This window comes from Pyrus communis, chromosome 3 (assembly GCF_041283825.1).
Source record: "Pyrus communis isolate YQ-2024b chromosome 3, ASM4128382v1, whole genome shotgun sequence".
Taxonomy (NCBI): domain Eukaryota; kingdom Viridiplantae; phylum Streptophyta; class Magnoliopsida; order Rosales; family Rosaceae; genus Pyrus; species Pyrus communis.
Window position 1 is genome coordinate 4,838,988 of NC_142567.1, and position 282,328 is coordinate 5,121,315.

At 36.9% G+C, this 282,328-nt stretch overlaps 27 protein-coding genes, 2 long non-coding RNA genes and 5 pseudogenes across 48 annotated transcripts; 18 read left to right on the plus strand and 16 right to left on the minus strand.

Moving 5' to 3' along the window:
- Positions 1-813: 813 nt before the first annotated feature.
- Positions 814-6,754, minus strand: LOC137724332 (protein SPA1-RELATED 3). Of its 2 annotated transcripts, none has more exons than XR_015960530.1 (8): positions 6,422-6,731; positions 5,055-6,114; positions 4,747-4,904; positions 3,131-4,073; positions 2,861-3,053; positions 2,464-2,775; positions 1,864-1,923; positions 814-1,326 (listed from the first exon to the last, which is right to left on the minus strand). XR_015960530.1 is itself a non-coding variant. In XM_068463073.2 (8 exons), the coding sequence occupies exons 2-8, from the start codon at positions 5,946-5,948 to the stop codon at positions 1,138-1,140; spliced, it is 2,703 nt and encodes a 900-aa protein (XP_068319174.2). In that variant the 5' UTR covers positions 5,949-6,114; positions 6,422-6,754; the 3' UTR covers positions 814-1,137. The 2 variants fall into 2 exon arrangements, 1 of the variants encoding a protein (XP_068319174.2); XM_068463073.2 differs by having other exon boundaries at positions 2,907-3,053; positions 6,422-6,754.
- A 15,693-nt stretch (positions 6,755-22,447) lies between these two features.
- LOC137714545 (L-type lectin-domain containing receptor kinase VII.1) lies at positions 22,448-23,494 on the minus strand. Its single transcript, XM_068453739.2, is given in 1 exon segment — positions 22,448-23,494. A coding segment is annotated over 1 exon segment (783 nt). The 5' UTR covers positions 23,362-23,494; the 3' UTR covers positions 22,448-22,578.
- Positions 23,495-23,972: 478 nt separating this feature from the next.
- Positions 23,973-31,296, minus strand: LOC137715258 (putative serine/threonine-protein kinase At1g54610). Its single transcript, XM_068454513.2, has 9 exons — positions 30,909-31,296; positions 30,075-30,545; positions 28,905-29,189; positions 28,364-28,681; positions 27,449-27,676; positions 26,824-26,924; positions 26,066-26,177; positions 24,903-25,358; positions 23,973-24,700 (listed from the first exon to the last, which is right to left on the minus strand). The coding sequence occupies exons 2-9, from the start codon at positions 30,480-30,482 to the stop codon at positions 24,494-24,496; spliced, it is 2,115 nt and encodes a 704-aa protein (XP_068310614.2). The 5' UTR covers positions 30,483-30,545; positions 30,909-31,296; the 3' UTR covers positions 23,973-24,493.
- Positions 31,297-38,580: 7,284 nt separating this feature from the next.
- LOC137715851 (tRNA (met) cytidine acetyltransferase, putative (DUF616)) lies at positions 38,581-43,888 on the plus strand. Its single transcript, XM_068455201.2, has 9 exons — positions 38,581-39,812; positions 40,250-40,498; positions 40,714-40,927; positions 41,058-41,167; positions 41,259-41,458; positions 42,105-42,208; positions 42,468-42,655; positions 42,803-43,002; positions 43,485-43,888. Exons 1-9 carry the CDS (start codon positions 39,548-39,550, stop codon positions 43,683-43,685), a joined length of 1,731 nt encoding a protein of 576 aa, XP_068311302.2. The 5' UTR covers positions 38,581-39,547; the 3' UTR covers positions 43,686-43,888.
- A 1,524-nt stretch (positions 43,889-45,412) lies between these two features.
- On the plus strand, positions 45,413-46,768 carry LOC137716352 (uncharacterized). Of its 2 annotated transcripts, none has more exons than XM_088690723.1 (2): positions 45,413-45,988; positions 46,082-46,768. In XM_088690723.1, the coding sequence occupies exons 1-2, from the start codon at positions 45,961-45,963 to the stop codon at positions 46,393-46,395; spliced, it is 342 nt and encodes a 113-aa protein (XP_088546849.1). In that variant the 5' UTR covers positions 45,413-45,960; the 3' UTR covers positions 46,396-46,768. The 2 variants fall into 2 exon arrangements, with proteins under 2 accessions (XP_088546849.1, XP_088546848.1); XM_088690722.1 differs by having other exon boundaries at positions 45,416-45,660; positions 45,819-46,768.
- A 304-nt stretch (positions 46,769-47,072) lies between these two features.
- Positions 47,073-48,442, plus strand: LOC137715089 (cytochrome c oxidase copper chaperone 2). 3 transcript variants are annotated; one of them, XM_068454310.2, is made up of 2 exons: positions 47,073-47,228; positions 47,902-48,442. In XM_068454310.2, exon 2 carries the CDS (start codon positions 47,936-47,938, stop codon positions 48,176-48,178), a length of 243 nt encoding a protein of 80 aa, XP_068310411.1. In that variant the 5' UTR covers positions 47,073-47,228; positions 47,902-47,935; the 3' UTR covers positions 48,179-48,442. The 3 variants fall into 3 exon arrangements, with proteins under 3 accessions (XP_068310411.1, XP_068310412.1, XP_068310415.1); XM_068454311.2 differs by having other exon boundaries at positions 47,086-47,228; positions 47,916-48,442; XM_068454314.2 differs by having other exon boundaries at positions 47,086-47,228; positions 47,925-48,442.
- An 11,059-nt stretch (positions 48,443-59,501) lies between these two features.
- LOC148697791 (uncharacterized) lies at positions 59,502-60,117 on the minus strand (annotated as a pseudogene).
- Positions 60,118-65,209: 5,092 nt separating this feature from the next.
- On the plus strand, positions 65,210-71,179 carry LOC137715846 (putative ubiquitin-conjugating enzyme E2 25). Of its 2 annotated transcripts, none has more exons than XM_068455195.2 (8): positions 65,210-65,577; positions 65,692-65,815; positions 66,829-66,963; positions 67,078-68,094; positions 68,186-68,249; positions 68,508-68,647; positions 68,727-69,038; positions 70,533-71,179. In XM_068455195.2, exons 1-8 carry the CDS (start codon positions 65,534-65,536, stop codon positions 70,839-70,841), a joined length of 2,145 nt encoding a protein of 714 aa, XP_068311296.2. In that variant the 5' UTR covers positions 65,210-65,533; the 3' UTR covers positions 70,842-71,179. The 2 variants fall into 2 exon arrangements, with proteins under 2 accessions (XP_068311296.2, XP_068311297.2); XM_068455196.2 differs by having other exon boundaries at positions 65,309-65,577; positions 67,087-68,094.
- Positions 71,180-76,950: 5,771 nt separating this feature from the next.
- On the plus strand, positions 76,951-78,415 carry LOC148697792 (receptor-like protein 2 pseudogene; annotated as a pseudogene).
- Positions 78,416-81,021: 2,606 nt separating this feature from the next.
- On the plus strand, positions 81,022-81,831 carry LOC137714123 (translation initiation factor IF-1, chloroplastic-like). The gene has a single exon (XM_068453408.2). It carries the CDS (start codon positions 81,135-81,137, stop codon positions 81,678-81,680), a length of 546 nt encoding a protein of 181 aa, XP_068309509.2. The 5' UTR covers positions 81,022-81,134; the 3' UTR covers positions 81,681-81,831.
- A 1,647-nt stretch (positions 81,832-83,478) lies between these two features.
- LOC148697793 (uncharacterized) lies at positions 83,479-84,755 on the minus strand. The gene has a single exon (XM_088690724.1). It carries the CDS (start codon positions 84,145-84,147, stop codon positions 83,479-83,481), a length of 669 nt encoding a protein of 222 aa, XP_088546850.1. The 5' UTR covers positions 84,148-84,755.
- Positions 84,756-91,671: 6,916 nt separating this feature from the next.
- LOC137715002 (uncharacterized) lies at positions 91,672-93,049 on the plus strand. The gene is made up of 3 exons (XR_015960297.1): positions 91,672-92,314; positions 92,693-92,779; positions 92,910-93,049. It is a non-coding gene; the product is annotated as an uncharacterized LOC137715002 (long non-coding RNA).
- A 2,649-nt stretch (positions 93,050-95,698) lies between these two features.
- LOC137714542 (uncharacterized) lies at positions 95,699-96,295 on the minus strand. The gene has a single exon (XM_068453735.2). The coding sequence runs from the start codon at positions 96,293-96,295 to the stop codon at positions 95,699-95,701; it is 597 nt and encodes a 198-aa protein (XP_068309836.1).
- A 4,684-nt stretch (positions 96,296-100,979) lies between these two features.
- On the plus strand, positions 100,980-106,025 carry LOC137715282 (Nucleotidyltransferase family protein). Its single transcript, XM_068454550.2, has 13 exons — positions 100,980-101,496; positions 101,697-101,809; positions 101,910-101,966; positions 102,106-102,201; positions 102,279-102,349; positions 102,486-102,528; positions 102,976-103,056; positions 103,149-103,208; positions 103,544-103,591; positions 103,847-103,944; positions 104,119-104,167; positions 104,574-104,618; positions 105,077-106,025. Exons 1-13 carry the CDS (start codon positions 101,127-101,129, stop codon positions 105,599-105,601), a joined length of 1,656 nt encoding a protein of 551 aa, XP_068310651.2. The 5' UTR covers positions 100,980-101,126; the 3' UTR covers positions 105,602-106,025.
- Positions 106,026-106,490: 465 nt separating this feature from the next.
- Positions 106,491-109,719, plus strand: LOC137715905 (3-deoxy-manno-octulosonate cytidylyltransferase, mitochondrial). Of its 3 annotated transcripts, none has more exons than XM_088690725.1 (9): positions 106,491-106,868; positions 107,135-107,180; positions 107,788-107,874; positions 107,957-108,081; positions 108,162-108,301; positions 108,462-108,513; positions 108,644-108,754; positions 109,225-109,359; positions 109,504-109,719. In XM_088690725.1, exons 1-8 carry the CDS (start codon positions 106,629-106,631, stop codon positions 109,315-109,317), a joined length of 894 nt encoding a protein of 297 aa, XP_088546851.1. In that variant the 5' UTR covers positions 106,491-106,628; the 3' UTR covers positions 109,318-109,359; positions 109,504-109,719. The 3 variants fall into 3 exon arrangements, with proteins under 3 accessions (XP_088546851.1, XP_088546852.1, XP_068311366.2); XM_088690726.1 differs by having other exon boundaries at positions 109,508-109,719; XM_068455265.2 differs by lacking the exon at positions 109,504-109,719 and having other exon boundaries at positions 109,225-109,502.
- A 1,889-nt stretch (positions 109,720-111,608) lies between these two features.
- LOC137714148 (uncharacterized) lies at positions 111,609-112,641 on the minus strand. The gene is made up of 2 exons (XM_068453426.2): positions 112,254-112,641; positions 111,609-112,014 (listed from the first exon to the last, which is right to left on the minus strand). The coding sequence occupies exons 1-2, from the start codon at positions 112,509-112,511 to the stop codon at positions 111,811-111,813; spliced, it is 462 nt and encodes a 153-aa protein (XP_068309527.2). The 5' UTR covers positions 112,512-112,641; the 3' UTR covers positions 111,609-111,810.
- A 7,199-nt stretch (positions 112,642-119,840) lies between these two features.
- Positions 119,841-122,056, plus strand: LOC137715918 (uncharacterized). The gene is made up of 2 exons (XM_068455281.2): positions 119,841-120,319; positions 121,493-122,056. Exons 1-2 carry the CDS (start codon positions 120,061-120,063, stop codon positions 121,804-121,806), a joined length of 573 nt encoding a protein of 190 aa, XP_068311382.2. The 5' UTR covers positions 119,841-120,060; the 3' UTR covers positions 121,807-122,056.
- An 8,092-nt stretch (positions 122,057-130,148) lies between these two features.
- Positions 130,149-132,775, plus strand: LOC137715652 (E3 ubiquitin-protein ligase RMA1H1). 2 transcript variants are annotated; one of them, XM_068454992.2, is made up of 2 exons: positions 130,149-130,369; positions 131,843-132,775. In XM_068454992.2, the coding sequence occupies exon 2, from the start codon at positions 131,854-131,856 to the stop codon at positions 132,622-132,624; it is 771 nt and encodes a 256-aa protein (XP_068311093.2). In that variant the 5' UTR covers positions 130,149-130,369; positions 131,843-131,853; the 3' UTR covers positions 132,625-132,775. The 2 variants fall into 2 exon arrangements, with proteins under 2 accessions (XP_068311093.2, XP_088546853.1); XM_088690727.1 differs by lacking the exon at positions 130,149-130,369 and adding an exon at positions 130,388-130,515.
- A 7,885-nt stretch (positions 132,776-140,660) lies between these two features.
- Positions 140,661-142,666, plus strand: LOC148697794 (expansin-A12-like). The gene is made up of 3 exons (XM_088690223.1): positions 140,661-140,856; positions 141,563-141,872; positions 142,351-142,666. The coding sequence occupies exons 1-3, from the start codon at positions 140,721-140,723 to the stop codon at positions 142,664-142,666; spliced, it is 762 nt and encodes a 253-aa protein (XP_088546349.1). The 5' UTR covers positions 140,661-140,720.
- A 10,275-nt stretch (positions 142,667-152,941) lies between these two features.
- Positions 152,942-157,173, plus strand: LOC137715808 (uncharacterized). The gene is made up of 8 exons (XM_068455157.2): positions 152,942-154,338; positions 154,459-154,504; positions 154,703-154,752; positions 154,939-154,980; positions 155,780-155,893; positions 156,458-156,536; positions 156,645-156,716; positions 156,802-157,173. Exons 1-8 carry the CDS (start codon positions 153,764-153,766, stop codon positions 156,847-156,849), a joined length of 1,026 nt encoding a protein of 341 aa, XP_068311258.2. The 5' UTR covers positions 152,942-153,763; the 3' UTR covers positions 156,850-157,173.
- Positions 157,174-157,711: 538 nt separating this feature from the next.
- LOC137714541 (putative F-box/LRR-repeat protein At3g49150) lies at positions 157,712-159,168 on the minus strand. Its single transcript, XM_068453734.2, has 2 exons — positions 158,088-159,168; positions 157,712-157,896 (listed from the first exon to the last, which is right to left on the minus strand). The coding sequence occupies exons 1-2, from the start codon at positions 159,015-159,017 to the stop codon at positions 157,843-157,845; spliced, it is 984 nt and encodes a 327-aa protein (XP_068309835.2). The 5' UTR covers positions 159,018-159,168; the 3' UTR covers positions 157,712-157,842.
- A 2,551-nt stretch (positions 159,169-161,719) lies between these two features.
- On the plus strand, positions 161,720-168,411 carry LOC137715712 (choline transporter protein 1). Of its 2 annotated transcripts, XR_015960532.1 has the most exons (11): positions 161,767-162,157; positions 162,933-163,291; positions 163,526-163,671; positions 164,003-164,186; positions 164,744-164,817; positions 164,904-165,017; positions 165,876-166,232; positions 166,655-166,915; positions 167,496-167,723; positions 167,939-168,204; positions 168,282-168,411. XR_015960532.1 is itself a non-coding variant. In XM_068455053.2 (10 exons), exons 1-10 carry the CDS (start codon positions 161,973-161,975, stop codon positions 168,149-168,151), a joined length of 2,121 nt encoding a protein of 706 aa, XP_068311154.2. In that variant the 5' UTR covers positions 161,720-161,972; the 3' UTR covers positions 168,152-168,411. The 2 variants fall into 2 exon arrangements, 1 of the variants encoding a protein (XP_068311154.2); XM_068455053.2 differs by having other exon boundaries at positions 161,720-162,157; positions 167,939-168,411.
- Positions 168,412-170,031: 1,620 nt separating this feature from the next.
- LOC137715625 (cytochrome P450 CYP72A219-like) lies at positions 170,032-174,062 on the minus strand. The gene is made up of 5 exons (XM_068454970.2): positions 173,660-174,062; positions 173,113-173,330; positions 172,371-172,615; positions 171,335-171,722; positions 170,032-170,761 (listed from the first exon to the last, which is right to left on the minus strand). Exons 1-5 carry the CDS (start codon positions 173,934-173,936, stop codon positions 170,339-170,341), a joined length of 1,551 nt encoding a protein of 516 aa, XP_068311071.2. The 5' UTR covers positions 173,937-174,062; the 3' UTR covers positions 170,032-170,338.
- Positions 174,063-176,368: 2,306 nt separating this feature from the next.
- Positions 176,369-180,152, minus strand: LOC137715182 (cytochrome P450 CYP72A219-like). The gene is made up of 5 exons (XM_088690728.1): positions 179,748-180,152; positions 178,651-178,868; positions 178,266-178,510; positions 177,292-177,679; positions 176,369-176,880 (listed from the first exon to the last, which is right to left on the minus strand). The coding sequence occupies exons 1-5, from the start codon at positions 180,019-180,021 to the stop codon at positions 176,455-176,457; spliced, it is 1,551 nt and encodes a 516-aa protein (XP_088546854.1). The 5' UTR covers positions 180,022-180,152; the 3' UTR covers positions 176,369-176,454.
- A 1,297-nt stretch (positions 180,153-181,449) lies between these two features.
- LOC137715181 (uncharacterized) lies at positions 181,450-204,798 on the plus strand. 3 transcript variants are annotated; one of them, XM_088690734.1, is made up of 4 exons: positions 181,450-181,566; positions 203,357-203,375; positions 203,970-204,051; positions 204,476-204,798. In XM_088690734.1, the coding sequence occupies exons 3-4, from the start codon at positions 203,976-203,978 to the stop codon at positions 204,580-204,582; spliced, it is 183 nt and encodes a 60-aa protein (XP_088546860.1). In that variant the 5' UTR covers positions 181,450-181,566; positions 203,357-203,375; positions 203,970-203,975; the 3' UTR covers positions 204,583-204,798. The 3 variants fall into 3 exon arrangements, with proteins under 3 accessions (XP_088546860.1, XP_068310520.1, XP_068310519.1); XM_068454419.2 differs by lacking the exon at positions 203,357-203,375 and having other exon boundaries at positions 181,508-181,583; XM_068454418.2 differs by lacking the exon at positions 181,450-181,566 and having other exon boundaries at positions 203,225-203,375.
- Positions 183,150-184,894, plus strand: LOC137714539 (uncharacterized). The gene is made up of 2 exons (XM_088690733.1): positions 183,150-184,204; positions 184,407-184,894. Exons 1-2 carry the CDS (start codon positions 183,795-183,797, stop codon positions 184,630-184,632), a joined length of 636 nt encoding a protein of 211 aa, XP_088546859.1. The 5' UTR covers positions 183,150-183,794; the 3' UTR covers positions 184,633-184,894.
- Positions 184,938-188,984, minus strand: LOC137715180 (cytochrome P450 CYP72A219). The gene is made up of 5 exons (XM_068454417.2): positions 188,608-188,984; positions 188,060-188,277; positions 187,273-187,517; positions 186,243-186,630; positions 184,938-185,661 (listed from the first exon to the last, which is right to left on the minus strand). Exons 1-5 carry the CDS (start codon positions 188,882-188,884, stop codon positions 185,239-185,241), a joined length of 1,551 nt encoding a protein of 516 aa, XP_068310518.2. The 5' UTR covers positions 188,885-188,984; the 3' UTR covers positions 184,938-185,238.
- On the minus strand, positions 193,775-197,581 carry LOC137716549 (cytochrome P450 CYP72A219-like; annotated as a pseudogene). Its single transcript, XR_015960533.1, has 5 exons — positions 197,154-197,581; positions 195,969-196,186; positions 195,584-195,828; positions 194,613-194,999; positions 193,775-194,200 (listed from the first exon to the last, which is right to left on the minus strand). The product of XR_015960533.1 is annotated as a cytochrome P450 CYP72A219-like (transcript).
- Positions 204,799-206,641: 1,843 nt separating the features above from the next.
- Positions 206,642-214,101, minus strand: LOC137715301 (MLO-like protein 11). Of its 6 annotated transcripts, none has more exons than XM_068454580.2 (16): positions 213,388-214,046; positions 212,888-213,014; positions 212,587-212,644; positions 212,221-212,444; positions 211,858-211,974; positions 211,137-211,197; positions 210,850-210,938; positions 210,469-210,543; positions 209,820-209,905; positions 208,914-208,963; positions 208,568-208,608; positions 208,042-208,212; positions 207,858-207,893; positions 207,681-207,748; positions 207,531-207,591; positions 206,642-207,445 (listed from the first exon to the last, which is right to left on the minus strand). In XM_068454580.2, exons 2-16 carry the CDS (start codon positions 213,011-213,013, stop codon positions 207,053-207,055), a joined length of 1,656 nt encoding a protein of 551 aa, XP_068310681.2. In that variant the 5' UTR covers position 213,014; positions 213,388-214,046; the 3' UTR covers positions 206,642-207,052. The 6 variants fall into 6 exon arrangements, with proteins under 6 accessions (XP_068310681.2, XP_068310680.2, XP_088546857.1 ...); XM_068454579.2 differs by having other exon boundaries at positions 213,431-214,033; XM_088690731.1 differs by having other exon boundaries at positions 210,850-210,941; positions 213,388-214,002.
- LOC148697795 (uncharacterized) lies at positions 209,519-210,854 on the plus strand. Its single transcript, XR_015960534.1, has 2 exons — positions 209,519-210,340; positions 210,430-210,854. It is a non-coding gene; the product is annotated as an uncharacterized LOC148697795 (long non-coding RNA).
- Positions 214,102-222,592: 8,491 nt separating the features above from the next.
- On the minus strand, positions 222,593-227,360 carry LOC137714216 (nuclear/nucleolar GTPase 2-like; annotated as a pseudogene). The gene is made up of 6 exons (XR_015960377.1): positions 227,210-227,360; positions 226,767-226,918; positions 226,205-226,334; positions 225,794-225,953; positions 223,638-223,738; positions 222,593-223,549 (listed from the first exon to the last, which is right to left on the minus strand). The product of XR_015960377.1 is annotated as a nuclear/nucleolar GTPase 2-like (transcript).
- A 14,755-nt stretch (positions 227,361-242,115) lies between these two features.
- LOC137716496 (receptor-like protein 2 pseudogene) lies at positions 242,116-244,530 on the minus strand (annotated as a pseudogene). The gene has a single exon (XR_015960535.1). The product of XR_015960535.1 is annotated as a receptor-like protein 2 pseudogene (transcript).
- Positions 244,531-248,191: 3,661 nt separating this feature from the next.
- LOC137716333 (uncharacterized) lies at positions 248,192-252,052 on the plus strand. Its single transcript, XM_068455772.2, has 7 exons — positions 248,192-248,337; positions 248,452-248,622; positions 248,790-248,894; positions 249,015-249,065; positions 250,050-250,101; positions 251,270-251,453; positions 251,668-252,052. The coding sequence occupies exons 1-7, from the start codon at positions 248,278-248,280 to the stop codon at positions 251,705-251,707; spliced, it is 663 nt and encodes a 220-aa protein (XP_068311873.2). The 5' UTR covers positions 248,192-248,277; the 3' UTR covers positions 251,708-252,052.
- Positions 252,053-256,892: 4,840 nt separating this feature from the next.
- Positions 256,893-258,901, minus strand: LOC137716497 (CBS domain-containing protein CBSX5-like). Its single transcript, XM_068455954.2, has 2 exons — positions 258,444-258,901; positions 256,893-258,101 (listed from the first exon to the last, which is right to left on the minus strand). The coding sequence occupies exons 1-2, from the start codon at positions 258,800-258,802 to the stop codon at positions 257,231-257,233; spliced, it is 1,230 nt and encodes a 409-aa protein (XP_068312055.2). The 5' UTR covers positions 258,803-258,901; the 3' UTR covers positions 256,893-257,230.
- Positions 258,902-282,328: the final 23,427 nt, after the last annotated feature.

Consider the following 282,328-nt stretch of genomic DNA (forward strand, 5'->3'; position numbering starts at 1 on the left):
TTATGTTTGTTCTTTGTTCGCCAATTGATTTATTAAATTTAATAACCAAGAATAAACATAGATGTGTAAAAAATTATAAATCATAAAAAATAAAACTTTCATTTGAATAATTTTTTTTCTAAATTTAAAACAAAATCAAATTTTAAAGGACAGAACTGGTAATAAAAACATGAACATGCATGACCAAAACCTCATTAACCGAAAAGAAACAGAATTGGTCCATTTGGGGAATCTTTTTTTTTTTTTTTTTTTTTGAACAAAGGGAGAATCTATTTAAATGTGGTATTTGAATTTGAATTTTTCGAGTAAATTGCTTACTGCTTTAAATTGGTCAAGTATTTTTTAAATACATCTTTATTATAACACTAAAGGTAGGTAATTTGCATTAATCACACAATAAGTCAACTATAATACAAGAATTTTGTTGAACTGCGTATTTTAAGGGGTGGGGGACTTGAGTTAAGAATTTTGTACTGAATATTTTCATTTTTGGTATAAGAGAAAGAAGCATGAACATAAACATAATAATTGTATTGCTGATCATTTTTTTAATAACATGATTTGTACTGGATGCTGCCATTTTTTGTTACGATTTGATTATTAGGTGTGGATTTATTGATAAACCTTATTTTTATTGTAAATTGTATATTATAATTGCTGGTAATTATGCAATAGAATTATATAAACATTTCATATTTAAAGTTTAAGTTGAATGTAGAAAAAAATTATATGGGTTCAAATAAAATTTCCGTTACAAATGTCAAATGGTATCTTTGATCACCATTTTAGAAGACAAACAACGAAAGAGAAGAATTCGAAAACTCTTATAGTATATAAATTGATTTGAATTGTATTACAAATTATACAGAAATACCAATTTTTGTACCCTCCTATTTCCTTTAAATTTCTATCTACACATGGCATTTCAACAAGAACATTCTCACTTTTCACATTAACCACTTATCCCGCTATCATCTAATACCAAAATTTGCAATCTTGCTTGCAAGCATTGAATTCCTATCACCTTCTAAAGCCCCTTTGAGCTAACAAGCTTCTCTGGCATAACATTCTTTTACCTCATTTTCTTCTCAAAACCCCATATATCCTGCCAGATTCAAGAATTTCCTTGGGAGACCATCAAACCATCTCCAAAATTTTGATATTACCGGTCGAATTTGCAGCAATTAAAGTGGACGTTTGGCCTCGCCAACAAACGGAAGAGATAAACTGTGCAGCGTCATCTGTGTCGTGGCCGGAAAGTGGGTCTGTGTTCTGAAACTTGTACGACAACGCTGGCATTGGAAAAGCCTTGTGGTAGATGAAAACCTGATGAATCAAAGCACATAATCAGTGTTAATTAAATATGAACAAAAACAGATTGCATTGTCTGTTCAAAATTCCTAGGACAGTTTTCGTATTAGACATTTGATTACTAAACAGATAGGTAAGATCCTTCTTAGGCTTGCATAGGTAACTTCTGCAATTTACCTTATCTTTTCAGCCAGCACATCAAATTCTTTTTAAATGAGTTACTACTCACTAGAACAGTGACATCGAAGAAAACTACGTAGCTAGCTGATTTGCTATTCTCAAAGCATGTTTCTTCCTAGTTTTTACAACTATAAGAGGTTATTTTTCTTAAATTTTTAGAACAAAGCTTTGGAAACCTCTAACTATACATTTTTCGTCTCCATACCCACAATGAAAGTTCATCCTCTCATATTAGCCCTCCTTTGAACCCAAAAGACAGATTTCCAGTGAAAATAAGAAAATTGAAATTTGGGTTCATTGGTCGTAGTATGATTGAAGCAAGATGTGAACAACCTGCGCATAGGGTAAAGTAAAGATGTTTGTCTAAATTACCTCATTAGTCTCTGAGCCTGTAGCAATATAACCATCAGAAACTGACAACCCCACAAAGTTCTGCAACAAGGAAAACACAAATAAGCTATAAATCATAGACCACTAGGCCCATATTAAACTTGCATCTAATAGACGAAACTAATGCATCACAGCTAAAAGTAATATTGTGTAGATGCAAATGGCTAACTTCAAAAAACTGTATAAAAGAATTTACTTGTTTACAAACGATGCTCTTTAGCAGTTTTCCTTCATAAATATCCATAACAATGAAGATTGGAATTGAATGACAAGCTTTTGCAGTTAAAGAACTCGTGGTGGAAAACTTTGGTCATCCGAAAGGGTCAAAAAGTTTTAAATTAGTATATTGGTCAATGGAGAACAATATATCATTGTTCACCACACGGGTTATGTTATAGAATCAGACTATTTTGGAGGGTTTGAAATATTTACACGAAAACATTTGATGCAAATGTTATCATGTATTTAAGCTTCTGAAATATTTTGCATCTAGTAGAACACAAAATTAGCACATACCATTCTCACATCAATCTCATAACGTATGCCTAGAATTGCTATGATATAATAAATGAGTGGCAGTACCTTCACATTTGTGTGGCCGGTGAATGATAGAATTGGAGTGTCAATGACCCGAGATGAGGACATTGACAAATCCCAAAGCTTCACAGTATTGTCGGTGGATGCAGAAACGATATTTGTACCATCTACAAACTTGACATAACTCACGGTTTTATGGTGTCCGGTCAATGTGCACAGAGGAACCATTGAGTTACGAAGATCATAGTAGTAAATTTTATGATCCGCTGAACCAAAGGCAAGGTAACGACTAGAGTCCAATGGAAACTGTACACAGCAGACATTCGCCTTTGTTTTAATTGTACCAATACTTACACCCTGCAGAAGCAACCCACAAAGAGAATCAGCTTATCAGACATCCTGAATTAGACATACACATCATCCATATAGATCAATGCAGTACGTGTAGTTTCAAAGCTGACATCCACCAAATGCAAAAGTAGAATTGCCTGATTGATACTCCATAGCTTTACAGAACCATCATCGCTCCCGCTGGCCAACATTGTTGGGTCTGCTGATGAAAAGTCAATGGACCATACACGCCTTTCATGTTCTCTCATCCCCGTAAGAACTTGACTTCTTGTAACATCCCATACCTGAACATGTTAAGCAATTTAGTTAAAACAAGCTAATAGAAGGTCGTAACTTGAATCACAAGTAAGGTTTGACTTACCTGCACCACACCTTCAAAGTTACTTGAAGCAATCTGGCTTTTAATATAACTATTCCAACATATACTGCTTAGCTTTGATCTGCTAGCCATTTCAACCACGGGATAGTGGATATCGCGATCCTCGTTTATTATTGTGTCACATTCAAATACTTTAATTTTCTTATTAACACCGGCTGTAGCAAAAAATTCTCCATCACGATCAAAACTAAGTGAGCATACTAGATTTGAAGCATTTAAAAGATCCCCTTGCTTCAAATCTGCCTTGACTTTTAATTTAGAGAAAGACAGATACTTGCACAACCCCTCAAGAAATGGATCTATCCAACCACTTCGTCTACCTTCACTCTGTTGTTCTTTTGATTGCAAATTATTGACAGAACTTCTTTCAGTTACAACAGAACTACTTATTGGTGAATGTTTAGCCGGTTTGTTTGACTGCTTTACAGGCCTCCATCTCGTTAAAAAATATGCTGCCTCTAGCTTTTTAAAGTTCTTCATCAATCTAGAACTTCTCAAGAGAACACCTTCTTTATTTTCAGCATCCGTCTTCTGACCTTCCAAATTATCATCGCTTTCCTCTACATTGTGAATCCGGATGCCTGGTCTGGATCTTTTTCTGGACCCACTAGCAGAATCATCATCATCAAAAATATTCATAGACGGGAAACTTGATGTTGAATCATCTTCCTTCACCGGTTGTGGGATTGAACTGCTCTTTTTCTTAGAAGTTATTTGGTGCTTCATAACTTCATCAATATCAGAACACAGAAACGAAAGAGTATTTTGCAACTTATCTGCAAATTCCTGTTTCCTTTGTTGTATAAGCAACAGGAATTCCAGTAATAATTCCTGCTCCTCTATTTTCTCTCTAAGCTCTATTGCTGCTTCGCGTTCTTCTAAATCATCTCGTGGTTCATACAGAAGCTCACTTTGTTGCAACTCACTGAAACAAATGACAAAGTAGATTTAGAAATTGTGACCTCGCTGGAGGTATAGTGCATAACACCAAAGAAACAGGAAAGAGTTATTTTACAAGTCAATAGAAGAGGAAAAGATGCAGAATAAAGCGAAAGATAAAAGGGGATTTATGAACCACAAGTCCAAATTATAGAAAGTGGCATAAATGGAGTATTTCATAACGTAGTGAATTACAGAAACATGTAACGGAGTTTAAATATACAGCAATTACTGCTTGAAACTCGTGGGACAGAATTCCTATTACACCATACCAGATAAACCTGCACATGTAAGGCAGTTGCTAACTAAATATCCTCCGTTCCGAGAAAATTTGTAACATCAACTCAATCAACCAACTTCTAAGTGAAAATGAAAAATGTACATCCAGTTATATAGACACACTAATCTAGTGGCTTCTTCTCATAATGCGTCTAATCCTTTATTCAAATATATCAATTTCACTCGTTGGAAAATCTACGGAAACCTTCCTACTGACTGACCTAACCTAAGTTTGACATGCACGGACTTCTTTGGGAATGGAATTCCACTTTCAAGATATATTGGCACTTATGCACAGTATTATTTTAGGGTGAATATATAACTTTCGAAAAGAAAAATCAAAGTCTGAGATAGAAGGCCATTTTGTAAGAAGTATTCACCCCATTTTTAGCCGGCTATTTGGCTCAGGGTGCAGTAGACATAAACAAAATGAAGCCACTTTCGGCCATTTCAGCAGCAATTGAGGAGGAAGAACTCGATGTCTCAGACTAGACATTGTCCTGCTTTTTTCTTCTCTTGAGCTGAATGGACAGAATAACTGGTCACAAGCACAACGACGTTAGTCCACAAAAACAAAAACAAAACAACTCCGAACAAAATCATCTTTTACCATTATATAAAACGATAATTGAATGCATCTGAAAATCTTATCTAACTTATAAACAATTGAAAGCTTTTATTTACGAACCTCAAAAAGAAGAACCCCTAATCGGTAAATGTCTGAAGCACATGAACTTGATCCACCAGAAACCTCTTCGGGACTAGTATACCAACTGGTCTCCATAAGCAATATCTGTTTCATTGGAAATGGTTGTCTCTTATCTTCTAGTTCAACATTTCGGTCTCTGATTCTATTTTCACTCTCTTGTACCAATGATTCACGTGCTGCATAGATTGAACTTGACTGCATGCAACTCGTTTCCGACAAGGCATTTGGAGTTGTCATAGACTGAAAATTTTCTCTTCCTAAGTTCCTTCGTTGCTGATGCAAATTACGATGCAAGAGAGAGGGAAAATCCTTAATTTCTTCAGTTGGGCTGTTTAACCCATCCTCGGGAGAATCAGTGCCAGAATCCGAACAAGAGGCAGACTCGATAAAGGAGACGTGGTTGAAAGATGACATAACGAAACATGAAGGTCGCACATTATGAGCAACAATCCCTTGGGAATGTGCTGCATTAACAATTTCCACTATTTGCCTAAATATATGCAAGCATTCAAATACATCAAAAGATCGATCCGGTTTATCCAACCACTGCCTCAAGCTAACATCACCCCATTCAATAGCTCCAACAAAACGGTCAACCGCCACCTCATCCTCACAAACCCCTGATAACCCACCCTGGTTTGTAAGGTCATCATTGTGTGCCACCACAACTCTATCTCTATCCTTTCTTAAGTCCGAATCCTGAGATGCCTCACCCGACAAGCCAAACCTTCCAGCACGATGAAGCCTTGGATTCCGGTTTGAAACTCTGGAAGTATTCAATCCTCTAGAACTATCAGAATTCTGCCAAGCAGACTCAGATGAGCCTTCCATTGTTATCCTCCTATAGCAGCATGAAAGCCAGAACACACACATCCAACAAACGGAGGAGTTCTCCGACTTGTATTGCACTCCCTCACTTCCACCATTACCATCTTGAATCAGAAGCTCATTTCCGCAGCGTAAACAGATACAGCGAAAATCGAGTCTCTCATCAGGCACAGCAAGTTCTTAACTTCACAAACAAATGACAGATTCCCAGCTGCCCACAATTACGAAACTAATTAATTACCTTAACTATGCAAATTTGAACACAGAAAACAGGAAAAAGCTGTCCTCCACCAACACAATAACAATGATCTGACAAAAAGTAAGAACAGTTTTACAAAACCTAATTCAGAATCATATACAGAGTCACATACATGCAATTTCTCAGAACAAACAATCTCAACCACCATCACCAACAAAAACCCACAAAGAAAAAACTCTTACCCAACACTCAAAACACAGAGACAATTCAATATATTGCATGAGAGAGAAAGAGAGAGGAGAGAGAGAGAGTGAGTTACCGGTATCACAATGAAACGGAGTTCCGTGTTCCGTGTTCTGTGTTCTGCTAGGTTATTAACCTGAAGAGAAACAGAACTTTTAGCAGCAGCACTGCTCAAACGAAACCTCCACAGCCTTATAAATTCCCCAATATTTCTCAACAAGAAAACATACAAAATCTCCCCAGAAAAAACACAGACCGTTTGAAAATTAGAAACCCAGAAAAATAAATAAAAAAAGATTATATATTTATATAATTTTTGTCAAGTTCCCTATTACATTACTTTTTTGTGCGTGCAGCTAAGAGAGGCCACTCTTTCAACTTTCAGCATTACCATCTTCTTTATCTTCCCGCTTTATTCCAAACTACCAACGTGGCTCAACAAAGACCTCTTCCTTTCACAGATCAGAGGCAAAACAGTAATATATTAAACCTTTGTGGGCCATGATGGAATTATAAAACAATTTATAAACTTGGAAACAGAAGAAATATATTATATTACCTTTTTAGTGCATTTTTGTTAAATCCGGATTCTCTTTGTGAGGATTCCGAGGATCTGTGAATCTTATTCGCTTATTGTACATCATGTAGTTAAAAATTATTTTAAATATTTTTATTTAAAATTGAATATAAATAGTACCTACAAAAATTGACCGCACTATATACGATGAACAGATCCCAGAATTCTCCTCAAAAGGATCCGGAGAGGATCTTGTTGGATTTTTGTTCAACACGCTTGGTGATACTTTTCACCACCCTAGTCTCTAGGTATCCAACGGTTATAAAATACAGTAATGAATATTACCTAGTTTTGTTTAAATTATTTCTTGAATGGGTATCCAAAATACAGTAATGAGTGTTACCCAGCTTTGTTTAAATTATTTCTTGAAAAGGTATCCAACGGTTACAAATATAGTAATTGAGTATCACAAAAAAAAAAAATTGATGGTCAATAATGTAATTTCATAAGTCTAAATTTTACTGTTTTTTATTGAAACCTCACCTACATGTGATGTTAAAAAATACCTCTAATATTAAAATTAAATTAAATTAAAAAAAAAAAAAACCTCCCAATTGCTCTCTCTCTTTTCCTCTCTCCTTCTCATTTTCTAAAAACATATGTTCATCCGCATAAAATGTGTTGGCAAATACTAGATACATATTAATATAATCCTGATTGTCTAACTCTCTAATCAAAACTTAATAGAAACAAATATTATGGGTTGTTTTTTACATGAACCGGTGTAGTCGGGGGCGATGAGAAGTGGGGAATAACGAGTAGGGAAGTTGGAGGATTCAGTGGAACCATGGCGCCACGGGAAGCGATTCGGTGGTTCCCGGTTGTTTGGTATAGTGCGAACGAACGTGGGAAGATGCAGAAATAGTCTGCTGATTGCTTGTATATTCTAATGAGGTAAGAGTACGGAATATCCAGTAGAATTATATTTTGCACGTCTAAATATTATAAAAAATGAGAGAATTCGTTCATTTTGAATTCTTTAATTAGGAGTTAATTAAATCTCTCCAAATAGAATTTGAAGTTAGAACATACAGCATAAAAATATTTGGAATTTATTGCTGACCTCGATAAATTTCACTTGTGTATGTGAGATCTACTTGTATTCAAGAGGTGATCATAAAAAAATAGCACTAAGTAGAGTCCAAACGATAGCACCCTATGAGTACATGTTTCTCATATTTCACGTGGCAAAATAATGAGCTTATTTGGGAGTACTTTTAAAGTGGTTGAAAACGTATTATTGAATGAAGTACTTCAAGTACTTTTGAATCTTTGATACCAAAGAGTATTTTCTCTAAAAGCGCTTTCAGTCATTTTAGAAGCCTTTTAAATGAATCCAATGTTTCAAATTCACTCAAATGATCTCATTATCTTTTGAATAAACGTTATTATCTACACTCAGAGGATGAGTAGAGTGGGCTAAGCCTCACAATGGACTAGCAATAATGTGGTTCAAATTCGTCTTTGTTCATAATCGAACCTAAGACCTCTCACTTACAAGTAAGGAAGAATAACACTAAACCGTATTTCTAAGTAGGCACAAAGCGATCCTCAATTGCCGAAAGAAGCCTTGTTTGGTCGTTCAGAGATGTAGGGGTTACCGGTCCTTAGTTCATCTCTCGGTAGAACGGCAAAGATCATGTTATCATTTCTTGTAAAAAAAAAAAAAAAAAACTCAAATGATCAGAATTCGTAATATTGGTCACTATAATTTTTAATTACTTTCATTAGTGGAGTTAATTTTGATTAGTTTACCAAGAAACGGCTAATCGTTGACCCAAAATCGAAAAACGAACGTTTTCTTTCCCAAAGGAGAAAGTAGTAAACCATCTAGGTTGAAAAGCAAAGCAATAAACTATGGGTTTATAAACTAATAAACAAATGAAAGAACTAATAAACAAATGAAAGAAAGGAACAAGATTAAGTAGTTTATAAATAAGCAAATGATTACTTAGATCTCACTATAAAACTCAACACAATTGATCTAATCTAATTGGAAAAGCCACATTTTATTTAGGGAAATGGTTGGCCTGTCAATCAATCTTATGGACTGTTTTATGAGGATGTCATCTGCATACCTAACCCTAATCTTCCCCTTAAACCCTAATAATTTAAAGATTAAAGTAGAAAAATCAATCTTATGGAGTATGTTTTGTAGACTAGGATTCTTTCTCATTCTCCTTCTATCTCCTTCTATCTTCTCCTTTCATATTCTTTATTTTGTCTTTCTCTTTCTATAAAACATTATAATATAATGTTGATGTGGCTTAATCATAACTATTTAAATAGAATGAGAGAGAATGGAAGGAAAAAAAAAAAAAAAAAAAAAGATAAGATAATCCTACTCCATGTTTTATGAGGATGCCATCTGCGTACCTAACCCTAATCTTCCCCATAAACCTAATATTTAAATATTAAAGTAGAAATTATAACACAATCCCTAACCTCAAATCAAAAGGGACATATCTCCCAAAAGCTACACACCATCCCACCACCCAAAATCCCAGAAAACCCTAACCCTTCCATTCTCACTTATCCATGCACGAATTGTAAATATAATAATAAATCAACACACCTAATTCTTAGATATTTCTATTCCTAAAGACCATAACCACCACAAAACTCAATATGTTCACAACTAATACAACTAAATATAAGATTGGGACGTACACACGTGCATGAGTTGATTTTGACTGTTGATGCGTTTAGCGTTCACAATGCATTTTTGACCCCCTTGGAGGGAATGTTGAGTATCGTTAGCATTCTTCAACGAATATCCAATACATATTTCAAATCTGTATACTTGATTAATACTTTCGTTTGTCCTTCACTCTAGATATTTATGCTTGCATTTGTAGAACTTGAATTTGAAGTTATGGAACTTGAATTTGAAGTTATGGGATTTATTTTTGGTAATGAAGATATAAATTGTGTGGTGGTATCAAAGTAGCAAGTTTTTTATCATCACTGAAGTTTTCTGTGCTGTGTTACTTGTCATTAATTGAAGCCTCTCTTCATATATGTAACATCCCGTCCCAAATTTCATTTTAACGTACGTGTGAATTTACGATTATACCCCTAATTCGTTTTATCCCGTTAATGTGTGTTGTGTGGTGTGGTGGGACCACACACACTCATACACTCTCTTTTCTCCCGGGATTCTCTCCCTCATTCCCTCACTCTGTCTTTTTCTCTCTCTCTCTCTCTCTTTCTCCCCCGAGCCCATTTCTTCTTCTTCTTCTACACACAGACAACACACACATATACTCAAACCTTCACCAATCCAGGAACCAATTACACCATTGAACTCGTGAGGTTGTGAGGAGCACAACCATACCAATTCCAGGTAAGAATTCGAACGTTTTCACGTCGTTTCAACAATGGCCGAATTATTGCACTGTTCATGCAAACCTAAACTAGTGTGTTTTTGGAATTTCTAAGCTTGTAGATGTGTTTGTGAGGTCCCAAGGAGCTTGGGAGTGGTTCGTTGGGTGAATTTGGACGTTGGGAAGGCTAGGTTCAAAGTTGGCCGAACTTTGATCGTTGTTGCAGGTATGATCGTGTGGTTTTTAGGCCTTAAAACTAGTCTAACGTGGTTCTACTAGTCCTAAGCTTCATTTTGGTATAAAGAACGTGAAAAATGGTTGAAAAACGAAGGAGAAAATAAGGTTTGAAATTTTCCCAGTTTTCCGGCGACGGCGCCGGCGACGGCGGCGGCGCCGGCGACGGCGACTGGCCGGAGAAGAAAGGGGAATATTCCGTTAAGTTTAACGGAATATTCCTAACGGCAGTGACGGCGTCAGTTAGGGAATATTCCGTCAGGATAACGGAATATTCCTGACGGCGTCAGTTGACGCCGTCAGTGTGCAGTGCACGTGACTGCGCGTGGGGGCGCGTAGGTCCGTGCGTGGTCAGGCGCGTGGGGGCGCGTGCGTGGTCCAAAAATTATTTTAAAAATATGGGTGTGATCCTGAGGTTGTGTAGATCACGTTGGTATATTCAATTGTCCAATTTGAGCAATGTATGAGAAGTTATTACGAGAAGTTGCTTAGGTGCTTTTAAATTAATGTTTTCGTAACTTTGTCGCGTATAGGTGATTCGTTTTCCGAGGACGAGCGTACGCACTCGAGGCAGGGGGGCTACGACCCTTCTAATTATCAGTGAGTGGGCTTTTGTTTTCCGTATATACCTATATACAGTTATATTCCCAGAAATTAAATAGAAAATGTTATTTGTTTTATGCCATGCATTATATGAATGTTGTTTACGCATCATTGCATGTATTATTGGTGAGATACATACATATATACATGTGTATTTGGTGCGGTGGATGCACAGGTAAGTGCTAGGTAAGCGGTATTCAGGTGGTTATGCATTCCTGTTTATTATGCAATAGTAGTTTGAAATGCTTAGAGAGCTCATAATCTGCACCCCCGGTGTTAGTGCTCCCGCCCAGGGCCAGGGCACAGTCCTTCACGTGATGTTCACCAGCACCACACGCTCGCCTTGGATCCAAGTTAGGTGCAAGCCTTGTCGGACAGACTACATTAGGTGGTTCCGACTCGTAGGTGACCCGCGATTATTCGCACAGTCTTCACGTGATCGTAGCACTAGAGCGTATATATTACACCCAGTCCTGTCGGACAGACTACATTAGGTGGTTCCGACTCGTGTGCAGATTCAGATGTTGAGTTGAGATTGGAGCTCTATATGCAGCGGTACATGTCACGTTAGGTGACTCCCGGCTGCCAGTTTATATGTGATTGATGTGAATTACGCTTGAGCATTTACATTTGATTATGAGATTCTGTTGTGGTATATTCTCAAGCATGAATGGCATATGTGGAGCATGATTGACATACCTATACATACGTATATATGTTCATTTTCTGGGAAGTATACAGGTTTTACGGCGAGGGGTTAGAATGTATTTTGCTAAAGAGTTTTCAAAGAGCTTTGTTTTTGCCCACTCACGCTTTTGTTTTTCGCCCCTCCAGGTTCTAGTGGTCTAGCAAGTTCGGTGGGTTATCCCAGAGGGCGTCCCGGCATTTCTGACAGACACTCACCATTGTAGGGTCACCTTCGGGTGTAAATATGTCGTACCTTTTCCTTTTGGACTGTTGTAGACTTGCTCTGAACTGTGTCTCACATACACTAGTACTTTGTATGCTATTAGGTTTTTATTTATTCGTACTTTTATATTACTATTTTAATAGCTTCCGCACGCGCACATGGTTACGTCACCTTCGTGTGACGGCCAGCATGCCCTGATCTCGGTTGGGGTGTGTCAGCTTGGTATCAGAGCCTAGGTTTGGCAGTCCTGTGTCTTTGTGAGTATTCTAATAGTTGGTGTCTTCTGTCAGAATCATGCCGCCTCGTCGGGAACCACGTCGCTCAGATGAGCCTAGTTTCCCTGATCTTACTCAGTTGGGGGAAGTGATTGCTACAGCCCTTCAAACAGTGATGCGCCCTCCCCAGAGGACTCCTCTGGAGACTATGTATAACCTGAAGTTGGATAAGTTTAAAGGTAACGAGGGTCATGAAGGCGCCGAACGTTGGTTGGAACACATAGAGAAGACTTTCCGTGTGTTACATAACCAGGGGAACCTTCCTATGGAAAGGTGGGTTGAGACAACCTCTTGGTTTCTGGAGATGGAGTCTGCAGCTTGGTGGGAGCAAGAACTTCGTATGTTGACTCCAGCTCAGAGGACCGACTGGAATGTTTTCAAGGACGTGTTTCAAAGGAGATTTGTACCCCCTGAGTATATCGACCGTAAGAAACAGGAATTTACTGAGTTGAAACAGCGAAAGATGACGGCTAACGAGTATTATCGTAAGTTCACTGATTTGTCTCGTTACTATCCTGATGTCGCTGGTAATCCGGCGGAGATGCTTCGTCGTTTTCGCTTGGGCACTAAGAAGAGATGGCGTTCTATGGTAACTACTACTCACTGTGAGTCCTACCAGGAGTTCTATGAGATATTGTTGAGGGTAGAGGACTCTGAGAATATGTCAAGTGATAGTGACGAAGAGAAAAACGGCAATCAGAAGAAAGACGACAAAGGAAAAGGTCAAACATCGTTGGGGCCTCGTCAAACTCAGAACTTTAAAAGGGGTGGTGCAAGTTCAAGTTCGTCTAGTGGTGGTTTCAGTACCTCTGGACAAGGACGTGGAGGTAGGTTTTATGGAGGTGCTCGAGGCCAGAGACAAAGTGATGGTGGCCGAAACCGACTTCCATTTTGCCGTAGATGTAATAACCGACATTTCGGCGAATGTAGGCGTGGCAACGGTGCTTGTTTCACGTGTGGGCAGATGGGACATATAGCTGTGAATTGTCCCCAGGGTCAGCAGCAGAAGCCGCAGCAGACCTTTATGCCGCCACCTGCACCGATTCGGCAAATCCAGGGTCCGAGTAATTATGGTCAAGCAGGTAGAGGTGGTGCCTATCATTATCAGGGTGATGCTGTTCCCTATGCCCCGGGACCGTATCAGTACCCCCAGGACCCGTATTCACAAGGTGGTTATCCCCCGTATCCCAGCAACTACATGCCGTATCCTCCAGCTCCAACGAGTGGTTCTCAGTGGTACCAAGGAGGACAGTATCAGCAGAATGAGAATGCTACTAGTAGTGCAGGGTCTTCGAGACAGATGGGTCAGCCCAGTCAGGGGCGTGGAGCTCAAGGTCGTGGTGTTCATGCGAGCAGAGGTCGTGGAGGACGACAGCAGGGCCAGGGGCGTATTCACAATATTTCCCTGCAGGATGCTCAGAACAACCCGGACTTGATAATGGGTACGTTAAATATTCTTGGTTATTTTGCTAGAATCTTAATTGATTGTGGAGCTACACATTCCGTTATTTCTCATACATTTGCTCAATTGACGCAACCTCGCCCCACACCTCTAGGGTACGATTTAGAATTCGCTATGCCTAGAGGAGAGAGATGTGTCGTAGATTGTATGTACCCAGGATGTCCAGTGATAGTAGAGGGTGTTGTTATGCCCGCTGATCTAATCCCGTTAGATATTGTCGATTTTGATGTGATTTTGGGCACAGATTGGTTGCACTTCTATCGTGCTAACATTGATTGTTACGGGAAAGTAGTTACGTTTCACCGTCCTGGATTACCTGAGGTTACTTTTGTGGGTGAGCAGAGTGGGGTAAGACACGGCGTTATATCGGCTTTGCGAGCGAGGAAGATGTTGTCTAAAGGTTGTCAGGGGTATCTAGCTCATGTGGTGCTAGAGGAGGCCGTTCCTAGCAGAATTGAGGATGTGAGAGTGGTTAGACACTTCCCTGATGTTTTTCCTGAGGATTTACCTGGTTTACCCCCAGATCGAGATGTGGAGTTCAATGTTGAGTTGCTTCCAGGTACCAATCCTATTTCTTTAACTCCTTATCGTATGGCTCCTGCTGAGTTAAGGGAATTGAAAGTTCAGTTACAGGAATTAGTGGATAAGGGATTCATCCAGCCTAGTACTTCACCTTGGGGCGCTCCAGTGTTGTTTGTGAGGAAGAAAGATGGAACTTTGAGGCTGTGTATCGACTACAGGCAATTGAATCGGGTGACGATTAAAAACCGTTATCCATTGCCTCGTATCGACGATTTGTTTGATCAGCTGAGAGGTGCTTGTGTATTTTCTAAGATAGACTTGAGGTCTGGGTACTATCAGCTGAAGATTAGTAGGGATGATGTTCCTAAGACGGCGTTCAGGACTCGTTACGGTCATTACGAGTTTCTGGTTATGCCATTTGGGTTGACGAATGCACCAGCAGCTTTTATGGATTTAATGAACCGGGTATTTCAGCCTTACCTGGATAGATTTGTTATTGTCTTCATTGATGATATTCTGGTGTATTCTACGTCCAAAGCAGAGCATGTTAGACATCTTACTTTGGTGTTGAAGAGGTTGAGGGAACACCAATTGTATGCTAAGTTTAGCAAGTGTCAATTCTGGTTAGATCAAGTCGCATTTTTGGGGCACATCATTTCTGCTCAAGGTATTCTTGTTGATCCTCAAAAGGTTGCAGCTGTGGAGAGTTGGGAGCAACCACGAACCGTCACTGAGGTGAGAAGTTTTATTGGTTTGGCGGGATACTATCGGAGATTCGTTAAGGATTTTTCGGTAATTGCCTTGCCACTGACGAGGTTAACAAGGAAAGATGTTAAGTTTGAGTGGAATGGTAAGTGTGAGCAGAGTTTCCAGCAGTTGAAGCATTGTCTTACTAATGCACCTGTTTTGGCACTCCCGGACGATAGTGGTGATTTCGAGGTTTATAGCGATGCTTCCTTGAATGGTCTGGGATGTGTATTGATGCAGCATGGTAGGGTGATCGCTTATGCTTCGCGACAGTTGAAACCCCATGAGATGAATTACCCTACACATGACTTGGAATTGGCTGCTATCATCTTTGCGTTGAAGTTGTGGAGACACTATCTTTACGGAGAGAAGTGTAGGATCTTCACAGATCACAAGAGTCTTCAGTATCTCTTCACCCAGAAGGAACTTAATCTTCGCCAACGGAGGTGGTTGGAGTTGCTCAGCGATTACGATTGCACGATTGACTATCACCCAGGTCGTGCGAACGTAGTAGCCGATGCACTTAGCAGAAAGTCACATGGTCGTATCAATGCATTGTACACTAGTCGTATTCCTCTTTTGGTGGACTTGCGTGCTACGGGAGTAAGGTTAGAAGCAGAAGATCGAGAAGTGGCATTACTTGCTAATTTTCAAGTTAGGCCAATCTTAGTTGATCGGGTGCTTGAAGCTCAAGTAGCTGATGAACAGACTCAAGAACTAATTCGAGCTCGAGATCAAGGAAGGAGGCGAGATCTCAGAGTTCGTGATTCTGATGGCATGTTGATGTTAGAGGGTAGAATGTTCGTGCCTAGTAATGAGGAATTGAAGAAGGAAATTCTCGATGAAGCACATATCTCGGCTTATGCCATGCACCCAGGGGCAACTAAAATGTATCATACTATTCGACCATTTTACTATTGGCCGGGTATAAAAAGGGAGATAGCTGAGTATGTGAGCAGTTGCGCTGTTTGTCAGCAGGTTAAAGCAGAAAGAAAGAAGCCGTTTGGATTGTTGCAGCCGCTTCCCGTTCCAGAGTGGAAGTGGGAAAATATCACTATGGATTTTGTGTACAAGTTGCCGCGTACACATAATGGCTTTGATGGCATTTGGGTGATCGTTGATCGGCTCACTAAGTCGGCACATTTCATTCCAGTGAGAGAGAAGTATTCTTTGAGCCGGTTAGCAGAATTGTTTATCTCAAGGGTTGTAAAGTACCATGGTGTCCCTGTAAGTATCGTCTCGGATCGTGATCCACGATTCACATCGAAGTTTTGGGTAGCTTTTCAGGAAGCTTTGGGTACGAGACTACTTTACAGTACGGCGTATCATCCACAGACGGATGGACAATCCGAGAGAACTATTCAGACCTTGGAAGATATGCTGCGAGCATCGGTGCTACAGTTCAGTGATGCTTGGCACCAGCGATTGGATTTGATGGAATTTGCTTACAACAACAGTTTCCATTCGAGCATTGGCATGGCGCCATTTGAAGCTTTGTATGGTAGATCTTGTCGCACTCCGTTGTGTTGGTCAGAGGTTGGCGAAAGAGTTTTAGTGGGTCCGGAGATTGTCGAGGAGACTACTCAAAATGTTCAGGTAATTAGGTCTAACCTGAAAGCAGCTCAAGACAGGCAGAAAAGTTTAGCAGATAGACATGCTACGGACAGAACGTATAAGGTCGGAGATTGGGTATTTCTGAAGCTTTCACCGTGGAGAGGTGTTGTGCGGTTTGGAAAGAAAGGGAAGTTGAGTCCCAGGTACATTGGACCGTACACGGTCACAGAACGAGTTGGTGAGGTAGCTTACAGGTTGGAGTTGCCTCCGGAATTGGCTAAGGTGCATAACGTTTTTCACGTGTCTATGCTCCGACATTACGTTGCTGATCCATTACATGTGATACCTCCTCAACCATTAGAGATAAATCCAGATTTAACGTACGACGAGGAACCGTTAACGATCTTGGATTGGAAAGAGAAGGTTCTGAGGAACAAGACGGTGAATGTGGTGAAAGTCTTGTGGAGGAATCACTCGATTGAAGAAGCTACTTGGGAGACAGAAAGTAGAATGAGGGATTTGTATCCTAGATTATTCTTTGACCGTTAGGGGTGTAATTAGTTATTTTGAATTTCGGGACGAAATTCTATTAAGGTGGGTAGGTTGTAACATCCCGTCCCAAATTTCATTTTAACGTACGTGTGAATTTACGATTATACCCCTAATTCGTTTTATCCCGTTAATGTGTGTTGTGTGGTGTGGTGGGACCACACACACTCATACACTCTCTTTTCTCCCGGGATTCTCTCCCTCATTCCCTCACTCTGTCTTTTTCTCTCTCTCTCTCTCTCTTTCTCCCCCGAGCCCATTTCTTCTTCTTCTTCTACACACAGACAACACACACATATACTCAAACCTTCACCAATCCAGGAACCAATTACACCATTGAACTCGTGAGGTTGTGAGGAGCACAACCATACCAATTCCAGGTAAGAATTCGAACGTTTTCACGTCGTTTCAACAATGGCCGAATTATTGCACTGTTCATGCAAACCTAAACTAGTGTGTTTTTGGAATTTCTAAGCTTGTAGATGTGTTTGTGAGGTCCCAAGGAGCTTGGGAGTGGTTCGTTGGGTGAATTTGGACGTTGGGAAGGCTAGGTTCAAAGTTGGCCGAACTTTGATCGTTGTTGCAGGTATGATCGTGTGGTTTTTAGGCCTTAAAACTAGTCTAACGTGGTTCTACTAGTCCTAAGCTTCATTTTGGTATAAAGAACGTGAAAAATGGTTGAAAAACGAAGGAGAAAATAAGGTTTGAAATTTTCCCAGTTTTCCGGCGACGGCGCCGGCGACGGCGCCGGCGACGGCGGCGGCGACGGCGGCGGCGCCGGCGACGGCGACTGGCCGGAGAAGAAAGGGGAATATTCCGTTAAGTTTAACGGAATATTCCTAACGGCAGTGACGGCGTCAGTTAGGGAATATTCCGTCAGGATAACGGAATATTCCTGACGGCGTCAGTTGACGCCGTCAGTGTGCAGTGCACGTGACTGCGCGTGGGGGCGCGTAGGTCCGTGCGTGGTCAGGCGCGTGGGGGCGCGTGCGTGGTCCAAAAATTATTTTAAAAATATGGGTGTGATCCTGAGGTTGTGTAGATCACGTTGGTATATTCAATTGTCCAATTTGAGCAATGTATGAGAAGTTATTACGAGAAGTTGCTTAGGTGCTTTTAAATTAATGTTTTCGTAACTTTGTCGCGTATAGGTGATTCGTTTTCCGAGGACGAGCGTACGCACTCGAGGCAGGGGGGCTACGACCCTTCTAATTATCAGTGAGTGGGCTTTTGTTTTCCGTATATACCTATATACAGTTATATTCCCAGAAATTAAATAGAAAATGTTATTTGTTTTATGCCATGCATTATATGAATGTTGTTTACGCATCATTGCATGTATTATTGGTGAGATACATACATATATACATGTGTATTTGGTGCGGTGGATGCACAGGTAAGTGCTAGGTAAGCGGTATTCAGGTGGTTATGCATTCCTGTTTATTATGCAATAGTAGTTTGAAATGCTTAGAGAGCTCATAATCTGCACCCCCGGTGTTAGTGCTCCCGCCCAGGGCCAGGGCACAGTCCTTCACGTGATGTTCACCAGCACCACACGCTCGCCTTGGATCCAAGTTAGGTGCAAGCCTTGTCGGACAGACTACATTAGGTGGTTCCGACTCGTAGGTGACCCGCGATTATTCGCACAGTCTTCACGTGATCGTAGCACTAGAGCGTATATATTACACCCAGTCCTGTCGGACAGACTACATTAGGTGGTTCCGACTCGTGTGCAGATTCAGATGTTGAGTTGAGATTGGAGCTCTATATGCAGCGGTACATGTCACGTTAGGTGACTCCCGGCTGCCAGTTTATATGTGATTGATGTGAATTACGCTTGAGCATTTACATTTGATTATGAGATTCTGTTGTGGTATATTCTCAAGCATGAATGGCATATGTGGAGCATGATTGACATACCTATACATACGTATATATGTTCATTTTCTGGGAAGTATACAGGTTTTACGGCGAGGGGTTAGAATGTATTTTGCTAAAGAGTTTTCAAAGAGCTTTGTTTTTGCCCACTCACGCTTTTGTTTTTCGCCCCTCCAGGTTCTAGTGGTCTAGCAAGTTCGGTGGGTTATCCCAGAGGGCGTCCCGGCATTTCTGACAGACACTCACCATTGTAGGGTCACCTTCGGGTGTAAATATGTCGTACCTTTTCCTTTTGGACTGTTGTAGACTTGCTCTGAACTGTGTCTCACATACACTAGTACTTTGTATGCTATTAGGTTTTTATTTATTCGTACTTTTATATTACTATTTTAATAGCTTCCGCACGCGCACATGGTTACGTCACCTTCGTGTGACGGCCAGCATGCCCTGATCTCGGTTGGGGTGTGTCAATATATGTGAGATATTATCTTAAAGTATATGCTTTTTGGAGAAAGTTATGTTGTGACAAATTGTAAAAGCACTTGAATGAGAAATACTTGTTTCTTGTAAGTTGGCTGAGACTGAGAGTTGTGGCCCTTTTTGCATCAGTAGTAGTTGCATATTGTCATCTTCCCATATTCATGCATATATCAAACATTGCAGATTCCTTGGCTTTAGTAGGAAATTCATGATATATTGTCATTACCATATTTTCATACTTTTAGTCTCAAACCTTTATGATAATTAGCTTAGACTATGGCTTGAGCTACTCTTTCTTTAATGACGATGTGACATCATTTTATCGTATAAACGTTATAATCAAAATTGTTCATTATCTTTATTAGCATATCATCTTTAGAAGATTCATTCAATTTAGAGACCATGTAGTCATCCATGTGTCCAACAAATCGACGATTAAGTTAACAAGTAACATTCTCAAGATGAACCGTCACTTATGATATATTGAAATTTGATTATAATGTTTGTACGATGAAAAGATGTCACCCCGTCATTAAAAGAGAAATGACCAAACGGTGTCCATATTTAATCGCTCTCATGGAATGAAAATGTTAATTATAAATATGTAAGTGAGAGATCTTAGACTCTACTATTTGGAATGACAAATTTAAACCAAATTATTATAGATGATCATTCTGTACTTTCATACTCTTACTCCTTAATATAAAGATACATATAATTATTGTATTAAAAAATTGTAAAGCATGTGTGTTTCCATATTTTATTTAACCACTCTTACACTATGCAAACCGCAACGGAAATATCACGATTATAAAAGCATGCATGTGTGTGATTTATCTTTAGGAAAAATTATACCTTAATAAAACCATTTCGTTTTCAATTTTTACATTTTACAAAATTAAAAACCAAAATCTTATTTTAATAATTACTTTTGGTTATAAAAAAAATAAAAACTGAAAAATACTCTCTTGAATTTTCAAAATTTGTACTTGAGTTTTCAAGTTTTGGTTTTTAATTTTTTTTAAAGCTAAAAATAATTATCAAACGAGATTTCATAAATAATTTACAAAAATATAAAAACTGAAAAAAATATTTTGTCCCACCACAGAACCTCTCTTGAAAGGTACCCAACATTTAACATGTTTGGTACATGTCCATGTCCTCAAATTCTAAATACCTACTAGAACGGATAATGTAAATAATTTGATTAGATTTAGTGCTCGGTAGTCAGCAATCCATCCATTTAACTGTATGTTGTTTAAGCATCAAATTTGAACTTCCAACCTAACAAAACTAAATCACTCGAACCTTCTCATTGTATGTTTTCGACTTTCTTTTTATCTTGCAATGCTATTGATGATTAAAACTCTTTAATTTCTAGATCACCCTTTAATTTCATTAGCAAAAAAAATGGGGAAAGAAAACACAGAGAAGTTTTTCCTTGAAATACGAGGAAATAAGGTCGGTTCTGTGTAGGCACTGAAGCATACAATTCAACATAGCCCTTGCGGTCGGTCAAATGCATCTCGAACAAGTCTTCTCTAGCATTGAAGCCTAACCCTTTAAGAATTAACTTTGCAAAAAAAAAAAAATAATAATAACTTAATTAGAAATCATTTAACTGTTTGACCAATGTTTTCAATATTTAAGTGATAAATGGATCGTCTATTTATTGGGATAACTGCTAGGTGAGTAAACAATTTTGGTTTCAATTAAGTTTTGGAGAGATGATGTTCAAGGAGGTGACCAAGAAAATGAACAGTTCGAATCATCCTACATCATTGCAAGTTGAGAAGATAGAATGAGAAGTTTGATTGCATACTACGATAAAAAAAAATGCTTAATCCGTAAACTTATAAGGGTAATGTTAGGGAGACCAAAGTTTTATACCAAATTTTAGAAACCAAATGATGTAGTTGTTGATGATTGGATTATTACTTAAGTATTGATTAATATGCTTATTTCTTATTGATGACACATTATTTGGTTTAAAAATTTGGTCTACTTAACATTACCCAACTTATAATAATGTTTTGGATATAAGCATAAAATTAGCACCAAAAGGAATTTGTTAATGATCCTATCCCATATAATAATATTCTCTAATCATATCGTGTGACATGTTATGTGATCGATTGTTGATTAAAGATCAACCGTGACAACATTGTTTCATTTAATCAATCAAATTTGATGCAAAAATATTAGTATGTAGATCAAAAAAAGGATTTAAGGTTGGGACTTTGGTCTTAGAGTTAGGTCTTTTTATTTCTCCTATTTATTTATTTTGAATGAAAGGTCTTTTGGTAGGGACTTGTGTCTATGTGTGTAGATTATTGATCAAATTGGTGAATAAAATTGTCGGTGGGTGGTGGACATACATGTTTGCCCAACTAGACACGTTTGAATCATATGTGGTGGACATTTACGCCCTAGTTGGACACATAAACATTCAAATCTACTGTTTTGTGGCCTTTGGGCCATATGCAACAAATGCTACTTTGAAAATGGCAGACATAACAAATGTGAATTTGTACAGTTTGACTAATGTAGTGCGATCACATCTTCTTGCACCGAATTTTAATTTCTTTCTATGTAAATAAAAACGATTATTAGTACTCTAAAAATTTCATTCTACATTCTTTATAAGTGTATTTTTCTTTCTAATTGTAAAAAATTGGGACTACCAAACGTGATTTTTAAAGTGTTAATAATAATTCGCTTATAAATTAGAATAATTTATAATAGTATATAGTCTTTAATAAGAAAATGTCAAATATAAAGTCACAAAAGGAACTGAGAAATACAATCGTTTTACAATACCATCAACTTTACTTAATCAAAATCAAAACAAGAAACAAATATTTCTTGCCTCCATTAAGCCAACTTGATGAGGCATGTCATGAACCTTGTTTATGAAGGTACAAATCTTCCAACCCCACAAATTCATGATAAACATTGAATGTAACGGTAGGAAATACAACGGCAGAGAGATAATTGGCTATTTTTGTTATAGTTCGTGTCGCAATTATTCTAAAAAACAGTCAAGTGGAAAATCGAAAGTGACCAACAAGTTCAGGGAGCATATCGACGAACTATTCTCAAAATTATACTAGCTTTCAATTATTGAAGCTCCAGGTCAGAATTTTATGATCTTCAATGAGTTGGCCAGTTGATGCAGTGAAACCAACATACATTTCATCAAGACAAACTTCAGAGAGATCAAGTGGAACCCTAATCAAAGGCTGCTCAGGCTTCTTCACATTTTCAGGAGCCAATATCCAGCTTTATTTCCAGTACTCAATCCAAGCTTGATAGTTGTCTCCACTATTCAGCTTTATTTCCTTGAAAGGCAAGTTAGTGTCGTTACTGCCCTCACCAAGCCAGTATCCAGCTTTGTAAGAAGCCAGAGAAGTTAGAGAATTGACGTTAACGCCGACGTGATTATCGTTGATATCACCTAATTCTTTGTTTTGGAACACATCAAATTCGATGCCAAAAGCGTGGTTGTTGGGGTTACCGTCATTGGTTTTATTCAAGAAGCCGAGATGTTGGGATGGAGAGGCGGATTGGATGCCGGGAGAGGGAACGAAAACAAGGACGAATCCATGGCCAGGGAGAGAGTCCTTGTGTGGGGTTATGGAAAAGGTGAAGGAGGTTGTGAAAGGCAGAAGGTTTAAGGAGTTTGGATACCTTGTGGGGACTTTGGCGTTGTAGAGAGCTCTGCCAATGGAAAATGTGGTGTTGCTTGTGAGAGAAAGAACACCAGAATCTGTTGTTGCATTTCCAAAGAGCAAGATATCAGATGAGTTGAAACCAGTGAAGGAGAAATCAACTGCAAAACTCGATTGGAGGAGAAGGAGGTTGGTTAGGAATAGTAGAAGTAATTGAAGGGACTCCATTGAATTCTATGGCACCTGCACCAAGCTTTGAGTTTTCTGCATCATCCTGCGGTCAAAATATATACAACTTGCCTTGCCTTCCACAAGCAACAAAATTGAATTAAACCCAACTTTTACTAGTCAACATTTGCGTGGTAAAACACGAGAGTGAACAAGCATAGAGACTTGAGAATTGATTTCCGCACATTTCTTTCCACACTCCAATTCATTTCTGACCCTTAGATTAAAAAAATCAAAGGAGAATCAAGGTACGAAAAAAGTTGTGCGGAAATCATTTCCTTATAAAGTTTTGTCTTTCAATGTCTACAATAGGAGCAGACTTGAACGTAACCAAGTTGGCTAGAGTAATATGCCTCTCCTTTCCCATTGAAGTTCAAATTTTTCCCTTCCAGTACTTTAGGTTAGATTAGAATAAAGTGAGAAGAAAAATACAAACGCCTAGTTAAACACAACCAGATAAATTTTCAACCTTACAGTGCCAATCTCCCCAACAATTCAGGCAAGTCTTAGTCTGCCAATCTCCCCTACAATTTAGGCAAGTCTTAGTCGAGGTAATCATCAGGGTAGTCACACTTTTCAAGATCAAATATTATTTAAAATCAAAGGAGAACTAGGAAATTCTGCAGCAACTGTTATTGATGCATATAGCACTCCAGTCAAGCCGTACGAAATGGGAGTAATCATAATTACATGTGGAAGTGAGAAATCTGAACTCAAAAGAGTAAGCAGAGTCATCCTTTCCCCTCCTTTTTTTTCTTCAAAAAAGTAAACAAATAAAGGGGAAGGTGTTTTAACAGTACAAGGAAAATTACGCTTTTACATCACAAAACACAATTTTCATATTTCCCACATACTCTACAGCTTATGGCTTATAACAAGCTCCGCATGAATGGGCCATGTTTTTCAGTAGCAAGGGGGTGACAATGATAACGATACAGGTGAGAGAGTAAGCGAGCGTGTGTTCTAAGCTATAAACTTAGTTAAAAATGGGCACCGGCTATTCTTCCACGGGTGCCCCTCCTATACAGAAAAAGAAAAGCACCCCCACCATTGAATGACTCATATTTCACAAGAGAAAACCAGCAATTTTATCTGCTGGTGATGCTCTGCTTTCAGTTCTACTTATGCCAGCTCAACGACCAGAAACAAATAATGAATTGGTGGATATTTGGTTCGCCTCAGCGTGGAATTTTCTGACCTTTGCCTTGTCTAGGCGTGCTCGTCTAACAGCTTCTTGGACCTGGAGATCGTGGTCCTTCAGCATCTGATCCGTGTTGCCAGAGGGTACTAGCAACGGACCCGAGTAGTGCATTTTGTGACCCTTAGATCCGTAACCAACCTAAAATAACCAATATAAAGAACGCTGTATTAGGCAATAAGAGTAAACAAAAATAAAAAAGAAACATAAACCAAAAAGAATAGCTTCTGAACCACAAATCACAATCAAAACAGTAGGCACACCCTTAAGGTTAATTGTAGAAAATTATAAATCAATGAGGAATCCCCATCATAGGGGAAAAGGCATGAGTTCAACTACTCACAATAATTGGATCTTTGTTGCTTCTAATATCTCCTTTTTGACAAGAACCTGCATTGGCCTGCTTTTGATCGTGTTGTAAGGGATCTGATGCCTCCTTGAAGGAGCCTGGAAACCTGCCTATTGCTTTTGGAACTTCCATTTGCGAAGAACTGGACCTTTTTCTGCGTTCCTCAGATAACATACTCCTCCTTGCTGCCACTAAACCTGACATTGCTGACAAGTCAACCCCAGTTGAAACCTTTGGAGCATCATCTGGGTTCTTAGTAGACTTGGCCCATGCAGCCCGGTGAGCCAATGGCCCTGAATGAGAAGCTCGATTATGATTATGTCCATGATGTGCTACACTTGCATCTACGGCTTGTGATGGCCTAGGTGGATCAATTGGAAAGCCAGAAGCAACTTCTTCTGGATGAGGGTTAAACTTCTCACTCCGGCTCTTGGAACTGTCTTGTCTTTTCTGTAACAAGAAAACCCTTGTATTGAGATATATATCCCATATGGTGTGGTACCATAAACAATACTGAATAATTTACAACAAAGGGTCTCCGAGAGGAATTTGAGTCCAAAAGTCCTTTTCATTGAATAATAACGTGCAATGTGAACCACGTAAGATTATAAGTGAAAGAAATTATTTCACAGCTGATTGGAAAAATACATTATTCCATAGTTGAAGAAAAGCAAGTCTGTAATTATTAATTAACAAGACCATCAATGTTATGTGGAGTTATTGTATTGGTAGAAAACACAAGCCTTGGGTATATATAACTCAAGGGAAATTTTGGGTGGACTGTAAAAGCCCCCTTTCATAGTAAAAGAACAGAAAAAAAAAAAACCTTGATTTTTAAAGAAGAAATCGAAGAGGAAAGGAGAGGATAATTTCCAACAGATTCCTTTCAATAACAGTGCACTGAATATGTCATTTTAGTACTGCAAGTTCATGCAAAAAAGCAAAAAGGCAACGCATAAATATCATCATGCTAAATGCATATGCATCCTGGTGCTGGTTTGACCCCCACCGATCCCCCTCTCTCCTAATATTTAACAATTTAACCCACTAACGCTATCGTTTGTCAAAAACAAAAAAAATCATCATGCTTAACAATTAGAACATAAATCAATGATGGAGTTAAGTGAGTGTTTTTAGTTAAAATAACCTCAGGTTACCTTCATTGACATGACTAATTCGGCATTGGCATCAGGTGCTGGTACGGCTCGAGACTCTCTTGTTCCTCTCCTTTCGTGGTCAAGCCTTTGGCCCTTCCCTGCTGCTCCTTGTCTACCAATGTGTGGAAAAGAAGATTATTACTATATAGTATATACATCACCCACACTTTCAGTGGTAAAAATAAAAGAGGAAAAAACTACACGTACAGGGCCAAAATTGATATCAGATTCACAATACTCAAATTAAATCTTAAGAAAATGAGAAGACAGAATTCAACAAATAATCATCAGTGTATGAACATGTACTTAGAAATAATTAATGGTTTTACACCAATGCACTTCAGAAATGAGACTATCATAACCATATATAACCCCAACCAGAATCCAGACTCTTATGATCTCACTTATTAATTACCAAGCTTAAACCATGCCATGATGTGTGCTAAGCACAAACAGCTGATAAGTTTTTTAGTTTCCCTTTATTTGATGTCAAGGCCCAACAACCCCTTTTCAGAAGCTCATTGCTAAATCACAGAAGCACAGCTCATCAAATGTGCCTGACTTGTTCAATTTTCATAGTGCATGTATCATTAGGCATATATTTTTGTGTCTTTTGGGAACTTGAACCATTCATGCTGCAAATATAAGTAGTTTAAATAGTACATATAAGTAAATGTAAATTGGTGCAAGTGCTTTCCAACTATAAATTGAGAAAGAGTAAATAAGTAGTTACTATTTTGTGTAACAACAATATTCACCTTCTAGCTTCCTCATCACGCACTTTAGCATCAAACTCTTTGCTTGGAGGATACTTTGGCAAACTTGACGGATCACAAGGAAGAGGTTTAGTTGTAAAGAACTGTGAAAAACAAAGGATCAAAATGATAACACATGAGAAAACACCAAAGCAAAGTTATGGTAGAAAAACTCGTAATGAAAACATGATCATTCTAAATCTAAATAGTTGCTAACACTGAAAAGAGTTAACAAATGTTCCTGCCAATTGAAATACTCAATGTGGACTATAACAATTTTCAAAGTATAGTCAAGTCAAGAATAAGAAAACCAAAAGAAACTTGCTGCAATCTGGTGGTTTGGCTGACATGATTCTCAGAGCTAGTAATTAGCTATCGTCGTTAATGGCAGAAAAAGAGAAGAGATTCTATAAGAGAACATTATGAAAAGGACTTAACTAGTTAAGTTGAAGTTTCCAAAGCAACATAGGCAACAGAATAAAAGCACAAAAAAAAGATCTACTGCACATGTAAGCATGCACTGGCACACACAGAGATCTAGAATGGTGTTAAATGAAAAACTAAAAGACTGCAGCAAAAATAATGACAGCATAACGAAATGATATAGGAATTAATTTAAGATCCAAACCTCGCTCTTGAGAGCAGAAGCTGCAGATCCACGATCTGCAGGGTCTATAGAAAGAAGGGTCTCCATAAGTGCTAAAGCTGGTGCAGGGAAGTCCTTAAAAGTTTCTGCAACACAGCGTCTATAAGGCTGTTGAGGCTTGAATATGGTTGCATGAGGCAACTTTGATTTTCTCCAATACTCTTCAGAAGGTGAGCCACAAAGCTTGAAAATCTTATGCAACTGTTCCACCTACAAGGCAAAAATCCACAAGCTCCGGTTATTCAGTTGCACAACACTTTAAATCAGAGAGAAGCAAAAGAGATTCTGAAAGTAAAAATCAGAAAGGGGACATCCTAATAATTACAAAGTCGGCACAACTACAGGGAACAGAGAAATTAAGCAATTTGAATGGAATTAGAAACAGTTCGTAAACTATCCCTAGCCTACCAGCTAATAACCACAAATCTTTCATGGCTGCATGGCCCAATGAGGTTACTTACAAAGCCACCTCTAAAGAGCCATCTCACATCTAGCAAACCATTTCTAAGAAAGGGGAAGAATAACTGAAATTTTACACTCAAACTACTTCATAGTGTATAATGAATCTAAAAGGAACAATAATTCAGAGAGCCACAAGACAGACATGAAACATGCCACCACTAGGGTTATGTTGTAAAATCACAGCAAACCAGGTTAGGAGTACGGATGGGAACAAGTGTATGGAACATATTTATGAAGATGATTCATTATGGTGAGTTCCACTAAATAAAAAAGGTTCCTAGCTGATTTCTTATTCTTCCACCAACTAGAAAGTATTCAATTTAAATGCAGAAATGTGTGTGTGTGTGTGTGTTTTTGCCACCAAATAGTCGGAAGATAAATATTAGTGAAGAGCATCAACTCTACATGCCCACAAGGAAAAAAATCTCTAAATACCTCGGTTCTTCCAGGCATAATAGGCTTTCCAGAATACAGTTCAGCAACTATGCAACCTGTACTCCACAAATCCACAGCCGTCCCATAGTAAGTAGCACCAAGCAAAAGCTCAGGTGGACGATACCATAGAGTTACAACACGACTTGTCAGAGGCTGATTTTGACAAGGATCAAAAGAACTTGCTAGACCAAAGTCAGCGATTTTCAGCATGCCATTGTTGTCAATTAAAAGGTTGGAACCTTTAATGTCACGATGCAGAACACCACGACTATGACAATGATCAAGTCCACATAACAGTTGCTGCATGTAACATTTAACCTGCCAATAAATCAACTGAATCTCAATCCTCCATCCACCTGAACAATCTCTATATTGCCTATATATAAAATTAAACAAAATACACGAGCAGCATAATGGGTGCTGATGAGAGAAAGTTCATAACAGGAACATCATGAACTGCAGACACAGGAAGCAAGAACTGACGAAAACCCCCACTAACTTGTTATGTTTAGTCTATGAGGCAAAACCGACCACTAAATACCTGTGCTTCTGTAAACTTCAGACCAGGGTGTGAAGCAAGCCCTGCCAAATCATGCTCCATGTACTCAAAAACAAGGTACAAGCTGCAAGACATCCTTGAAGTAACTAGACCTTCTAGTTTTATCACATTTGGATGATCAAGCCTTCGTAAAATGTGAATTTCCCTTGCCATAAAGCGAACACTCTCAGGCTCTAGGTTATCAAACCTCACTTTCTTCAAAGCAACAATTTTCTTTTGATCAAGATCACGGGCCCTATAAACATTACTGTAAGTACCCTGACCAATCTGCAAAATATAAATATAAGGACACAACCAAAGCCAGCCAACAGTTACGGAAATCGTAAGAGGATAGTGCTAAGGAAAAATAAACAAAAACACCAGAAATATCATATCACCAGATGGAAGAACCCGATAGAATGATATAGTTTTTATTGAATGCCACAAACCTATTGCTTTTCTCAGTGTTATCGTCAAAACCAGTTAGGTATATAAGCATAGTAACCAACAAGCAAAAAACAGATAAGAGGAAGATGATTCTAGGTAGCATCCAATAGAGCACCCAAAACATAAAACTGGAAGAGTTTAAAAAAACAAGAAACGCAAATCTGCTTAAATGCAAATCAACAAAATCCTCTAAGTTTTGATAATCCAGTTCATAACTTGCACACCCAACTACTCCACCAACATAAAGTCTAGACTCCCAACGTAAAACCGTTATGCTTAAACTACTTATCCATGTCAACTGATTTAATTGCATGCCAGTAAAGAAGAGGAGCAAATGTAACACCTATTCTTGTCTCAAAGTCTAGTGAATGTGGTTTCTTATACTTTCACAGGAAAGTAAAGAGTGAATTTTGCACCACAAGAATTCCATGTGCCTATTCATAAGTATACCTTGACACAACATTCTTAAACTCGGAAATAACTAAAAAGTAATAACAGTAATACTGTCTTGTGACCCCAAACTACTAAGTAAAAAATTGTTCCTCAATAAGTTATGATGCACAAGGAAACAGCTTTCAATAAAATAGAAAATACCAAATTCAATCTCAATAATAAAAAATAGGATAAGCCAAAATCAAAGATTAAATAACAACAAAGACAAGGAAAGAATGAAGATTTGATTTGCACCATAAAGTACTTGAGAACTAAACAAGAAAAGAAGCATACTTTATCTAGCTTCTCAAATGAATCTGCACGTCGCGGCACCCATCCTTTGATGGCCTCTCCAGCCACTGCAGCTAGCCAGGAGGGCCACCCTGCTGCAACCTGTTCCCCTTCTGCAGCTTTCGGAATGATACCAATCCCAGGATGTTGAGCAACAACATATTCCATCTTTTCCCTCTTCCTTTCAAAATTCTCCCCGTTCAATCGAACAGGCCCATTTACTTGCTTATCAATCAACATTGCTCTCCCATCATTGCCATCATATCGATCTTTCGCTCGATAAGATTCCTCCCTCCTGGATGAAGCAACCCATGTTGTCCGCGAGTCTGATGCCCCCATGTTTGACAATCTCTCTCTGGGGCTCTCCTTGCTATCCTCAATTGCAGAAGGCTTACAGAAAATGCAACCCATTATGCACCAAAACCACCCCCAACAATCCCCTCCTTTCGAACCAATGCTCACACCCTCAGAAATCTTGCATTTTTACAATACAATCCTCATCACCAAAACCCATATACAAAAAGTTCAAAAGTTCAAAATATAAATACTCAAAACAAAAACCCAGAAATCAACTCATCCAATATATATATAATCCAACAAGCACCCCTTCACAAACCCACCAAAAACATACATTTTGCCAGAAGCAAATGCCCGCAATTTCAGAAACCCAAACCCTAGAAATCTTGAAAATCTTCTATCTTTCACCAGAGTAGGTTCAAATTCAGCACATAAAATCTTCAAAAATGCCAGTTCTTCAATATAGAATGCAGACTCTCAATGACAACAATACCCACATATTCAAAACAAACAAAACCCCAATTTCCAAAAAGTCCAAACCTTTTTGCAGAATCTGCAGAATGTTGAGTACCTTGAAGATACAGCACCTCTTTTACTGAAACCCTAGAAAATTATTTAGGGCTTTTGGAGAAGAAGGACATGGATCAAAGGGCTCTCGGGGGATGGAGAGAGACACGTAAAGTTGGAGAGTTTCAGAGAATTAAAAAAATTAAACAAAAATTAACATCAAATCTCTGGAATAATATAATAAAATTGAGCAAAAAAAAAAAAATTAAGAAAAAACTGGTAAAGTAAGAAGGGGGGAGTGTCCCCTACCAGTAGCAGCAGCTTTCAGTGAAAGAGAAATGACTGACTCTCTATTTTTTTTTTTTTTTTTTTTTTTTTTTTTTTGAAACTGACCGACTGACTGTGTAGTTTGTAGATTCCCAACACATCAAAAATGACATTCTCTTTCACCATCTTTCACACGCGCCGTCTACCTTAAACAAATTAAGTAATTATTCTTACCGTTTTAAGAAAAAATTATTTATTTTCTATTAGATCATCTCCAACTCTTAGTCTAAAACCTAAAATTTTTAACCCAGCTCTAATTCTATGGCCTAAATATTTTAGCCCGAGATTATTAAAGAATAAATTTAGGCTAATTTTTTTTTTTTTTAAGTAATTTTTTTAAAAAAAATTTATGTACACTATGTGACATCCCACATCGCCCAGGGGAGTGATCCTTAAATGTATATTCTCATCCCTACCTAGCACGAGGCCTTTTGGAAGCTCACTGGCTTCGGATTCCGTAGGAACTCCGAAGTTAAGCGAGAAGGGGGCTAGAGCAATCCCTTGATGGGTGACCCACTGGGAAGTTGCTCGTGAGTTCCCAAAAACAAAACCGTGAGGGAATGGTAAGCCCAAAGCGGACAATATCGTGCTACGGTGGTGGAGCGGGCCTGGGAAGTGATCCACCCCGGGCCGGGATGTGACAATTTGGTATCAGAGCCTAACCCTGGCCGCGTGTGTGCTGACGAGGGCGTCGGGCCCCTAAGGGGGTGGATTGTGACATCCCACATCGCCCAGGGGAGTGATCCTTAAATGTATATTTTCATCCCTACCTAGCACGAGGCCTTTTGGGAGCTCACTGGCTTCGGATTCTGTAGGAACTCCAAAGTTAAGCAAGAAGGGGGCTAGAGCAATCCCATTATGGGTGACCCACTAGGAAGTTGCTCGTGAGTTCCCAAAAATAAAACCGTGAGGGAATGGTAAGCCCAAAGCGGACAATATTGTGCTATGGTGGTGGAGCGGGCCCGGGAAGTGATCCGCCCCGGGCCGGGATGTGACACACTATCCTAGTTTAATTTTATGAACATTTTAACCTAAAAATATTTAGATTCCGATAAATATTGAAAAATCATTAATTTTGGGTGATTTTTGAGTTAAATAATTTTTTTAATTATTTTAGCCGTTGGATTTAAATTCGGGTCGTTAGATCTTTTTTGTTACCATTAGATTTAATTATTTTAGCCGTTGGATTTAAATTTAGACCATTAGATCTTTTTTTACCGTTAGATTTGATTATATACGGTCTTAACCGTTTAATTCAATAAATCATGGGGGACATGCCCATGTGGGTGAGGTTCCACTGATGGTGCCCACACCATTTTCTAAGCTAAATCCTGGGCTATTTCTGGCTTAAGTTTTAAGTTCAATTTTCTACTTGGGTTGGGTTCTTTTTTTTTTGTGGGGGGGGATAGAAAAGGAAAAATAAGTTATAAGCTAGGGTTGGAGATGATCTTAGGAGTGAAGGATTCAAATTAGATATATGTTTTTGCCAAAGTGAGTGTTTTACTATAGTAGCGAAAAATAATAATATATATGGATTATAGTGCATATTTGATTCTTACCAATCTATTATGGTGTGAGTTTGATTCTTACCAACCATTTTTCTCTTAATAACTAACGTTATTATAAAAAAGAAAGTTTTATTAATCTTTTTGTGTAATGAAACAACGTCCAAGTTCGGACCATGTTAACATAAATTAAGGAATAATTAAGAAACTAAAATAAGCATGAATAAATTATTTCCTTTGGGGTGAGTGATGGCAGAGCAGCACTTTTCAGAAGACGCGAGTGCATTTCACATGCTTGCAAGGAGAGTGAAACTGTTGCAAATACACTTGGTCTGTGTCTACTGTCAACGTAGTCCGTAGAGAAAACATCTGGGTTGGCGATGTTAACGTTTTTCGCCGATTCGAGGATTCATGTCGATGGCTTTTCCACGGCTTTCTCAGCTTCGTCAAAACTGTTTAACTGACGGAATTACCGTCCGACTCGGCTCACACGGTAAAACTCCATACAACCATATCACTCCTCTCACTCGCCTAACAAAATTGCTTCTCATTCAATCGAATTAAAAATGTAATCAGTACGTTTATTTAGAAATGTAATTGTGTAAATTTTATTGAATTCCAATAGGATTTGGAGATTAAATTTTTATATATTTTGTATTAATTAGAAGACAAGAAAACCGATCATGATTAATAAAATAAATGAACTAATACATTATCAGTCAACTTTCTCTTTTTCACCTACCCTCAAAGTTAATTTTACAATACATTATCAGCATAAAGTATATCTCTAAGAAGGAGAGGATTCCGAAGGAAAACCCACGAGAGCTTTTTGCCATCTTAAAATTCAAATAATCCTAAACCCTAATCTATTTGGTTCCAATTTAATTTATGACATGCTATTATTATTGTTCTACGAGGTGGTGCACCACTGCCAGTGTAGAACACCACCATTTTTTTGTTCGTAACGAGGGAGAGATAGAATGGAGTTCTTCACGAAGTTCGAGCTCATGATATAATACTACCCCGTGATTAGACCATGTCTCTGTATATGCATGTTACTGATGAATATGTATAGGCATATCAAAAAAGGATAAAAACGAAGGGTTCCAAACCTTGAATCACATGAGCCGCTGAGTCGTCACCTAGCCCAGGTCATGAACGACATGTCAGTTGTCATGTCCCCTAACCTTCTGATATGTTACTGTTGAGAAAGAATCTCACATTGATTAGAGAAAAAAATTTGCATGGGCTAATAAAAAAGTTGCACTACTTCTCATATTGTCAATTGGTTTCTTAGTGGCATCTCAATTTCTTCATGATATCAGAGCATATTGTCTCACTTGTGAAGCAAATGGCCACAAGAGCTCCACGTTATCTTGTTTGTTTTATCCAGATGTTTGGCTTAAAAATTCGTCACACATGAGAGACATGTTGAGAATGAATCTCACATTGATGAGAGAATGAACCTTACATGGGCTTATAAATAAGTAGCCTTACAATCAGGATCACTTTTTCCCATTGAGTTTTTGCTAGCCTGATGAGGTTTTTGATAAGACACTTACTCTGGGTTGGTCATAACCTTGTGTGTGTTATTAATCATTCTGAAAATGTGAAACATTGGTAGCCTGCATTAACTCACTTTTCTCCTTAGACTATAAGTTTGTCCCGCTGGTTTAATTACCATAGCTAGATTTTGTGAAATTTTCTTTTGATACGTGCCCCCTACTAAGAGACTCGTGTTAGCAACTATTGTAACTACCGAGAATTGGCGACAACAACCGCCATCTCTTAATCATGAAAACCTAATGGAATTACTTCTTAAGTTGTACATACTCAATGAGAGTATTGTAATTAGCGTGTTTTATTTAGAAATGTGATTTTTCTTTTTCTCATTTTATGCACTTCTGTTTATTATTATTTTTTGTTCGATTCAACCCAATTTCAAAATATACAATAACGTGTGAAAAACAATGAATGTCGAAATCATTTTCCAAAAGAAGTGCAACAAAAACTTGGTAATTTGGATTCATATTTTTGAGTGAGCCTACGATATTCCACCACTTAGATCCAATTTTTACAACCATTAGATTGGATTGTACGCCTATAAGTGACGAATTATTCAATACTCATAAGTATTGTAAATTTTGGCATATTTCTACGAACCTTATTACGTTGGTATAAATGTTGCGTGCTATGAAATGATTCTGTGTGAAATTTAGGGTTCATAATAATTGGACCCATTTGATGTGATACGAGACATATAAAAAAGTTCGAGTGAGGAGACATGTAAATAAGTTAATAATATGAATGCTAATAATCATTAATGGGTGGGTCCACCAATGGTGCATTAGATTACAAAACCCATGAATGACCCAACGAGAGCTGTCTCCTGTCTTATTTAATATACCATCAGTTTGCCACGTCATCATGCTTCCATGAAATTTATGGCCGTCTCTTCTCCCGCTCCGACAAATAAACTAGTCCGTGGGAGTCAATCCAACGGATTGGAAAGATATTTTTTAATGTGACCGTCACACGAGTTAGTATATTATGTGTTTTTATATAAATTGTGGGTTACGTATGTTAAAAGCTTAATAACTTAAAAATTAAAATTTTCTACCACTTACATAAAAATACGTGGTGTAATCTGTGTTTCTATTATAACTAAAAATTTCTCTGAATTGAGATCCTATACTCGGCGTCTGCGAATCAAGTAATTCGGTTTAAATTTTGTAGTCCCAATTAGTTTATTTTACTGCTAATTATATGTACAATTTTTCTTTTGAACGCCTAAATTTTTATCTCTCTTGAACGTTTCAAATTGCTTGGCAAAGTGTGAGATTTAGAAAGAATCTCAATCCCACCCGACCCCTATCAATTTTCAGAGTTCTAGCTTGGGGCCCCACGCTCTTGGCCTCTATGCAGTCGACTCTTACATGTATTAGGCAAAGGCAAGGCTACTCACCAATTCTCTGCTTTTTTTTTTTCAAAAAAAAAATTAGAAAAAAAAAATCTAAATTAAGATTATCAGATGAGTCGAGCCTTACAATAGATTAACAATTCGAAGAAGGGTGGGCTAAGTCTCAATTTTTTGCTTTGTTCATAAACAAAATTTTGTGGTTAATTAATTTGATAATTTGTGGTTTTTTTTCTTGACAAAGATAAAATTCATTACTAACAAACCAAATATACACAAACACAGGCCCAATTACAAATAAAGCTAAGACTAAAAGATAGACTCACAGAGCAAAAACAACCCAAAACAATGGTTGAGCCCAAATTACAGCAAGTGGTTTAGTGGTTAGGACAAGAACTACGGCTCTCCAATAAAATAAAAAAAGGTGGGAGATCTTGGCTTCGATGCTCCGAGCTGGTAAGTCCACTTAACTGTGGCCACGAGTAAGGTGAAATTCCCCACAGCCTCCTCGGACCCAGAATGGATGGATAACTGTGGTGTCTCCTTTTAGAAAAAAATGGTTGAGCCCACAACAAATACATAGAAATAAAAAATCCTTGCAGCTCTGTTGGTGCCACAGCTGCAATTGATCGTGCCCCCCCCCCCACAAGCACCAGAGATCACGCCAGCAAGAGCCCTAGAATTGAGAAAGAAAAGGGCCGCATCATCCTGAAAAGGACAACCACAACGACTACCGCCACAAAACCAAGGAAGCAAGGGAGAAGAAAGACCACAAGCAACATTGCCGGGAAGGGCAAACACTAGGAAGGACCAACAAGGGCCAACAAATGTGGTGGTGCGAACATCCGAGCCAAAACCCTATTCACTCTCCTATAGATCCGTGACAAATCGCGGTGAACACCGACGGTTTAGTCATGCATACATATAAGCTTTTAACGTAAAATATGGTTTGCCTCTTGAAAGTTATATTCAACTGTTAGAAGCACTGCAACTTTCAATTGTTGTTTGGCTTCCAACTTCATACGTGAAAGGCTCGAACCAGACTTGGATTATAGTATTATACCTTGAACCCGCGGTCATGATAGGCCTCTTCTACTTCTATAAATAGAGTAGTCTACTGTAAAATTCATTTGTTATGTGAGTGAGTTTCTGCATATTCCGGTTCAAGGGAGCGTTGTGAAATTGCAATGCTTCGTATTATGGGAGATGAGTGTCAAGAACCATTAACACTAGTGTGATGCGTTATTATTTTCAAAGTCAAAGTGTCGAACACTTTCCTTAACTCGAGTTTAAGTTCATCTAATTTTTTTGACTATAATACTTACATGTAAAAAACACAATCACCATCTGACGATCATATATATAACTTATGTGATGTAAATACATGCATTTAGTACAATCACCATCTGACCATCGAGATGGTAATTATATTAATTACATGTAAGAATTGTAGTCAAACCCCTAACTTGTATTGATGATCGTTTTATAATAAATAATTTGTATGATTATTTATAATTTTCCCATGTAATTTTTAAACACTTAAGTTAGAAAAGCAGCCATACCATTTATTGAGTCAAATAAATAATTTCTTTTATTAATTTTTTTGACGAGAAAATGAAAAATTAATAAGAAACTGTAGCGAGTTCCAAACAATACCATAACGGAGTTTCATTGGTTAGATCATATATGTTATGACCTAAGAATTTTAAGAAGCTTAAGGTATGACAAAACTTTAATTGAATCGTGCAAAATATGAATAAATAAATAAATTTGTCATATTTTAAAGTGTTCAAATGTTGTATGATTTGGTTAGATCACTATCGGGGATTTTCTTCAAGTTGATGGTAGTGACAAATACCAACAACTACAAGTCGACAAGGGTGGATCAGTCAGTTTCTAATGAGGAACCTAGAAAGTCAATTTCATCATCAAGTTGATGGCAATGGCACCAAAAAAAATGGTGGACGACTGAAAGTGAGTTTTAAATGACTTAGAGAAATCATTTTTATTAGTCAAGGGACTTCTAATTTTTCTGTAACTTTTTCTCTTGAAGTTGTAGGGGCGTTCAAACTCGTGTACAAGGGGAAATGCACACTACATTGAGCAGCTAGCTTAACTCGTAATTGTTTTCATTACTTTTTTTTTTTTTTTTTTTTATGCGAAAGGAGCATGTTTAATCATTTTCTCTATTTTTTAGTTAAATTTTAGCCAAAATTGATAAGAAGCTATTTTAGGAGCTCTAAACAATTTCTACTCCAATCATACTCTCTAATTTAGGGAGTTGTAATACAAGTGACTTGTAGTTCAGACATAATACAAGTGTTTTCAAGATAGCTCATAGCTTGGTGCCAAATCCCAAGTTTACTTCAAATTGTCCAATCCTACCCTCTAAATTTCTTGAGCCCTAACATATTTCTCTCACAAAAATTATATTTCTATTGCGTTAGAAATGATTGAACTCTTTAATTATTTTTCCTACATATATTTTTGTAATCTCTTTTACTAACTCAATTAACTCTCGTATGACTCGTTATTTAAAAATCAAACATATTTGAGTTCATCTTAGTAATATTTCTCCTCTCATGGTCAACAAAGCTTCCCAGCTCAAACTCGTCAAAGAAAATATATTGTTTTTATTATCCATTTAACAAACAAAAGAAAAGTGTGAGAAAGGAAAATTAATGTAGAACCTTGAATACAGAGGTAAAAACTCTAAATTTTTTGACCCATAAACCTTTTGCGATTTGAGTTCATTTAATTTAATTTTTTTTTTTTTTTTTGGTCGGGAAACAATTTTTTTGCCAAAATATGAATATCCCACAACTCCAAATATATGACTAATTTTGACTCGAAAAAGTTAAAGATATTTCAGCTCATTTTTAACCTTTTTATTTGTCGGGAAACATTTTAAAAGTTGGAAATTTGATTAGGGCTTTACTTATTGACCATAATGGTTGTTCAAGAACATTATAATGTTTCCAAAAAGTAATGAAGTGATGGTTGGAAATTGGAATCCTAATAGCTTCCATGTTAGAAAATAAGAGGATTTAATATTAATGGGTTATAATTTGGGTCCAAATTCCATAATTACACACAAAAATAAATGTTTCTAATAAATAATAAGAGTAATAAAAGAAAATATTAATGAGACAACAGCGGCACAGCGCGGATGGTAATCCCCAAAATATTCGCCACCGAAACCCTAGAGACAGAGACATCTGATATGGATAACCCCTACAAACATTTTTAATTGAGTTCGAATTTGGAGCGCTTTTTCCGATAGAGGTACGTAATTGGAAGCTTTTTATAATTAAAACTCTACTCGGAATTCAGTTTTGTGCTGGCATTGATCTGGGTTAGTTTTTGGTTTTGGGTTGGATTTGCAATTTGCATGCTAATTTGATTTGGGGGTTTCCGGTTGGATTGGGGATTGGACTGGATGTTTGGTTGATTGGAAGGAAAAGTGCTTTTAGGAAGTGGGTTTTGCACAGAATGTGGTTTGTGTGCTTTTGGTTCAGAGTATTCGAGCGCATTGGTGTTTCAGATCGTAGGCAATTATATTTGGACTTGTTTAAGTGCGTGCTTTGATTTTCGGGATCCTTGTGGTTCTTTGTGTTTTGGAGATTCAGTTGGAGATATTTCAATGCATATTTGGATTTGCAGCTTCGAAGTGTAATTCATTGAGGATTTTCTGGTGATTTGGAGTATGATTTCGAGGTGGGGGCTGTGTGTTCGATGATATCTTTGCAAAAGAATTGTGGGTTTGTTGATGTGAATTTGGAAGTGTAAGAAGTTAAATCTCTTTCTGCATAGCGTTTTTCAAGTTTCGGACTTTGGAAGAAGAATCTGGGTTTCCTGAATGAGAGGCTCTAGTCGAAGAAGAAGGAAATAAAACTTAAAGAATTTGTGGATTTGAAGGTACAATGACTGGAGGGTCATTCGGTCTACGTACAGGGAGTTATGGATCACTGCTACAACAACAACCGATGCAGAATGGTCTTTCACATAATCAGCCAACACCTATTCTTACCCGCAAGTCTTCAAAGTTGCTTCTTTCCGGTTCAAGGGAGAAGGAAAGAGTTTTGCTCTTTGTCTGTAGATTCTTGGGTCGAAAGCGAGTCACAATGCTTCTTTTGGTTGTCCTTGCTCTTTTGGTTTTCGTATTCAATTCCTTCACTGTAAATAGAGGTTTGTTTTCGTGATCCCTGCTGCTCTTAAATACACAGTATTGTATTCATTTTTAAAACAGGAATTTGTAAGAGGACATGCAGAGTCCTCATATTGATTGAGTTTATAGCATTTGAAACTTTACAAGTAACCGATTGTCTGAGCTTAGTATTATTTTGACACATAATCCGAAGCTGTCTTGATATGGGGTGTTATTGGAAGTATGGAACAAACATGATTGTTGTTTACACCTTGATATATTGTAAGAAATATCACTCAATTGAGTTTACCTAGCTGTATCTATTTCTACGTAATTGGAGCTAGTATGTTTGAGCCTTGCTTGTTGACGTTGGAATGAATTCTTTGTAGATTGTTTTCATATTTTCTGTACAAATTCATCTATTGTTCTCTACAATTCTTTTAAGTAAAATAATACATTTTTTTTTATGATGGACCAGAAAGCACTAATGTCATTATGACTCAACATAGTGAAAATGTGATACCTTATCGCGAGGAGATGTCAAGTAGTTCCGTAACTTTTGAAGACATGGAAGACAGACATGACATTAAACTTCCTTCTCCCCATTCCCTTGCTCAACCATTTGCTGTTGTTCGGGGAAATGCCCCTCTTTTGCCTCACCACTGTGAAAATTTTGCATTTCCCCCTCCTCCTCCTCCAACCGATCGAAAACGCTATGGACCACGCCGTAAGTTTTTGTATTTTTCTTTATTCTTTCAGTGTTTTTTTTTTGTTACACATTCTTTCAGTGTTTTTTTTGGTCGCCTATTCTTTCAGTAATATACCATGATATTCAATATGGTTTAAACATCTTTACATGAACTTGAGAAGTTATCACAAACGTTCTGAGGTGATACATATCCTGTTGCTGAACCATTGAATTTATTGTTCAATTTCTTTCAGCATGCCCAGTTTGCTATCTACCTGTGGAGCAGGCTATAGCTAGTATGCCAAGCTACCCCTCAGAATCACCTGTCCTACATAATTTGACATATGTTTATGATGAAAATCCTACTAGAGTTGAACCACATAGAGGTTCTGAATTCGGTGGATTTCCAACTCTAAAGCAGAGAAATGACTCTTATGATATAAAAGAATCCATGATGGTCCACTGTGGGTATGTTTACTCTCATCATTTGTTTTGCCTGGTTGCTTTTTATTAGTTAATGATTTTGTGATCCTTTTTAGTTTGTTCTTTTATCGCTGATTGCATTCACCCTTTCTTTTGTTCTCTTGGTGCTATTCAGATTTGTGAACGCAAGCAAACCTGGTCACCGGTCTGGATTTGATGTTGATGAAGCTGACCTTATGGAGTTGGAGATGTACCATGATGTCATTGTTGCATCAGCTGTCTTTGGTAAATCTGAGCTTAAGAAATCGTGGGATGTTTGCTTGACTGTATGCATATGGTTTACTTTTTCTCATGGTTGCATCTGCATCTTTGTCAGGAAACTATGACATAATACAACAACCAAAGAACATCAGTGAGTTTTCGAGGAAAAATGTTCCATTCTACTTGTTTATTGACGAAGAGACAGAAGCTTATATGAAGAATTATAGTGTCCTGGGAGACAGTAAGAGGATAGGGTTGTGGAGAATTATTGTTGTCCGCAACGTTCCTTACAGTGATGCAAGGCGTAATGGAAAGGTCAGTTTGTTTTGATTGATTTGGTTCATCCTTTTGGCCACATCCCACAATGTAGCTTAAATCAGTTATTTAAATTTTATTTTTGGTTTCAAGGATTTGCTGGTGCTCTTAAATGTTTTGTTTCTTACATACTGCATTTATTGATAGGAGATTGGTACTTTTAAGATTAGTTTATATGATTCATGGGAATTGATAGAAGCATTGCAAAGAAACACGCATAGACAAGCATGTATGAGGATGCTGATATGCATACAGAGATTGGTATAATTTGAGCATAATTCCTAAACCAAACCGGCCTGGCCCTTTTAAAAGAAAAATATTTTTGACCGATCTGGCTGCAGCATCCAGCTCACATTCAACTTCTGGTCTTGGTTATGTTCCAAGTGCTGCTTGCTAAGTTGTAGTTGAACCTTTAACCTGTAGATGTTGGGTTTTGCAACTGGAGTTTGGTCTGTTGTCAAATTGGCACTCCTAACCTTGGTTTTGGTGTTCCCTTTATGCAGTGTATGGATTTTAGGAAAAGTTAATGTCAATCTATTTTTAATTTAATAAATAGTGGCATGCTATCCAGAATTTATTCCATCTGGATTAAAAGGGATCGGGGGAAGTTTTTAGATGTTATTGACTCTTAATGTTTTTGTGGCAGATTCCGAAGCTTCTATTGCATAGGATTTTCCCCAATGTCAGATACTCTATATGGATTGATGGAAAGCTTCGGCTTGTGGTGGATCCTTTTCAAGTCCTTGAGAGGTACACTTCTTTTCTGACTAATGCCATGTGCACCCCTGTAGTAGTATAGTTGAGAATCTGAAATTACTACCCTGCCTCATACAACAACTGGGTGTTTGCTTAATTATCAGTAATTTTTACAGTGATTCTTTAATTCAGCATGGACCTTATGTAACAATGTGATATTGCAACCAGTTCTTATGCTGCTGTGCAAATTCATATTTGTTTTTGAGTTTTACATAAATAAACCTTGATCTTTTAATACTTAAATAATGTTCAGGTTCTTGTGGCGTCAGAATGCAAACTTTGCAATTTCAAGGCACTATAAACGGTATGATGTGTTTGTAGAAGCTGAAGCTAACAAAGCTGCTGGAAAGTATGATAATTCCACCATTAATGAGCAGATTGACTTCTATATTAAGGAGGGTTTGCAACCTTATTCAGAGGCTAAGTTTCCAATAACGAGTGGTAGGTCATTTATTCACTTGCGGTCATATGTAAGCTTATGCATACATATGGCAGTGTATGTTTTTCTGCTTTGGTTTGCATGTAGTAGCATTATCTTTCGCTTTATTTGATCTGGAATGTGGTGCTTTGTTCTGTGACATTCTGCAGATGTTCCTGAAGGTTGTGTTATCATAAAGGAACACATTCCCATCACAAATTTATTTACCTGCAATTGGTTCAACGAAGTTGATCGTTTTACCTCCAGGGATCAGTTAAGCTTCTCCACAGTGAGGGATAGAATCATGGGAAAAGTTGATTGGAGCATTAATATGTTTTTGGACTGTGAAAGGCGGAATTTTGTAATTCAGGTAATATCTGTCGTTTGAAAAATTACCGTATTTCATTCATCATGTTTTGTTTATTTGGAATATTTTAGGTTTGTCAGGATGTTGTAGAGTCGCAGGGTTCTGTTGAGCGACTAGGTCTTTTTATTTAGTGCCACAGACGCTTGCATCTGTGTTTTGCAATCTTGGAGATTTAGATGCATTGTTGTGCTAATGGTGCTCTGTTTAGAGTCCGGGAATTACTTGGAAAACGGCTCATTTTCCAAATAGAAATTGTATGCTGTTTGAACTGTTCTTTTCATCTTCATAGCATATGAAGGTAAAAGCTTATCCTTGGAATGAAGGTACTAGTCAATGTAAATTAACTAGTGGTAACTGGTAAGGTTTACTAGGATGTCAATGTGCCGAACTATGTTATAAGGTCCTCCTGTCTCTTTTTCGTTCACTTCCTTCGAATGCATAAGCTTTACATGTTACTATATGTTCATAGTGATTGCAATGTACAGGCATACCACAGAGAGTTACTGGAGCACATGCCTCCTCCCCCACCTCCTAGGGTTATTGTTCGTCGTCCGCCATCTTTGTCTCATGGTGCCACATCTGTAAAGACTCCAATCGGGAAGAAGATATCTCAAAAGCGTGGACGAGGAGATAAGAAGCGCCATCGTAAGGTTGCTGGTGGCAGTAGAGACAGCAAGACATCCTAATTTTTCTTTTTCTTGTTTTCTCCTTGAGAAATCTTTGACTATAGGAAAAATGTAATCTTCCTCCCCCCTTGTCACAAATTATACGTCGCGGGGTAGGAAGATTTGGTTAGATATGTGCAGGATAGGAAAGGACAGATAAAAGAAACTCAAATTTTCGTGTTGGAATTGTTGATATCATTCAAGTTTTTGTTCCTTTTTCTTCAGTAGCTGTGTATAATCTTTTGCCATGTTCCTCGTGCTTGCTCCAGAAAACTAGTGCCAGATAAATATTGTTTGACGTCCCATTTCAGAATCCTTTTTCAACGCGTTACGGTTTGTCATACCAACGTTGATTGTGTTCATTTTATCGTATTAACACAAAACGATTAATCGTTCATCGTCTGAGCTCTTAATGTGAAAGGCTGGGAAAGCTAAAATATACAAGGAAAGAGAATTGTGCAGAGAAAATGGAGGTTTTAGATGCACTTGCCGTTGAAGGTGGGAGAGGAGATGCGAGGAGGTTTGCTTTTACAAGATGGAAGGAGAGGAGCTGTAATCATGTGATCCCAAACTCTGGCCATCACTTGGCCATGCATTGGCAAATGTGCCTGATGAGTTTGAGGGATTAAGCAACACGCCAAGAGTGGCAATTTCCAGACATGACATGTTACACGATTTATAATTCGCACGAATATAAAATTATAAAACACGTGAATAGGATTAAACAATAAAATTTCTCCATTTTTTTAAGAGTAGTATGGGCTGTTGTATTGTTAAATTATTGTTTTTATATATTTTGTTTACTAATCAACCTATGGATTGACACGAACATGACATAAATATAAATAAGTTAACTCGATGCATACAATCCCTAATAATAAGCCAATGTCCAAAGATAAGCCTTTTGAATAAAAAAGAATGGCCACTTCCACTTCCACTTCCACTTCCACTTCCACAGCTGTAGCCTGCAAGTGAGGTGGTGGTCTCATTTGATGGTGATTTCTTCTATGTTATGTGTATCTTAATGCATTAAGATATGGTAAAGTTGCTGTCATTGAGTTGGTATAGGAGCGAACAAAGCAGGGCAGCTTACTTGGACATGGATTTACAACCATCCATCTAAAAGCCTTTGCCTTTGGGTGCAGAAGATTTGTACTTGTTTTTTGGTTTTATATGCAGATGCAGAAGATCCTGTCAGCACCAGCTCACAATGTGAAGTGGGTCTCCTAATTCTAAGTGGAAAAGTTTGGAAGATTCACAACTTGAAGTGGAAGTCCCTTCAAAGTCCTACTTATAGAGATTTTGCTATTAATGAACAAAGTAGCATATGGTCATGTAATATTCAATTTACTGAGCAAGTAAATATTCTTTTCTTCAGATGATTTTAAATTTGACGAATCAGAATTTAAAAAAAACGTGAGAAAATATTTTCTTGAATATAGTTGTCCATGTAATAAATTTAGCCTAAAGTAAATTAGAAAAATAATGTAGAACCCAATGGTTCCAAGACCCCACAAATTTTTCAATTGCTTTGCAGAACAAGGAATCAAAGGCAATGTTTAAATGTGTAGTCTTTTCCATTTATAGCATCTTTAAATATCTACAGCTAATCAAATCAATTAAAATAAAATAAAAATTCATCTCAAATAGAAAAATCCCTCCACTGACAGTCAGCTATTCAGCATGTTGTAGTTGCTGGAAATATCTCAATCGAGATTCATTCCTCTTTCCTCTCTCCCCTTTATCAAAACTGTAAAAACTCCCCCCCCCCCCGCCCCCTCTTTTTTTTTTTTTTTTTCCAATTTCATTTCCTATCAGAGCCCCAAGGATTTGATTCATGTGGAAAACATTGATAAATAAAGTTAGGGTTTTGTTGGGGTTTTCCTTGTTTTGAGGTTTGATTCTTTATTTCAAACCTTAAAATCTTGAAATCTTGGTCTGTTGGTCTCTCTGGCATCTGGGTTTCTTGAGTTTTTTTGAGTGGAAGCTAAGTAAGGTTGGCTTATGATTGGTTTACTTGCTCTGGTTTCTGGGATTTGTATGATGAGACTTTAGGGTTTAGGGTTTTTGATATATATGTGATCTTTTCAGTGTTTTTTATTGAGCAAATTGTGGTTGAATATAATGGAGTTTCGTTTTGTTCTATGATACAAGCGATATGCTAAACTGCGGACAAGGGGATTCAAACTCGGTACATAAGAGAGCACATCTTATCTTGCTAATGTGACCACGCTCACGTCTCGAAGTTTATCTGCGTAGAGAAGAAAGACTAGGGTTTTACCTGGGGTTTTGAGCTATGGGGTTATCTGGGTTTTTCCTAATATGTATGCTTCACTCTGTTGTTGCTTTGATTTGTGGAGCTTTGATGATGTTTTACTCTCATGAATTCTCTGTGTTCATCCATGGCCATGATACAGCAAGGAAGCTCCAAGGATCAACGCCTCACGACCGGCTTTTGATACGAACCGCGGATTCCTTCTCCGGTCTGCTTCTATTTGCTGTTGGATTCCTTCTTTTCATGGTTGCCTTTGTCAAGGACAACAAGTTCCAGAGCTTCTTTGCCAAGGGTTGTGTGTTGCTTCACATTTCTATGGCCATTTGGAGAGTTTACTTTGAAAAGGACCTGCAAGACCTAGCCGGAGACTGGCCAAAACAGGTCGCCGGCGACATCACATTGGCGCTTTCGTGGGCGTTACTTCTTGTGTACTCGTGGAGGGAGAAGTATGATTAGCAAAGAACTGCGGTCGCTCTGCTTCAAAATTCTGTTACTCTCTGAAGTATCTTCGGAGTTGCACATTATTCATTTGTCGGAATGGAATTGTGGTTTTGGTTCCTCGGCTTCTTGGTCATATGAAGTTGGAAATTGGAACCGTTTTGTCTAACAATGTTGAATTCTGGTAACTCCAAGAATTGCAGATAGAGAAAAATAAAGATTAGATTTCACCCTTCTGGTTAATTTATAGGTTGTTTGGATCTTGTTAATCTTGAACATGTTCTACAAACTCCCTTGTTCATTTGCAATTTTGCACATTCAATTGTGCCCCTCTTGTAAATTTCCTCACATTATAGAACAAATAAAATGATGAGAAATGCATTTACTTGTACCTTTCACTTGATTTTGCGACAACGTGTGATCAATTAATGTAATTCTTGTCTACATTTTTTTAAATTCGTAACATGGTTTTGGCAGTCTCTGCTACAATTTTATTTTGACATGGTTTTGGCAGTTTGTGCTACAATTTTATATTGACGTCAGGTTAATTTGTCTGATAAAAAAGAAAAAGAAAAAAAGAGTAAATTTGATAAAAGCTATAAAATAAAAAATAAAAAAAATTAAAAAGGAAAAGAAATGAAAGTTTTCAGCATATTTTTTGTGGGCCCACAGAGCCCAAGACAAGGGTTGACCCTTCGACTCATACACGGCCCAGTTTTAGCCTTGAAATTTTGAGCGGCCACTTTCGTCTTCAGAGAACAAACACCTTTTCTCTGCTCCCACTTTCTGCCTTCCAGAAAACGCAAAGCTTCTTCCTTTCAGCTTCTCCTCCTCCTCCTTCCTTTTCAGCGGTAAGTAATTCCTTCCTTCGCTCATACATTTCTGTCACCAATTTCGTTACCCTTCTGAGACATATTTGCTTTTCCATCCAATGAATTATGGATGTAAAGTTCCAAAATCTCTGTGGTTATGGCTGTGTTGTTGTTTGATTAGATGGGTTGCTTTACTTTTCATCTGGCTTTTCTGCTTTGCCTTTGTATTTAATATTTATAGTTTCTGTCGCTTTTGGTGAATATGTAGTATTTATGCTGGAGTTTGCTTGTAGTAACAAAGTGCCCACCATATGTTTGAAGAAATGCCCGAGTGGGTGTTGGATAAAGGAAGTGTCTTGAATCTTGATTGAAATCCTGAACTATGGTGAAAAAGTTTATTTCTTCATCTCGGTTTTTTGTTTTGGGATCCTGTGGATTTGTGCCCGTTTGGAGAAGTAGGGTTTAGGGTTTTTGCTTTTCGGGTGGTTTCTCCTCTCTTTTACATGAGCTAGTGTCTAGTGATTAGGCTAATCAGTGATTAACGTATTTTAGGGGGTGTTTTTCTATAAATTACGACGCCATATCTCTCTCTTCCATTCAATCTGTTTAGGTCTGATATGGTGTATACCATCCCTTATGAACACATGTTTAGCATCGAGGCTTCTCTGAGTCGAAGCTGATGTTCTTTGTTTTCTTTCTTGTTTTTTAATAGCATATTTCTGTTAGGTCTTCAAGAACTTTGAGAAATGGGTGGACTGCCGGCAGAAAATACTTCCTCTGCTTTGGTTTTGCAAAGGTCACAGCCTAATCAAGGATCAGCAGTCACTACTCCTTCCCTGGACACAAAGCCGAAGAAGAAGATCTGCTGTGCTTGCCCGGATACTAAGAAGCTGCGAGATGAATGCATTGTGGAACATGGTCAAGATGCTTGCACAAAATGGATCGATGCTCATCTCAAGTGCCTTCGTGCAGAGGGCTTCAATGTTTGAAATTTCCGGATGGTTAAGATAATAAATTGAAGGCTATGCTCAACAGTTTAGAAAGGAAACCATTTACTTTAGGTTTAGACATACAACATGGTAATATTTGAACGTTGGTGAATAATACAAGGAAGAAGAGCTTCTGTAGTTTTGTCTACTGTTAGATGCAACCATATTTGACTTGTATTTACTTAAATTTTACTGAGACTTACACCCTTCAAACGTTATAAAGTTGCAACATGTGAGCTTAATATATGCTATTGTCTTGGCTAATTGTAAGGCTCGCTTGAATTAGTTTATCATTCAAATATTCGTAAATTCCTTGATGAACTAATGCCTTGCTAACCTCTTATTCACGAGGACTTGCATAAATAAACATACACGCCTAGTTGGTGTTGTCTCAATCGAATCATGCGATGTCATTGTCACGTGGCTATGTGTTTCATGTAAATTCCTTTCCCTAGTCACACCACCCGTACAGTGAAATGGGATTTCTAATTCTGCGGTTTTTGCCATTCGTTTTGGTGGCTCAAAGGAAGAGCAAAAGGATTCAAAACATCTTCAAATGCTAAATAAATTGATTGCGCATTCTAATCATCTCCCATTTAATTCCAATCCCAAGATCAAAGGGGTTTCAAATAAGAACATATTGGACATATCCGTCATCTTTTATTTCATTTTTATATAACGGTGTTAACTGAAGGATAATTAAACATCAAACCTCAGATGAAAGGGTAAATTAAACTACTTGAGCTATAAGACCATCGTTATCCATAATATTGTATGCAAGAATACATCTATTACATTCCTATCTGCAATTCCTTGATTAATTGCAGCTATGATGTGAAGCAAAATTATGGTTAGGGGGAAAATAAAATGGAATTAATAGAGCCAAAGCATGTATTCTAATAATATCATTTCATAACATCACAAGGCCACGAACATGGCGATTACATGACACAACCAGAGAAACATAAACATATGAGTGACAGGTTTTCACAGACACTACATGTCACTCAACAGACACAAATACTATAAACAAACCAAAGACAAAGCCACAACGTTGTTTTCCCACAAACACTTTATTCGTTTACATCTTTAATTTGTTTGTATGGGTTTAGTGACCACAGGTGCAGTTCACACATAAGCAGACTGTGCCACACTTGCACTTTCCATCGTTCTCGGCGGCAGGAGCATCCACGACGACGGTGTCCATGGAGCTGCAAAATTAATCAAAACTCCCCACAATTAGTCTTAAGGAAACGAAGAGAAGAAAAGTTAATTCTTAGAATGTATTGAAGTTTATGACAAAAGTACCGGTTCTCAGTCTCAACGATCACCAAGTCGTAGCTGTTTCCCTTCTTCCTGCGATTTAAAAAATTGGCATGTTAAAGCTTTGAAGGCATGTATGCACCAATTAGATCGAAAAAAATGAATCTGAAACAGGAGATCTTCAACGTCAAGAAGAGAAATACCACATACTAGAGCTAAATCATTTCAGTTAAGCCCTCCATCAGTTATTTAATTCGCATTAAGCAAGTAAATACCCTATATAATCTTGTTATTAAGCGAGTAAACTACTAGTTGGCAACCCTAGTCGAAAACAATTATCAAACCCTTTCTATTGGAGAAAGATTTAGGTGTCACCGAGGATATATCACCATATTCCTATAGCACATATCACGTTTCTTGATTTGATTAGCACTATAGCTAGGGTTTAGTCTTCAGTGATACATCCATGGTGCCATACCTCTTTATACAGAAGAAAGACTTTCATAACACAAATACACCGTCATCGTAATATCTCATGCTAATCACGACAACAGTAGATTCATGTCATGAAAGTTGCTCTCTTATATACAGAGCAAGCTGAGTTCAAGCAGTACTAGCTATGAGCAAGATTTAGTCATGCAAGATTTACAGATCCATAACTAAACTGATAAAGAAGCATTACGTGCACTGGGAGCTGTCAGCACAGTCGCAGTTGTCGCACTTGCCCGACATGTTGCAGATGAACTTAGAACTTGGAACTGAAGTGTGTTTTAGGTTTTTGCTTGCTGTATCTCCAATCTGCACCATCGTCCTGAATTTATAGATGCACGGAGAGGGAAGGAGCAAGGGTGCTAGTTGCTGAGAGGTGGGGCCTACAGTGGACAGTAAGGTGTAGGTGGGGGCCTCGAGGCATGAGGGAAGCACACGTCTCCCGAGAAACGTCCGAAGGAATCTTGATAATGGAGGGCTTGGTCTGCTATCCTCCTCTCGTGTCAACTTCAGTTCTCTTTTTCACAAGATGACCAAATCACTTCGTGCACACATATTGAGATATGAATTGAGATATGTATCTCTCTCTCACTCTCAAGTTCTTAACTCATGAATTGGGAAAAGATTATAGATTAATTGTTATCCCTAAAGCTCTTAGTTTGTAGTATAATTAATGGAGATGAGCATGCACTTTGGCCCTTATAAAAGACAGTTGGGAGAAACTTGCATGTAATCGAGGATATCTCTCTTTCTAAATCTCTCATAAAGTGATCAAGGATATCTCCAAAGACTCGGTTTTTTTTAAACTATTTTTGAACGAGTTAAAACTTTTTTAATGTGATCAAATATCGTAGAAGCACACATGCATGCTTCTTCAAGAAATATTTTCAAGTGCTTTTTTAACAAACTTATATTATTATTTTTCAATAGTAAAGCACTTCTAGCAAATTCATAAATGATGTCAAGTGCTTCATGCATAAGTACTTAATTAGTAGCAAATGTTCAGTTTATTGGAGATAATAACTGGCAAGGCGAGGTCGGATATGCCCTCCTGCAGTCCATACTTCCAAAATAACCCCATCCCCCATCCTCCCCACTCCATCCCATTCGGCATGGGTTTGGGAAATTGAATCATCTGTATTTTATTGACAGAGATTATATGCAGCAAATTGAAACCGCTTTAGGAGCACCAAAAATTTACTAGTGGATTATGCTTCTTTTTTCTTTTATTTTTTCAGCCTTAATGTTCATTGTGATTACTAATTAGATATAGTACAAAAATTACAGGAATATTAAAACTTAAAAGGTTGTACTACCTTATAGGCTTATACGCATGTAAAAGCACAAATTCCCACGAAGTTTTCACCATCCAAGTGTTTAGAGAACTTGTCAAATTTGGCATCGAATTCAAGAGACGAGAACATATCTGCTAAACTTGGAACAAACCAACAAAAGCTGGCCTAAAGAGAAAATAGTTGGTAATTTGCTCCTCACTTATTCGCATCGATTCTTTCTCTTGAGACCATTAATCTTTAAACAAAAGTGCTATATATTTTTGTCCTAGTTTAAATCACATATTTGTACCATATTTCTAATAAAGATAGACCCACACATATATTGATAGCTTTGAATTGAATAGCTTTGCATTTTGGATTCTTGTAAGTTTTTATAATCTAAGGGCTTTTATATAGGCCAAAATTTTGCTACAAGCCATTTGTTTTTCTTCAAATTAAGGAACTTGGAGCACAAAATAACAAGTTAGTTATGTGACAGTGTTCTAGTACCACAAAATAATTTTTTTACATAAGAAAAAGATCAATCATAGAAATGGTACTCGATATCACAAAGTTTTTGAAATTAAACAACTTAAATCTTGAATAACTTAAAATTAGACAATCATATATATACCAACTTTGTTGTGTTTAATATTTCTTTTAAGGTGATTTTACATTAATGAAGAAAATAAAAAAAGTTCTTGGTGACTTTCAAAGCAATTGCTTCTCCGAGTAGCCAGCGTTGCTTTCAAACATTTTTCAGAGGAAGTATAGCCTTACATTCCCATGTACATTATTTTTCCATCTTTTTATCTACAAGTAGGGAAGAAAGATATATATATATATATATATATATATATATATATATATATATGTTCCTGTCCTCCTCATACTCCACTTTCTGTTTAACAGTCTTGCCCTTTTAAGGTTATCATTTTGAAAACATGTGAGGATCAAATGCATGTTGGCCACAATATAATATTAGTTTATGTTCAAATGCTTAAAATATTTGACAACTTAATAAACTAATATTTTAGGTTGGTTTTGCTTTATTAAATTATCAAATATTTTAAGTCTTTGAATATAAACTATTATAATCTTATAGCTATTATGCATTTCGTTCCTCCTAAGCCTTAAAAATGAGGACTTCAGGTGAGCAAGACTCTTCTGTTTAAACCCTGTCCAAAGCAAAGTTTGTAGGTGTAGTTTGTGAATTTAAAGGGACCAAAAAAGAAATAAACGTTCACCCAAAAAAAAAAAAAAAAAAAAAAAAAGAAATAAACAAAAAAGGCTCAAAATTCTTAAGGTTAACATTTGATTATGGTTAAAATTTCCGACATCTTTTTTATTAAGGCTCACTAAATATTTTGTCATCTTCATACGAATTATTGATACATATAATCAATAAATATCCTACTTTTAAAAAAATAAAAATAAAATTGATTCGTGGCGGAGAAAGCTATATATGAAATCGGATTTTGGATTTTTCAATGTGATTGGTCGTTGTTAATGGAAAACTGGAAACTGACATGAGCAACTAAACCCACTCATTCTCATATGAGATCGAGGCCGTTCATCCCTTGACTTCATCAACGGTTCATAAATAATTTATTTTTGCCTGGTTGGTCTTTAGGATTGGATTATAACGAATAACTTCCTATATGTTTTGAGTGCACTGAACACGAGACAAATAAAATTGTCTTATAATCTTATTTATTTATTTATTTTATTTTATTTATAAGTTTAATGGAGACAGATTAGGTGAGAGATCATCTCTTCGGCAATGATTGTGTGCGAGACACCTATCCTCCTATAAAAGTGAGAACCCATAATGACCAAATGATCAACGAAACTGATAACAAGGACAAAATGAAATGACACGAGCATGAGCATAGGCAACAAAATTTGGAACCGTAGACCACTAGTGATAAGCATACCTATCTGTTCTAAATGAGGCTAAAGATCTGCAACCTAATTTCCTTCTTGATAAATATGGGTACATATAAACCACATTTGACAAAGTCGCCATAAACAATTCTACCAATCTACCATAAGGAACCAAGGGATTGCATTAGGAGTCTTGAAAAGATAATGCGGGTTCTTACATGTAAGAAACAATTCCATATTGTAGAAATTACAGTTTGACGTCCCTTTAGGAACACAATATGGGTGGAAAATAAGAAGTTGATGCGTGTGAAAAATCTTTTTGGCTTAAATGTTAAAATGGTCCTTGTGTTAGATGTAACATCCCGTCCCGGGATTTTTAAAACGTACACTGAAATTACGATTTTACCCCTAGTTGTTATTTTTACGTGTAGTTTTGTGTTGTGTGGTGTGTAGGACCACACACACACACCCACACACTCCTACACCTCGTCTCACTCCCCCGGGATTCCCTCATTCCCTGTCTCTTCTCTGTCTTTTCCCTGTCTCTCTCTCACTCTCCCCGAGTTCTTCTTCTTCTTCCTTCTGCAAACACACAAACACACTCAAACCTTCACCAATCAAGAAACCAAGACCACCACCGTGCTCGTGAGGCTGAGAGGAGTCCAGTGGTGCCATTTTCAGGTAAGGATATCGTTGTTTTCACGTCGTTTCGACGAGGTCCGATTTGAACACTGTTCATGCAAGATTAATCTAGCTTGTTTTAGGAAATTCTAAGCTTGTAGTGGTGTTTGTGAGGTTCCTAGGAGCTTGGGAGTAGTTCGTTGGACGAGTTTGGACGTCGGGAAGGCTAGGTTCGAAAGTTGGCCGAGTTTTGACCTTGAAAACAGGTATGATCTAGCAATTTTTAGGCCTTGAAACTAGTCTATCGTGATTCTACTAGTCCTAAGCTTCATTTTGGCTTTTGAATCGTGAAAAATGGTTGAGAAACGAAGGAGAAAACAAGGTTTGAAATTTTTCCAGTTTTCCGGCGACGGCGGCGGCGCCGGCGACGGCGACTGGCCGGAGAAGGAAGGGGAATATTCCGTTAAGTTTAACGGAATATTCCTAACGGCAGTGACGGCGTCAGTTAGGGAATATTCCGTCAGGTTAACGGAATATTCCTGACGGCGTCAGTTGACGCCGTCAGTGTGCAGTGCACGTGACTGCGCGTGGGGGCGCGTGGGTCAGTGACTGTTCAGGCGCGTGGGGGCGCGTGCGTGGTCCAAAAATTATTTTAAAAATATGGGTGTGATCCTGAGGTTGTGTAGATCACGTTGGTATATTCAATTGTCCAATTTGAGCAATGTATGAGAAGTTATTACGAGAAGTTGCTTAGGTGCTTTTAAATTAATGTTTTCGTAACTTTGTCGCGTATAGGTGATTCGTTTCCCGAGGACGAACGTTCACATTCGAGGCAGGGGGGCTACGACCCTTCTAATTACCAGTGAGTGGGCTTTTGTTTTCCGTATATACCTATATACAGTTATATTCCCAGAAATTAAATAGAAAATGTTATTTGTTTTATGCCATGCATCATATGAATGTTGTTTGCGCATCATCGCATGTATTAGTAATGGCATACATATATATATAAATGTGTATTTGCTGCTGTGGACGCACAGGTGAGTGCCAGGTAAGCGGTGTTCACGTTATTATGCATTCCTGTTTATTATGCAATAGTAGTTTGAAATGCTTAGAGAGCTCATAATCTGCACCCCGGTGTTAGTGCTCCCGCCCAGGGCCAGGGCATAGTCCTTCACGTGATGTTCACCCGCACCACACGCTCGTCTTGGATCCAAGTTAGGTGCAAGCCTTGTCGTACAGACCACATTAGGTGGTTCCGACTCGTAGGTGACCGCGATTCTTCGCATAGTCTTCACGTGATCGTAGCACTAGAGCGTATATATATTACACCCAGTCTTGTCGTACAGACCACGTTAGGTGGTTCCGACTCGTGTGCAGATTCAGATGTTGAGTTGAGCGTGGAGCTCTATCTACAGCCGTACAGGTCACGTTAGGTGACTCCCGGCTGCCAGTTTATATGTGATTGATGTGAATTACGCTTGAGCATTTACATTTGATTATGAGATTCTGTTGTGTCATATTCTCAAGCATGAATGGCATATTGTGAGCATAAATGGCATATGTGGAGCATGATTGACATACCTATACATACGTATATATGTTCATTTTCTGGGAAGTATACAGGTTTTACGGCGAGGGGTTAGAATGTATTTTGCTAAAGAGTTTTCAAAGAACTTTGTTTTTGCCCACTCACGCTTTTGTTTTTGCGCCCCTCCAGGTTCTAGTGGTCTAGCAAGTTCGGTGGTTTATCCCAGAGGGCGTCCCGGCATTTCTGACAGACACTCACCATTGTAGGGTCACCTTCGGGTGTACATATGTCGTATCTTTTCCTTTTGGACTGTTGTAGACTTGCTCTGAATTGTGTCTCACATACACTAGTACTTTGTATGCTATTAGGTTTTTAATTATTCGTACTTTTATATTACCTTCTTATTAGCTTCCGCACGCGCACATGGTTACGTCACCTTCGGGTGACGGCCAGCACGCCCTGATCTCGGTCGGGGTGTGTCATTAGAGCTATTTGGCAAATTTAGTTTTCATGTTTTCAATTTGGGCAACTTAGTCCTCATGTTTATCTCCGTTAGTCAAATAAGGTTATTCCATTAAATTTTTATTAGAAAATTGGCTTAAATGTCACAATGGTCACTGTGTTTTAGTCATTTGGTCAATTGGTCCCGTATTTTCAATTTGGCCAATTTTGTTGTATCCCACATCGCCCGTGAGGGTGTGGTCTTTGGGCCTTATATGCCCATGCCTGGTGGTACCTTTCAGAGAGGCCTTTTGGAGCTGCGACTTGCAAAAACAAAACCGTGCGGTAGCCCTGCTGTCTGCGACCTAGTCCAAGGCAGGGAATGCCAAAGCGGACAATATCTTTGCGAGGGAGACCGGGATGTGACAATTTGGTATCAGAGCCAGACTCACGGTCGTGGTGTGTCGACGAGGACGTCGGGCTCCCTAAGGGGGGTGGATTGTTGTATCCCACATCGCCCGTGAGGGCGTGGTCTTTGGGCCTTATATGTCCATGCCTGGTGGTACCTTTCAGAGAGGCCTTTTGGAGCTGCGGCTTGCAAAAACAAAACCGTGCGGTAGCCCTGCTGTCTGCGACCTAGTCCAGGGCAGGGAATGCCAAAGCGGACAATATCTTTGCGAGGGAGACCGGGATGTGACAAATTTGGTCTTTGTATTTATCGCTGTTAGCCAATTAAGGACATTCCATCTCTATTAAAAAATTCGTAGATTATTATACTTATTTATAAAATTATCTATTTGATTTAAAATAGTTAAAAATGAAATAAAATTAAAAAGCTAAAAGAAAAATTATTCTCCTCCCAACTCCCCGACCTCCTCCCCAACACTCTTTCTTCTCCCAATTTTCTTACCCGCACCCCCCCCCCCCGACCCAATTTTCTATGTCACAACCTTAATAATTTTTAGATTGGAAGTTTTATCTCTTATATGTGTTATTTTTCATTGATTTTCATTTTTTCTGTAAATTTAAATAAAGAGAAATGATAATACATGTCTTTCTCAATTGCAGTTTCTATTATACAGTCGGAGACAAGGTGGTCGGAATTAATTTCTTGAGACTTCTATTTTAATTGAAAATATTTTTTCTGTAATAGGTTATAATATTTTTATAAATTTACTCTCCTAAAAGTATTTTGGTCAATTCACATTAATAGATTATTTACAAGAAAATTAGGAGTAGGTTGTAACAGATGGCGAATGAGGGCTTGCGACGATGGTAGAGGAGGGATCAACTGAAGCGACGACCGAGGGATCAACATAATCGACGGTTGATGTTGGCGAAGATGTGGCCATTTTGGGATGTCACTTTCGAGGTTGAAAATATTTTGATATGGATGTGTGGCAACGATTTAGAACTATTGTATATCCCAAGTTCTATTGGGCCGTGCGCATGAAGTGAGTCGCATTGAAGTTGAAGGGTTCTCTTTACACCCAAAACTCCTCTCTAGACACCTAGCCCATACCTTATCCGAATTTCTACTTTTTAATCTACACTTGAAAACTTTTTTTTTTTTTTTAAGAAACGATAACATCTACACTAAGGAGGTGGAAGAGTGAGTTAAGCCTTATAATGAGCTAGCAATAATATGGTTCAAATTCGCCTATGGCTAGAAACGAACCTATGACCTCTCACGTACAAGTGAATAGGAATATTACTAGATCGTAGTACTAAGTGACAATCTATAATTTAAAACCTTAGACCAAAAAATAGAATAAGCAATCATTTAGCTTCAACCTTCCTTATTTGTATCTATTTTTGTTCTGTACAACTCTCCATATCAAGGCGCCAACGCAAGGAGGAGAAGGAAATAGAGTTTGAATCACTAACCATGTTCCCCAAATAAGCAAAACTCTATCCTCCTACACCTTATGATTCCCAAACATCCTTATCTCATTTCCATCCAACTTAAATTAACTCGATTCTTGCTGCTGGTGAAACATATGATGGGTGGACATATAAATGTTGAAATGCCTTTATAAGTCTTTTCGGTTCCCAAAAGGATGGACTGCCATGATTTGGCCACCAATTGGACACTTTTATTAAAAAAAAAAAACCTTAAATTATAATATGTGCATCATTTTTTTTCCAAGTAAACATATTAACCTTAGCAGCTATTCATCTTGCAGTGTGTAATAGTAACAGGTATGGTTATACTTTTGCAGTAGCCAAAAAAAAAAATTAGGAAGTGATTTTCTCACTCAATTTTTTTCTTCTACATACTTTTTTCATAGCGAAGGTTGAATTACTCAAAACAAAATGAATGGACAAAAATATATTAAAAAAAATGAAAATAGAAAACCGAGAGTTTAAGAATCGCTACAGTAAAAATTTCTCACTTTGTTACTTTATCAATTCCTACCTTTGTGCTTACCAGCAAAAAAAGCCGACCTTTTTCCTTTTGTAAATCAGCAAAAAATGCCTACCCTTTTCTTTTGCTAATCAGCAAGTAATATTTTCTTTTTATTTAAAAAATCTCTTTTTTAGCTTCAATCCCAAGTTTGGTTGGGATCCTCTACACCCATCCTACACTTCAGCCTCACAGTTCTATCCCTTAACAGCTGCCACGTCAACACCATGACCCACACTCACTCAAATGTTAAATTTCCATTGGCAGTTAGAAGAAACTGGTAGCTTAAGGGATTCGGATCCCTTCCGGACCCAAAGGAATTGAGCTCAAGGATCAAATGATCCGGGCCATTGAAATTTGATCTAACATCTACAATTATTATAACTTTGAGAAGACTCCCTGTTTGTAGCCGTTGGATCAAATTTCAGTGGTCTGGATCATTTGATGAGTAGGCTCAGTTCTTTTAGGTCCGGAGAGGACCTAATTTTGCATCCTAAGTGTTTTTGTTTTTTTTTTTCCACATCAGGTGGGACCCACCAAGAAGGAGAAGAATATAAAGGGCATAGTACAAGCCAACCCAGATTCTGTGTGTTTTTTTTTTTCCCATTAGAAGCAGGTAATGTCCCCCATAAGGGAGTCCTGCACTGGAACTATGCCCTGCCCCTGCTTCTAGACACCCTAAACATTAGGAATTTCTAAGTGGAGTTGTTCCCTACCCTACTTTGTTTCTGCCCCCTTCGTGCTTTTAGTATTTTTATTTTTGTTTCTAATTAGGCTCCAGATTTGCACCTGTTAGTTTCTCATGGATTATCCCCAAGTTTTATAGTAGAACTTAGGTATTCCTATGCTCGGCATGCATTTCCCTAGCAGTTTCTTTGGATATTTAGAAAGCAAAACCATCCATGAAAGTTCTACACCAACACCCACAATTGCATAGGCTACGCGGGCCTGTTTGCTTATAAAAAAGTAGCATGCTTGCCGCTGGTCTGAAGTCAGAGGTTGGGTATGAACAAAAGAAGCAAAGATGAAGAAAAGCGAAGGAAACAAGTTTATTAAATTTTCTAGCAAAATTGATAAAGCCACAAGGAAAACAAAGAAAATCCTAAAGACTACCTAGAAGACTACTCTTCAGCAGCTTAGGCATCCTACGATCATGGTCGCCGCATTATCCGGCGCTTCACCCCCAGCTGCTCTAGCCTGGGCATCAACGTCTCCAACTACTTCACCAATGGAAACCTTGAAAATAGAAGCAAGCAAGTCTTCTGGAGAAATAGAGAAGGTCTTGAAGTCTTTCCCAGCAAACTCAAAGTTAGATGGCCTACGAAAAAGATGGTCTACATAACCCAGCTTGTGGAAATCAGCTTGACTTTGAGCAAGCGAAGTCTCCAGCCCAACCTTTTCACTATTCAGCTACTCATTATCCTCGAGTAGACTGACACGGACGCACTGCAGCTCATCCATTTCCTTCCTAAGACTTTTGTTGATCTTTAAAGCACCTTGGAGTTCCAACACTTGGGGTTCAAGCCTATCAACGACCTTCTTGAAGTGGATCACTTGATTATAAGCAGCAATCAACTCTTTATCCTTTGCGTAAGCAACAGTGGAAAACTTGGAGACGGCACACTCAAGGTCTTGAATATGAGGTATGTAACATCCAATCTCATTCTCTGCACTTTCATACTTAACTTGGAACGCATCAAGCCTAGTCTTCAAATCCATGATCTTTTGGCGAGCGATCTCAAGTTGCAGAGAAGTGGAGGCAGAGATATTAGCCCTTTGAAAACAGCAAGCTCAGATTCCAACCTCTTGATCTTTTCGGTTGAGGAATAAGCTTCGGCTGCCATAGTCTTTGCCACCGCCTTGGCTGCCTTGGTATCCTATTGGTTAAGGATCATAGACTCGGCTGCCAGAATCGCTATTTTCTAGCAAGCAAAACAGTCATCCTATACTCGGTCGTATGCTTCGCAAAGGAACTTGGGCAAACAACACTTTTAACGCCATCACCAAACTTGGCATACGTATCCATATCTTCAAGTAGATTTGGTTTTAAGAGTGCATAAATCTCAATAGCTTTCCCGGAAACAAGCTTGGTATATTTCTCACAACTGCCCACGTGAACAGTCTCATTTTTCTTAGCAAGTGAATCAATCTCAAAAGCGAAAATAGTGGATTTTGGCGCCACTTTAGTAGCAGAGTCCACCTTGTCGCTATTCATAGTAGCAAGTCTCTCCAAAGGTAAACCAGACTTAGCCCCCATTGACGTTTTGGCATAAATTTTGGCACTGGGGCATGACATAACTTCTACGCTGAGCAATCCTATCAGTAATCGAATTAGCCACCTTTAAAACTACAGGCGTCATTGGCGCATATCTAGCAACCTCGTCTTTCTTCCCTTTGGAAGAAGTCAAGTCAATCACAAGCCCGGGGGCAGTTGATGAACCCTCTCGAGCAGCGGAATAAATCTTTGGCTTTTTCTCAGCTGGCATCTCTTGAGCAGGCAGGGAAGATCTTTTTTTCCCACCTTCATTTGCGGCGGGCTCTACAACGGTGATCGGACGAGCTAGTGTCTCCGCCTTAATCCATTTTATCTCTTATCGCGGGGGTAGCCCATCTTTCTCTCGATGAAGTGGACTACGCAGTCAACATCACTCTCAGTACTCAAAAGGGATACCTAGTGCAACATACATCTTCATCATATCAGGGGAAGTCTTAGGAGTCGAGCCGAATTTCGAATCTACAAGAGCAAAGAAAGACAATTAGTAAATCAAAAAGCATCTTGGCCAAAACACAAAACAACGGAGGGAATAAGCAATCTACTTGCTGGAGATGAAAACCGTCAGAACACGCAGCTTAGGGGAAGAACCAGACTCTCATTCTCCACCTATCTCCAAAGTCTCCTTGCCCCAGTCATGATCTCCCTTGCTCGAATGGTCAAAGAACCTATGGCGGGATCGCATCGCCCAACCCTCTCGATGTGGCCTATGTTAAAGAAGTATTAGAATTTGTTGACAGTTAGATCCAAGTCAAAGAATTGGCTTAGATTGAAGAACCCTACCATCATACGAACCACATTAGGAGAACATTGAGTGGAGGCACACTTCATGGAGCAGAACACTTCTTGGAAGAAACGCGGCATAGGGAAAGACCCGTCTTGGCAATACAACAGCGGTACACCATCATCTCCCTTGTGGCTTGAAGAAGACATGCTCGAAAAAAATCTACAAAGATGTGAGGAAAATTCGTTAGATGGCTGCACAACAAAAAAAAAAAAAAAGACAGTCTGTGTTCCAGGCCTTATAGCCCAAGACCGCATAACCCAGCAGCAACGCCAGGCCCCACTCCACTCAGCCCAATAAGCTTCTCGACCCAAATCAGAAGCAAAAGGTAGGCGCCCTAACGCACATCTAAGCCCATTCAGGCGGGCTAAGCGCAGTGGCCCGCATACCTAGAAACTAGGCCTCTTTCTCTCTCTTCTCATGCACGGGCCCGAGCCTAGAAAAAAAAATGAAAAAGAAAAAAGGCCTGAGCCTCATCGACCCAATCCACTAACCTAGCTCGTGCCAAGTCCAGCTCAGCACCTATCAGCTCGGCCCGCGCTGAGTTGCACTTGGCCCAACCAACCATTGTCGCACCAAGCAGCCCTACGACAGCAACCATGTCGTGGCATCCCAACCAATTTTTCACTCTTTCTTGACCTCCGTCGAGACAAATTTCAAGCCCTGAGGTTCCCAAAAATTACAAAGACGAGGAAAAATTAAACTTTTCTTACCTTGGTGCGGTGTGAAGACAAAGAAAGCAACGAAAGATGGTCATTTGCACGAGCAAGTGTAGAAGATTGCTAGGGGAGATGGAACAAATATCCTCTAGCCTTCTCTCTCTTGTAAGGTAGAATAAATTGCTCTCTGAAGTTGATTTAATAATCTACTTAAGGTAGACTTAAATAGACTTTAAAAGTAATTTATTTCCCTTTCCTAAAATGATATAATTTCCAATTAAAGAGGGAATCTACATCAAAACAGGAAACATAATGTTTCCTAAGGCAAGAAGATCTCTACACCTGTTGCCATTTCCTACGAGCAGCCTCAACAGGTGTGGGGGCATTTGTGGAGCAAAAAATAATCAAGAAAATTATGGAGCTGACACGCAGACTTTTGGGTAAAAAGATAAAATTACCCTTAAGGCACACCGGGACTCCCACGCACATGCAACGGACAATAACGGCTCAATCGAGGTCATATGCAATCAAAATGGTATTTATTTAAACCTTCTCATCACTCCTCATCAAATCCTCACCCACAGGGTAACTCCTAATTATCCTTTTCAAATTGAGATTAATTACCAAAATTAATTGATTAATTTCCTAGTTGATTGCAAGATATTATGTGACATAATATGTTGCAATTAGAGCCAAGAAACCATTATAAGTTGCCGGTCCCCATTTCTCCAAATAAGGCCGGCCACACCCCTATGTATAGCCCTTCATTTCTCCAAAAACCTGGGTCCAATTATCTTCTAAAATTCTCTAAACACTTTCTCTCTTAAATTCTAACTTTGGCATCGAAGATCCTTCGGCCAAAGCCCTCATCCCCCAATTCACCCTGGGCGCGTGAGGCTCTTGCCTTGATCTTAAGTGTTGATTGTATTGCAGGTGCATTTTCATCCAAAAAGAAGAAGGCGGAAATTTGCATCCACAATTCGCTATAATCGAACAGAACTGATAATGTTTTTATTTATTAAATGAATTAATATTCTACCACCAAAACTTACAAGTCTCACAATTCAGGCATATTCTCGAAGAAGAAAAGAAAGAGGATGGACTTTATCAAGGAGTCTTAAGCCATTAACCCAATATGCAAGGTAGTATGGTCCTTCGTATTTATTATCATTAACCCAATATGTGCATCTCGGCCCATTTCCTTGTAGTAGTTCATCAAGCATTGGAGATTGGGCAATGACATTTAGGTTATTCTGAGCTCTTGGACCACCAAAAAAAGCATGCCAAATCCATGTATCAAAATAAGCCACTGCTTCCAAAATGTTGCTTTTGACTCATTTTTTGTCACCATAAGCTTCTTGCCACGCACTTGGACAGTTTTTCCAAGCCCAGTGCATGCAGTCGATGCTTCCAATCATGCCAGGGAAGCCTCGCATCTCACCCTTCCTTAGAAGCCTTCGTATGTCCCTTGGCGTGGGTTTCCGAATGTACTCATTGGTGTAGAGGGCTTCAATTGCAGAGCAAAACCGCATCAGGAACTCCAGAACAGTTGTTTTTCCCATCCTAACGATCTCATCCACTTGATCTGCAGATGCTCCATATGCAAGCATTCGCAAGGCAACCGTAATTTTTTGCTCAGGAAGAAGACCTAGAACATGAAAAACATCCTCTTTTTGCACAAAATATGGATCATGGTTGCAAACAACACTCATGATTTTATCGAACAAACTTCGTTGCATTCTAAAACGACGTCTAAAAACATGATCAGGGAAAACGCTGTTGGGAATAAAATAATCTTCCAAGAGATCTTTACCTCATCTTTCCCTTCTTTTATCGATGTTTGCCGCACGTCTGGGTTTGGCTATCTGACCCACATCTTCCATGATATGGCGGAAATGTGAGGCCCTCCGCCTTCTATGGTGATCATTCTCATCCTCCTCCATTGCGAATGCCTCATCTTCACCTCCACCTTCGTCAAGATTGACCAATTCTTCCTGTTGTGCCAACAACCTTTTCTGCTGCTCTTGCAACTGTTTATACACTCTCATTGAAGAAGACATTGTAAGAACTCAAGATTTGAAAATGATAAAGAAAAATTCTGAGCTAAAAAAAAGGATTGAGTTTAGTGTGAAAATGAATGTAGGGATGTAGGGTTTATATGGACAAAAAAAGAAAAGATGAGGTTTTGGACAATGCCACGTGGCACTACGTGATTGGTTGAAAATCTTATCGAAATCTTGGCTAAATTATTGTAAACAGGAAGTGACACGTGGCGTGTCGGGATTGGTTGAAAATCTTATCAGAAATCTATCTACAAAATAGTACGTTCGGATAATGACACGTGGCGTGACAAAATTGGTTGAAAATCTTATCAAAATCTTGCCTAAATTATTGTAAATAGGAAGTGACACGTGGCTTGTCGGGATTGGTTGAAAATCTTAAGAGAAATCTATTCACAAAATAGTATGTTCAGAAATGACACGTGACATGACGAGATTGGTTAAAAATCCTATCCGAAATTAAAACTATTTTTTTAATTTATTATTTTATAAAAAAATTATTTAATATTTTAAATGGAATGGGTGCCAGCGCATTTTGTAGGGGTGAATATTGTTTGTGCCAGCACATTTTTAGACTGGATGCCATCACATTTTTTTTGGAGTGGAGATGTTTTGGCCTATTACTGTTCATTAGGGTCTATTACTGTTTACTGAAGTGGATAAATAGGTTAGGTGTTGGCGCAAAGTCTTTAGGGTGGAGTTGCTTTAACACAGGTAAAGAACGAAGTGAGAGAAAAAACACTTTACATTACAGGGGGAAGAATGATAAACAAAGTTATTCCGTCCAAAGTCTTATTTTGATCAAGTTCTTAGCTTGAATCGTTGGATTTTATTGAGATTGAATCTCAGCCTTTAAACTCAACTCACTTACTCTCTTAGGTCTTCACTCAGTTTTACCCTCTCACTTCCCCTCTCTCGAGTCCTCGACGTCAACGCCCTCCTTCCCTCTCCCAACTTCTCATTTGCAACTTCTCCGACCACACCACCACATGCATGCCACACCACTCTGATTTTGCACAAGATTCTCCTCTACAACTTCTTCTCTGTAACTCATCTGCAGCTTCTCCGTCAAATTCTCTTGCAATTTCGTCGTCTAGTCTACCCACAAAGAAAAAAAAAAAAATGTAATTCTGCTGTCGAATCCTCCTCGGTTTACTAAATCGACCCAAAAACCGAAATTTTACTGATTTTTTATAAACCGAAAATTTTGGTTCAGTTTTTTATTTCTTATTACCGAAATAATTTGGTTTCGTTGTTCGACTAAAAAAAAAAAAAAAGAAATTGGTTTCGTTGTGTGCAGTGGGAGAAGTGGTATAAATGGTAATTCGAGGGGCAAAACGTGTGCATTTAATTATTTAATAGGAAAAGGAACGCTCCCACACACACACACAAACACTCTCTTTTGGTCGTCGTAATAATCTATTATGCTGATCTTCCTTCACAAGGCGCGCGAACCCACACTCTGCCAAAAGCACTTTTCTCCTAAAGCGCTTTCCTAAACCCGCTTTTCTCCCTAATCCCGCTTTGCTCCCTAATCCCCCTCCCCAGCCGCTCAGCTGCCGAGCCGCCGCTTCTCTCAGCCGCTGAATCCCCTTTTATTATTTTATTTGGTGGCCCTTTCGCATTCCCCCAAATCAAACCGACTGCTATTCAGAACAGCCGGTCCAATGGAGCCGCCGCCGTTACATACAAACACCCCTCGGAATTCCAAGTACTCTATTTCTCTATCTAAATTTTCAAAACAACAAAACTCTCTAACTCTCTCTCTCTTTCTCTCTCTCTCTCTCTCTTTCTGTTCTCTCTGATTTTCTTTCGCTCCAAACAGGAAGAAGCGGTTGTTTTCCGATAGGGGTTCTGGGTGCATGGATTCCGACGACGTCATGGAGATTCCGCCGCCGGCTACTCTGATCACTCGGGCCCCCAAATTTCAGAAACTCAAACTCAAAGAGGTACGATTTCTCTCGTTTTATCAATCGAGAACTCAATTTTTTCGATGGTTCTTGTGATGTACCTGGTTCGATCATGCAATTGTGATGAAATTAGTGTTCTTTTGGAGCTGGTAATCTGCTTTGATTGATCAAGTTACCGTCTTGATCAGTGATCACTGTTAAATTTTGGGTTTTTTAGGGTACGTGTGATTTCGGACTAATACGAGTTGATTGGAACATTTGTGTAAAAATCTTGGCACTTAATTGCCCAAATTTTAGATTTTTTTTTTTTTGTTAATTTTGTTTTAGGCTTTCAGCAATTTTTTGGTAGTGATATTCATTTGTTCCCGATTTCCTGAAAGATTATGCTTTTTTGGGTATTGCTAAAGCATTGTCTCAAGCTCATTCACTGCACCCGTTATTGTTTACGTTGTTGTACAATTTCGTGGCAGTCCTGTGTATAATGAGGACATTGAACTTCCATCTCGTGTTATCAATCTGTCTTTTATTCAATTTTCTTTCCATGATTTCAATCGAGTTTAGAGTGTGTTGAATTGCATGCATAGAGCCGGGTTTGCTGCTACCATTATCTATGTCTTTTAGGGCTGGATGAAGGTGTGTCTTTGCAGGCATTGTCTTTTTTCCGTTTTATTGAATGTCTTTTACTATAAATATCATGTTTATAGGAATTGACTACGTCTGTCGTTATGTCTTGTTCAAGCTTGATGATGGTTGAGGAAATAAAATCATGCATTTGTTACGTGCTTTTCTTTTCAATTAAATGCGGTTCTTATAGCTTTGTTAGGAGGTTTTATCTCCTACTTCCTATTCTATCCATTTTCTTGTTTTCTCTTTCATTAGTATTTTTCAATCAAATGACTTTTTTCTACCGTTTCTAATCCTGAACATTCTTGTTTTGCTGTAGGATGCCTTTTGTTTGTTGATTTTTTTTTTCTTTTTAAATTATTGTTTTCTGATGTTGGTTTGAATTCAGTCAGTCTGAACAGATATTTGTTTTGATTAATCCTTCTTAGGTTATTCGGCATGATGTGATTGAAATTGATGAAGATGAAGATTCAGTTGCTGCAATGCTTATTGATGATAGAGTTGATAAAAAAGCCAAGGGGAAGGCAATAGAAAACTCTTCTGATGACTACTATGATTATAAGGTGTACGATTGACTTGAATGACACTCTATCAATTGGCTGTTGTCATTTTGTTGAATGATAAATATTCAATTATAGCTTTAGCATTCTTAACATATTTACTTTATGATATACTAGTATTTTCAGGAAGATGAGGTCAATAGCTTCTTTGGCCCTTCTGTTATGGCAACCCCTGAGTCAGCGAATGGGATTGAAGCTACTAAGGGTTTTGTTCCAGCTAACGTGATCAACTTAGATGGTCATACTTCGGATTTGTCATATGAAGATGATGACTTTGCTGATCCTTTTCTTGATGAGTTTATGGATGTTGATGAGTATGCCCAATTGCAAGCCCATTTTGATAATGTGGATATTCCCCCTGGAATAGAGGCACCTATTCCTTGGCTGTCGGATCCTCCTAAAAATAAAGTTAATTCAGTTTCTGGAAGTAGTTCCGTCAATAAGAGGTTTCAAATGCAACAAGAGCCTGATCATTTCATTAAGATGCCACTTTTTGGGGGTAGTTCAAGCTTGAAGACCCAAATTGATGGTATTTCCCACCCACCTGAAGTGAATCTATCATCTGCATGGAAACTTCCAAAAACTGCCAGGAGTAAAAAGAAGCAACCTGCTTCACAACACCAAGGGAGTGCTCCTAATCTCCCAGTTGGGAAAGAGTCATCAAAGTCTCAATGGCTTTTAGGACCTTTTCAGTCTAAAAAGAAGGTAGCTTCTTCGAGTAGTTCGACGAATCAATTTGATGCAATGAAGCTGGGTTCCGGAGCTGACACATCTTCTGCTTCGTATTTTCATAACATTCTAAAGAAAAAGGGTTCAAGTGCTTTTTATAAACCCATGCCCGTTCCTGGGTGGCCCGGGCCCATTTCCAAATTTAATACCATGCCATTTAATTCAAGCTTGTACGATCTAGATTCATTATATTCTCCTGGGGAAGTAGCAGGTAGTCCTTGGATTGCTAATGCGCAAATTCAAAATAATCTTGCTCCAGGAGGCATTTCAACAAGCCCTGGGAGGAAAATTTCTGCCATGGAAATGGATGAAATGATAGTGAAGTTTAAGGGCTTCAAAAAATTTGATACAGTTGAAGATCATTCAGACCATCACTATAGTAGGTGTGGCTATTCACCGAAGCAAGTAAGTTTTGGATGGTTTAGTTAATGCAATTTTTTTTGGTTTCTTTTGTAATTCCCTATCTTATTGTGCTTTGGTTTTACTCATTCTGAAGCCACCAAAGAGTTGGGCAAAGAGAATTCAGGAAGAGTGGAAGATCCTGGAGAAGGATTTGCCTGGTGAGTTCTTCTGTTTTTTACTTTTAATTTTCTTTTAGATAACTGTTTTGAATGTTATGGTAGTGAAGCTTTCCCCTCCTCAGCCTTTCCAATTTAGTCAAATAATTCGCACCGACTATTTCATGATGCTGACTGCTGTAATTAATTGGTTTTGTTCTAAAAGTTGGAATTTTATAATATATGGAATATAGTTGTTGGATTGTTGTTTGTACTATAGAAACTTAGGTGCACTTACCCCTTTTCTATTGACATCCACAGATACAATATTTGTTAGAGCTTATGAGACAAGAATGGATCTTTTGAGAGCTGTAATTATTGGGGCGGAGGGTACTCCTTACCATGATGGTCTCTTCTTCTTTGATGTTTGCTTCCCCTGTGGCTATCCCAATGTACCACCGGTATGTGATAATCTTGAACACCTATAATTGATTTATATCTTTTTACATCCTTTGGCTAACTGGGAACTCTGTTATGCAGAATGTCTACTACCACTCTGGTGGCCTTCGATTAAATCCAAATTTGTACAATTGTGGAAAAGTATGCCTCAGCCTTCTTAACACCTGGTCTGGGAACAAGAATGAGAAGTGGCTCCCAGGTGTGTCAACCATGCTACAAGTGTTGGTCTCTATACAAGGGCTGATCTTGAATACAAAGCCCTACTTTAATGAGCCTGGATATGCAAATATGAATGGTTCAGCAGCTGGTGAAAAGAGGTCCGAGGAGTACAATGAGAATACATTCATCCTATCATTGAAGACAATGGTGTACAGCATGAGGAGGCCTCCGAAGGTAAGATTTGTTTCTCCATTTTCTTGATACTCTAGACTATGCTCAGTCCATTTGCAGTGTAAGATTGATATGAAGCTTTTTAGATTATCTGCTTGACATTTTGGCTGTAGTTTTTTTATATAATGGTTCATGTGGAGTAGAATCTTTTTGATAAGTTGAGAATAATCAGGCTAAGCATATCAGTTAATGCTGAGTTCGCTGAAGTGTTAAACAAGAATAATTTTAAATTTCTGAAAATGCAAATTTTTTCCTTCATTTTCTAAAACCGTTTCCTCACTGAAGTTTTTTATTTCATTTCAAACTCATCATATCTCTCCTTTTGGAGTTTGAGAAGGAATCAAATTTCTTTTGCAGTGTCTTAGGAACTTAGGATGATAGGACTGAACTAGGTATTTAGGGGAAAGTCAGAGTTTCTGAGGTGACTATCTCTAATTTCTTGTTTGGTATCAAGTGAATTTTGAAATTCTATATGGAAACAGATCACTGGCTTTAAATTCCCAGATCATAGGTGTTATTACAAAATTTCAAGACGGTTAATGTTTAACAAATTTCCAGAGCAACCACAACTACCATCACATCTGCCACCACCCCACCTCTACTGTTGCCGCCACTACTACCAAAACTACTCATGTCTCCACTTTTCTGCTGACCTCTTTGCCACAACCCTCAACCTTGCCCCCAGCTGATTATCATCACCTCGTTCCAATCACCCTCAATGTCACTTCCTCCGTAACTGCTGCTGCTACCACTCACACCGCCACTGCCACATTGCCACCGACACATATCTTCACATTCCATCATGCTCAACTGGTTACAAAACAAGAAACTTTAACAACTTCTGAGAATAAGCCCGTTTGTAAATATTGTCCCTCACTTATCCAAATGCAGCATTGCAGTTCTTTTAATGAACATATAGAAAGAAAATGTTAGAACTTCATTTTTGAATAAATTTAAGGAAATGAGAAATACACACCCTTGTTAGCCTCTCACATACCCCTTTTTAATTCTTACCATTGTTCAGTTTGATTTATCCAATTTGATGACCAGAAATATAGAGGGGTGTGTAGAAGCCAAAAGGTTGTATGAAAATCACTCCCATAGAATTTTTATGCTAATGAATGATAGAGTGAAAACTGCAAGGATTCCGTATGCCAATTCATGATACAATCAGTTGATAGTAGTTTCTATCCAGAAATTAGAGAATTATCTTTAACTAAGCAGTTGACGTTCTCAACTACACAAGCATCACTTATGAGCGGATAATATTTGGTGTCATTGACAAATAATTTTTAGTGGTCATTTTGTCATAATGCCCAAGTTGGCAGCCAAAACTGCTGCTTTAGGCAAATCTGGCACACTTGCAGTTATCCTTTATTATTTGTTTTAATTTTTCTATATTTTCGCTTCCGCCAAACTATCTATATTCCACTGCCCTACTCTGTCCTACATCATGCGACATTTAAGTTCTCAGTTATAACTTACATCTGGATGCAGCATTTTGAGGATCTTGTTCTGGGGCATTTCTACAATCGTGCTCGTGACATTCTGGTGGCATGCAAAGCATACATGGATGGTGCTCAAGTGGGGTGTCTAGTCAAAGGTGGTGTTCAAGATGTTGATGAGGGCGACAAGAGCTGCTCACAGCGTTTCAAAACTTCTGTAGCCGACCATGTGCCTATGATTGTCGCAGAGTTTACAAGAATCGGGGTCAAGGATTGTGAGAGATTCGTATCACCAGCCACATCTGGGAACAACCAAATTGCCAGTATGCCTCAGGCTGTAACGTCAATGATTTCATGCTGAAAAATTGATTTTTCAAGACTCAACTCTATGTCAGACATCTAGGAGGTGAGACTTAGGTTTCGTTTCACCGCAAATAATGAGTAGACTTGTTTTTTTTGGTTAAAAAGTTTAGACTTAATTTATTAGAGCGTCTTTCATGGAATCCATCCGTCTGCGTAAATATGTTTTGGGATGTTGTATATAGATGCCAGTATGGATGAGATCGCTCGGAACTGAAACGACCATTCTGCAATTTATAGTTTTACTGAAATTGTAAAGCTGATAATCCGGCCTGAATTTTTATCAAACTTTGCGGTAACTAATTGTATTGGAGTAGAAATTCCAGATGCTTTAAAATCTTTCGTAGGAATAACTTACTTCTGTTTCTCTCGTTCGTCATTTAGCCTGCATGTCATTTGAGTGGGGAGGGAAAAGAAGAAGAGAACGTGATAGGTCTGGTAAGTTGTGTGGTACTTGTAGCAATGCCTCTTGGAACTTGATTTTGATCTCATTTTGCCTCTGGAACTTTATATTTGCCTCACTTTGGTGGGATTTCATATGTCAAAATGTGCTGATGTGTCGAGAGAACACTGTCATTTTGTCCTAATTGTTACAGTTGGACCCTAGGGTTGTCAATTAACCAACCAGAAGCTGCCACGTGGTTTTCTAAATAGTGCCAATTAGGACAAATAACAATGTTACCTTGACACATCAGCACATTTGACACCATTTTGACAGAATTGGCGGAATTCCTCCGAAGTTAGCAAATATCGAGTTCCAAGTGTAAAGTGACGATTTCTTAGTTTCAGGGGACAAAATGGGATCAAAATTGAGTTTCATGTAACATTGTTTTGTTTGATGGAGATTGTTTCTCACCCCAAATTTTGGACACCCAATGTCCAACACAATTTTGAAAGGCAAAAGACGTTATTGGCTTGACACACCAAAATAGTCATTATTGGCTTGATACTCCAGAGTAGTCATCCACTCTTAACGAAAAAAAAAAAAAAAAAAAAGCAATTAAAGTGTACTATGAGATCCCAAGAATTTATTACCAAATAAGAGAATTATTTGGAAACTATTTATCGAAAAGGTCTTTATATGAAGATGGTAGAAATTATTATGAGCTCGTGGCATTTTTTAAAATACATTTTGGAGTTCATATGAATAGAAATTACAGCTGGACCAATAAATTGATGACACATGGCAGCCACCGAGTGACAAAGTTTGCCACAAGATTTAACCAACATGCCAGCCCGAAGACTTTTGTCATGTTAGTAGTATGCTAGGTGGAAAGTGATTAGATGAGGCAACCAAAATGGCTACGCAAATATAAGCAGAGGTGGCCTTTGTTTACACGTGGAAGTTTAAAAGTCAATCGAACTTTCTACAAACTACAGGTGGAAGTAAGTTTACATGCATGCAAAGGAGATGCAAGTGATTCATGGTTTTATTGGTAGGACGTGTTTGTATCAGAGAAACTATTATCCAAAGTGGAGATAAAAATATCCAGCAGGTGACTTGCTTAATGCCCAAGCCTTTATCTGATTGGCCATGTTTAGATCAGAACAAATATCATGTCAATCTACACTAGTTGGCATGTAGTTTGCAGCCGCCTCTTATTGCTATAAATAGGAGACCATCTCCATTTGTTTTCCAAGTAGAGCTAGCATGAAATGCATGCTCTGCAGCTCATGTGTGTGTATATATATTAGTGTCTATATATATTTATAACCATATGTTCGTAGGCATACTATATGATATATATGTATGCATATACTTGTATGCATACCTACGCACATATATATAGAGAGAGAGATTAGAAAATAAAAGAAAGTAGAAGAAATATATGGTGTTAGGAGCGATTAGGAAGCTTCCTCAAGTACGTGGAACTTAACTATTTCAGTAGTGACGTGGATAAGTATGTGAAGCTTAGCTATGCCGGTAGTGACGTGGATCTTTATTTTAGCTTTGGAATCTAGGTAGGGAAAATACATCAAACATTTACGGAAATTGATTTTATTAAAATTTGTGAAGTGTTATAATATTCTTGATCTTTTTGGTTGATTAATGTGGTTGGATATTAATTGGCTAATTGCTTTAGTTAAATGTTTACTTGTTATTGGTCATGGAATTGTTGCTAAAATGTTATTCATTGAGAATATACTGTGATACACGTGAAAGATAAAATGATGTTATTTGTGCATCATTCATGCTGATGTCGTTGGAATTTCAGTGTTTAGATTGGAAGTATGGAAATGAGGGTAGTTGGAAAGGATCTTTTGTGTAGTTGAATCTATTTATTGTGAAACCAGTTCCAGGCAACCCCGGTGTGCACATTAGAATATGATTGACGGGAATTGTCGATGTGGGTGATTTGGGTTGGAGATTAATGAATTAGATAAGATGACTAGCAAAAGGGGTTTATGAACTTGGGATATCATATGGGGATTAGTTTCTATAATAGAACATTCGAACCATCTCTGCAGGGGTAAAATGCATGGTATGAGACGTGCAGATCCACGTGTTTTATTATATAAATTAATGAGGGTAACTGAAGAGGTTGCATTGCATTCATGCATCGTTATCATTTATGATTAGATATTTGGCTATATGATTTCATGACATTTAATTTAATATTGTCAATTTACTGTGATAAGGTTATATCCCTACTGAGCTATTGAAGCTCATCCCTCTATTGTTATGCAAGTTTACGAACTAGACATTTAAGAGGGTAGGCAGGATGAGATCAAAGTAGAGAAAGTTTATTCATTTATTTATTGTAGGTTGTAAAGAATTCTTGATTTGTTTAAGAATCATGAATTATTTTAATAAGAGGAGTTCATTTTCCAACCTGTGTCAATTTCCTTTTATTTATTGCGCTTTTAACTCACGTTTCGGACTTGTGTTCGAGTTTTTATTACCGACCCCGGATCTGGGACATGACAGTACGAAGACTGTTTGGTCCCTCAATTCCAACTTTAATCAATGTTGCCCTTAAAATTGATCACCTTTCTCATTTTGGTCCCTAATGTACACGAACAATCGACGTATGAATAGAGGCACAAAAGTGAGTGGAGGGGGGTTGCACCTACATGATCCAGCCGCAGAGACCACCACTCGTCGGAATCCACGAAAGTAGAATTGTGGATGCTAGTTTTAGACAATCATCGCGAGCATCAATTGTGTCCGAAGCTAAAAGAGAAGTGTCACTCGCCACTTAGTACTACGGTCTAGTAGTATTTTTCTTTACTTGTAAGTGAGAGGTCTTAGGTTCGATTCTTGCCAAAAGCGAATTTGAACTAATTATTGCTAGCCCATTGTGAGGATAAGCCAACCCCCTCCCTTTTAGTGTAGATAATATCAGTTGTTCAGAAGAAAAAAAAAAGAAAAAAAAAAAAAGAGTAGTGTCACTTTTTCGTAGGATGTAGTGAACCATACGGTTGGGTTTGATTTATAAGTAATTAAATTGAATGGAAGTCCAATTTCGACTTATCACAATGATAATTTGGGATAGTGTTTTAGCTGTGGACTCGAATCTAAATTTAGTCCTAATTAACCCTAATTAATAATTGGTTCGGTTGAATCCAGCATCCTAATTAAATATACTATCTGATTCTTGGTGACTGGATTTGTAACTGCATATGGATGACGTTTTGCAGTTGGAATTCAAAGAAATGTAAATTATGGAAGTGGCTATCAAGTTTTTCAATTATCTCCGTCACTTGAGCTAACCTCAAAAAGTTTTTTTTATAGTCTTGCAATGACTAGATTTTCCAAGTCAAAGAAGACTAATCTCAACAAGTTTTCTTTTTCTTATTGATTAGAAAAATGAGTTACGAATTCAGAACCTCTTTCATGATAAAGAAAAGAAGTTTCATTGGACAAGCTCGTACATAATTTTTGCCTTATTATTCTTTTATCGTGTTCCTTAATCTGCCATGACCGTTGATTTTTTTCGAGCGAAGGTTGACGTTGGCTGAGTGAAATAAAGATTTTGTCTGCTTATCGAGTCCTGCCTTTTAATTGGTCCCTCCCTCCCAATTAAAAGCTAAATGGCAACATCGTCTTATCGTCATGACTCATGAGACCGACTTGGTAGTCTTGTAATGCTAGATTTTCCAAGTCAGTGAAGACTATTCACAATTGATTGGATAAAAAATGATAAACAAAATGATTGGATGAGAAATGATAAACATAACTAAATGTAAAAACACAATTTTGATCGTACATTGAAATGGTTATGGTCATCATTTTAAATTATTCTTTTTATGATAAGTGTTTCGTCTGCTAGAATGTTATAACCAACTGCATGAAGAGGAAATGAGTCGGAAAGTTAAGGATATGTTTGGATGATGAACTTTTGAATTTCAAGCGATTTAGGATAACGAGGAAGAAATAGATCACAAAAAAATTAAAGAGGAAGATTTAGAAATGCACCGCATGAACATTGCAATGGTTTGTGAAAGAAATTTGTAAATGACACATTCCAAATAGTCATATGCAAATTTATCTCACATGCAATTATAACGCTCATGTAAATGCATTTCTAATCCTTCTTATCTGACTTTTTATGACCCATTTCTTCGTCACTTTGTCTAAGCTTCTTGGGTTTTGGGTTTCCTTTGTTAAATGGTTTCAGGAATTAGCGTGACACCTCAACGTTGTTCCAGATTTTTGGAGAAAAAATTACGAAGGGAAAAACTTCGGGCAACTAAAATTACTGAAATCCAAAAGCCAGTTGATCTCGCCTTAGTAAGGAGAGCTACTATGCCGAGCACTCAATTTTAAGCATTGCCTTCAAACGTTACGCCGGTTTGGTTTTGGACGCTTTTTTGCTGCCTCAAATTGGGCTCAACATGTTCTGCAAATCAAGGAAAATGATCTATCCAGTTCGTTCTACGTTGGAACAACTTTTGTTCGAGCACAGCCACATGCATACGATCTTTACAGGGCTCGCAACTCTGTTCGTCGCCAACTCAACGAGTCATACCTGTATGCAAGTCCTGCAGTAGATTTTGACTCCACTGCTTGGGACGTGATTATTCCTTTTGGGGGTCTGCTGTTTGCTGGCGTCATTTTCTTGCAGCAGAAGTTTGGGGTCGTTGTATTCTCCCCCAAAAGTTGAGAGAGTTGGGTGATACGAGAACGTCCCAACTGTTACTGAAGGGTATTTTAATCTCTCTCTTGTTATTTGAGGATGTAATAAGTTTTGCTTTTTTTATTTTTATCTTTTATTTTTATTTATTTTTTTCTTTTTGTAATGTGCACTTTCATTTTTCTTTTCTATAAGACAAGAAAACAATATTTGCTTCATCACGAGAGTGAAAAAGGTGCGTGACGGAGACGGAGTTAATGCAAATATGTCTCGAGGATACAATGAAACCTAGTACTCGATGTATTTTCGATCATCTTTCTGCACTGACAGACAATTCCCCTAGATTCTGAGAAGATTTAATAAAAAACTTGAGTTGGCATAGAAACTTTCTAGAGATTTTCGAATAGAAAATAAAAAGAAAACCAGTTAGGACAGTGTTAAAAAGGAGGACAAAGAGAGAAGCACAAGTACAAAAATAAATTTTGAATGCGAGACATCTGCAGAATTGTTGCAGAACCAACAGCATTTCACAAAGTTCTTTGCATCCCTTCTAAGCGATATTCTAATCTACTTTAGTTAATGAACAGATATAAATTTGGGTTAAAAGTAATGAGCACATTGACCTAATCAACTGACTTGACTCATACGGTGTTGTTTGCCAATTATCATAGTTTGGCTGTTTGCAATGCGATTATAATGAATTGTATTTACACGAGTCAAACTTAAAACGTCCTACTTATAAGTAACAAGAAATATCAGTGACAAAACAACTTTTTACCCTTTAGTTTTGTTTAGTTGTTTTCATGTGCGGCCCCCTCTCAATTCCATGACCTACTAACGTCTTTGCTTTTTGATTTCTTTCATGCCGTGCAAATTCTCTTCAAACGTATATTGGGGTTTGGATAATTCAAAGCTAAAAAATGAAAATAATAATAATTAAATAAAAACAACCAATTATAATAAATTGGTATTGCTTGTATATATGCAGACCTTCTCCTCTTCCTCTTCTTAAGCGATATCTAAGTTAAAACAATGGCTCATGGCTTCCTCCTCTTTTTATTCTCTTGCATTATATCTACAAGAAATATTCATGCATGCAACCAAGCTGAACACACCTCATTTCTGGCCTTAGCTCACACTCTATCTTCTCTTTCCGTAAATTGGAGTAGTTCTGTTGATTGTTGTCATTGGAATGGCATCACTTGTAATCAAGAGGGTTGGGTTACCCATTTGCTCTTACCCTCCAAAGGGCTCAAAGGAGGTATATTTGTCTCATCACTTGGGAATCTCACACGTCTCACCCACTTGAACCTTCCGCACAATTCACTTTATGGCACACTTGAAACTAAATTTTTCTCGTCCTTGAAATGCCTCGAGATCCTTGATTTGAGCTATAACCTTCTTTCCGGAGAGATATCATTTTCTCTACCACCCAAAAATATTCAGACAATGGATTTGTCAAGCAATCACTTTCATGGTCCAATTCCATCTTTTTTCTTCCAACAAGCTTGGAATTTGACTAGTTTCAATGTCAACAACAACACCTTCTCTGGGCATATCCCATCATCTGTCTGTCTTCGATTGCATCCTTCCATAAGAGTATTGGATTTTTCCTCTAATGAATTTAGTGGCAACATTTCCCCTAGGTTCGGTGGGTGTTTCAAACTACAGATTCTTCGTGCTGGTCACAATAATTTGTCAAAATCACTTCCAAAAGATATCTATAATGCTACCAAACTTGAGGAACTTTCTTTACCTCTCAATTCACTAAATGGAGCCATTAGTGAAAGAATCGCCAACCTCGCCCACCTGACAATCCTTGACCTCAACTCAAATCATCTGAATGGTGTGCTCCCTCTCAATTTTGGGAAGCTATTCAAGTTAAAATTCATAAATTTTGATTTTAAAAGCTTACAAGGTAATATGCCCCCATCTTTGATGAATTACACAAACCTTGTAGAACTACATTTGGAATCCAATTATTTGGAAGGAGACCTCACCAAGCTTAATTTCTCCAAACTCAGTTGCCTTAGTAAACTTGACCTATCTTGGAATAACTTCACTGGTATCTTTCCAATAAGCCTTTACTCATGCAGGTCCCTAAAAGCAATTCGGTTGAGTGAAAATCCTTATCTAGAAGGACAAACACAACCTGAGATTCTTTTGTTGAAATCCTTGTCCTTTCTCTCGCTTGTTTATGTATGGCGGACCAATATCACAGTGGCAATGAAGATATTAATGTGTTGCAAAAGTCTTCATACACTCCTCCTTACCGGTTCATTTGATCGCGAGACAATGCCAACTGTTGATGAAATGATTGATTTTCATGGATTTCAGAATCTCCGTGTCTTGAGTTTGGCTGGTTGTGGGCTCAATGGTCAGATACCTGGGTGGTTATCAAACCTACAGAATCTAGAGGTGTTGGATCTGGGTTATAATCAAATCATAGGTACAATTTCAAGTTGGTTGGGGACTCTTCCAAAACTCTTTTATGTGAATCTAGCATACAACCAAATTTCAGGTGAATTTTCAAAACAACTTTGTAGATTACCAATGCTAATGATGAATGCTTCTCAAGCAGACAATTATGAATTTGAACTTCCTCTCTTTGGTGTCGTAAGAAAAAATCGAATTTTTATGCCCTGTAGACTGGCTAACTTTCCGGGAACAATACACATAACGTCCAATAACATTAGTGGTATTATACCTACTGAGATCGGTCAATTGCAGCTTCTTCACGAGTTGTATCTTGATGACAAGAACTTCTCGGGCGCCATTCAGGAGTGCAAGAAGTGAGAAGCTTGTTTTTGGACTACAATTAGCATTTCGTATATTTTCCTTTTCCTTTGTCCTCTTATTTTTATCCTTTTAGCATTCACAAATGAGAAAACAAAATGCAGCTTGGGTTTCACAGTCCTGGGTTTTATTTGTTCTAGTTGTCTATGAAAACCGAGTCATCAGCTAGCTTTGTTCTCTTCGTAATTGTCACGACAACGACTGTGATACATAATCCGTAGTTGCAGTAATACAGACTATGGAAAGTACATAAAACAATCGAAACATTGCAATACTTTCACATCGAATTTTTTTTTGCTCTTCTTCTTGTTCATCTTTCTCCCAATATACATGAAGAAACACCAGTCTTCTGCTACCGTATCTTTGAAGATGTGGTACTCATTGCCAAAACTTCTCATGTTCTTCTCTGTTTTTGCCGTATTTTCTTTGCCCTCCGTTTCATCGTCTTTCCACCACATTCTAATTACTTCTATAATCCAGTTTCATTGCCTTCTCCACCTTACGATCACATATCTTATTCTGATCATTGTGATTCAAATGTTCCCCGGGCAACGCCAAGTGGATATGTAGGTTCTCAAATTCTCAAGAGCCATACAGGTTACTACACCGGTGGAAGTGGAATTCTTAGTCAAAGATCATCATTTCAGCCTTATCACGAGCCCGAAAATTCAATTGAGTTCACCCCCTCGAGTGTTCAAACAACTTATGTACCAGGCTTGTACATGATTGAAGGAAGTCTTCGATTTCAAAGAAGCAGTGTGTTTGACTATGTGGGAAATGTCTCAAAAAGTCTTCGACCTAGTTCGGTAAGCTTTGAACTAAGTGGGTTCTGGTCAGAATCTTCTGGGAAGATTTGCATGGTTGGATCAGGTTCTAATTACTTGGGACATGATCGTGGGCTTTATTATCCCGCTGTTCTTAAGCTTTATAATGTCATGAATTCCACCAGTGTTACTAGTTTGATTACTGGAACCTTAGAGAGCTCGATGAGTTCTGAGAGCAATCCAAGTATTTTGGACCCGTCTCAATTTGATGATTCCTCGTATAAATTACGAGTACTCTTTGGTGTCAAATAAATCTGGTAACAGTTGTTCTGGTGGAAGAAATATTCACCCAATTTCTTTGCCAATAGCGAAAGTTTGTTCAGTACTTTCAACAGTAAGAAGACATTGAGTTAGAGATCAAATATTCTAGCCATTGCCTTTCTGCAAAGAACTGCACTCCATTTGCTGGTTCTGATTTGCCTCGCATTTTGTCGTTGAAGGCTATTGAGTGTTCGGAGAACACACAACTTATGAGAGTTCAAGTGGAATTTGGAGACATTAGCAATCCCTGGTATCGGAGGCCCTTTAATCCCAATACAGTTGAATATCAGAGTATGCAACGAACAATCAGCTAGGTGTTGTTGCTTGTCGAATCTTGAAAATTTGAAATGGTGTTATCTCTCCTCACTAGACTTTTTAATTTTGGTCACAATTCTTCTGCATTGAAAGATTTTTTGAGCTACAAGCCCTCGAGCGGAGAATAAATGATCTTAACTCCTTGTAGTGCTTTGTTACCTTTTATCAAAACAGACTTAATACGTCCAAAGTTGTGCATTACTAATTACATTTTTAAACCCTCCACGTTTTAAGTGATTTTCAAAATGGATCGTGGGGTTTTAATTTCTCACAAAATTTTGATATCGTACCAATTTATGTCTTCTATTCATTTTTCTTTCTTCTTGTTGGTTTGGATGTCTCTCATTTATTTGACAATATTACAACTCCGTAAAACTAATGATGTAGTAAATATGTGACCCGTTTCTAAGCTGCGCCAAGACCACAACGTGCGATTTGTTGAGGAGAAACTCTATTATGACTAGTTTTTTTTTCCATGTAGTGCTAACTGAAAAATTATTCACATGTGTGTTATGTTATCAATTTAAGTAAGGACCAAATAGTCAAACATGCAAAAGGCATAAATTGAGACGTGTATGCTTTCATGCACGAGGCATTTCATCAAACAGTTTCATCCTAAATCTCCTTGAAAGCAAATCTCAAGTTTAGTGGAAGAAACGTACAAATAGTACTAGGGAGACCAAATTTCTAAATCAAATTTTGTAAATCAAATGATGTGGATGTTGATGATTGGATTTATTACTTAAATGTTGATTAACGTGTTTATTTTCTATTAATGATATTATTTTTTTTACAAATTTGATCTTCCTAACATTTCCCGAAACAAAATGTTATTGCCAAGGTGGTCAGCAAGATCAGCATATGGGACCCAAAATTATGAATTACATATTCACGCTCGTAAACAATATTTACTCAATACAATCCTCAAAAAGCCCAAAGCCAATCCCTTTACCTCCTCCCCTTCTCTGTCTCCACCCACATAACAGACACCAAAAGAGAACACCACCACCACCAAAAGCCATGTTAACCTCGCCATCATCCTCCCTCCGCCACCCAATCCTCCACCCCACTCCCCCTCCCCACTCCAAAACCCTAACCCTCACCCTCACCCCATCAACTCTCAATTCCCAACCAGTCCAAAAACCCCAGTTCCATCTCCACATCAACATCAACAGCAGCAGGCACTGTCCGGTCGGAAACCACCTCCTTTTCAGCACCAGACGGTTTTCGAACGTTGTCGCCGCGAGCAAATCGCCGGGAGTAGACGAACAGAAGTTCAGCCAAGAAGGGATGGTGACGGAGTCACTCCCCAACTGTATGTTTCGAATTCTATTAGACAACGGGGACACCATCATCGGCTACATTTCTGGGAAAATCCGAAAGAAATTCATTCGAATTTTGATCGGCGACAGAGTTAAGGTTGAAGTCAGTCGGTACGACACCACGAGAGGTCGTATTGTTTTCAGATATAAACAGGATGACGACTCAAGCAAAAGAAAGATGAAGAACTCCGAAAAGAAAAATCAATCCAGGAAGGATCCTATGGACTCTTCCTCCCTAAACTAATTTATTTGATTTTTTTTTCCTTTTTCTTTTTATTTTTTATAATTTTTGTTGCAAGTGACACTGAAACATTTGTGTTAAGCAATGTGAATGTTTAGAAATTGTGTTGTGTTATGTAATTTGAGGTTGGTCAGTGAAATCTGTGATTCGGATTCCCTGTTTTGTATTAGTTAACAATTGTCGTTAATGAATTTTGAGCTAATAACCTTTTTCAACAAAAGGAGGGAACGAACGTCATTAGACTAAATGATTATTGCCATATGATCATACTTTAAAGAATAAAGTTTGATTTCGGAAGAAAAAGAATAGCTAATTTTATGGTAAAACACATTAGCAACAAAAAGAATTAGATATATCACTTTTTATCCCAAAAAAAAAAAAACACCAAAAAGAATTACATGCTTAATGTCATTAGAGTTTATGATAGTTTTAGACAATTGTTATTATTACTAAAAATTAGTCATTACACCTCTCACTCCCGTAATATGACTCTATATGAAGTTTTTTCGAGTACAAATCATGTTCTACATTACATTAAAAAGAGGGAGAAGAGTTTAAACCCGAAACACATTAAGTTGAAAAGAAAGTCTCAAGTAGCAAGACAATCTTGTGACTCTACGAAATTATGTCAACACTTCCATTGTCCACGTTAGGATCCTCTTCGAATCCATTCCTTGGGGATCCTTGGGATTAAATCATCTTAGCGTTTATGTAAAATGTGCGGCTGAGATGAGTCTTCCTCTCAACTTTATTGCTCTCTCTTTCTCTTCAACATTCTTGCCTTCTTCGTCGGTGGCAATCGAGATTTTCTATCAGCCTTCTAGTCAATATTCTTCCACTGCTGAGAACTCTCTCCCTCACGCTGCATCTCTATGGTGAACACGACCATGAATTTGTTATGAAGCTTCAACTTCACCTTTTTCTCAGTCCACCCAAATCCACCATTTTCAGAGTCCTCTGCTTACAAATCCAAGTGGCAAACGCAACACCCCCTAAAGTCAAGATTCAACAGCAAGAGAAGGAGGGGGGGGGGGGGGGGAGAGGTATATCTATGATTGAGAACATAACCAAATAATTAGAAATTTTATTTCTCCAAAAACTTCCGAGTTCTACTCCAATGGAGACTAAATCGAGAGTTTCGACTGGATGGCTAAGGTTGCGCTTTCGAGTGAGTGGTGGAAATTTTTATGGGACGTGGATTTGGTCCTTTGATGCTGATAGAGAATCTCGATCACCGCCGGAGAGAAGGCAAGAATGTTACGGTCCTGCGGAGAGAGAATGGGAAGAAAGTTGAAAGGAAGAGTAATCTCAGCTGCACGGTTTTACGTGAAAGGCTAAAATTATTTGATCCCAAGGATCCCCATGAAAAGGATCTGGTGAGGATCCTAGTCCGTCCACGTGTATCATGAGTTGCATACACATAGGTGAAAATTTCTACTCTTCCGAATGGAAATCCGTGCCACTATTTTCTTCAGTTTGCCTATATCATCAAATGAAATGTGGGTCTTATCATTATGTCGGAAACTTACCTCTTCTAATCCTTTCATTTTTTTAATAAGAATTGCAAGAGATAAGTTTCATTTACTAGTAATCTGTCTTCTACCTTTTAACTCAACAAAATTTCTTTGTATTTTTTCCTTCACCCTACCTTGAATATAACTATCCAATCTCAAAAACCAAACGCAGGCATGCTATTATTTGATGGCATAAAAGAAGTTTTCCTCTGGAAAATAGTTACTTGTTCATAAAGCAACTACGTTTGAAATTCTGTGTAATTTATACAAGAAAGTGAATTACAATGTCAGATATCTACAACAGAGTTTCGACAAACTGGGCAAGTTAGATGATTCTTTAACCAATGATCAATACAATTGGAATGAAACATGTGTTTGCACGCGAAGATACGACAAGACTCGCCGTCCATATAATCCTCCAAGCAAATGGTACACCGGTCACTGCAGCAACTCGATGTTATGTCCCTGCTGCCTTTGCAGTACGTCAAAGGCGGTGGGAGGGCCTCTAGGGCTTGAACTTGGAGAGCTTGAGGCATTTGTTCTGGCCCCTCCTCCATCACCAAGTCCTCCCAAACTCTATCGAGCACTTCTATTAACACCATGTGGAACAACGTTGCAATATCTTGCGCAGGTGCTTGTGGTAATGTGTCTTGATCATGATGGTGGTGAGACTCGTCTGCTCCTTCAAATTCGCGATCGCTATGGCTTCTGTTTGGAAGCCAAGAAAATATGATTCCAATAATGGGATGCATCAAGGCAATGAGAAACAAAGCCGCACTGCAGAGCGCTAAGTTGCCGATCCAAACTACAAGGCGGCTGAGATTCGTGAATCTTGCTTGGCCTAGAAGAAACAAGAAACCTACTACTATTCCGAGCGCAAAAATGCACAACAAAAAACTGAGATGATTGTGAGAAGATTGATGAAAAATATTGGGATTAGAAATCATAGTGTTCATGATGACGAGCACGAAAAAGTGGGGGCCTCGTAGCCCTGCAGAATTTTTGGTTTCTTGTTTGGTTTTAGTTCTTCCATGAAGTTGTTGTGCCAGAGCTGCCGAACCCTTCTGGGAATTATTGTTTTTGTTATGCACCTAATTAACGTCAAGGTAGAGCAGGACACTCCAAACCCAACTCTTCTTTGTTCTGGATGAATTCCAAAAATGGTGGTGCATTTCTTTTTTTACCTGTGTTTTTTTTTTTTTTTAAACCAACAAGGTAACGGTGGAGGTGAAATTTATTTTATTACTGCCGGTAATGGCTTTGCAGTTGGGTGACCACGGGTGCCTACCTGCATGTTGTGAGAAGAAGTTATGTTATAACCAACACTTTTACCATTCAGTTTCTTGTTGAGTTTTATCCGTATGTCAATTTATTAGTTTTAGCGTAAATCTAATTGGTTACTTTGAATTCCGTATCTAATTGGCGAAAAGTGATAATGAGTAGAAATTGAGTGTTCAGGCAGAAAATTAAATGACCTCAACCAGTATGTGCAAATGCATTATTCGACAACTTTGCAGAAAAATACTATGAAAAATTTCGGTTTTTTTTTTTAATTTTAATATTTTTTAAATAATATGTTAAAAATGCATATAGAATATTTGAATTTTATATGTATTATTGAAAAATATGTCAAAATAACGTGTTTTATAAATGTGAAAAGTACATATGTATGTGTATAATATATGTATGTACTTTAAAGTTTTAATAAACATATAATTTAACAAATCATTAAAACGTGTAAAAAAAGTGTTACGAAAAATTATATAAGTACTTGTACGAATTTGCTAACTAGAAATTCACCTAATACGAAATTAAGAATCATGGCATTGGTAGGTACAATAATTAGTCAAGGTTGGGACAGGAACTTACAACCTCAAGTAAGGAAGATAATGGAGAACTGAAATTGAGTCATCTCCAATCAGGAAACAACATGTTACTAACGACAGATTTTTCCATGTATTACAAACAAGTTGGCATTTACTTGTCATAGACATAAGTTAAGCAGACACTGAAAAATATATTCTTTCGCCAATTGTATAATGATACTTGGCATTTGTGAGGATGTGAAGGTAAAAAAGTATCACATCGGTGAAAGGATAAACCTTGCAAGGGCTTATAAGAGGTTGGGCTACTCCCCATATTGCCATTTGATTTTATGGTCAAACTTCAACTTCTTCATGATATGAGAGCAGGTTGGTTGCATCAGTGAGAGACAGTGTTCTAAAAATCGGCCTAGGCAGCCACCTAGGCACTGGGTGGCGGAGCCCTGACTCGATTTAGGCCAAAGCGGTTACTTAAGGCGGGGAGGATTTAGGCGGCCGCCTAGGCGCTCGCTAGGCGGCAGTCTAAGCAGCTGCAAATCACAAACTTGCTGCAACTCTCGCAACAAATCTGAAACTTAATAGCAACAAAGCCTCGACGATCTTCTACAGCTTGCTGTCTGTGAATAAATGAGAGAGAGAGAGAGAGAGAGAGAGAGAGAGAGAGAGAGAGAGAAAGAGAAGGTATTTGTCATTTAATCTAAAATGGCGCGAGCTGCAGATCCATTGATTCAGTTTGAAGCTCTGAAAAGGTCCTGGAAAGGCTAAGGAAGAAGAAGAAGCGAAAAGTTGTAATATAAAGGGTTTTTCAATTTTCAAGGGGTCAAAGAAGTGTGATGATCTGCGACTCCACCTTTGAGAATGTGAAAGAGGTGAAGTGGCACAGGGTTTTGAATTATGAAACCACCCACTACTTTTTGTCTTTTCAAAAGTCATCAAAAGTTTGAGATTTATACATATAATATATATATATATATATGGTTTTGTTGTAATTCACAGGTCATTCATTGTGGATGGCCACCTATCCCATTACCAATCCACTGTTCATCCCACCACAACTTTGTCTAAAGCCTTGTATATAAAATGGATGAGAATAAGGAAAGCAAATATACACAGATAGACATATGGCTGGTAGAGGAAGAAAGAAGAGAGGAAGAAGAGATGAGATAATAGACAGAGTTATCTTTGTAATCTTATTATTCCAGATTATAATGAAAACACCACTGCTGTCCCGAAGACGTACTCCAGTCACACTGACTGTAGAGGAATCTCGTAAATTTTGTGTCTTGTTTATTTATTCCACTGCACACACCGTCAATTTTACAACACGTTATTAGCACGAGAAGCTCTCATGTCAGTGGAAAGAATAACGCCATAAATTCGAATAAACACAAGTTGAACTTGTGGTACTAGGAACAGTTTAGATTTAAGAAGTAGCCCAAAAAAAAAAAAAAAAAAAAAAAAATCAGAGTAGAGATGGCAAGCTAGACACGGCAAACAGGGAAGAACATCTTGTCACAAAAATCCATCAACCTTTCTTTTATCACTTTTTCTTTTATTACTTTAATAGTTGATGTGATGATCTTTATCCCTGCTAGACCTGCAATCTCGTCTTTCTCTCGTGGACAAAAGAGATGGAGAGATCTTACAAACAAACAAAGGTGCATCAAAACAAGCAAAGGTATGCCCATTTTTCATCTTTCCCACTGCGCCAGAAGCGCTCCACCGAATTCTTGTTAGAATTGAAATTTACAATGACCTGTAGTTGTCATGAGATAAGAAAACTCGTACTTGACAACTAGTTTCCAGAGATCCAGAAGAATCTCATAAGACTTAGAAACCTAGATCGAGTCGTTTTCGACAGATCTCGAGAACTCCTATGAATACTCGGTTATCTGAGATGGTGGTGGCATGACTGACTCCACACAGGCCTCCCTCTCTTGTGCCTCCATTAACTCTGCTGTCATCTATGTCCTTATAAAGAGGTTCTTGCTTCACGATGTCATGTTCTTTTGGCCATGCAATAACAACGCTAGTCTCTAGTAGCTTTTTTGGATTGAATTGGTTTTGTGTGACCTCTACAACAACCCAGCTGGCCCTGGGTTTCGAGACTGGTAGAGACAGATAAAGAAAAAAAAGGGGGGGGAGGGGTTGAAGTTTATGGAATATGTATGGCACCATCTAAAAAAGTCAATAGTGCACGACACCATTTGAAAAAGAAAGAAACAAAAGGTTTTGGTTCCTAGTGCATCTACACCATCTAGATAATAAAATAAATAAAATAAAAGGAATAAAACCAAAGGTTTGTTTTGGAATGGTGCAGCATGTGAATGAATAAGAATAATAATAAAAAGTAAAGGCTTTTTGGATGGTGTTGTACCATCTGAAAAGAAAGAAGGAAAAATATATATTTATTTATGTGAATAGTGTTGGTTTAAAAGCCCTATCACAAGTTCTATTTATTTTAAAGCAATTTATTTATCACAGACGGTTTTACCGCCTACTGCTTTAAGTTTTGATTTATGTGAATGGTGCTGAATTAAAATCCTTGTCACAAACTTTATTTACTTGAATGCAATTTATCCACTATGGCTAGAATTACCGCCTATATCTTTAATTTACTTATTGTACTTCTCTTTTGTTATGATGAGTACAACAAGGACTCGAAACTCCTTGATTAGATCAGAACCTGCAGTTTCTTGATCCTCATCATATAAAAATGATTGGACTTGAAGTTCTATCATACAAAAAGATCGGGCATGAAGTCCCTTGATCCTCAAGATTAGGACATAAAGTTCCTTGATGAGTACTTAAGTTTGAAGTGCCGCAGTGCCTCAACTTAATTATAACAAAGGCCATAAGAGTTTTAGGCTACAGACCATTAAATAAGGACCAGAAGTTCCTTATGTCTATACTCAAAATGGTTTAGCAGAAGCCTTTATTAAGCGGATGAAATTGATTACCCGCTCTATGCTCATGAAAACAAAATTACCAGTTTATACATGGGTACATGCTATTTTGCATGATGCATTATTAGTTCGATTGAGACCTATTACCAACCTTTAATATTTCTCAGTACAACTCGTGTTTAGGAATCAGCCAAACATTATACATTTACGTGTTTTTGGTTGTGTTATCTATGTGCCTATTGCACTGCCACAACATACTAAAATGAGGCATCATCGCCGATTAAGCATTGATGTTGAACACCATCTATCATTCAATATTTGAAACCCTTGACTGAGAATATGTTTACCGCGCGGCTTGCAGACTAGGATTTTGATAAGACAACTTTCCCGCCATTAGGAGAAGAAAATAACATTGTTCCAGAAGAATGATGAGAAAATATCATTCCAGAAGAACAAAAAGAAATTGTCTTATTTTGATTCATGAAGCAATCAATATAAAAACGAAGTGAGAATAATTGAATGATGCAACGATATGCAAATCAAATGCCAGATGCATTTAATGATGCAACGAAAGTAATAAAATCACATATACTTATTGCAAATGTGCATACATGAATTGATGTTCTTGTTGGACAAAATAATGTGGTAACAAATTTGTTACATGCCTAAAGCGTGGCAAACCCTTAAATTCAAAAGGTTCAGTACTTCGAAAGAAGAAGAATATGACACTGCTGAACTATGACATTCCCAAAGCATAACTGTTGCGTGTATGTAATACAAATAGCCAAAATATGTTAAACCAAATGAGGTTACATATGAGCATTTGTAATACAGTGAATTACACTCACATGATATGACACAAGGTTACTAATTGAAACTTGAAACTTGAAATTATGCTCTTATAAACAAGTTTATATGAATGGAGAATTATCTACGAAGGGCTATGAGTCTCCCACATCATATATCCATAAGTAAATCCCTCAAATATACATGGAAGCAAGTTGCTCTGTATAAATTCCAAAGGAAAATGTATCATGAAGTGTAGAAAATCCCTGAAAAATTTAGATTGCTTGAAGAAAACCGTGGAAGGGTAAAGCATAAAATATGTACTTAAATACCAATGGATGATATAAATTGCATTAGTGAGTACTATCATTATGATATTGTTGTAACATACTAAAATCTCTTGCAAAAGTCAATAATATTAGATTTAGACTCCTGAAGAGTTTAGAAAGTTTATAAAGTGCTGAGAGAGATATTGTCTCAAATTGCAGAATCAAACAATATGTCAACATGAATCTTATCCATGATGTTTATAAAGAATCATATGGATTGAAGATTATGAGTTGAATACTCAAATTATTTAGACACTAAGAATGATCATTTATCTTCGTGAAGGTAAAGATAAATTGATATTTGGTCCAGAAGTACCACATCTTAGTGAAGTATATGCTTTATTGTATTTGACACAATACATTGAATGAAATAAAGCTTATCTATTAATATCTCTGAGAAATTACATACACATGAGTTAAAACAAAAAAACAGAAGGGAACCTTCACAAAGGTTGCTCATGTGAAGTCTCAGTACTCGGAAGTACCCCAGAAGGGTAAGGCACTAGAGGTTGATTATTTGGAGCCTTAGTACTTGGTGAAACTTCAGACGGCTAAGACAATGGGTGTCTTTGGAATAAAGACTCGAACCCATGATTGTCATTTTGAGTCCGACCTTCGGATTCCAATAGCTGGTCGAGCTTTCTTTTCATGCTCGTCGAGTAATTATTTGCAATCATGTGTAACACTCTATTTTCATGCTTGAGCCCTTTAATCTCTTGTTTAAAATTTGCCACCTCAGCCATCAATGATTCAACTTGGTGAGTTCGAACAAGTAGGTGTTGGCCCATATTAGAAACAGAGCGCGCACATTGAATATTGAGAGCCAATGAGTCTTGAACGGTCGATTCATCAAACCGGTTTGAAAGGATTCTGTTATCCTTAGGAGTGAGAAGATTCCTAACTACCATTCTAGTGGTTAGATTATTCTTCATCACAGAGTCCATAACCATAAGAGGACCATTAGAAGATAAGAAGGGCAGACGCTATATATTATCCTAACGTGGCTCGTCTGAACCACTCTTAAGGCTCAAATCTAAGCAAATGTTAGATGGACAAGCCATTTTTCAGAAATGATGAAGGAAAAATGAGGTCAGATAAAATCTCAAAAGTGCAAGAAAGGAAAATTTCTACATGCAGCAGTTTTTCGAGCATACATTTTGAGCACAATTAATGCCTCTATAAAAGAAGAAGCAACATGGCCACTTGTTCAAAAATCGAAAAGACACAGTTCTCCGAATTTCAAAAGCCAGATTTTCAGGATAAAGTTCGTCAACATTTCTTAGACACAATCTCAGCTTTTGGATATCACATGCAAATTTGTCAAAGATCTCTGATAAAATTGAAAACGCGTGAATCTTACTGTTCTAATTACACCACAGTTGCTGACAAGAGTAAAGGCACAACACCATTACCTGTTATTGGGAAATCCCTATATATGTCGACCTCTATCTTCCATAACAAGGCAAACCTACAAAAATATCTAACTCTTCTTCCTTTCCGAGAATGCATCTTCAACAAAGCATCTCGAAATACTCAGTTTTCTTCCTCTCTGAGAATACCTCTTCAAATAAGTCATTCCAGAGTAAGAATATCTCATATCATCAGGGATGGGAGCAAAAGTATCTCATATCATGCAATCTCCCTGTCATTTTCTTTGTCATTATTCTCACCTGGAGGACTAAGAAGAAAGAAAGCAATCAGTCGGAACTTGAAATCAAATTTCTAGTTAGGAACTGATTGCCTGGAAACTTTCCTGATTGTTTACCTAGCATGGCTCGGGTGGCACTGTTATAGGGTAGTGTGCGAACCAAAATGCCCCTAAAGTTAGTCTTCAGCCATTACTTTTTGTCTTTTTTGTACAGTAAAATCCCGAATTTGCCCTTTCAATTCACCCGTTCCTCCATTTGTGGAGTCTTTCTTTTAGTCTTTTCTTAATTCTTTAAACCCATGTATAGCTAGTAGGAAGACAAAAAAAATGTGATTAAAACCGGGCCACGTGGTTTGTGGCACAACAAACAATAAAAATTTATAACTTCTTAATTTTTTAAACCCATGTATAGCTGGTGGGAAGACAAAAAAAATGTGATTAAAACCAGGCCGCATGGTTTGTGGCACAACAAACAATAAAAATTTATACCTTCTTAATTTTTTAAACCCATGTATAGCTGGTGGGAAGACCAAAAAAATATTAAAAAAATGTGATACACAGTGAATTTAGGAGGCAGATTGTCTGCCATCCTATTTGGGTGCCATTCCCATCCCCTTCTATTTGTGCGATCACGGTTAAGTCACATCAATATTTTATATTTCTATTTTTTTTGTCTTATTATCTTTATAAAAAAATCAATATAAAATGTTGACGTGACTTAATTTTGACCGCACAAAATAGGAGGTTATGAGAATGACACTCAAACAGGAGGGCAGACAATCTGCCTTCGTGAATTTAACGGAAGGAGGCTGGAAAAGTTAGGGGAACCAGGGCCTTTCTTACCACGTGTTGGTCATCGTGAGGTTTGCTTTTTGTTCTGTTTACCATACCCATTTCTACTTTTCTATTGTTCCGTATCCAACCTCTTCTTAGCTTTTTCTTTCCGTTCACTTCTTTCTCTCCATTCTCACTTTCTGCTTATTTTCGACCCTAGCTTTTTTTCTCTTCCATGGTAGTGTTCTTCCAGTGAGTTTTGCTTTTTTTTCCAGTGTATCTGATTTAATGGATTTTGTCTTCAATTTTCTTTTCTTTTTCATTTTGGGGGTTTGATATGTGCGCTTATTTAGTTTCAGGAAACGCTCATGTCCGTCCCAATTTTGGGGATTTCATGTGCAACTTTGCAAGCCCTTTGTGTTCAAGGTTTGTATATAAAATCTACTTTTTCTTTTGGGCTTTTTGTCAAACAATATTTAAATTTTTTTGGGGTGGTCTTCTGTTTGCAGATGTGTCTTGCATTTAAATTTTGTTTTCATAACTTTGGGGGTTTTATTTCTGTGTTCGGATTCTTGGTTTGGCTCTATGATTTGCTTTTCTTTTCATTTCAGGAAATGTTTGTCTTTGTTTTTTGGAAATTTTGTATATGCGTTTGCAAACCATTGTGCTTCAGGTATATAATTTCAAGTTTTCCTTTTGGTTTTCTAATGATGAGAGTTTTGATTTTTTGTGTGTTGTAAAAGTTAAATGTGTTGGAAACTGAAATTACATAATTTGTTTTGTTTGGATTTTAAGCAGGAGTCACTCACCAAGACATTGCAGGGCACGAGGTTACAATTCGGACTCAAGATATGCAGGTATATATTGATTTGATTTATGTTGTATTGGTTGAAGCTTTGTTAACAGTTCTAGAGTTGTTAAATTTGTCCACCATATATATTTACCAAATTATGTCTCAATGTTGTTGTTGCTGTTACTCGGTCATGGGGTTTCTTAAGGTAAACTGTTATCAAGTTCGAATTTTCTAATTTTCTTTCTACAAATTATTTTTTGTTTTAGGAACTGCAATTGTCTAATTGGATAAGAAAACTAGAAAAATATGTTCGATTAGAAAAAATAATTTTAATCATATCTTTAATTTATTTCTGGATTATATCTTGGTATCATGTTGAGTGTTAGTCTTATCTTTAAACTTTATGCTGCTGAGTTTGTTTAAACTTTAATTGTAATTGTAGGTTGATTTGGACCTGGGCAACTATGAACGCTTCCTAGATGTGACTCTTAATAGGGATAACAACATTACCACTGGCAAGATATATCAGGTGCTTCTAACTCGATTTTGACTTCCTTTGCGGTGTGTTTCATTTCCTAATTTTGACTTCGAACTTGATCTTACTTATAGTTTTTAGTTTTTGAAAAAGATGTAAATGTAATAACTGAGGTTTTTAATAGGGAGGGAGACATCATCAGTTGCTGGAATCATTAACCCCGGTTCAGAGGGATTTCAGAAGCTATATTTCGGTCAAGAGGAAATCGCCATAGTGGCCAGTGCACTCAAAGTAAGTCGTCATTCTCTCATCCTCTTCTTAGATTTCATCTTTCATGGCTGCAAGCCACCTTTTGTATAGTTATGTATATGCATGTATGCTTGGTTAATCTTACTTTTCCATATCCAATATATTCAAATCATGTTATTAGTCGGATTACCATTCTTGATCTGTTGTTTCGAGATTGTCTGACCTTTGGATTGATAACTGTTGCAGCATTGAAGCATCATGCGCCGCACATCCTACTGCTGATGTCTTAATCAACTTTGCTTCATACAGAAGGCCGGTGATTATTCTATGAGTAGTGTTTTGGAGTGCAAAACTTATATGGTTGTACCTAACGATGAATGTATGTTGACATATCTGCAGTGCTGCTACTTCTTCCATAGCTGCTCTCAAGCAACCAACCATTAGAGTTGTGGCAATCATTGCTGAAGGTATACCTGAGTCAGACACTAAGCAATTGATTGCATATGCATTGGCAAACAACAAGGTTACACGATTAACACAAAGTCATCTTAATTTCACTAACCTGGGAAAATGAACTGGCGATACTAACTCTAATTATCGTATCTTTTGCAGGTTGTCATTGGCCCAGCTGTTGTTGGAGGAATTTAAGCTAGAGCTTTTAAGATTGGTGACACTACTGGAACAATTGATAACATTATTCACTACAAGCTATACAGGCCTAGATCTGTTGGTTTTGTCTCCAAATTTGTATGTAGCTAATCCAATATCTTGAACTTCAGATAATTTGGTTATTCATAAGACTTTCATGATGTATATACCGTAAACATTTAGCGTATTAGAATTGAGTTCATTCATTTTTGTCCTCTGCCCTTACGTTGGCAAGCCTGTCCAGGTGATGGTACAAAATCACAATGTTCATATGTCCTGCCTTTTCTTTTTTGCTTCACTTGCTTGAACGCTGATGACTGCCTTTCTTCCGTGATTTGAGTCGATTTAGGTGGTTCAACACATAATTGATGTCATTAAGACATGGGTGGAATATGTTTTAGTCATTTCCATCAATAGAAAAGAGGGCCCTACAAATGTTTATGCAGATCATTGGGAGCTTAATTTATTCGTATTTTTGTAGAAATAGAAATAATTATAAATGAAACCTTCTTATTAGGCATGACCTTTCTTTTGATGTTTGTTTGATTTTCTTTTGTTGGTTGTGTTTTGCAACTCATAAGAACAGTAAACAAGTGAAAGGTATAAGCTCTCCATAATAAGATAGTCTTTTATTCATTTTAAAAATCATCCATATGGTAGTTGGTAGATTTTTTCTATTTGAGATTTCTTATTGTTGTGGTAGAGTTATGTTGAGATTTCTTTTGCTATTTGATTTTTTGCTATACATTCTTTACATACAATTTAATATGTCCATTTATGCTCTTGAAATTTGATAAAATATATATTTTGGTTCTACATCTTTGTAACAAAATGGACAACCTCCCGTGATTTGCAAGCTTTTAAACCACCAAAAAAGATAAGGGTCTATGTGTGTAAAGTGTGGAGAAGTTAAGGCAGGTGAATTTCCAACTCATGTTTGTACAAGCTGTTATAATTTGAACAAGTAACAACTATATATTTTATGCAAATACTTGGCACATATTTTATAAATTCTACACACAATTCTTGCAACATATTTGTTCCCTTATGTAACATTTATATACAATACTTGCAATATATTTGATAATCTCGCAGCAACATGCGGGCAAACTTTCTAGTAATATCTATACACTATAGTTTTTATTTTTTATTTTTTTTATTTTTTATTTTTTATTTTTTTGCACACTTTTTGAATTTTGTCTCTTAATTTTTTATTTTATTTTATTCAAATGCCAAAAACATGCATGGATGTGCATGGAAAAAGAAAAATTATTTTCCTTAAAGAAATCATGATCCACTATGAGTAAGGAGTAATCAAATAATTTATCTCGGTAAACACAGATGTTTTGTGTTAATTTTTGTTTTGGGAATTGAACACAAAAACCTACACGTCAGTTGGACGAATTCTCATAAGTATCAAGTAAATTAACAAATAACAAAAGGTGTTGCATTTAAAATTTCTTTTTTCTTCAAACAATATGGGATTGAAGAGAGAATGTTAACATCCATTTTCAAAAGTGGGATACTAATCAAGCATGATCATGGCATAAAAGAAAAATCTAGCGAAATCAAAACTCAATCACACGTAGCGGCTCACTTCTAGGATAGAGACTTGCATAAATAAAAGGGGGCACTGCCACTTTAGTGCTGCAAACCAATTACACATCGTCATATGTTTTAATTTTCCGCTTTTCGACCCATGATTGATTTACGATTCTAGGGTGCCAGTTTCTCCATTTCATGTAAGTCATGAGATGCAGCCAAATGCATCATTTTGAGACACAACCCCTTGAAAATTCTTATTCGAACCCCACCTTCGTACTTAAGTGGCATTGAAAACTTTCCCCAAACAACCTATTTTGTTTCAAACAACCATCCATCCTGTCCTTTACCTCGCCGGAGAACCAAAACCTTCATCGCATTTTACTTTCACAATTTCATCACCTCAAAGTTACCGACATAGGGAAGAAACGGCCCGGCACCATGGTAGGATCTTGCTGAAGACGACAAGAGAACCAATAAATGATTAAACTTCTTGTATATCTACAATTTTTTTTGACCTAGATTTATGCTGCCTCATAAATCCAATACAGAATTACGACAAATCGGGCAGGTTAGGCTCTTCTTCAACCAAGTGTTCATACAATTGGCATGGAACGTATGATTGCATGAGGGAAAAACTTGACACAATTGGTCGTTCTCAAAATCCTCCATGCAAATAACACAGTCCTTGCAATTAATTTCAGTTTCTTGGCTTCCATAAGCTATAGGTGGTGGCATTTTGCTCTCCAAAACTTGTTCCCTTACTTGCTGCTGCCTTTCGTCTCTTCTTTCCTCCAAAACCTCAACAATCGAGTCCAAAATTTCCAAAACCCTTAAATTATGAAGGACAGCTGCTTGATAAAATGTAGCTTGGTCATTCCATGCTGCACCGTTGTTTGGGCGAGATAATTGTTGTTGATCCTCGGCTTCGGGATCAGGATTACTTCTCCTCTCGTAAAAGGGCGTCCAAACAAACTCACAGATGACGTAAAGGAGGGCAATGACGATCAACAAAAGCATGATGGAGAATGCTATGATGCAGACATATACGAAAATTATCGTGCTGATGAAAGAAAGAAGAGAAAAAACAGGAGGTGGGGTGACGACCTTCATGGCTTCAAACATGTTCATGGTGATGAAGAATGAGATTGCTAGTGTTTGCTCGATCTATGATCAAAGAAGGATTGGGAATCTAACACGGATGCTTTGCTTTGCTTGGTATTTGTCTATGAAGTTGTTGAACGGCAAAACTGCTAGACCTATATTCGAGATTTTGCGGTTTAAACAAACATTTTCAAGTAGAGAAAGTAGCAAGTTGTTTTGATGACATAAACATGAAACTCTGTTTCTACCCCTTTTCTGGAGTGGTTAGTTATTTTCTCTTTGTTACAGGTATAGACGTTGGAGATCGTTAAATTCGTTGTTCGGGTACGGTTAATTTCTATGTTAACTAAGAGAAAGAAAAAAACCGCGTTTTGGGAGCTTATTTTATTTTGTTAAAGGACGGTATTCTAAATTACTAAAGTCTAAGTTATAGGAAGGATGATGCAAACTTGAGTTTAGAAACTTAACAATTTTATTTACCCCAAATTGGTAGGATTAGGGCCACTCTAGCTAGTGATATTTATCATTCCCATTCACCTATCACACATTTAATTACTCTTTAATTTTTTTCTTCTTCATATAATACTAATTAAACTGGTTTATCATGTGAAAATTCAATTTACTCGTGTTAGAAATTAACACACCATGCATATACTTGTATTAACGATCTAAAGGAATACAATAATCCTAAATTGTGGAAAAAAAGAAAAAAAAAACCATTAAATATGTCTTATACTGACTGGTTCTACCATCGGGATTTTTTGTTATAAAAATCTCACACCTGCTTTATTGTTGATGTGGTAAGATGCAAGTTAGAAAATAGCATCAGTGTGGTTAGTATCACTCGCTTACCGGCCCGTTTCTCTGAAATCTTGCTATGATAATAGATTGGGTTGTTTGAATTTTCCTGTAATGAGCTCTAATCCATGACCCTTGACCTCTAGTTATGTGCTAAAAAATTATGAACAATGCTTGGCTACTCAAAGATAAGTAGGAACTTCTACTTAAAACTTTTCATGTCGAATAACAGGATTTTGTGCTTATGTTTAGAACTGTTCATATTATGAATAACTATGTAAAGATCATCTCTGCAAAAAATAAATAAATAAACAAATAAAAATAAAAATAAGGTCATTTAGTCAATCTATTGTAGCAAATACATAAATGGTTCGTAATGATTTTATCAATTTCGTTGATCTGTCTTTAAACAGTTCGATGACTAAACTACCTTGGTTTTAATTATTTTTTTGCAAATGCCATCTTTATAGAGTGATTTATAAAATGAACGATTTTAATCATAAACACGAAGTTTTATAAATCGACAATGAACAGTTTTAAGAAGGAGCTCCTACTCTTTACTAATTAAGTAGCCAAGTATTACTAAAAAATTATTTAGAAATTTCCTTTTATACACTAGGGAAATAAATAAGTCGTAGTTGAAAAAGTAAACCTAAATACACAAGTACAAGAAAACATGTATACTATTTCCTCCTAAAGGATATACCTTTTTTCATAATATAAACTCTTTATTTTTCTTATTTTTCAACACTATATTTGAGAGTTTCTGTATTTCATATTTCGTATAAATAACATGTTGGTATTTCTACTTTAAGATCAAAAGGTTTATAGTTTGTTGTGAAAGTTATAGTTCAAAACAGAGTCGTCGCATTTCCTTATTGGAGGCCTTGATTACTAATCTAAATAATTTAGATAACTGTTATTAGTATTCAAAAAATCTCACTCCTCACAAATGTATTTTTATTTCCAATTATAGAAAGTTTGACGTGCAAAATGAGATTTTTGGAGTGCCAATAAAATTTCCCTTAATTTAAATTCATTATATGATTGCAAACCAAGAATCGAATATATGAACAAAGCTCCATTTAAAACCCAAAACTAGGGTAATTGCTTGACTTAGTGTTTGTTAAAGTGGTTGCAAACTGTTAACATGCCTTAGAAAGAATGTTGGTATTTACAGTTGTTTGACAGATTCACAACATACAATTTTCAAAAATTCAAAAAATAAATAAATTTGTCATGCATCGATGATACAGTTTCGACAAACTGGGCAAGTTGGCTTGTTCATCAACCAATTATCAATGCAATTCGAATGGAAAATGTGGTTACAAAGTGAAAAATTTTGACATGAATCACCATCTGCAAAATCCTCCAAACAAATTGCACAAGCAGTACACCTTGATGATCTTATTTCACAGCTTCCATAATTCACTAATGGTGGCAGTTTCTTCAAAGCCCTAAGCCTCGGCCCTCTTCCTTCATCGAAATCCGGCATGAGTCTCTTTATCACTCCCAGCCGCTGCATATTTTGCGCTATAGCTATCCGAAAGGGACTTGAACCGATGGTGTTTATTCGAGGCCCGTAAATGATGTCTCCTCCCTCAAGGTCATGTTCTGGGATCATTTCTAGGAGCCAGGCAAGGGACACATTGAGAATGTGATTGAAAATCAAGAATAACAGAACGACTATTGAGATGCATGCAATGATCTTAGTTGGAAGCTCTGAAAATAGAGGAGGACCGGGTTCCGAAACGAAGGCTTCATAAAACATGTTGTACACGAGGACTATTGGTTGTGTGAACAAACTTTGATTGTCGATTGGGAGGTCAAGTGGGGAGGACATCGTAGAAGTTCAAATTCCGGCTTCAGATTTAGGGGAAAGTACTTTCCGTCACTGAAGCTACAGTATAATCCGTCGTCGCCCGACTTGATTAATGTTGTTGTTAAACACATTTTTTTTTTTAATTTGTAGCAGCAAAAATTATATACATGGTGCAGCAAGAGGAGTTGCACCTACATTTGTTTTGGATTCTAATTTTAGAAAATAACTTGCCTATGTAAAATAGTCCTTGCGTCCTAGGAAAAACCTGGCAGGGGCTGCCACTGTACATAATTATTTTGGTAACAAAAACTTTGTAATTTTTAGAAGAATTGAAGTTAGGCAACTACTTGAAAGTCACTTTATGAAAAAATTGTTGCACACAACAAACAGTAGAAGTTAGAGACGTTGTGAGTAAGAATTTTGGGGATGAAGTAGTTAAATTAGGTAATTAATCGTACTTGAAGAACTAAAGTCAGGTAATTTTACTTGATTGATAAGTTTATGATTCCCCCCTCTAAGTGCCACAATGGTTGAAGCAATTTAAAGATTATACCGCCAACAAAGGTTGATTGAGTTGATAATGATCAATTTTTTTGCAAAATCAAAGTCTAGGTTCAAGTTCTGTTGCCGGAAATCCCTCTTGATGAACAATTTGTAAAAACCAAAAACTAGAAAGATTATACCATCACTGCTTAGTAAATCTATCATTAATATCCTTTTTAATATATAGGTATTGCTTGATATCATTATTTGACACATGTTGATTAAAAAAAATTGTTTTTTTAATGATCTTACTTTTTGACATGTGAGGAATGGTTGTGTGCTATGCCCTACTAATTCAAAAACCAAAAACTTATGACGTGCTTAATTTGACCTCAAGATGAGGTGACAATAAATTTCTTATTTTTACTTGTCTTATATTATACAATTGATTTAAAAATTAAACAAGAACATCAAAAATAAATCAAGAATCCATTTTTGTATTTAACTTCATGTACAAGTCCTTTATTTTAAATTGGAAATAAAAGTAAATTCAGGCTACATGGAGGAGACATTTTTATGTCCGGAACTCGGATTACGGCAAAGAAAGAGGAGGGCAGGACCTAGAGACAGTGGAGTTCGGTGGGACTAAAAATGGGGCCGGCGGGAAGGGGTGCATTAGGCGTATTTTTTTGTGTATGGGCCGTATGGTCGAAGTGGTCGAAACAACAAAAGTAGGAATATCTTCTCTTCAATAACAACTGAAGCCGCCCATCTCGAGTGATTGGTGAGCCATCTTGTTTATCTTGTGTGTATTTTACTTGGTTCCCTATTTCTGGAGAAGTAAAGAGATGAACTCGAGTAGATTTTAAAGGGTATGAAGCAAAGAGAACTAGACCAAAAAAAAAAAAAAAACAGGTCTAATCAGTGTTTTAAAAGACACACCCCAAGGCTCACCTAAGCAGCTTTAGAGGCAGGGCGGGAGTGACAACACCTCTGCCCAGTGGGAGTGGGTGAAAACTCGCCGATGCATGGTTGAGGCGAGCCTAGGTGGTTGGCAATCGTTCCCAGATCCATCCGCGATCCAAATCGAAGTCAAATGCTCTGTTGTCTGGGTAAATCGAAGTCGAAGGCTCTGTCATTTGGGTTTAGGGTTGCAGGGTGTGCGACGTCTTTACGAGGAAGACGACAACGAAGAAGAAGAGGAGGGAATTTTATTTTTTTAAAGACTTGGTCCAAAACGATGTCGTCTTGGCCAAGTCTTTAAATTTTTTTTTTAATGACTTGACTCAAAACGACATCGTTTTAGCCAAGTCTGTTTTTCTTTTATTTTTAAAACATCAAGAGTCCCATGTTTCCCTGTTTTTCTTAGCGGTCCCTTATTATTTAAGGTCTTGTAAGGCTTCACCTCGCTTCTAGACGGGGTTATTCATGGAACGGCTCGTCCACGCCTTCGCCTTTTAATACATTGGGTCTAATAGATAAAAAAATTCATACGTATATCAATAAATTTATTTTGTGCTGTCGAGATTTTCCAAACAAAAAATAAAAAAGTTCAGACGGAAAAGAAAAAAATTGTATTTCTTTTGTCGCCAATTTTTCATATTTCCCGTACGTAACAGAATCATTATTTGACTAATATTCAAGTTTCTTTGTGTTGTTAGAAGAAACATGGTTACAGCTTACAAAGTATAAACCCTCACAAGTCACAAGATTCGCAAACCCCAATTCCCGTACCGCCGTATCCACCACTGTAACATGGAGGAGCCGCCGACCCAAAGCTTTCTCTACGAAACCCTACCCGCCCTCTCTCTTCCCACCCCCAACCAATCTCCGCCGCCGCCCGAGGACCTCGAACCCTACTCCGTTTTCCGCAACGAAATTACTCTCTCCACTCCCCAATGCGCTCCTGTCGACACTGCCGCCCCCGATTTCTTCTCCCTCGACGTTGCCGCCGATGAACCCGACCCAATTCGTACCTCCTCGTCTTCTGTCCGCCTAGCCGAGCCATGGCCGCCGCTTCACCAATCCGAGCCCACGACGCCGGCTCCTCAAGAGCCGAAGCTCGAGAGCGGGTGGTTTCGCGGCCATTGCAAATTCAGGAGCCCTATGCTTCAGCTTCATAAAGGTACTTTCTGCAATTTTAACTGCATGGATACATACATACATACATATGTGTACTTATACACGGAGAAGAAAGCTCATATTTTTTGTTTGGTTCTTTTACTTGTATAGAAATTCAATGTATTTCTAAGGAGAAAATTGTGTAATTGTAATCTGGTGTATATATGTAACTTCAGATTTGTGTATCTGTTTTGGATATTGCAGAGATTGTGGATTTCTGTGATTTTCTGTCTCCAACTCCAGAAGAACAAGAGGCACGCAGTGCAGCAGTAAAACGGGTCTCGGACCTTATCAAATATATATTTCCTCGGTCCAAGGTACTTTCTTTTTTCTTGTTTGGGTGCAGAAGTGCGGGTGTGTGTGATTTTAAGCACGAAAAAGTTCAGTGAATGTTGTTCAATGAATGTTGCTTTATAGGTTGAAGTTTTTGGGTCCTTCAAGACGGGGTTATATCTTCCCGCTAGTGATATTGATGTAAGTATGTTGATCTTTATGCTAGTATAAGTTAGGAACTGAAGTTTGAATTTGCATTTGAATTTTGTTATTCTTGTCTATCATGCATGCTCAAGTGTCCATATAAGTGACATATTTGGTTGATTGGTATTGCTCGTAGGCTGTCATTATGGGGTCAGGCGTCAAAACACCACAGGAAGGATTGAAGGCCCTTTCTAGGGCATTGTCACAGATGGGATTGGCAAAAAGGATACAGGTGTGCCTCAAGTTTTATTTGAAATATTATTGCGGACAAACTTCAGCTTCTGTATTTGTTCTATGTGGATTCCACAGGTGATTGGAAAGGCACGTGTACCCATTATTAAGTTTGTAGAGAAAACAAGTGGCATTGCATTCGACATAAGGTTTACTCTTCTATCTTTGGCAATATAGTTTGGTTTAATAATACTACAATGTATTGATAAGCAGTGCCTGTGATAGGTTCAGCTTAATTGACATGTTCAAATAAGTAAATTGATAATTTTATATCTTCCTTCACAGTTTTGACATAGAAGGTGGACCAAAAGCTGCTGAATTCATTCAGGTTTGTTGCATATTCTGTCATCTACTATGTATTCGAAAGAATATTGTAGTTTCTTTAATATAGATCAAAGCCTGGCTATGTGCCTTTAGACAATGTTAACCTTGTCGTTTGCAACTTTGTGCTTTGATCACTGTTTAATATGGTTTCATATGTAGTTATGGTATTTTGAACAATAGTTATATAAGAATGTTTGTAGTGAAAGAAGATTACAGAAGAGTGGCAAGCAGTAGTAAATGATAACTTGGTAAGCTGTGCAGTTAAAATTTTTATTAATTTGCTAAGTTAAACGTTGGAAAGTCAGAGAATATCAAACAATATCTTTCACCTAGTAAAAGAAAAACAGAAAAGCTATGTGAGGAATCAGTTATAGTATATAGGTTAAATATAAAGCAAGAGACTTTTACTATCTCCAGTCTCCTTTGACACTATCCTGTGGTCCCTTTTCAGGATGCAGTATCTAAGTGGCCTCCTTTGCGGCCTTTATGTTTGATTTTGAAAGTATTTTTACAACAGAGAGAGCTAAATGAGGTATGACTTTCCAGTCTAACAGATTAAGTCGTCTTTCTTTTTCTTTATTCTTTTTCCAGCGAGCTAATTCAAGATTCTGATAACACATGCAGGTATACTCTGGTGGATTAGGTTCCTACGCTCTCCTTACAATGATCATGGCAATGTTGCATGTGAGTGATTCTTAAATATGCATTTTAAGATTTGATGCGATTCTTTCTTGCATTGTATGTATCTGTAACGCATGGCTCTTGTTTGGATCTGTAAACATGCTGCTTCATTGAGTATTGCAGTGGAAGACAATGGATCAACCTAAGATTGCAAATGAGACCCAAAGAGAAATTATTGAAATTTGAATGAAATAGTGCTACACAAAATATGATCTTGTGTTTGGATGCTAGATAAGCAACCAACAACTTCTGTAATTGTGAAATTCAGATAAATAGATCAACTTCCTCATGATTAGTAAATTTTTCATCCCTGATTTATATATTAATTTATGCTACAGAGCCTCAGGGAATGTCGACCTCCGGAACAAAACTTGGGAGTTCTTTTGGTAAGTATTTCTAGATCAAGTAGAAAGAAAACTTTGGACCTTTATTATTGCTTAAAATCACAAGTCAAATAACTTGCACTTTATCCCAGCAACCAGGGTTTGTAGTAAACTGTAACCAGAATTTGGTGGACCATAGAATTCACTTCATTGTTCTAGTTCTTAACCTCGTATCACAGTATAGGATTTGTCTAAGGGATATGAAGGTCAGTGAGTTTGTTGCTTATGTTTTCGTTTATCTGTTTGTTTCTGAAATAGGTAAACTTCTTTGATTTTTATGGACGCAAATTGAACACTTCAGATGTTGGTGTATCGTGCAATGGGGCAGGCACCTTTTTCAAAAAGAGTGTAAAAGGGTATAAAATAAACAACCTTCTTGAGAAAGTGATGATATTTTTCTCTCAGATTCTTCTCTCTCTCTCTCTCTCTCTCTCTCTCTCTCTCTCTCGCTTTTTTTTTAATGTACAATTTGATTATTTCTTTTGATCAAAGTCATAGCTGACTGATGCAATTGATTGGTCCTTTCTCAGGTTCTTATCCAATGGACGACCTTTTCTTCTTGCCATTGAGGACCCCCAGGTGAGTTCGTGATTTCATTCTGAATGATTATTTTGTAGGAGACTGGAAAAATCAAAGCACTTAATTAATTATGCTATCTTCTTTCTTTGAAGTGCTGCTTGGTTTTTTCTGTTTCCAGCTAGCATGTGTATAAGTAATGCTAGTTTGACATTCCCAGGGTGGCCTCCGAATAATTGGATTAATCCCTACCCTAGTGAACTATTTGCTTGCAAGGAAGTTGATTGACATGGTCAAAAATAATGAATTTTATGTGAACCTGCTGTTTTAGTAAATTACAGTCTTTCACATCTCTGGGCCCTGTTGCAGAACAGCGTCAGGGATCAGAAAGAACTTAAATCAATAGGGATGATGATCCTTGTTTCTTTCTTCAGATATAATTGACCATTTTTTATGTTTTATTATATAGGCACCGGAGAATGACGTCGGGAAGAACTCCTTCAACTATTTTCAGGTTGCTTGAATGATTTATGATCTCTCACCCTCCAGTTTTCCGCTGGGTACCTTAATATGCATTTTATAATGTTTAATGATGTAAAGTGTCGATTTGATTGATGACCAGCTGCGGGTTAATCGATTGTTGTTCAGTAGCACTTGTCAAACAGATCTTTTGTGTGTGCATGTGCTCATGCAGTTACACAAAAGTTCGCATACATTGCTCTTTGTTGCCCATAAGGCCTCAAAGGTTCTGGAGCAGACATGTCAGTTTATAGTTAATACATGTCTGAGGTGCCTGAGTGCCATATGTTTATGGTCGCACACTTGCACTAGTGCATTTTCATTGGCTTCAAGCAGTTAGACAGTTAGCTTGCAACACTTGCAAATCCAAATCTTATAATTTACTGATCTCTCATTTACTTACTCCACCTCCCATCATTTCCTCCCTCACGTCATTTTTTATATGTGTTTCAGATTAGATCAGCTTTTTCAATGGCTTACACTACATTGACAAACCCTAAGGTCATTATGGGCCTAGGGCCAAACAGGAGCATTCTCGGTACTATAATTAGGCCTGATTCAGCGTTGGTGGAATGCAAAGGGGGGCCTGGAATGGTAACTTTCAATAGCTTGCTTCCTGGAGCAGGGGAGCCAGTTCAGCTAGAACATGATCCACAGGAGTTACTGGGCAATTGGCAATTTGATGATGGAGATGATCCCCTGCCACGGGGACATGATTCTGCTGCAGGTGACAGTGGGCAATCATCAGGAAAAAAGAGAAAAGCTTCTTTTAAAGAAAATTCCGGTAAGAAGGGCAAGGAATATGGGGAGGTGGGGAAGAAGATCAGATATGAAGAAAATGGCTCAAGGAGAGAGAGGAGCAGGCATGAGGAAAATGGATCAAGGAAAGACAAGAGAAAAAAGAAGATGAGGAGACAGAGACATTCCCAAGATGGTGCCAATAGTTTTGGTCCTTATGGTGGTGCATGGACTCGGTAGAATCCTTCTCGTGCCTGTAAGTTGCCATGTTCTTGAGGTGGCTGATTTTCTTTTCCACTGCTAGTGGAGGTCCGATGAGCTTTGCCATTCATTGACCAAAGATGCTACGCAACATGCTGCCGTTCACTCAGAATGGAAATGCAGTACTGAGTTAGGCTTCTGTTATCTGTGCTGACATTGACTGCTCATTTACATGCATAACCGGCGTGTGTTGAGCTTCCGATGAGTTACCTACCATACCCGCAATGCAGAACATTGAAATATGTTCTGCAGGGGAGACTATTCATTTTTCGATATGGTGCAGTGATCCGAGTGTAACATGTAGCCCTTTGAGTTGCCTTTTCTTTTCGCTCGGAAATGTAACAGAAACTTAATATTATGTTGTTAATTCTTACTCAATGGAAAGATAAATTTAACGCCGTTACTTCTCTTGCCGAACATGATCTCATCTTGGGTACCAAATTACCAATCCCACTGGGTGGAGAATGGTGTGAGGAAATTTTCTACTTGCTAACTTGTTCTATGCATCAACTCCCAAATTTTGGACCTTAGAGTTAATTTTTTTAGTTTTCAAAAGTTAGGTTTCAGATTTTCGGCTTTGTTAAAAAAATGAAAACTTTAAACTGAGAATTAAAATTAAAAACTAAAATAAGTCATCAAATAAACTCTAAATAATAAACATGACATTCCAAGTAAAAATCAATGTCACGAGAACACGTGATCCATGATATATTAACAACTAGAAAATATGAAGAGAATGGAGGAACTTGCTGAAAAAATACTAGAGTCAAATTGCAAGATAAATTCAAGCGAGCCAAGGCGTTAGCAACCAAATTCGTTTCTCGATAGACATATAGGATCAAACGCCCTATAGAATCAAGTGCAAGTCGGTTGATCCAACTTCCAATTACCCAAAACGACCCGTTTCAAACAGGTGAAAAGTATAAATACCCCAAGAAAACCAGAAATCTTACCAAACTGAACGACGGCTGCGTTCACTCTGTTCAGTGAGATCAACATCATCCCAATGTCGTCTTGCCTGTCGTCATCGTCGTCGTCGTCTGGATCTTGGAACAGCACCAAGGCATGGATCGTTCACGGAATCGTCGCCGGAGTTGCGGTTGCGGCGGCAATTGGAGCCCGGGCCTACCTGGGTCCGACTAGGAAGTTCCGGAGCCGGGTAGTCGGCATTATACCCGCTCGCTACGCTTCTTCTCGTTTCCAGGGCAAGCCCCTCGTTCAGATCCTCGGAAAACCCATGATTCAGGTACCTCGTTTTACCTTAAAAACATGTAATTTAATGATTTTTTTTTCTTGAAAATCTTTGTTTGTAAGAAATTTTTGATATCTAATGTCAAATGGCAACTGTCTAAATTTGAATTTTGTTATCAATTTCAATGAAAAATTGGGATTCTTAAGCATCTTGGATCTAAAGCATCGTGTTTTTTTCTCCTCATAAAATAAAAAATTGGGACTTTGGTATTGTGATTGGGAAACATTTGACATGTAATTATTTTTTATGTTATTTAACAGAGAACATGGGAAAGGGCAAAACTAGCAAGTACATTGGATCATGTTGGTATGTCTACTCATTTGATTTCCATGCTATTTAGTTTCGTATTTATTGTCGGATTTCATTGTTAGACAGTAGCTACATTGTTGAGGCATTTCGTTAGATCTAGCAAGTTTTTTGAGGCATCCAAAACCCCGCGTCGTCATTTGAATTTTAAGCACCCTATCTGAACTTCTGCCAGCTGATTCGATGTGGTGCTTGTCCAATTCCCGTATCCAGTACAAGTAACATCCTTGATTTTGGTTGAAAAAGGAAGACCAGAGTCGGAAACCATTCGTCTCGTTTTTTTTCGTAGCTTCAAGAGCTTGTTCCAGCTGAGGCATTTTTAAACTCTGAACAACACTCACCTTTGTGGAGATCTTCGATAACCGAAGCAACCCCAAGGACTTAGGTTGGTTTAAATAGACCAGATGTGATATAGGCTTTTGTCCAATCTTCAATTCTCTTAATACCTAAGTGACCTTCCGTTCTAGGCCTTAACGCTTGCATACTCGTGATGGCATTAAGTTTTGCTTAATGCCTACAAGAGCGATAAAAAGTCTTCATGAAATTTTGTGAAGTGAACTCTCTATATTTATATGTGCGAAACTTTATTATTACCTTCTTTGTGTAGTTGTGGCAACAGATGACGAGAAGATTCGAGAATGTTGTCACAGTTTTGGAGCTGATGTCATAATGACCTCGGAATCCTGCCAGAACGGTATGCACCTTGGTTTTTGTTTTCAGATAACATATATAATTACATTTTAGGGTAGTTTATGTTCTGTTTTCTGAACTTAAAGGTACCGAGCGTTGTTCTGAAGCAATTGAGAAGCTCGAGAAGAAGTATGATATAGTTGTCAACATTCAGGGGGATGAGCCTCTTATTGAACCTGAGATAATAGATGGAATTGTTAAAGCTTTGCAGGTAAGTAATTTCTCCTTTCTTGATTTCGAATGTGATGACATTCTTCGTTATTTAATGGGTTTTTTTTAATATCTTGTCAGGCAGCTCCAGATGCAGTGTTTAGCACTGCCGTCACGTCATTAAAACTTGAAGATGCAATGGATCCAAATCGAGTGAAATGTGTGGTGAATAATAGTGGTTATGCCATCTATTTTTCAAGGGGGTTGATTCCATTTAACAAGTAAGCTTTTGCTAATCTGTTTCTGTTTCTTGTGTTCTATCTTTAATCATAGTGGTTCGGGTAAGAGATTTTCCTTTTTCATGAAATTATTTTTATTATGGCAAGTAAGCTTTTTCATGAAATTATTTAGCTAGACTTGACTAATTGTCCTCTGATACAGGTCAGGAAAGGCCAATCCACAGTTTCCCTATTTGCTTCATCTTGGAATTCAGGTGTTAGATTGACATTTTACTTTGTGATAAATTGTGCATGGCTGCATTGTTCATGATCGTATATTATTTTATACCATTTGTACTGGTTTTTAACTTGTGAGCTTATTATTCTCCGCTCCTATATTTTCAGAGCTATGATACAAAGTTTCTAAAGATATATCCAGAACTTCAACCTACTCCTTTGCAACTAGAAGAGGATCTGGAGCAGCTTAAGGTCCTTGAAAATGGGTATAAGATGAAGGTATAAAAAGATCCGTTCTTCTTCCCTACTTTCATGACATTGCATTGCTTTCTTGTTCTATTTTGTTGATCTTACCCGTCGTTTCTTCGTCTTGTTTTGTGGTATGTTAAATTCTAATTTTATCCAAGTCATATTCGACATTGATGCAGTCATAAAAATTGATATAATAAATATAACTATGCTTCATGGGTATGAAGTCCTTTATCTCGGTGGCATGAATATTCAATACCGTACGATGATTAACTAAGTTAGTTCGTCAAAATGCTATCAGTTACTATCATGGCACTCTCAAACGCTACTACCCTCAATCCAATAGGAAAAAGAATTGAAAATTTCAGATCTTTTGCCTGAGGTAGTAGATCTCCTCAAATATGACGTGAAAAATCCAACGTACGAGGATGTGATTACGTGGACGGTTTCTTTTGCTTAAATGTAGATGTCCAAAAGTTGACATGGTTCTACGTTTGCAGGTGATTAAGGTCGACCATGAGGCTCACGGTGTTGACACCCCAGAAGATGTTGAAAAGATTGAATCTCTGATGCGCGAAAGGAACCTGTCTTAGGAGTTGTAGTTTGCAGCAGTATATCAGACCATGGAGAAAAGAGTATGTCTTCCGTAGACTCGTAATTATTGTGATAATACGAGACGGTTGAGGTCTAGTCAAACAAACAGAAGAAATTGACCAAAATAACAATTAAATATTAATTAAAATATTAATATAAAATATCTTTCTTATATATACAAAAAGCCAGAAGGATAGAGATATCAATTTGGCAAGATGAACATGACACACAGGAGGGGGAGAGAGAGGACCACTGGGATGGATTTATGAGGTTTCAATTTCGTGTTTGCGTGTAGTTTTGGAATTTGCAGACTGAAATTGTCACTCATTGATCTTTATTTACAAAAATGTAATGGAAAAGACCTTGATTTGGCTTCTCAATGAACACCAAATCTCTCTCTCTCTCTCTCTCTCTCTCTCTCTCTCTCTCTCTCTCATCTTGCATTGTTTACCAACCTCACCGGAAGTCATCATTTCCCTACATTTTTCACGGCCAAGCATCCAAAAGTAGAGAGGCCAAGTTTTTCACAACATTCATCACTACTGCAATTTCATTCGAGTCTCGGTGGTTTCACTTTTGGCCAAATCGGATAAATAGTCCATGTGGTTACAAGATATTTGGAAGATAGGTCACGTGGTAAAAAAATTTGTATTTAAACTCTTGTAGTGCAGTTCGTTAGTAAATTTAGTCCAAAAATGATTTTCCTGATAAATGTCCACTAAATGTACAGGTAAAATTGTACTTTGATGTGGTGTTGTGAAAATCAATATTTTAATACCAATAAATTACCTTTTTTATACCAATTCATCCATCATTTTTACGGTGGGGGATTTTGCTTTTATTTGTTGATTGATTATACTGAAATTTAAAAGAAGAAAAAGAATCTAGCTTTCTTATTCTTTGTTGGGTTGTTGCCATTCAATGGGAATACCTGATCGTTCACTACTAAGATCAAATAGACAAATTAGGTACTCACGGGTTTTGTCTGGCGAGTTTGATATGCCCCGTATTGGTCCTAGGTATCCCTGCCAAAGTTGTAGCAGATGGATTTGTGGAAAGTGATGAGGTTGATTTAGAAATTACAGACCTTCTTATCCATTCCTCTCAGTCATGGTTTTGTGAAAATACACATTCCAGAGAAAGCATGAGGAACAAGGTTATGTGAAAATACAATTCTATCCATGTATTTAACGGACACTTAATGGAACTAATACTTTTGGACTAAATTTGCTAACGAATTATACTACATGGGCTTAAATCCGAATTTTTTTAACCACATAAGCTATGTTCCGAATACTATAAGATCACATGGACCATTTATCCGATTTGGCCTCCAATTTTTTGCTATTTTTGGCCCTACATGTTACTCATTGTTTCAACTTTCAACCATGACCCAGTTTCAACAAAATTTTCTAGCGAAAGTAGCATAAGTTGTGATTTTACGCGTCGTTCACGTGCTAATTTTGTCGAAAAATAGACAAAGCCAAGCCATCGTGCTTAAAATGCAAGGACGAGTAAACTACATGTTTAAATTGCGAAAATTGATATCTGCGTAAGTGTATTCTCTTCCTGAACTACATGGACCAAAAGTGTAACATTCCACATCGTCCAAGGCAGTAGATCCTGTAAGCCTTATATGTATATTCTCATCTCTACCTAGCACGAGGCATTTTGGGAGCTCATTGGCTTCGGGTTTCATCGGAACTCCAAAGTTAAGCGAGTTCACGCGAGAGCAATCCCAGGATGGATGACTCACTGAGAAGTTCTTGTGTGAGTTCCCAGAAATAAAATCGTGTTACGGCGAAGTCAAGTCCGGATGTGATGGGGGCTCAAGCTGGGATGTGACAAAAAGTCAATTTTTTTTTTTTTGTTATTATATACAAGCGATATTGGGAATGACGAATTCAAAATCGAAACAATTGACTTACAAGCCTCTCGCCGAAAAATAAAAACTTTTATCCTAAGAAAAACCCCAAAATGAGCAATTAAAGTTGAAATAAAGGACAGCCAGCAGTAAACCACCGTTCTTTACTTGTAATATATATGTAAAGTGAGTATCTTAAAATGGTGAAACATTCAAAATACTATAAATTGCCCTTTAAGAATTTCATAAATTACAGTTGAACCAAAAAAAGTTAAAGTATTTAACCATATTAAAAATTATAAAAAAACAAAAAACAAAAAACATAACCTCCCACGCTAATGAATGATTTCACGTCTTTAATTCATTTCTTCTTTTTTTTTTAAATAATTTTTTAAAAATATGTAAATTAATTAAATAAAATAAATATAAAAAGGCCAATTACCACATACGTGTGGCAAGAGGCTAGTTGTATATAAAGCTCAAAGGTCATCACCACAAACATGTTTGATTGTTTTAAAGAAAAAGAGGAAAAAAAAAAAAAAAGAAATGGAAAATTTTATGGTGCATGCTAGTCAAAGAAGGAGAGTAATCACAACTAACACGTCTGTCACGAGTCAACACAAAATGATCAACAAGGACTCAAAGTTGAAGGCTTAGATGGTTGTGGTGGTCGTGGTTCCGTCACCAACTGGACCTCCGTTTTGAAGAGAAGCACCGACAGCGATTCGTCAACAGAGAAATACACGAACCCGCCGGCTGAGTGAGTCACGAACGATCCAAAACTCGTCCCCACCACGCAGTGCCACGCCGGTCCATACACCGAGTCAAACTCCTACGTTTTCATTAAATTTAATTAAGTAACCCAGATTAATTAAACAAAAACAGACCAATCTAGCTACAGAAAAGACTTACATGAAACATGCTCATCGCTCTTGTGGCTTTCCACTCAAATAATATAATGCTATGCGTAAGTTTTTCTTACATAACGTTACGTTATTAGACCAGAACTCCACGTGTGATAATGAACCGTTGCTGTTCTTCAGAAACAAAGAGATTGAAAGTATCAAGTACCTTTTTGAGAGCTCGAGCGAGGTGTGTTGGGTTGAGACGAGTTTTGGGGTTTGGTGGTGAGTCGAGGAGTGATCGGGTGTGGCGGAGAGCGTGGTTTTGCATGTCGGCAGGCATGTCGGATGATCTCAACCGTGCATTGAGGGTGATGGCAGTGACAGCAAGCTTGATCTGGTCTTGTGGTTCTCGTCGTTGTTGCTTCGATATTTGCATGGCTTGGCCCTGGTGTTGCTTCTCTTTGAGTTTCAGAGCTTTTTCCATGTCTTGTGATCAAAGTAATGGAGTCTAAACCAAAATGGAAGAAGAAAATAGGACAAATAGGGAAAGAGAAGGACTCAGATAGAGAGAGAGAGAGAGAGAAGGGGAGTTGGTGGGGGTTTGAATTTTGACTGACAATATTATTATTGGGTACAAATGAGATCTTAAGTACCATGAGCTACAAACTATAGAAAATAAATGAAAAAGAAAAACTATATGTAGGGTTAAATGAAACAACAGTGCCAGGGTTTAGATTGGCGGAATTGGATCCACTCCGAACATTAATGTCTGGAGCCTAAGGATCAAATTATATGGGTCATTGATTGGTGTGTAAAAGAAATCAGAGCCGTTGGTTTTGTGTGGTGGACCAGAAAAATGAGTTAATAGAGATCATTAGATTGAATTTGTGCAGTCCAGATGAATTGATCCCTAAGCTCTGAACACTAACACTATGTTTGGATGAGGGAAATAAACTTGGAATTTTGATAAAAGTCAGAATTTATAAATTGATATGCACCAATTTCCTTGTTTGGATTCATAAACATAGAAATTTAGAATTTCCACATGACAAACAAACTTGGAATTTGGGACCTCCAATTCCCAAGTTCAAATTCCATGTAAATAGGTGTCATTTCCCAATTTCTATGATTGAGAGTTTAAAAATAACAAATTTCATATTCAATTCCATTGTTCTTTTAGGTTAACCAAACAAGAAATTTACAAATTCTAGAAAATAAAATCTCATCATTTCAATTTCCATCATTTTTAAATTTCTTAGTAATCTTAAATTTCTTCATCCAAACATAATGTAAGGTTCAGAGTGGATCCAATATCTAGATTGGCTTTCACAAGCTCCTATAGGATTTGTATTTCAACCCAAGAAAAGTAATGATTTCTACTCTTATTTTCAAACTGTGTAATTTTTTTTTTTTTTTTGTGTGTGAAGAAATTAAAATCCAAGCCCTAGTTGCCAATATGCTATGATTAAAACTTGTTGAATTTCAGTTTCTGATCAAGGTCTCTAGATTTTGTACACATCAGTATTTAGACATATTTTCTTGTCAGCTTTTTATTCTATTTATTAAAAATTTATAAATTATCTCTCATATCATTCTCAAAATAATTAAATAGCATTGTAACTGGAACTCCTAGATTTCAGTTGCCCAATTCAGGCTATTCCGTTTTTGGTTTTTACGTTTGCATTCAAATTCATCAATTCAAATTTCGCCAAAATTTGAGCCATACCCATGTGTTCTCCACGAGCATTCAAACAAACGCAGATTTTTGCAGAATGTTTGAAGATACCACGTCCGCTTTTTCTTACATCAGAGAGACCTTGTAAGCTTTTTAAATGGGTAATCTTTGTACCATAGTTCTACCCAATCAGAGGTATTTCAAGCGGAGAAGAACTGCATTGCATTTGCAGAGGAACTTGGAGATCCTCCGACCAGTTCAAGGGGGTTATTTGTTTACTTTCTTTTTTGACAAGGTGTTTTTGTTGTTGGAGAACAATTTAGAAATAAACAAAAATAACATAAATAAACAGAACTTGAAATTCTAATATTTTATTTACCAAATATACTTGATGTGCAGAATGAAATTATACAATAAATACATAAACTAATATAAAAATACAATGATACTAACTTGATCACAGAAGGTAGAGGCTAGCGTAAAAGTTATGTCCTTCGAACAGTATTTTCGTCCCACTCTTGTGCTTGTGGTTCTACAACGTCTGCTCGACTAGGATACAACTACCAAATTCTACAACCCGCACTGGATTATAGAACTCTAGCGACTTGCTTTGTATGTTTACTCTCTGGAAATTTTGTACGGAAGATAAGGAGGGAGAAAAGATGATTATCACTTGGATACTGTGATTGCAAATATATAGGCTGTTTCACACCCTTTCAAATACATGTTCAGTGTATTTGAAAGCACACAACTCTTTCTAATAGCTGTGTCTTTTAATCAAAAAGTACAACTCTTTCTAATAGATGTGTCTTTTAATCAAAACGTTTTTTAATTAATAAATTAATTAAAAAACTTAATCCGAAAATTAAAATTAATGAATCTGATTAATTTTAAATTCTAAGGCCCCTGTCTTGATTAATTAATATTAATTGTATTTAGGCTATATTATATTCAAGCCTAATCCACACAACCATAAGGCCCAAGCCTTCAATCCATTTCCAAATGGTCCAAGTTCTAATTACTAAGAAAAGGGAATAAGCTTATATAAAGGCTTGTGAAAAAATACTATTGACCAATGTGGGACAAGAGGGTCTCAAACTCCAACATTTGTATCTTCAATTAACGACTTGTATTTGAATATGCGAGCATTTCGTTTTAGCTTGTATTTTTGTTTATGCAAATTTCTCGTATGCACAACAAGTGTTTGTAAAAATGTTTGAATAAGTTTCTTTTAACTTTATGAGCCTTAAGAGGCCAGGCGTGGGTACAATCTTAATGCATTGGGTACATTTTTCTGTTAGCATATATGGAGACTTCACATCAGCTTTCAATGACAGACTTCATTGTCTGTCTTGGATACAAACCATAATCGAAAACATAATAGCTTGAATTGGGGGACTGAAATTTGGGAATTTCTGCTACAATGCTCTCCCATTATTTTGCTGTGATAATGAGTGATATGAAGTATAATTTATAAATTAAAAATTTTAATAACTAAAATAAAAAGCTGACATGGAAATATGTGAATACTAAATACTGATGTGTACAAAGCTTATGGATCTTGATTAAAAACTGAATTTCACTCAAATAATTATACCAACTAAGGACCGGATACAAAGTGTCATTTTTTTAAAATAATTGAAGAAGATGAATGAACAAAAATTATTAAGCGTTTGAGGTAAAAAACAGGTGTGTATAGTACTTTTCTTAAACTAAACAAGATAGCCATGAGGGCTTCCTGTACACAAAGCATCATACAACAACACATGTCTAGCCGGAGGGGATGTCCAATTTACACCAGAAGGGATAGAGTGCGATAAAATTAGTCTTCCACCAAACATGACTAAAACTAATAGACTCAAGAAATTAGACTGCGATGCAGAATGCAATTAATAAGAGCTTCGAATCACGCTCAACATTGATAAACCTTAAACCAAGTTTTTGTGAATGAAGAAGACCCATTTTTTGCTCATAAATTCTTCTTGTATTTCTAATGCAAATGGAGTGCGGAAAAAAAAAAACAATAAATTTGTTTGGTTTGAATTTTGGAATAAGAAAGAAACTTTAGAATAAATCTCGGATGTTGATCTTGATCATTCATACTTACTACGAGAACATAAAATATCTGACCAATAGGAACACACTACGTGTAGAACTTATCAAATATAACTATTCTGCCATTAACAGAATATGTAGATCATTAGTTAAACCCCAACGGGCTAATGGGCCACATTCTCTATGAATGTCCTAAAAACCCACAATCAATAGTCCTCCAAGCCCAATCATCACAAAAGGTCCAAGGCGATCCCCAAGCAACTTACATAGATTATCCTGATATGTAATGGGTTTGCCTGTTAATCTCCTAGCATGTCAAGATTCTCTGAAGCATAATCTAGGAATCTCAGAGGAATATTCTCCCATTGATGTGCAGACTAGGTAACACTCTGCTAACATGTTCAACGAACCGAGTGCTAGAGTTAACTCATCAATTCTCTATAAATGGTCAAGGTTAGCCACTTATAATGGTAATCAAGAACCCTCAACGCACTCTTATTACTTCTTACACTACTTAGGCTGCATCATAGGCACTTTGGCTAACACCACATTGATGTTAGTCTACTCCGTTTGTCTCTTTTCTTTGTACGTAGATTTTTGTCAAATCAAGCCGAGGCAAAAATTTTCTCTCACATTAAGATTGACAAATATGCCTTCCAGAAATATTTTCCATACAATCGGCTTTTCTTTTTGTTTTTTTTTCTTCGAATTTTACTCTTAGCAACTCCTATATTCGAAGCAAACTGTTGTCTAATTAAACCACTAGTTAGAAATATTTGGAAAAGCTCTATTGCTATTTCGCGAGCCAATCCACATCAATGTCGCACGTACAAATGCATGAGTAATTTGAACTTTTTTTAATTGGTTAAATTATTGATTGTGTTTATTTTGACAAGTCATGGACTATTGGTCATGGAGTACTTATCTGCAATCTGAGAGTTTGTGTGCAAAATATGACACGATAAGAGCACTTCCACCGTGGGAAACCTTCCCCCAGGTTATTTACTATTTAATCCACCTAGTGAACAGTAACTGCCCTTAATGAACAGTAATTACCTTTTGCATCTCCAACGTTACACTTGAATAGTCATGGCAATAGGCAATAAAATATTAGTTTTTTTTTTAAATAATACAAAATAATTTTATTTGTAATTTCGGATATGATTTTTAATCGGTCTCGTTGTACCACTTTCTATTAAAAAATTATTTTTATTTTTTTCTTTTCACATGGTGCAGCAGATCCCAATCCAAAACCTTTTTTTTTTTTTTAATATTATTTTTCTTCTACTCTTTCACATGGTGCCAACACACAATTCCAAAAGCCCAAACCCCTTCTTTTCAACACGTGTCCCCCCCACCCCCCACCCCCCAACGCACCCAAACCCTCTTTCTCACTTCCTCCATCTTCACCACCCCACCGCTGCCTCTCTTCCTCCATCTTCACCATCCCACCCACCTCAGCCTCCATCTACAGTCCCGATCTTCCCCGCTCCCTAACCAAACTCTCTCTCTCTCTCTCTCTCTCTCTCTCTCTCTCTCTCTCATTTTTCCCCCAAAAACAAATCCAAAATCGTGCAATCTGGGCGTGCCAGTGGAAGGAGGAGGATCGCAAGGGGGCGAAGGGGGTGTGGGGTGCGGCGACAGCTGCGGCGGAAAAGGGACTGGATCTTTGCCATTTGTCTGTGGGTGTTCATTAACCTCAGCGATGAACTCCGACGAGAGCCGTTGAGTTTGAAGCCTGGGTTTTACAATTTTTTTTAATTTTACTTTTTAATTATTAATATTTTATATTTTTATTAATTTTATATTATGGCTAACGTCACCCTGACATCAACCCACGTCACGTTGCCTTCGGGCTCTCGGGCTAGCAACTCATGCCGGACCTCTCCCTCGAGCCCGCTTAGGCTCCATCGCCAGCACACGCTGGGCTTGGTTGCTCGGGCTCTATACCACTGTTCGTGGGCCTGTCCCTCGGGGGAGAGCACACGCTAAAAATGCTCCAAGAGAATCGAAATAATTTAGAAGGGTCTGCGTTTTCTTGTTGACCTGATCGTCCTCCTCTATAATCCATTCTTCTCTTCTTTTTTTTTCATGGAAATTGAAGTTAAAAGGTTTTCCCAATATTATAAATTAATAAAAAAAAACTTTTGTTTATAGCAAGAATAACCATCATTAAAAAAAGGGCAGCTACTACTTTTATTAGGTCAAGAAGGACAGCACCACTATTTCTCATCTTTGTGATATGTTCGAATGCAAACCGGGAGTTACCATTACTTTTAGCAGTCTTCTACAAACTTCGTGATGCATGATCCGATGAGATGGAGATTAGGAGGAGAAAAGAGTTCACCGTCGCACGTAACGTTTTAATTTAATAATTCATTTTAATTTTTAATTTTTATTCCATGTAATAATGTATGATGACTTAAAAGTTACAATTGTAATAAATTTATTTCATGTAAATTGCTCTCCCTCATTGCATATCTCTTAAATCTTAAATGTGCAACAGTAGATGACATAGGTCAAGAAAAAGACATCCGTTGTATATAGAACACCAAGAAAAATTAATAAACATTGGAAATGACACATTTTTTTAAGAAATCTAAGTTTTTGAAATATGAGAATTAACAATAAATATGTTTGAAGGTAACAACACAAGAATGATGTGAAAGGCATCAAGCAGAGACAAGGAGCAATTACCGACGTCTTTTTGGAGTAATAAATTGCTGCCACACTTTCCCCAGCCTGCTTTCCACAAATAGGAAAATCTTAGAGATTATAGAGATCATGCAATCGTATCCGTTCATCATATCTTATGTGGTCATAAATTATTTTAAATTTCAAATTCAAATATAAATAGTACTTAATGAAAATTGACCTCACGATGTACGATGAAATGAAACGATTGCTGGATCCTTAAGATCCCTAGGAAATAGAAGAGGATCTGGTCCAGATCTTTCCCAACAAAGGCCCAGGATCAAATGATCCAGGGCGTTGAAATTTGATCCAACGTTTACAATTATTATAACTTTTAGAGAGATCCCTTGTTTGTAGCTGTTGGTTCAAATTTTAACGGTCCAAATCACTTGATCCTAGGCCTTTAATGGGAGAGATCCGAACCGGATCCTCTTCCAACAAAAACAAACTTGCAAAAGATAGTTATCCTTACATTTAGATTTTTTTTTTTTTTTTTTTTTTTTTTTGTCAAAATGGTCTTTAAGATTAACATAACTCTTCACTTTGATCTCTGAGATTTAAAATTGATATAATTTATCCCTGAGTTTGTCCACCGTTAATTACTTTGGTATAATCTGAGATCAAAACTTTCCATCCTTGAGGGTATTTTTATCATTTTGATATTTATTTAATAGAGATTTTTCAAGAATGACCAATGTGATTGACGACGGACAAACTTAAGGACCAGTTCTATTGATTTTAAATCTCAATGATCAAAATGAAGAGTTATGTCAATCTTAAGACCATTTTGCCAAAATGCCTTACATTTGTTTATGTCACATTTTGCACCTTCGTAATATTTGGGTGGGGGTATTTTGGTTCATGTTCTTTTTTTTTTTTTCCTTTTTAGATTTAGGAAAAATAACATGTAAAATTTTAAAATGTTACACTTTTATTATTTTTGTCAAAGTATTAAATTAATTGTTGTTTAAAAATATATATATATATATATATATATATTTCTTGTTCATGTGACGCACTGCTCACCAAGTGTTATTGTTTCCAGATAAACACATGGATAACCTTGATGATTAGACCATTCATCTTCAATTCACTACATGATTCAAATATTTCTCCCTTGTAAATTAGTACAAAATATTACTTTACGAGTAATGCTAGGAAGATTAAAATTTTAAATTAAATTTACAAACCAAATGATGTGATTGTAGATGATTAAATTAATAATAATTAAATGTCGATTAACGTTCTTATTTTTTATTAGTAGCACTTACAAATTTAATTTAAAATTTTAATTTTCCTAGCATATTCTTACTTTACATTGGCAAATGTAAAACATAAATAACCATATTATAGAGTATAAAAAATAAAAAATGTAGTTAGTACTGAGGTGTCATAGTATGATTGGTGACTTTACCACAACGCAAATTGCAAAGAATCAAAGCAGGATATCACCGCACTCGTCCTCAGTTATCGTCTCAGACTCTCATCCATTGACCTTTGCTGCCCACACTCTCCTCCTCTCCCCAATCCACTCGCTGCTGCTTTTTCCGTCCCCATCAACTGCTCCTCTCCATCATCTCTCTCTATAGAGCTCCGACCCTCTGCGGTCATGGCTACAGTCCTCGACTGTATCGTTGCTCCCCGATCCTCCGCTCTCCCTTCTTCAGCCGCGCTCTCTCCGATCGCGGCTCCCTCCTCGCCCTCGTCCTTGTCCGCCGGCGCTCGGTTGCCTCGCTACAGAGGCCTCAAGGTGGGATCGGCTATCCGAACTCGCTCCGCCGGATCGCTGAGTTACGGTCCTGCTTCCGGACGAGCGAGCCGCCGTGGTGGACTCGTCGTCTGTGAGGCTCAGGACACCGCCGTGGAAGGTTAGTCTTGTATTTCGCCATCTTCAGTCATGATTTCAATTATCTTTTGTTTATTTCAAAGTTTTTTAATTTTATTTCAAGTTTCATACGTGTTTGGTTGTCTGGAAAATTTTCTGTTTAATTCTCCTTCAGTTTCTTAGTAATCAGCAGATGATTTAAGTTTCATAGTCGATTTAATTTTTGTGTAGATATTGTTGAAGGGTGATAGATTGAGATTGTTTATTTGGTAAAGGTGGAATTTTAGAACTTGCAGCCAAGAAATGACCTTTACTCTCTAATTTCTGCATTAGCTGAGAAGATAGGGTTTAAGTTTTACACTCAATTTCCGAGTATTGCGTAAGTTGATGTGATTAGTGTTATTGTTTTTAGAAAGTTAAAAAATGAAAGTTACCGATCGCAAAGAAATGGGAAATGGATGATATGATACTGAAGAAATGTTTTGGTTTTTGAAACATTGGAAAACTTGGGATGGACTCGTAAAAGGAAGCTAGTAGGAACCGAGGATGAGCCCGCCTTAGAAGCGTAATCAAGTGGTTCTGAAGATGAAGTTTGGATTCGTAGGCAAGCTTAATCTGGTGATTTCAAGTTGTGGGTACTTGTGATTGTTTGGTAAGGCTGGTTGGGCTGAAATGACCACCGGGTAGCTAAAGACAAGCCACGGGTGAGACTGTCAAGGGACATAGTTCATGGTGACTGACCAAAATCTTCCAAAATTAAATGTTCGATTTCAGGTGGAATGTTGATGGAATGCATGGTGACTGATCATAAACACAGAAGTGAATAATCAATCTAGGGACTCGGGCATGAATCTTAGTAATTCGGATTTGGAACTAAACCAACGTGTAGATATGGAGCAAATTTATGTATGCATACATGCTTACTTTTCAGTGTTCTACTTGTGAGAGTATACAAAGAAGAAACCTGTTTATTATGCAATAGATGAAGTATAAAAGCGGTTGAAATTTTTGTGACTGAAAATATCAAAAATTTTTATGAGCGAAATTGAGTTTTGATGTACAACGCGGTGTTTTTGGACTGATTGTTGCTTGCTTTACAATCAATGTCCAAAGCATTGGACTGATTGTTGCCGTTCTGCTTTCACATATATTTGTCTATTACTTTTGGTTGTTAAGAAGTTTTATTTTTGACGGTATGTTTTGTGAAAAAATGCAGTGCCGGCTGTTAGTGATGCAACATGGCAGTCACTTGTCCTTGATTCTGAAACCCCTGTTTTGGTTGAATTCTGGGCTCCATGGTGCGGGCCTTGCCGTATGATCCACCCTATAATTAATGAACTGGCAAAGCAATATGTTGGGAAGCTCAAATGCTACAAAGTTAACACTGATGAGAGCGCTTCAATTGCAACCCGGTATGGGATTCGAAGTATCCCAACTGTCATCATATTCAAAGGTGGTGAGAAAAAGGATGCCGTTATTGGTGCTGTTCCCAAATCTACATTAACCACCAGCATAGAGAAGTACTTGTAGAGGTGGTAAGTAATAGTTGCCTTGCTGGGTCTAAGCTGCAACTTGTATCCGTTTCTTCTCTTTCGAGATTCTTATGTCTCGGGGTTGAGATACTTCTCTCCCAAAATAAACTCATGTCTGCTCCTGTATAGTTAGTTATCTGGATGACGCTGTAACTATTTCTTTCCTTTACGAGAATGTTAGTTACTCAGTAAATTATTAACTTAGTGCCTCTTTTATAATGTTAATCGTACGTGTGGATTATCTTTGACATACTTTTCCTTGTTACATACTACAATTATGTTTTCTTATCTTGTGATTGAAGATCCCAGTAAGTGATGCAGGAACCTATGCATGTAGAATTGCCTAGAAATATACGTTAGGAGGTTCTTTCAGAGCTGGTGCAATGGATAAAAGCATTCTTTCGGAAGGAAACAGTCCTGAAATTCGTGTCAACTCCTTGGGTTTACCTTTGCATTTTAGGTAATTTTCTTTCAAATTACTTTGTGGGGTTGTCCTTGGGTTTAAAAGTTTTCTAATGCCGAACTCCTCGTCGATTTAAGATGCCTGAGTGAAAGTGGTCTGTAAGAATCACCTCTAGTTATGTTAGGGCATTTTAGATGTGTGCATTCTTCTTTCAAATGGCCAGGGGGCCGTTTGAGGCTGCATTAAGTAGGAAAAATTGGCTCACAGTTCATGTACTTATAATTTTGAGTTCATTTTGTCTATTATTCGCACGTTAGACGTCGCCAATTCAAATATCATTCTCTACCATAGGCTACAACAACAAAACCGAAAAAAGGAAATGCCCTACACCATAAAACTCTCCTGCGTTGGATGTAGCAATGGCTTGGGGAAAAATAGGACTAGCTAGATTTTGATATTGTGGAATGGAGGATTTGATCTCAGGACCTCGAGTGCAAGGAAAAATGTTTTTAGGCCTTAACCAACTGAGGATGCTCGTTGTTTGAATGGTTTGAATGCCAATTCAGAGAGGAAACTTTATTCCTCTATGTATAGAGATGACTTACGTAGCTTTAGTTTATATAGACGTTCATCTTTTCGTGTGTTTGGTTCAAGTTGTAGTGCGTAACAATGTTCAACGTGGATTGAATTCGGACTTCATGTACATGCACAAGGCATATTTGTAGTTCCCCATTGAACTAAGGGGGAGCAAGATATTGTATGAAAAAAATAACCTTCAAAACGTACCTTGAAGCAACATTATCTTTCATGTTCTTCTAAACCATAACCCCCAAAATATCCTACACAATTGAATAGTTTATCTCGCGTTGGGTCGTATACAAGTCAAGGATTACACAATCATATAAACGTGTTAAAATGTGTCGTTTTTGAGTTAAACTGGTTGACCAGAAACATGAACTCTATAATAAACCTTGTCATGCAGTTATGGCCAACTCAAACCTGTGTATTTCGTGTCATTTTTTAGCAGCCGCTGAAGAAATTCAGCATATCTGCAGTGTGGTCCTTGAAGGGGTTGAGATTCCACCATAACACTAATTGGCAATATGGGGTGTAGCCCAACTTCTTATAAACTCATGCAAGGTCCCTTCTTCCATCAATGTGGAACTCATTCTCAATACGCACCCTCACGTGTGACGAATTTTCAAGCCTAACACGTGAACAACACAATGGGATGAGATGGAGCTCATATGACCGTTTGACTTTACACGTGGGACAACTTGTTTTTGATACCATGAAGACTTTAAGTATGAGAGGTGAAGCAGTTTTGGGAAACTATAAGCCATGTCCAAGAGTGTTTTTGAGATATCGAAAGATACGTTTAACTACCTGCAAGTGTGATTCTCTATGAGAATGCCTAAACTGGCACACGAAGTTTACTGCAAATGAAAGATTAGGACGAGTCCAAGTGTGCGTTCTGAAGTTCCCCAAAGGGATGAGGGTGGGGATTAAACGCAAAAGTCGTCCTTATAGAACAAAACAAACCTCTTTGTTCAAGTCCTATTCTAAGTGAACATGTATAATGCCGCAAGAGCTAGCTTTGAGGCTCTGACAGAGATGGGGAGCTTTATGTTTAATTTCAACTACAATCTCCCAAAAATCCAAATGGACTCCGATTTAGATGATGATCCTCATACATACGTGTTGAACGTAAACTTCGAGAATGACTTGTATGCCATAGAAATATCGTCACTGTAGCGTCTCGTACCATAAAAGTTAGTCTCTTAAATTCACAGGATGGATAGTTTTCCTCATCCTCCATCAGATTATGAATTATATTGCTAAAATACAGCCAGATAAAATTCAAAAGACATAGCGTGATGATTTCGAAAAGGCTAGCATAAGAAGTAGCGTCAAATGCTTCACATGGTCCTGGTATATTAGTTGAATTCATATTGCACAATATGTATACGAATAAATCAGCATCTTGTTTCTTAGTTTGATCTAACGGTATATCTCCCAACACGTTATAATGATGTATAATCGTAAGTTTAACATACATTGTCAGCTCATCAATAGGTTAAGCTTTTATGTTTAGTGGACCTCAAAAACATGATATCAAATTTTCCTTTGTAAGAGATTCCAAGTTTGAGTCACATTCTCAACTTCTTTATTGGTTTGCAAGATACTAAGTCTGTGCATAAAAATAAACAAATTTGATACACATTATAAGAGTTGCAATCGACACTCTGCACTCTTCCCAATTGAAAGATAATACAGGAAAGAGGAGTCTATAGGGTAAAGGAAGTCTTATTAGACTATTCATATTCAACCGCAGAAATTTCTTCCATATCAAGATTTTGTCTATTGAAATTAGCTCCCGATTATCTCAGACTTCAGAAGCACAAACAATTCCTTTACAAGGAGATGCTCTCCCATTTCCATACTCTTTCCATGCTGTCTTGTTTATGTGGTTACGGTTAAACCACTTCAACATTTTATATTTCTATTACTTTTTATTTTATTATTTCTATAAAAAATTAATATAAAATGTTAACGTAATTTAACCGTAACCACATATCACAAGAGGATATGAAAAGAGTATAGAAATAGAAAGGCAGACAATCAACCTCTCCTTTACAAACATCCGACTGACCATAGGCCTCCTATGGTGTCACCAAGTGTCACATTACTGTTGATTGTGATGAAAGTAATACGTGGCTCTGTGTAAAACTCCTTTGGTTTATTATATTTTCATTGAACCGTACATGAGTAACAACTAGAGGGGGATACAGATTGTCTCCTTCTTTTTGGATGTTCTTTTCATCCTTTCTTATTTTGTGCGATCATGATTAAATCATATTAATTTTTTTATAGAAATAATAAGATAAAAAACAATAGAAATATAAAATGTTGACGTAATTTAACCGTAACCATATAAATAGAAAAGAATAAAAAAGATACCTAAACAGGAGGGCAAACAATCTACCTCTACTATGAGGTGATCCAAGAATTGGAGACAAATTCTAAACCCTTATTTCAAACGATACGTGCCAATTTCGATTATTGGCACCCACTAATCCTATTCTTTTTAATTTTTTAAAAGTAGAAGTCCAAATAACTATCTTTACAGGGATTAGAAGGACCAGACATATCAGGCCACATCATTAACGTGTTTTTATATTATCTGTATTACTATTACTTTGTCAATATTGTATTGTATCAACATATTGCAAATAGGACTCTTGCTGAAAAGTAAATGACTGTATTCAATATTTTATTAGATAATCATATAAAAATTATAAGATACGTAATCAACCCACCTATCGCTTGATTTATAATTTCTTACAACATAGGGAATGAGTCTAGTCAACATGATTAGAAACTTCCAACTTCGACTGATTTGCGTTTGATTAAATCCATCTCAGATAGTCAAGAAGATTGCAAAGAAAAAGATCTCCATTATATGGGAAGAGTCCTTAATTATTTCGGATTTGGCATAGTACGAATGCTCACAGTTACGTGCATGAAAGCACCATATGAGTTTAGATATGCATGAATTCGCAAGTGACCAAACAGGATAAACTAGCATCTTCGTTGAAATGCTGGATCAATATTTGAGCTAATCCCAATGGTTGGTTTAGTGAAAAATGAGTAAAGGTTTCGAACTTCTAATCCAAATTTGAACTATAATGATGCATTTTTTGGGATTACTAGCTTTAACGTACCATTTGATTCGGATGTCGTCTCATATGATACCAAAACTATATAAAAAAAGAAGATTAATCTATCATCAATATAAAATGCGATAACTCCACATCATATGGGCATGACAAAATATATCCCAAATTTCTGGCAGAACTCCACGCAAGACCAATGTCACGTGATTTACGCTTAGAACTTGCATACTAATTATTATATATCAATTATTTACTTGTTGTACGTTATTTAGTTGATCTGTAATTGTCAACTCTACATTCAATCAGTGTCCCACTACATTTGCATGTGGGATAGTGCGTGATGCTATCTTTCTTCTTATATTATATAGGATCTTTATTTTACTACTGTACCGGCATATATTAAAAAAAGATGGCGGTTGTATTGTCACAAACAAGTAAATAAATAGAAGAACGTCGTTGTATAATCAAATAGTTTGACAATATATAAAATGTTTACATTGTTAGACTGAATAACACGTTTAGACAAAAAAAACATTAACCTAATCGCACCGTTAAGCAAAGCCTTGAAATATGAACAAATCTTTCGTCTCACAACCACAAGAAACTACGAGAAAATAATACGACCCACAGCCAAAGATTTAGGGTTTGGCCATGAAAACGGTGTCCGAAAAGCAATCCACGTGCATGGGAATAGTACATGAACATTTAACATGCGCCGGACACAAGCAGTTAGCTTATCGATTCAATACACACTGATCTGCTACGGGAGAGAATTTTCAATATGACCGGTATACGAGGTGATACATCACGTGTTATTATACAAATGATGAGATATGTATGCTAAAAAGTTAATAACTTAAAAAATAAAATTTACTTATATTAAAACACGTGATGTACCACTTGTGTTCCCATCACAATTAAAAATTGGGAGTTTTAACGAAAAACCTACGGTACTATTCACCTTAACGAAAAACCACATTTTTACACTAAAAAGTCAATCTTGGTACTATTCACTTTACCCTTTATTTTGTCTTTATCATTAAAACTTAAAGTTTTCAAACATTTTTTATTAGTTTTCTTTTAAAAATTTCTCTTACTACTGATAGTCTGCTAGGGCAACTACTCATTTCTTGCTTCTCAAGATAATCAGGCTGCTGATTATAATTAATTAGCAGCTAAATCCACCTGGTACGTATAGAACTAAGACTAATTAGGTTATTTTAATTATTAAAATCACTAATTAGATATAAATCACTAGTCAGCATATGCCCCAACATCCAACCCTATATTTTTTTTATTAAAATATAATTGATTAGCTAGTTACATTCTTCTGGATGGTCAATGTTTCGCGAAAGTAAAATCTCCATCTACTAGCCAATTTAGGATTGCTATGCTCTTTTAATAAATTGCTTCTGCTATATTTTAAGAATAATTAGCTGCAAAATAAAATAATTGAGTGTTTGATAAATTGTATTTTTAAAAGTATTATGAGTATGAAAAACAATGTAAAAGTAGTGTTTAGAAGGATAAATAATATCATTGTTTAGAATTAATGAGCTTACTATAGACTGTTTTTAAAAGCTACTGTCGGGAGGTTATTACTTTTTAAAAAGTAGTATATTTTAATTTTACCAAATATTTTTCTACTGCTTAACTTTAAAGTGATGTAGTTTTTGGTGGGGAAAGAAAAACAATACCAAACTGGTCCTTAATCTTCATTAACTTTAGGTTTTCACTTGCTTAATTAAGTTACAATTTTCCGCACTTTAAAAATTTTAACCAATGAAAACCGTAATCAGCTTTGCTTACTTACCAGCCAAATATTTTTCTTGATTTGACAAAATATATATATATATATATATATATATATATATATATATATTTTTTTTTTTTTTTTCTTCACACCTTGGTGAAGAGAATGAGATGTCATTTTTACTGATTTCGTCGTAGTTTCTAGTTGCTTCTTCTCTTCTAATTCATGGGTAGGAAGATTCCTCTGTTGTTGCCGGCCCTCTGCCAAACACCAAATAGCTAGGCTGTACAGATTTGTGACCCAAACGGTGACGTTTTGGTGCATGTGATGTAAGGACACTGTTCTAAAAATCCCCGCCTAGCACCACCTAGGCCCTAGGCCATTGGTTATCGTCCCGATTAGTGCCTAGGCGTTTGAAAATTAAGAAAGGGCACCTAAAGCTACTGAGGCGCCCTTCTAGACCGTCTAGGCACCTGCCTAGCCCGCCAAGACTCGCCTAGGTTGCGACTTACTTAGACAGAAAATAGATAACTTTCATTTTGCATTTTATTTTATTTTTCAATAAATTGTAAGAGTCTTGTTGAATACTTAGATGAATACACATTATATGCTTGTTTCCCAATGTTTTCATTATGTTTCAATAGCTCATAATATATATGTCATTCTATTTTGTAGTTTATGATGAAATTATATATATTTTAAGTATAAGTAGACAAGTATTTACACGAAATATAATAGATTTAATTAAATCCGCCTAATCTGCGGGGGCGCCCGCCTAGACCCCGCCTACCCGCTAGGCCCTAATCCGCCGCCCGACTAGCACCTAGCGTCTTTTAGAACCTTGTGCAAGGATGTGGATCATATTTTGCTCTAATCAAAGAGGCACTCTTTTCTTCTTAAGAAAAATGATGAGGTTACTTGATATACAAGACTTTGTGACTCATGTGCCCTCCAGCTCAGTTCTGCAAATAATTCACACTATATTCATAAAAAAAGAAAATTTATAGATATATATTATTTTTCTAGGGGCCTACTCCAGCTTAGTTCTGCAAATAATTCATACTATGTTCATAAAAAAGAAAATATATGGATATATATTATTTTTATTTTTATACTTTATTCTGTGTTAAGATTGTATGTGTTAAATTGTGATTTTCCGTTAAACATGGACCGCTTTTTATAATAATAATAAATAAATAAATAAATTTAAAAAAAAAAAAAAAAAAACTATGAGTTTGATTATGTTGGCCTTGTGAGAATTCAAATTGGGAGCCGAACCAATATAATGATCCGATCCATAACCGTGGAATCAGTTTAAGAAAAAGCGGTCCCTTTACACTCATATTCAAAACCATTTTTCTCGTAAATTAGAGTAATAAAATATTATCTTGTTAGTGTGGAAGGAGGATTTTTCAACCTTAAAATTAATGTTATAGATTTATATAGACTATATTCATGACAAATCATATCATCCACAACAAAAAGACCATTAAGTACGTAACCTTAATCAAATACACAAAAATTAGAGGTCACAAGACCAATTAAAACTGAGCCAATATATCTACCAAACAATAAAATTGAGCTAAGAAACTGATTTTATAAGGCTTACCAAAATATAAGTAGTTTTCTCTTTACACAAATAGATTTTCCGTATATGTGGAACACAAAGTGACACATTACATGCATAAGATAAGTGGATGAACAATAAAGAATATGAGTGCATTTTTGTTTACCATTCTCAAGTTGTGGTAATACTCATCACCCTATTTATTATCATTTGATGCGTTTAAATTTTTAGATTTGAATCTATCTCGAAATATAAACTCATTTAACGATGATAATAAGATGACAAAGCAAAAATATTCCCAAAGAATATACTCTAAAAATAATACATCTCAATTGTATAATCCATTTATATTAAAAAGCGTGACGGTACACAAAAAAAGATTTTGAAGCAAATGAAGATAATTTTTTTTTTGAACAAACGATATTATCTACATTAAATGTAGAAGAGTAAGCTAAGTCTCACAATAAGTTAGCAATAATGTGGTTCAAATCTGCCTTTGGCGAGAATCGAACCTAAAATCTCTCATTTACAAGTGAAGATGAATGTCACTAAACCGTAGTACTAAATGGCGAAGCAAACAAAGAAATTTAAAGAGGGAAAAGGAACAGCTACTTAGTATTACGGTTTAATGATATTTCTCTACACTTGTAATTGAGAGGTTTTAAGTTCGATTTTCACCAAAGACGAATTTAAATTACATTATTGCTAGTTCATTGTGAGACTTAGTTTACTCTTCTACTCTTTTAATGTAGATAATGTCATTTGTTAAAAAAAAAAAAGAAAAAAAAAGGAAAAAATAACGAAGGGTGTCCAAGACGTTGAATTGTTGTAGAGGGATGGGATGTTGTAGAGGGATGGGAAAGAAAATTAGTTTTATATATATCTTAGACATACTCGAGACCCAAAACAAGAATACCAAAAATACAAAACTCGATCTCGAAAGATAAGATCTTTTTCTTCTTTTTGTATTTATAACACCTTCACCCTCCTACTTTCGCTCTCAACCAATCCACCTCTCCTCTCTGTCGCCAACAATCAAACCCACCACCTCTCTCTCTCTCTCTCTCTCCCTCTCTCCTTCCTCTTTCTCTCGTAACCTGTAAGATTCGCAACTCGCTTTTGATTGCCACCTCGATCCGTTCCAGCATTTTATCTTCCTTGGTATGCACTATTCCTCCCTCTCTCTCTCTTAATGTCCTTTTTCGTTTAATTTATTTCTGTAATTTGTGTGGGAAAGTTCTCGAATTTATTGGTTCTGTGTGATGGGTTTCTCTTGCATTTTGATTTCACGTTTAGAACAATGATGGGTTGTTTTCCTTTTTCCTTTTTTTCTTTTTGTTGGGTTTTCAGTTGCCATGTTTTAATTTTATCTTATTTATCTGCAATTTCTGATTCCTATAAAATAGAACCGTTTCCTGTATTTCCTTGATCCTTCTTCTGCGTTTAATTGGCTTGGGAAAATTTGTGTTTGGAATGGAAAGTGTGTATCTTTTAATGTGATTTCTGTTAAGATGGATTTTGGTCTCTAGATTTTTCATAGTGGAATTCTTATGTTGATAATTTCTGCCATTGTTTCTGTACATCTAACAAAAACCTTGTTTTTATACTTGTCCCAATTGTGATTTTTCAGTTTCAACTGTTATATAGATACTTTAAATTAACATGTCTCAACTGCTAAATTTTAGCTGCTAGCAGGTTGTTTGAGTCATATATATCAACGAACTGGAAATTTTCCTTGAGGAATAAGCAAATGTTTTGTTAGGCTTACTTTAGCTACTCAGATTCTGAAAAATTGAGCATCTTAAGCTATAGTTTATGTCAAAGGCATTAATCATCCTACATGATCATCTTCGTGGTACTAAGTAGTTCACTTGAACTTAGATTTTCCTCCGGAATTCCCTTAGAATATCTGTGAACTTTCTTTTTTTGGAGAGTAAGCTTTTGACTTTTGCAATCCTTGCAAGGGATTGTAACTTTGTTTGTTACGGTCATTCACCAATATCGTGTGTAATAAAAAAAGGGTTTTGCTGTTTTGCTCTGATCTTGGATATGAAGCTTGTTGTATCAATTTCTTCTTCCAAAACATTTTTCGTGGATACTTGTGGCTTGATTTGAAGTCCTCAATCAGGATCCATAGGTTGGATTACTGAGATCTTGATATCCTCTGGGATCTTGAGATCCCGTCTTGAGAGTTGTTTTATTTATCTTTTAGACTAGTAAACAAGTTCTTGCTTCTCTTCTCCAATTTTTTTTTATAATATATTCCTATCACCTGTGTTACAGCGGTAGATAGAACTCTGGTTGGGAGACTGGAATGAAACACTATTTTTTGTTTTATTCATTTGTGTTTTTTCTAGATGCTTAGTGTCTGTTTAGAGATAGAACTCTGGTTGAGCTGGCCGTCAGTGGCGTTGTTGAGGTTGATTATAAAAGCTTTTTGTAGAGGTCATAATATTTAGGGACAACTCCTTTTGCAGTATTGAAATTCCTTTCCTGTAGTATTAGTTAATGAAATCTCTTCTTCTTTGTCAGTCATGCGCAAAAACACAATCACACACACTTGAATTGTTTCGTCTTTCTTGTTTATAATGTGAATTTATGCATACTAATGAATACGACCTTTCTTTGTAACAGAACGCCTCGCTATGGAACAGAACTTCTATGAGCCTGAGACACGCTTTGTTTCAGTTGGAGATGTTTCGGTCAAGAAGTGGAATTCAATCTCATCCCCAAGTACAGTCTCGGACAATGACACTGGTTCCTTTGACTGCAATATATGCTTAGATTCAGCACATGAACCTGTGGTGACTCTCTGTGGTCACCTGTACTGCTGGCCGTGCATTTACAAGTGGCTTCAGGTCCCATCCACCTCTGATGAACAATCCAACCTGCCGCAAACTTGTCCTGTCTGCAAGGCTAACATCTCCCCTTCTTCAGTTGTTCCCCTCTACGGCCGAGGCATTTCCTCTTCGGATTCTGACGGAAAGAAACCTCAGTTGGATATGGTTGTACCACGTAGACCCCCACCTATGTCCAACACTTCGATAACTGCTACTACCGCCACATCAACGCCAAGACAGCAACTTCATCCAGATTTTTTGCAAGGGCATTCACAGTCCATTCACGATCAGTACTACCCTGCTTATGGAGGTTATGCCACAAACTCAGAATCAGCTTATCTCGGGGGTACAACGATGACAAATTTATCCAATCCAACGATTGGAATGGTTGGAGAGTTTGTGTTTGCAAGGATGTTTGGGAGCTCAAACACCAGTTTGTTTACTTACCCGTATCTGAATTCATACACCCCAAGCAGTCCTAGGATGAGAAGGCAGGAAGTAGAGCTTGACAAATCGCTCAATAGAGTAACATTCTTTCTTTTCTGCTGTTTTATGTTGTGCCTTCTCTTGTTCTGAACACATTCTTTATATAGCTTCACTCTTTGTACAGTTGTAAGAAATGACCGTCATACAGAATATATACACAATATGCTGGTAGAGATTTTGCAGAAACAACTCTTGTGACATGTATATTTATCTGTTCATATAATTTTATTTTATGTTAAAATTGGTGTTTTACTAGTATTATGCAGGATATTACTTCTTTCTTTGGGCGCATTTAGGGGTAAGCCAACAAAGGGAGAAGCAATACTATGGGCATTTGGGAAGCCTTTAAAATGCTTTTTGCTCAAAAGCCCTTTCAATAAGTGTGTTTTTGTTAGAAGCACTAGCATGTCTTCTATAAATCGCTGGAAGTGTTATTTTCGAATTTATAAGCACTTTTAACTTTTTTTGCCCAAAATAATTAAGTGTATTATTCGAAAAGCCCTTTTCAAACAAACTTCTTAGCTAAAACAAACCGGCCAAGAAACCAAAAGCACATGATCAGTCGGTTAAGCTTCTATGCTAAGACCTCATTTGGCAAACCGTATATAGCACTAAATAGGATTAATAATACAAAACCGGGTGTTTGGTATACTTATGTATTAAATAATCACTTGCTTAGGTAACCTGGCCCTACTAGTTTAATACGGCTCACGCTCGCTAACTAATACCATCCAAAAGCTAAGGATAATTAGGGCTAGTTTGGTATTGCTGTGCTTTGAAAAAAAGCTGTTTCTGCTGTGCTGTGAGAATAAGCAGCTGTGAAATAAAGTAGCAGAGTGTTTGGTAAACTTTTTTGTAAAAGTGCTTTTGAAAAAAAAAAAGCAGTATTAGAGTGTTTGGTAAACTTTTATGTAAAACAGATGTGAAAAAAAGCCGGTTTTTCAAAGCTAGGTTCTGCAACTTCTTGTTTTTGGCTTTTTTTCACCCAAAACTGTGAAAAAAAGTTGAAGCTGAGTGTTTACCAAACACAAAAACAGCTCCCAGCTTTTTTTGATAGCAGCTTTTTTTAGAATCACCTCAGTACCAAACCAGGTCTTAGTCGGATCTTCAACGCGTTGAATTAGAAAGAGGGAGAGGCTTGCGCGTTTTCTGATTTTCATCTTCTTCCAAGCAACTGCTCTTTCTCCCTCCATTTTCTCTCTCTAACCCAAATCCAGCCCATACCCCTTATTCCCGCCGACTTACACACCCAATTGCATCTGGGCCGCTGCTGGTTCATCTTCATCTCTTACATTTTTTGCAATTCCCCATTTTTTCTTCTCTTTCATTCTCTTGTATTTTGACTTTGTAACAACTACTGCACCAAATGCCTGACTGATTAAATCAGTACTATTCGATCTTATCTGATTAAAATAGTCAATAAAATGTGAGCTGCTAGACGAGACCTAAGTGGTTGGCAATAAGGGACTTATGTGTAGGCCGTTTTAAGAGTCGTCCAACTTTATCGTATGATTAAGGTTCCTGTTGTGTTACAACTGGTTCGAAATGACCCATGAGAGTACTCAGAATGACTCCAAGGATGGTATTGGTACTTAATATCAACTTTATATTGACATATTGGTATTAAAAGATATCTATCAAATATTGCTAACACACACACATTTACACATGGCATGACTAATTGGCTTTGTGGGACTCAAATGGGTGCTACATCAACACACGAATGAATTTTTTAATGGAATTAGACGACAATGACAACATTGATGACTAAACTAAGAAATTAGAGACACAATTGATGAGTTTGAAACATAAAAATTCAAATTATTGAGTTGTCAAAACATAAAGGACTATTTGTAATAACATCCCTAAACACTATTACAATATTTAGTATTATTATCAAACCTAAAAGCTAAACAGTTCAATTAGTAAATTAGCTTTTAAGCCCTCTCCAATTCAGACCATTCCGGCCCCCATTTCGCAAATGCCGTTGGTGCCTCCATGACATCATGACTCCATCTTTGAAATTCTTCTTTGAATTGTGAAAGATTGACTATGAAAACTTGTCGAGAATAATTGTAACGATATTATATTGTTTTATGAGATATTATTTATTTGTAATTTTATGAGTTTTTCTTATTAATTATGCTTTCATTCTTATAGTTATTTAAGATTCACCCTCTTTGAAATAATTCATAATTCCACCACACGGTTATTAGAAAGAGAGTTCCGGCAATTACATATCAAAGTATAAACACATATGACAAAGAAAAAATAAGCAAAATATTAAACACATCTCTATATGTAAAGTCAATAGTCCTTTTAGGGGTCACGGGTTTCACAAAAAGTTTTTGAACAAAAATGCCCCTCAAACAAAAAAATTCAAAAGCAACCCAAAATAATGCAGGTGTATTTTCATCGTATAAACGATTTTTTTAATAATTAATTCTTTTTGTACAGTTTTTTTATTTTTATTTTTTTTTATAATTAGTACATCACAATAGGCTAGCAATAATGTGATTTAATTAGTTGCTTATTAAATATTATTATTATTTTTTTTTAAACATATTCAAAACATCTTATGAGGCGTGTAGCGTCGGTTATAAAAAAGGTCTTTCGCACGTGCATAATAATGTGATTCAATTAATTATCAAATTATTGTTTTTTTTTTTTTTTGAACAAATGGTATTATCTACACTAAAAGCACTTCTAGTGTAGGAAGGCCCCCATGGCAATTGGCAATTGAATCCCCTCCACTGAATAGTAACTGCCTTTAATGAACAGTAATTACCTTTTGCATCTTCACCCCTAAACTGAATGGCTATGGCAATAGATAATAAAATATTAATATTTTTTATCTTATAAAATAATAAAAAATAATTTTATTTGTAATTTCGGATATGATTTTTAACCGGTTTCGTGACGCCACATGTCATTATCCGAAAGTACAATTTTTTATGATAGATTTCGATAAGAGTTTAATCCAATTCCGTCGCGCCACATGTCGTTACCTTTTTAGAATCGTTAAGTATAGATTTCTAATACAATTTTTAACCAATCCCGTCGCACCATGTGTCACAATCTGTTTAGAATCTTTGATGATAGATTTCGATAAGATTTTTAACAAATCACGGCGTGCCACGTGACATTATCTACAACCTAATCCTTTCTTTTTTCTCCATATATCCCACCATCCATCCTAAGAATTCACACACCAAAATCAAAATCTCTCAAAATCTCTCAAAATCTCTATCCTTATTCATAGTTTCTCATTCCTTCTTACAATGTCTTCTTCAAGGATGTTGTGGGAAATCGATGAGCAAAAGAAAGAATTGTTTAAGTAAGGGGAAGAAATGTTCAATCTCCAGGAAGGAGAAAATGAGATGGAAGAGGAAGAGGATGAGGAAAGCAGAATGAGAGATGACAAAACAAGAAGCCAAAGAGCATCACATCCTCGTCGAGTCATCCAAGTTGTGGCTGAGACCTCCAGGCCTAGGCGTTCCGCAAACATTGATAGAAGTAGGCAACGACGAGGTAAGGATCTCTTGGACGATTTTTTTGTCAGTAACAATGCATTCCCTGATACGTACTTTAGACGTCAATTTGAGAATGCAATGACATTTGTTCAATAAAATCATGATTGTTGTTTGCAACCATGATTCTTACTTTGTGCAAAAGGAAGATGCTTTTGGTGTCATGGGTCTCCTTCCTGAGCAAAAAATTACTGCTACCTTGCGAATGCTTGCATATGGAGCATCTACAAACTAAGTGGATGAGATAGCGAGAACGGGGAAATCAATCATTCTTGAGTCCCTGATGAGGTTTTGATTTGCAATCGAATCTATCTACACCAAAGAATACCTCCAGAGACCTACAACAATGGACTTGTAAAGGCTTTTGAAGAAGGGTGAGATTCGAGGTTTTCCTGGCATGATTGGAACCATCGACTGTATGCACTGAACTTGGCAAAACTATCCTAGTGCATGGCACAGAGGGACAAAAAAAGAGCAAAAAAGTATCATTTTGGAGGCGGTGGCATCATTTGATACATGGATTTGACATGTTTTTTTTGGTGTTCCAGGAGCTCAAAATGACCTTAATGTCCTTGCCCAATCTCCAGTGTTCAACGAGGTGCTATAAGGAAAAGCAAAAGTCACATATTGGGTCAATGGACATAAGTACGACGGAGCACACTACCTAGTAGATGACATTTACCCAAGGTGGACATCATTTGTCAAAACAGTGCCACGTCCACAAAGTGAAAAGGAAAAACACTTCGCAAGTTGTTAAGAGGGGTGTAGGAAGGATGTGGAGTGTTGTTTTGGTATCCTCCAAGCTTGTTAGGCGATTGTCAAGGGTGTTGCCATATTGTTTGATTTAAAGTCGCTTAAATCCATCATGATGACGTGTATCATTCTTCACAACATGATTGTGGAAGATGAGTATGATTATGATGTCATTGATGAATTTGAGCTAGACACGATGAACAATTCCAAAACACAAATATATTGTGTTTATGACGCCACCAAAGAACCCGTATAACACGAGCCATTACAAAGGGATGAACGTTACAAAGAAAGGCTCATTCAACGATATACTTCACTCCAATCCTCATACTATCACAAAGCCCGGCAAAGTGACTTGATAGAGCACTTGTGGGGATTGAAACAAGCTCAAGAAACTTAAAAACAAGCTTGTGGTGGAAGAAGAATGCTCTTAGTTTGTTTGGTGTGTTTTTTAATTTAGTGTGGCTTTTTTATTTGGTGTGTTTTTTAAGTTCATTTAGTGTGGTTTTTTTTTTATTTGGTGTGTTTATGCAATTTTATTTGATGTGTTTATGTTATTTGAATAAAGATTCTCTTAGTTTAAATAAAGTACCAAATTAAATAAAGATATTCTTAGTTTAAATAAAGTTCCTAATTAAATAAACATACTCTTAGTTTAAATAAAGTACTAAATTAAATAAATACGAACTTACGTAAAGTACTAAATTCAATAAATACGAAATTACATAGAGTACCAAATTAAATAAATATGAAATTACAACCCAAAATGATTGGAAATTATGGGCTTCGATTATACAAAAAATTCCCTAGTCCCTCGTGAATGGAAAATCATCATCTAACCAATTTGTGGTGCTAGGACCATCGCCACTTTCTCTCTCGTCTCCTTCACGCTTCCTTCGCATCATGTCTGCTTTGTCCAAATTCCAATAATATTTAGAATTCAGAGACATCCCATCTACAGGCATGTTCATAATGTCATGATCTTGTTGAGTCATTCTTTCTTTTTTAAGCACTTCCCTTTCTTGCCTAAGTAGCTCTCTTTCTCTCTTATTAGCTTGAAATAATCTCTCAACAGCTGCAACTTTTGCCTCATCTCTAACCTTTCAGCCTCAAATTTAGCCATTTCCCGCGCCAAAATCAATTCATCTTGGTGAGCAAGTTCTTCCATATATTTTTCATAATCATTCTTGAAAGAACTCCCTTTTCTCTTTGAAGCCTTCTTACCTTAAGGCCTAAGTGGATAACGGGTTGACCCCCACACTTTTTCAAGGGTCGTTTCTGGCACTTGTTATGTGTCACTTTCATGAACATGCGAGTTGTGATCTGGCGTAGAGTGTAGAAGGGTGCTGTTCATGACAACTTCTGGACCGATATGCACAACTTTGAATTTGGGACAATCTTTGACAATATTCCAACATTCCCATTGGTTGAATGATTTGTTTTTGTTTTTGGCATTATACGAAGCTTGTGCTTGAAGTGTCTACAAAATGCAGGAGAAGAAAAAATTATAATCAAAGTAGCTAATGTAAATTTGGGTATAGTACAAACAAATAAATAATATATTGTTATCTGATCTGCGTAATTTTCCACACTTCGAATATTAGTACTAGCTTGTGTCAAGACGTTTCTCCAACGAATAAACGATTGGCTGAGTATTCTCCAACGACTTGAGAGCGATTGTTTTGTTTTTTTACCACCAATTTTCTCAAGAGAAAGGGAATGAATATTGCTCCACATTTCTCGCAACTGCATCTCATTACCCGTAAATCGGATCATGAGTAACTTCAACCTAGCTAGAACACAACGTAACATCTTCAATAAGCGTCCAATTCGTACCTGCATCATTAGCCATTTTTTTTTTTTGAAACAAAGAAACTTTGAGAGAAAGATTGGAATGTGGTTGAAAGTATTTGAGAAAATATGAAAGTGTAGTGTAAGGTGGAAGATAATGATAAGGTATTTATAGAAAAATAAATTTTTTTTAATTTAAAAAAAAAGGATTTTTTTTTAATTTTAAAAAAAAAAGGATTTTTTTTATTAAATTTTAACATTTTTTTTTAATTTTTATTAACTTAATTAATTTATACTGTTGGATTACAGAAAATTTGAAATCCAACCCTCCAAATTGTGACATGTGGCATAACGATAAAATATCAGATTTTTTTTTTTTTTAATTTTAAAGCCAAAAAATGTGAACTATTGATTTGGAATCGAACGGCTTAGATTGTGCCACGTCATCTAGCCGTTGGGGGAGTTTTGAATTTTGTTTTTTTACCTTTGGAAATTGAAGGGTAAAAAAAAAAAAAAAAAAAAAAAAAATAAGGGCCATTGAAATCCAACGGGCGAGAGCGGGTCCCACTGCCTAAAATCTTCTATGTAATGCGCCCCCACGAGCGCGTGTTATGCACGCACCTGGTGCAAAAGTTTTTATAACATGGCTGACTTCATGCTGATGTCAGCTTTGCATCACTCCCCCTCAGGCGCTTTGGCCTTGGACTTGCGCTTGAGCTTTCCCACGAGCTCCCCCTCAGCCCAATTGCCCGCATGGGCTGGCGCCACTTTGGGAGGGGATTGGATTGCAAATGGAGCCTGTCCACAGGGCTAAAAAGTACTTTGGAAGTGCTATAAGGGGGAAGGGGTGAGATTAGCCTTACAGTGGGCTAACAATAATGAGATTCAACAAGTTGTTTATTAAATATTATTTTCTCTATTTTTAAATACGTTCAAAACATCTTAAGAGGTACGTAGTGCCGGTTATAAAAAAAGTCTTTTGCACGCGCATAATGTGATTCAATTAGTTGTCAAAGGATTGTTTTTTTTTTTTTTTTTTCCCTAACAATCAATATTATCTACACTAAGGGGGAAGGGGACTAGACTTAGCCTCACAATAAGTTAGCAATAATGTGACTCAATCAGTTGTTTATTAAATATTATTTTCTCTATTTTTAAATACGTTCAAAACATTTTAAGAGACGCGTACTGTCGGTGATAAAAGAAAGCATTTCGCACGCGCACAATAATGTGATTCAATTAGTTCTCAAATGGTCATTTTTTTTAAACAAATGATGTTATCTACACTAAGGGGTGGATTGAGCTGCTTTAATTGGTTTATGAAGGGTTTCTTGTAGCATCGTCTAATATTATTAATTTACTTCAAATATTTGACTTTCTTTTTGTCATAAAAAAAAATTATTGAAGCAATTCACGCTTATAAATACATTTACAACGTGTAAGTCGCGCATAACACATCGTAATTCAGAAAATGCCTTCTGCACGTGCTCACGCACGTGTATGAAGGCTCGTTTAAATTAATCCAAACTCTAAATCGCTCGTGCATAAAGACTAGTTTAAATTCATCCAACTCATTTGAAGTCACCACCAAAATATGTTCATTGTTCTGTTTAGCAGTAAATCGATCGTGTCCATATTTGAGTTTGTACTAAGTAATTGGAAACTCAGATTGGTAGCTTCGTGCATGTTCATAGCACTTGAATTTGGTCATCATCGTATCAGTTCATTGATTTTCCAATGCCCAACAAAATCACCGACATGTTACTCTGAAGAAACAGCAGGTCGCACACTACTTAGCTGCCATCACATGCACTTGCTCTCTCATGTTTAAAAAATGTCAGTCCCTCTACCGTACATGTTTTTCCGTACTTCATAAGACGTAGGAAAACGCGTATCCTTTGCAAATACTGATTTTTGTAAAATACGACATCATGCATGCATTAATGATAATTTGCATTTTATTTTATTTTAGTCACCGACAATCCTTTTTTCATCAGTCTATAAACACTAAAGGGAAGCGGCTTCTTCAAGATATATTTTGAAGTACTTGAGAGTTTGTTCGAGAACAAATTTGGCAAATTACATTTGTGTGTGTTTAGATAGAGAATTAAAATGGGGTGTAGTATTGCAGTTTCTTGTGCTCTTTTCTGGAATATTTTCTTGTTTGCTATCACCAATGTTGAAGCCAATGGATGGCTTAGTGGTCATGCAACTTTCTATGGGACCAACCAGGACCCAGCTACCCTTGGTAAGTCACTTGAATTCTTAATGCTAGGTTGATAAAAAAAATTCTTATTGTTAGAGAGACCAACTATTTAGACCAAATTTAATTTGTAAACTATATAACATAGTTATTGATGATTGAATTATCACTTAAGTGTTGATTAACATGTTTATTTGTTATTGGCGAACGCATCATTCAATTTGCAAATTTGGTCTAAAAGTTGGTCTACCTAGCTTACTAGATGAGAAAATATATTGTTTCATTTGTGTAACTTTACTAGTTAATTTCTTATTATTATTTTAGAATTGTTTTCTAGAGTGCTGATAATATGTTTTCTTATTAATTTTTTAATTATGTTTTTAAAAAATGTCCTCCCGCTGCCTCACATTTTTTTAATATTAAATATATTTTAAGAGTGTATTTACAACGCATTTTATATTTTAAAAATTGTTTTAATCATACTATTTTTTTTTTTTTATTAACTTGTGCGGACGTGACATGCTCGAATTGGATTATATATAAATGAGTTTGTGCAGTACTCGGTGGCCATCATTTAATAATGTCAATAAAAATTGAAACTTAATAACATTATTGCCAATGATCGGCTGGTTTAATGGCATGCAGTCTTTACTTTGTTATAGAAAATTTTGGATCAAATCTCATGCAATAGATTTTGGTTTTAACGAAACAAAATCTTAATAACAATATTGTTGATCATATGTGTACGCAGGTGGTGCTTGTGGTTATGACAATACCATCCACGCGGGTTTTGGAGTGAACACGGCGGCCGTGAGTAGCACACTTTTCAGAGGAGGCGAGGCGTGTGGGGCTTGTTACCAATTAATATGCAACTACAACACAGATCCGAAGTGGTGCCTTCGAGGTCGTTCTGTGACAGTTTCCGCCACCAATTTCTGCCCCCCAAACAACAACGGAGGGTGGTGCAATTTTCCCCACCAACACTTTGACATGTCCATGCCTGCTTTTCTTCGCATTGCCCGACAAGGCAATGAAGGCATAGTTCCTATCGTTTATAGAAGGTATCAACAATGTGGTCAATATATATTTATTACACAATAATTCACAGGGCCACTTAGTACTACAGTCTAGTGGTATTCCTCTTCGATTGTAAATGAGAGGTTTTAGGTTCAATTCTCGCCAAAGACGAATTTGAACCACATTATTACTAGCTCATTGTGAGGCTAAACCCACCCCCTTAAAGGAGATTCGAACTTGAGTATAGTCTGGACCTTATATTGATTGTTGCATTATAATTCAAATATACATTATTAATTGATCGTTGTGTTGGTTTGATATATTATGAGAAATGTTAATTAGCACACTTCAAAAATGTCATCCAACACTTCTTATTTATAAAAAAAAGAATGAATTAATACATGATTACATATTTAGACGGTCAATAGCAACTCCATATTATAACTAACAACACTTTTAATTGTCGAATATTGTAATTAATAACCTCGAGCATCCACTTTGCAATGTGTGTATGAACTAAAGGGTGTCGTGTAAAAGAAGAGGCGGAGTCCGATTCACCTTGAAGGGACAGTCAAGTTTCAACATGGTGATGATCTCCAACGTCGGCGGAAGCGGTGACGTGAAGACTGCATGGATTAGAGGGTCGAGGATGAGAAGTGGAACGTGGCTGCCCATGCACAGGAACTGGGGTGCAAATTGGCAAAGCAGCATCGACCTTCGAAACCAGAGACTCTCGTTTAAGCTCACATTGATTGATGGAAGAGCACTTGTATTTTCTAATGTTGTTCCTTCCACTTGGGGGTTTGGGCAAACATTTTCATCCCGCAACCAGTTCTGATCTTACGTACCATTCATTCTTAACTAATTCATCAAAACAAGTTGGGAATCATTATTGTATTTGTATGTTTATTCAACTATATATAGAAATTAATAAATATATTATACAATTACGACATTTCATCTTTTGAATTTTTATTTCTTAGTTTATGTATAAAGTTGCAGCAGCAATGTTTATACTTATTTTCATAGTCCTGCTCCTTGCCCATCTAAATTTATAAAGGGAACAAGGAAATGAACAATTTAACATCTGCATGTATAATTATTATCTGCCAATAATTTGTAAGCATTATTCCCCAGCCAAGACATTACTCCAAAATCATTCAACACATAAACTATAGAACGTAAGATCCAGTTACTTATTTAGATTATCCATTAATCTTTAGTATGAAATATAATGGTCAAAGTTTCTTCAGAGTCAATTTCTTTCTTTTTTTATTATTTTTTATATTTTTTTTATTTATTGAAAGCAACGGCAGTAGTTCATTGATCAGGGATAAAAAGAAGGGTTTTTATCACAAATAGTTCTTGAAGTTGACCCTTATCATCAAGATAATCCATAAAATTGAAAATCAATCAATATAATCTCTAAAAATAGGTGTCGCAAATCAATGTAGTCCTTCCGTCACAATTATGTTAAAAAATTCCATTAAGTGATGATGTGGCACATAAATAGACCCCACAAGATTTACGGGTCTTTTTTTTTATTTTTTTTTATCACAAATGGTTCCTAAAATTGACACACACCATCAAGATGGTCCCTAAAATTGACCCACACCATCAAGATGGTCCCTAAAATTGAAAGTTGATGAATGTAGTCCTTGAAAATAAGTGTCGTAAATCAATATAATCATTCCGCCATAATTTTGTAAAATTTTTTGTTATGTGCAGAAGTGGGTTTAATAATTAATTAAAAAATTTTCTAAATACCTTTTTGGCACAATGGAATTTTTTTTCTTATAGTAAGGCCTACTTCGAAGAGAGATCATTTCCTCTCAAAGGTACAAGGCTTAACCAAGGCCTAAGATGGGGTTTTGAAACCTACATCCAAGTTGATCGAAGGGAGATTTGAATTTTGTATTTCCCTGGAGGGTTTGTGTTGTAATAGGTCATTGCCCTTAGGAAAGGTAGCGCTCTACTACATCAGTTTCCATGTCAGAAAGGTTATGCGAAGTCACAGCCGTCATTTCCTGGTTGTTTTGTTGTCTTTCTGGTGTTCCCGAGCTGTATTCTTCCGACATCTCGAAGGTGAAGACCTCGTCATCATAGCTTGGGGAAAAATCCATGATGTCTTCACTCTTCTCTCCCCATCTTTCAGCTTGGGACCATGGTGTGTCACATCTTTGTGGCTTTGAGTATTTGCACCAGAAAGTCTCCTTCATGCTTCCAGAAGGTTCCCAGATGGTTTCCGGTGGCTTAGGGTCGATGATCCACGGGTGATAGGCATCGTCGTCTTTGGAGCATGTGATGACAGATGCTACCTCGTTCTCTCGGCGTTTCAACAGAGGGTCAGCGTTTATGGCTTGCGTCTTGCATGGTAGCTCTAGCGTCCCTTTGCGGATTTTTGCATGGAGAATTTTTTGCAAAGTTTGGCATACAATAGAAGGATGCCCCACATACTGATGGTAGCAACAGTACCTGGGATCATTTTTATCTTCACTGGAATGGGTTTTGTACGGCTGGGGCAACTTGATGGCCTCATATGCGAGCATGGTGTCGAGGATGGCTTGGAATTCCTCGTCGTTGCATGCTAGTGGAGAATAAGTTTCCCTATTGCTATCTCTTTCCTTCATTTTCCGTGGGTTGGAGTCAAATCTATCATCCACGGCTAGGGCATGATGAGTTTTCTTCTTGTGAGTTTTCCAGGGTTTCCTTGTGGAAGGCTTGACTGACAAGCTAGTATTCCTCACAGCTTCTAGAAGCCTCAAGAATTAGCTGATACCGATGTTCTCCAAGTACACCTTATAGTCAGCGATAATGTTACTAATACAGATCTCTACAAGGGCTTTCTCATTCTTTTTGTCATAGCAGTCAAAGGCGAGGTCTCGGAAACGTTTGACAAAACCATGTTTACCAATTAAAATTTGCGATCAAAATCTTAGAATTCAAAAGACTATCAAAACCAAATAGCATATAATATTCATGTTCAAGCACACTACAAGAAGAGATGTAGCAGTACACTAAAGAGATGTAGCAGTACGCTAACGAATGTACCAATCATAGCCTTGCTCAAGACCCTCAACTTCTTATACTAGCTACGTACGTTGCGGTGTAACTCCTAGCAAGTTGGATGGATCTGAGATCCAACCGAAGCTCCATATGGGATTCTTAATTCAATTAATGCTAAAACCCTAGTTAACAATTTGGCTAATACACAACATGCATCGTCCCTAACGCATGAATCATTTTTTTAACTCAAGAACAGCTTCATATATACCTAGATTAATCAATTTTTCATTTTTATTTTTTTTCGTTTAATCAAAACCTTTGACTTCGAAAGACAATCAAAATCAACGCACCTAACTGATAATTGAATAAAAATCAGTAACTAGAACTTGAATATATACCAACGTTGACCACGGTACAAAAAGAAGGCTTCCGAAACTTATGGTATGTTCATAGGAAAGAAGTGCCGCTGGAAAATAAAATTCACTAGAAAAATAACATTATTAATATCCTCAAATTCAAATCCTTCTAATATTCAACAAGTATTCTTCCCAGATTAAAACTCTGAGACATTAGTTAGCAAGAATCTAGGAAACTTGCGTGCATTTTGGGGTGAAGAAATTGGATACGACAAAGAGATATGTTAAAGGCTATGGCAAAATATGTAATTTCGGTACATTACAATGAGTTAATTAGAGTACACATGGCACCAAAATTGTAGGAGAATGTTTTATCAAATTGTTAAATTGAACAGATGTTTAATCTAAGAAGCCTAAAAATGAGGGGTCTATATCAAAACATCCCTTACCAATATTACACTTCTATGTTTTGCCCCATCCTCCCAAAAAAAAAAAAAAACCAATGACTAAAATTAACATTTCTACAAATAAAAATGCAATATGATGTTACGAAGAAGATTAAACAATTTCCTTCAGAATTTATCCAAGTACTCAACAAGTCTCTTACATTTTGTTGAAAAAAAATAAAAAGCAAAATTAAAGTTGTTGATTTTCTGTCGAAGTGAGCTTCAGGCAGACGCTAAGTAGGTTTAGATGCAATTTTTTAATCTTCAAACGCCTAAGGATTAATCGAAATGGTGGCCAACATACGAGAATTTTTAGAACAGTGATAACTCCTCACTTTAGCCATGTTTTTCTAAATTAAAAATTAAAAAATTAAAAAAAATAATTAAAAAAACTCACCATATAGGCTTTTTAGCCAAAATGGTCATTGAGATTGACATAACTCCTCACTTTGGTCCCTAACATTGAAAATCGATAAAAGTGGTCCCTGAAATTCGCATAACTCCTCACTTTGGTCATTTCGTGAAAAATCTCCGTTAAATGGAAAAGCAAGGGAACGGGTTGATTGGACAAACTTAGGAATCACTTCTATCGATTTTCAATCTTAATGGTCAAAGTGAGGAGTAATGTCGACTCAGGAACCATTTTTACTAAAAAACCCACACGCATATGCAAAATTGTTATTAACAAAAATTGAATTAAATATGTGTTTCTTCCATAAAGCACTTTAAATGTTTTTCCACCTCAACAACTCATCCCTCTCGAGGCCCACACTCACTCCATATAGGGGAAATCTCCTATTTTTATCTATTGATGATATAACCATCTATCCTTAATCCATCAAAAGAAGAAAAAAAAAAAAAAAAGGGTAATAAAGGCAATTGGCGGTATAGAGATATTCAAAGCAGAAAGAACGAGCGCTATGAATATGGCTAAAATAGCAGATACATTCTAAACTAATTCTTCACAACTTATTATATCATGCCCGATTCACTTCACTCCCTAAAGACGGATTAAGACTAGAGCTACTCTAGTTAAAGCCCGAGTTTACCGGGGGGGAATCTTGGAGGGGCACCAAATCAAGGCCGCCACCCTCGCCCTTTAGAGATAGGGGCGCAACAAAAAGTTTTAAAAATAGTGCTACTCAAAGAAGTAATACCAATTAACCGTCTATTTGATTAGCATCATACAGCATGGATTATGAATATATAGTATACGTATAGTTTGCGCATGCAGATGTTGCTAATTAAATTTTTTTAAAACCATTTTCTTTGTCAGAAAAACATTAAAGAAACAAGGGAAGAGATTTGTTTTATCATTCCAACAAGCAGGTGACAATATAACCTTTTTGGTGTTGGTCTTGTGATTATATGAAAACATGCAACGTCATTTAGGGGATTAAGGGTTACTTATGTGCTTTGGATTTATAGTCTATCTTAAAACTATATTAGACTAATAAATATGTATTAGCAAATTGACCATCATTTGTTTCAAATAATCTATACAAAAAATTATTAACGATCTACGCTGGATATATAAATTGCATAGCCTTTCAAGAGAAAGTGCAATGAATCGCATTTATTATATACATCACGTCTCGCCGAATTCTTGAAACGTGACAATAAATTAGTCTTCCATATTTACCCATATTACACTTCTATGTTTTACCCGATCCTTCAAAAAAAAAAAAAAACTGACTAAAATTAACATTTCTACAAATAAAATTGTAATATGATGTTATGAAGAAGATTAAACAGTTTCCTTCAGAATTCATGTTATACACACATAGAAGTCTATCAGATTTACTTTTCACTCTCAATCATCAAAAAAATCTGATGAAACATGTACATTGAGAACTTGAAATTTCAGACTTAATTATTAATTAAACGGGAAAAATATATAATGAGAGAGATAAGAAACAAAGGTGATACAACTATCAAAACCCTTCAGAAAGAATGCCTTCTAGGCTTCTACAACGATGATTTCCACTAGCTAGGCCCCTTTTCATCTTCATCCTCTTCTCGTTTTATTGAAGGTGCTTCAGTTCCTTCGGCACCAGCATTCTCACTCCGCATTGAGGTACTTGGATCACTTGGACCACTAGCATTCACGGTGGTGGGGTTGGCTCTAAAGCAAGAAGATGAGCCGCTTTCAAAGCCTAGATCATTAACCAAATGAAAGAAAGAACTGTAGCCTAAAGGCTGGAATCTTTTCCCACGACTTGTTGTTTCTTCTTCCAGTTTCCTTTTTCTTGAGTGGAAACTCATATGCCCTCCCAAGGCACTTCCAGTCAAAAAAAATTTGTCACACTGAGAGCACTTATGCTCCCTCTGAGGTTGGGCTTGGGTCTGGGGTCGAGGCTGAGGCTGAGATGCTATCGTCGTTGTCGTTGTTGTAGGTACAGCAGCAGTAGCAACAGTAGTAGTATTCTCCTCCCTAACAACATGACTAGGGCCAGAATTATTGCTTGAGGCAGACGGCGCCTGTGGATTCGGGGGAATCCTTGGAAAGACTGGGGTTGGGACAAAATTAGGTGTTGTAGGGCTAGTAGCCCGAGTAGTAGTGGGTTGGACTTGAGCTTGGTTGCTCATAAAGGTTGGTCTTCCAATATTAATATTGGAAGAGAATGATGGAAGTCTAGGTCCAGTACTAGCCCTAGACATGATGGGGTTAGGACTAATATTCAGAAGATTGGTTATTAGGGATGGGCGGGTTGATGGTACTTGATGAAATGGATTAAATGGAACTTGAATTCCCCTTGCCAAGTGTTGAGGCAGCCTCAGAGCATTGAATATTCCAGGCAAAATGAAAGTGTTATTAACTGTAATATTGTCTGGAAAGTGAGTTAATTGATGTGGTTGAAATGTTACCGTGGAGAGCACCGATACACCCCGATATGCATTTACATTGATTGATGATGAGGTTTGCAATACATGCATGTTTTGCTGAAATGGTCTCACTCCAGGCCAGTTAGCGACACCAGCTAGTGGTTGTTGGTATTGAGCCCTCTGAGTATGAACGAGAGGGCTATTGACATATGAGTATCGGTTGGAAATAGGCAATTGGAGATTGCTATAAACGTTTGACCTCTGAAGAGTGGGGATGAGATTCGGGTTTTGGGAACTAGTAGTGATGTTGCTGCTACCATTGTTGTTCCTAGGGAAAGCCATGAGTCTCTGAGGAATAGGATTTGGAAAGTATACTAGAGAGTATAGAAAACAAGGGGAAGAGTACTAGCCACTAGCTCTATGTGAGTATGAGAGTGTTGTGGGAAATTCCATATGCTTTGTAAGACTTATATAGTCTAAGAACAAAAATGCATGAAAGGAAACTATGATACATCTTAATGGCTTAAGGTAATTTTTATCCCAAGGGAAACAGCTTTGGGTGGCACAGCCCAAATGCATGTACGAGAATTTCACATTCTTTTTTTATGGAAAGAAGAAATAAATTCATTTTTGGTATATATTGCCAAATATGCTGATTAGGGCACGCACGTTTTAAAACTCTCTGAAGTATATAAGGTAAGAGAAAAACCCTAAATTATTGAATATCAAATTTCTTTTACATGTACAATGTATTGTTGTAGGGATAACGCAGTGGAGTTCTCTGCAATTAAGGCTTGGAAAAGAAGTACCAAATTAGTTCACCACCATCAAATTATGGTAGAAATTGCATACAATTCATTGGTCGTCGCATAATTCCAGCCTTGACGACTCCCCACTTAAAAGTTCAATCCAACATGCTACTCACTTGACTTCTAGTTAAGGTTTTTGTGGATTATGGATCTATATGTTCGCTAAATGGGTGTCTTTGATTTGGCGTTTTGGTACTACGGTTTAATGGTATTCATCTTCATTTGTAAGTGAACAGTCTTGAGTTCGATTCTCGCCAAAGGTGAATTCGAACCACATTATTGCTAGCCCATTGTGAAGCTTAGCCCTCAATTCCCCACCCCCTTAGTGCAGATAATATCGTTTGTTAAAAAAATATTTGGGGATCGAATATTTGTTATGTTATATTTTGGAATTCCACATTATAGCTAGTTTTCATTTAGGATAATGCTAGGAAAACTAAATTTTAAACCAAATTTGCAAATCAAATGATATGTCATCAGTAGGAAATAAGCACGTTAATCAGCACTTAAGTAATAATCCAATCATCAACCACCACATCATTTGGTCTCATTATCATTACCCTTTTGTTTAAGCAGGGTTAGCCAAGACAACCCCCTTATTATTATTATTATTATATAATACATACGGCATCGAAGTATCAAATTTTGGTAGAAATCCAAATTAATGTGTCAAGTTAAGCAAGAGAATCCTCGCCAGATCCTCTTTGTGAGGATCCCGGGGATCCTCAAATCACATATGTTCATCGTACATCGTGCGGTCACAAATCATTGTAAATTTTTTTATTTAAAATTGAATTTAAACAGTACCTGACGAAAACTGGTTGCACAATGTACAATGAATGGATGTGATTGGAGGATCTCCAGGATCCTTACAAAGAGGATTTGGCAAGGATCCTTTCTCTCAAGTTATGGTGAGAAACTCATCCATGTGGGCCCACGTTGGGCCACGTCATGCGCTTGAATGACATACCAAGAAAGGTGGAAGCGTTGGCATTGCAACTAAAACTAACCTAGGTAGCCACTTAGTACTATGATCTAGTGGTATTCATTTTCACTTATAAGTGAGAGGTCTTAAGTTCAATTCTTGTCAAATGTGAATTTGAACCACATTATTGCTAGCTCATTGTGAGGATAAGGACAATCTCTCCGTCTTAGTGTAGATAATATCGTTAGTTCAAAAAAATAAATTAAAAAAATAAAAATAAAAACTAACCCAAGGTATGTGATTGGGAATTAAAAATAGGCTAAACCTTTTTTTAGTCCCTGCTATGATACTGTACTCTCTATGTGACCCTCATGGTGAAAAGGTTATTAATTAAACTCTCATGGTAAGCCCGTTAGCAATTGAGGTCCAAAGTTAAATTTCGATTAGTCTTCTATTAATAAACACATGATGCATGAATTTTTTTTTTTGGTTGCAAGAGAAGAAGCAAGCCTATACCAGGGAACTTATCTCACCTAGGAAAAAAGATAAGCAACACGAAAATGCCATAAACAACAATAAAAAGCAAGGGATGTAGTTTGTTGTCGCCAGATCCATAACCAACTGATGGAGGAGAGAAGAAAAAGGTCCTCCATATTTTCACAGGATCCATCACCAAATCAAATGATATATGCCTTGGATAGACCATTCTTATTCCGCAAGATATGGAAACCTGATCCCATTAAGAATCAAATAAGTTTCCTATATTCTTGGAGATTTCTACAATTTAGTGATTGTCATGTGCCGTAAGTAATCATACTTCTAATAAGATGCAATATCTACTCCTAGATATCTTCTTGGATTCTTCCGGTTTAATACAGATTTTATATCCTGAAAAGACTCTCTCTCGACTATTATAAATACACTCTCCTAGGTTCATCTCGAGTAATGCAATTATCGCATACTTAATCTCTTGCCTACTATTTAAGTATAAAATTGCTTACTAGCTTGACCGTTGGAGAGTCTTGGACCGATATCCCATCGGTGCCAAGGTGATCTTACAATTATTTGCCATTTTACAGGTAGTCGAGTATGTGCATCTCATTCACACACAATGGTGCATGAATTTGGTTTCAACAATTGTTGCTTTTATTAAAAGACAATTCATATTCCCCCCACCAAAAATTACTCTACCTCAATCATGTCTGTCAAAGAAAGTTCAGTTAATGCCAATGTTAACGCCTCAATGAGAAACAATCCACTTCCCAATGCCTAAACATCCCAGGCGTAAGCAATCAGGTCCTTGATGCTTCAACCTTCCTATGGAACAATGATGTGCCTAGGACTAGAACCCCTCATACCATGGATCACATATGGAAAACCTTGCAAAATATCAACACTTATGTCGGCGAACAGTAGAAAACCTACACGGCTTCCCACCGCATAAATTTTGTGGATATCAAAAGTCAAATGAAGGCCTTGGAAAACTCCTGCAAGGCTACCCCATAAACCCAAGTTCATGTCTTTGCTTATAGGAACTTAAGTATAATAATTCCAGTAGGACAACCAATCGTGTCTACATACTTTTCGACTTCATATGAGGTTGCTAATTTGAACGCATGCACACGGAAACACGAAGGCCATATTGTTAACCATGCCCTTGCAGACTCCGAGTCAGACTCTTATCCCTTGGACACTGCACTAGTGTTTCGCATAGAACCCCAGCACCTAGACTTTAATGTTCCAAAATCGTCTGAAGAACAAGAATGACATAGACCACTGAACTACAATGACTAGAGGGACACTTTGAGAGACGCTTGGAAACTGCCTCTCCAGCAAGGTTGTTGCTAAAGTTAGGGGTCATCTTTCCTCGATAATCCAATTTGCACCACCTCCAAAGAAGTTCTCTCAACCTAGGTTTAAGTACTTCTGCATAGATTCTGATCCAGAATATCACATCTTGCATTATCAAAATGTAATGGCCTTATGTAGCAGAAACGACGTGTGGATGTGCAAGATATTCTCCCCTACCTTCGAAGGACTTGCTATGAGATGGTCCTCTGAATTGCCAGCCCATTCCATTTAACAATTTTGAAAACCTTGCTAACATTTTTACGGCGCCCACTATGTGTTTCGTGATGTTTGCAAACATCACGAAGCTATTTTTAGCATAACTGCTCAAACTAAGAACGAGAGTCTTAGAGCTTACTTGAAGAGATTCCATGTAGAATTGGCAAAGATCGAAAAGCTAAATACTAAGCTCGCCATAATGGCATTCAAACAAGGACCTTATGTTTATTTACCTTTCATCCATAAATTGAATAAAAAGAAGTACAACTACGCCACTTTGGTGGAGTTTTTTGATATCGCTGATGAGATCACTGATTGGGATTATAGAACTCGGAACACGAGCTTTGATATGGATCATAAGAAGAGGTCTGATTGGAAAAGAGATGACCGAGACACCCAATTCCTTTCTCCTTATCGGAATGACATGGGAAAACACAAATATAAGCTAGCTTCACCTAAGTTGAAGTAGTACGTGACCTTGAACAATACAATCAACAATGTCCTTCATAGCATCAAGGACAAACCTCTCCTTAAAAGGCCCATTTCTTCTTCCTGACCATCTAGCCAAGAAAAAGCCAAACGAGTACTGCTACTTCCACTAGTGCATTAGTCACACCGCTTGGAACTGTTGTACGCTCAGGGATCATATCAAGGATATATTCGATTAGAGGCATTACTGGGAGTTTGTCAGGAGTAAATCCAAGAAAGATGAGCCCGTTGAGAAGAAGAATCAAGGTAAGTTTGATCAGTACGAGCTCACCGATGACAAGGAAGATCGACGACTGGCAAAGAAGCCCATCCTTAGCATAAATTGCATCTAAGGAGGATATGAGGCGTGTGAACACAAAAAGGATAGGAAGGAAACTCCAATCACTACGAGGTGGAACATCCTCAAGCATAACCAATATCACTGAAGGCTCTCTAACGAACTACAAGTGGTTTGATTCTTCCTCGACAATGAGAAGATATATAGGTCGTTCATCACGGATCCAACCACAATTAATCTCAACGTTGTTTGCTACGCGTAGACTAGGAGAAATATCTCAAAAACCTGCCTAAGTGGCATCTTCGTCAAAGATGAACCCCAATGTAAAAACGCGTTGTCTCATTTTCTTGAGATACGTAAGCAATCCAATTCGGATTCAATCACACCCTTGCATCAAACCCCCATTCTTTTATAATAAGAATTCAGTTTGATCAGCAGCAACTTTTGTTTGTTCGTACTTTCTATTTTCTTTTATGCGATATAGGGCCTCTGTTTTAGCCCATTTCACCTTACCCATTGGATTTTCACTTAGAGTGGGCTGCAGATCCGTATCAATATTGGCCCTGTAAGCCCATATTAACCTCATCGCTCATCAGAAGAAAACATAGAAACAAAAAGTACTCTATTAGCTCACCACCTCCGTCGTCTGTAAATTCGACCCTTTCCCTCCCTCCCTCCCTTCCTCTCTCTCTCTCCCCCCCTCCCTCCCTCCCTCTCTCTCTCCGAACAGAAAAATGGGTAAAGATCGAAACGGCAACGTTTCAGATAGACGAAGCAGAAGCGCGGAGAAAGAGGATAGACGAAGCAGAAGTTCCGAGAAAGAGGAAGAAAACAAGAGAAAATCCGAGAAAACGAGCGAAATTTTGGATTCTGAGTCCGAAGAAGAAGACAGGAAATACAGTAAATCTAGAAGAAAAGAGCGGGAAATCACCGATTCCGGCGATGAAAAGCACGTGAAAAGGGATAGAAGACGGAGGAGATCCCGAAGGCGGTACAGTAGCGAGGAGGATACGGATTCGGAGTCCGAGTCGGAATCGGAGGAGAGCGGGTCGGATTCGGAGTCGGAGAGTGAGAGCGAGAGTGACGGGAGGAGGAAAAGGAGGAAGAGGAGAGAGAAAGACGAGGACAGAGAAAGGAAGAGGAGGAAGAGAGAGAAGGAAAGGAAGAGGAGGATGAGAGAGAGGGAGGAAGAGAGGAAGAAGAAGGAGAAGAGAAAGAAGAAGAGGAAGGAGAAGAAGGAGAAAGGAAAGGTAGGAGCGGTGACGAATTCGTGGGGAAAGTATGGGATCATCAGGGAAACTGATATGTGGTATGTTTGCTGAATATTCTACGGTTATAGGGTCTTAACTTTCTGTTTGGCTGCTGAGAAAATATAGGAAAAAGAAATTTACTTTTCCCATTCGAATTTGATGATTACTGTTGTGTGTAGGAACAAACGACCAGAGTTCACAGCATGGTTACAGGAAGTAAAACAGGTAATTCATTGTTTCCAACTATTTTACCACCCCATGAAACCATTCATTTGCAGGATGTTTTATTTCATTCGTAAAGTTTCAAAGATTGTAGAGTTTTCCTTTTGATTTGTATGTGTTTCGAAGCCATGTGTTGATCCATTTCCGAGTTGCCGTCGTTGATAGTATAGTTTTAATGGTAATTATTTTATCTTTCATTAGGTGAACCTGGAACATCTGGCAAATTGGGAAGAGAAGCAGATGTTCAAACAGTAAGTGTGTGTGTGTGTGTGTGTGTGTTTGTGAGTTTGCATTTATTTTCTATCTTATTTTGGCATCTTGTTTGGTTTATTTTCACTGACACCATCTATATGATGAAGATCACAAGAACTTATTAGCGTTTTTCTTTTAATTTTCGAATTGTACAATCTCAGTAGAAATTTGTTTTCTTTTAATAGGTTCATGGAAGATCACAATACAGCTACCTTCCCTTCGAAAAAGTAAGCTTCTACTCTATTATCTTGGTGCAGTTCAATTTACTTGTCCGAAAAGAAAAAGTTATAAACCTTTGTCCTTGTCGTTGTAATGTAAGAGGTTGCGATGCTCACCTTTTAGGGGGAAAGTTAGATTTGCATTTTTCTTTTTGTAGATTTTGTATCTTAACATGCATAAGCACCTAAATTAGGCTGGGCCTAATAAAATGAGACGCTACTTTATGTTGATCGGTCGCGATTTAATTTTGAACCTGTGGTTGTGGTGTTCACACTTTTCATTTAGGTATTGAGGATTTAGAGGTGAATGAAATCTGTGTTTGGTCTATTTAGTGAAATATGCTTCTTGATTTGCTTAATTCTTTCAAGTGTTGTTATCATAACTACGTGTGACCCCTCATTGTCGATAACCTAACCAAACAACCTAACATGTTGTGTTGCCAGATTGGAATTGGTGATTAGTTGACCTTGTGTCTCAATGTATGATTTTGGTTCACAATTTGACAACAGAACGTGCCAGACTTCAGTTAAATCGAGATGAAAAAATGGGGAGATAAGATTTGAATTAAAAAGGGTTGTGTGCTTTTAATTTTACACGTCTAAGTTAGTGGGATAAGGCATTGTTTTTGGTGGTGGTGGGAATGGTTTTGTAAGGAGGAGATTGGTTGTATGTTCTCACCTTTCCTTTTCCTTTACTTGTTAATCATCTTCGCTAGAAATCCTGTGAAAGTGCATGCCCGTATACAAAATTATGTACAATATAATACCACAGAATGAAAAGTAATTACTTTAACCTTTGTGGTTGCAGGTACTACAGCCTTGATAATTACTATAGGCATAAAATGGAGAAGGAAATTAAAAGAGGTTTTAAGAAGGCTACGCCAACTGAACGTATTGTATTCAATGACGAAGAACAAAAACGGTATGTTTTATTGCTATTTCATTGTAAGACTAGTTTTAGCAACTTTCAATTTCAATACATTCATATAGTTTTCATTGGAATAGCAAATGTTTCAATCACTCACTTGTACTGTGGCTTTCACATTTTGTCTAGTAACTTTATTTTGTACTATAGGACAATTAATAATTCACGTAGCTGTACTTACTTAATAATAGGGTGGTGCTATCCACACACCCTCTTAATTTCCGGCCGTCAGATTGAATGAATTAAAGATGATCAAAGGACAGAAATTAACAGGGGGTGTGTGAATAGCACCACCATAATAATATTTTGGCAAAAAAAGCAAAAACAAAAGGAACTTTTACAACCTTTATTATAGACAATGTAAAGGGATAGCAAAAGGTACTTGTAAGTAAAATTGTGTTAGAAAGTTTATTTTGGGATTTGCATGCAAAGAAAAAAATGTTCAGGCAACTGTTTATCTATACAGGATGGGAGAAACATAATATACCGTTTTGGATCTGTTGGACCAAATTTACATTCTTGGGTTTGGTTAATAATATTATATTATTCATTGCTATTCAGGCAAGAAATGATGCAAGTGCGTGAAAAGCAAAAGGAAGAAGAAGTAGAGGCTCTGAAGCGCTCAATGCAGAGTGGACTGGTGTGTTTCTGTTTCATCATTCTTATAACGTTCAACTTGTTTATTGTACCTAAAATCCATCCCAAGTCGAAGGACACTTTGTCACTCTTCAAGTATTTCAATTTTCAGGCACAAGCAATGAAAGAGCAAGCTCAACTAAGGGAAGAGATGGCTTACCAGTACAAGATTGGAAACATGGAGGTGAGGATAAGTAACTGAGCGGTCTTGGTGTAATTCTTAAAGTCATTTCTCGCTTTTTGTTTATGGTATTACCTCTTATTTTCAGGCTGCCGCTGCTATTCAGAGAAGGTTGGACCCTGATGCTGCTGTGTGAAAAAGGTTCACTGTAATTTCAAGAGTTTAATTCCGTCAGGTTTCTACTATAAAAAAGAAACTTACATGCATAAATTCATAGCTAGACTGAACTGTTAAGGTACCCTCTGTATCTGGTGCCCACTTTAGCCTGGTTGTCATACATTCTAGGATGTAATATTTGGTGACCGTCGTTCTCCTCAGCGGTTTAGCCATTTTTGAAGGTGCATAGTAAGGGATGTATGTTGTTTACTGTTTTTCTTAGCACATTGATCATCATGAAAGTCACCCATCTCCTTTGTGCTTTTGAGAACACAGATATTATTAAGAGACCTTGTATGCGGGATCCATGTGTATTTGAGAGGTGGTTTCGTGTGTCTAGGTAGCATTACTGAATGAATAATAACGACTCTCTCAGAAAGGAACAAATGTTAAATTTCAGATGCCTCAAAATATTAGGCTGTAAAAGACTTAGAGCCAAACTCGGTGCAAGCTCGAGCTGTTTCGGACCGATTTACACCCTATATGTAAGACTAAAATGAGAGGAAACATACTCGGAAATTGCAGAGTCGACAGATGAGCATGAATTTGAAAGATAATTTAATCTTTCAATTTTCGATTTTTGTGGTTGAGATCATCTCCACTTGACATGCTTCTGAAGCTCTCGGATATTCCAACACTTGATCTCTGAACCTCATCTCGGCATCTGGTGTTACTTCTTGGACATGGATTCTCATTTTTTGCAAAACTTCGGCATGAGCTAAAAGGAACTCTACCACTGTCAACTCGTACAACGCCCCTTCGAACCCCAAAATCTCGATTTCTTGAAGGCAGAGCGCCAAGCATTCCGGCATTTTGTACAACAATCTTGTGAAGGCAAAGTCTCTCTTTCATCTCCAGTCGATTCTCAAGATAAGGTACTGCAGTTTAGGAGAGCTATGTAGAAGCAACGCCAATAAGTTCCAGCTCTCACAAGTACAGAAAACGAGTTCCAAACACGCAAGGAAAGGAAACCTTACCGCGAAATATCTTCTACGTTGTCCCGAGTCTCGTAGGAATAGCCGACCGCCTTGACATGCAAAACATTCACAAGCAAAAAACATGGTTAGTTTCTATACGCTGCATATGTAGTACTTAACTCAAATGGTGAATGAAACGTAGTTATGACTTAGTTCTGGTAATTTGGACCTCATATTCAGGCAAGAATCAATCTAATTGAATGTGAATAATATAAAGTTAACGGAAAGCATAGAAACTTACCCCTGTAGTACCTCCGGACAACGATAAGGACTTGACGTTTGAGAGTGCTTCAAGAAGCTCGAATGCACGATTTGAGTGGTTGACCTCGAAATAAAGCTCAAGTTTACAGTAATCTGCTGAAGGGTCTCCGACACAAATCTTCGCATAATCGAGAACCTTCAAACCCGCAGTGATTCTATACTTGGCCAAGAAGTCATCGCAGAGCTCAAGGTTCTTGAGGTTCGGGCAATCAACCGCAAAGCTATAGTCAATATCAGCATTGAAATTATGCACCAGACATTCAATCTTCAACCTCTTGAGGGTATTCGATTTCACCTTTAAAACCAATTCCCTTTTCTTGTTCAGTATGTCACCCTTTATGAAGAAATCTTCAAGCACACGGCAGATGTGGAGAAGCTTCTCCGTAAAACTAATACCATCTTCGCTACAAACCTTTATCCAGAGAACCTTGAGGCTCGGAAAACACACGCAATCGGGAGGAAAATCCGGCCGTATATTCCCATTTAGTTTTAGTACGAGAAGTGAAGTGCTGACATACAAAATTTGAGGCAGTTCAATAGGGTTTTCCGTGTAAGAAATCCTGATCTCGACCTCAACTGTATTGGATGTGCATGCACGAAGCAACCAAGAATTTATACAATTCAAATTCTTATGGTCGGAGCAAAAGAATGCGAGTTTTCGTATGCATGGCAAATTGATGAGGCGGAGCACGTTGATAACGAAGGTGGCGAATAGGGAAGCGTAGTCGGACATGGTTTTGGAGCTTTCGCGGAGAAGCAGTAACCGGTCATCAAGCTCTAGGTTTGTGAAGGAAGCAGAAGTCCATAGGTTTTTCCACTTCTTGCAGAGCACGCTAGTGGCCACGGCATGTGTAATTGGCAAGAATGTGAGAATATGGCAGCAAATATCCTCCGGTAATCTGGTGATCATGTCTTCTTCTCCTCCTTTTTCTTCTCATCTTGCTTTCTTTTTCAGTGGCTCAGAAATTTGAGTTCTTGGGGTTGTTCTCCGACGAATCATGGAAAATAGTTATAGGGTTTGGTCGAGAATTGGATGTTTGAGGATATTGGGGAACAAATCCAACTAAAACTCGAAAATCAACAGAAATTCGAAGCAAGCTGATAACTTATCTTCGACGTTTTTTGATGCCAGAATTTCTGGAGAATCCCCCTAGGCTTGAAACTGATCAGTGCTCTTTACAGCGCCGCCGCCACGCCGAAACCCTACAAAACAGATGGAGAAAAGAAAACCGGAGGCTTGCGGGCGGCGTGCCTATGGAAACTAAATTCCGGCCTATTTATAGTGGAGGGGAGAGTTCCTTTCCCAATAGGAACCGTGGAGTTGAAACTTGAAGAGCAAGTAATTACCTTTTAAGAGACTTTCAGGTGCAATTCGTTTCTTGCGTATCAAGGAACTCAGAATATTCCACATTATTTTAAGAGACTTACATTACAATCTGTAACCCATTACATTAAAAATAAAAATTAAGATTTGATTAAGTCAAGGGTAGCTGATCTCGTACTTATTATCTCTCTCATATTCACGAATATCCAGTTTCGTGACTTCTTTCCATCCAAGTTAATATTATGGCGTCTTACTTAATAGGAAAAGGGTGTTCGAGGGCTGACAATATTATGGCATAGGTTATAGATTGTAATGTGAGATTCGTATACATAACATTCGCATGTTATCGTGCGAATGAATAATTTATCAATTGAAAGAAATTGACGTCGTTTATTGAAGAACAGAAACAGTTTCACCTCTTCAAAATTTTATTTTCTTTTTATCTAAACGATATTGAGAAAGGTAAACGAATTTACTGATGCCAAAATTAAATTCTCTTAAGCATTTAAATTACAAGCTCGTTACGATCGCTATCTTATTGATAAATAATGATTCATTATTGATAAATAGTGACTCACAAACATAAAAGTATTTCATTTCAAATAAAATAATTTAATTACCACTTAGTAAGTCCATTGTGAGAAAAAGTTTCACCTCTTCAAAATTTTATTTTCTTTTTATCTAAACGATATTGAGAAAGGTAAACGAATTTATTGATGCCAAAATTAAATTCTCTTAAGCATTTAAATTACAAGCTCGTTACAATCGCTATCTTATTGATAAATAATGGCTCATTATTGATAAATAGTGACTCACAAACATAAAAGTATTTCATTTCAAATAAAATAATTTATTTACCACTTAGTAAGTCCATTGTGAAGGTAAACCTACTTCTTCGTCCTTAATGTAGATAATATTATTTGTTAAAAAAAAAAGAAAAAAAATTAATTCGTAAATTGGGGAATGTTGAAAGCTGGAAAGAGAAGATAGGGTTAAAGTAAAGGCTCATGCTCATTTGGATATGGATACGAGAGAGGGACCAAATCCAACGGCTGGCAGAGTGAGCACAAGAACATAGCTGAGCACTGCAATTGCACACTAACATGTCCTTGTCAGTGTCTCTGTCACAGAATGTGTCTTTATTATCCGCTAAGCGGCAGAATTACTGGATTTAAATATAATCAAAATTCTAATTAGATTCTTTATTAATCTTTATTAATTGATGAAATATTCTTTGTCAATTAAAAGAGGGTGAAATGATAACTTAATCTTCTATCACACACAAAAAATGATGGGCAATAACGTAATTTTATAGGTCTAAATTTTATTGTTTTTATTGAAATCTCATATACAAGTGATGTTAAAATATCTTTAATATTTAAAAGTTAAAAAAAAATCGAAAACAAAAACCTCTCTCTCTCTTCTTTTTATTTTCTAAAAAAATGTGTTCATAGGCACAGAGTGTGTAAGCAAATGTTAGTACTTAATTAATAATATATTAATGTAGCCACCCATGCTGGCTTGTTTTGTGCAGCGGCTAGGACTCTGAGCTGCTTTACTTTTAATGGCTCATTTGGTCCTTTCACACACTAATTTATTATGCAATTTTTTCTTATGATAATTGTTATTAGTACTTTAAAAATCTCATTTAACATTCTAAATTTTATATAATTAGAAAAAAATACACCTATGAGGAGTGTATAATGAGATTTTTGGAATGCTAATAACAATTCATTTTCTTGTTTTGCTTTTTTGTTTTTTGGATCAATGAAGTTTTCCTTATATAGAAGACAATTGACATATTACAAAAAAAAAAAAAAACAATAACCTAACCTGATGAGTCTAATGTCGCATATGAACAGTCAGAGAATATTGTCTTCATTAAATTCTTTATGTAATATACACAAAATATAAGAAAATTAAAGAAGTAATTTCCACACACATTTTTATTTTCATGTACACACTCTAATTTATTTCTAACCATTATATTAAATTAATCTAAAGAGAATCAGCAAAAATAAATAAATACAGGTGTGCAAGAGAAAAAAGATGTGTGAAAATTATTTTCCCAAATTATATTTTACTACAATAAAACCATATATAATAAAATAAAAACTTATTATTATCACACTACAAACTTATTTATTTACAGCATTCACCTCTGCATCGAAATTCTAAATTTCATTGCCTCTCATTTGATATGTCTAAATGGAAGAAAAGAAAAAGACAATAGTAATTTAGTAGCCAATGAGCCATAGTATAAGGGTGCAAGCCGAGCCACTTGACAAGAACATAGGTAACGAATGATCAACCCGGTTTAGTGATATCTTTGTCTGGAAGTCTGAAAGAGAGAGGACTTCTTTAAACAAGGATTCCACATCTAGAAAACCCTCAGGTCCTTTCACACACTCCTAGTCCAACCTACACTACCCCTCCTCCTGCTGTCTTTTCATCTTTCTCTCTCTCTCTCTCGTTGTTGAAGAAGATTGACAGAGAGATAAACAATCTCTGTGTCTGCGAGTGTGGTATTCACTGAGAGAAATGAGGGGTCCTATGGGGGCAGTGATAGGGAGGTACCCACCAAGTGATGGGAGTGCCCAAATGGGTTCAATCATTAGGCACAACAGGAAATGCAGGGACCTTGTCTTCCTCGTAATCTTCATAGCCTTCTGGGTTGCCATGATTGTTAACTCCAGCTTTGGATTCAACCAAGGAAACCCTTTAAGGTAAGAAACTTAGCCATGCCCCTTTCATTTTTTGGCAAAATTTTTCTTCTTTTTGTGATTTTTAAGGTAAGAATCATTGGCTCTCAAATTGGTTCCTTTTTAGCTCAGAAATACGGGATACTGCAAAATGGGTGTTTATTTTGTTGGGGTTTTCTCCATTTACACACTGTTACTTCTCTGTTGGAATAAATGAGACCAGAAATTGCTTTATTTATTTGGATTTGGTCCCCAATTGTCTTTTTTTTTTTTAAGCACCAAGGAGCTACCTTAAAACATATGACGCGGTTTGGTGGTTGTGAGTTTTTAGCAACATTGGTATTCTTCTCAATTGGGTGTATTTTTAGTAATAGTATCTTTGTTGGGTTTTCAATTTCCCTCAGTTTTCTCTTTTCAATTGAAGTTTTGCTGCTGGAGAAATTAAGGTAAGAAGCTGAAATGAAACAATGATTTTGTGTATATGTGATTCGTTAGTACAGAAACTAGATGCCATTCCTTTTTTCGAAAGTCGAAATGCTATTTTAGTTTTGGTACATTTTCTTCTGGCAGGTTTCCTTCTTTATGTTTAGATAACCATTACTGCATTTTACTTGGGTTGGTCTGCAGTCCTTTTGGATTTCGTTCAGTTTTGTGCACTAGTTTTGTGTACATTTCGCTACATTGTATCAATTCTGTATGCTTGCTCTATTTTGCTACCCTGCGGTTACATTTCTTCCACATAGTTGAATTATCTTTACTTTGTTTTGTCATTTTCATTAATAGTGTTGTGGTTGATCAGGCTCACTTATGGACTGGACTACAAAGGAAATGTTTGTGGTGACAAGCATGCAAAACCTGATCTTCGTGAACTGGAACTCAAATATTGGTTAAATCCTAACCAGGTTTACCTAAGTGGTTTAAAAGACAATCAATTCAAGTTGGCCAATGCTCGGAGTATATGCTTAATGGATTGCCCTACCCCATCTGAAGATTCATTAAGTTGGGTGTGTGATTATCCTGATGGAGATATCCGTCTCAAAATGGGTGATTGGATCGACAGGAATTATGATTATTATGAGTTTCTTACACCAGAAATGAGAAACACCTCTCTTCAACTTCAGGGTCCTTGCTACCCAGTCATATTTCCCAGTGTAAATGGTAAATGAACTCACTTTCGTTAGGGACCAGTAAACTGTATCATATATTATATTTATTAATTGTGTTCCTGCACAAATATTTTCTGTTGCATATGTCATGTTTGTTGTGTACATGTGTTTATCAGTGGGAGAAAACTTTTGACATATAGTGAAGAACTGTAGTCCCTTTATGCTTTCATTGCATGTATCTTTTGTTCTTTCAGTGTAACATTACTGCAAACTGTTTCTTTCACAGTTTATTGGACCTGCCAATTTATTGCTCGTCCGTCCAACGTATCTTTGAGGCATTGGCAGCAAATGGGTGGAGTGAATATCAATGAGGACATTATTATAGACAAATCTATTCACAAGGCCATCAATTCTCGGGCATCTGTCTTTAAGGTCGAGCAGCGTTTGTTTTCTACTTTTACTTTTTTATAATGAGGATAGTTCCTAAATTCTGTGAAAATGTATAAAGTTTTCTGCATTTGACTTTGTTTGCAATTTGCATAATAATTTAACAAAGAACATAATTAGTGGCTAAAACTAGTTTTTGATTCACCATGTTGCGTTTTCATTTACATAGTTAATTTAGTAAATTTGGCTATTAGTGCTATTGTTGATATTTATCTCGAAAGAGCTATCCTCATTGACAGTACCTAGGTGCATCCTTTTGTTAGTAGTGCATATACTGTTTTCATATTCGACAGCTCTAAAAGTTCATTGTTTACAGAGATACATGGCTGATATTGGAAAGGCATGGCCAGTGCTGATTGTTTGTGGAGGAATATTGCCACTTTTTCTATCTGTGATTTGGCTGCTTCTTATTCGTCATTTTGTTGCTGCAATGCCTTGGATTACAGTCGGCCTCCTTAATATTCTCATGATAGCAGTCACAATGTTCTATTACTTGAAAGGTTGAGAGCTATCTCTTACTGTGCGTTATCCTCTTGTTTGGTAAACCATGCTTTAGGTTTTAAAGTTGCAATGACCTTTAGTCCTGCCTTCCTCACCCCTTCTTCCAGTTGGATCTTATTCATCATTAGCTATCAATATTCCTGTTGTTAGTTTGTTACAAATTTTGACGGTTCTTATATATGAGAAAGGGAGAGTGGAAGAGGGGAAGAGGGAAAGGAAGAATTAGTATAGCTATGGTCATCAAGCAGATTTTGAAGTGAACATGGGAAAGAATGTCTAGGACTGTTTTGTCAATGTTAATAACTCTGTTCTCCAAATTTAGTATCTAAAAAGTCATTTCCGAGATTTCCCAAGATCTAATACAAATGCATCTTTTTGTTTCAGCATTCTTGTTGGATACTTTTGTTTCATTGTGAACACCGATACTTATTTTAGACTCAAGCATATTGTTTCACATATTCTAGTTTTCTATTTCTTTACTTGAGTTTTATGCTTGTAGAGTGGATAAAATGCAACAGAATGCAGTGCTGAATTTATTTTTCTTGTTTGGTTTTAGCTGGATGGATAGGAAATGATGGCATCTCCCCAATCATTGGTGAGCACGATCCATACATCCGCATAACTGGAAGGGTGTGTACCTTCTTTAACTGAGCACTCCTAAACTTGGAAGCTGTCTGTATGTATCTTCAACTAACTCAATGGTTTCAATATTTCAGGAGTTACATCATCTCCGTGTTGTTGCTATTATTATGACCTTTATTATGGTTGTTGCTGTTCTTACATCAATTGCCATAGTTCGCCGCATCCTTATGGCAACATCTGTTCTTAAGGCAAGTCATGTCCAATTTAATCATTTGAAATTGTAAGAACAATAAATGGTAAAAGTTGATGATACTTAAAGTTGTCGGGACCGTTTGATTTCAAATTGTTACGGTTTCTCTGCTTTGAGAACTAAATACTCTCCAAGAAGTTGTAGGTAATATATGCAAAGTAAAATGTTGATGTAGGTTTTAGGTATTAGCCTTTGATTTAGGCTAGGATATTGTTTCCCTCTGAATTTTTGGTTAAGAAAAAACGTACAGAATGAGAGAGAGTATACAATGAATAATGGACAAGCGACCTCTATGTATTTAGAGATTGTTTAGGCATAAGATTTTTCTTTTGGATTGTGCCACAAGTCCACATTTGGAGTTGCATGAAATATACTAAAACTGGAAGTACAAAGAAAGATTTTATGGATTGTTCCACTAATCCATATTTATCCTTTGATGTCTTACTGATTCAAGTTGTCAAGTAAAGAAAATTTACGATGGTCAGGAACTTGTATAGAGCAGGACTGAGTGTAGCTAATATGCATTAGAGGTTCTGTTGAGCCATGTTACCCACTATTACAAAAATAGACTTTTTTAATTTGTGGAAGAATGCTGATTAGTTTAAGACAGTGAAGTAATTATGTATTATTTATGCATCAGAGGTTCTGTTGAGCCATGTTCTAGGATTGATACAGCCGATCCCACTTAGTGGGACAAGGCTTTGTTGTTGTTTCCAGGAGCACATCCAACATGTGCACCTTCCACATCTGGGAATACCAGCACTCATAGCTTGATTTAACGTAATACCGAATAGTCCTCGTCATCAGAAGTTTTTACTTTTAACTTTAATGGCTCTATACGTTAAACTGTATGCAGGTTGCTGCAAAGGTCATAGGAGAAGCTCAGGCGCTCATTATATTTCCAGTCATTCCATATATCATCCTTGCAATTTTCTACATGTTCTGGTTTTCAGCTGCTTTCCATCTGTTAAGTTCCGGGCAGGTAGTCCAGAATGACTGCAATTTGAACTGCTGTGCTTATGATCTTGTATCAAAACGAGTCAACTGTGATCATTGTTGCGGCTATAGCATTCATTACACTCCTCATATTGGAGTTTCCATCCTTTTCCACCTATTTGGGGGATATTGGGCTACCCAGTTTTTTATAGCATGCTCTTCCACAGTTATTGCGGGTTCTGTTGCCTCTTATTATTGGGCTCGTGGTGAAACTTCAGTAAGTGACTAAGTTGTATGCATAGATGGTTACCTCAAAGTTTGCTTGTAGGCCTCTTTTATAAGTCTGGATTTCATCTTTGTTATTTGGATTGCAAGAATGAACAATATAGGTATATAAACATGATACTTGGAGTTGAATGCTAGGTTGATATTATAGCATCAAATAGTTTAGTAATATTCATACTTCTTAAAACATAAGGTTCCTTAGTAATATTCTGCATGTGTCTATACATTTGAATTTATCTTCGGGAACTGTCACCCCAAACATACGTAATAGCTACTGGAGTCTGAATATTGTGGACCTTGTCTTTAGTAACTCCAAATCGAGTTGCCTGAGATTTTCTTTATGAGGACCAGTTCAATTTTATTTCATTGTGAGTCGGTTTTTTCTTCAATTTCTCATCATTTTCTTCAATGCAGCCGGAAATTCCATTTCTTCCGGTCTTTGCCTCCATGAGAAGGCTTGCGCGCTATAACCTTGGGTCGGTTGCTCTCGGCTCCCTGATCGTGTCATTTGTGGAATCAATCCGCTTTATGCTTGAGTCAATTCGTCGCAGAATAAAAGTTGGTGGAACCACACCCAATAACTGCTTCGGAAAGGCGGTGTACCATACTTCTAGATTTTGCCTGATGTGTATTGAGTGGACAATCAGATCAGTCAATCGCAATGCCTACATTATGGTAATTTGACATAACTAGTATCCAGCACAATTGCTCATGTGTTTGTTCATATTCATTCATCCTTGTATGGAAAATGCATAAGAGGAGCTTATTTGTTGGCTTGACGAGATTGCGAATGTCTCAACCAGTAATTTTGAAAATAATATTTTTCAAGATTAAATAATGCATCTCCAATAGTATTCTCATGTCTTAAACATGTTTCCTGTATGCAATTTCAGGATTGTAGTGTGAGTTACATGCCTCTTTTGAAACTCGTGCGTTGTGTAACATGACTATGGGACCTGGCTACACGTAGTCAGAGTGGGTAAAAGTATGAAATAAAAACTATGAGAAGCTTGAAAGATTAAAGTGAGAAAAGGCACATGAAACTACGGAGTATGCTCACTTTTTTGTGACCCACAGGCCACAGTACTACATGAGTGCCAAACATGACAATATAGTCGTGTTCTTCCTCTTTTTATGTGCTTATTGCATTATTCATTCTGGGTCTCAGACCCGGTTGCTGAATTTTTTTATACCTTTTGTTCTATATAGTTTGTGCACCTGACTGATTTATTAAAAATGTGCTTGTACTTTGCAGATTGCGATAACAGGTAAAAGCTTCTGCAACGCTTCTGCAATCGCAACAGATTTGATCCTTAGTAACATTCTTCGGATAGGGAGGGTGAATGTAATTGGAGATGTTATCCTATTCCTTGGAAAATTATGTGTCAGCCTCTCAACAGCCCTCTTTGCTTTCCTGATGTTGGATACCCACAAATACAAATCTGCCCACAACAAGATCACTTCTCCACTGTTTCCTGTCTTGGTATGTTTATGATCTAAGATGGCGTGTTTTTGTGACGATTTTCCATTATCTGATGAAAAGAAATACAGCTAGGGCAGGAAAGTGGATGAACAAACCTCTTTCATCAATGAAGTTTTCCTTATGTTGCCCATAGTATATTTTCCATCGACGAACCAGAGCACAATGGTCGGGTAGAATATGTTCCGTCATTAATCTTCTCTTGTATGTTTGTGCAGGTTTGCTGGGGTCTTGGTTATGTGGTTGCCACTCTTTTCTTTGCAGTGGTGGAGATGTCAATCGATACCATCATTCTTTCATTCTGCCAGGATTCTGAAGAGCACCAAGGGACTGCCCAATATGCTCCGCCACTTCTGATCGAAACTCTAAACGACCAAAACGAGATGCAGAGACTCACCCAAGGACCCCAATCAAACAGCTTAGATGTATAATTTTACTTTCTCAATCTTTGCTTGATGATGAAATTTGAGAATCCTTTTGTAAGGTGCTATAATCCAGCCCCCCAGTATTTATCCTAGTCCTTGAATTTTTGAGTTCTAGCTGTATATATTCGAGTGTTAGGCGAAACCGAAAGGAAAAAAAAGGGTGCCTCTATAAAAGATTGGAAAATATTCGTGTATGCGAATGCCACACATTTGAAAGAAATGATTGAAATTAGAGTATGTGCAATGCTATGAAGTTCTCTAAGAAATCGCTCAGCATGCCAACTTTTGTATCTGGTAAATTACTAGCCTGCATTCTCACGGACATGAATGCTTTTGTTGCCGTGAGAACAAGTAGAGTATGTGCAGTGTCTTATCTTCAGACGACTGCTATAATTCATGTTGAGTGAAGTACACAGACTGACAGGTCGGACCCTAATAGGCGACCGTCGATTTGCTTATAGAGCAACAGATTGCAGACTCTGCTGATGACCGGGTTGGCTACCGCAGTAACCAGTCGACAGTCCAAATGCATATAAGGATGAGTTCATTCAAACACTATCGTTCATGATTAAGAGGTTTGAACCCAAGAGACGCATGCTTAATCGGAGGAAATTAAGGTCAAAAGCATGACATGTCAAAAGGAGAGGAATTATTTGTTCCAAAAGGAGAGGGAATACAAATTTGTTATAACCAAGATCGGGCACAATGACGAATTCTACGTCTATTTTAACAAGCCTACCCCTCCCTCCTCCAACTTGTTGGCAGAGCTACAATTCGACTTTTTATCTCTCTCGTCTACTTCAGGAACAATAAGCCTAACTCATCCACTGCTGTTACAGATGCCCTGATGTCTGCAATTGACGAGGAAAATAAGGAAGAAGATGGATTTCTTCACGCGACCTACTCTGATGTGTTACCAGTAAGAATTTCAGTGAATGGGGTACCTTTTACCTCCTAGACATTCAGTGCACATGCTCTCTTCTTATTTGAACCTTTATGCATTATCGTCGAGAAAGCTGCAGCGAGGAGTGACAGAAGCAGAAAACGAACAAGGTACTGCTTGTAAATAGAACATATGCATGTGTACTCAAGTCCCATTATTGACTTAGACACTTGGAATGTAGCAGGTAAAATAAATATGTTTGGAACTGTTTCGATCAGTATCCTATTTCGGCCTTACAACTTCCTCTTTTGGAACTGTTCACCAAAATTTGTTCTCTTAGTCAGTCATGTTTAGGTTACCTCTGCATGCTTCATTCAAATTTATTTCTCTGAGTTAAGTTTTTAAGAGGCTTCCATCTTTCAATTCTTCTAACTATTGGTGGGCTTTAGGCTAATGTGACAATTTTTTCTCACTTGGGGATTTCGGACAAGGTGGGAAGTTCTCGGTCATGTGGTTGCCGCTCTTTTCTTTGCAGCATTGGAGATGTCAATCGATACCATCATTCCTTCATTCTGCCAGGATTCCGAAGAACACCAAGTGACAGCACGGTATGCTCTGCCACTTCTGATCAAAACTCTATATATGACTAAAACGAGATGCAGAGAGTCACCCAAGGACCCCAATCAAATAGCTTAGATGTATAATTTTATTTCCTAAATCTTTGCTTGATGATGGAATTTGAGAGTCCTTTTAAGAGGTGCTATGCTCCAGCCTCCCAGTATCCTTGAATTTTTGTTCTACCTGTATGCGTTCCTAGTGTTAGGCGAATCCGAGAGGGCAAAAAGGGTGCCTCTGTAGAATATTTGTGGATCCTTTGCGATACATTTGAAAGAAATTATCGAAATTAGAGCGATGAAGAGGTCTGAACCAAGATATACATCCACATTTGAGTGATTACTTAACCAATTCAGAAAGTCACCTTTCCCTCCATACATTGGGAAGATTTTGGCTTGAAATAACCACTTGATAACATTCTCTTCTTCCTCCATTTAAAAACATTACAACCTGTACAACTCATTTCTACACATCTTCATTGTGTATGACAGTGTTGAATCACAGGGTAAGTTTGAACTTTGTTGAATCCACAAGGCATATTTACAGTTCCTCTTTGCATACCAATAGCGGAGTAAAAATTGTCGGCAAGATGACACATATCATTCGAACTTGAAGTAAATAATATTTCACACTTCTCCTAGCCACTAAACGTTATATATCCAACAATTCAGTGACAACTTCTAGCTCAGAAGTAATCAGCGTTTGTGTAAAATGATATGTGCACCAAACTGTGGGTGAAGCATTAATTTTGCAGAAGGAGCATGAGCATAGGATGGCGAAAGCTCAAATGTAAAGTGCTGTAAAATCAACGATATGGCAAGTTTTGCTTCCACCATAGCAAAGTTTTGTCCGATGCAAACCCGCGGACCACCTGAGAAGGGGAAGTACGTAAGTTTGTTCTTTGTTGTCTTCGCAACGCCTTCTGAAAACCTCTCCGGTTTAAACTCCTGTGCATCATCACCCCAAAGTTCTCTGTCATGGTGAATTAGTAGCATTGGTAAGGCAACTTCGACTCCAGCTGGTAATGAGAAGTTTCGGAATTCTGTTTTCTTGTTAGTGGTTCGAACAAGAAGAGGTGCTGGGTATAATCGCAGGACTTCATGCAAAATCATGGTCACCTGGGGAGCATGTAGTACATATACAACCAATTTAACTTCTGCATTTATGCCAAAAAAAGAGATGAAAACACGTCCAAAAGTGTAAAGAAGCATATACACTAAGCAAACTTCTAGGAGTTACGTCTCGCATTGCTGACTACTTCTCTAAGCAATTTTATAGGTGGATTCAACATACACAAATGGGTCCACGTCTATTACAGAGCTATGTAAACAACTATAGTTAATAAATGTACTACATATAGCATTAGTTAGGTCTAAAAAGGCTAATTAATATCTAGGGTTAAGCAAACAACAGTGATATATTCAAATTTTGAACTTTTATGGGCACTATTTTTGTTACCTATAGCATTGTTCAGTGGAAGCAATCTAGTTAAGGATGACATCTGATTAAATTAATTTGATCCTTAATTTCACTTCTTAAACATATGTCATTTTTAACTAAACTATTTTACACTCAACATTCAACTTTGTTACGAAGCAGGAACAATATCTCAAGTTTTGCTCGATGCATTGCAGATAAAAATGAACTCCTATAAGGCACGTGTTCTCAATTTATCGATAGCAAACACTTACAACTTTTAGATGAATTATCCCATCAAAGTCTGGCTTGTTGCTTCCAAAGACCTGCAAAACCTCTTCTCTTGCACGATCTTGCCAAATCTGGTTTTGACCTAGTAAAACCATTGTCCAAACTAGCAACAATGAGGTGGTCTCCTGCCCTGCAAAGTAAAACAACTTGCACTCCTCGATCACGTCATCCGTGCTCATTCCAACTCTTTTGTTATTCCCATGTTCCTTGATTTCCTTCAAGTTGGACTCCATGAGGATACCCAACAAGTCATCTTTTGTGGCTTCACCTGCCCTAATCCCCTCTTCTCTTTTGTTTATAATACCCATGAGTAGCCCTCCTATCTCTTTGTCAATTCCTTTCATCTTCTTGTTCATCTTGGTTGGTACAAACCTGCAAAAAAAAAAAAAAAAATTCATTATTAGTTCCAATGATGATATGAAGAAAACAAGGGGTCTGACTACAAAGCTATGTCTCATTCAGTGATACAAGTTTTATGCAAGATCTAACTATTTAAATATTTGTAGCTAATCCATATTCATAAGTTTTGAGATTGGATTGTATGGGATTGACGATGTAACGTTTGGAGTTGGTTGGAAAATGTGAAGCTTTCAAGTTTGGATAAGAAGAGCTAGTCGTGAAGAGTGTCAGGTAGAAGTGTACCGAGTGTCTTTTTTTATGTTCAGTATTAATTCACTACCGAAATTTTCTTCATTTAATCGGTGGATCACTACCGGATAACTCTACAGTGTTTCAGTTGTGATGTGTTGAATAGTTGCAACAAAAGCTATAATATGTAAAACAGAGTTCCTCATGGGATTTTATAGCTGAAATATTAATATTGGTGTCTACTTAGGAATGTCACACAAAAAAAGCTTTGTATAACAAGCTTTTAATACTACTACTTAAATGAGTATGATCTTTCATATGGTTAATGAACCAAATTTAATTGTGTAAAATTGATTTAGCTAGTTTCTAACCTATTTGGTCGAATGATCTTGCCATTTACCAGTTGAAGACTAAAAGAAATTATAATTTTACCTCCATCCCGGAATGTAAACATTTTGTATAACTTTTGATACAAGTTGTACTTGCTCTCTCAAAAGTTGAAATATTTTTCTTCCTTCTTTATAGCTACTTCCAAATGCTGATCGAGAAATCATATCGGCTGTCAAATTTTCAAGACAAGGCTGGACATCCAACTCACATGAACCTGCTTTCAACACCAAGCTCTCCCATTCCTTAATCATCTCATTAGAACTTAGGTAAAATGCTGGTAGCATGCCCTATAGAAAACAACCAAAAAATAAGAAGAAAAACCAAAAATTGTCAACATTAATTAGTTATATAGCCAACGCACGTAATACACATCTAAAAAACTAATCACTTATTTTTGTTTCCTTTTTATGTCCCTTTTTTCTTTTTGTATATTTCACTTTCTTCTTATATTATAAGAGGTAAGGTTTACGTCTCCCCTAATTATGTTTAACTTCTTTTTTTCTGGCTCAATAAAATTTTCATCATACCGTTGAGGTTTTCCTAATAAAAACATATTTCCTTAGTAAATATATTTTGCATATGCGTATTTTGGACATGGATATGGTTTATTCTTAAACACAACTAAACATTTGCGAATCCATGCTGCAATTTAAATCATATTTACTAATTGCGTAGCTAATGACCTCTTTATAATCTGATAAATATATATTACGTACGCACATAAATACTAAACTAATTAGATAGCGTAAAATTTCCACAAACTTTGTATGAATATTGTAAATACCTTTAACTTGTCTAAATGGAATGCTGGATTGATAATTCTTCGGTGTCTTCTCCATTTCTCACCTTGATAGTGTGCAGTACCTGTTACTAGCAACTTGACATACGGATTTGATTTCAACTTTGGAAAATCCTCAATTTTTGTTAGGATGTCTTTCAAATCTTCTGGATTAGCAATGTTCACCCTTGGTACTGGTCCCGCCCAAATAAAAGAATTCTTACCTGCATTTTTTTAAGGTTTTTTTAAAACTAAAACTTCAAATTAAAATCAAATTATTTCCACTTCTCAAACTAGGCACTACTCATGGAGGTTAGTTTATTAGTGATCTCTTGTTGGCATGTTGTAAATCACCGGTTTGACAAATTGCAACTATACGAGGGTCGATGAGTTTTTACCACGAGACCTTCATTACCAAACTGTGTACCACTACATCACTGACACTGTCTTACCCCTTATATTGGTAAATTGTGAATCTGGACGACAAATTTTCAGATAACACTCATTCCCAAACTATATACGAAGAATAAAAATAAAAATATAGTAAACGTACCGTAAGTGTTCACCGAGTGGTACTCAAAAGGGAGGACTCGTGGGGCTATATCATGAGAGAGGTTCATCGGTTTAGAATATGCTTGTTTTAGCATCATGGTTCTTTCTGTCAAGTCTCCTACCAAAAACCTGTATGAGTTTCCGGCAAGGCCTTGCTGCCTCAGATATCTTTCTAGCTTCTTTGGCCTCAGCCATAACCAGTTGACCACCCTCCATGCCCATGCAGTTACAATTATGCCCACCAAAACAACACCAATGTTAGACACTGATACTTCCATTAATTCGTGTATTTACGGAGAGAAAAAGATGCGAGGATGGGTTTCTCGACAGAAAGAAGGATATCTGCTTTTCATAACTTGAGATAATATCAGTTAATTACACTCTCTATAACTTTTAATAGTATATGTGTGGAGTCCTCAATTTTGCTTGTCCTTATCAATCAAACCAACTGCTGCCAGATATCTGTATTTGTGTGGGTGCAGGTAATGAGGACTTCAATTAAATTATGGATTTGTATCTTAACTGGATCATTTTTGTAAGAATTCTAGACATCTTCATATTTTATTCGTTCATTGTACATCGTACGGTTATAAATTACTTTAAAATTTTTTTAATTAAAATTAAGTACAAACAGCACATAACGAAACGCATAATGTACTATGAATAAATAGGATGTTAAGATTCCTATAATTTTCACAAAAAAGATCCGGAAAGAATCTTCATCCTTAAATCATGACATTATCTAAATCACATTCAACACACAAATTAAACTACATGTATTTTAGGTAGAGAAATGTTAAAAAGATTTTCTCGTAATGAACATTCATATATTCTCTACTGCCATCTTACTTTATTTTATTTTTTTTGTTAATATTATAAAATACTATGTTAAAATATAATGCGGCAGAAAATTTAGAAAAAGTTCTACTTTTTAAAAAAGTCTTTCTCTTAGGGGTAAAGTTAGGACTTAGGGACTTAAAGCTAGAGTAGGTGATGGTTTTTTATGAAGGCATGGCCACATGGCAGACACAACTCAGATTACGACGCTGACGCCGTGCAAGTTCTAGATGCATCATGATTCACGCATTAGCAAACTGTCGAGAACCACGGTAGATGTATTATGACTCGTTGGCCTCGTTATTATTTTGTAATCAAATGAAAAAATGTTAAATCGATAAGGAGTTGAAATAAGACCTTATGAAATCAAATAAAGGGGCGTCAAAATTAAATTTTTGACGAAGTTGTTTATTAAGACCTAATGAAATTGGAATATAATTAGTATAGATTCCACGTAAATGGTTTAGTAATGCATTTGGGAATGTGAATTAATATAATTACTAAACTGCCCTTATTTGATTAAATGATTATATATGCTAATTTTTTTGGTTAAATTTATATACTACTTAATAGAAAGCTTGTTAAATACATCTATTAACCAAATATAAAACACACTGAAATTTAATTATTGTATTTTCTGTTAATTATTGTTATTATCAAGGTTCTAAAAAACACTAGGTGTTAGTTGGGCGGAGGGCTGGCGCCTAGCGCCTAGGCGGATAGGTGGGGTCTAGGTGGGCGAGGCAGATTTAGGTAAATTTTTTGTATATCTTATAAATAAATGCATATTGTCACTTACAAAAAATTATATTTGTATCAAATCTATAGATAAGATAATAAAAGAATGATAAAATGCAAAAAGAGTATCCAACAAGTCCAAAATTTAAAACACATTAAGCATATATGCCATATAACAATAGTGAGGAGTATTATAGGATGACACATGTACAACAAGTTCACAATTCAAGCCACACATAAATTAATCAAATTTATGACATAATATATATAAATAAACATTGATACTATGTTATTTTAAAAAATAAAGAATATATATATATGTATATATGTTAAATATGAGGATACATGTAAAGTTCAAAAATTGTATCATTTTGTAAGCCCATATTCTTGGGCCTCTCAATAAAATAAAACGTTGGCCCTGCATTCATTTTTTAATTAATCCTTCACCGACTGTTTAAAGGTGCTAGCTAAAGCAAAAAGTTACAAATTGATTAAAACCCTAACTCGCAGCTCTCTGCAATTACACTCATCTTCTACAACTTGCCGCCGCACCCATCTCTGCAAACCTTCTACAACCCGTCGCCATCACCCATCCCTGCAATTGCACAAATCTCATCTACCTCTCCCTCTCTCCCTCTCTCCCTCTCTCCATCTCTCTCTCTCTCTCTCTCTCTCTCTCTCTCTCTCTCTCACCATATTCAACTTCTTTTCTAGCAAATAGAGAGGCAGACGGCGAGACTCAGGGAGACAAGAAGGTTATGAGTCTCGCGATAGTAGTTTCTTTTCCAGGCCGCCCAGCGCCTACCAAACATGCCTAGGCGACTGCCTTACACCGCTTAATGTCCTTGCCGATTTAGTGAATGATTTTGAGTTAATCACGGCAGAGCACCGCCGCCTAGCGCCTAGGCGCCTCCTAGACCACGTTTGAGAACACTAGTTATTGTTATTGTTTAATTTTATATTAAAATGGGCAACAATTGGTCGTGTCGGGTTCATGCAAAGGGCAATCTTGAAATTTTAGAAATAAGTGAGGGTGTGATAGGAAGGAAAAATTCATTCCAATTTCCCCAACAACTCGAAATTCAATTCCCACCTAAATGTAGGGAATTCAATTTCTCCACATTTTGGAGTTGGATTTCAAAATTCACGTAGGTCTCACCAACTTTTTTATTTCTCAATATTTGATAAACAATTTAGAGAAAACTTCTGACACAGAAGTAATCAACGTTTGTGTAAAATGATATGAGCACCAAACTGTGGCCGAATGGTTAGATGTGAAGAAGGAGCATGAGCATAGGAGGGAGAAAGCTCAAATGTAAACTGTTGTAGAATCAACGCTAAGGCCACTTTTGCTTCCACCATTGCAAAATTTTGCCCGATACAAATCCGCGGACCGCCTCCAAAGGGGAAGTACGTAAATTTGTTCTTTGTTGCCTTCAAAACGCCTTCCGAAAACCTCTCCGGCTTAAACTCATGTGCATCATCACCCCACAATTGTTTGTCATGGTGAACTAGGAGTGTGGGTAAGGCAACTTCCACTCCAGCTGGTAAAGAATAGTTTGCAAGTTGTGTTTTCTTGCTAGTGATTCGAGTCATCAGGGAAAGTGCTGGGTATAATCGAAGAACTTCATGCAGAATCATGGTCACCTGGGAAAGCATGCATTAGATATACAACCAAGTTAAGTTTTAATTTATAGCATAGGGTAAACAATAGATTACACCAGTGTACGGGATAATTTTGTGCATTGGACGGTTGGATTTGCATGGCTGGGTTTTGTCAATCCAATTTTAGCCATTTAAACACCGGTGCATTTCTGTACACTGTGTTACCGTAGAAAAACCCAAACAATAGATTGATATATAGAAATCCGAACTTGTATGGGGACTATTTTTTGTTATGTAGATTGTGAGTCAAAGACAATTCAGCTAAAAGAAGATGTGTGATCATCAGTTCATTTCTTAAACCCACGTCATCTTTTAACTCAACTGTTTTGCACTCGTCACAATCACTTAGTAAAAGCAATCTCTCAAATGTTTTTCTCAATGGAAAACACTTACAACTTTTAGGTGTATTAGCCCATCAAAATCTGGCTTGTTGCTTCCAAAGACCTCTATAACCTCTTCTCTTGCATGATCTTGCCAGTCCTGATATTGACCTAGCAAAACCATTGTCCAAACTAGCAACCCTGAAGTGGTCTCCTGCCCTGCAAAGTAAAACAGCTTGCACTCCTCGATCACATCATGCATACTCATTACAACTTTTTTGTTGTTGCCATGTTCCCTGATTTCCTTCACGTTGGATTCCATAAGCACACCCAACAAGTCATCTTTTGTGGCTTTACCTGCCTTAATCGCCTCTTCTCTTTTGTTTATAATACCCATAAGTAACGCTCTTATCTCTCTGTCAATTCCTTTCATCTTCTTGTTCGTCTTGGTTGGTAGAAACCTGCATGCACAAAACCTTAATTATTCAAATCGTTCTGTGAAGATATATTAAGAAGACAATTTGTGAGCTTGTTTTCATGCATTAATGTGTTTTTTTTGTCCTTGCATGTTTGTAATATGAAGATTACGTGCTTTTATGAACCTTCCATTTTCTTCAAAATCAAGTTGAGGTTCCCGTCTATTAGCACTATGATTTAGTGGTATTATTATGTACTTTCAAGTAGGAAGTCTTATATATGTTCACATAAATGACGAGTTTGATACCCATCCCCAACCCCACTGTTGTTGTATTGAAAGATGAGCTTCCTTTAAACACGAAAAGTTATAATTTTAGCATGCATTGATAGAATGGTTTTGGTTGCCTTGAAGCACTTGGTTTTCTTCTTCAGGTTTTCCTTCAAAACTTTGTAAAATTGTCACAAAAATGTTATTCGTAATATGCATTCGTTTGTTGAATGAGTGCGATCTTTACTGTGGTTAATGAACATAATTTAATTATAAATAACTGGACTAACTAGTTGCTAGCCTATTATTTGGCAGGATGATATATATTTACAACTTGAAGAGTGAAAGAGAATATAATCTACCTCCATCCTGGAATGTAAACACTCTGCACAACTTTTGTTACAAGTTGTAATTGCTCTTTCAAAAGTTGAAATATTTTTCTTCCTTCCTTATAGCTACTTCCGAATGCTGTTCGAGAAATCACATCGGCTGTCAAATTTTGAAAATAAGGCCAAACATCCAACTCACATGAACTCTGTTTCAACACCAAGCTCTCCCATTCCATAATCATCTCACTACAACTTTCGTAAAATGCCGGTAACATACGCTATAGAAAACAAGGAAAAATAAGAAAGAAAACAGAAATTATATCAACATTAATTATATAGGCAACATAATACGCAATGCTAATTAAATTAGGTTTTACAAGAAATTTTGAATGAATATTGGCAAGAGTGTGCATAATACCTTCAGCTTCTCTAAATGGAATACCGGGTTGATAATTCTTCGGTGTTTTGCCCATTTCTCACCTTCATAGAATGCAATACCTGTTGCTAGTAACTTGACAAGTGGGTTTGGTTCTGGCTGCGGAAACTCCTCCATTTTTGTTAAGATGTATTTCAAATCTTCTGGATTAGTGATGATCACCCTTGGGATGGTGCCCATCCAAACAAAAGAATTCTTACCTACATTTTTGGTTTTCAAAGAAAATAAAGGTTCAACATAGTTATAGTCAAATTATTTTTACGTATCATACCATAACCAGACATATGTGTGTAAGTGCACAGCTTGTTTAGTAACAGTGCACTTACTACTATAGAGGTTTGATTAGTTTGATTTAGCAGCGCCGGTTTTTATTTTGTTGGAATAGATTGTTAATTCAAATTTTACTAGCCTCTTACGCGTGTATTGGCCTTTTTATATTTTTTTAATAATAATTAATTTACATATTTTTAAAAAATTATTTAAAAAAAAAAAGAAATGAATTAAAGACATGAAACGACCCACTAACGTGGGAGGTTTTGTTTTTGTTTTTTTTTTCTTTCTATAATTTTAAATATTAAATGCATTCAAAATAAAAATATGTTTAAATACTTTAGCTTATTTTGGTTCAATTGTAAGATGAACTATCATTGTAAATTTCATATCAAATTTTTAACCACATATATATATTTTTATAAATTTCATCTATTCATCGGCTCATGAGTTTTAACTTGAGACTTTCTCAACGACTCTGAAGACTTGAGTGTCACTCTTATTTATGAGTCGTTGACAGTATCTTATCACATTTATGTTGTTAGAGAATCTGAATTGCAAATCTAGATAACATTTGTAATTTGGTAGAACACATAAGAAAGTAAGAATTACTGACATATTTACTGACTTGAAATGAGAGGAAAAAAAAAGAAAAAGAAAATGAGAACTAGTATTGTTAAAGATTTCAAAGTGATAACGCTTTTTTGGATTCTAAGTGTTAATTGATGCAAGAAAGTGAAATATCAGAATGATTCAATTCTTATTTCTTATATCCAAGTAAACGTGAAAAAATAATATACTTAACATACCGTAAGTGTTTACTAATCGGTGATGGAAAGGGATGACTCTTGGGGCTATGTCATGGGAGAGGCTCATGGGTTTAGAATAAGCTTGTTCTGTCGTCATGGAGATTTCTTTCATGTCTCCGGACATAAACCTGTATAAGTTTCCGGCAAGGCCTTGCTGCCTCAGATATCGTTCTAGCTTCTTTGGCCTCAGCCACAACCAGTTCACCACCCTCCATGCCCATGTAATTACTATTATGCCAACCAAAACGACAGCAGCAGCCACTGATACTTCCATTAATTTGTGTTAGAGACAGAGACAGAGAGGAAGGAGGGCTTTCAGGTTGCAACTGAGAGGGAAAATTAATGGGTGTGTATTTATGGACATGGATTCTCTCCGGATTCATGCATCCTAATTTTAGGGATCCATCAATCCGGACGATTAAAATTTGATTTAACGGCTAAAGTTATTATAACTTTTAAAATGAGTCATTGGATCAAATTTCAATGATCTGGATTGGTGGATCCCTAGGATTAGGATGCATGGATCCGGAGATGATCCATGTCCTGTATATATATATATACACAAAAAAGAAAAATTGGCCTGTGATCTTTTGACAAATCAAACATGTTGCCGGCCGCCGGATGTTTGTGTTTGTGTTCCAATTGAAGACTTAAAGCATGACTAAAGAAAATTGTGACGACACAAGACATAAGTGGTGACGTTTTTATGAAAGCATTTGAGAAAATCAAGTGATCACGACGTTGATGTAAATCATAGCATAATTACACGACGTTGAAGATAGTCGATCGATGCAGTGCATGTTCTAGATAGTCGATTGATGCATTAGTCAAGAATGATTCGATCATTTGAAATTGCACATCATTTAATTTAACGCATCCAATCTACTTATGTTGTAATTATTCACTCTGTTCAATGACCTCAATTAAAGAAATTCAAACTTAATATGAGCAGTTTAAGGATCCACATGATGAAAACCAGCACCATTCAATCAAAAGATGAAACGTTCAAACTTCAAAGCAGCCAAAATCAAAGTGAAATTCTGACCCGAGTACTTGTATCCCATGGTTGGAATCTCTACACCAAATGCAAGCAAAAACGTTTCAGATGCAAATGACAAGATAGACTTGATGTTGGGAACTCTGTCTTTGACCTCCCGCGGTCAGCGCATGCCGTCTATTTCATTCACGCAAAGGAACTCCTAATATTGAGGGCGAGTGAAGATAACATTCGCTTCTCTGAATCTCTAATACGATAAAAAAAGTTAAGGTTTCACTATAAAACTAATTGATAATATAAAGAGTAGCTCAATCATATTCGTAGTTATGAACATCATCGTATCTTCCGATCAATAATTTGCATGGAGGACATAAAGGGATTCCTTAATTATATAGAACTACGTACATACATACACACATACATATGCATGTATATATGTATTTCCATCATACAAATTTCATAATTAAACCGTTAAAATTTCTTACTTTTTATTTGAAGATTGTTCTTAAAAACAAAGAAATAAATATATTAGAAATACACACTTAGGGTTGTTTTAGATTCTTAGTTATTGGGCTGCAGGTTCAGATGGGCTTCCTGTAAAAACAGAACTTTGGGTTGTTATCAAGGCAAAAGCCCTGCTTTGCGCTTGCTTACTGAAGAAAAACAATGAAAATTGGAGAAAGCAGAAAGAGCATGCGGCAACGTTTCTGAAGAGGCAGGCATTTTGTTCTTACCAGTGAAGATTCTCTCATTTCTCTCCTTCCCTCCGCCGCTCCCTCCTCCATCTCCGTCACCAAACGCTTGCTTTCTCCCTCGCTCTCTCTCTCTGTATCAAACTAGTAAGATTCCATTTCTACGTTTCTTTTTTTATTTGGTCTGCATTTCGATGCTTATAATTTTATGTTTGAAATTTTGATGCTAATTTTTTACTTGTTTCTGACATGCTATGCCTAACGCGTAATGGGTTTCTTTCCCAATTGCAATTTATTGATATCTGCTATGTGTTTGGTGAATTATACATCTCTGCTACGCATTTCTACAAACACATAGAGAGCAACATACTTCTGAGATAACTTAGAGAATTTTTTTTGTTTTTTGATCGAAATATAAGCTGAATTATGTGTTTTTACTGATTGGGTTGGGATCAGCTGAATTGTGACCACTTGTTATAGGCTTGGATCAGCTGCTGTCTGGTCCATAACAGCTTTCGTAGTCTATCGCGATGGATCAAGCATATTAGTTTTTGTGAGGAATAGTTGCTAAGCTTGTTGCCTCTTCAGTTACTGAGCTTCAAATCGTTTGATAATGTTGAAATTCGATGGCAACGCCGAAATTTTGCATTTCCAGTTCTTGTACTAGATTATCTGATCAGCAATGAGGTTTTTGGGTATCCAGTATTTGTTAATGCTAAAGCAATGTAATTGGGTTTGGCAGCAAGGTATGGCAGGCAGAGGAGTTATCGGGGATCGATGGTCCATGAGGATTCTTGATTCAAATAGCATACTTGATTTCCATATTTTGATTCTTGATTCAAATAGCATACTTGATTTCCAAGTCTTCATAACGAAAATGTCTGTTCTACTTTTAGTTTGACAATACTTTTGGTTTACAATCTGCCACACGAATAGTATTTATGCCCCGCATAACACAATTATAGGGGTGTTAAAAAATTCAAAATTCAAGCCAAACCAACTGGTTAACCAATTTAATTGTTTTCTTTCCTCAATTGGATTGGATGAGAAATATATTAGGTAAAGTATCGTCTAAACTGATCAGGGTTTCAAACTGGTAAAACCCCCAACTAGTACTCTGGATAACACCGCGTTTCATGTAATTGTCTGTTCTGTACATTTGTCTTTGTTCCAATTTCTTGGAACCTCCTTATTTTTCTGACGAGGATTGTTACTTCTTTTTAGGCCTATATATGGTTGCTGTGGACAGACAACTAAAGAACAGGGAACGAGCGCTGGCTGAAGAGTTAAAAGCCATGGAGGCAGAATCAGGCAGTGGTGAGGTTGTTTGACTGTTGATAAATTATAGGCAATGACTAGCTTAGAGCTTTCCAGATTTCCCGAGTTCGCATCTTTGTCATTTTGGCCATTGTGAGGATTTAAGTAAAATGTTGTCCGCTGACCAGAATTTCCCGATTCTGGTTTTTGGAGGATGATAATGTACAAGTGGTTGCAGAGACTGTTCTCTGCACAGGAATCTATGTTCGAGAATGACGATGTTTTGGTGACTGGTGTCCAGTCTCTGACATTTCTTTTGCGATGCATTCAAACACGTTAGCAACGTTTTCATTCCCTCTCATTAGTTTCATCCCAAAACTGCTCGAATAGTCCTTTATTCAAAACAATCCACTTTGATGTCAAATTTTCTTTGCTATTTTTGCTTTGCATGGTCAGTCGTGTGCGCAGGGCTGATCCTGGCATGCCGGCTCAAAATGCATCAACAATCAAGATCAGCCCGCTTCTTTGTAGGCAACTGAAGTAGCATCCTTAAATGCTTATTTGGTAGTGTTTATTTGTCCAGACTATTAATATGGGGTTATTAATTTGTTTTAGCCACTTCAAACCCGTGATCTGAACCGATCATTGTTTAAATCCCCGCTCAACCATCGGTCGTGCAAAAAAATTCACCAAAATCGAAAAAACACACCCGATGCATGTTCGTCAGTTCTAGTTCTATTGTGTGCTTTTCTAGTTTCCATCTTTTACAAGCACTTTTTCCTGCAGAGCCCAAGCTCGCTATATATATGTAGCCATAGAACCATGCAAAGCAAAACAAACAAAAGGAAAAAGATGGCTTCCTGCAGCATTGCGTGATGGCACTTGTCTGCTTGCTCTGCTTGAGCAATGCCCGTAGGGTCCTCAAAGTTGAGAACCCAAGTGGGCATGAAATGAGAATGAGAATGGAAAAGCCCATGGGCCAAGGCATTGGCATTGGAATTGGTGAAGGCAGTGATGGCGAAGGATTTGGAGAGGGCTAGGGTGTTGGCAAAGGCTCTAGCAGCAGTGTAGGCAGTGATAGCGAAGGGTTTGGAGAGGGCTATGGCAAAGGCATTGGTGAAGGCGGCGATAGAAAAGGATTCGGAGAGGGCTACGGCAAGGGCATTGGTGATGGCAAATGGATTGGAGAGGGCTATGGCGAAGGCATTGGTGAAGGCAGCGATGGGAAAGGATTCAGGGCTACGGGCAAAGGCATTGGTGATGGCAGTGATGGTGAAGGGATTGGAGAGGGTTATGGTGTTGGCAGAGGCTCTGGCAAAGGTGTTGGGTATGAAAAAGGCATTGGTGAAGGTAGTGGAAGAGGCACTGGTATTGCCATTGGCCGAAGTTCCACAGATGGTGGATATGGAGAAGGTAGAGGAGTTGGTATTGGAACTGGACACGGTGGATATGAGACTGAACACGGTCCATGGAGAGGAAGACCTGGGTACGGACACAGCGCTGATAGCGGGGTAGGGTCCTATTTCGGCCTTACAACTGCCTCTTTTGGAACTGTTCACCAATATTTGTTCTCTTAGTCTGTCATGTTTAGGTTTCCTCTGCATGCTTCATTCAAATTTATTTCTCTGAGTTAAGTTTTTAAGAGGCTTCAATCTTTCAATTCTTCTAACTATTGGTGGGCTTTAGGCTAATGTGACAATTTTTTCTCACTAGGGGATTTCGGACAAGGTGGGAAATTCTCGGTCATGTGGTTGCCACTCTTTTCTTTGCAGCAGTGGAGATGTCAATCGATACCATCATTCCTTCATTCTGCCAGGATTCCGAAGAACACCAAGTGACAGCACAGTATGTTCCGCCACTTCTGATCGAAACTCTATATATGACCAAAACGAGATGCAGAGTCACCCAAGGACCCCAATCAAATAGCTTAGATGTATAATTTTATTTCCTAAATCTTTGCTTGATGATGGAATTTGAGAATCCTTTTAAGGGGTGTTATACTCCAGCCTCCCAGTATCCTTGAATTTTTGTTCTGCCTGTATGCGTTCCTAGTGTTAGGCAAATCCGAGAGGGTAAAAAGGGTGCCTCTGTAGAATATTCGTGGATGCTTTGCGATACATTTGAAAGAAATTATCGAAATTAGAGCGAAGAAGAGGTCTGAACCAAGATATACATCCACATTTGTGTGATTACTTAACCAATTCAGAAAGTCACCTTTCCCTCCATACATTGGGAAGATTTCGGTTTGAAATAACCACTTGATAACATTCTCTTCTTCCTCCATTTAAAAACATTACAAACTGTACAACTCATTTCTACACATCTTCGTTGTGTATGACATTGTTGAATCACAGGGTAAGTTTGAACTTTGTTGAATCCATAAGGCATATTTGCAGTTCCTCTTTGCATACCAATAGCGGAGAAAAAATTGTCTGCAAGATGACACATATCATTCGTACTTGAAGTAAATAATATTTCACCCTTCTCCTAGCCACTAAACGTTATATATCCAACAATTCAGTGACAACTTCTAGCTCATAAGTAATCAGCGTTTGTGTAAAATGATATGTGCACCAAACTGTGGGTGAAGGTTTATTTTTGCAGAAGGAGCATGAGCATAGGATGGCGAAAGCTCAAATGTAAAGTGCTGTAAAATCAACGATATGGCCAGTTTTGCTTCCACCATAGCAAAGTTTTGTCCGATGCAAACCCGCGGACCACCTGAGAAGGGGAAGTACATAAATTTGTTCTTTGTTGTCTTCGCAACGCCTTCTGAAAACCTCTCCGGTTTAAACTCCTGTGCATCATCACCCCAAAGTTCTCTGTCATGGTGAATTAGTAGCAGTGGTAAGGCAACTTCGACTCCAGCTGGTAATGAAAAGTTTCGCAATTCTGTTGTCTTGCTAGTGGTTCGAACAAGAAGAGGTGATGGGTATAATCGCAGGACTTCATGCAAAATCATGGTCACCTGGGGAGCATGCAGTACATATACAACCAATTTAACTTCTGCATTTATGCCAAAAAAAGAGATGAAAACAAGTCCAAAAGTGTAAGGAAGCAAATACACTAAGCAATCTTCTGCGAGTCACGACTCACATTGCTGACTACTTCTCTACGCAATTTTATAGGTGGATTCCACATACAGAGATGGGTCCACGTCTATTACAGAGCTACCTAAACAACTATAGTTAATAAATGAAGTACATATAGCATTAGTTAGGTCTGAAAAGGTTAATTAATATCTAGGGTTAAGCAAACAACAGTGATATATTCAAATTTTGAACTTCTATGGTCACTATTTTTTTTTTACCTATAGCATTGTTCAGTGGAATTGAAGCAATCTAGTTAAGGATGACATGTGATTAAATTAATTTGATCCTAAATTTCACTTCTTAAACATATGTCATCTTTTAACTAAACTATTTTACACTCAATATTCAACATTGTCACGTAGCAGAAGTAATATCTCAAGTTTTTCTTGATGCAATGCAGATAAAAATGAACTCCTATAAGGTACGTATTCTCAATTTATCGATAGCAAACACTTACAACTTTTAGATGAATTATCCCATCAAAGTCTGGCTTGTTGCTTCCAAAGACCTGCAAAACCTCTTCTCTTGCACGATCTTGCCAAATCTGGTTTTGACCTAGTAAAACCATTGTCCAAACAAGCAACAATGAGGTCGTCTCCTGCCCTGCAAAGTAAAACAACTTGCACTCCTCGATCACGTCATCCATGCTCATTCCAACTGTTTTGTCATTCCCATGTTCCTTGATTTCCTTCAAGTTGGACTCCATGAGGTTACCCAACAAGTCATCTTTTGTGGCTTCACCTGCCCTAATCCCCTCTTCTCTTTTGTTTATAATACCCATGAGTAGCCCTCTTATCTCTTTGTCAATTCCTTTCATCTTCTTGTTCATCCTGGTCGGTACAAACCTGCAAAAAAAAAAATCATTATTAGTTCCAATGGTGATATGAAGAAAACAAGGGGTCTGACTACAAAGCTATGTCTCATTCAGTGATACAAGTTTTATGCAAGAACTAACTATTTAAATATTTGTAGCTAACCATATTCATAAGTTTTGAGATTGGATTGTATGGGATTGACGATGTAAACGTATGGAGCTGGTTGGAAAATGTGAAGCTTTCAAGTTTGGATAAGAAGAGCTAGTTGTGAAGAGTGTCTTGTAGAAGTGTACCGAGCGTCTTTTTTTATGTTCAGTACTAATTCACTACCGAAATTTTCTTCGTATTAATCGGTGGATCACTACTGGATAACTCTACAGTGTTTCAGTTGTGATGTGTTGAATGGTTGCAACAAAAGCTATAATATAAAAAACAGAGTTCCTCATAGGATTTTACAGCTGAAATATTAATATTGGTGTCTACTTATGAATGTCACACAAAAAAAGCTTTGTATAACAAGCTTTAAATACTACTACTTAAATGATTATGATCTTTCATACGGTTAATGAACCAAATTTAATTGTATAAAATTGATTTAGCTAGTTTCTAACCTATTTGGCTGAATGATCTTGCTATTTACCAGTTGAAGACTAAAAGAAATTATAATTTTACCTCCATCCCAGAATGTAAACATTTTGTATAACTTTTGTTACAAGTTGTGCTTGCTCTCGCAAAAGTTGAAATATTTTTCTTCCTTCTTTATAGCTACTTCCAAATGCTGATCGAGAAATCATATCGGCTGTCAAATTTTCAAGACAAGGCCGGACATCCAACTCACATGAACCTTCTTTCAACACCAAGCTCTCCCATTCTTTAATCATCTCACTAGAACTTAGGTAAAATGCTGGTAGCATGCCCTATAGAAAACAACCAAAAAAAAAGAAGAAAAACAAAAAATTGTCAACATTAATTAGTTATATAGCCAACGCACGTAATACACATCTAAAAAACTAATCACTTATTTTGGTTTCCTTTTCATGTCCCTTTTTTTTTCCTTTTCTTTTTTTTCTTTTTTTTTTTTTTTTTTTTTTTTTTGTATTTTGCACTTTCTTCTGATATTATAAGAGGTAAGGTTTACGTCTTCCCTGATTATGTTAACTTTTTTTTTTTTTTTTCTGACTCAATAAAATTTTCATCATACCGTCGAGGTTTTCCTATTAAAAATATATTTCCTTAGCAAATATATTTTGCATATGCGTATTTTGGACATGGATATGGTTTATTCTTAAACACAACTAAACATTTGCGAATGCATGCTGCAATTTAAATCATATTTATTAATTGCGTAGCTAATCATCTCTTTATAATCTGATAAATATATATTTACGTACGCACATAAATTCTAAGCTTATTAGATAGCGTAAAATTTCCACAAACTTTGTATGAATATTGTAAATACCTTTAACTTGTCTAAATGGAATGCTGGATTGATAATTCTTCGGTTTCTTCTCCATTTCTCACCTTCATAGTGTGCAGTACCTGATACTAGCAACTTGATATATGGATTTGATTTCAACTTTGGAAAATCCTCAATTTTTGTTAGGATATCTTTCAAATCTTCTGGATTAGCAATGTTCACCCTTGGTACTGGTCCCGCCCAAATAAAAGAATTCTTACCTGCATTTTTTTAAGGTTTTTAAAAACTAAAACTTCAAATTAAAATCAAATTATTTCCACTTCTCAAACTAGGCACTACTCATGGAGGTTAATTTATTAGTGATCTCTTGTTGGCATGTTGTAAATCACCAGTTTGATAAATTGCAACTATACGTGGGTCGATAAGTTTTTACCACGAGACCTTCATTACCAAACTGTGTACCACTACATCACTGACACTGTCTTATCACCCTTATATTGGTAAATTGTGAATCTGGACGACAAATTTTCAGATAACACTTATTTCCGAACTATATACGAAGAATAAAAATAAAAATATAGTAATCGTACCGTAAGTGTTCACCGAGCGGTAGTCAAAAGGGAGGACTCGTGGGGCTATGTCATGAGAGAGGTTCATCGGTTTAGAATATGCTTGTTTTAGCATCATGGTTCTTTCTTTCAAGTCTCCTACCAAAAACCTGTATGAGTTTCCGGCAAGGCCTTGCTGCCTCAGATATCTTTCTAGCTTCTTTGGCCTCAGCCATAACCAGTTGACCACCCTCCATGCCCATGCGGCTACAATTATGCCCACCAAAACAACACCAATGTTAGACACTGATACTTCCATTAATTTGTGTGTTTACGGAGAGAAAAAGATGCGAGAATGGGTTTCGACAGAAAGAAGGATATCTGCTTTTGATAACTTGCATCATGTACATCCATTATATATATATGATAGTACACCTCATAAAGTTAAATATTTGCAATAATTGAATGGAAGATTCTTTTCTTTCTTTTTTTAATTATATATATATGATAGCACACCTCATAAAGTTAAATATTTGCAATAATTGAATGGAAGATTCTTTTCTTTCTTTTTTTAATTTTATATATATATATATGATAGTACATCTCATAAAATTAAATCTTTGCAATAATTGAATGGTAGATTCTTTTCTTTCTTTTTTTAATTTTATATATATATATATATATATATATATATATATATATATATATGATAGTACACCTCATAAAGTTAAATCTTTTCAATAATTGAATGGAAGATTCTTTTGTTTCGTTTTTTCATTATATATATATATATTGTCACCTGATAGAATTGGGGGTGGGGGGAATCAAACCTTTGATAACCCTTATTTAATTCAACAAGTGACTAAATTGAGATAATATTAATTAATTACGGTCTCTATAATTTTAATAATATATGTGTGAAGAAATTTTTTAGTGTGATTGGCACATGAGATGGTACATTTTATATCATACGGTCAGAAATTATATTGAAATTTTTTATTTAAAATTAAACACAAACAATACATAACGAAGTGCATAATGTACTATGAATAAATAGGATGTTAAGATTCCTATAATTTTCACAAAAAAGATCCGGAGAGAATCTTCATCCTTAAATCAGGACCTTATCTAAATCACATTCAACACACGAATTAAACTACACGTATTTTAGGTGGAGAAATGCTAAAGAGATTTTCTCATAATGAATTCTTCATACATTCTCCACTGCCATCTCATTTTATTTTTTGTCAATATTATAAAATATTATGTTAAAATATAATGCGACAGAAAATTTAGAAAAAGTTCTAGTTTTTAAGAAAGCCTTTCTCATAGGGGTAAGTTAGGACTTAGGGACTTAAAGCTAAAGTAGGTGATGATTTTTTATGAAAGCAAGGCCACATGGCAGACACAACTCAGATTACGACGTCGAAGCCGTGCCAATTCTAGATGCATCATGATTCACGCATTAGCAAACAGTTGAGAACCACGGTAGATGTATTATGACTCGTTAGACTCGTTATTAACTTGTAATCAAATGAAAAAAAAGTTAAATTGATAAGGAGTTGAAATAAGACCATATGAAATCAAATAAAGAGGCGTCAAAATTAAATTTTTGATGAAGTTGTTTATTAAAATCTTATGAAATCGGAATAGAATTAGTATAGATTCTACATAAATGATTTAGTAATGCACTTGGGAATGTGAATTAATATAATTACTAAACTGCCCTTATTTGATTAAATGATTTTATATTCTAATTTTTTGGTTAAATTTATATACTACTTAATAGAAAACTTGTTAAATACCTCTATTAACCAAATATAAAACACACTGAAATTTAATTATTGTATTTTCTGTTAATTATTGTTATTGTCAAGGTTCTAAAAAACTCTAGGCGCTAGTCGGGCGGAGGGTTGGTGCATAGCGCCTAGGCGGATAGGCAAGGTCTAGGCGGGCGCATAGGCAAGGTCTAGGCGGGCGCCTAGGCGGATTTAGATAAATTTCTTGTATATCTTGTAAATAAATGCATATTGACACTTACAAAAAATTATATTTGTATCAAATTCATAGAAAATATAATAAAAGAATGATAAAATGCAAAAGGAGTATCCATCAAGTTCAAAATTTAACACACATTAAGCATATATGCCATATAATAATAATGAGGAGTATCATAGGATGACACATGTACAATAAGTTCACAATTCAAATCACATATAAATTAATCAAATTTACGACATAATATATATAAATAAACATTGATACTATGTTATTTTCAAAAAATAAAGAATATATATAGGTATATATGTTAAATATGAGGATACATGTAAAGTTCAAAAATTGTATCATTTTGTAAGCCCATATTCTTGGGCCTCTCAATAAAATAAAACGTTGGCCCTACATTCATTTTTTAATTAATCCTTCACTGACTGTTTAAAGGTGCTAGCTAAAGCAAAAAGCAAAAAGTTGCAAATTGCTTAAAATCCTAACTCGTAGCTCTTTGCAATTACACTCATCTTCTACAACTTGCCGCCGCACCCATCTCTGCAAACCTTCTACAACCCGTCGCCATCACCCATCCCTGCAATTGCACAAATCTCATCTACCTCTCTCTCTCTCTCTCTCACCATATTCGACTTCTTTTCTAGCAAATAAAGAGGCAGATGGCGAGACTCGGGGAGACAAGAAGGTTGTGAGTCTCGCGACAGAAGTTTCTTTTCCAGGCCGCCCAGACCGCCTAGCGTCCACCGAGCCCGCCTAGCCCACCCAGGCAGCCGCCTTACACCGCTTAATGTCCTTGCCAATTTAGTGAACGATTTCGAGTTAATAGCGGCGGAGCACATCCGCCTAGCTCCTAGGCACCTCCTAGACCGCGTTTTAGAACACTGGTTGTTGTTATTGTTTAATTTTATATTAAACTGGGCAACAGTTGGTCGTGTCGGGTTCATGCGAAGGGCAATCTTGAAATTTTAGAAATAAGTGAGGGTATGATAGGAAGGAAAAATTCATTCCAATTTCCCCAACAACTTGAAATTCAATTCCCACCTAAATGTAGGGAATTCAATTTCTCCACATTTTGGAGTTGGATTTCAAAATTCGCATAGGTCTCACCAACTTTTTTATTTCTCAATATTTGATACACACTAGAGTCTCTCGTAATCAAATTTCAATTCTGCGTTTTGATTCCGATTATCTTTACGTAAACGTGCCATTAGATTTGCAATGTATATGAGTAATCAATGTTCAGTGAAATATCACATCACTGTCACGTTGTTTAACTAATTTACTTATATTATAACATGTTTAAGTTTAATGATTGTATTATGTAAGGTAGGGACAGAGTACAAACAAAATTTGAAAACCAAATTTTGTTGGATTTTTGTCCTAAAGTTTCAGAGGAATTTCTTTCAATTTTATCACATTTCTCACTAATCAGATTTATTAAGTCTAGTTTGATAGAATAGTTGAACTTTTTTTTTATCAATAACGAATGATTTCATTTCATAACAGAGCCAATTATACAACTTGAATGAGAGAGACAAGGAAAGAAACAACAATGGTAAACAAACAATCATGCACCTCTCATTTGGATGGCCATTCTTCATTAGAAATGAACCACCACCACGAAAAGCTTGCCGCCTGCTATTCTTGAAAATTATGCACTTCTGTCTTCCAAATTTGGCTCTAGCCAATAGCCATGGAGGAGCATCTTCAATCCAAGTCCTGAGCTCGTTACAACTAAGCGGGAATTGAGCAGGTGAGTGTGCCGCCTTGTTCGCCGCTCTCGGCTGCCATTGACAACCAAAACCTCGAAAACTATTCCGTAAAACTTTGATCTCTTCTACTAGATGCCATCCACTCCTCTACCAGCTTCTTCATCCAAAATGAAATGGCTGAACTTTTTTGTTTTTTCAAGAAAGAATAGCTAAACTCTAGGATCACATTTAAAGCCCATCCACCAAGTTTCCTATGTAAAAGAAGTCACATAAGAACAAAACAGTACTACTTTACTTAAGGTTCCAGAAAGATAAATAAAGGTCTTCGTCCTCTTCATAAGGTTACAGAAAGATAGAAAAAGGTCTACGTCCTTTTCTTCTTCACGTATCTCCCATGAATAAGATTCAATATTATGAGGTGTAAAACATATTTCGGCTGGGCTAACCTATAAAGCCTTTATACTTGGTTTAAAAGAATATTTGATAATCATTTGTTTTCAGTTTTTTGAAATCTAAAAATTTGAAAATTTGTTTGGTAGCTAAATAATTAAAAACGGAAGAAAACCAAAAGTTAGAAAATTAAGGTAAAAAAAAAAAAATTTGAAAGTAATTATTAAATGATTTTTTAATTGTTCAAATAATTTAAAAACAAAAACTGAAAATTAAAAATAAAAAAGTAATTACTAAACGAGTTTTCAATTTTGCTGTTGCAAAACACAAATGCTATGTATATGTTCCTTTTATATATTCCCAGACTGACATACAAGAACCACAGCATACAAGAACCATAGCACAATAGTCAAATACATTCCGTCGTTAACCTGCTCATATGTTCGTGCAGGTTTGCTGGGGGGTCTCGGTTGGTGGCCACTATTTTCTTTACAGTGGTGAACATTTCAATTGATAACATCATTCTTTCAATCCTTTATGAGGTGCTATTTCTAATCCGGCCTCCGAGTACGTGCACCTAGTCCCTGAATTTTTCTGTTCTACGTCCTGTATGTATTCAAGTGTTAGAGGAATCCGAGAGGGAAAATACAGCCTCCATGGAAGATTGGAATATTCATCTTCACTTGTTTCCCAATGTTGATTTGAGTGAAGTAGAGGTTTGAATTAAGAGATACATGCATATTTGAATGACTAACCAATTCGGAAAGTCATCTTTCCCTCTATATATGGGGAAGATTTGTACTCCAAATAACCAATTCATATCATTTTCTTCTTCCTCCATTTATTTCTAAAAGCATTACAAACTCTGAAAACTAATTTCTGCAGTACAGATTGTAGAAAACCCTGAGGATCCTTGTCTACCTCTTTAAGTGCGGACTTCACTATATCCACAAGGCATATATATATGCGGTTCCCCTTTGCTCAAATTTTTTCTGAAAGATAACATATCATACGTACGTTGCATCAAATTATATTTCATCCTTCTCCTAGCTACTACACACTATATATTCAACAATTAGAGAGAACTTCTGACACAGAAGTAATCAACGTTTGTGTAAAATGATATGAGCACCAAACTGTGGCTGAATGGTTAGATGTGAAGAAGGAGCATGAGCATAGGAGGGAGAAAGCTCAAATGTAAAGTGTTGTAGAATCAACGATAAGGCCACTTTTGCTTCCACCATTGCAAAGTTTTGCCCGATACAAATCCGCGGACCGCCTCCAAAAGGGAAGTACGTAAATTTGTTCTTTGTTGCCTTCAAAACGCCTTCCGAAAACCTCTCCGGCTTAAACTCCTGTGCATCATCACCCCACAATTATTTGTCAAGGTGAACTAGGAGTGTGGGTAAGGCAACTTCCACTCCAGCTGGTAAAGAATAGTTTGCAAGTTGTGTTTTCTTGCTAGTGATTCGAGTCATCAGAGAAAGTGCTGGGTATAATCGAAGAACATCATGCAGAATCATGGTCACCTGGGAAAGCATGCATTAGATATACAACCAAGTTAAGTTTTAAATTTATAGCATAGGGTAAACAATAGATTACACCAGTGTACCGGATAATTTTGTGCATTGGACGGTTGGATTTGCATGGCTGGGTTTTGACAATCCAATTTTAGCCATTTAAACACCGGTGCATTTCTCTACACTGTGTTACTGTAGAAAAACCCAAACAATAGATTGATATATAGAAATCCGAACTTGTATGGGGACTATTTTTTGTCATGTAGATTGTGAGTCAAGGACAATTCAGCTAAAAGAAGATGTGTGATCATCAGTTCGTTTCTTAAACCCATGTCCTCTTTTAACTCAACTGTTTTGCACTCATCACAATAACTTAGTACAAGTAATCCCTCAAATGTTTTTCTCAATGGAAAACACTTACAACTTTTAGGTGTATTAGCCCATCAAAATCTGGCTTGTTGCTTCCAAAGACCTCTAAAACCTCTTCTCTTGCATGATCTTGCTAGTCTTGATATTGACCTAGCAAAACCATTGTCCAAACTAGCAACCCTGAAGTGGTCTCCTGCCCTGCAAAGTAAAACAGCTTGCACTCCTCGATCACATCATGCATACTCATTCCAACTTTTTTGTTGTTGCCATGTTCCCTGATTTCCTTCAAGTTGGATTCCATAAGCACACCCAACAGGTCATCTTTGTGGCTTTACCTGCCTTAATCGCCTCTTCTCTTTTGTTTATAATACCCATAAGTAACGCTCTTATCTCTCTGTCAATTCCTTTCATCTTCTTGTTCGTCTTGGTTGGTAGAAACCTGCATGCACAAAACCTTAATTATTCCAATCGTTCTGTGAAGATATATGAAGAAGACAATGTACGCTTGTTTTCATTCATTAATGTGTTTTTTTTGTCCTTGCATGTTTGTAATATGAAGATTACGTGCTTTTACGAGCCCTCCATTTTCTTCAAAATCAAGTTGAGCTTCCCGTCTATTAGCACTATGATTTAGTGGTATTATTATGTACTTTCAAGTAGGAAGTCTTATATATGTTCACAAGAATAACGAGTTTGATACCCGTCCCCAACCCCACTGTTGTTGTATTGAAAGATGAGCTTCCTTTAAACACGAAAAATTATAATTTTAGCATGCACTGATAGAATGGTTTTGGTTGCCTTGAAGCACTTGGTTTTCTTCTTCAGGTTTTCCTTCAAAACTTTGTAAAATTGTCACAAAAATGTTTTTCATAATATGCTTTCGTTTGTTGAATGAGTGCGATCTTTACCGTGGTTAATGAACATAATTTAATTATAAATAACTGGACTAACTAGTTGCTAACCTATTATTTGGCAGGATGATATATATTTACAACCTGAAGAGTGAAAGAGAAAATAATCTACCTCCATCCTGGAATGTAAACACTCTGCACAACTTTTGTTACAAGTTGTACTTGCTCTTTCAAAAGTTGAAATATTTTTCTTCCTTCTTTATAGCTACTTCTGAATGCTGTTCGAGAAATCACATCGGTTGTCAAATTTTGAAAATAAGGCCAAACATCCAACTCACATGAACTCTGTTTCAACACCAAGCTCTCCCATTCCACAATCATCTCACTACAATTTTCGTAAAATGCCGGTAACATACGCTATTGAAAACAATGAAAAATAAGAAAGAAAACAGAAATTATATCAACATTAATTATATAGGCAACATAATACGCAATGCTAATTAAATTAGGTTTTACAAGAATTTTTTAATGAATATTGGCAAGAGTGTGCATAATACCTTCAGCTTCTCTAAATGGAATACTGGGTTGATAATTCTTCGGTGTTTTGCCCATTTCTCACCTTCATAGAGTGCAATACCTGTTGCTAGTAACTTGACAAGTGGGTTTGGTTCTGGCTGCGGAAACTCCTCCATTTTTGTTAAGATGTATTTCAAATCTTCTGGATTAGTGATGATCACCCTTGGGATGGTGCCCATCCAAACAAAAGAATTCTTACCTCCATTTTTGGTTTTCAAAGAAAATAAAGGCTCAACATAGTTATAGTCAAATTATTTTTACGTATCATACCATAACCAGACATATATGTCTAAGTGCACAGCTTGTTTAGTAACAGTGCACTTACTACTCATAGAGGTTTGATTAGTTTGATTTAGCAGCGCCGGTTTTTATTTTGTTGGAATAGATTGTTAATTCAAATTTTACTAACTTCTTGCCACACGCATACGTGTTTAGCAATTGGCCTTTTTATATTTTTATATTTAAATAATTAATTTACAAATTTTTAAAAAATTATTCATAAAAAAAAATGAATTAAAGACATGAAACCACCCACTAACGTGGCAGGTTTAGTTTTTGTTTTTTTTTTCTTTCTATAATTTTAAATATTAAATGCATTCAAAATAAAAATATGGTTAAATACTTTAGCTTCTTTTGGTTCAATTGTAATTTACGAAATTCTTAAAGGGCAATTTATGGTATTTTGAATGTTTCACCATTTTAGGATGCTCACTTTATATATATATATGAACTATCTTTGTAAATTTCATATCAAATTTTTAACCACATATATATTTTTATAAATTGTATCTATTCATCGGCTCATGAGTTTTAACTTGAGACTTTCTCAACGACTCTAAAGACTTGAGTGTCACTCTTATTTATAAGTCGTTGAAAGTGTCTTATCACATTTATGTTGTCAAAGAATCTGAATTGCAAATCTAGATAACATTTATAATTTAGTAGAACACATAAGAAAGTATGAATTACTGACATATCTACGAACTTGAAATGAGAGGAAAAAAAAAAAGAATGAAAATGAGAACTAGTATTGTTAAAGATTTCAAAGTGATAACACTTTTTTGGATTCTATGTGTTAATTGACGCAAGAAAGTGAAAAATCAGAATGATTCAATTCTTATTTCTTGTATCCAAGTAAACGTGAAAAAATAATATACTTAACATACCGTAAGTGTTTACTAATCGGTGATGGAAAGGGATGACTCGTGGGGCTATGTCATGGGAGAGGCTCATGGCTTTAGAATAAGCTTGTTCTGTCGTCATGGAGATTTCTTTCATGTCTCCGGACATAAACCTGTATAAGTTTCCAGCAAGGCCTTGCTGCCTCAGATATCGTTCTAGCTTCTTTGGCCTCAGCCACAACCAGTTCACCACTATCCATGCCCATGTAATTACTATTATACCAACCAAAACGACACCAACAGCCACTGATACTTCCATTAATTTGTGTTAGAGAGAGAGAGAGACAGAGAGGAAGGAGGGCTTTCCGGTTGCAACTGAGAGGGAAAATTAATGGGTGTGTATATATGGACATGGATCCTCTCTGGATCCATGCATCCTAATCCTAGGGATCTACTAATCCGGGTCATTAAAATTTGATTCAACGGCTAAAATTATTATAACTTTTAAAGTGAGCCGTTGGATCAAATTTCAATAGTCCGGATTGGTGGATCCCTAGAATTAGGATGTATGGATCCGGAGAGGATCCATGTCCTATATATATATAAATTTGGCCTAGCTGTGAGCTTTTGACAAATCAAACATGTTGCCGGCCGCCGGATGTTTGTGTTTGTGTTCCAATTGAAGACTTAAAGCATGACTAAAGAAAATTGTGACGACACAATACATACGAGGTGACGTTTTTATGAAAGCATTTGAGAAAATCAAGTGATCACGACGTTGATGTAAACCATGGCATAATTACACGACGTTGAAGTTAGTCGATCGATGTGGTGCATGTTCTAGATAGTCGATTGATGCATAAGTCAAGAATGATTCGTGTGGAGCCAAGAATAATCAAGAGGCGACACGTGGATTTTAGGTGAAGAGGACAAAATTACCCTCGAGACACACCGGATTTCCTACATGCGAGCAGTGGAGAATCATCCATCAACCGAGTCAAGAGTGCCCAAAATAAGTAACAAGTTCAAATTTATCTCATTCATCTTTAATTCATATCCTCTACAAAGAAATCATTCCATAACCTTTAAAACCTTCCATATAAATTAAATTAATCCATTAATCACCATTACACCCCAAAAAACATCCAAGGGCCAACCATGCTCTATAAATAGGACTCCATTTTCTTTGAAAGACTAGTTCCACACTCTTGCAAAACTCCCAAAAACTCTTCAAACACTTTTCTCTCTAAATTCTAACTTTGGTATCGAAGGTTCTTCGGCCAAAACCCCCCCTTTCATCGTGGGCGCATGAGGCTCTTGGCCTTGACCTAAGGTGTTAATTGTTTTGTAAGTGCAATTTTGTCCAAGAAGAAGAAGGCGGAAATTTGCATCCACAACTTGGTGCTTTCATTGAGAGTTGAAATTCACACTCGTAGAAGACTCTCACATAAAAAGGTTTTTTCTCTATTTTCTAGTCCACTTGTATTTTTCGTACATTCTTATTATTAGAATTTTTTTATTTGCAAAGATTCCTTGATAAAATGAAAAAGAGAAATACAACGGCTAGAAATTTAGAAAACTCCATGAGTGAAAATTCTAATATAAAAGAAATGGGACCGCGGTGATCCACGAGACTAAATGTGATCCTAGGGGGAGCGGCAACACCACCACAAGGTTCCACCATGGGAACCACCGCGGTGGCCAACCGCTGCAAGGTCCATGGCACCACTACCACGGCTCCAGCCGTGCCACCAAAGCAAGCCCAAGATGTGCCATCCAAGGCTCGTGGCACTAAGGTCATGACCTAAGCCATGTCACTCCAAGCCCTAGCCTCGCACCCACGTGTGCCACACGCCGAGCAACCCACTCCCGTGGCCCAACCTGCTCCTACCGAGCAGCCTACTCTCGTGGCCCAGCCTGCTCCTGCTGAGTAGTCTGCTCTCGTAGCCCAGCCTACTCCCGTGGTCCAACTTGCTCCCACCGAGCAGCTTACTCTTGTGGCCCAGCCTGCTCTCATAGCCCAGTCTGCTCCCGTGGGCTTCCAAGCAGCCCAAATCGGTCCAAGGCTAGTTCAACCGTCTCGGCTCCAAATTTCCAGACTGATGATCAAACCAAGAGCATTTTCACTATATTTTTCTGCGGATTTGACATTTCCCAGCTCAAATCTCGCGCCCGGAGTCTACCACACTTCCGCTGCTCAAGGAGAAACATTTCTTCCAAACTCTTCCAATCCAAATGGTGAACAACACTTGTCTCGACAAGTCATAGAGTTAACGAGCGCCCTAGCACAGCAGACGACCTTGGTGAACCAGCTCTTGCAGCGCACGAAAATGCAATGTGTTCCAAAAGAAATGCCCCGAAGAAAGACAAGGGCAGACAAAGAACCTCTCCAGCAGCATCTCGACAAGCAGCCACTCGACCTGCCACAAATCGAGCGTTTGGGCAGAGTACACTCCCAATTGGGCCCCCAAGATAGCGTATACTCCTGTCTTAGTGCGTGGATGAGCGTGCACTCTCGACTAGGCCCACAGACGAGCATACACTCACAGTTAGGGCCACACTTCGATAATCAACATGAGCAGCCTTCTAAGTGAAGTGTTCATTCGCAGCTAGGCCCGCAAGAAGCATCCTCCATATCACATCGGAGTAGGCAGCATGACGGGCGGAGAGAAGCAGTCACTCAATCCAGCCTAAGTTCAACCAGCAGCCTACGAAATCTCTCGCCTACTAGGAATCCACCTCATGCATTGCTGCCACGGCATAGACGAGCCGAGCACATAGAAGAACAGCCTGGACCAGCAGGTCAAGACTGGGGCAGCCGAGAACTTTACCACTCCCAACAAAGGCAAATTCAGGAAGAATTAGAAATGCTCCTGACTGAGCGATTGCGCAATTTCCCCAGCAATGAAGCTATTGACAAGGCGTTCCGATAAGACATGACCAACATTAACAAGTCATCTTTCAATGACAAGATCGAGCAGACAGGGCTACCCCATATAAATTGCTGGATGTAAAGACTACTTCTGTTCCGACAAATGTAGCAGCTCAGCCTAATAGCACACCGGGGGCAGACGAGTACCAGAAGGACACACTAGCCCAACTACCAAGAACTAGAGGCAGGCTAAGGATTATTTCGGTTGTCCCAGCAGTCCAACTTTCCTCAGTTGCACTAATGACAATGATTTACATGCTCTCGAGCATGAAAGGATAAACTAATTGCTCTCCAGTGCGATAGGGTAAACCAATTCCCCAACAACCATATGGGTCTGCTCTCCAGCACGAGAGGATAAACTAATAGCTCTCCAATGCGAGAGGGTAAACCAATTCCCCGACACCCAAAAGGGTCTACTCTCCAGCGCGAGAAGATAAACTAATTGCTCTCCAATGTGAGAGGGTAAACCAATTTCCCGACACCCATATGGGTTTGCTCTCCAGCGCGAGAGGATAAACTAATTGATCTCCAGTGCGAGAGGGTAAACCAATTCCCTGACACCCATATGGGTCTGCTCTCCAATGCGAGAGGATAAACTAATTGTTCTCCAGTGAGAGAGGGTAAACTAATTCCCCGACACCCATATGAGTCTGCTCTCTAGTACGAGAGGATAAACTAATTGCTCTCCAGTGCGAGAGGCTAAACAAATTGCTCTCCAGTGCGATAGGGTAAACTAATTCTCCGACACCTGTCTGGGTAAACTCTCTAGTGCGAGAAAGTCACATGGCTCAAAGGATCGAATGCTTGAAGATCGAGCAGGAAGCAAAATGGTCAAGGGGTAGCAGCCATTTTCTGCACTCAACAATTCGCTCATCCAACACTTCATCTTCAGTAGCTTCGATCTTGGCAGTTCCATCCTTGACTGCTCCATTTGTGGCAACTGAGAAATCACAGTTTCCTCATTTCCGACAGGCAGCCTAAATTGTAGCCTATGCCACGCCATTTCCTCAGCCCATACCGAGTCAATCCTTGGCTTCAATCAAGCCGAGCAGCACAAGCAATGGCCCCTGCCACACCACCTCCCTGGCCCATGCCAAGCCGACTCTTGACCCCTGCCAGCCGACGTGCCGCACCACCCCGACGACTGCATCGCGACAGCACTATCCAAGAAGAAGACAAGGAAAATTAAATTTTTTACATCAGTGCGGCACGAAGACAAAGCAAGCAACGAAAGACGATCTTTTGCACGGGCAAGATGTAGAAGATTGCTAGAGGAAGGGGAACAAATATCCTCTAAGCTTTCTTTCTCTTGTAGGGTATAATAAATCGCTCTCCAAAGTTGATTTAACAATCCACTTAAGGTGGACTTAAATAGGCTTTGAGAGAAATTTATTTCTCTTTCCTAGAAGGATCTAATTTCATATTAAAAAGGGAATCTACATCAAAATAGGAAGCAGTCCTAGAGCAAGAAGATCTCTACACCTGCTGCTCTTTCTTACAAGCAGGCCAACAGGTGTGGGGGCATTTGTGGAGCCAAGAATAATCAAGAGGCGACACGTAGATTTTTAGGTAAAGAGGACAAAATTACCCTCAAGACACATTGGGTTTCCTACACGGAAGCAGTGAAGAATCATACATCAACCGAGTCAAGAGTGCCCAAAATAGGTAACAAGTTCAAATTTATCTCATCCATCTTTACTCCATATCCTCTACAAGGAAATCATTCCATAACCTTTAAAACCTTCCATATAACTTAAATTAATTAGGCTAATTAAATTAATCCATTAATCACCATTACACCCCAAAAAACATCCAAGGGCCAACCATGCTCTATAAATAGGACTCCATTTTCTTTGAAAGACTAGTTCCACACTCTTGCAAAACTCCCAAAAACTCTCCAAACATTTTTCTCTCTAAATTCTAAATGTGGCATCGGAGGTTCTTCGGCTAAAGCCTCCCCTTCCAATTCATTGGAGGCGCGAGGCTCTTGGCCTTGACCTAATGTGTTAATTGTTTTGTAGGTGCAATTTTGTCCAAGAAGAAGAAGGCGGAAATTTGCATCCACAATTCGATCATTTGACATTGCACATCATTTAATTTAACACAACCAATCTACTTATGTTGTAATAGGCATTATAATTATTCGCTCTGATCAGTGACCTCCAATTAAAGAAATTCAAACTTAATATGAGCAGTTTAAGGATACACATGATGAAAACCAGCACCATTCAATCAAAGATGAAACGTTCAAACTTCAAAGCTGCCAAAATCAAAGTGAAATTCTGACCGGAGTACTTGTATCCCATGGTTGGAATCTCTACACCAAATGCAAGCAAAAACGTTTCAGATGCAAATGGCAAGATAGCCTTGACGTTGAGAACTCGATCTGTCTTTGACCTCCCGCAGTCATTGCATGCCGTTTATTTCATTCATGCAAAGGAACACCTAATTCATAAAGCTCACGACTTGTTCACAAATTGAATGTGTATGAAGACAACATTCTCTGCTCTGAATCTCTAATATTATAAAAAATAAAAAAATAAAAAATAAGAAAGTTACAGTTTCATTATAAAACTAAGGGAATTTTAACGAAAAGTTCACGATACGCTTCACTCTAACGAAAAATCACATTATTACACTAAAAAGTTAAACCTAGTACTATTCACTTTACCCTTTATTTTGTCTTTATCATTAAAACTCAAAGTTTTCAAGTTCTTTTCATTAGTTTTCCTTAAACCTAATTGATAATATGAACAGTAGCTCAATTTAATTTTAAGCTCATACAAAGTCTATTCTCCTATCATTGTGGAACTCATTCTCAACCATAGTCCTAATCATAATCGTATCTTCAGATCAATAATTTGAATGGAGGACATAAAGAGGGTTCCTTATTAAATTATATAGAAATTTGTACGTACATATGTACGTATTTATGTATTTCTACCATACAAAGTTCATAATTAAACCGTTAAATTTCTCACTTGTTATTTGATAATCGTCCTTATAAACAAAGAAATAAATATATTAAAAATACACACTTGGGTTTGTTTTAGATTCTTAGTTCTTGGGCTGCAAGTTCAGATGGGCTTCCTGTAAAAACAAAACTCCACCTTGGTTGTTATCAAAGTAAAAGCCCTACTTGCCACTTGCTTATGGAAGAAAAATAATGAAAATTGGAGAAGGCAGAAAGAGCATGCGGCAACGTTTCTGAAGAGGCAGGCATTTTGTTCTTACCAGTGAAGATTCTCTCATTTCTCTCCTTCCCTCCGCCGCTCCCTCCTCCATCTCCGTCACTAAACGCTCGCTTACTCCCTCGCTCTCTCTCTGTCAAACTAGTAAGATTCCATTTCTCTGTTTCTTTTTTTATTTGGTCGGCATTTCGATGCTTATAATTTTATGGTTGAAATTTTGATGCTAATTTTTTATTTGCTTCTGCCATGCTATGCCTAACGCGTAATGGGTTTCTTTCCCAATTACAATTTATTGATATTTGCTTTGTTTTTGGTGAATTATACATCTCTGCTATGCATTTCTACAAACACATAGAGAGCAACATACTTCTGAGATAACTTCGAGAATTTTTTTGTTTTTTGATCGAAATATAAGCTGAATTATGTGTTTTTACTGATTGGGTTGGGATCACCTGAATTGTAACCACTTGTTATAGGCTTGGATCAGCTGCTGTCTGGTCCATAACAGCTTTCGTAGTCTATCGCGATGGATCAAGCATATTAGTTTTTTGTAAGGAATAGTTGCTAAGCTTGTTGCCTCTTCAGTTACTGAGCTTCAAATCGTTTGATAATGTTGAAATTCGATGCCAACGCTGAAATTTTGCATTTCCAGTTCTTGTACTAGATTATCTGATCAGCAATGAGGTTTTTGGGTATCCAGTATTGTTAATGCTAAAGCAATGTAATTGGGTTTGGCAGCAAGGTATGGCAGGCAGAGGAGTTATCGGGGATCGATGGTCCATGAGGATTCTCTGGGCGTGTGCAATCGGCAGTGCTGTCAGTATGAGCTCTCGACTCTTCCATATTTTGATTCTTGATTCAAATAGCGTACTTGATTTCCAAGTCTTCATAACGAAAATGTCTGTTCTACTTGTAGTTTGACAATACTTTTGGTTTACAATCTGCCACACAAATAGTATTTATGCCGCGCATAACTCAATTATAGGGGTGTTCAAAAATTCAAAATCCAAGCCAAACCAACCAGTTAACCAATTTAATTGTTTTCTTTCCTCAATTGGATTGGATGAGAAATATATTAGGTAAAGTATCGTCTAAACTGATCAGGGTTTCAAACTGGTAAAACCCCCAACTAGTACTCTGGATAACACCGCGTTTCATGTAATTTTCTGTTCTGTACATTTGTCTTTGTTCCAATATCTTGGAACCTTCTTATTTTTCTGACGAGGATTGTTACTTCTTTTTAGGCCTATATATGGTTGCTGTGGACAGACAACTAAAGAACAGGGAACGAGCGCTGGCTGAAGAGTTAAAAGCCATGGAGGCAGAATCAGGCAGTGGTGAGGTTGTTTGACTGTTGATAAATTATAGGCAATGACTAGCTTAGAGCTTTCCAGATTTCCCGAATTCGCATCTTTGTCATTTTGGCCATTGTGAGGATTTAAGTAAAATGTTGTCTGCTGACCAGAATTTCCCGATTCTGGTTTTTGGAGGATGATAATGTATAAGTGGTTGCAGAGACTGTTCTCTGCACAGGAATCTATGTTCGAGAATGACGATGTTTTGGTGACTGCTGTCCAGTCTGACATTTCTTTTGCGATGCATTCAAACACGTTAGCAACGTTTTCATTCCCTCTCATTAGTTTCATCCCAAAACTGCTCGAATAGTCCTTTGTTCAAAACAGTCCACTTTGATGTCAAGTTTTCTTTGCTATTTTTGCTTTGCATGGTCAGTCGTGTGTGCAGGGCTGATCCTGGCATGCCGGCTCAAAATGCATCAACAATCAAGATCAGCCCGCTTCTTTGTAGGCAACTGAAGTAGTATCCTTAAATGCTTATTTGGTAGTGTTTATTTGTCCAAACTATTAATATGGGGTTATTCATTTGTTTTAGCCACTTCAAACCCGTGATCTGAACCGATGATTGTATAAATCCTCGCTCAACCATCGGTCGTGCAAAAAAATTCATCAAAATCGAAAAAACACACCCGATGCATGTTCGTCAGTTCTAGTTCTATTGTGTGATGATGTGATCAATGAAATGAGGTGGCCCGGCAGGGAAGCTGAAAACAAGTTCCGTTGTGGTAACACTGCTCACAAAAGCTTCATGACTCCACAGAGTTCTAAAACAACTGGCGATCCTCGGAGAAGCGCTTTTGGTGCTTTTCTAGTTTCCATCTTTTACAAGCACTTTTTCCTGCAGAGCCCAAGCTCGCTATATATATGTAGCCATATAACCATGCAAAGCAAAGCAAACAAAAGGAAAAAGATGGTTTCCTGCAGCATTGCATTGATGGCACTTGTATGCTTGCTCTGCTTGAGCAATGCCTGTAGGGTCCTCAAAGTTGAGAACCCAAGTGGGCATGAAATGAGAATGAGAATGGAAAAGCCCATGGGCCAAGGCATTGGCATTGGAATTGGTTAAGGCAGTGATGGCGAAGGATTTGGAGAGGGCTAGGGTGTTGGCAGAGGCTCTAGCAGCGGTGTAGGCAGTGATAGCGAAGGGTTTGGAGAGGGCTATGGCAAAGGCATTGGTGAAGGCGGCGATAGGAAAGGATTCAAAGAGGGCTACGGCAAAGGCATTGGTGATGGCAAATGGATTGGAGAGGGCTATGGCAAAGGCATTGGTAAAGGCAGCGATGTGAAAGGATTCAGAGAGGGCTACGGGCAAAGGCATTGGTGATGGCAGTGATGGTGAAGGGATTGGAGAGGGTTATGGTGTTGGCAAAGGCTCTGGCAAAGGTGTTGGGTATGGAAAAGGCATTGGTGAAGGTAGTTGAAGAGGCAATGGTATTGGCATTGGCCAAAGTTCCACAGATGGTGGATATGGAGAAGGTAGAGGAGTTGGTATTGGAACTGGGCATGGTGGATATGAGACTGAACACGGTCCATGGAGAGGAAGACCTGGGTACGGACACAGCGCTGATAGCGGGATAGGGTCCAGTTTTGGCATCGGCATAGGGTCTGGTTATGGAAGCGATTGCGGTGGGGGCTTTTAAGTTCCTCTCCCGGGTTGCGGTTGTAGTTACGCAGGTGAGCCAGACCCGGATCGCTCAATTGATTGGTACCAAGTTTGCGAAGCATCTAGTTTCCCGGGTGCACCGGGCTGTAGCCGCCCGGATAGCTCACTTGATTGGTACCATATCTGCCACAGTTACGGCCTCGTCCACAGAGCAGGCCAGGGTGGACAAGGAGGACCAATGCCACCAGAATCATCATCCTACACAGCAAATGCTGCAAAGCTTCATAACTTGATAACTTTATGAAGTCCGTAAAATAAAAGCTTAAGAAAATAAGATACTCAAAAGGGACCATACACATACTATTCTAATGAAATCACTGCTCACTCTATCATGTTTTGCTTGATTGAATTTACAACATACAATCACAGACGACGCGTATAAGACAAGGATATTTGATCAAACCGGGCAAAAACTAGCCCCGGTGGTACATCCATCACCTTGATAACACCAGTAAGAAGCCTCATTGTCAAGTTACATTTGATTCTTTGAACACACCCCTAATTTTTGTAAAAATATTACTGCCTAATTAAACAACTAGCTCACATCATTGATCATTAGTCAGTGATATATACTGATTTCATATATGTAGCTATCACATCAAATGTTTACATTCTAACTACTGCAATATCGTGTCATGCATTGTTACATCCTGCGAGTATTGTATGACCTCAAGTATTTTTCGTACTGCATATGGAGGGAAGCAAAATCTGCACAATTTCCTTTTCTAATACTTTCTTATTCAATCGGATCCCAGATTCTTAGTCATGCGATTTTTTCGTTACCATCTTTGTTGATCAATGCTTCATTCCCTTCTAGCTGGCATTGAAGCGGATCTTGGAATACCTTCTGTTTGAATAGTCAATGTAACTGATTGAGAAGAAACAGAAGCCGATGGTCGAAGAAGGGGTGTACCTGGCCTACTTGAGGTTTGGTTACCAACTGGGCAAGGACTGGACACAGAACAAAAAACCGGTTGCAACTCAATTCCATTATGCGTATTAGCATCATCCGCAGGGTAATCGATCATTTGATGATCATCTTCCTCAAGTGATGCTACTGTGCTTGTTTCTGTGCGTATGGTTGAATCATCGGTGTATATGCCTAGCCTTCTTTTCCTCCTAGCTGCCTTTCCCCATCCATGAATTGTTTCTCTTATCCGTTGTGGGATTATTGCCGCCTTGTAATTCGTTCCCATCTGAAAATAAACGTAAAATACAAATACATAAGTCAGAGTTTCAGTCGATGGCATATATGCATAATGTATGTATATCTGGCTGTACCTGAGTAACCAAGGCATACAGTGGCAAGGTGCTGTAGCTGCACAGGAACTGCCCGGCAAACCTATAAAATAATTACATTAATAAACGACCAGTGATTGACAACATACATTATATGGTAGGTTGACGTAACCAATCAAATCGGTTGCATACCCTAAAATCAGCCTTATATACACGAGCCAATGCCTTCGGATAAAGCAAGAATTATACCCAAATTGCCACTGTAATCAAATAACCAAGAAATTTAGTGGCCGTAAACAACTGAACAAGTTGTTTTCAACTTGCAACACTCCACGGTGAGTACAAATTTAGTCATGGAAAAGGAATTACCCAAAACCAAAAGAATGAAGCCAATTCAAATGCATTCTGCAAAATGAGAACAGATGGAACAGAGGAAAAAAAAAAAACGCATGTCCATTAGTTTTATAATTGTGATTTGTGAGTACAAGTCGCCAAAGAACGTAATGATACAATAATAAAAGAAACGCAAGGCATCGCGATAACCATTGTAAACCTGGAATAAACAAAAATGGATCAAGGTCAACAAAAGTTCGGGCTTCTTGAACCAGAAAAGATCATCCCGAGGCCTCAGCTTTGCTCCTCCATGGGATCCAGTTATACCAGCATTCTCCAATGCTAGGGTTGCAATAATATGCTGCAGCTTCATTCCCACAAGAAGAACTAGCTGCATAGGAAGTTAGGAACTTACAATAAAAATCACATTACACGAGAAGCACACGACTAACATATTTGAGAAACAGGTTTATTGTCAGGAAATTCACTACTGTTATAGCCCCACCATGTGGATATAATATCTCAAGGTGTGATGTGTTCTTTCGTGGTCAATGGCCAGTTGATAGGTCCCAAGTTCAAATTCTCTCCCCCATAGTTTATAACTGATTAAAAGGAAGAGGTGATGTGTGCTTCTACAAACGTCTGTTTTCCGATTCAAATTTTTGGTAGCTTCTTAGAGATCATCAATTTTAGCATATAGGTGACAACCCAAAACTGAAAAGGAGATGAGTAAACTTTGTACTTACCGTAATTGGAATGATTGCAATCCAGAAATAAATATTAGACCCTGTCATAGGTCACAGAAAACAGATAAGTCCAATTACTGTTAATTCAAATGACAGTCATTGATTAGACCCTGTTAATTCAAGACCGATCATCACTATAAGTTTATGATCCCCCAACTGGCAGTTAGAGTAACAAAGTAACAAAATAACGAAACACGCAAGCTACAATTATTACTGAAGGTGAATACAGATAAGTCCTTTAGAGAGCGAATATCCAAATTAAAAAAAATAAATAAACAATGTTTTGTAGCATATTCATGCTTAGAACTACCAATTCCCTGCATTTCATATTCCATTGCACGCATACCTTTTACATTAAACAGCATGAAGGCAACAACAAATCCCCACAGTGTGGCACTGCAAAAGATTTGAGAAAAAGCATTTAGATGTTTGTTCTCTGTGGAATTCAACTTTCCAAACCGTAAGCAGTAATAACATCCAATAACAGATGTTAGTGATCAGCAGAATTTGAATTAGGTAAAAGTTTGACTTGAACGCTTCTTGTTATTATTGTTGTTACCATTCTAAATCTCTCCTCTTGTTGCACCTGACCAGGCACACAGTTATCCAACTCCAAACCCAATAAGATTCATAACGCATTGCAACTGTACAATGAAGGCTGACAGATTGTTTGGAAGTATTGAGATCATACACAACTACAGTTTTCCATAACAAAGTGGCAATCAGAACGGAGAACACGTGCAAATATGCTGTCAACAACATTTATTCTCACAACCCTGAGGTGTCAAAGATTCTTCTAACTGATTTATTCAACACTCTGTGACAAATGAGAAGGAAAGAAGCGCCTTGAACTATATCACTACAACCTTTTTCTAGGAGTTTTGGGCTTCTAAAATTAGCAGTTGGTATGAAAAATCAACGACTGCCATTTGAATTAACAGTCTCGGAAACTTTTTTTGTTTTCTTTCTGTTCAAAAATGAAGGCACGTGGTCTGGTTCAAACACCAGACCAGCCCTTGGAGCATGTATGGAAATACCATTAAGCTACAAGAGAGACAACACCATGACATATGTCAACACTGGATAAGGAATTTCCTCAAATATTTGCGCAACACAATATAATTTCACAAATTCCATAGTATTAACTTACAAGTTACGAGAGAAACAACACCACCGCATTTGAACAATACTAACAATAAATAGTTGCAGTCATGCTAACAATTATTCATTACAGAAGAAACTTAAAACTTACCTCACACCAACGATCCTTTGGAATTCCTCTTCCATAGATCGAATCATATAGCTGTGAAAATCATACTTTGGTGAAAGGTTGTGATTCTGGCATGAGTGAGAGAAAGGAAGAGTAAAAATTCAGTTAACAGTAGTTAATATCGGCATCCCCAACATATTAACAGGCAAGCAGAAAGATACTAATGGTATTAGATTACCTAAGCATACATATAATAAGAAAAAACAGCAAAGAGTAACCAATTTTACGATATTCTACATACAACATACAAACAATTTCTACCGAAAAAATAAAAGATCGCCGATGTTAGAATCTTCTAGACACCATGGGTCCTGGCACATGTCATGCATTTGATATAAAAATAAACACAGTTGAATCCCTCAAAAAAGAACATTTTAAAAGTTGTTTATTCAGTTAACGTTATGAGTTCGTTGTATCATTATTTGTTAATTGTTATAAAACATGCAGAAGCTCAGTTACTAGGCATAGCAATGCAAGTTCATATTAGCAGTAAGTTTGAAGGAGTATAGTGAAAACCAACCATATCATTAAGGGCTAACAGCAAATATTATACTGAACAAAATACAAATAAAAGAAAAACAAAATGTCGAAGACTCATTATACAATTCTGGCGAATGAGAATACTAGATACCGTGATGAAGCCCTTGCGGAGTGTTAAATAGTCAGCACGAACCATTGAATTCCCAAATTGCCGAAAGAAACATCTCTGTACAGCAAAACATTCAACTATTAAAAAACCTTGAATTAAAGCAGCTGCTTTCAAATACCTTGAACACAAAGAAACCTAAATGATAATCATATAAAAGGAAGAAAGCAGCCATCGGATTTCATTTTTTTTCTCTTGGTTTCATGAAAGTGGGCACAAAAATATAGCAATTTCAGGGAAACTCAATGCGGGCTTGTTATGCTTTCAAACATTAAAAGGATTCATCAATAAGAACTTAAGAATGTAAAACATAAAAAAAAATAGAGGTACCTATGTATTTAAGTAAGAAAAGAGAGTTGCACCTACCACCCAGATAAAAATGTTATTCCTGACAACAGGAGTTGATGGATTTACAAAGCTAGACTGCCTTCGCATTGTCATCTGCCGTGTGATCTCTGCTACAGAGTATATCTCCAGTCATCTCATAGGGAATTTGAAAATCTACTCCACAGGGTTCATAAAAGTTCAAGCACCCAAACACTCAGTCTCTTATTCTCTCTCTCTCTCTCTCTCTCTCTCTCTCTCTCTCTCTCAATAAGGGGACCAATAAGCTGATCTGTATATAATTCTACTAACGCAATGTCACAGCTTACCAGTCAATGAATCATGTCGGTCCATGTGAGCCTCCTCCTCCCATGCTCTCCAGCTGTGAATCTGGTCACATTAACAGTAATCCATGACAAAAATAGTATTTCAATGTTATATTCTCATCTTGAGTTTCAGTAAATACCCACTATCATCAAGTCATCATGCATATAACACATTAGTGCACCAGAGAGAAGTAACAACTGAAGACCGATAAAATCCCCTTAAACCAGATAGATATTTAAGAGAAGGTATGCAAAATGTTGATGTAGATGTCCATATCTGTACATAATATAGATAAACACAATGCCTGAGATATGACACTCTAGATTCACGTCTCGGTTTGTGCTTAGCGTTGCTGTTAAATAAAAGGCTAACCACAAAGAACAAAGAATGAGAGCCTTTTCTCAAGGTAATAGTAGTCATAACTGATAGAGAGACATCAATTTAAAGAATACTGACACCAAACTTCTTATTGCTGATTTTATCAGTAAAAAAGTTCTAAGGGGAACCAGACACTTTCACCTTCTATGTTTACTTAATTTCATAGATTGGCCACCAAAAAACATGCAGTCTACTTTAGATAGCTTATCAGTAGTAACTACAGTATCCACTATCCAGAAGAAAAACAGTTTAACGGTAATGGCAGGTTTGAGGTTTCACTACTGTACCTAATATGGTCTGGTGGAAAAGAAGAAGAAGCATTAGAACAACGAAGAAAATTCTAACCTTCACTATTGCCAGCAACATCGTTAAGCAGCTGTAGGATATATGTGTTATTGCCATGACAAAGATGAAGCGATGCAACTGCTCAAGGCCTTGATATGAAACAAATGGCTCATAACCCTGTTCAAACAAACGAATTTCCATTTTAACCAAGATTGTCCAGTAAGGCATAAATTCTAGTTTGTGGAAAATAAGACAGGAAGAAGTCCAAACTAATTTCCTTCAGCATTTCAATCATATTCAACAATTTCCAAGAACCAAGTGAATATGGTACACCAGAAAAAAGAACTCGTAGATGAAAAAAAATGTATTTAGAAATTTAGAACAGAACTTTAGTTAACTGTTATACACGGATAAGTAACGCACCTCTTTGCAGGAATTACGATTCAACTCATTTAACACTCTTCTGAATGAGTGAGGCAGAACACTAAACATCAACAGCTTACGTTTATTTTCAGTTTCTTCAGTAATCTCAGACCTAGAGCATGGAGAAAAACTGCTATTGTAGAACTTTGATGGAATGCAAATATTGGCTATCATGCTTGAGGTAGCCGTCAAAAGGAGAGAGATAAACCCAAGTAACATCAACTCTGGACGCAGCAGGACAAGACATGAAAGTTTATAAGTGAGAAGTGTGATATGAAGTTATTTTGTTACATGTCTAGCCAGAAACACATCAAAAAGAATTTCTCAGATCATTGAGGAGGTTGAAACTGTGTTTAGGTCATATACCTTCTTTCATTTTCTCCACAGCTTCAAGCAAGGGCTTACGATTAGTTTTCCGCAACCACTGAAACCGACAGAACATACACACACACACACACACACACACACAAAACAATTATATGTAAATGCTGTTCAAAATACGAACTCTCAAGTACAACTTTACATGCGTTTTAAGTTTGATTCGTAAATCAAGACAGAATAGAAAATTTTATGTCAACTAAGCTTCCTAATTCCACTCAAATATCCAATAGCTTAAGAAACAATAAAGAAAAACGAAGTTCATGAAAACTGGTAGAGTATCACTTACATAGCTTAACCTATGGATTCCACGCTCGACAAGCAAAGAAACAGCCACAAATATTGTCAACACAGTAGCAACAGACCATGTTGGAGTCAAGGCCAACGATCGCATTTCTTGTTGGTCTTCCGCCATTCTGAATTATTCTTCGAATCAAACACTATGTAAACTATTTCGAATGCACCCAGAAATGTAACTATTTCGAACCAAGATTACAAACAATAGCACACCAAAAACTACTCCAACCACATCATCCTACATACTATGAACAGAAATTCCCAATGCTTTTGATCTCTAACCGCACCAATGACGTTCACAAGGAAAATACAAAGCATGGGTTCTCTGCATTTCTAACATTTAACCACAAAAATTCACTGCCAGCTAACCACAAATGTGAACATAAACTGTAAAAACTACGAAAAGGGTCGGTAAAAAACCCTTTCAATTTTCCAGAAATGGAGAAAATACCAACTTGAATAATCAATACAAGATGAACTGATTAAGTAAACCTGAGAATAGCCAACTGGTTGCTTCTCAGTCCATTCCAAGTACCTCTTTGTTGCTAGTTTTACTCTTCAACTTGCAATCTCATTTTCCACCCACCAAAAGAGAAAAACCCAGAAAATGCACCAAAAAAGGAACAATCTTTCCTTCCTTTTTCCTGCAAATTACCAACTCTCTGTAAACTCTTGTGAGTTGTGACCAAGAACGCAACCTTCCTCCAACCCTTCTGGCCTTTATCCTTCCTGGTAAATATTCAGGATCAGAGGGCCCAAAAGAAGACAACTTTTTTCTTACCACATTCAGCCTGGATCTCATTCAACACCCAAAACAGGGCAGATTCAAGGGATCATACAAAACCCAAAACTCACTGCTGATTGAAAGTTGCAAAACCCAAAATGTAATCCCTTTTTCTCGGTGGTTTCCTTGTGAAAATATGATTTTTCTTGGGTTAAGAAAAAAAAAGATACAAAAACGTGGGATCAAAAATGGCGAAAAGAAGTAACTTTCTGCTTTTTCTTCTTTTTTGGGTTTTTTTGTACTTTTTGATGGGCAACAACACATAGTCTGAATCAAAAACAAAAAATGCCTGGACCTTCACCAGAAGAGATCTCACTCCCCACTCTCTTGTGTGTTTATTTCTCTTGTCCTTTTATGGACCAAAAACATCTGAAGTTGGAAAAAGTGTTTTGTATATTGACATCTCTGTCCCTGGAAATTGTGTCATTAACTGATGTTACATGTCCATATTATTTGTAATGTTAAGTATCGAGGAGGACTGAAATGGTATTTCATGTGGTTAGGTTGACTGCGACATAGTTTTCTAACCACTGTTGGCAGATTTTGCTTTTGTTGACAGCTACTTGAAGCTCTTTTGCCACCCCCGCCGATTGTATTTAAAGCGGGGGTGAGTTGGTTCCGGCTACAATGTTATGTACTATTTAGTAACATGACTTTTATGTCAAATTTAATTGTATTAATTTTCCGCAAGATTTAATTGGTAATTTTCCAGACCACCCACTTCAATTCAATGATACGTGGTGAGAAAGAAAATTGTGCACTTTCCTTATTTTTGTAAATAAAAGCTTTCTTGATTTTTTCCATTTTTCCTAGCTATTTTGAACTCTCAACTTCTTCTAGAATGGGGGGGGGAGGAAATTTTTGATCTTTTGATAAGCAAGGGCAAAATGATATTTGTAGTAATATACTAATTTTAACACTTTCGTCTTCTCTTTCTGCACCCCTCAACTTATTTTGATCTCTTAATTTTTCTAATTTATTCAATTTAAAAGCCAGAAAATATATATTCTAAGTGTCAAAATCGCTTTACAATAATGTTTGAAGATGTGATCATGTGGAAGGAAACTACATGAGAAAGATCTATGGTATAACCAGAGAGTATCTTCAACAACCTAGCTGAAGGAAGCTTTATGGCTACTTTAATAAATAAAAAAAGCAAAAAAGAAACCTCCAACAGGCTAGCTAAATGTCTAGCTAGCTTAACATTTTGTACAGTAATTACCAAAATTTAGTCAGAATGAGAGAGAAAGTTAAATTTTCGGTAGACATTAAAAAACTATAAATTGCATTGTTTGTCGGCTTTAAGAGAAGAAAAAGGACTTGGGGTTGTTTTTTTTTAGTACATTGATATTCTTATATTAAGGAAGGGAAGTTTGGTTAAGCTACACAATGGGTAACCTAATTTGGTATCGAATTTGTCATTCACAAGATTTGAACCTAAGACCTCTCACTTCCAAATGAAGAGAAATAACACTAGATCGTAGTACTAAGTGGCAACTTAGGTTGTTAAGTTAAAAAAAAATATATATATATATATTAAAATATTTTAACTTAAGCTAAAATAGCTACTATTGTTGAAAGTGGTGGGTAGCCAAATTAACATTAAGGTCATTTGGCTAGCTATATAACAAAAATTTGACTAGTATTGTCGAAGATGTTCTAAGAGCAACTCCACCCCTATCCACTTTGCGCCAGCACCCAGCGCATTTATCCACTTAATTGAACAGTAATAGACCCAATGAACAGTAATAGGCCAAAGCATCTCCACCCCAAAAAAAATGTGCTGGCACCCAGTCTAAAAAATGCGTTGGCACAAACGATCTCCACCCCTACAAAATGCGCTGGCACCCAGTCCATTTAAAATATTAAATAATTTTTTTATAAAATAAAAAAAAATAGTTTTAATTTCGGATAGGATTTTTAACCAATCTCGTCAAAGTGTACAAAATATTCAAATGTAGAAAGTGTAGAAAATATTGAAATTTGGTGTAAGGTGGAAGATGAGGGTTAGGTATTTATAGAAAAAAAAAATTAATTTTTTAAAATTTTTCTGCATTTTTTTAAAAAAATTTGACATTTTTTAATTAATTTTTAATAAATTTTAATGTTGTAATTAATCTGGACCGTTGGATTTGAAAAATAATCAAATCCAACAGCCAACACGCTGCCACGGGGCCAACGGTCAAATTTCTGACCGTTGGGCCTTTTTTTTTAAAAAAAAAATTTTTGGTCAAATAAATGTGGACCGTTGATCTATGATCGGACGGTCCAATTTAAAATTTAAATTTAAATTTTTTTTACCGTTGGAAATCCAACGGTCTACAAAAAATAGCCGTTGGAAATCCAACGGCTCTGAGGAGGGCCACGTAGCCCTTTGACAGACTCAGCCACTTGCCCTGCACCGCGGGCCTCACTGCCTGCAGTAGCTGTCGGCTACTCGCCATCTCCCCCGTGTGTTGTGCACGCGCCAACAAACGGACCGGCCTCTGGGTCTGTCCATTTTGGGCTGGGCTGCTGCCTGGCGTGGGCTGGGTGCCGGTCTGTTTCACGGGCTGGAGGGTGTGGACTGGGTGCTGGGCTGGTAATTTGACTGGGTGCTGGGCAATTTTCTGTGGGGTGGATCTGCTCTAAGTAACTAGCCTTCATGCACACGCTTATGTGCGTGCAAAAGACATTTTTTGAACCACAACGTTATACGATAGACTTACACATTTTAAATGTTTTTATATTAAAGAAAAACTATACAAAAAGAATTAATTATGCGTGCAGAAGGTATTTTTTGAACCACGGTATGTTATGATGGACTTACACGTTTTAAATGTATTTATATAACAAAAAATGTACAAAAATAATTAATTATTAAAAAAAAAATTGTTTATATGACGAAAATACCCTTGCATTATTTTGAATTGTTTTTGAACTTTTTTTTGTTTTGAAGGCATTTTTGTCCACTTCTTTTAGTGAAGCTTGTGATCCCAAAAACACTCTTCACTTTAATGTTGGCTTTATATATAGAGATCAAGCGATTATTTAAGAACTAATCATATAATTATTTGAGATTGGTCCGATTAATTAAAGTCCATCTGCCCTTTTTTACGTGTATAGTGTGTACCATCTGGTGCTCGTTAATTAAGATAGTGATGTTTAAACATCCACAATTATTTTTGTTCTGTGTGATAGCTTTTGCACTTTACAGATAGCGAGTGGTTCATAACTTGATATCATATTGGGACAACTTTAATTAAAAAGATTTAATTTCCCAAAATTAAGCTCATAGCCAATGAATTTGGCAAGTTGAATATAAAATATAAAAAAATAAAGAATATAAGAAGGAAAATGAAAGGAATTTACGTATATATTTTATTTAATTTCCCAAAGTTCCAACAGGTAAATCACATGCATTATAGACATAATCGAGATTAGCAATGAATCTGAACGCAATATTTATTTCCCCATCTATGTTAAACAATACAGATTAATTAAAATAAAATAGTTTATCAAAGAGAGTGTCATGAATCATGACAGATGTGCAAGGATATGTTCCACAGATTACAATTAGGATGCGTTTGTTGCACCGGACTATCTCGGACTGGATTAGCTTTAGGGACTAAGCTAGACTGGCTTAGACTAGACTAAGATGGACTGACTTAATGAAGCGTTTGGTGCAGTGTCGGACTAAAAAGAAGGATAATAACAAACTACAATATTATATTTTTTAATTCATATCTAATAATATTATATTAATTAATTCTATCTTTTTTATTCTAATAATACTCTCCTCTCTCTGGAAGCCTCCATCCTTTTCTCCCTCTTTATCTCCCTCATTCTCTCCGTCCCACACTTTCCTTCCCTTTCCTCTTTTTTTCTGATTAATTGCCAAAAAAATTTTGCAAAACGAAGAATCGAGCTTGGTTTCTCTGGTTTTTGTTTGGTGCAAGATTCCAACTGGGGGGAGCTTTCCAATTTTGTGGATTCAATCGGAGCCGCAAGTCTTTGGAGCGGCGGAACCGGCCTGCAGCGATTCCCAAGCGTGCTTAGAATATCTTCTATGCAGGAGAAGTCGACTGCTACTGAGTCGTCGTCGCAGCAGCAGAACTACAGTACCATCAGGATGGAGCAACTGTCGTCGTCGCGGCCAAGTGCGAGCCGAGCTCGGATCTCAGCGAAGTAGAAAGAGAAGAAAGCGAGGAGAGAGGAAGAGGGGAAGGGGGAATTGGCGAAGGGGAATGTTGATGGCTCTCGCCATTTGTGAACATAGAAGCAGCGGAAGACGCGAGGGAGTTAGTCCCCACTAATCCCATGGTTCTCGACGGGTTTGCTAGTGAGGGAGTTAGTCCCCGCGAGTCCCTTCTAATCTCATTAAATTTAGTCCCGGACTGTCAACAAACATGGGACTAGATTACTACATAATCCAGTCCAAGCCAACGAAATCTAGTGAGCTCAAACAAACACACCCTTAGTAGACTGTTATTGTAAGAGAGGAATCATTTAATTTGTTTTCTTCTGAATCTTTTGAGTTATGACAAGATGCCAAGAGGACATGGTAGTGTAATGTAATTTAGTAGGAAAAAATTGGTATGCATAGCGTCTTCGAGTGTAAATGGGGAATTACCATCACTTTTAACACGTTTTTTGTTCGTTCGTTCGTTCATGCTTAAATGGAGCAAAGAAAAGAAAACTGTGAGCTAATCATAATTATTTGACGGTAAGTAGACAATTTTAAACCGTCGATTGCAAGTGTTGATCATAGGAAATAAACTTTCAAACTCTTGGTTTTCATGCACTATTATGTTTGTTTAAATTCGTTATTGGTGATTTTTTAATTTAACGAAGATTTTTCATAGAGGACTAAAATGATTAATGGTGGACAATCTTACAAACCACTTCTATTGATTTTAAATTTCAAAGATCGAAGTGAGGAGTTATGACAACTTTAGGAACCATTTTGGCTAAAATCATACATTTAGGATTAATGCAGAGACTTTTTTTATTAGGGAACTTTAATGAAAAGCTCCCGATACTGTTCACTTTAACGAAAAACTACATTTTTACACTAAAAAGTCAATCATGGTACTATTCACTTTACCCTTTATTTTATCATTTTCGTTAAAACTCAAAATTTTCAAGTCATTTTCATTAGTTTTATTTTATACCACATTGAGATATCATTTCATGTAGCAACATCTAATGAAATAAATTGATAAACTAATGTGACATGTACACATCATTTGTCACATCATATGGTATAGCAACATAACATAAAAATTAATCTCCCTAACATTTTTCTATATTTAACCGTAAATGGACGATTTTTGAACTTTCAATGGAACTAAGCTGACTATGGAACAAGGGAGGTCCTATATACAAAACCTCCTTATTACATCTGACTAAGGGCTGGTTTGGTATTGCTGTGCTTTGAAAAAAGCTACTTCTGCTGTGCTGTGAGAATAAGCAGCTGTGAAATAAAGCAGCAGAGTGTTTGGTAAACTTTTTTGTAAAAGTGCTTTTGAAAAAAAAAAACAGTATTAGAGTGTTTGGTAAACTTTTATGTAAAACAGAAGTGAAAAAAAGCTGGTTTTTCAAAGCTAGGTTTTGCAGCTTCTTGTTTTTGGCTTTTTTTCATCCAAAACTGTGAAAAAAAACTGAAGCTGAGTGTTTACCAAACACAAAAACAGCTCCCAGCTTTTTTTGATAGCAGCTTTTTTCAGAATCACCTCAGTACCAAACCAGGTCTAAGGTTGTAATATTTCATAGTTGTCGGTGATATTTAACAAAGCTGATTTTGACATTGTCACCCTAGTGCATAAAATGGCACTGCTCCTTTTGACAAAATCAAGTGGAAAGCAGATGATGACGGCGACTGATTGTGTAATTTCATTCATTTTTCCGACGTCCCCATCATCAAGGAGGGATTGGCGCCAAAGTCAAACAATCGAGTCAAAGTCGTGTTTGGGATTTGACTCCGCCAAAACAATCTGTCGATGGTCTTTTCTTCCATAATATATGCATGCATGCACGGATGCATGCATCATGAGTCATCAAACTTTTGCTTTGACATAGAATATGCGCGACACTTTTTAAGGGAACCCAAACCACTACGAAACTACGAGCCTCCGAGGGCCATGCAGACGCAGTGACCTACTCTACAGTAGAAAACTAGGAGAATATTGCTTTTGTTTGACCATAGATTATAGGAAACTCCAGAGTACGAGTGTTTTAAACAAAAATCTAATGATTAAGCTCTCAAAGTATGGGCACTACAGAGTACCGTACGTATCTTGGAAAATCTCTTCTTTGGCATGCAGCAAGTTCTGGTATGTATCATAATTTTAACAAACGAAAAGAAGACAAGAAAAAGCGGATTACAAATTTTGATTCTTATCCTATATATGAAAATTTAAAAACAAGATTATAAATTGACAAGACGACTACATACACACGAAAATATGTATCTTGCAAAACCTTCATTCCTATATTAATTTATAATGTCTATTTATAAAGACCTAATTCTAAACAAATACAAAAGGAACCAAAAATCCTAAGAAGCATGTCCAAGAGAGAAGTTGTAGTCTTTCAAAAAAAAAAAAAAAAAAAAAACAGAGAAGTTGTAAAACCGCTAAATTCTATTTATAAGAGAAAAATCTAAAACATTCATCTCCAAGAGACTCTATAAAGGATTTTATACAGTAGTAATGTGAAGTCAATGAATAGTTGCTCCTTAACTTTATAGAGTCATTGTTCATATGTTAAATGTTAAAAAATTAATAAAACTCAATGGTGGACCGGTAAACTATGGAGAAAAGGAAGAGAGAGGTAAGATGGTTTCAAAAAAAATAAGTGGGTTGAGTTTGAATTATAATAATAAAATACTTAAAATTTGTTAAAATAGAAAGTATTATTAGAAATGAAAGTTAAACTGAGTAGCTAAAATTAAACTCTGAAAGTATTATTACTAGCTTATTGTGAGATTAAAACCATCATCTTAGTATAGGTAATATCATTTGTTAAAAAAAAAAAAAACAAACAAAAAACAAAAATTTTAAACTTTTCTTGGAAATGCTCTAACAAGAAAGCTTTCATAATCTTTATCATGCTATAAAACCTAGTACGTTAAATACTAAAAAAAAAAAAAAAAAAAACCAAATTCTAACTCAGTAACTTTCCCAACATATAAACCAATAAAAGAGAACTTTTATGCAACGGGATGAGATAATACTTTGTGAGTATCCCAACTTAATTTGCATTGTTACATAACATAAATCATATGTGACATATGTAATTGATTTGAGATACTATCACATTGAAGTTTTGAGTGTTTTATGTTTCATAAAGTTTAAACGATTATTAGGTCACGTTCTACTAATATTTTTTTTATGAAGTCAATTTTCTCACAGTTCCAAGTTCCAACTAACGAAAATTATGAATTTCAAATTGGTTCGTTCAGAAAAACGCGTTTGTTTGTTAGGGTGGGTGGACTAGAGAGAGTAAATGCACTTTGAACTTGATTTGCATTGTTACCAGCTGTTGCCACTTGGCCCAACGTATTAACTTACCTATTTGCTATAAAATACAAGGATATAATAGCACCCAATAATTAGCAGCTTGAAGTAGTAATATGTTCTAGAACATAGTTAAACATGATTAAATTGGTAACACTAACAAAATAAGAAGGTATTATATCAATATTCATCTTGATACTATGATGCTCAAAACCGTCCCATGAGGATTCCGTCTTAGGAGAAGAATTCAACTACAACTAGAACGTTATTGTCGCATTATTCTAATTCAATCAAGTACGTATTTCTAATTTTTCAGACAAGAATGCCAGATTAATTTGAGAAGTCACCAATACGCTGATATGCCATATAGATGGCTTCGTTCTTGGCCCTAGGTCCAAACTAGCACTGATAAAGGCTTCAGTCAAAGATATTCCGTTGAGCTGTTTGATTTAGGAAGCTCTCACACACCACGCAATTGATGGAGGAGTCTTTTGTGCTTGTGCGCGCAGTACCAAAGGAATAACGTGTTCCACTGTGGTGCGATACCGAACCAAGACATTAGTCGTACGCATGATTATCCAAATCTAGCGGATATGTATGTCAACAGAAATAAACCAAGGAAAAAGAAAAGTACGTTCACTCTCACTCACATGACATACTACCTACCAAACTGATATATACATACGCACACCACATAAAACCATGTTTTGACTTTAAATTTCGTGGCTTCCATGAAGTTTCTTTCTTCCCATCAGCCTCCGCATTGGTAGGGATGGAGATTTGGCGTGAGATTTATCTATTGCTTAAAGACGACGGCCGCGGCCAATGGCCGGCATCCTCAACGCCAACCGATTAGTCGAGTTCGTACTGCTCTTCCTAAAGTTTTAGAACATGTCCTAAATTGAAACCATCATTCCCCATTGATGCCAAAAATAAATAAGAACCGGAATTTCCCAATTGCAACCCTAAAGGGGGCCTACCATTACAATGACAAGTAACTGTTATGGCGGTTTTGGTCGCAACACACCATGTGTTTCAGCCTTAGATATATGGCCTTGCACGAGCCCTACATGGGAGAGTGACCAATAATAGATTGATTGAAAATCGCTTTCGCTTCGCTGTGTCGGGATTATTAAAGGTCATTTGGTACTCAAACTTGAAACTATGTCGGGTGATTATTAAGGGTCGTTTGGTACTCAACTTGAAATTATGTCGAGATTATTAAAGGTCGTTTGGTACTCAATTTGAAACTAATTTACATAACTAGATTACATAATACTCATGGTTTTCAGAAACAAAAACTAATTTACCCCTCTGCCAGTCGTGGAGGACCATCTTTGCTGCAGTCATCAAGTCGGGTTCACCGCCTTAGAAGCACACCAGCCAAAAAACTTAGTAGACACGTTACCAGATCTTTTTCTCTTTTTTTACGGGTATGAAAAAACATGGGAAAAAAGAACGCAGGTACAAGAAAGAGTTAACATTTGTAGAAGTTGTGACCCGTCGAATTATGGACAGAATAATTTGTTATCTAATAATGGTCAATCATAAGATGTAAATGATGTTCAACAAGCCTAAGGGAGGAATAAAAGGGATGCATAACAAAACACCAATTATGTCGAGACAAAGCAACTCTTTTGCTTGACTCTTTAAAAACAAACGGGCCGATCCCTTGGTCAGTCCATTTTAGGCCGGTCCCTTAGTCAGTCCATTTTAGGCTGGCCTGGAGACTAGCTTGGGCTGGTTGCCAGTCTATTCCATGGGCTAGAGTGGATTGGCTGAGTCCCAGCCTGTTTTTTCCACCGGATGCTGGCCTCTTTTGCTTCCGATGGAAGTGCTCTAAAGAACGCAATTTCCCTGCTGGATTTGGTCTGTTCCATTGGTTCATATGCTCAAAACCACAGCTTCACAAAGCCGAGGGACCAACATTGGCAAAAGACAAATTCCTAAGGGGATAATAACACACTTTATGATCTTCAAAACTCACATAACACGTCTATACTTCCGCTTATACATCCTTAATATACATCTACAAATAATGTTCTGTTGCCAGATTTGTATCACATACTGGATTTGAGCCGCACATTCAGGCAAAAGTTATATAAGATGCAAAAGACATCTTCCTACATGTAAAAAGTAACATGTATATTTGTGTCTGCATGTACATAAATGTATGCACGTAAATTGTAAATAATTTCGTAAATATCAAATGACCAAGTCTGAGTAACGAAATCTCCCAAACATTTACTGGAACCGCGGGCAACAATTATGACTAGTGGGATAGTTAGAAAGCATTATTAAGTTGCAAGTTACCTTCAAAAGTTTGCCTGACAATTAGCATAGCTGACATAAAAAGTCATTATCATCTTCCCTGATAAATAAAACCATTAAGATACAGTTACATGTCACTCAGTACCAGGATAAACATCGAAATCCAACACAAAGACAAAGCAGCATACCAGTTCTCTATCTTATATGCTCTTTTCAGGTGGATCTTCTTAACTCGTTTCAAAACTTCTCCTATGTGTTCTGTAGCATCCTGGAAATTTGTGACACGTACCTAGGAAAATGACCCAAATTATTTACCAATAGATGTGCATATAGAATATTACAATTTCAGGCAAACAGCAAGCGCAGGCTCCCAGACCACAGAGAATAAGAAAACAAAAATGTTAAGGGGTTTAAACAGGTGCAGCAGAGAGATTTTACAATTGAACCAATCCAAAACCGAACTTGGACAAAGATAAAGCACGGACAGCAGGAAGGTGCAGAATATGACGTTGCATGCAGCAAGTGGCATTCTATGTATATGCATGTGTACATGTATAGAGAGGAATTCACTGATGTGGTTAGGCTTCAGAGACAAATGCTCTAAATATAAAGGAAGATGTTATTGACGCACCAAAAAAGTTGCCCTGCACTCCCTTGTTAAAATCACTAAAGAAGGGAGGAGGGGATTATAACTATTTTGGAGTGCTAACAACAAAACCCTATATAATATTTAATAAAAAATTTCGTCAATAAAGAGGCATCAGAGATACTATGAACAGCAGGCAGATGGTAAAAGTATAGACATACATTGATATTACTGTTGTTGTTTAAAGGGACTACACCTATCACTACTTATCTATAAACCAGAAGCAAAATTCACAAACAATAAGCAATTTATAGACAACACTCACAACACTGGTAGCAAATAAATATACCCAAAACGCGATATACCCAAAATATTTTACAGTTGATACTTAAAAGATCAATCAGAAACAATACCAAAATCCAATTGGAATTATGGGACTAAATGGCCCTCATTCCAGGACAGCTAAATTCACTGTTAGGAGCTACAAAAGGAAAAAAAGGAAAAACATAACACGCCCTTCAGTACGATATCTGTTTCAGAGTCACCGCTTTGATAGACAACTCCAGGGCAATCAATCAAGAAAATCCTCTTTGTAAATGTTATAAACTATTACTGCCACACTTTAGTCTCCCCTGGGATAGGAGCAACTTTACAAACCTATGGAGAAATGAACACATTGTCAATCATTCAGTAACAGACTAATTAGAAAGAAAAACCACAATTAAGAAGCATGTTATATGATTTACAGCTATCAGTATCATCTAAGAGTGCATCCTATGGAACACGTGTATGCAAGTACAGAAACAAGATCATGCTAGACAGGCACAGAGAAATTGGTACTGGTATGCTATTTGTGTGATATCGCACCCCAAAAGTTAAAAAAAAAAAACAATTATCTAATTGAACCTTGCCTCCGACAACAATGGGTGGCAACTTAACTATTCAAACTAAGACCAGAGTTCATCAGACTGCAATAATTTTTATTTATTGAGAAAAATGCATCAGGCTACAGTATCTCATAACCAGTATGCCACAACAGAAAGCAAACCACCAGAATGTAAAGTGAAATCCTCTCAATCACGGTAGGAATATAATTTTTTGATTTTGAGAAGAATAACGGGATTCGGTTTAATGCAGAGACATTGCAAATAGAGGCAAAACCAAATCACTTATTTTTGTGCCTTAGCAAATTACCACACATGTATACAATAAATTAAAGGAAATGCATGCAAAAACCAGAATCACCAAGCAATGGTCTTGAAGATATTACATTTTTAGTTCGTAATGTGTTGCTAACAGATGACCTTCCAACGTTGTCACTTTTCAAACGGGCGAATTGTCTCAAAACTGATAGAAGAGTTCACTAAGTACAAAACACCAAAAAAAAAAAAAAAACGGCAGATTGCACAAAAAGCAAGTAGTAGAAAATATATAAAGGAAACAAGCAAGAAAACGTAGGAACACGTAAAGTGAACAAGTAAACACATAAGGTGAACAAGTAAACTTGTAGTTATTAGGGTTCATACAACTTGAGTTACGGAAGTCCAAAAGGGATCATAACTTCTTAAAAAAAATTCTTTCACCAGGGCTTTCGTGAAACAGAAACATTACATAAAGGCATAAAGGTTAGCAGACGGTACATGTAATGAATAATATGAATTCAACTAATATCCAAGAACTGAAATTAACTTTGTCAGCATAAATACATGTATGAAAATAGTTTTACTCTCCAAATCAATGAAAAAGAGAAATACCAACCTGGACAACCACATCAGAAGAGTCTATCACTTTGTAAAGCTCACCCCAAATACGTTTACTTTGGCCTTCTCAAACATTGTATGCCGAACCAGGTCCCTAAATCCATCCACTTCACTACCTTCTACAACACTGTCATCAGCATGCTTCTCCTGAAACACATCTACAGAGTTGTGAGCAAGATTAGATGCAGAACAATTTAAAAGTGGAAATACAAAAACGACCAAAATTTTAATACTAACACATACCATACCAGACACAAAGAAAATGCATAACATTAACTAGCATTTTTTGCTTGCAAATGCTCCAGAGTAAAGCGTAAACAAAAATACTAACCAAATAATCAAGCAATAGAACGAAATGGTTATTGCAACTGGTCAAGAGCATATAAAATCTATAGAAAGAAATAATTACCCTGAGAACCATCAGCCTTCTTGGCTAAAGACTCATAATCTGCTGCAAGGAGCTTTGGGCGTTTCCTCTTTGTCTTACGTCCAAATACATCAGAAAATGTCTCTCTCTCTAGAAGATGAACTCTGGTTTGCTTCAGAGATTAAATCATGAATATAGGTCAGAATACAACAACTAACTATGCCATCAGCCAAAAAATAAACACATGCTATCTTCTTCGTCTCTTTTTAATGAAGTACGGAATGCCAATTTAGGAAAAATGCAACTAAAAATCCTCCATTGATTGAATCAAAATCATGAGCATATGGGTACCATTGCACCTATAAAATGATTACGACTTAAACAAGTCAAAGGGAAGAAATATCTAAAACACAACTGACTTAACAGATCATATTTGACCTTAAGCAACTGTGTGAAGGTGCACACAAAAAAGAAATGAAACAAAAGACAATCAGTCGAGATATAAGTAAAAAGTAATTCTACTCACACCCATAAAACCAGCATGCTGCATGCCTTCTGAAAGCGATAAACAGATAAAATTCTAGAGTTTACAAAAGCAGCATACCTTCTGATGGTCATTCACGAGGGACAATGGTAAATGCTTCCCCCTTAAAATAACATTGTAGTTACTCGAAACCGTCCTACTGTGCTCCTCGGGGAAAATGTCAAGCTCCTGCTGAGTTGAAATCCGAGTATTCTCTAAAAATTCAATAAACAATCAAATCTGTTCATTAACAAAACAAATTCACCAGCTCCTTCGATAATCAATTACAAGCGAAACGGACAAAATTCATTGAATTGCTGCAAAGTTTTAATCTTTTACACTACGTCCTTATCTAGACTACAAAATGGACATATTCCAATACATACGCATACGTATACGGTGTAATTATACGTATACAGTGTATTCATGTGTATGTATATATCGAACCAGGGGCGACCAGGCTGGATACGAGTGTTAGGAAGCTCACTGGAACTCGTTCCTCAGGACCTTTCACTTGCTGTTACGCTTGGGCCTGGTGTTGTACATCTTGAGGCGGCGGACGGTGGCGCCGGTACGCGCATCCTTGTTCTTGGCCTTGGCATCGGAACGGTTCGCGTCAAGAGAGTGCTTTGGCTTGCCGGAGACGTACACTTTCCCCTCCGTCTTCTTCACCATCTTTGCGGTGGCTGCTTGGTTGCCGTGAAAGTGAGGGAAAATTGACGAGGTTTTGTTTTGTGCAAAACCCCGGGATTTAAAAGTAACGTTGTGTGATGGACCGGACTAACAAAGCGAAATTAGCCCAATTGTCTGTGGGCTTTATTTTTGAAGCGGCCCAATAACGTTGGGGGTTATACATCACACAACGAGAATTGAGAACACGCGACTCGAGAACTTATCATTTCCAAGAGAGAAATTTTATTTAAACTCATATAACCTATTTCTACACCTAATTTACTCTTTGCACTCATTTGATTTTTAACTAAACTATTAATATCTTTTTAAACCCCAATTTACTACCTAATATACCCTATAAACCCAATTCAATATGTGGATTTATTTTTACACCCATTTGATTTTTAACTCTATTTGCTGGAACGAATTACAAAAGGATGATCGAACTGCTTCACATTGTAGACTACTACAAGGGGGTGGAAAATATTGCATAAGGGAAAGGCCTCAATATTTCATTTTGTTGGAGCAATGGTTCAATGAAGATGAGGAAAAGAAGAAGGCAGAGAGAGAAAAGAAAGAAGGTAACGAAACCAAGTCGAACTCAAAAGCAAAGAATGTGGCTTCTAGTCTCAATGATGATTCTTGTTTTTGGGTGCACGTTTCATATGGAGGAACATCATTTGTCGATATGGCATCCATCAATCCATCGTCATAAACAACGGCCCGCAATTCGTAGACAAAGATTTGGCGACGTTCTTCCATAAATATGGCATCAAGCAGAACATATCCATGTTAAGGTATCCCCAAGGTAATGGGCAGGCTGAAGCATCCAACAAGACGATTCGCGATTGCCTTAAGAAATCCCTCTCCGACAAAAAGGGAAAATGACCAGACGAACTTCCCAGATATTTATGGGCGTATCACACAACCAAACGATGAGTAACCGGTGCGACTCTTTTCTCTTTAGTATTTGGTTAAGAAGCAATCATTCATCCCAATGTCATCGTGCCAAATATTGGCACTCTACCGCCAAGCATCGAGTAGAATGGAAATGAGATTGCCACATATCTAGATCTAGCAAAGGAGAAACGCAAGAAGGTCATCACCCGCATCGCAGCCTACCAGCAGCAGCTCATCTCTAGCTACAACAGAAAAGCAAAGATTCGGCAATTCCAGCCTGGAGATCTAGTCCTAAGAAAAGCCTTCATCACTGCCCGTAGATAAAGCCCCAAAATGATGGAACGCCTACAATCTGAGGAAGTACCATGCATGACCTCCTACTACATCAAAGCCCGAAGACTCAAGCAGCTCAACGAGCACCACCTTGCAAGCCAATGACTATCCAGTTGTTATGCAATCTCTAACTTACAACTAAGTTTTCATTCATTTCACTCATTTTTCAATGAGGAATTCAGAAGTAATCTACAACTTGGCTTGGCTACATGCTTACAACAACTTATCACTCCTGCACTTCAAAAGAAGACTGTGTCATTTTTAGGGACTTATCGCAAGAATTGCACCCCCTTGGGGACCAACCATCCTCTTTAGTATGAGAGGGTAAACCAATCCCTCGACACCCATCTGGGTCTGCTATCTAGTGTGAGAGGATAAACTAATTGTTATCTAGTGTGAGAGGGTAAAAAAATTCTCCGACACCCACATAAGTTTGCTCTCCAATGCGGAAGGATAAACTTTACACTCCAAATATCCAGACGTGGATGAGTTTGGCTGCCCTGGTATAACTAGGTGCACGATGGCTTGCGTCGAGATTCCTAGAAGTAGCCACAATGGACTTTCTCAAGGATTAGCTAACTGAAGGATTTTGGGTCTCTTGGCCTAATTGGTGGGAAACCATGCCTCATAGACGGATGAGGCACATTACGCAGTACACCCTATGGACGGCTACCCTGGAACCCTAAAGCTGCTACCGAGTGCACTAAGGTAGCCTACGGTTTTCAAAAGACTGCCTACATCTTACCCTTCAAGCAGTAAGCCGCTTAAACTTATACAACCGCACATTTTTGTGAAAGGTTAAACAAGTTAGTGTGCATATACGAAGCTTTATCCACTATCAGCATGCTACGCAGTCAATAAGCTTCACCTCTGCCAAGCGCTGAATGATCATTTAGATCTACACTAATTCCTAAAATGTTATGATACTTGTTACGCAACCCACATAATTGGTTACATAAAAAGCAAGGAGTTCTCTCGGACCTTTGTTTACGAAATTCCATACAACCACGTACTTTTGATACGAAAGGTTAGCGGATTTCATAACCCAAAAATCTTTCATATGTTGTGATGCAAGCCACACAACTCAAAGGATTGAAGAAAGTCAAGGTTAACAGCCAAGTGGTCACGCGGACTCGTCTGCTTCTGTAAGTAAGGCGTCCAACTGCCAACCCAATGGCTAATAACTTTGCAAAAGTTTTACACCAACACCTATGACTGCATAGGCTATGCGAGCCTGTCTGCTTATAGAAAAGCAGCACGCTTGTCGCTGACCCAAAAATCAAAGGTTGGGTGTAAACAAAAGAAGTGAAGATGAAGAAAAGCAAAGGAAGCAAGTTTATTAAATTTTCTAGCAAAATTGATAAACAAATAGCAAGGGCCGAATGAGTTCAAGCAAAGCAAAAAGCAACAAGGAAAACAAAGAAAATCCTAAAGGCTACTTAGAAGATTACTCTTCAGCAGCTTGGACATCCCACGACTACTCGATCAACACACCTTCAGCAACCGCAATGCTCTTAACAGCAACATCATCTAGTGTAGGCTTGATAATTCCTGACACGACCCGATAACCCGACATGACACGACACGAAATTAACAGGTGTTCGGGTCGACACGATAACGAATCTGGTTGTTATCGGGTAACCCGATAAGCACCTGTTAAGATAACGGGCTAGTTTGGTTAAAGGTTAACGGTTATTTTAACTCTGAAAAATCACGATTTAACGGTTATTTTAACTCCGATTTTGATGATTTTTTACAACCACACTCCTTGACCTTATATGAATACAATGAATGAACTCAATCTTCAATTTAAAATATTTACACTAGTGGATACCACAAAATTATATGTTATACTTAATGAAAGTATGAATAAACTCTTAAGTGTTAATGAATCTATCATTTTGATGGGATACACATTATACGAAACTAATTTCAATGATCCAACCGTCAAACTTGTTTGTATATGCTTCGAGATCGCATACGTTAAAAATTGCAAAAATCAAACATTCAGAGATCAAGTAATGGGACAGAACTTTTCGACGGTTATCAACGAAAAATCACGATTTAACGGTTATTTTAAGTCTGATTTTGATGATTTTTTTTACTGCTACACTCCTTGACCCTATATGAATACAATGAATGAACTTGATCTTCAATTTAAAATATTTACACTAGTGGATACCACAAAATCTTATGTTATACTTAATGAAAGTATGAATAAACTCTTAAGTGTTAGTGAATTTATTGTTTTGATGGGATACGCATTCTACGAAACTAGTTTCAACGATCCAACTATCAAACATGTTTGTATATAATTCTAGATCACATACACAAAAAATTGCAAAAAACAAACATTCAGAGATCAAGTAACAGGACAAAAAATTTCAAAGTTTATCAACGAAAAATCATGATTTAACGATTGTTTTAACTCCGATTTTGATGATTTTTTACAGCTACGCTTATTGACCCTATATGAAACAATGAATGAACATGATCTTCAATTTAAAATATTTACACTAGTGGATACCACAAAATCTTATGTTATACTTAATGAAAATATGAATAAACTCTTAAATGTTAGCGAATATATTGTTTTAATGGGATACGCATTTCACGAAACTAATTTCAATGATCCAACCGTCAAACTTGTTTGTATATGCTTCGAGATCGCATGCGCTATAAATCGAGATCGCATGCGCTATAAATCGCAAAAAAAAAAAAACATTCAAAGATCAAGTAATGGTACAAAACTTTTCGACGGTTATCAACGAAAAATCACGATTTAACGATTATTTTAACTCCGATTTTGATGATTTTTTTACAGCTACACTCCTTGACCCTATATGAACAATGAATGAACTTGATCTTCAATTTAAAATATTTATACTAGTGGATACCATAAAATGATATGTTATACTTAATGAAAGTATGAATAAACTCTTAAGTGATAGTGAATCTATTGTTTTGATGGGGTATGCATTCTATGAAACTAGTTTCAACGATCAAACCGTCAAACATGTTTATATATACTTCGAGATCGCATATGCCAAAAATTACAAAAAACAAACATTCAGAGATCAAGTAACGGGACAAAACTTTTCGACGGTTATCAATGAAAAATCATGATTTAACGGTTATTTTAACTCCAATTTTGATGATTTTTTTTACATATACACTCCTTGACCCTATATGAATTCAATGAACGAATTCGATCTTCAATTTAAAATATTTACACTAGTAGATACCATAAAATCTTATGTTATACTTAATGAAAGTATAAATAAACTCTAAGTGTTAGTGAATCTATCGTTTTGATGCGATATGCATTCTATGAAACTAATTTCAACGATCTAACCGTCAAACTTGTTTGTATATGCTTCAAGTTCGCATATGCCAAAAATCACAAAAAACAAACATTTAGAGATCAAGTAACAGGACAAAACTTTTCGACGGTTATCAACAAAAAATTACGATTTAACGGTTATTTTAACTCCGATTTTGATGATTTTTTTACAGCTACACTCCTTGACCCTATATGAATACAATGAATGAATTTGATCTTCAATTTAAAATATTTACATTAGTGGATACTACAAAATCTTATGTCATGATGATTGATGAAAATTGAGGATTTTGTAAAAGGAATAACATGCAAGCTTTGAGTTCCATTGGTAAGGTTTAAACTTTTGAGAAAGGCTTCACAACCTTGAAAACAAAAACTCTTTCATTTTGCATATCCTTGCACATTTAATATTTTGTAATAGACTAGTAGTGTATGAATGTTTGTTTATTAGGCTCTTATTTTCAAGTGTAGATGTAGTATTTAAATGAAGTGACCTGACATGTTAAGGATCCGTTAAGATAACGGGTGTGACACGACACGACTCGTTAAGATAACGGGTGTTACACGAACACAACAGACACACCCGTTTGCCAGGCCTAATCTAATGTTTCACCCCTAGCTGCCCTAGCTTGGGCACCAACTTCTTCGACTACTTCACCAATGGAAGCCTCAAAAGTAAAGGCAAGCAAGTCTTCTAGAGAAATAGAGAAGGTTTCGAAGTCTTTCCCAACAAACTCAAAGTTAGATGGCCTCCCAAAGAGATGATCTACATAACCCATCTTGTAGAAATCGACCTAACTTTGAACAAGCGAAGCCTTAAGCCCAACCTCGAGCTCTTCAACTATTCGTTCTCCTCAAGCAGACCAACACGGACACACTGCAACTCATCCACGTCCTTCTTCAGACTTTCGTTAATCTTCATTGCATCTTGGAGTTCCAACATTTAAGGTTCAAGCCTATCGACGATTTTCTTGAAATGGATCACTTAATTATAAGTAGCGATTAACTCTTTATCCTTTGCGTAAGCAACTTAGCGAAGCTAAGAAATGGCACACTCAAGATCTGGAATCTGAGGTATGTAACAGCCAATCTCAAGCTGCAGAGCTATTGGACCCCTTCAAAGCGATGAGCTCAGACTCTAACTTTTTAATCTTCTCGGCAAAAGAATAAGCTTCAGCTGCCAAAGTTTTTGCCATCTCCTTAGTAGCCTTGGTATCCTCTTGGTAAATGAGCATAAACTCGGTTGCCAGAATTGCCATTTTCTGCATCATAGCAAGCAGAGCAGTAATTCTATATTGGGTTGTTTGTTTCGCAAAGGAACTTAGGCATACAACCCCTGTAATGCCATCAACAAGCTTGGCACACACATCCATGTCTTTAAGCGGATCTGGTTTCAAGAGCGTACAAATCTCAGCAGCCTCCCCAGAAACAGGCTTCGTGGATTTCTCACAACTGCCCATGCGAGCAATCTTCTCTTTCTTAGCATGTGAACCAGTCTCAGCAGTAAGAGGAATAGGCCTTGGCACCACTTTAGCAGTAATGTCCACCTGATCGCTCTTTATAGTAGCAAGCCTTTCCAAAAGTGAACTAGACTTAGCTCCCAACAGACTGTAAACACGAAAATTCTGTAACGAATGAAACGAGAATACGTGTACAAAGTAGATTTATATTGATTTGAATATTTAGGTTACAATTTTCGTACAATTTTCCTTTGATTCAGACTTCAAATTTGATGTAGATGCATAAGTTATTGATCCAAGGGTCACGATGACTTGTTCTCGAACGAACGATTAAACGGTTGCTTCAAGTTTTGAGCTTGAAACGATGTGTGGATTGTCTTCATCTCTAGTTGCGGCAAAAGGTGATGTTGATGCAAGATTTCGTTGATTCAAAGGTCTTGGTGACTTGATCTTGAAACGAACGTCATTAAAGTTTTGAGCTTGCAACAAAGTCTTGAAAGAACCGGCACGAGTGCTTGTTAATTTTTCAAGGAAGTGCTTCGACTTTGGTCGAAAGAAAGCTTCGGCTTTGGCTGTGCGTTCTTCAAATAGAATTTTGGCAATGTATTAGTCTTCAAAGATTTGGTAGAGGTTATTCTCAATGTAGAATTTTTTGACCTTTATGCGTGTCTAAGGACCTTGTATTTATAGACTTCCAAAGCCACGACTTTGGGTGGATTTGGCTTTATTTGCATCTTGTTTTAGCCACTTTCCCTTGCTTGGCCAAAGTATAAAGCTTTCTTACCTATTTTGTGAGTAATCTTCAATTCTTACTTGTTTTGTGAAGATACTTTAACTTTCTTTCCAGTTTTGGGAGCAATTCGGGCTCCTTGCCGATCTTGAAGGATTTCTTCCCCCTTTTGCCGAGTTTTGGGGAAGTTTTATCCTTCATTTGATTAATTTGTGCCACATGTCATTGATGACTTGTCCATTTGTGATTAATCATATGCCACGTGGAGCTTTGTGATGCATCATTTATATGCAACGAAATTTACATGTCTACACGGACATCTTGGTATAGATTTTGACACTGGGGGCATGACAGAACCTCTACACTGAGCAATCCTATAAGTAATCGTACTAGCTATTTTTGACATGGCAGGAGTCACAGGCTCAGATCTAGCTGCCTCATTTTTCTTCTTATTGGAAGAAGTCAAATCAATCACAGGCCTTTCAGCAGCAGACAGATCCTCACGAGCAACAGAGAAACTCTTCAATTTTTTCTTAACCAACATCTCTTGAGCAAGCAAGGAAGTTGTCTTCTTTCCACCTTCATTCGTAACATGCTCCACGACAGCGATCGAACGAGCCAATGCGTCCGCCTTGATCCTCTTCATTTTCTCTCTCGGAAGTAGCCTACCTTTCTCCTAAAGAATATGACTAAGCAGCCAATGCCATTCACGGTACTCGGAAGGGGGGCTCAACCCATGATGGCTTTTCCCATATTTTTTTCTCTCAAACCAGCAGGTAGGAGGCTTGTATGCCCAGCATTCCCGTAACCCATGAAGCCCGCAACCTCCTTGTTTCTCTTAATTGCCGGCCTGGCCAGCATCAGGTCCAAGAACCCAAAGGACATGAGTTATGTGGCTCGTTTAACACTACACCCTAGGGTCTCAATCCGCGGGCCCAGCCTCATAACTCCCTTGGCTTTAGCCAAGCCAAGTAGCCCAAGTAGTGGTCCCTGCCACAACACGTCCTCGACCCATACCTAGCTGACATGCCGCACCTCCCCGACAGTTGTCTAACTACAACACTATCCAAGAAGAAGACAAGGAAAATCAAAATTTCTTACCTTGCTGCGTCACGAAGAAGACAAAAAAAGCAACGAAAGACGGTCATTTGCACGGGCAAGTGTAGAAGATTGCTAGAGGATGGGGAACAAATATCCTCTAGCTTTCTCTTTCTTACAGGGTAGAATAAATTGCTCTCTGAAGTTGATTTAATAATCTACTTAAGGTAGACATATATAGACTTTACGAGTAATGTATTTTCCTTTCCTAGAAGGACCTAATTTCCAATTAAAGAGGGAATCTACACCAAAATAGGAAACAATCCTATGTTTCCTAAAAAAAGATCTATACACCTGCTGCCCTTTCTTATGAGTAACCTAATAGGTGTGGGGGCATTTGTGGAGCAAAAAATAATCAAGAAAAATATGAAGGCGACACGTGGACTTTGGGGGTGAAAAAGATAAAATTACCCTTAAGGCACACCAGGATTCCCACACGCACATAAGATACAATAAGGGCTCAATCGAGATCAAAGGTGATCAAAATGGTATTCTTTTCAAATTGGGATTAAATGCCAAACTAATTGATTAATTACCAAAATAATTACAAGATTTTATTTGACATAATATCTTGTAATTAGGGCCAAATTTCTACCATAAGTGGCCGGTCCCTATTTCTCCAAATAGGGTCGGCCATACCCTTATATATAGCCCCTCATTTCTTCAAAAACCTAAATTCATTCTTCTTCTAAAATTCTCCAAACACTTTCTCTCTCAAATTCTAACTTTGGCATCGGAGACTCTTCGGCCAAAGCATCCCCCCATTCATCGTGGGTGCATAAGGCTCTTGACCTTGATTTTAGGTGTTAATTGTTTTGCAGGTGCATTTTCCTCCAAGAAGAAGGAGGAAATTTGCATCCACAATATGAATCTAGAAAATGCACATCTCAACTTAGCCAATTCCAAAAACACACTGACCGTGTAAAACATATCAATGTTTTATTCTAAACAAAAGTATTCCTACGGCAGAAAATATGACTCCACTGCGTAACATTTAGAACAGTGGGTGTAAAATCCTTTGCTTTTCCTTTTTCTTGTCCTGAAATTCAATTACCAGTTTTGCATCTTCGATTGCTCTGCAAAAAAATTAGAGAGAATAGGAGTTTGTCATCTTCAATTGCGTAGGTTAGCAAATCATGAAACTTGTCTGGCAGTAAAGTAAATGTGAATAGAATTCCCCATACACCCAAAAAAGGAAGAAAATTTTATGCATTCCATAATCTTTATAATTCCATCCGATTCAAATTTATATGAGATTGGAAGCTCCCGTAATTTTTTTTACACCAAAATTAAATAAAGGATAAACTGCCAATCTCCCCTTGAACTTTTACTCAACTTTCAATTTACCTCTGAACTTTTAAATTGGAAAATCAAAGACTTAAACTAATTTTTTTGAGCAATTTTCCCCTACCGTTAGTTTTTAATCCATTCCATCCAAATTTCTATTAAATGAAAACACGTTCACAACATAGAAGGGTAGTTCTGTCACTTCATTTTTTTTTTAAATAATTGAAAATACTAAATTTCTAAAATGTTGACATGTGCAAATCTATGTAATTCTATAGTTTTTGTGTCTAGAGGTATAGTGAAGTGACATTTTTGTTCTCAAGGGAGAGTCATGTGGTGTGAACGTGATAAGAGTTAACGTTAATTTGGATAAAATCTATGGAAAACTTAGTTTAAGTCATTGATTTTCCAATTTCAAAAGGTAAATCGAAAGTTAGGTGAACATTCAAGGGGAATTGGCAGTTTACTCATGAAATATAAATTCCTGTTGATTTTCGGTTCCTACTGTTTCTCACAACGGCGACGTTCATCTATATCCGGAATGATACAATACCAAAGCACCTTTGGATTGGTACACTATGCATAGCAAAAAATTATAGAGAATAACAGAAAATAAGACTTAGAATTCAAACAGAGTAAGGAAAATTAGAAAGAATAAGACTTGGAATTCGAACAAAGTGAGGAAAATTTACCATGCACAGACTTCATGAACCCTAGAACTCTTGCTAATTTGGCACCAGATTTCTCCCACCAGCAAAAAAAAAAAAGAAGCCAAACTTTAAATCCAAAAAAAAAAAAAAAAAAAAAAAATCTATTTGGTTGCAGATAAACCTCGCGTGTCATAGTGCAGTGGTGGGTTTGTTAGATTGCGAGTCATGAGGTGATGAAGGCGGATGTGGGTGCGGATTAGATTCAGAGTGGCTGGTTGCTAGTGGCACGGGTTAGGATTGATGCGAGAAAGGCAGTGGTGCAATAGCATAATTGTAATTCAGTTGAAATCAAGGCCCTATTTCATTACCAACATGTGCAATTTTTTTTTTCTACTTCACACTAAAGTAACATGGAGAAATTAAATTTCAATCCCTAGTCACGAATTTTCTATCACAGAAAATTTGTTGAATTTCAGTTTTTAATCAAAGTCCAGTAAATTTTTTACACATCAGCATTTTATTATTCACATATTTACATGTTAGATTTTTATTTTATTTAAAAAAAAATTATAAATTCTTTCTCAGATCATTCATTATCACGGTCAAAAGAATCGGAGATGATTCTAAGAGCAACTCCAGTGTTGGAGCCCTCCCCCTGGCAATGCACTATTCAATCCACCTAATGAACAGTAACTGCCCTTAATGAACAGTAAATAGCCCTGGCAATAGAATTTGCATCTCCACCGTTACACTTCAATAGCCTCGACAATAGGCAATAGGCAATAAAATATTAGTATTTTTTTTATTTATAAAATAATACAAAATAATTTTAATTGTAATATCGGATAAGATTTTTAATCGTTCTCGTTGCGCCACGTGTCATTATCCGAAGTATTATTAAATAATACAAAATAATACAATTATTGGTGATGGATTTCTGATAAGATTATTAACCAATCACGTCGCGCCACGTGTCATAATATGTTCAAAATCTTTGAGGATAGATTTCCATCAGATTTTTAACGAATGACGGCATGCCACGTGTCATAATCTGTTCACAATCTTTGAGGATAGATTTCCATCAGATTTGTAACGAATGACGGCATGCCACGTGGCATTATGCACAATCTAATCCTTTCTGAATCCTCTATATAATCCACCATCCATCCTCACAAATCTCACACCAAAATTCTCAAGATCTCTATCATTATTCATAGTTTCTGCTTCCTTATTCACAAAAATCTGTATCATTATTCATAGTTTCTGTTTCTTTCTTTCAATGTCTTCTTCTTCCCACCGACTGGCACAACTCTAAATTTAGGACAATTTTTGACAATATTCCAACATTCCCACCGGTTGAATGATTTATTTTTGCTTTTGGTTTTGGTAGCGTACCAAGCTTGTGCTTGAAGTTCCTACACAATAAAAATAAGTAACAAATAAATAATACATGTCACATCCCGGTCTCCCTCGCAAGGATATTGTCCGCTTTGGCATTCCCTGCCCTGGACTATGTCGCAGACAGCAGGGCTACCGCACGGTTTTGTTTTTGCAAGCCGCAGCTCCAAAAGGCCTCCTTGAAAGGTACCACCAGGCATGGACATATAAGGCCCAAAGATCACGCCCTCACGGGCGATGTGGGATACTACAATCCACCCCCCTTAGGGAGCCCGACGTCCTCGTCGGCACACCACGACCGTGAGTCTGGCTCTGATACCAAATTGTCACATCCCGGCCCGGGTGGGACCACTTCCCGGGCCCGACTCCACCACCGTAGCACAATATTGTCCGCTTTGGGCTTACCATTCCCTCACGGTTTTGTTTTTGGGAACTCGCGAGCAACTTCCCAGTGGGTCACCCATCATGGGATTGCTCTAGCTCCCTTCTCGCTTAACTTCGGAGTTCCTACGGAACTCGAAGCCAGTGAGTTCCCAAAAGGCCTCGTGCTAGGTAGGGATGAGAATATACATTTAAGGATCACTCCCCTGGGCGATGTGGGATGTCACAATACAAATAAATAATTATAATGAAAATAAGTAACAAATAAATAATACAATTGGCTAAGTAAATAATACAAATAAATAATTATAATGAAAATAATATAAACAACATAATTATAATGTAAGTCGGTAACAAATAAATAATACAAACCATAAATAATAAATTATGTAGGTAACAAATAAATAATACAAACAATAAATAATAAATTTTGTACGTAACAAATAAATAATACAAACAATAAATAATAAATTATGTAGGTAACAAATAAATAATACAAACAATAAATAATAAATTATGTAGGTAACAAATAAATAATACAAATAACAAATAATAAATAACAAATAAATAATACAAACAATAAATAATAAATTATGACGGTAACAAATAAATAATACAAACAATAAATAATAAATTTTGTACGTAACAAATAAATAATACAAACAATAAATAATAAATTTTGTACGTAACAAATAAATAATACAAACAATAAATAATAAATTATGTAGGTAACAAATAAATAATACAAACAAATAATTATAATGTAAATTTGGGTATCAAATAAATAATATATTGTTACCTGATCCGAGTAATTTTCCCCACTTCGAATATTACTACTAGCTTGTGCCAAGGCGTCTCTCCACGTACTAAACGATTGGCTAAGTAATTTCCAACGACTGGACATCGATTCTTTGGTTCTTTTCCCACCAATTTTCTCAAGAAAATTGGTATGAATAAGACTCCACATTTCTCGCAACTGCATCTCATTACCCGTAAGCGAACTATGAGTAATTTCAACCCAGCTAGTACACAACGCAACATCTTCAATAAGCGACCAATTCGTACCTGCACCAGTGGTCATTTTGTTGAAAAAAATGGATTCAAACTTTGAGACAAAGAAAGGAATGTGATTGAAAGTAGTTGAGAAAATATGAAATTGTTGTGTAAGGTAGATGATAATGAGAAGGTATTTATAGAAAAGTAAAAACAATGTTTTTTACAATTTTTTTCAGATTTTTCAGATTTTTTTTTTATTTTTTTTGAATTTTTTTGAATTTTTTTTAAATGTTTATTCAATTAATTAATCTCTGTCGTTGGATATAAAAAAATTTGAATTCCAACACTCCAGATTGTGCCACGTGTCACAACGGTAACTTTTCTTAATTTTAAAACTGTTTTTTCTTTTTTTATTTATTTATAAAGAATATTAATATCCACCGTTGATCTCAGATGGAACGGTGGATATTAAATCTGATTCTTTTTTTTTTTTTTTTTTTACCGTTGAGATCGAACGGTCCACATTAAGTGACCGTTGAGATCTAACGGACCGTGGGAAGCCACGTGGCTTCCCAACGGTAACTGACAGACTATTTTTTTTTTCTTCTGATTTTTGTGTCGGCGACGCGCCCCCACGCGCTGGTGGGGTGCACGCGCCTGACACAAAAAAAATAAAATATTGCGCTGACGCCAGCCTGGCGTCAGCATGACGTCACGTCCACCTCGGGCTCTCGGGCTGGCAATCCCCCACGGGCCCGGAGCTCAGGCCTCCACCATCCATCGGGCTGGCCCACGCTGGAGCTGATCGCCTGGCCCTCGGGCCCTTGTTCCGTCCACCTTCCCCTGAGCAAAAAGCCACGCTGGGCTTGTTCTAAATAAAACTTCAAGGTTCTTGTCACCAAATTCAAGCTATTCCATTTTTTACTTTTACCTTTGCATTCAAATTCATCAATATTATTGAGGATATGTATCATCAATTTCAAATTTCTTCGTACTTAAGCCATGTTTAGCATTTTCTGTATACGACACTTCAATTTTGTTGACATTTCTACATAACCATCTTTAGACGTCACTCTATTTTAGCTATACTTTTCCCAAAATTCAATGCTCTGTTCTTTTTTTCAATTACCTAACAAGAAAGGCATTAGTTCTTTTCAATGTGGTTGTCTTCATCTAGGGCAAATTCGCTAAAATTATGAGGTATGGTCTTTTCATGGTGGTTTGAGATTTTTTTTGGTTTGGGATTGAGATTGTTTTTGGTTTTGTTCGAAATTTTTGGGAATTTTTTCTACCCCTACACTTAGTAAGGGAAATAAACATTATCCCTCATAAAACAAGAAAAACAAAATAAAATAAAATATAGGAAATGAAGGGGGACATAAACCTTATGCTTCTTACGAAGGAAAATACAAGGAAAAAAAAAAAACAAGGGACATAGACCTAAAGCAAAAGGTATCTTCGGTATGAAAACAAAACCGATAAAAAAGTACAATTTAGTCTCCTCTAAATCTTCTTTTCATCATGGTCATATGCACTGAAATCATGAAATAGAGCATATCTTGTACATTGTCAAAGAATTTAAAATATGCATATCTCTGTCTTCTTAACAATTAAAGAACCACACACTCCCCCAAAATCCTAGGACGGAAAATCATGCTCATTGTCAACTGGTTTTTCTCAGATCATTCATTATCACAATCAAAAGAATTGGAGATGATTCTAACTGAAACTTCGGAGTTTCTGTCACCCAATTCAAGCTATTCCATTTTTTACTTTTACCTTTGCATTTAAATTCATCAATATTATCGAGGATATGTATCATCAATTTCAAATTTCTTCGTACTTAAGCCATGTTTAGCATTTTCTGTATATGACACTTCAATTTTGTTGACGTTTCTACGTAACCATCATTAGACATCACTCTATTTTAGCTATACTTTTCCCAAAATTCAATGCTTTGTTCTTTTTTTCAATTACCTAACAAGAAAGGCATTAGTTTTTTTTTAATGTGGTTGTCTTCATCTAGGGCAAATTCACTAAAATTATGAGGTCTAGTCCTTTCATGGTGGTTTGAAATTTGTTGGTTTGTGATTGAGATTTTTTTGGTTTTGTTGGGAATTTTTGGGAATTTTTTCTAGCACTACACTTAGTAAGGGAAATAAACATTACCCCTCATAAAACAAGAAAAACAAAACAAAATAAACTATTAGAAATGAAGGGGGACATAAACCTTACAGTTCTTACAAAGGAAAATACAAGAAAAAAAAAAGAAGGGACATAGATCTAAAGCAAGAGGTATCTTCGGTATGAAAACAAAACCGATAAAAAAGTACAATTTAGTCTCCTCTAAGCCTTCTTTTCATCATGGTCATACGCACTGAAATCATGAAATAGAGCCTATCTTGTACATTGTCAAATAATTTAAAATATGAATATCTCCATATCTTCTTAACAATTAAAGAACCACACACTCCCGCAAAACCCTAGGATGAAACCTAGTGCAATGAATATATACAACCATGGAAAATCATGCTCATTGTCCACACCTTGGTTGTTCTTGCTATCTGCATCAATGTCCTTAATTGGTAGACACTCATTGTGAAGTGGAGAGCCACACAATTCTGAATTCCCCTCAAACGCAGAAGCATTGAAACTTTGAAGTTGAGTGCTTGTTGGGATTGGTCCTTCAAGATTATTGTATGAGACATTTAAATATTTTAAGAAATTAAGACTTGCCAATGACAAGGGGATGTTTCCAGACAAATGATTCATAGAGAGGCTCAAATTCTCTAGATTTTTGAGGTTGGATATTTGTTCTGGAATGTTGCCGGAAAAGTAGTTGCCAGCAAAATCCAAGTTGTGGAGAAGGTGCATTTGGCCGATCTCAGTAGGTATTCTACCATGAATGTGATTGAAAGATACAGATATTGTTGGTGGCCAGTTGGACAATCTTTGTGGGTAAGTTAGACCCGCATCCGTGTAGATAGGCAAGTCAATATAATCGTCTACTTGATCTGTGGTTGGTTCATGTACCAACCTTGGTAGTCCACAAAGTTCTTTTGGAAATTCACCAGAAATTTGGTTGTCTGCCAAGAACAAGAAGAAGAGTTTGGGAAGGGTCGCCAACGATCTAGGAATTGGCCCTGTAAGTCTACAACCTTTAAAAACCAAGATCCCTAAATTCTTGAGTTTCGATAACCATAAGGGCATTTGACCAGTGAGCTCACAGTAATAAAAGGTCAACGATTGAAGATTTTGGAACCCACCAAAATCAACCATGCCTTCATCAATTGGCATTTCCTCACCTTTGAATGAATATGCAATGATGAGTACTTGAAGACTTTTACAATGCATTAATATCTTCATCGCCCCAGTGATGTTGGTTAAGCCACCAAGTGAGAGAAAGGTCAAAGATTTCAATGAAAGAATTTCAGGTTGGATTTGTCCTTCTGTATTATTATTTGCAGTCAAACGAATAGCTTTTAGGGACTGGCATGAATAAAGGCTTGTTGGAAATGTACCAGTAAAGTCGTTTCGAACTAGGTCAAGTTTACTGAGCTGACTAAGTTTCGAGAAATTGACCATGGAGATATCTCCTTCCAAGTTGTTGGCAGCCATATGTATTTCTACAAGGTTCGTGCAATTCATCAACGATGGGGGCAAATAACCTTTGAAATGGTTAAAACCAAGAGCCAAGAGTTTCAATTTGGAGAGCTGTCCAAAATGGAGAGGGAGCACGCCACTCATTTGGTTAAAGGAGAGGTCAAGGATTGCAAGGTTACTGAGGTTGAAAATTTTCTCACTTATGGCTCCATGGAGTGAATTGGAAGGGAATGCAATTTCTTCTAGTTTGGTGGCATTGTAGATATCTTTCGGAAGTAACCCTGAGAGGTCATTGTAACCAGCACGAAAAATTTGCAGTTTTGAACACTCCCCGAGTCCAGGAGAAATGTTGCCATTGAATGCATTGAAGGAAAAATCCAACAACCTAATCAAGGGAGACGAATGAGAACATATAGAGGATGGGAACGAACCTGAAAAGGTATTGTTGTTGATGTTGAAACTAGTTAAATTACGAGCATGTTGAAAGAATAATGCTGAAACTGCACCATGGAAGCGATTGCTTGACAAATCCAACTTTTGGATATTGTGGGATGGCATAGAAAATGGTAGTTTTCCAGAAAGAAGATTAAAGCTCAAATCTAGGATCTCAAGATGAGTCAAAGGCAAAAAGAATTCAGTTTCAAGTGATCCAGAAAGTGAATTGTGAGAGAGATTTAATTGGATGAGGTGTGTGAGATTTCCAAGTGACAATGATGAGGGGAAAATAGCTCCTTTGAGACCTTTGGAGGATAAGAGCAAATGGGTGACCAAACCATCCTGATTACAAATGATGCCCTTCCATCGACAACAGTTAACTGAAGTCCAATTTAAAGGACGAGAAGATATGGTGGAGGCGAATGACAAAAGAGAGGCGTGCTCAATTTGGTTGCATGGATGAACACTTGTAGAGATGATGTGAGAGAATAAAAGTATGAGAAGGAAGCCATAAGCCATTGGGTTAGAAATTAAGCTGCTCTAGCATATATATGTTTCTTTATATTCAAAATTCTCAAAGTTTGGGTATATATAGAGCAACTAATTGCATACTTAATCCAAAGTTCGTTTCTGTCTTCTTCCTTTCAGCTTGAAAATGAATCATTAAAGCTCGAACAGGTTAAATTTTTACATATTGATTCCTTTTTCTTTTCAATTAAATGAGCTTCTGGTTAGAGTGTTTAATGAGTTTGGTATGTTTCAATTAAATGAGAATCTTCTAGCCTCTATATTCCTATATGTGGTAGAAAAATGAGTACGTCCATGATAAATTTTGATAGATCAAGGAATATTTTTAACCGTGGATATTTATTAGATACAAAAGTTGCGGACAACAATTCACATTACATTGAACTATAGCTAAAAAGTATATTGGCTTTGCACGTTTTATAGGCAAACTCATAATAGCTAAGCAGTTTTTATTGTGGAGCAAAACTTTAGGAATTGATCTAACTTGGATGTGTAATTGAGTTTATGCATTTTAATGATTAAACTGATAAATATTTCGACCACATGGATTTAATATCGTAGTATCTTTTAGCTTCTATATGCCACAAAAGTTGCGGACAAAAATTCACAATACAATGATACATAGAACTATGGATAAAAAGTATATCGCCCTTGCACATTTTATAGGTGAATAGTTAAGTAGTTTTTATTGTTGACCAAAATTTCGGGAATTGATCTAAGTTGAATGTGTAATTGAGCTTGTGCATTTTAATGATTAAATTCATAAATATGTCGACCACATATGAATTTAATATCATAATGTCTTTTAGCCTCTATATTGGTATTTGTGGCAAAAATATGTCGACCACATATGAATTTAATATCATAATGTCTTTTAGCCTTTATATTGGTATCTGTGGCAAAAATATGTCGACCACATATGAATTTTGTAGATCGATGAATATTTTCAATTTGGATATTTATTAGATACCATAAATTATAAGTCTATTCGCGAAAGTTTGAGTCAAGCTGAATAGTACTAATTAGTAATACAATTTGTGCATGATATTTGCTTATAACCAAGTCATCATGAAACATACACATTTGTCCCTTCATGCCACTTGGTTATAAGCAAACATCATGCACAAGTTGTTTACTAATTAGTACCATTCAACTTGGATCATGACCGTTTTCTTTTTGTTATTCACACGCCTAAGACATTGTAAGAAATCATGTTGATTATTCAAAACGAATCAACAATTAGTTGCACAGGGTCACACTCAATGATACTCCCAACTTGATAAAGAAAGAAGAAGAAAAAAGGAAGTCGACTTCCAAACTAAAATAAAATGTATATAAATATAGAAAATTGTTATTAGCACTCCAAAAATCTCATTTGGTACTCCAAACTTTCTATAATTAGAAAGAAAAATATCTTGACCGCATATGAATTTATATATTGTAATATCTTTTAGCCTCTATATTGGTATCTGTGGCAAAAAATGTGTACCTCCAGGAAAACATTTTGTAGATTGATGAATATTTTCAATTTGGGTATTTATTAGATACCATAAATTATACGTCTATTCGCGAAAGTCTGAATCAAGCTGAATGGTACTAATTAGTAATGCAACTTGTGCATGATATTTACTTATAACCAAGTGATGTTTGTTTGTAACCAAGTGGCATGAAGGAACAAATGTGTATGCTTCATGCATGACTTGGAATAGTAATAGTCGTTGCAAGATTTTACATCACTTTGTTTTTATTTTTAATATGTATATAAAGTCTTATTTGTATGGGAGTGCATTTTTGCTTACCATTCTCAAATTGTAATAATGCTCACCACTTTATTTATCACTTTTAGTTGAGTTTAATTAAATTTTGAGATTGTATCTATACACCATAGATCTCAAAATTTAAACTCATCTAATAATAATAAATAGAGTTGTAAGTATCAACATCACTTGACTTAACTCTACCTGACATTCGTTGAAGTCTTTGTGAAAAAAAGAAAAACAGAACGTACGTAAGGGCCAATGCAAGTTGATTGGCATGTGTGACTTTGCAAGCATGGTGACCTCTTCCTATTAAGATGAAAACTTCTAGCCTTTATATTCCTATCTGTGGTAGAAAAATGGGTACGTCCATGATAACTTTTGGTAGATGAATGAATATTTTTTACCGTGGATATTTATTAGATACAAAAGTTGCGGACAACAATTCACATTACATTGAACTATGGCTAAAAAGTATATCGCCTTTGCACGTTTTATAGGCAAACTCATAGCTAAGCAGTTCTTATTATGGAGCAAAACTTCGGGAATTGATCTAACTTGGATGTGTAATTGAATTTATGCATTTTAATGATTAAACTGATAAATATTTTGACCACATATGGATTTAATATCGTAGTATCTTTTAGCCTATATATGCCACTAAAGTTGCGGACAAAAATTCACAATACAATAATACATAGAATTGTGGATAAAAAGTATATCGCCCTTGCACATTTTATAGGTGAACTCATAGGTAAGCAGTTTTTATTGTTGACGAAAATTTTGGGAATTGATCTAAGTTGAATGTGTAATTGAGCTTCTGCATTTTAATGATTAAATTCATAAATATGTCGACCGCATATGAATTTAATATCATAATGTCTTTTAGCCTCTATATTGGTATATGTGGCAAAAAAATGGGTACCTCCATGAGAAAATTTTGTAGATCGATGAATATTTTCAATCTAGATATTTATTAGATACCATAAATTATAAGTCTATTCGCGAAAGTTTGAATCAAGCTGAATAGTACTAATTAGTAATACAACTTGTGCATGATATTTGCTTATAACCAAGTCATGCATGAAACATACACATTTGTCCCTTCATGCCACTTGGTTATAAGCAAACATCATGCACAAGTTGTTTACTAATTAGTACCATTCAACTTGGATCATGACCGTGTTCTTTATGTTATTCATACGCCCAAGATATTGTAAGAAATCATGTTGATTATTCAAAACGAATCAATAATTAGTTGCACAGGGTCACACTCAGTGATACTCTCAACTTGATAAAGAAAGGAAAAAAAAAAGAAAAAAAAAAAAAAAGGAAGTCGACTTCCAAACTAAAATAAAATGTATATAAATATAGAAAATTGTTATTAGCACTCTAAAAATCTTATTTGGCACTCCAAACTTTCTACAATTAGAAAAAAATACACTTGTGCGGAGTGTAGAATTAAGATTGTTGGAGTGCTAATAACAGTTCCCCAAATATATCTTAACAAATATTGTACGTGGCATTGACTTAGACTTTCGCAAATAGACTTACAATTTCTGGTATCTAATAAATATCCAGATTGAAAATATTCATTGATCTACAAAATTTTCTCATGAATGTACCATTTTTTTACCACAGATACCAATATAGAGGCTAAAAGACACTACAATATTAAATTCATATGCGATCGAGATATTTATGAATTTAATCATTAAAATGCATAAGCTCAATTATACATTCAAGTTAGATCAATTCCTGAAGTTTTGTGTATTTTAAGCATCCACAAATCTCACATCTTCCCAAGAGATTTCGAGGGAATTAAATTAAAATTTTATATGGAATCTCTATAAATCAATTGAACTTCATAAAAATCCATGGATTTATAAATCCATTAAAATATCTCAAATTCTCAAATGAATACATCCCCTAAAACTTCCAAGAAACAGCCAGCAACCAGTCCACACCAACGCCGCTCAACCACGGGCCTTCGCCTCCTCCACGAGCCATCGCCCTCCACAATGCCGTCATCCACTAGTCGCCGGCGGAAGTGGCCACCGCCGGGCACCGCCTATTTTGAGGTAAACTCCCAATTTTTCAGATTTAAATCTCTAATTGATCATTTAATATAAAACATTGTTCCGTCTACTGTTTCAAACATAAATTTTACACATTTTATGGGTGGGTGTATACAGAAGCCCACTTGTAGCCTTTTCTCAAGTGGCCCATTCAGTGTTGGGCTCGCAAATTTTTCGCATCTCCAAACGCAGCGTATCGCTTCTTCTTTTTCTTCTTCCAATTCACCACGCTCACTGCTGCAGCTGCCGGACCTCTCAAGGCGTCAGCTCTTGCCCCACTGGTTCAAGGTAAACACTATCCCCCCCTCTCTCTCCGTCACTCTCTAGGGTTTCTTCTGCAATTCTTACTTCGATTTCTCAAATTTTATATCATGATTCCTGAATTAATTGTTTTTTTTTTTTTTTTTTTTTCGTATTTGTGTGTGTATATATATACATATATATGCATATTATAGACGTATGCTATGGAGTCAAAAGAAGAAGAAGATTATGTATTGCTCGATCTCGATTCCGTTTCCTCGCAGTTTGAAATTCCACCAAACGCACCCTATTCTTTTTCCGTACGTTTTTTCTAATCTAAGTATCTCGTTGTTTTGTAACATTTTGCCCCGCAATTTTCAGCGTTCAAAACTCTTTTTTATGTGATGCCATTTTTAAAATCGAAATGTGTTGATTTGCAGGGTCTAAACACGGAGCATCCAGTATTGACTATAGGCGACAAACTCAAGTTGGTGAGTTTTAAGTTTTTAACAGCCTGAAGAAACGAAATTCTGTATCAAATTCGATCGTGTGGTTCTGTAATCTGTGATTCTGTGCCAATTCTTAACTTTTAAACTGCGTAAATTCGAATCTGTTTGTAAAACCGATATCATGTTTCTATGCAGTCAATGCCACATTTCCCCTTTTTCTTTTACCTTTAGCCGTTTTCGGACTTTGTAGGAGTGTTTAGGCTATGAAATTAGTTCATGTTGTTTTATGCAGCATATGAATTTGGTCTTAAGTTATGCCGGTTTATGTACCATTGGACGTCTTCCGTGGCAATGAAATGTTTTAACTCCAATCTTTGCACTGTTTACCGTGGTGAGGGTTTGGTGCTATCCTGGAACGGTTTGTGTGTTTTGTAGAAGAATTTGACTAAATTAATTTCCCTGAGAGTGGTTTTAGGCTTTTAGTTGATATCTAGTTAGCAGTCTTTTATGTAGACAATGTATGTGTGTAAAAACTACCATGGAGACTCTTAAATTGGAATGTGTTTGCTTTGCACCTTTTTCCATTTTGTTTTACCTTTCGTGTCTTTCGGACTTGTTTGCAGCATCAAGCCTATGAAATTCTCATGTTGTTTTACGCAGCATATGAAACGCCTTCAAATCGGCCTCACTCTTTAAAACATTGGCATTGAATGCTTTAGTGGAAATTGAATGTTTTAACCCCGATCTTCCTACTGTTTATCTTGCTGAGGGTTTGGTGCTGTCCTGGCACTTTGTATTGTTTACAACTAGTGATACTTTGCAGTAGTTTTTTTGTTATTCAGTACTTGCTGTAATTCCCACTTTGATTTTCTCTTTTGAGCCTTGTATGCTGTTTCATCATTTTTATTAGTAATTGGTGTTTTATACTTGGAAGAACTAGGGCAAGTTCTGCGTCACTAGAAAGGCTTGGAGGTTGAAGTTGTGGGCTGACATGATTTCTTTTCACTAATTCTTTTTTTCCTACAGATAGGAGAATATCAAGAAACGATTGGAACATGCCTTATATTCAAAGAAGAAGGTAAATTACATCTCTCTCACACTCAGAATACACCCGTAAGAAACTATGTCTGGAAAACTGCCTTTTAAACATTTACCGTACCGTATATTTTCGGATCAAGATGTTTGGATCCCTCTTTAAATTAGGGTCCTCTCGTTCTGCAAGTAAATTGAGGGCTTCCTCATTCTTTGTTCCTTCTCTACTTTGTTACGATTCTATTCTTCTCCAACTGAGCTAAGGAGTTCAAAGTTCTTTCCAATTCAAGGATCTACTTTCATTTGAGGCTGTGTAATGTGAAAATATTGGTTAAAGTTCATTAGCATCAAGAGGTGCACATCATAGGTAATGAATTTCGCCTTTTGAGTTGTGACTACTTCCATTGCAGGTGTTTTAGTAGAGAAATTATATTCACACACCTCAACTTACTTCTCCCACACCATTTTAATTTTATAATATTTTATATACATCAATAACACTTGATAGAAAAATATTAAAAAATTAAAAAAGTGTGGGGAAAGTAATTTGGGGTGTGTGATTATAATCTTCCATTTAGTATTCATTGTTGACTTGCATGGCTCTTAAACCGGTACATGCTTTGATAAGAGTGTGAGGGACTAGAATAGATATTGAAAGGTGATCTTGATTTTTGATATAGATTATAGAAAACTTAGGTTATACCACTTCCCTTCCCCTATGGAAGGTTGGGCTTCGACGCTAGTACAGCACTACCCAACTTGAAGCACCTCGCTATGACTTTTAGTCAGGTTGAATACGAATATGGGGCAAATCCTGACCTAGATGAACTCGCACCAAGATCCAGATTCCATTTAGGTCTCTATAGATATACCATTGGAAATCGTTATTAATCCGGAATCTGTTACTGGATAACAACCACCACACCCCCCCCCCCCCCCCCAACTCCTCCTTTTCTCCCCAAGACCTTTCGCCTCACTATGTATTTTCATGGGGCACAGAATTTTCCTTCAAATGAAAAGAATGGTCTTATTGTTGCGGAAGGTGGTTATGAGCATGACGGCCAAAGCCAGTCATAACCCTTCTTTTATGTTTCTCAATCAATTAATCAGTAAAAAGAACCCGCCTATCAACTTGTATTGTTTCATTTATTTACTTTTTGTATCTGCCTGCATCAATAACACCTTATCTTGTACTAAAGCAAGCCCTATTGCAGATGCTAGCCCTGCGGTTCATGAAGAAATGGGACCATCAGAAGCAAACCTTTTTGCAGGCAAATGCATAATGGATCCAAATCAATCTCCAAGCAAGCAAGTAAAACCAGTTACGAGCCTTCAAAGGATTTTAAAATTTAGACTGGCACCCAATCTCGAGTCTCATGATCCACCTGAACAGTCTCGGTAAGCAAAGTTTACGAGTTTTTTGTTACAAGACCACTGAATTACAAATCTGATTTCTGAATTCCTTAGTCGACGCCTAAAGTGTATACTTCTATATATTTCTTCACCCTTCTCTTCTTTATCATAAGATTTACCTCTCGTTAATGAACAATAAGCATCTATATTTTATTATTAGCATATTCCCTGGTTTTTTTTTTTTTTTTTAAAATGCCAGGGATCCGGTGCTACATACAGTGCAATCAGTGGCCGAATGACCAAGATTGGAATCCTTAGTCGACACTAGCTTATTCCCTCGTTATAGCAGGATTACTTGCATGCTAAGCTAAAAGCCGAATGCTGTTGTAGAGCCCTTTCGGATCGTTTTTCGGTTAGACGCTTTCTTTTCCTTTTGACTTGGCTGGCACCAATAGCTCCAGAGAAAATTAGAAAGAGAATCACTGATTCGTTAAGGCTTCACATTTGGATGCCTTCAAACTATAAAATTGTATCTTGCTTTTGTATACGGTTTCCCATGACGCGTCCACCACTACCTTGGTGGAGTTGACACGAATGTAATACGGGACATGTTAATATGTATTTGAAAGTGATTTCCACACCCACTTTTGAAAGTGATATAATTCATATGTCGTTACCTTCTTGTGACCTAAATTGAATTGAAGGAGAGCGAGAGAGGGTGCGGGCAGAGAGAAGAAAATGAGGTGTGGTTCGAGTCCCTGCAGGTGACGAGCATGCCGTGGCACTTGATTCCAATGGATTTTTTAGTCTCCAAACGAAAGATACTTTCGATGTTTTATTGTTTAGCTGACATGCATTTGAATTCTAACAAAAAAATGTTGTAACTTTCTGTATAGAAATTGCTGGTATATACTCGGGGTAAACGGTAGTGTGGTGCATTAGGCCACGGGAATGAGATTGACAAGACTACCCCATAACTCTTGACCAAGCTCAAAAGCCACCCCGCTGTGCAGGTTTGGGTTTTTTCATTCATTTCATCATTTCTTATAAAATTATGTTAGCGTCGGGATTACGCTAGCATCAACCGAACAATGTTTACAAAACTGCTGATATGTTGAGTTGAGTCACAATGAATAAGTGAAATATTGTCAGTGCACGGCTGATGGTAACATAATTTTTATGTCTTAGACTGCAAGGATCTGCGGTCGGCAGCGATGATGGATGTAACATAATTCTTGGTCCATTTGTAGCCTTGTCGGTAACATGAAAAAATCACAAGAATCATACCTGTGGGGGTGACAATATTTGTTTGAATGGACTTTCTAAGCATAGTCACATCTTTTGGATTTTTGTTTTAAAATAGAAAGGATGCAAATTTAGTTAGCAGTCCATGTCAACATTTATTATATAGTGGTGCTATTTACATTTTATTTATTTATTTTCTACACAGCTTGTTAATTTCTGTTATTGATCATTTTTAATTCATTCAATCCGACGGTCAAAATTTGAAACGGGTGTGTAAATGTAAAAAGAAGTGAGTGGATAACATCCACCCTTGTGTACTATAAGACACTACCTACTTTGTACTTGCCAACTTTCATCAAACTCTACTGAAATGTAATATTCAAAGAAGTATTTACATGGAACAGTTCATCGACACATGATATCTCATGACAATGAACTAGTTCCATGTAAGTTACTTTTGTAATAGTTATGATCTTTTATGTTGGTGTTTTAATATCAATTGCCTTCTAAATTGGGACGTTGGAAGCAGAGTGAAATGAAAGCCCATCATTCAAATGATGTGCCTTCACTGTGATGTTTTCTACCCTTGCTACAAAATCAGTATAATGTTGTAAATAGGTTAAGGAGTAGTTGGAAGTTTGTAAGAGGAAGAAATAATTGGAGCCTTGGTTTTGAACTTTAGCTTAATTGGAGTTTTGATCTTTGAACGAAAAAATCGTAAGAACTGATTCTTAAGTTTATCATAAACGTAATGCGGTTACCTTTTAATGTGAATAAAACTTTTAATGAATTTACCTAAAATAACCATTGCTTCACGTTGTGATAAGTTAAAGCACCACATATTTTTAGTTTAGGTACAAAGATCAAATTTGGCCAAAATTTAGGGACTATGCTAAACGGGTTGGCTGAGAGAAAGTATAAGCATATTGTTCAAACTGCTCTTACTATGTTACAAACTGCAAATTTGCCTTCTAAATTCTGGACCTTTGCCTGTCAAACAGCAGTTTACTTAATAAACAGAATGCCATCTCCTGTTATTCATAATAACTCTCCATTTGAACAATTATATTATGTAATCCCAGATATCCATCATCTTCGAGTCTTTGGTTGTTCTTGTTTTCCATTGTTAAAACCTTATAACAGCAACAAGTTCCAACCTAGGTCTACTAAGTGTATATTTTTGGGATATGCCTTGAACTACAAGGGGTACATTTGCAATGATCCTAGTCATGAGAAAACCTATATATCCAGGCATGTTATTTTTAATGAAAAAGATTTTCCATATGCCACAATGGTTTTCAAACCTATGTTTTCTGTGTCACAACCATCTCAATCTATTGTTAGCTATTCTTCTGTGCTTCCTAATCTTGCTAATATCTTGGTTACCTTTTCAACATCATGTCCATCACCTCAATAATCTAATACGCACCCTTCTCAGCCTAATATACATTCTTCACCTCAACCACTGTTTCAACCAATACCATAATCCACAAACTCACCTGCTTCTCAATCCATTGTTGCTCAAGATTCTTATGTGGTACCTGAATATAGCTCAGAAACCTTGCCAGTGGTTCATGATATTCCACCAATGAATCTGCACCCCATGTAGACATGATCTAAAAGTGGGATCATAAAGAAGAAAGTTTTCTTAGCTTCTGTTCATAGTGCAGTTGAGGTTGATTTAACAACAATTGAACCATCCACTTATAAGTCAGCTTTAAAAGTTCCAGTTTGGTATAGTGCAATGCAAGAAGAGATTGAAGCTTTGCATTCACAGAATACATGGAGTTTGGTTGATCTGCCACCTAATAAGAATTTAGTTGGCTGTAAATGGGTGTTTAAAGTGAAAAGGAATGTTGATGGGAGCATTGCCGGACATAAGGCTTGGTTGGTAGCAAAGGGGTTTAGCCAAGAACAAGGATTGGATTATGGGGAAACTTTTAGTCATGTGGTAAAGCCTACCACTGTACGATTGGTTCTTGCTCTTGCTGCATAGTTTAATTGGTCATTAAGACAACTTGATGTTAAAAATGCATTTCTTCATGGCATTTTAAATGAAGAGGTGTACATGTCCCAACCTCCCGGGTTTGAAGATTCTAGATATCCTTACTTAGTGTGCAAGTTACACAAGTCTCTTTATGGTTTAAAACAAGCTCCACGGGCTTAGAATGATCGATTTACTCAGTTTTTACCTCAGTTGGGTTTCAACAATACTTATTCTGATTCTTCACTGTTTGTTAAGTATGTTGGTGTTGAAATTGTGATACTTTTGTTATATGTTGATGATATAATCATCACTGGAAGTGCAGCTGCAACAATTCAACAAGTTATTGCACAGTTAACTAAAGAATTTGAGCTTAAGGATCTTGGTCCTTTACACTTTTTCTTGGGTATTCAGATCACAAGAACTGCCTCTGGTTTATTTCTATCTCAAGAGAAGTACATTCAAGACTTGTTGAAGAAATCTGAAATGTTGGATTCCAAACCTGCAGTCATTCCTTGTTTGCCTTACAATAGGCTTCTTAAGGATGATGGACAACCTTTTAACAATCCAGCACTATATAGAAGTATCGTTGGGGCCTTGTAGTATCTTGTATTTACTAGGCCTGACATTGCCTTTTCGGTTCCTCAAGTTAGCCAGTTTATGCAGGTTCCAATGATATCTCACTTCACTGCAGTTAAAAGAATATTACGAAATCTTAAGGGTTCTCTAACTCATGGCATTAGTTACAGCAGTGGAGAGTTGATCTTAAAGGCTTTTAGTGATGCTGACTGGGCAGGGGACCCTAATGATCGAAGGTCAACTATTGGCTTAGTGATATTTCTTGGAAATAATCCTATTTCTTGGTCTTCTAAGAAGCAACAGACTGTGTCTAGGTCATCAACTAAGGCAGAGTACAAGGCATTGTCATCCACTGCTACCGAGTTAGATTGGGTGCACCAACTTCTTACTTTTTTGAAGATAAAACTCGAGTATACTCCTGTTTTATTCTGTGATAATATGTCTGCCATTGCCCTATCCTTTAATCCTGTGCAACATCAACGGACCAAACACATTGAAGTGGATGTTCATTTTGTCCGCGAACAAGTGGCTCACAAGAAACTCCTTGTGCAGTTTGTTTCATCCTCAAAACAGTTTGCTGATATACTCACTAAGGGTCTCAGTTCACCATTGTTTACTACTCATTGCTCCAACCTCATGCTTGGGTCATCCCAACCTGAGCTTGAGGGGGGATGTAAGAGTATATAACTGAATCATTTAGATTGTGCCATTTGTCAGTAATACAGTGGCTAGATTGAAGAATATGGTTGGGATATCCTAGCTATAATAAGATCAAGATAATATATAGCTAAGCTTCTGTAAGAAGATTGTATGTAGAAAAAGTAATAAAGAAAAGTATATTTCTTTCTCTCTCTAAAGTCTTCTCTCGTCCTTTATCTTCTCTCTTAAGCTTTCTTTCTTCTTGTGTTCTATGTTCATGACTCCTGTGTGATATGGTTAACAATCACGTCAGTTTTTTTTCAAATTATGTTGTCAATCGTTGTATCACAAGCACAAACAGAATCAGAGGTCTTGATACCAACTCTGGTATCTACCATTACAAAATTGATTTGATCGAAAATTTTCTGTATTCTTAGTTGTATAGCTCTTTGTGCATATCAATTATATCAATGACTTAAAATAATTTACAATCAGCTATATGACGGATTCTCCTATTAACTATTCTGAGTTTAAAATTTTCTTCTTTCTTCCCCGATGACATTTTATACGACAAAAACAATTAATGGGTTGTTTCAAGAACCAAACGACCTTTATGCCCAAATCGAAAAGTTTTTTTCGTTTTGGTCCATAAATATGACAACATAAAAACTGACCATTTCATGGTTGCTTTTATTTCATGTCGGCATGTTCATACATAAATAGTAAATAAAAGATACAATAGAAAATAAATAAATAAATATATAGTGCCAATTGGCCCTGAAGTTGTAGAATATGTAGTGCAACAATGAGCTGTCTTCTTACTAGTTTGACAAATCCTTCACTCCCCATGGACTAAATTTTGCAAAACCAGTTAAAGTAATCATCTCAACGGAATTGTGTTTTAGTTGAGGTGTTTTCTTAAGACCGATTAGTTGGCTAAAAAAGCGTGTTCTCATTCTGCATTCAAGATTTAGTTAGGTAAAAAAGTGTGCTTGTGTTCTTATTCTGCATTTAAATTCGAATTCCTCTTTCTATAGTTTAAATTGCAAAAGAAAAGATCTCATTTGATTTTAGATATCATATAAAGTCTGAGTCCCCAAAAACATTACAGAACCAAACTCGAATTTTAGAGCACAAACTTCCCCTCCTATTCACATCTCACAATTTTGTTTTTCTTAATTTTTTTTTTTTTACCCCCATGTTTTTATTCATTCCAAACCGCTTTCGATGATCAAAACCAAAACTTGTACACTCACAAACTCCTCCTCCATAACAAGATTTCTAGAAAATAGACCCCCCTACACCCCTCAGATACAACCGCGGCGTCGCGGACCAAATGTTAGGGCCGGGTGTAGGCAAGCCCTTCCTACTTTCTCTAACCCATGGTTTCCAAATGTTCCCTGAAAACTTCCAACATCCCAGAAAAACTTACAATTCCCTCCAAGCTACAATCATCCCCAATAACCCACACATAATTCACCCTGTGAGCAATTGCCTGGATCATCACAGCCACCAGTGAGCTCTTTCGATGGCAGACAATGGCCTCTGCCCTCCTCACCATTCTCGCCGAGTAGCTGCTCGACCGGGTGTACCTCCCGGGCCTAGTCCGCCGCAGGCTCCTGTTCGGAGACGCTGATGACTCCTCGTCGGAAGAAGATGATGTCATCATCAATGCATGTGCATAGCTACTTGATGAGCTCAGCGTGTAATTATTCAACACCCCTTGGAGCTTCCTGTCCTTCAACCTCTGCATCACAGTTTTTACCAGGTGCTCAGGAGGGCCACCACAGTCAATGTAGGACATGAGGTCCCCTGCTGAGAGGGTGGTGATCGCGGCAGCCACTGATTCGTCACAGCAGGCAAGGGTGAAGGGTGAGATTTCACCGATCAGGACCCCCTCGGTGTCAACCACCGCCACCGAGGTCTGCTGGGAGAGGGAGTGGGAGATGAGCTGGAGGGCGGAGCTGGCGGATGAGTGGTAGTTGATGGCCAGGATATCGGTGCTGATGATGCCAAGGGAGTCTATGGACATGGCTGGGAGGGGGGAGAAAAGCCCGATTGAGCTAAGGAGGAATCTCATCACATCTTCCTGTGTCAGCCAGCAGAATTCTTGGCCGTTGTGGATAGTGGTGGTGGCGGCAGAGATGGGTTTTGGGTGCTTCTTTCTTCTTGAATTGCTTCTGCTTATGATTGGGACCACCAAGTTCTGGACTCCCTCGAGGATGAGATCAATGGCTGCTAGCAGACTGAAAATTAGAGAGTAAAGTAAGAAAGATTTAAGTATTTGGGTAAGTTGGTTGCTAATCACAGTAAAAAAACAAAATTCAGATGACAAAATTATCAGATTAGGGAAGTTTTTGTTTTAATAATTAAAAAACTGTGTTGATGAGTTTGTCAAGAAGTGAAATTTAACAAAAAATTGGCTGCAATTTGAGAAAAAGACAGCAGAAAACTCCAATTTGTACAATCAATGAAACAAAACTGGAACAACAAGAAAACCCTGATGCCAATTCATCAAAAACGCAAATCAAGCCAAAAAATTTAAGAAATATAAGAAATTTCAAGACATGGGTTTTGATTTTCTTTACCTGCAGGAAGGTTCCACGTGCATAACATGGCCAGGAATTTTGGTTAAAATCTCAGAGACAGGTGCCTTGAGAGCGGCAGATGGAGACGTCAAGCTGTCATCTTTGCTGAGATAGCAGATCACATCAACCATGCAGACCTTGCCAATGCAGCGGCAGAACTGGCCGCCACCACCTACACCACTGCCGTCTGGTGACTTGGGTTTGGAGTGGTCGCAGTCCCAGACGCTGATGAAGTTGTCCTGCGAGGTCTTCAGGGATTCCAAGGCATCGGCTACGGTGGCGGAGGCAGAGAGGGACCTCAGGGCCGGCTTGGCTAGACAGAGGTCGGATACCTCGTACCTTAAGAAGCTCACTGCCATGCAGTTACAGGTTCAGTGAGAAGTGGCGGGGAGGAGGCGGAGGAGGGATGGAACTCTTTTGGTTGTGGTGGTGGTGATGTTCGAGTATTGTGGGGGTTACAAGAGAGGGGTATTTATAAGAGAAGGGGAGGGGTGGCGTGAAAGATAGTATCATATAAAAACAAGAAAACTAGTAAAAATGGTTTGAAAATTTTAAGTTTTAACCATAAGGGCAAAATAAAAGATAAAGTGAATAATACCATGATTGATTTTTTACTATAAAAATGTAGTTTTTCGTTAAAATGAACAGTACCGATAACTTTTCGTTAAAGTTTCCTAAAAACAATGTATTCATAATTTAGGTAAAATTGTGACACTATGTTACCCGTGTTTATTATGTGGTGTATTTTTTAGTATTATTACATGATTAGGACATAATTAATAAAATTTATTAATTAAAAAATTAAATGCATATTTTATATTTTGAAAAAAATTATAACACGACGTGATAGTATTTTTGAATATCGAAAATTCTCATCATGTATTACATAATACATGGTAAGCATCGTAAACATAAAACTTAACTCGAGTTTGAACAGGGGCTAGTAGCACAACTCTTATGCGTTGTCCACAACACGTGGACAGGCCTTATTACGACATACTCCGTAGGTCTGCTCAACCATCTAAGTAAATTTATCGCGTGGATGTTGTCCACTTAAAGAGCGGTGCTATACGTTGGTGATGTATGGTACGATTTTGATAAAAACTTATTGCATTTATATCTGGAATAACAAAAACAAACTTATCTAAAGTTATTTTAATAGGCTGATAACGTTAGTGTGTTAAATAGTTAGTTATAACTACAAAGAAAGAGAATCGGTCCGAATCAAGCCTGGACGGGAGGGCTACAAATCCATTGTCACCAATTTGGTGCCGCATTCATGTCTCCTCTCCTATTTCCCAACAAGTATCTACCCATTTAACCCAGCCTTGACCCCGCTAATTTTAATAAAACTAAAACCAAAGAAACGAGCAGTCACCGCGTCCTCCAAGCGCACCCCGGTCCAGGCAAGACCCCCGCGCCAGCAACTAGCCAGTCACCTGCGCCAGCCGCCCCATTCACAGCGGCTACCCACCTACATTTGAGAATCCCATTAGTGAGATTATGATGTGTCGAATCCGATTAGGTCTAGTGTACTATTAGGATTTATGATGTAATTTTCTAGGAGATGAGGCTTTGCCGGCGGCGAATAGGAGTGGGGGTTGCTGCCAGCCATGTAAGGTCTCTGGTGTTGCGGATGTCAGAGTCGGTGGAGATCCGGTGGCTGCTAGTTTCTCTAATTTTGTTTTTATTTTTTATTTTATTCGAAGTTAACAAAATTAAGATTGGTGTTAAGTGGTTACACATGCGTCAATAAGTGAGAAGACACGTAAACGATATTCAAAATGGGGACAAGAAAATGAAAGCGGTGTTATGGTATTTAATGCAGAATGAAGCCTTGGGTCTTCATCTAAGGGAATAAGATCCTATTTGGATTCTCTCGGTAAGGATTTTAAGAATCAGTTTATCATATCCGTTTATTAGTCATTCTGTGGTAAAAAATCATTTTGAATTTTTTTTTTTTTAAATTGAACACAAACAATACCTAATGAAAGTTAGCCTCACGATGTACGAGAAATAGCTAAGATGAATTGATCCTAGAATCATCACAAAGAGAATCCAAAGAGAATCCTCATCCTCAAGCACATAAACAACAAAAGACATAAGAATGTCAGAGGCCCTCTACCTTCTGGAAAAACGAAACCCTTCTAGCCGCCGCTCCTTGCTCTGACTAGCGCCTAGCGTTTTTTTGGAACCTTGGGGGTTAGTGTGTTCGGAAAATAAATGTGTTTCATAAACATTTGTTTTTGCCCACTCACACCTTATGTTTTTCACCCCTCCAGGACTTAGTTTGCTGAATCCTTTGTGGCATACGAGGGATCTTTGGCGATTCTGACACCTACCCAAATAAATGTAGGAACTTACTTCCGGTTGTGTAGTAAGTATCTTTAACTAGATTCAACTGCTCTACTTATATCGTATTGTCATCTATGCTCTGACTACTTATGTTTTATGGGTTCTTTCCACTACTGCGCACTCTCTTTATTAGCTTAAATAAATTCTAGCTTCGGTTTAAATTTATCCATATTTTATACATCACTTTCCTTTTGACTACGTCACCTTCAGATGTTGACCAACATATCTTGACTCCGGTCGGGTGTGCCATTTCTGCTTATTAAATTATCTTTTTTTGCCTTTTTGGCAATAAAATAAACTTTGTTTAGTGATTTTCTTGACAACTCTTTCAAGAAATTAAGAACCAAGTAAAAAGTAACACACGAGGTTCAATCTCGGGGGATATTTTGTCCTTAATGCTATATGGATTACAAAAACAATTAAAAGAATATGCTAACTGTCAGTCACTTTTGCTATATGGATTAATTGCTGTTGCCAACTTCTGCGAAGGTTTATGCTTTAATTTGTTGAGTAATGGTAAATGTTAACACATCTTCAATCTTTGGGTTAAAATTTAAAATTTTTAACCTTAAAAATTTAGTTTTTAATTCAGATAATTTTTTTTAATTACTTTAATTGTTGGATTTAAATTTGGACCGTTAGATTTTTTTTTTTTTTAACCGTTGGATTTGATTATATATGATTCTTAACCGTTGGATTCAATAAATTTATAAATATAAAAAAAATACACATATATGGTGGGCCAGCTCCACTAACCCGGGAAAATCCTAGGCTAAATTTGCCATAGAAATGAATTTTGGGTTAAAAATCATATTTGGCCTAAAGGTTGAAACAAGTTGGGATAAGTTTAGAACCTAAAATTTGAGGTTTACTCTAAAGGTTGGAGATTGTCTAAGGGTTCAATTTATCTTTGAAGATATTTTTTTATTAGTACACGATATTTGCACATCCCTATATAATGTTGTTATGCACGTAAATGACATATATAGTTATTATTTGACAGACCTAGAATATGTTAAGCGCGTGATTGATTGATATGTATCACCACAATAGGAAACCCTAACATAAACTGTCGGCACCGAACAAAAATCAAGCCCATGCATGTGCGTAAGAAATTTCCAAACCATTTCACGATTTTCATCTAGTGTCTGGTAACTAGAAAAGGAAATGGCATGGAGATGGATGTGGGGATTACTCGAAAGATGCATGTCACTGTTTCCTAAAGATACATAGATCAGTCAGAATCATGGGCGCACGACCATAAATTACACAGTACGTCGGATAAAAGTTGGTCCACCAAAACTGTGTCCATGCTACTAATGAACTAACTTGGATGTTTCAACCTGTGTGTTTGGAGTAGCCAATTTCTAATCTTCAATTAGTTTTATTAACTTGCAGGCAAGGCGACACGCGCGTTATAAGTCTGGTACATCAAAATCTACAAATGAGTACCTTTTGTTTTTTTTTACAAACGGTAGGATAATTTATACTAAAGTCATCTAAACTACGGAGAGAGAGATTCGAACACAGGACTTCGGGTGCATGAGTGAATGCTCTTATTCAACTGATCAACAAGCCACTTACAATGATCAGTACCTTCTGATTATATAAAAGTTGGGAATCATATGAACAATGTATATAACTTAAAGTAGCCATTAATTTTTCTGTTGTCAACCGGATTACCAAATTTAATTAGTCTAATAAAATGATGTTTGGGAAGAGTACTACATTTTCCCTCCTTGGTCAAGTTTGTAATTGGGTGTATGTCAGTTTTTGTGATGAATATATAACCATTAAAGGAAAAACCACGACATGCAACTAGTGGATGGATGGATAAATGTTAAACATATATTTGCCATTTCTCCTCACCCTTGCATGTTACTACATACACACACACACACACACACACACACACACACACACACACACACACACAACATCTTACATGTTATTCCTCTGAGAATATTCTTACGTATATAACATGCACATGTAATTAACATGGTGAATTATGAGGTAAACTACATAATAGGAGAGTTTAATTAAATTGATATTAATTAAGATTAAGAAGGTCAATTATACTAACAGGAAGAATAAATACTATATTTTAGAGTTTCTCACGAGGGAACAAGTCATGTTATCTCGTAGTGGTTGACAATACTTTCCGGCGGATGATTGATTCAAAAATCAGTTCCTACAATCTAAAAACTCCAAATAAACAAATGAACAATATCAACCGCATACGTGGAACAATCCAACAGCTTAAGCGTTTCCCACTTGTAGTATTAATTATAAACCTTTTTTTTTTTTTTTTTTTTTTAAGAGAACTAATTGTTATATTGTAAGTGGCCCTTTACTACAGTGGTAGAAATGTGTTGAGCTTTGCATGACGGTGTGGGTTCATATCTCGTTAGTGGCTAATCTAACATCTAATATAACAAATTCTGTCATTTGACCAAAAAAAAAATTGTTATAAACTTAAGTATGAGCCAAAATGACATTATTTGTACAGATAGAGCAAGCACTTACCGGTTCGTTTTGTTGACTAGAAAAAGTAGATCTCAAGCCGTTTAATATCTATATGGTTTTTTGGTCAAAATAGTTTCTGAGATTGGCATAACTCTTCACATTGATCCCTGGCAATGAAAATTGATAAAAGTGGTCCCTATGTTTGTCCATTGTAAACCATTCTAGTCTTTCCATGAAAGAGTTGTCAATATATATATTCGTTAAGTGGAAGGTTGATTTGACGAAAATACCCTTAAAAGATGGTCACTTGTTGATGTGACAATTAACAAGTATACAGACATATTTTTCATGAAATGACCAAACTGATTTACGGTGGACAACCACTTCTATCATTTTTATTGCGAGAGACCAAAATAAAGAGTTATGTTAATCTCAGTCTCTTTTAGCTAGGTGCCAATAAGTTAGCTAGCTGTCTAATTCAGTCTCTCAAAAGTACTGATAATAAACTATCTATAAAGTTTGGAAGCAAAAAAAAAACAAAAAAACACTATCTATAAAGTGCTCATGAAACATGGTTGTTTTTATATATACATATATGTGTTTAACCTACTTAATTATAAATAAAAGCCACAAGAAAAATCCAAACCTAACACAACCAAAAAAAAAAAAAAAAAAAGGGTGATTGATCCTTTGGCTTTTGATGCTTAACACAAGTATAGATTGTAGTTACCTTCTAGTTTCAATGAGAAATTGGTTCGTGCTTCAAAAGAAACAATCTTGAGAGATGGAAAAAAGAGACTCTGTATATTCTTGTTATTAATTGCTTGATTCGAGTAATACTCGATCATAACTTAGGGACATCTTATTACAATACAAAATCATTATCTAAAGGTCAAATATGATTTATATGAGTATATGTATTTTATACAATCATTATCTGAATATCATTATATGACTATCCAACTACTAATTGTGTGTGTGTGTGTGTGTGTGTGTGTGTGTGTGTATATAAGGAAGTGTAGAATGTGATTTTTTGATTGCCAATAACAATTTTATATATATATATATATATATATATATATGTATGTATGTATGTGTGTGTGTGTGTGTGTGTGTGTTCTAGCCAAATCTTAAATTTAATTGCAGATAATTAGAATTTTATTTATCAATACGTACCATCAAATTTCAGCATATTTTAACAAATAGCCCCGGCTCGCCAAATTTTTGTTAGATCTGTGGCATATCATCAGTTCAATAAGATGAACAGAACATGCATGCATATGGCTTCTCACTTAACGTTTCACATGAAGCTCGATTTAAATCCAAACATCTAAGATTCCTCAAATGAGTTATTCTTCTCATTAGTTGACACGGTCCTTTTGTTTATACGGTGTGACAGATCATAACAATATGTCGTCTATTAATCAACTGATTAAATAAACATAATCAAGTTTAATTAATTTGAAATGTGAAGAATATTCAAAAGCCACATGGATCAGCAGACAGCCTTATACATGTTTCACGGTACAATCCAAAGCATATTATTCAATCAATCTGTCAAATCGCGTATAACGTCACGGCTGTTGTTGGTTGATAACCACTTGAAGCGATCAATCGGATCCACTCTGGGAAATGTGTTTTTGTCATTTTGTTAATTTACCACTACCTAATAGTAATAGTATTTAAAGAAAACTAATAAAAATAGTTTTAAAACTTTGAGTTTTAACGATAAAGATAAAATAAAGGGTAAAGTAAATAGTACCAAGTTTGACTTTTTAGTGTAAAAAATGTGATTTTTCATTAAAATGAACAGTACCGCGAACTTTTCGTTAAAACTTCCTAGTATTTATCATAAAATAGTTTGATTTGAACGTGTTAAAAAAGTTCTTCCGATATTTTATCATAAAATTTATTGACAATATGTGGAATAGTTCAACATCTTATAAGTTTTCGTATCATTGTAATTCTATTTCTTGTAGAATAAGGCTTATGTGCCTGTATTGTAAACTCTAGACGGTGAATAAAGTAATGAAGTATTCAACGTATTTCTTTTGAATAAAGTTGAAGTTCCACCATAAAATCAATTGGTAATATGGAAAGTAGTCCAACATCTTATAAGTCATTGTACGATTTCTTCATTCATCAATGTGATGTGAGACTATTTTACTTTCACATCCTCACAATTAATATTTGATATTTACAAAGACACAGATAACAACCACTTGTCTGACCTAATGGAATAAAAGACGAAATGGAGGATCAAGGCCATGTTAGTACCTGCTAACTAATAACACATTTCATTTTATTTGGGAAGACATCCATGTTTTTAGCAGAACGACGTAGGTCTGGAAGAACAGTTTAGATTGGTCAATTCCAGTGTAAATGGTGTACGTAGTTTTTTAATTTGGTAGTTTTTAGGTCTATGACTAGACTATCAAACTCGTAGCTTTTCCATGATATATATGATGGATTAGTTTGAAATCATTCTAATTTCTAACACTTTTTGTGTTTAATAACATGCATCATGAAATTAAAAAAAATGTAGGGTTTGATCATAAAATTTATAATCAAATACCTGAAGACAAAGTAAGATCAACTAAGAGGACTGCATGATTCGTCTCCAATTTTTTTCTCCCATCCCCGAGTTCAAATAAGCTTGATAGAAATTAAAAACAAGTAAATCATATCCTCAGTTGAAAACTTTATTCTTTGGTTAACAAAATAAATAAGTCAATTTCAAGTAGGCCAACTCTTAAATCTTGATGTTAGGCTAAAAACAATCCAACCATGTTTGCCATGACTTGATTAAAAACTAAATTTTTGCAGTTTAAATTAACCAACCCGTTGGCTTCGCACATGATTACTAAAACCAACAAACCCGTTTTCCTCACACTTAATAAAATCATGATGAAAAAAATAAACAATATATGCACAAATTCAGTTTGTAATGCAACGGTTTAGTTTGGTTCGATTTTTAATAATATATCCTTTAAAAAATAGATTATATCAAGCTAGTGTTGAACGGTTAAATATAAAACCAATTATTTTTCCTTTTTATTTTTCAACTTTTTTAGATCAATTACAATATCAAAGTACAATAATTTATTGGGAATTATTATTGGCATTCTAAAAATCTCATTTTGCACTTCAAACTTTCTATAATTAGAAAGAAAAATACACTTGTGAGGGCGGATTACGAGACTTCTTTAAAACTAAAAACTAGAGGTTTTGGGTTCAAAACCCCGAAACCCGTTGTTGGTGTGGAAGCTAGACTTGTAGTAAGAGGGAGGATGAAATGTCTCTGTGAGTCTTTCCAGCCCCCGGAATGAATAGATAACCGTGACTTGCCACCCCGAGTTGTCCCCTTTAGAAAAAAAAAAAAAAAAAAAAAAAAAAAAAAAAAAAACCTCAAAACAAATCAAATTCTATTCAGTTCAGTTTTTGAATCATCATCTAACTTTTTATGCGGTCAAAACCAAATCAAACCCATCACTTGTTCAGATCAGCCATTCGGTCAGATTGATTCCCAGCCCCTAACGAAAACAACAGTATTCGAAAGAAAATGAAAAAACAATATTGTCCATGGCCACAAAAAAAACAACATTGTTGCCCTTCGGGAACTGAAAGGGGTATATAGATCCCATAAAGCACATAAAGATTCCAAAAATCCTTGCATATACGTGCACCTGATTGCGCCGTATACTCAGATTTAAATAGGGGATATGAGCTGTCATGAGTCCGTACCTATTACATGTGACAAATAAGTACACATAAAAAAAATTAATGTACTTTAAAAAAAATTTAGTCAAAATGATTACTAACATTCATATAACTCTTTATTTTAATATCTAATATTTGAAATCAATGGAAGTGATATCTGAATTTATCCATTATCAATTATTTTGGTCATTGGTCGAAAAGTTTTCATTAAATAAGGATCAATGACAAAAGTACCCTTAATTTTTGTCAAATCATTTTGGCCGTGTGTTTATTAAACTGAGAATATTTTGTCATTTTGATCCTTATTTAACAGAATTTTTTACGGAATGAACACACATATTTTTTTAATAGTAAACAAACTCAAGGACCATTTCCAATAATTTCAAATTTCAAAAACCAAAGTAGAGAATTATGTCAATTTCATAAACCATTATGGCTATAAAACTTTTTAAAAATTAAAAGAAGAAGAAGAAATTATGGGTGTTTTCATACTAACATCGAAAACCACTCGAATGCACAGATCACTGTTAAGGTAATGTACAACATCAATAACACAAGGTATATTAAAAAAAATTAACACATATGTTCACATGTTGACACAAAACTTCACTTAAGCGTAAAATTCTAATATGCAGAGATCAATTTTTCTGAATTTAAAACGCAAGTGGCCTTTTGTGATCTAATCATTATTTGACACATATTAAATTTATGATAATAAAATTAAAAATAAATAAATAAATTTATAAACATGTGCAGTCAATAATTGAGGGAGGCAGATTCTTTGCCCTCCCACTTCCCGTACCCTCTTTTTGTGTGGTCACAGTTAAGCCACGTCAACATTTTCTATTACTATTCATTTTTGTCTTATTCTCTAAAAAAAAATATAAAATGTTAATGTGACTTAACCGTGACCATACAAAACATGAGGGCATGGGATCAAGTGGGAGGGCAGATAATCTATCTCCATAATTGAGATAGCAAAAGAAGCTTAACCTATTTTGACGAAGATGGATTGTCTGCCCTCCCATTTCCATACTCTCCTCATGCCCTCCTGTGATGTGTGGTCACGGTTAAGCCACGTCAACATTTTATATTAACTTTTTTTTAAAAATAATAAAACAAAAGGTAATAGGAATATAAAATGTTGACATGTGTTAACTGACATGGATTAACCGTGATTACATAAATAAAAGAATATAGAAAAAATATGAAAATAAAAGGATAGACAACCCATCTCCCATTTTAACTGCACAATATTTAATCTCCATCATGCAAGGCACTTTCTACGAATATATCGTGCTGTTGTGGATGTGAGTGACCGTGCGTAATTTGGATAAAAACAACAGGTGAAATGAGAGATGGCCTATCTAACTGTCAGACTCTTTTGTCATCTCCTTCACAATCACACATGGGTAGACGTTTTATCGATAATACAGCTAAAAAGAAAGTACGGCTGCGCATACATTATATATCTTGTTGTCCTAATTTACACGGCTAACTATTATATTATTATTTTGATTTTGAATTTTTTTTTTTTTTTTTTGGGATCATGTTGTACTATTTTCATTTTGTCAGACATGTTGTACTAATTTGGTGCTTTGATGCGTTTGATTTGAACGTGTAAATATATGATTCAAATATTTTATCCATGTTAGTCAGTCATGTTCTTCTGATCCAGATCTCTTTTGGATCTATCTATTCGGATGTTGCATACTTTATTATCGTGATTGTTAATTCAAATTGTATTGTCATGTTTATCTTTCAAAAAAGGAGGATACATCTTTCTACTTTCTTGTATTTTTCTTATTTTGACAATGGTGCTTCATTTGTCTAATCATATCAATTTCATTTAATTCATCTAAAAGTTATAGAAGATGGAAAATTGATACGGGGCTTCAAGCTTGAAGCCTCTCGTTGGCTAGCAGCGGTACAGATTTGCAATGAGGATTCTAGTCCATGTTTCTCGTGGCTTGTCTTCATTTGGAGAAGGCACAACTTTTTTATTTTCTTACCATTTTTCTTCAATCGTACATAGCATTAAATAGTACGGAAAGTGAATAGTTGATATTGAAATAAAAATTTAAATAAATGTAAAAATAAAATTTAACCACTAAAAAACTCATTTGAAGTCCCACTTTTTTTTTTTTTTTGTGATCATAAGACTATATATATCTATAGAGTATAAGACCATATATACTTATAAGGTATCGTTTATGGGTAGTTATACGTATTCATAACTCACTTAAATGCTATAAGAGTAAAATATTTAGAAGAAATGAAAAGTATGGTTGTATAGTTTGACATTCAATTCTGTTTCAATTGTTTTAATCAGATTTGTCATTTACTATCAACTTTATTAAGGATAGAACTATCTAAGATAAATAATTAGATCAATCTTCACCATTTGCCTATAAAGTATTGCTTGTAATTACACGTATCCGTTATCCACTCCATCTGGTCCGCAAGGGCTATGAGGATTTCACTTTGTCTGTGATCACAGTCAAACAGACTCACTAGCTGAAAGCATTAAACCTGGGACCTCCAATATTTTTTTGATTAGTGGGAAGCCGCAATCTGCGCCCTTATTACTAGGTCACTTGCTGTGGTTACATGTATTTACAACTTACTTAAATGCAATTGACCAAATTCTTCAGGAGAATGCAAGTTCTATAGTTTAACACGAAGTCTGATTCGACGTATGTCATTTCAGTTGTTTCAATCAAGTTGGGATAAAACTAATTCATTCACTCCATGACTACACAGGACCAGAGGTAGTGTGCAAGTACTTTTCCCTGCATTGAGGCCTGGGGGATGAATATATATATATATATATATATATATATATATATATATATCATTTGATTCTGCGGATGACATTGAGATGCTTTTCCAAAAATAAACAACAAATTGTCACCAAACATGCATGTGATGCAGGAGGCAAAGAACGGAAAGCAAAGTTTGAATTGTCTTCCCTCCTCCACCAGCCTTTCAACTTTTTTCTTCTTCAGTAAACTATATATTAATCTGTTGTAACTTGTATCATGAGTCATGACCTTGGATTCATTAAGCTATTAAATTGGTAATTAATTGTTAATTAATCAAGTTTAAGTGTTCAAACTGATGAACATGGCATGCATTGATATTGGCAATGAAGAAGATTGGATAAGTGAGAAGTGGCCATATATAGAAAAGTAGCAGAACAATTGCAGCAGCAGCAAGGCAAGCAGGTTATATGACAGGTACTCAACCATCAGCTAGCAGCTACCTGTTAGTACTATTACAAGCCAACATAACAGTTTATTCAAAGTTAGCTATTATAACAATTTAGTATTTTATACCCTGAAACACCAGATTTTTGCACAAAAATTGGTGAGTTTGAGAAAACATACATTATAAATAGTTCATATTAGGATTGTAGACCATGTAATCTATCGCTTCTCCATGAGTTTCTTGGATGTATGGCTGTGTTGAGAGATGTTAAATCCTTTTTTTTTCTCTCTCTCTTTTATGATATTATATAATCGGTTCCTAAATCAAATTTTCTTTTTTCGGTTACAAAATGTTTAGGAGGAGAGAAGTTCACCCATCTCAATGGTCAAGGCACAACTGCAAACCTTTTTGAGAACCTACAGATGTGGTTTCCGCCCATTTTTTTGTTTTTACATATCGTCCACCAAGATAAATTGGCAGCAATTGGACTCGGACCTATTTTTTAATCTAGTGAAGTGAACAATTCATACCAATTTAACCACCTCTCGTTGATCTAAATCAATATTTTAAAATAGTTGTACGTTTGGATAAAAGTATTTAGCTTTGCCTTCAATTTAATCATAGCTTAAATAGTTACGATTATTTTTTCATCCTCCACTAACGATTGTGTGAAAATATAAAACAAATGTTCCAATGAGTGATGCACAAGTGATGATAATATTAGAAGATAACATACTTCATCGATCATCGCTCGTACACGTGGAGAATTTATATGAACTCTTTCTAGTGACAAAGAATAGTGGTAGTCCAACAGTCAAAATGTAATAGCCCATGATACAATATATAGCCCACAATCTCATTCGTAGGAATCTCTCTCTTCTACATCACAAGTCTCTCAAAAACCCAATTTTTTTTTTCAATATAATCACTTAACAAGAATACTTAGCGCTACTGATATCTAAAAAAAATAATTGTTTTTCAAAGCATCTTGTATAAGGTTCGCTTTTGTTTCAGATGATATTTTACTCCAATGGTGGAAAATAATCATGCATATATACACTTTGTTATAGATTCGATCCTCATCGATTCTCTTTCCTTGTAACAGTTAACTGTAGTATCCAACTATCCATAGCATTAATCTGCAATATTTCGTTAGTCTGCTAGGCAGATTAGATTTCTGGACTAAATCGTTTATACTTTACTGCGGCAACGTCAAGTGCAACCTCCACCAAAATTTTGAGTGTGCACGAAGTATGTTTCCCTAATTCATTGAACAAGTGTTGTTTATGAAATTTGATTAAAGACCTCCTCAAATAAAATAAAGCATATATATTTCCTATTAGATCAAAACTTTGTTCGTCGTATCCACCAATTTTCATAGCCATTTCAAAATAGATAAACTTGTATTTTCTGCTTTTGAAGAGATGAGCTCATCCCCCATGCAAACAATATTCACAACACAAATTTCATTGAATTTATTAGTCTTCTTTTGAAGATCATCTCTAGAAAAAAATCATTTCAATTAGAGATTATTTACTTATTTAAATGTATAAAATAAATTAATAGTATACCAAGTAACATATTTATGATAAATCGTTCATTTAGTTGGTATGTTTGGATAATTAAATGATTTCTAATTTGAATAAATTTTTTGTGTGAGTGATTTTGAAATGATTTTTTTGTTGAGTTTATGATGAGTCCATATTATACTATATATTTTACCCTAATCTTAGTATTAATTTATTGGTTATTTTGGTAGAATTTTGATACTTTGGATTATATTTTCAATGTAGGACATTCGACTTCTTCTAAAACAAAAATTGATCAAACGGATGAATTTTGGAGTGATTCTAATTGAATGATGTTTGTGTGCCTTTCAAGATGATTGTGTCAAAATTCCAGATTTCTCTACCAAGCCGTTTGACTATGGCGATGAAATTAAGGCTCAGAGCGCAACTTTTCCAAATTGATGTTTTTGGACGTTTTGGATATTTTGGAGATCAAGATGGCATATTTTGAGGAAGATTCCTTCTGAGAATTTGTAGGGACGTCTTCAGCTTTAAAAAGAGATCTTTTGTGACCAAATCGGAGTTGATTTGGTCAGTCAAAAGTGTAGTTTTCTGAGAACCTTGAATTCTAGTTCAAATAGGAAACCTTTTATTTTCTGTTTTATCATTTAATTATGTTTCCTAGTTTTCTTCTAAGACCTTTTCAAGGTAGGATTTTATTTTGTAATAGTATAAATAAGGCTTTTTAGCCATTAGGTTAAGAGAGGGGGGGGGAGAACGCAATACATTGGCTTTGGAGAGCTTTTAACGATTCAAATTTATTTTCAAGGTGTTTTCTATCCATATTCTTAATAATATTTTGTTTTATGGTTGTTAGTAACTAGTTTCGTTTGCTAGGGCAATGCCTTGAGCCTTAGCATGAATATGTAGTTTTTATTTAATTGCTTATGATATTATACATGCATACTTTGAATTATTAATCACTGTGCTTTAAATTGTCTCTATATCTTAATGCTTAGCTACCATTAGGATGTTTAGATAAGTAATTGGATGCAATTTTGGTGGAGGGTTGTCCCTAAAATTGACTAAGGCTTCTTGTGGTTAACATGTGTAACATGGTTTTTCAAAAGGTTTTCACAAAACTTAATGAGTCTTGCATGTTCACATTTGATCTGGACGTCACGGACGGGTTGCATGTTACATATACGTTCTATGTTGGGGGTTCCAAGTAGGGCATACTTTAGGAAAACCTAACCTTCAAAATATGCATGTGTAATTCATAAGGAATTAGAAGAACTACGTAGGATTGTTAAGGGGACGGTGGAACCCTAGGCTTTTACAATTTGGTTTTCAAAACATTTTCCTTTGTTTTCTTTACTTTGCTAATTTCTTTAACCTTTTTAATTAAATTCGTTTGTATTATTTTTAAATTCAAAACCAACCTCTTCCAAACTTTGTTTTCAAATAATTAATTAAGATTCGATATTTACATAAATTATTCATTCAATCCCTGCGGAAAACGACCTTACTTGAGCCGTTTATACTACAACTACTTTGTTCTCTTGCAAGTATTTTAAAGTATTTTTATCCCTACTTTTGCAGGTGGTAAAATCTCTATCAGTTTATATGCTCAAGATACGTTATTCATGAATGAGAAAATATGTGTATCCCCTCATATGCAAGTATTATCCTTTCAATATTAAAAATCATGAATAAATATCATTTGGATAAGTTTCTTTTTGCTTCTGGTGCCAAGTCACTTCAATGTGTTGGAAATATATGTACGTACAAATATAAATAAAACGTTTGTTTAAAAAACATAAATAAATAAAAAACATATATAAAAGGAGTCGAGTTTTGGGAATACCTAGCAGAATAACTCGATCAGAACAGTTATTACAACCTTCCTTGAGCGAAGAACCACGAACACACAAACAAGAGCCTTCGTGCACAGGTTTGGAACGTAGGGCGGTGAGTTGGCTACGCAGAGTTGCTTTTAAGACGTTCTCTCGAAAGCGTTTTATCTATACCCTAAACTATTTTTTCTAAAATACCGAAGTAGACATTTTTTTATTCCTCCGGAAAAGCAATTCTTTTCTCTTAATCATTAAACGTACTCATGTTCTCGTCTTTCACGTGAACGCGCTGGACAGCTAATGAGTTACGTTAACGTGGTGTAATGACAAACAATCTTCGTTAAGCACTCATGTCAATCCGACTAGACTTCCTAAGACACTAATGATTGTTGACCTTTCTCATATAGGTACACTAAAATAGCAATCGTCAAGTATCCTCTTTTTGACATAGTATTTATTCCAAAGGGTACAAATTGTTGGATTCATTACTCCCTCTATTTTGGTCGACTTAAGTACACACAATTGTCTGACACTAGTCTCCAACACGTATGTTATGACGTAATCTCATACATCAAATATGAGTATGTCAATTTGTCTGAAATAGACACTCGTACGTCATATGAATCTTAGTCCAGTCACTATTTCAGTGCCTGACCGGAATTTCTTAGTATAGATGCCCTCTAGGCACCTGTCTTAGACAATTCACGTAAGGCTGTATCGAGCCACTTTGATAAGGTCTCATCTTAGTTTCTCTACTAAGGCCGCATATATATTAGGATGTATGTGCATACTTTACTATATCAAGTAATGCAAATGTCTGAATGCATTCTTTGCGCCCTGGACATGCCTTTAAAACTACAAAACTTATGCAAAAAGTTCCAGAAAAAGATACTCCAACAACCTTTAAAACTGCTCGCAAAGTGGTGGTTCAAAACTGTTTTTCATGAAGAACGAAACTAGAGTTTGTCTTTTCTTTCAAACCGTGGCATAATTTCTCATGAAATTTGCAGAAGGCTACATACAATATGGATGAACATACACCAAAATTAAAAATAACGTCCTCCGATTTGTTCATCTATGGTGGTTTTCAAGGTTTTTCGCTCATACATCAGTTGAATAGCACAAAACAAGAGCTATAGGCTCTGATACCACTTTGGAAATATATGTACGCACAAACATGTATAAAAGGAATCGAGTTCAGGGAATTCCTAGCGATATAACTCAAATAGAACAACCGTCTTGTTTTTACATCCTTCCTTGAGCGAGGAACCACGAACACACACGAACAAGAGTGTCTGGGACATGGGACGGTGAGTTGGCTACTTAGAATGCTTCTAAGAGTTTCCTCTTAAGTCTCCGCTCCCTCCTTGGCGAACCGAATGTTTGGGAGACCTTTGTGAGTGAGAAAGAAACTCCCTTTAGGAATTTCGGCAGTGGCTAGTGAGGTTGCTCAAGGTTCTAAAAGATGTTAGCCGCTAGTCAGGCGGCGAGCTGGGCCTAGCACCTAGGTGGTTAGATGGGGACTTAGGTGGATTAGGCGGATTTAAGTAAATTTCTTGAATATTGTATAAATAAGTGCCTATTTATGCTTAAAAACACAAATAACTGTATTGGGATACATAAATGCAAAATAAAATGACATATAGATTATAAAGTATTAGAACATATTGAAAGCATGAGGAACAGCATATAATGAGTGTTTATCCAAATATTTAACAAGTCTCCTACATTTATTGATGAAATAAAGTGAAAAATGAAAGTTATTGATTTTCTGTTTAAGTGAGAGTCACAACCTAGGCGGGCTAGGCGGACACCTAAGCGGATCTAGGCACACTTTTTTAATTTTTAAACGTCTAGACACTAATTAGAGCAATGATTAGCCGCCTAGTGCTTAGGTGGACCTAAGCGATGTTGGGCAGAAATTTTTAGAATAGTGGGCTAGACTAGAGTTCACAATAGAACCTAGGAATAGAAAAACCAAAACAATAAATAAAATAAAATAAATCCCTAGCAGCCAACTATCTGCTTCTCGATCAACCACCCCTTCCCCCAGTGCTTTGCCATGGCTTCCGGTAAACCCATGCCCTTTATTTCACACCAACAGCCTTGTCTCTAACTAGGCCTCTCCATCCTTATCTTTATTTCTCTCCCTAGAGCAACCGCAGAAGAGAGATCTTGATGGTGGTTTGAATGAGGATAGTAGTTTATAGAATTGAACGGGTTAATTGTTGAAACCCCCACATCCTAACAAACAAATAAAGGTCGATACAAACGAACGGGTTAATTGCTCAACCCCTAAACAACATGCAACAAAATTCAGCCAAGAAACATGAATGTTAAAAAATTCTTCAAGTCCTATCAACAAGTTAGTTTATAGAAAAATTATAGGATAAACGAAAACATAAAAGAAATTTAATCGGAGAAAATAGCAAGTTGTTCAATTTGTTGGCGTAGGTTCGACAAGAAGAATGAAAAATTTAGCAGTATTAAAAAACAAGAGTTTTAATAAAATATAAAAAGAAGAAATGATAAATTTGAAAATAATTGAGTGAAAGGAGGATTCTCTCTCTTATTAATTAAAGCAAAAAAAAATTAAAAAAAATTAAAGCTTAACTAGGGTTAATGTGGATTACACGTGGCAATCATTGGAAGGAGGTGAGCATACCCTATAATTAATGTGGGTGAGCAAAAATGCACCTGGGTTTTGTATGCAAAGTGATTGATCACTTTCAGAACAGGTTGATGACCCACAAAGTTAGAGTTGCAATTGGACTCTGCAAGATAGTCAAGTCGTGCCAAGCAATATATTAGTCCTATAAATATAGAGGCAGAGGTTACGGAATGAGCCCCTTCAAATCAACACACAAATATGTTGTTCGCAAATTCTCGCTCTACCGCGAAATCTCGCAAACTTTTTGAGATTTCTGTGAAGGCAACCAACGACATCTTTCTGTTTGGATAAACATTGGAGCCGTAGAATCAGGGACCAATGAGCACCTTCAGTTTGGATAAATAGCACAACTTCAAGACCGAACTGGTTATCTATTCAAGTCTCGGTCAACAAAGAATCTCTGAATCTTTCTTGGAAGAAGTCACTTCATTAGCTTTTCGGCAAGTGAGGCGTTGCCATATTGCTTTGTATTCGGCATATTGAAAGTTGAATCTAAAATTAAACTTCATAGTAACTAGTAGCCTTCTCCTTAAGCTCTAGAACTCGAAAGCCAAGACGCGTTCCTTCCTCGGCCGCAGTCGCAAGATTTAGAAGTCATAAGTGCCCCCAACGCCACAACAACATTCATTCACTCTCCGACTGAGCTCAGCCTACGGGTTGGCACGTCCCGCATTCAACTAAAGAACGTAGAACACCATGTAGACTTTTTACGGCCAACAGTATCGCTCTACCAAAAAAGAAGTAATCAGGTCAAGAGAAATCGAATGAAATCTCAATACTAGAATCCACTAGCAAGCCTAGAATCCACTACAAAAATTGAGAGAAAACTCACATTTATTGAATAAAAGTTGGAAGTTAGCAAATCTAAAGCCAAGATGAGTTATTTGTAGTGTAACGTAACCCTATGTTTAGAAATCCAAAACGGAAGAAAGTAAACAAAAAAATAATATCTCAAAGGCTAAATCGCCAAAATGGTCCCTGAGATTTCAAATCAATATAAGTGGTCCTTGAGTTTGTCCACCATCCATCATGGTCCTTCCGTTAAAAACTCTGTTAAGTGTCCCGGAGTTCTTAGCTGAAAGTTTGGGCAATTTTCAAAGCTTCGTAACTCAATTGTTTCTTAACCAAATTTGACCCATAATATATCAAAATGAAGATAAGAAAGTGTAGAATAAGATTAGCTATTTGGAAGCCCAATGGTTGCTGAAGATCCTCAAAGTTGACTAATCTAAGGGAAAACTGGAATACTCACCGAAAACTGGGTAAACTTTAAACGTTCATAACTTTTTCAATACTCAACAAAATCAAATGATTCAAAGACAAAATCATACTTTTCGACAAGACGAAGAGAATGATACCTTTTTCGACGGCTAACTCATCGTGGTTTGGCCGGAAAACGGCTTGAAATTGGCTATCTTGGTCTCGAGTTAGCCACTTTCGAGCCATTTTCCGACCAAACCATGGAGAGTTAGCCATCAAAAAAGGGAATGATTTTTTACTTTCCAATGAAGCTCTATTATATATGGGCATTAAGTTAATGAGGCATACAATGAAGCTCTATGAGAAAATAATTGAGCATAGACTGAGGCAATAGACATGGATCTCACATAACCAATTCAAGTTCATGCCAGGATGCTTGACAATGGAGGCAATCTATCTCTTGCGAAGATTGATTAAGCGATATAGAGATATAAAAAAGGATTTTCACATGGCCTTTATAGGTTTGGAAAAAACATATCACAGAGTACCAAGAGAAATTCTTTGGATGATTCTAGAGAAGAAATGAGTACCAATAACATATATCCAAGCAATAAAAGATATGTATGATGGAACGAAGATTACAGTAAGAACTCATGAAGGGTAAACTGAAAGCTTTCATATAACCATAGGATTACACCAAGGCTCAACTTTAAGTCTTTATTGTGATAATTCGTCCCAAATTTTACGTTTTTATTAATTTTAGAAGCGTGAATTTACGAAAATGCCCTAGAGGTAAGGATTTTGACTTATGTTGATCATCGGTTAGAGTGACGTATGACTTATTCTTTTAGTATATCCTCGTAGTACTTGCCACTACGAACGCATAGGCGAAAGCCGTTTGCAAGTCTAAATTATAACGGTATAATTATGGACGTTTGAAGTTGGTTATTTAAAGGTAGTTAAATTATTTGAACTCCCACCTTGTGGGAAGACTAACTAATCAGCCTTAGGTAAAGAGAAAAATGGACCAATCAAATTAAAAGGGATGGAGGACCAATGAGAAATCAGAAAGAGAAAAAAAAAAAAAAAAAAAAAAAAAAAAAAAGCTCCCAGCTTTCCCGTGGGTTTTTCCACTCGCGACCACCCATTTTCCAAGGCTGATTCCAGCCAACTCCGATGGAGTTTTTCGACGCCACCACCACCATCTTGAAGCTCTCATTCCTCTCTACAAAATCCACCCAAGAACCACCTTGATTAACCACAGTATGTGGCGGTTTGAGGCCACGAAAGTTGACGGTTCTCACTGTGCTCCGACCACCCTTTTTGATTTTCCAGCAAATCAGCAAAGCGATGGCCGATGCCACCACTTGGGCTTTGTAGCCCATCCTCCCAGGAGAAAAACCCAACCAACCTTGACCCCGTTGGACCACCGTAGACAACGAATCGACATCGGGAAGCTTTAGGCACCTGCCGGCTTCGTGGGAAAAATTAACCATCTTCCGTCCACTTTTGGACTTTGTGGCAGGTATGAAAGTTGTTACTCTCTTTGAGATCTTCATTTCTGTAAATTTTGGTAATTTTTGGAAATAGTTGGATTTTCCGGTGAGTCGGGGCGGCCGACCGCCACCCACGGCAGCGCGTGGCCAATGGGCCGCCAATGCTATTTTTAGGCTATGTTAAATGTCTTGAATTTAGTTTTGATATTTGATTGACGTAGGTTGATCGTTGGAACCTAAATTCTCTACGATACGTTAATAGGTATTTATGTGAATCGACGATCTAACCGTTGGAACTTACATTGTAGTACATAATATTTGAAGAATGTAGGAGCTTATGGATTGGGAATCCGATGTACAAATCTTTCCGAATTGGATTTGTAAGTTCATAAAATAAAACGTTAAACGCTAATCAGTTTTGGGAATTGACGAGGATCCAACCGTTGGATCGTAATAAAATTTTAATATGTTATTCTAGAAGCATAATGTGGATCTTTGGAAGTTACGGATTGGAAATCTGATATGCGGATCTTCTAAATCGAGTTATATAGGGTTGTAGATCCTACCGTCGATCAAAGATCGACGATTGACTTTTGGTCAATGGCTGTTAAATTATTCTTGAAGGTCCTTGAAGATATGTTTTATGTAAATTATGTATTCTATCGGTAAGAACTTTGAGATGTGATTTGATAATTGGTCACAGGTGACGATAGATCGTGATGTCTCGACGTGCGTGCAAGATAATCATAGCGTGGATTCCAGGTGAGTGGGTCTTTTTCTTTCATAGGCATATAATTGATAGTTCCACAAACACTTCTAAAGTGATATATGCTTGTTACCTACAATTAATCATTGCGAACTACGAATGGCTTTATCCCTGTTTAGGGTACATAGGCAGTCTAACAAGACGTTAGATGCAGCCATATAATAAATGAGATTAAATAATTGAGACAATAGCCTGATTTAGTGAATTAAGCAATGTGAGGGACATTGGTGAGAAGTGTGAGTTTTAGCTTTATGATTTGCTGATTAAATGTTGATCATAAATCCATGCGTGAAGAATCAAGAAATTGAAGTAAGGAAAGGTAAGTAATGATAGTTAATTTAACTATTGTCTAATTGGGCTTATCACTGATGATTACTTTCAAAAGTAAATAGTTTGGGAGTAGGGTGTTATTGATTGTACATGTTACGCCGTATTATATATTCTGGGAATATCATGAAATGTTTGGGTTTAGATTGCATCATGGCATATTCATATGGATATTACCTGAACCTAACTATTGTGAATGCTTTGAAGTGCTAAATGACGCCGCAGGCGCCCATGTAAGCTTCAAGTGAGTACATGTTGATGATAGTGATGGTAGTGAGTATCATTGTGTTGAGATATATTATAGCTCATAAACCTGTACCCCAATGTTAGTGCTCCCGCCTGTGGCCAGGGCACAGTCCTTCACGTGATGTTCACCTCTCGCATCTTACGCTCACCTTGGATCCAAGGTAGGTGCACAGTCTTGTTGTACAGACCACTTTAGGTGGTTCCGACTCATAGGTGACCGGTGATTATTCGCACAATCTTCACGTGATCGTAGCACTTGAACGTATTTATTTACACCCAGTCTTGTCGTACATACCACTTTAGGTAGTTCCGACTCGTGTGCAGGTATACTTATTGAGCTATTGGCTAGCATGTTATTGAGTTATTGGCTAGCATGATTGATGAGATATGTGATGAGATATGGATAAGTCATACAAGTCACAAGAGGTGACTCCAACTTATATGCTAGCCATGATTGATGAGATATGGATAAGTCGTACAGGTCACTATAGGTAACTCCGACTTATATGTTAGCCATGATTGATGAGATATGTGATGAGATATGAGTGCAGTCGTACATGTCACATTAGATGACTCCGACTAATAGATCATTTCGTATTGATTAAGTTCATTTGATCTACTTATTAACGCATGGTGGAGTTAATAGACATGGCAAACCATGGTTTTGGCCCTTTTTTAGTATGGTTTGGATATATGTATATATGTTGTATTGTCTTATGGAAAACGATACGGGTTTTACATTGAAGGGCATTACTTTTATAGAGGTAATAACTTTAGGAAGCTTGGTTTTATTGCTCACTCACACTCTCTGTTTGGTGCCCTTTAGGTTTTAGCTGCTGAGTTTGTATCGACAAGGATCTATGGCAAATCTTAGTATTGATGGATACTTCTGAGGGTATAATTCTTACCCACACTTCTGTACCTTACTTATGCTTTGACGTCGTGTGTGAAATAGGTTCGCTCCCGCTCACAACGCACTCTGGTATTTAAAATTTTTAGGTTCAAATTTATTCACATTTCTCTACACTCTATCACATTTTATGGCTTCATCACCTTTCAGGTGTCGGCTAGCATAGCTCGATTCAGGGTCTAAGTGGACTTTGTCGGTCGGGGTGTGTCATTTACCTTTTTGCATTGGCAAAAAATAGATGAGTTAACATGACATATTTCAAAATGATATCTCTTGATGTATGTTTTCGCAGATGATATAGTGCTCATAGATGAAACGTAAGAAGAAGTAAATGCAAAACTTAACATTTGGCAGGAAGTGTTGGAATCTAAAGGTTTTCGCCTAAGTAGGTAAAAGACAGACTATATGAGGCCAAATTCAGTGGGAATAAGAGTCCAAATGAGACTGGGATGAGGATTGGAGATTAGGAAGTACCAAAGAGTGAATGCTTTCGTTATATTGGACATATCTTGCAAAATAACAGAGAATTACATGGACATCACAACCATTGATTACAAGCTGGATGGATGAAGTGGAAGAATGCATCGGGTTTATGGGGCAATCGTTGTATACCACTAAAGCACAAGGAAAATTTATATATGACAGCAATGAGGTCGGCAATGCTTTATGGCACGGTATGTTGGGTGGTCAAAAAGTAACACATGCAAAAAGTGAGTGTAACAAAGATGAGAATGCTTCGTTTGATGTATGGGTACACAAAAAGGATAGGATTAAGAATAAGGGTATCTAAGGTAAAGTAGGAGTGACCACAATTAAAATAATAATTTGACTTAGTGAATGTATTTGAAATAATAATGAATCTTGGTGGTATGTTATAGGTATATTAGATTATATGAAAAAATTAATGTTGATATTGAGCTTCATCTTAATATGTGGGCTAGCTATTGCTTGACAAAAAAATGAAGCAAAAAACATTTTGGCCCCTAAAAAAAATAGCTGAATACCAAATTGGTACAATACTATTATTATACCATGACAACTAAATTTTATGACAATACCAAAATTTGGTATGGTAATGGTACTAGATTTTTCTTTACCAAAAGTTTGTATGGTAACTGGCACAAGGATTTTGATATGGTAACCGTACCAATCCC

What these genes read in the sequence shown, in the direction of transcription:
- LOC137724332 (XM_068463073.2), bottom strand. Translation starts at nt 5,948, where the DNA reads ATGTGTGTGTTCTGGCTTTCATGCTGCTATAGGAGGATAACAATGGAA. An exon ending in AATAGCCGGCTAAAAATGGG is followed by an intron (nt 4,074 to 4,746) that starts GTGAATACTTCT and finishes CATTTGTTTCAG; the next exon opens with TGAGTTGCAACAAAGTGAGC. An exon ending in CAGGCTCAGAGACTAATGAG is followed by an intron (nt 1,327 to 1,863) that starts GTAATTTAGACA and finishes TTGATTCATCAG; the next exon opens with GTTTTCATCTACCACAAGGC.
- LOC137715258 (XM_068454513.2), bottom strand. Translation starts at nt 30,482, where the DNA reads ATGGGTTGCATTTTCTGTAAGCCTTCTGCAATTGAGGATAGCAAGGAG. An exon ending in TGAAGTTTACAGAAGCACAG is followed by an intron (nt 28,682 to 28,904) that starts GTATTTAGTGGT and finishes ATTTATTGGCAG; the next exon opens with GTTAAATGTTACATGCAGCA. An exon ending in GCAACAAAGATCCAATTATT is followed by an intron (nt 24,701 to 24,902) that starts GTGAGTAGTTGA and finishes TGGTTATTTTAG; the next exon opens with GTTGGTTACGGATCTAAGGG.
- LOC137715851 (XM_068455201.2), top strand. Translation starts at nt 39,548, where the DNA reads ATGACTGGAGGGTCATTCGGTCTACGTACAGGGAGTTATGGATCACTG. An exon ending in TAAGTTTCCAATAACGAGTG is followed by an intron (nt 42,656 to 42,802) that starts GTAGGTCATTTA and finishes GACATTCTGCAG; the next exon opens with ATGTTCCTGAAGGTTGTGTT. An exon ending in GGCGGAATTTTGTAATTCAG is followed by an intron (nt 43,003 to 43,484) that starts GTAATATCTGTC and finishes TGCAATGTACAG; the next exon opens with GCATACCACAGAGAGTTACT.
- LOC137716352 (XM_088690722.1), top strand. Translation starts at nt 45,961, where the DNA reads ATGGGGTTATCTGGGTTTTTCCTAATATGTATGCTTCACTCTGTTGTT.
- LOC137715089 (XM_068454310.2), top strand. Translation starts at nt 47,936, where the DNA reads ATGGGTGGACTGCCGGCAGAAAATACTTCCTCTGCTTTGGTTTTGCAA.
- LOC137715846 (XM_068455195.2), top strand. Translation starts at nt 65,534, where the DNA reads ATGGAGCCGCCGCCGTTACATACAAACACCCCTCGGAATTCCAA. An exon ending in AACACCCCTCGGAATTCCAA is followed by an intron (nt 65,578 to 65,691) that starts GTACTCTATTTC and finishes CGCTCCAAACAG; the next exon opens with GAAGAAGCGGTTGTTTTCCG. An exon ending in CCTGGAGAAGGATTTGCCTG is followed by an intron (nt 68,250 to 68,507) that starts GTGAGTTCTTCT and finishes TGACATCCACAG; the next exon opens with ATACAATATTTGTTAGAGCT.
- LOC137714123 (XM_068453408.2), top strand. Translation starts at nt 81,135, where the DNA reads ATGTTAACCTCGCCATCATCCTCCCTCCGCCACCCAATCCTCCACCCC.
- LOC148697793 (XM_088690724.1), bottom strand. Translation starts at nt 84,147, where the DNA reads ATGAACACTATGATTTCTAATCCCAATATTTTTCATCAATCTTCTCAC.
- LOC137714542 (XM_068453735.2), bottom strand. Translation starts at nt 96,295, where the DNA reads ATGAACATGTTTGAAGCCATGAAGGTCGTCACCCCACCTCCTGTTTTT.
- LOC137715282 (XM_068454550.2), top strand. Translation starts at nt 101,127, where the DNA reads ATGGAGGAGCCGCCGACCCAAAGCTTTCTCTACGAAACCCTACCCGCC. An exon ending in GGCATTGCATTCGACATAAG is followed by an intron (nt 102,350 to 102,485) that starts GTTTACTCTTCT and finishes CTTCCTTCACAG; the next exon opens with TTTTGACATAGAAGGTGGAC. An exon ending in AAGCTGCTGAATTCATTCAG is followed by an intron (nt 102,529 to 102,975) that starts GTTTGTTGCATA and finishes GTCCCTTTTCAG; the next exon opens with GATGCAGTATCTAAGTGGCC.
- LOC137715905 (XM_088690725.1), top strand. Translation starts at nt 106,629, where the DNA reads ATGTCGTCTTGCCTGTCGTCATCGTCGTCGTCGTCTGGATCTTGGAAC. An exon ending in AAGTACATTGGATCATGTTG is followed by an intron (nt 107,181 to 107,787) that starts GTATGTCTACTC and finishes TTCTTTGTGTAG; the next exon opens with TTGTGGCAACAGATGACGAG. An exon ending in AAAATGGGTATAAGATGAAG is followed by an intron (nt 108,755 to 109,224) that starts GTATAAAAAGAT and finishes CTACGTTTGCAG; the next exon opens with GTGATTAAGGTCGACCATGA.
- LOC137714148 (XM_068453426.2), bottom strand. Translation starts at nt 112,511, where the DNA reads ATGGAAAAAGCTCTGAAACTCAAAGAGAAGCAACACCAGGGCCAAGCC. An exon ending in TCGCTCGAGCTCTCAAAAAG is followed by an intron (nt 112,015 to 112,253) that starts GTACTTGATACT and finishes ATGAAAACGTAG; the next exon opens with GAGTTTGACTCGGTGTATGG.
- LOC137715918 (XM_068455281.2), top strand. Translation starts at nt 120,061, where the DNA reads ATGGCTACAGTCCTCGACTGTATCGTTGCTCCCCGATCCTCCGCTCTC. An exon ending in TCAGGACACCGCCGTGGAAG is followed by an intron (nt 120,320 to 121,492) that starts GTTAGTCTTGTA and finishes GAAAAAATGCAG; the next exon opens with TGCCGGCTGTTAGTGATGCA.
- LOC148697794 (XM_088690223.1), top strand. Translation starts at nt 140,721, where the DNA reads ATGGGGTGTAGTATTGCAGTTTCTTGTGCTCTTTTCTGGAATATTTTC. An exon ending in CCAGGACCCAGCTACCCTTG is followed by an intron (nt 140,857 to 141,562) that starts GTAAGTCACTTG and finishes ATGTGTACGCAG; the next exon opens with GTGGTGCTTGTGGTTATGAC. An exon ending in GTTCCTATCGTTTATAGAAG is followed by an intron (nt 141,873 to 142,350) that starts GTATCAACAATG and finishes TATGAACTAAAG; the next exon opens with GGTGTCGTGTAAAAGAAGAG.
- LOC137715808 (XM_068455157.2), top strand. Translation starts at nt 153,764, where the DNA reads ATGGGTAAAGATCGAAACGGCAACGTTTCAGATAGACGAAGCAGAAGC. An exon ending in GCTACCTTCCCTTCGAAAAA is followed by an intron (nt 154,981 to 155,779) that starts GTAAGCTTCTAC and finishes TTGTGGTTGCAG; the next exon opens with GTACTACAGCCTTGATAATT. An exon ending in ACAAGATTGGAAACATGGAG is followed by an intron (nt 156,717 to 156,801) that starts GTGAGGATAAGT and finishes TCTTATTTTCAG; the next exon opens with GCTGCCGCTGCTATTCAGAG.
- LOC137714541 (XM_068453734.2), bottom strand. Translation starts at nt 159,017, where the DNA reads ATGATCACCAGATTACCGGAGGATATTTGCTGCCATATTCTCACATTC. An exon ending in TGTCCGGAGGTACTACAGGG is followed by an intron (nt 157,897 to 158,087) that starts GTAAGTTTCTAT and finishes TTGCATGTCAAG; the next exon opens with GCGGTCGGCTATTCCTACGA.
- LOC137715712 (XM_068455053.2), top strand. Translation starts at nt 161,973, where the DNA reads ATGAGGGGTCCTATGGGGGCAGTGATAGGGAGGTACCCACCAAGTGAT. An exon ending in AATGTTCTATTACTTGAAAG is followed by an intron (nt 164,187 to 164,743) that starts GTTGAGAGCTAT and finishes GTTTGGTTTTAG; the next exon opens with CTGGATGGATAGGAAATGAT. An exon ending in ACATCCGCATAACTGGAAGG is followed by an intron (nt 164,818 to 164,903) that starts GTGTGTACCTTC and finishes TCAATATTTCAG; the next exon opens with GAGTTACATCATCTCCGTGT.
- LOC137715625 (XM_068454970.2), bottom strand. Translation starts at nt 173,936, where the DNA reads ATGGAAGTATCAGTGTCTAACATTGGTGTTGTTTTGGTGGGCATAATT. An exon ending in GTTTACATTCCGGGATGGAG is followed by an intron (nt 171,723 to 172,370) that starts GTAAAATTATAA and finishes TTTTTTTTGCAG; the next exon opens with GTTTGTACCAACCAAGATGA. An exon ending in GGATAATTCATCTAAAAGTT is followed by an intron (nt 170,762 to 171,334) that starts GTAAGTGTTTGC and finishes CATGCTCCCCAG; the next exon opens with GTGACCATGATTTTGCATGA.
- LOC137715182 (XM_088690728.1), bottom strand. Translation starts at nt 180,021, where the DNA reads ATGGAAGTATCAGTGGCTGCTGCTGTCGTTTTGGTTGGCATAATAGTA. An exon ending in GTTTACATTCCAGGATGGAG is followed by an intron (nt 177,680 to 178,265) that starts GTAGATTATATT and finishes TTGTGCATGCAG; the next exon opens with GTTTCTACCAACCAAGACGA. An exon ending in GGCTAATACACCTAAAAGTT is followed by an intron (nt 176,881 to 177,291) that starts GTAAGTGTTTTC and finishes ATGCTTTCCCAG; the next exon opens with GTGACCATGATTCTGCATGA.
- LOC137714539 (XM_088690733.1), top strand. Translation starts at nt 183,795, where the DNA reads ATGGCAAAGGCATTGGTGAAGGCGGCGATAGAAAAGGATTCGGAGAGG. An exon ending in GACACAGCGCTGATAGCGGG is followed by an intron (nt 184,205 to 184,406) that starts GTAGGGTCCTAT and finishes TTTTCTCACTAG; the next exon opens with GGGATTTCGGACAAGGTGGG.
- LOC137715180 (XM_068454417.2), bottom strand. Translation starts at nt 188,884, where the DNA reads ATGGAAGTATCAGTGTCTAACATTGGTGTTGTTTTGGTGGGCATAATT. An exon ending in TCCATTTAGACAAGTTAAAG is followed by an intron (nt 187,518 to 188,059) that starts GTATTTACAATA and finishes TGTTTTCTATAG; the next exon opens with GGCATGCTACCAGCATTTTA. An exon ending in GTTTACATTCTGGGATGGAG is followed by an intron (nt 186,631 to 187,272) that starts GTAAAATTATAA and finishes TTTTTTTTGCAG; the next exon opens with GTTTGTACCGACCAGGATGA.
- LOC137715181 (XM_088690734.1), top strand. Translation starts at nt 203,976, where the DNA reads ATGGCAGGCAGAGGAGTTATCGGGGATCGATGGTCCATGAGGATTCTC. An exon ending in TGCAATCGGCAGTGCTGTCA is followed by an intron (nt 204,052 to 204,475) that starts GTATGAGCTCTC and finishes ACTTCTTTTTAG; the next exon opens with GCCTATATATGGTTGCTGTG.
- LOC137715301 (XM_088690731.1), bottom strand. Translation starts at nt 213,013, where the DNA reads ATGGCGGAAGACCAACAAGAAATGCGATCGTTGGCCTTGACTCCAACA. An exon ending in GAATCCATAGGTTAAGCTAT is followed by an intron (nt 212,645 to 212,887) that starts GTAAGTGATACT and finishes TGTCGGTTTCAG; the next exon opens with TGGTTGCGGAAAACTAATCG. An exon ending in TATATAAGGCTGATTTTAGG is followed by an intron (nt 207,592 to 207,680) that starts GTATGCAACCGA and finishes ATTATTTTATAG; the next exon opens with GTTTGCCGGGCAGTTCCTGT.
- LOC137716333 (XM_068455772.2), top strand. Translation starts at nt 248,278, where the DNA reads ATGCCGTCATCCACTAGTCGCCGGCGGAAGTGGCCACCGCCGGGCACC. An exon ending in CGGGCACCGCCTATTTTGAG is followed by an intron (nt 248,338 to 248,451) that starts GTAAACTCCCAA and finishes GGGTGTATACAG; the next exon opens with AAGCCCACTTGTAGCCTTTT. An exon ending in CCTTATATTCAAAGAAGAAG is followed by an intron (nt 250,102 to 251,269) that starts GTAAATTACATC and finishes GCCCTATTGCAG; the next exon opens with ATGCTAGCCCTGCGGTTCAT.
- LOC137716497 (XM_068455954.2), bottom strand. Translation starts at nt 258,802, where the DNA reads ATGGCAGTGAGCTTCTTAAGGTACGAGGTATCCGACCTCTGTCTAGCC. An exon ending in CACGTGGAACCTTCCTGCAG is followed by an intron (nt 258,102 to 258,443) that starts GTAAAGAAAATC and finishes TCTAATTTTCAG; the next exon opens with TCTGCTAGCAGCCATTGATC.